This window comes from Pleurodeles waltl, chromosome 7, assembly GCF_031143425.1.
Source record: "Pleurodeles waltl isolate 20211129_DDA chromosome 7, aPleWal1.hap1.20221129, whole genome shotgun sequence".
NCBI classification, from domain to species: Eukaryota; Metazoa; Chordata; class Amphibia; order Caudata; family Salamandridae; genus Pleurodeles; species Pleurodeles waltl.
In genome coordinates, this window is record NC_090446.1 from 340202476 (window position 1) to 340490833 (window position 288358).

Genomic DNA, 288358 nt, shown 5'->3' on the forward strand with positions numbered 1-288358 from the left:
TGATAAAAACAAACCAATACACTAGGTGCTGATATTTCCACATCTTATTGTTTGTGTGCTATACAGTTTTATCAATTAAACTGTGTGTGCAAATGTAATGGTCATTTTAATTGTAAATGTGTTGTTTGTAATTGCAGTGCCCTACCACATCTTTAGGCCACTCTAATCTATGCCACTCTACTCCACTACATGCCACTCCACTCTGTGCCACTCAATGACTCTACAACACTCTACGACACTACACTTCACAACACTTCACTCTGCGGCGCTCCATGCCACTCTGTTCTATCCCACTCCATTCTAAAATACTCCACTTCACTCCAGACAACATGAAAGAGCATACCACTCTATGCCACTCCATGCTACTCAACTCTACACTACTCTACACCATTCTATGCCACTCCACTTTATGACACCCCACTTTACAACACTCGACTGACCCTCTATGCCACTCCATTCTACGACACTTCACTCTATGCCATTTCGCTGTGTGACAGTACACTCAAAGACAGCCACTCTATAACACTCCACTCTATGCCACACCACTCTACTGCATTTGTACCATTTTACTCCAATCTGCGCTACTCCAGGTGATGCCACTCCACTCTTTGAAAAGTTACTCCACCCTGCGCTTTGCCACTCCACTCTAATCCACTCCACTTTAGGCCACTCCACTCTGCTCCACTATATGACATGCTACTCCACTCTATGCTATGATACTCTATGATATTGAACTCTACTCCCGTCCTCTCTATGCGAGTCACTCTATGACCCTGAACGCCACTCTATACCACTCTATGCCCCTCCACTGTGTGAAGCTCTATGCCACTTCACTCTGGGCAACTCTACTCCACTCTATGCCACTCCAATCTACCACACCCCACAACATTCTACTCCTCTCTGCTCTACTCTGCTTCACTCTATGCAATTTCACTCTATGGCACTCCACTGTAAGACAGTCCGCTCTATGACAATGTATACCACTCTAGGACACTTCATACAACTTTACTCCACTCTATGCGATTACACACTACACCACTCGAATCTATGACTTTTTAGTCCGCCCTACATTATGCCATTCCACTCTTCTCCACTCCACTTCTCAGCACTCCACTCTATGCCATTCCACTATAATCCACTCAATGACATATTACTCCACTATACGATGCGCCATTCTAAGATACTCCACTCTACGCCACCGCAGTCTGCGCCACTCCACTCTATGACACTGTACTCCACTCTATTCCACTCTATTCCCCTCCACTCTATGCCACTCCTATCGATGGCACTTTATGAAACTCCACTCTACAACTGTACTCCACTCTATGCCACTCTACAACACCCCACTCTATGACACTCTCCGACACTCCACCCTACTCCATTTTACTTCACTCCACTTTACACCAATTCCCCCTACTCCACTTTAATCCAGCCTATGCCAATCTATGCAACCCCACTCTATCACACTTTATTTAATTCTCCACCACTCCATTCCACTCCATGCTTCGCCACATCTGTCCACGTTACTCTATGTCAGAGTACCTTGATTCGATTTCCTCAGGAGCAGAAGACTAATCCTGAATTCCCAACCCAAGCTGCTCGCAATAATTTTAATTCTCGTTTTGAGCACCCTGGAAGGGGAAAGGGGAATGGGATAAGAGAGACTGCCTCAGAGGCCCACTTCTTTTTTTGTCAGTCTGCTAAACTCTTCTATATTTCTCTTGAAGCAAACCTGAAAAATTACAATCACAATTACTAGGGACACATCGTTTTTTCTTTAACACCTATAAACATTTCAACAATTAATTAAGCTTTTTCTTCTATAAATATTCACACTCTTTACCTGTACTGTCTGAGGAATTTGCCTTTCTCTTTCTCTCAACTAGTATATATATATTAGTATATATAATAAATAGATTACATGAAGAATTATTTTATATTCTTTTGAGATATAGTCAATTTGATGTTTTCTTATTGAAAATCAATGTCTCTGTAGGCAAATATTTATAGTTCGTTATTGTCTTATTTCCTTTTGTAATTTGTGTAGCTATATATATATATATAAAATTAATGTTGTCATATATCTTGTGAAAACTGGAATTCTTATTGACTGCCTTTTTACATTCCTTGTAGGTATAATGCTTTTATTTTAGATTTCTCTTTCATTACCTTACCACCAGAATCTATGAATGTCTCTGGACCATATCGACATTAAACTGTTGACAAAATCTTCTACGGTGTCTTCAAAGTACTTTTTATACTGTTGCTCCGTGAATCTAGCCAACAACTCTCTCACTAAATTCCTACCAACCACTTTGCAGTCTGGAACATCAAAATACTATTTTGCATTGGCTCTCTAACGTATCTTTTAGTATTGCTCACTTCAAGTAGTTACATAAATTCCAAGTGATACTCTTAGAATGCTGCAAGAAGCCTTAAAAGCCTTCGCTGACTTTACATTTTCAAATTTGTCTGAGAGTCTCTTGAATTGTTCATTTATTCCTGTGAGCTAGGGTGCCTTCGTCAGTGATGTTCACCTCAGGATTCTGAGGTACTTTAGTGCTTTTGCCGAACTTTTACCTCAACATATGCGCTCCGATATTTTGCCTCCGGACTCCAGTCAGAGCTCAGTTGAAGTGTGTGGTGCTTGAGCTGCGCGCACCTATTTACAACTTCATTGTCGAAAAGAAACACTAGAAAGGTAATCCATGCCGGAACAACCTGATGGCCATCTTGGATGCCTCTTTTGATGCAATACTTGTAATATCACTCGACACAATATTCTGCAATAAGGACGCCGTCTCAGCCATTGTGGATATCTTCTGAATTGCAAATATTTAGCTCTTCTCCGCTTCTTCACAGGAGTCAAAGCATTGCAAATTTGGGGGTTCTTGACACTCTATGACACTTTACTCAACTGTATGCTCCCCACTCAATGCCACTCCACTCTAGGACACTGCACTCCACTCCATGAAACTCTAAACTACTTCAATCTATGCCAGTCTACTCTTCTCTAAGCACCTCCACTCTATGTCACTCCACTCTATGCCACTTCCTTCAACACCACTCTGTGCCACTTTGTACCACTCCACTATACATTGGTACTCCACTCTGTGCCATGCCACTCTACAACACTCCACTCTATGACACGCTACGTACTCCCCTCTATTCTACTCCACTCTATACCTTTCCATTCTACTCTACTTTACTCTAATCTATGCCACTCTATGCCATCACACTTTTCCATGCTTTATTCCACTGAATGCCACTTCTTGCCACTCCATTCTATGCCACACCACTCCACTCTATCTCATTTCACTTTACTTTATGACACTTTACTCCCTCTATGCCTCTTTCCACTTTATGCACCTGCACTGTATGACCCCCCACTCCACTCCTCTTTACGCCCCTCCACTCCACACCCCACCACTGTGTGACCATCCACTCCATGACATTCTACTCTACAATGTTCTATGCCACTTTATCCACTCTATGACTCTATAGTCCACCCAGTGCCACTCCACTCTATCATACTCTACTCCATTCTATTTAATTCTATCTCTGCCACTCCATGCCACTTTAGTGTCCTCTATTCCATTAGACTTTACTTCACAATATGGCACTTCACTGTCCTTAATTCTATGACACTCCATTCCATGTCACTCTACAGCACTCTGCTCTATAGCACTCCATTCTATGACACTTCATTCCTTTCTACAACACTCTACTCCACTATGCCACTCCACTCTATGGCACTCTACTGCACTCTACTCCACTTTACACCACTCCTCTCTAACCACTTTACGCCACTTCACTCTACAACACTCTATGCCAATTCAGTTTATGGCCCTCCTACGTATGCCCACCCCTTCTACACCACTCCGTTGCACATCACTCCACTCTAGGACACTCTGCTCTAAGACACTCCACAAAACTCTTCACCACTCCACTCTACGATATTTCACTCTACGCCATTTAATACAATGACACTACATTCTAGGACAGTCCACTCTACAACACTGTGTGCACTATATGCCGCTCCATATTAGGGCACTCCATAACACTTTGCTCCACTCTATTCCATTCAATGCTATACTACTGCACTCTATGACACTTTAATCCACCATATGTTACACAACTCCAGCCTAGTACACTCTATGACACGTTAATCCACTTTAAGCTACTCCACTCTATGATACTCCACTCTACGCCCCTACACTGGACACTGCTCCATTCTATGACACTGTACTGCACTCTATGCCACTCCACTCCCTGAAATTCTAATCCACTTCACTCTAGCCCACTCTTTTCTACTCCCGGACCCTCCAATCCAAGCTATTCGGCTCTGCGCTACTCCACTCTATGCCATACTATGCCACTTTAAACCACTCCACTCTATGCCACTCCAATCCACAACACTCCACTGTACAACGCTCTATGACACTCCACTTCACTTTACTCCACTCCACTCTACACCACTCCACTGTATGCTACTTTACTCCAATCTATGCCACTCTCTGACACTCCACTGTAAATCACTTTAGCCTATTCTAGGCCACTGTATGCCACACCATTTCCCTCTATGCCACTCCACTCAACTCTATGGCATTTTACTCCACTCTATGCCCCTTCACTTACACCACTTCATTGTATCACCCTCCACTCCACCCTAGGATACTCCACTCCCTCTACAACACTCCACTCCACACCCTCCACTCTATGACATTTTACTGTACAACACTCTACTTCACTCTGTCACTCACACCACTTTATTCCACTCTAACCCACTCTACTGTTTCATACTCTACTCCATTCTATGCAACTCTATCTCCACTACTCCATACCTCTTTTCTCCACACTGTCATTCCACTTTACTCCACTATGACACCTCACTCTACTTGATTTTATGACACTCCATATCATGTCACTCTACTCTACTACACTCCACTCTACCTTATGACATGTTCACTCTCTGACACTCCACTCCACACTGCAACACTCTGTTACACTCTCCGCCACTCCACTGCATGCCACTCTATACTGCTCCACTCCACAACACTCTATGCAACTTCACTCTATGGCCCGACACTCCATACCAGGAATGGAAAACAGCATTTTTCCAGGGTTCAATTAGAATGCCCAAGCATAATAATTTAAATCCAGGAGCGCCAACACCCCTTTTCCCCTCTTTCTCCTCAATTTTTTCCATTAAATCCTAGATCCGTTTGATGCCCAAATAAAAGAGGTAATAGCCTGTTGAAGCTTTAACAAATACTGCTTATGCATTAGTAAAGGTATAGAGCTATACAAAAAATTAAGTTTAGGCAGAATCATCATTTTCACCAAATTAACCATCCCTACCAATGTCAGGGTAAGGTACATCCATCTCTGAAGAGATCTGCACCCTTCCTCTACCACTGGTTTTAGGTTCGTCATTGCAAGCAGATCAATATCCTGAGTGAACGAAATCCCTAAATATCTCATTTCTCTCTTCAGTTGTATCTGTCCCACTGACAAATGATTCCAAGCCATAGCCTCTGCTTTCTCCGTATTTTCCTGAAATCCAAAACTTTACCAAAGTCTTCAGATAAGGACAAAAGCATGGGCAGGGCAGATAACAGGTCTGCCGTATAGACTAAGAGGTTGTCAGCATACAGGGACACCTTTTTCACCCAACCGTTACACATAAAGGGAACAATAACCGAATTTCCTCTTATTTTCCTAGCCAGTGGCTCTATATACAAGTCAAACAGCAGCGGGGAGAGAGGACAACCCTGCCTAGTACCCCTTGTGATCTTCAAAGGCTCAGTAAGATTGCCGTTTACTAAGACTCTAGCAATGGGGTCTCTATATATTAGACCTATAGCTCCACACAGATTTTCTCCTAGACCAACTGATCTCAAAATGAATGCTAGGTATTTCCAGTTCACCCTATCAAAGGCCTTCATTTCATCCTGGGTAACCACAGCCAAAGGCATTTCAAAAGATGTGGCCATGTCTATTGCCCCACTAAATTATGGCCCTCATTCTGACCTTGGCGGTCGGCGGAGAGGCGGCGGTCGGACCGCGAACAGACCGGCGGTATTAAAAATGGCATTCTGACCGCGGCGGTCACCGCCGCGACCGACCGCCACTTCCCCACTCCGACAGCCACGGCGGTCATGACCGACGGGCTGGAGTCTGCGCACTCCGGTCCGGCGGTCGACCCAAGACCGCCAACGGTATCATGACCCTGCTTACCGCCGCGGTTTCTGGCGTTCGGGAACCGCCATGCGAACCATGGCGGTAGGCACTATCGGGGCCAGGGAATTCCTTCCCTGGCACTGATAGGGGTCTCCCCCACCCCCCACTGCCCCCCGAGTCCTCCCCGCACACCCTCCACCCCCCTGCCACCCCCCAGATGTGGTACGAACCCCCTCCCCACCCCCACCCCGACATGCACATACACGCACTCCGACATGCACACACCCCCAACATGCACATATACACACCCCCTACACACACACATACACAACGGGGACACATACCCGCACACATACATGCCGACATGCGCACCCGCCGAACTACACACATTGCCCATAGGCACAGCAGCACTCCCCGCCCGCATGCACGCACTCACACACCCCCTCTACACACTCACACGCACACCCCCATGCACGCACACATCACACAACACCCCCCCACCCCCTCCCCTCACGGACGATCAACTTACCTTGTGCGTTGGTCCTCCGGGAGGTGACAGGAGCCATGGGGAGGTGACCGCCAACAGAAGACCGCCAACAGAAGACCGCCACACAGAAATGTGGGTCGTAATTCTGTGGGCGGTGTTCTGCTGGCGTGGCGGTGGAGGTTGACCAGTCTCCACTTTCCCGCCGACCGCCAGTGTGGCTGCTGGCGGTTTTCCGGCGGAACGCTCCCAGCGGTCAGAATGCGCACAGCGGCATACCGCCGCGGTCGGCGGTCTTCACCGCGGCGGTAACTCGGCGGTCTTGCGAAAAGACCGCCAAGGTCAGAATGACCCCCTATATGTCAATTCATATAGAAACCTACCCTTAATAAATCCTTTTTGATCAGGATGAATTAATTGACCCACCACTCTGCTGAGTCTATCAGCAAGAATATTAGCAAATATCTTATAATCGCAGTTCAGCAAGGAGACAGGCCTATAAGACTCACACTTAATCGGACTCTTACCCGATTTCCGAATTAAGGCAATCGTAGCCTCATTCCATGAACCAGGGATAGGGGCCCTATCTTCAAAGATTTCAGCAAATAATTCTACCCAGACTGGAATTATTAACTCAGCCATCGATTTATAGAATTCCATAGGAATGCCATCTGGCCCAGGTGCCTTATCACCCTTACTGCCCATCAGCACCTTCCTGATTTCCCCAGCTGAAATCGAGGTATTCAAAGCAACTTGCTCTTCTTGTGATATAGTTGGGAGTATATAATCCGCCAACCATTTACCGATGTCCTCCTCTCTTACCTCAACCTCTTCTTTATACAATTCAGAAAAGAAAGACTGAAAAGCTGCCTCCATTTCCTCACTATTTGAGGATCTCTCGCCTGCTTGATTTATCTCTACTTCCTTAATATAGTTCCTCACTAAATCTCACTTGCATTTCCAGGCTACTAACTTTCCTGCATTCTCACCACACTCAAAGTGAGCTAGTTTAGTATCCTCTGCTCTTTTGACAACCCTGGCTTGTAACACCTCCTCCAACTGAAATTTCAACTCCTTCAACTTGTTCTCCAAAACCTCACAGTCGTCCTCCTCCTTAATGTTCCCCAGTAGTTACCTCCTTACTTTGAGCATTTCCTGTTCCAACTGGGAAATAGCAGTCCTAAACTGCCTATTCTTCTAACTGGCTATACTCATAACTTCACCTCTCATAACTGCTTTAAAAGTATCCCATACCATTGCCAAAGAAACCAAACCCAAATTAGCTCCATCTCTGTTCGCAACTGATCGAGGGCCTCCAAATCTTGTTGTAGCGTACAGTCAAACGTCCATCTACTAACACCTGACCCTCCAACCACCTTTAAGTCTAATATCACTGCTGCATGATCTGAGAGGTGGGCGGGTAAATAAGTAATGTTGCCTACCAAGCCTTCAAGCCTCAAGTCAATAAGAAAATAATCTATATGAGAGGCACGCTTATATTTTTGATTGTAAAAGGAGAACTCCCTTAGATCTCTCTTCCTCTGCCACCATAAATCCATTAACTCCCACTCTTTCATCATTCCTCTCAAAAAACATTGAGATTTTGGAGTCCCTAGTGACCTGCACTTCTCGGATCTATCTAGTTTATTATCTAGCACAACATTAAAGTCTCCAGCGATTAAGACTGGATCCGGAAAATCAACTGAGCTGTGAGAAGCATTTTTCAAGAGGGCCAAAATCATCACAATTTGGACCGTAGAACCCCACCACTGTAAATCTTCTGTTGTAGGTTTGTAATTTAACTATAAGCCATCTTCCCACTGAATCCGATCGTACCTCTAATAATCCTGCTTTAATCCCATGCTTAACTAAAATAGCCACTCCCCTAGTATTGAAATCGTGCTCCTTACAGGCATAGGAGTGTAACCATGCTTGCTTTTTAAAGAGTTCAACCCCCTCATCTCTGGTCAGATGGGTGTCCTATAGAATAATAATTTGAGCAGAGGAGTCTATTTATCTCTCCTACCCTTTGTTCTTAAACCATTCACGTTCCCAGAAAGTATCTGAAAAGAACTGGGGTCCCGGCATTCACTATTCTCACCAACCATTGTCCCCTGGGTGCCACTTTGATTGAGGTGAATGAGGAACCATTTTCTTTTTTTTTCCCACATGCTCTCCACCCTGTGACCCACCCCCTCCTCCCTCCCCCCTTCCCATGGAGAACCCCCTTCGAATAGTGGACCGAAATATGTCCACAATTAGAGCACACATGACTTCCGGGTAAGGGCCACAGATGTTACTACCCTGTAGTACTGCCCCCTGACTGGAACGCTGCCAGCAACTCATACGCAGCTTTCCCATCCCTCACATTGTACATCTTATTATTATTTAACATAACCTTAAGAATAGCAGGGAACTTAAGCTGTGCAGAAGCTCCCAATAATCTAAACTCCTCTAGCCGTTGCCCCAACTCCCACTGCCTTTTTATGGTAATCCTGGAGAGGTCTGATTTGATCTCGAATGAAAAATCCTGCGCTTTTAAGGTTCTCAATTAAAGTGCCTTTGACAAAAAAATGTCCTTCAAACCATATGTTAGAAAGTTAATCAGGATTTTCCGAGGCCTGCTGATGTTTGGATTTTTCCTGAAGGCTCACTATCTATCCTCTGAATGTCCCGCGCAATTTCTTCTTCGCTCTCCTCTAATGAGAGCACAGACTTCAAAAGTGATACTAGAAAAGCCTTCAAATCATCTCCTTTTGCCCCTTCCGGAACATGCAGAGCCCTCAAATTGTTTCTCCTTGAACTATTTTCTAATTGTTCCAGTTTGCTCTGGAGAACCTGTTCAGAGTCTTTCAAGGCCTGAATATCGACTTTGTGCACTTCAATTTCCTCTTTCATAGTCCCCACCGTAGCTCCCAGGACCTGCGTTCTCAATGACAGGAGATCCAGCTTCCTTTCCAAAGCCTCAAAGGCCTCTCTAACCTCTGACTGATTATTTTCCAAAATGGAAAAAACCTTTCCCGATATCCTTAGAAAGGGAGAGTAGCATTGTTTCTACTGAGGGCACCTTTCCAGAAGCATGTCGAGAGGGGACCGACTGGTCAGCCGAACCTGACATGGGACACTAACCTCCAAAGAGCTCTGTGTTACCTCAGCAGGAGGAGCCTTTCTGCCAGCTGCCTGAGGAGAGGGAACCTCTTCTTCCCCCTGGGCTGACTCCTCACCAGAGCTTAATGGGATCTCAACTGCTTGAGGGGGCCCCCCTAGTCCAAGGAGGCTTGTATCCGATTGCTCCTGCATCTCCGTAGTGCCTTGGGAGTCCCTTTCCTGTATAGTCTCTAATGGGAAAACTTCCATCCCAAGCTTAAGTTTGAAGAAGGATCTCACAGAGGGGGTACTTTTAGGGGCAAGGTTGCTATTTTTTTGCCGCACAGACCTCTAGACCATTTTTTTAGGGCCTGGCCCAATACGCAGGTTGTAATAGCTTCATCTCTGGGGCCCCGGGGCCCTTCACCATCAGCTAAGCAAGCAGGGTTAGAGAGATGACCAACAGTCTCCAAATATAAAGGGTCTGAGACCCTCCTACCTTGTAGTTGAACCCCACTCCACGTGTTACACAACAAGGGCCCTCCTTGTTGGACCCCTGAAAGCTTTCCAGGCCCTTCAAATGCTCCACTCTCGCTCCTCACATTCCTGTGCCTCCTGGAAGAACCTTAAGCCGTTCAGGGCTAAGCCAGCCTTAGCCTGTGCTGGCTCTGCCCCTGCCTGCTTCACCCTGGAGGGGGGTCTGTGCTACGGCCGTCCGGGAACCTCAAACCTCCAGGGCTGCTCTGTCCCACAGAGCCCCTGGGGAGCCAAAAGCAATGTTGGAGCTGGCTTGCGGCTCCCGCGACCTCGCGAGTTCCTGGAAATCGGGCCGACACATCGGCACGAACGGGGAGTTCTTGCCCCGCCCTAACCCGGAAGACATGGTGCTCAGCACGCGCCAGCTACGCTGCAGCCCGCCATGTCCTCCGACCCCGCCCTCATGACCCTACACTCCATGACACTCCAATCCACTCTACGACATTCTAATCCACTGTTCTCTGTTACACTCCACACCATGCTCCTCTATTCCACTAACTTTTTGCCATGCTGAACAGCTGCAACGCTGGTGTACAACACTGCTAATATACATTGACAAAGCCAATAGCTCTAGCATATGCGAGACCTATTGGCTTTGCCAATGGTTGTTAAACTTTGCGAATTCCCCAAATTTGACGTTAACCACAATCAGTGATAATTGATCCTGTCAGGCCCTTTCCAAATATTTTAGCTATGCGTATTTTTTAAACCAGCTGCTTCCAGAAAACAGCTGTGGAAACAGGGCCCAGGTTTTAATTGTGCAGACGATAAACCCCAGGTTATTAGGCACCTTGTACGTTTTTATAGCAGGAATCTTGATTTATGACGATATCTGTTTTGCGGAAGAAGTTTGTCAGGTTCATACGGCTTTTTATTTGGCATCTAACTTGTTTTAATCCATTCCGCTTACATTAAACTGTACACAGAGCATGAGGCTTGGATGCTGTTTCTGGCATTTCCTTAATTCAGTACTCGTGGCTGTTATCTGTAAATTGTCTTTTCATAAAAGTATTTGCAACATCTAATCGTCCAATACAAGTCCTCCGCGCATCCATTGTGCCTTCAAGGAATTAGCTTCTTTCAGGTCAGAAGTTGCCTGGGATTATATCACAAAAGCCCCATTGACGAGATAGCATTGAAAGTCATGTGCGAGCCATACATTTCCTCCAGAAGTGGTGCCCTAATTTTAGAAGTATTTGCAAATTCAGGAAAAAAGTAGGATAACATTGATTCTTTATGTAGTTCAATTATGGCTTGGACAGACACAGTGCAAACGACTATTTAACTGCTTCGCTGCCAGGCCTTTTCCCCCTCAGGTGCCAGGCCTTTTTTTGGCTATTTGGGGCAGTTCGCTCTTAGGCCTTCATACGTTTTTGTCCATGTAAGCTACCCACCCTAAATTTGTGTCCTTTTTTTCCCCACATCTTAGGGATTCTAGACGTACCCAAAGTTTGTTGGTTCCACTGGAGGAGACCAAGAAATTAGCCACAATACAGCAAACATTTTGTTTTTTTCTAAAAATTTGAAAAAAAAGGGCTGCAGAAGGCTTGTGTTTTTTCCCCTGAAAATGGCATCAACAAAGGGTTTACAGTGCTAAAATCACCATTTTCCCAGCTTTCAGGGACAGGCAGACTTGAATCATAAAAAACACATTTTTTAACAAAATATTTGCATTTTACTGGGACATACCCCATTTTTACTATTTTTTGTTCTTTCCCCCTCCTTCCAGTTAGTGACAGAAATGGGTGTGGAACCAATGCTGGATCCCGGATAGCTAAACGTCTCTGAAAGGTAGACAAAATTCTGAATTCGGCAAGGGGTCATTTGCATAGATCCTTCAAGGTTTAACTACAGAAAGTAACAGCTAAAATTAAAAAATATTGAAATTGAGGTGAAAATAACTGCCATTTTTCTCCACGTTTTACTGTGTAACTTTTTCCTGCAATGTCAGATTTTCAAAAGCAATATACCATTACGTCTGCTGGACTATTCTGGTTGCAGTGATATATAGGGCTTGTAGGTTCATCAAGAACCCTACGTACCCAGAGCCAATAAAGGAGCTGCACCTTGCAATAGGTTTTCATTGTATACCGGGTATACAGCAATTCATTTGCTGAAATATTAAGAGTGAAAAATAGATATTGAGGAAACCTTTCTATTTACAAAATGGGCACAAGATAAGTTGTTGAGAAGCAGTGGTTATTTACACATCTCTGAATTCCAGGGTCCCCATACTAGCATGTGAATTACAGGGCATTTCTCAAAGAGATGTCTTTTCTACACACTGTCTTATATTTTGAAGGTAAAAATGTAGAGAGAGACAAGGGGCAATAACACTTGTTCTGCTATTCTGTGTTCCCCGAAGTCTCCCAATAAAAATGGTACCTCACTTGTGTGGGTAGGCCTAATGCCCACAACAGGACACACAACATGGACACATCACATTTTGACATTGAAATCTGACATGTTTTTTGGAAAGTGCTTAGCTGTGGATTTTGGCCTCTAGCTCAACCGACACCTAGGGAAACATACCGAATCTGTTTTTTTTTTAAACTAGACATCGAGGGGAATCCAGGATGGGGTGACTTGTTGGGCTCTCACCAAAGTTTGTTACCCAAAATCCTTTGCAAACCTCAAAATGTGGCAAAAAACAATCACTTTTTCCTAAAACTTCGGTGATAGAAAGTTCTGGAATCTGTGAGGAACTACAAATTTCCTTCCACCCAGCTTTCCCCAAGTCTCTTGATAAAATGTATACCTCACTTGTGTTGGTAGGCCTAGTGCCTACGACAGGAAATGCCCCAAAAAACAACATGGACACATCACATTTTACCAAAGAAAACAGACCTGTTTTTTGCAAAGTGCCTAGCTATGGATTTTGGCCTTTAGCTCAGCCGGCACCTAGGAAAACCTACCAAAGCTGTACATTTTTTAAAACTAGACACCTTGGGGCAACGGTACTCAAAGTACGGCCCATGGGCCGCCAGCGGCCCCACGGACCTAGCTTGGCGGCCCGCGAGACCTACGCCAAACGCCATATCATAATGGCAGCAGTATGTAAACATAGAAGAGGGCCGCGGGAGCATGCTCCCGCGGCCCTCCTCTATGTTTACATACGGCGGCCATTGTTTATGGCGTTGCCCTGACGATCCTGGAAGCCAAAGCCCCATAAAAGTCAGCGCTTGCAGCTAACTTTTACGGGGCTTTGGTCGTCTGCTTCCTGTCACCGGCTCCACGTCTGCTGCCCGCTTGCCTGCTGTTCCACATTTGTGGCATTTTCACAGTGCTTTGAGTCAGGTAAGGCTCTTTGGTTATTTATTTATTTGTTTTTAATGTAGTGTGTGTTACTCGGGTAGGCATGAGAGCAGATTGCGCTGTGTGTGTGTGTTACTGGGGTGGGGTGAGAGCAGATGGCGCTGTGTGCAGATGGCGCAGTGTGTGTTACTGGGGTAGGGGTGAGAGCAGATGGTGCTGTGTGTGTTACTGGGGTAGGGGTGGGAGCAGATGGCGCTGTGTGTGTGCGCTGTGTGTGTTACTGGGGTGGGGTGAGAGCAGATGGCGCTGTGTGCAGATGGCGCAGTGTGTGTTACTGGGGTAGGGTTGAAAGCAGATGGTGCTGTGTGTGTTACTGGGGTAGGGGTGGGAGCAGATGGCGCTGTGTGTGTGCGCTGTGTGTGTGTGTTACTGGGGTGGGGTGAGAGCAGATGGCGCTGTGTGCAGATGGCGCAGTGTGTGTTACTGGGGTAGGGGTGAGAGCAGATGGCGCTGTGTGTGTTACTGGGGTAGGGGTGGGAGCACATGGCGCTGTGTGCAGATGGCGCTGTGTGTGTTACTGGGGTAGGGGTGGGAGCAGATGGCGCTGTGTGCAGATGGCGCTGTGTGTGTTACTGGGGTAGGGGTGGGAGCAGATGGCGCTGTGTGCAGATGGCGCAGTGTGTGTTACTGGGGTAGGGGTGGGAGCAGATGGCGCTGTGTGTGTGCGCTGTGTGTGTGTGTTACTGGGGTGGGGTGAGAGCAGATGGCGCTGTGTGCAGATGGCGCAGTGTGTGTTACTGGGGTAGGGGTGAGAGCAGATGGCGCTGTGTGTGTTACTGGGGTAGGGGTGGGAGCAGATGGCGCTGTGTGCAGATGGCGCTGTGTGTGTTACTGGGGTAGGGGTGGGAGCAGATGGCGCTGTGTGCAGATGGTGCTGTGTGTGTTACTGGGGTAGGGGTGGGAGCAGATGGCGCTGTGTGTGTGCGCTGTGTGTGTGTTACTGGGGTGGGGTGAGAGCAGATGGCGCTGTGTGCAGATGGCGCAGTGTGTGTTACTGGGGTAGGGGTGAGAGCAGATGGCGCTGTGTGTGTTACTGGGGTAGGGGTGGGAGCAGATGGCGCTGTGTGCAGATGGCGCTGTGTGTGTTACTGGGGTAGGGGTGGGAGCAGATGGCGCTGTGTGCAGATGGCGCTGTGTGTGTTACTGGGGTAGGGGTGGGAGCAGATGGCGCTGTGTGCAGATGGCACAGTGTGTGTTACTGGGGTAGGGGTGAGAGCAGATGGCGCTGTGTGCAGATGGCGCAGTGTGTGTTACTGGGGTAGGGGTGAGAGCAGATGGCGCTGTGTGTGTTACTGGGGTAGGGGTGGGAGCAGATGGCGCTGTGTGCAGATGGCGCTGTGTGTGTTACTGGGGTAGGGGTGGGAGCAGATGGCGCTGTGTGCAGATGGCGCAGTGTGTGTTACTGGGGTAGGGGTGAGAGCAGATGGCGCTGTGTGCAGATGGCGCAGTGTGTGTTACTGGGCTAGGGGTGGGAGCAGATGGCGCTGTGTGCAGATGGCGCTGTGTGTGTTACTGGGGTAGGGGTGGGAGCAGATGGCGCTGTGTGCAGATGGCATTGTTTAGCATTGTTTTGAAAAAGGGGGTGGGGTGGTTGTTCCCCCTCTAAGCCCCGCCCCCTCTAAGCCCCGCCCCCCGCTGTCACTTCAGTGCGGCCCTCGGCCGCAAACCATACTGCAATTTTGGCCCCCGAGAAAAAGTTTGTGAGTACCCATGCCTTGGGGAATCCAAGATGGGGTGACTTGTTGGGCTCCCACCAGGTTCTGTTACCCAGAATGCTTTGCAAACCTCAAAATTTAGCCAAAAAACACTTTTCCTCATATTCAGGTGACAGAAAGTTCTAGAATCCGAGAGGAGCCACAAATTTCTTTCCACCCAGCATTCCCCCAAGTCTCCCGATAAAAATGGTACCTCACTTGTGTGGATAGGCCTAGTGTCCGTGACAGGAAATGCCCCAAAACTCAACATGGACACATCACATTTTCACAAAGAAAATTCACCTGTTATTTGTAAAGTGCCTAGCTGTGGGATTTGGCCTCTAGCTCAGCCGCCACCTAGGAAAACCTAGCAAACCTGGACATTTCTGAAAACTAGACATCTAGGGGAGCCCAGGATGGGGTGCTCTCACCAGGTTCTGTTACCCAGAATCCTTAGCAAACCTCAAAATTTGGCAAAAAAACACCTTTTCCTCACATTTCGGGGCTGCAAAGTTCTGGAATCTGAGGGGAGACACACTCAGGTCTCCCGATAAAAATGGTACCTCACTTGTGTGGGTAGGCCTAGTGCCCACAACAGGAAATGCCCCAAAACACTATGGCCCTCATTCTGACCCTGGCGGTTTGAAACCGCCAGGGCAGAGGGCAGAGGAAGCACCGCCAACAGGCTGGCGGTGCTTCATGGGCCATTCTGACGGAGGCGGTAAAGCCGCGGTCAGAAAAGGGGAACCGGCGGTTTCCTGCCGGTTTACCCCTGGCCCAGGGAATCCTCCATGGCGGCGCTGCTTGCAGCGCCGCCATTGGGATTCTGACCCCCTTCCCGCCATCCTGTTCCTGGCGGTTTTTACCACCAGGAACAGGATGGCGGGAACGGGTGTCGTGGGGCCCCTGGGGGCCCCTGCACTGCCCATGCCACTGGCATGGGCAGTGCAGGGGCCCCCTAACAGGGCCCCATAATGATTTTCAGTGTCTGCTATGCAGACACTGAAAATCGCGACGGGTGCCACTGCACCCGTCGCACCCCTACAACTCCGCCGGCTCCATTCGGAGCCGGTTTCATTGTTGAGGGGGGTTTCCCGCTGGGCCGGCGGGCGGCCTCCTGGCGGTCGCCCGCCGGCCCAGCGGGAAAGCCAGAATGGCCGCCGCGGTCTTTTGACCGAGGTGCGGTCATTCGGCGGTTCCCTCCAGGCGGGCGGCTCCCGCCGCCCGCCGGGGTCCGAATGACCCCCTATGTGGTTACATCAAAATTATCAAATACAAAACTACCTGTTTTTGCGGGGGCACCTGCGTTTTAGGTCCTGGACTCAGCAGCCATCTAGGGAAACCTTCCAAACCTAAGCATTTCTGAAAACTAGACACCAGAGGGAGTCCAGGGAGGTGTGACTTGCGTGGATCCCCCTTTGTTTTCTTACCCAGAATCCTCAGCAAACCTCAAATTTAGCTATAAAAATCCAATTTTTCCCCACATTTCTCTATGGGATCACTGTACCAGCACAAAAATCCTATCACCCAGCGTTCTCCTCAGTCTCCTGGTAAAAATGATACCTCACTTGTGTAGGTGGGCTAAGTGCCTAGGAAAGGGAAGAGCCAAAAACGTGTCGAAAATGAGGGGGAAGCAAAGCGGGTTCAAAAGGCCAGTTTGAAAAAATACATTTTTAGGCTGGCAAGCGCAGCAGAATTGTTATTGTTATAGATGCGAAAATGCTGGGTGGTAGGAGTATTGTGGGTTCCTGCAGATTCTGGAAGGTTCCATAACAAAAATGTGAGAAAAATGTGTGATTTCCGGCAAAGTTGGAGGTTTGTAGGGCATTGTGGGTAAGAAAATGGTGCAGGGTGCATGTGAAGCACACCACCCTGTACTCACCCAGATGTTTAGTTTTCAGATCTGTCTAGGTCTCATAGATATTTCTACATGGCAGCTTCACATAGTCCAAAAAGTGCAGCCCTCACCATTCCAAGTGGGATGATTTTGAGAGTTAGACAAGATGTTATGGCCCAAATGTAAAACCAAAACCAAGATAATCAAATGTCCTCTTGCATGGGATAAGATGTTTTAGTGTGTGGGGGAGAGCTGAACGACTGTTACCCCCTTCAGTTGGGGTGGGGGCATAACCATGCCCATACTGGTTGGTAGCCACCACCCCACTCTATATTTTTTTCAGTCCCTGGCATCTAATAGGCTTTCTGCCCCCCCGTAAGTGGGTCGGGGTAATTGCCTCATCTGCCCACCGGTGGGCAGAATAACTTTGCCCCCAATTATTTGAGGTGGGGGGTAGGGACATACCCCAACCCTCTTTTTAAAAAAAAAAATCTTCCATGTTCTCTGGTGGGCTTTCTGCCCCCCTTGGGGTCAGATGGGCCTTACAAAAATAGACTGATCTGCCCCCAAGGGAGGCAGAAATGGCTAGCAGTAATATGCCCCCATGGGGAGCGACCCTTGCCCAAGGGGCTGCCCCCTCCAAACAAAACACACACACATCAATCCCTGGTGCCTAAGTGGCTTCCGCCCCCCCGGGGGCAAAAATGGCCTAAAATAAATATGCCCCCCGGGGAGCAACCCTTGCCTAAGGGGTCACTCCACTTGCATGAAACCGACCTAAAAAAAAGATCCTTGGTGTCTAGAGGTTTCTACCCCCCCCCCGGGGCAGATCGGCCTACTTACGACAGGTCAATCTGACCCCAGGGGGAGCACAAATGGTCTTAAAATAATTTGCCGCCCTGGGGAGCGACCCTTGCCCAAGGGGTCGCTTCCCTCATGTCAATAACATTTTTTTTAAAACATCCCTAGTGTCTAGTGGTCATTTCTGCAGCCCGATCGCTTCACAGTCGGGCAGCAGAAATGCTCATAGAGACATTAAAGGAAACGAAATGCTTTTCCTTTCCTTTGATGCCTCTCCATCCCCCAGGCTGTGATCGGAAGAGAAATGATCTTGCATTTCTCTTCCGATCCGCGCTGGAAGCTGAACTTCCAGTCCTGTGGGAGAGTCCTTTGATGAGGTCAGTGCGCGATCGCGCACTGATGTCATCAGATGTGACTCGGGCGGAGGGGCTGTGGTGGAAGGGGAAGCGATACCCCTTCCATCCCTGCTCATGGGAGGGGGTTTTGGGGCCCTCGGGGGGAGCGCTAGAACTTCCCCGGGGGCCTATACTTGGACCAGGTGGTTACGTCCCTGCCGCCTGGACGCCACAGCAGCGGACATAACCATCTCGTCTGTGGCAACCGAGGGGTTAATATCACTGCCTTTTGTGACATCACCACAATTCAAACAGTGTTTAATTTATAAAAAAATAAGTGCAGCGGCTCAAAGATGTTCTCGGAAGCCCGACGCTGGCAGAGATGCCGAATACCAAGGCTGCCTAGCTTGGGTCTACCCCAGGCCTTTTTCTTCCAACCCCCTTCACTTCCAGCCCCGTTAGCTCACTTTTGCAGATTATTTTTCATCCTTGCTTTCTCTTGTAGTCACTGTTTCCCAGAATTATCTCCTTCTGGATAACCCCTTTTAAGAAATTATCTCTCGTGTTCCTGGCTCAATGTTGAACAAAATTATTCTAAATCCCCAAAATGAATGTCTGTGGGTCCCAACTGCAACTACCATCTCCAATTAAGCGCTGCCCTTACAGATATTTCAAGAGGATTTTGAGGATATAAGAGGATATTGCCACCCTAAAGAAAAGACCCTCATATTTTGTTTCATGGTTCTGGTGTAGCTCCTCAAAGGACAACAATTCTAAGGTCAATGGCAGCCTTATTGAGCTTAAGGTCTCTTCTCTGTGGTAATTCCTCCTCATTTCTTACCCACTCATATCTTGCTTCATATTTATTCTTTTCCCATTCCACCTCCTCACAAGTTTATATATCTCTGATTATTTTCCAAATACCATTTGAGCTGCAATCTCTATGGCTTTTCCTGCCACAAACGAGTCCATCTCTCTGCTCCCTGTTTCTTAGCTGTGCTGTCTGTAGCTCATGTTCTGTCAGTGTTATCATGTAGGTGCTCATAATGTAAATACTGCGAAGAAGTGGAAAAATGTGGGCATTTCTCAGTTCATCAGCTTTGCTCAGGCAGAGTTTGTCATCATACCACCGAGGGTGTTAGGTCAATGATAGCCCTGCTCATTTGTTTTGCTCCATGCGTGCAATCTTGGGAATTTTAGGGAAGCTTAGCTGAAATGTGAACTTCTTGGCAGTAGTTGCTAATATTTAGGGGCACCTGAAGCTTTGCGCAAGTTGGGCCAGTATGTACTAATACATTTTCCCATAGACACACAATGGGAAAAACCATTTCATACATCAGGCCGTCATTGTCTTGTATAATATTGCATATGTAATTATTAGGGAGCACTGTGACAGCAAGTAGGAAACATGGTTAAACAGTGAAAGCAAAACTAAATCCCTGGAAGAGGATATTGGGCCTTAAGCAGAAACATTTGTAATCGTTTTCTTAAGTAACATAGGATTGACAATCCAATGGACATCTCCTGATAGTTGGTTTTATAGAAATGGAGAGGGAAAATAAAATGGCCTTTCCTCCATATGATGTTGTTGAACATAGCAAAACTCAAGGGCTCATATTTCCTAGACCACTTTGGATCTCTATTTGCAGAAAGTGTGTAGTGATCTTCTGACCTCTTTCTACTTTACTTGGTGATGTTACAAACATTTCTGTGTATCAGTGGGTGTTAGTGATATAACCCTTGAAAAATCACTTAAAGTTTTTGTTGTATTTAAAACAAACTTCTATGCTTCTCCTCAAAATATTTGCTTTCAATCAATGCATCCACTGAAAGAGATGAGTGGTAAACCTATCAGTGACTGACATGTGCACTGATGCTTTGTCCACACATTCCCTGTAAGCTTGATACTCGTACATGAATAAAAACAAACTTTTAGGTTGAATGAGAATGGGCATGCAAAAATATTCTAAACTTTCAATAGGTAACAGGAGCAAAGTTGATAACTAATAACCATTGAATGTGTAGGGTGGATGAAGTCAAATGCTGAACTAAGCAGCCTTCCTCATTACATGTCTTGTCGTCAAAGACACAATATCTCAGTCCATCATTTATTCTACATATGAGTGCAATCTATAAATCAGTCCAATTTGATAAATTATACTACAACTTACCAGAAAGCAGGTAGTTGTTAAATGAAGGCCCTGAACCACAACCTGGTGTCCTTATTAACAAGAATCGTTCTAGTAACCTTAGCTGCAGCTTAAAATCGTGCAGCACAATATATTTCCTTCCCGCCTAACAACACAAATACCATTTTTGCTTCAGAAAAATCCATTGATACATTGATTTCTCATAACACACACATTTTAGTTTGCCATTGCAGAGACAGCTGTAACATTTCCTTTAGACGGTTACACTCTTTTCTTAATAATAGATTATAGTCAGTTTCTCACTCACCTTTCACCTTTTTACAGGTCCCTGTCCCTTTGGTGTCTGACAGGGCTGTTCAGTCATCTGTACATTGTTCAAGGTTTTCTTTAGTTCCCGCTTGTAGTTTCCAATTCATGTCATAATGCAGATAACACATACATCATTGTTTCCATCAATAAAAATGTCAACTTCACTGTAGGAGGCTGGCCTAGCTTATAGTGGGTACCTAATGGTACTTACACCTTGTGCCAGGTCCAGTCATCCCTTATTAATAGATTTGAAATGTTCTAACAGTTTAGGCTGATAGAGGTAGCTATAGCAGAGCAGCTTAGGCTGAACTAGGAGACATGCAAAGCTCCTACTATACCACTTATATCATATAGCACTATATCATAAGAATCACAATACTCAGAGTTACTAAAAGTAAAGGTACTTTATTTTAGTGACAATGTGCCAATAATATCTCGGAGGATATACTCACGTATGAGGTAAGTAAAAAACACAAAATATACACACAAACCAAAATCAGGTAAGTAAACAGTTAGAAAAGTAGTGCAAACACTGTAGAATAGAATAGGAAGCAAGAGGCCTAGGGGCAACACAAACCATATACTATGAAAGTGGAATGCGAACCACTTAGGGACCCCAGGCCTAGTGTAGTGTGTAGAGGGTTGCTGGGAGTGTAAGAAAACACTAAGGTTGTCCAAGATACCCCACCCCAAGACCCTGAAAAGTAGGAGTAAAGTTACCCTTCTTCCCCAGAAACACACAAAAGTCGTGATAGGAGATTCTGCAAAGACAACAACAGACTGCAAAGCACGGAAGTCAGCTTCCTGGACATGAGGCCCTGTAAAGGAAGGGGACCAAGTCCAAGAGTCACGAAAGTGTCCGGGGGCAGGAGCCAGGTTGAAGGATGAAGGTGCAAAATGGCTGCCTCCGGGTGAAGAAGCTGAAGATTCTGCTACAACGGAAGATGTCAGGAACTTTTCCTTTGCACAGAAGATGTCCCACGGCGTGCTGGAGGATGCAGAGTTGTTTCCACACAGAAAGACTACAATCAAGCCTTGCTAGCTGCAAAGGTCATGGTTGAAGAAAATGGGTGCTGCCCGGGCCCAGGAAGGACCAGGAGGTCACCCCTTGGAGGAGGAAACAGAGGGGGCACTCAGCAGCACAGAGAGCCCACACAGAAGCAGGCAGCACCCACAGAAGCACTTGAACAGGGGTACAAGAGAACTGAGCACGACGGTCATCTCAACACTACAAAGGAGAGCAATGCAGGACGGAGTGCTGGGGACCTGGGCTGTTCTGTGCACAAAGGATTCCTTGCAAAAGTGCACAGAAGCCCTAGCAGCTGCAGTTCACACAGTACACAGGATTACTGTCTGGCGTGGGGAGGCAAGGACTTACCTCCACCAAATTTGGACAGATGGACCACTGGACTGTCGGGGTCACTTGGATCCAGCTCCTGTGTTCCAGGGGCCACGCTCGTCAAGATGAGAGCGGACCCAGAGGACTGATGAACCAGAAGTTTGGTGCCTGCGTTAGCAGAGGGAAGATTCTGTTGACCCACAAGAGATTTCTTCTTGGCTTCCAGTGCAGGGTGAAGGCAGACAGCCCTCAGAGTATGCACCACCAGGAAACAGTAGAGAAAGCCGACAGGATTAGGTGCTACAATGTTGCTGGTAGTCATCTTGCTACTTTGTTGCGGTTTTGCAGGCGTCCTGGATCGGTCAGCGGTCGATCCTTGGCAGAAGTCAAAGAGAGAGATGCAGAGGAACTCTGGTGAGCTCTTGCATTTGTTATCTGGCGAGAAACCCACAGGAGAGACCCTAAATAGCCCTCAGTGGAGGATTGGCCACCTAGTCAGGTAAGCACCTATCAGGAGGGGTCTCTGACATCACCTGCTGGCAGTGGCCACTCAGAGGCCTCCATTGTGCCCTCACACCTCTGTATTCAAGATGGCAGAGGTCTGGGACACACTGGAGGAGCTCTGGGCACCACCCCTGGCGTGGCGATGGACAGGGGAGTGGTCACTCCCCTTTCCTTTGTCCAGTTTCGTGCCAGAGCAGGGGCTGGGGGATCCCTGAACTGGTGTAGACTGGTTTATGCAAGGAGGGCACCATCTGTGCCCTTCAAAGCATTCCCAGAGGACAGAAGAGACTACTCCTCTCAGGCCCTTAACACCTATTTCCAAAGGGAGAGGGTGTAACACCCTCTCTCAGAGGAAATCCTTTGTTCCGCCTTCCTGGGACTGGGCTGCCCAGACCCCAGGAGGGCAGAAGTCAGTCTGCGGGTTGGCAGCAGCGGTAGCTGCAGTGAAAACCCCAGAGACCTAGTTTGGCAGCACCCAGGGTCTATGCTGCAGCCCCGGGATGCATGGGATTGGCACCCCAATACCATATTTGCAGTGGGGTGACAATTCCATGATCTTAGACATGTTACATGGCCATATTCGGAGTTACCATTGTGAAGCTACATATAGGTATTGACCTATATGTAGTGCACGTGTGTAATGGTGTCCTGCACTCACAAAGCCTGGGGAAATTGCCCTGAACTAAGTGGGGGCACCTTTGCTACTGCCAGGGTGCCCTCACACTTAGTAACTTTGCACCGAACCTTCACTAAGTGAGGGTTAGACATATAGATGACTTATAAGTTACTTAAGTGCAGTGTAAAATGGCTGTGAAATACGTGGACGTTATTTCACTCAGGCTGCAGTGACAGTCCTGTGTAAGAATTGTCTGAGCTCCCTATGAGTGGCAAAATAAATGCTGCAGCTCATATGGATCTCCTGGAACCCCAATACCATGGGTACCTAGGTACCATATACTAGGGAATTAAAAGGGTGTTCCAGTGTGCCAATCAGAATTAGAAAAAATGGTCACTAGCCTGCAGTGACAATTTTAAAGACAGAGAGAGTATAAGCACTGAGGTTCTGGCTAGCAGAGCCTCAGTGACACAGTTAGGCACCGCAGAGGGAACACATTCAGGGCACAAACTATGAGCACTGGGGTTCTGGCTAGCAGGGTCCCAGTGAGACCTATAAAACACACTGACAAATAGGGTTTCCACTATGAACACTGGGGTTCTGGCTAGCATGGATCCCAGTGAGACAGTAAAAACACCCTGACATATACTCAAAAACAGGCCAAAAGTGGGGTTAACAAGGCTAGAAAGAGGCTACCTACCTACATTTACCCAAGAAAAATTTCATACCTGTTAGTCTTTAGTAGCAGACCAGCTAAAGGACGGTTGTCTCAACTTAACATTGAAAATATTGAGGCTTTGATGTTTGACAGACTCTCCTCCCTCTAGACAGTGGTCTGGTGGTCTCCAGAACTAGATCAGGCCACAGTTCCAGCACCATTAGTCAAAAAGCTTGATTTCCGATTTGATCAATCTGACCTTTTCCTCCCAAGTACATCAAGTGGTAGGTACATGCTTTTAATTCCTAAGAACTCTCAGAAAAATGTTACCTCTTCTTTCTGATTCCTTTCTCAAAACTGTGATCTCGGTGCATGTTAACCTCTTGCTTGGACTATAGTAATTCTCTCTAAAATTGTATTTCCAGCTATCTGCTTCATCGTCTTCAGGTGGTACAGAACACAGCTGGCCAACTTACTCTAAATCTGCTTGGCTGTCAGTCCATATCCCCTAAGTTTAACATGATTCACTGGCTTTCCACAGGAAACAGATCTCTACTCAAAGCATTGCGTTTTGTCCTTAAAGCATTAACCATTTCTGTCTCCTCTTACATTTAGGAACACATGCACCCCTACCTTCCACAACGCTTCCTTATCTGACGAATCTTAATTTGATTGCCATTCTGTGCAGCAGAGTAGGTGGCCATTATGTTTCTACCTAACAGGCAAGTGCTGAAATTATCTTCTTTAACTCAGCATCATGTCTTTATATACCTCATTCAGGAAAAGCTAAAAGCAAGGCCTTTCCAAAAGCAAGCCTCTTAATTAATCCTGTGCATGTTACTGCAGCTATTTTCTCAACGCCAAGATGCCCATTTTGGATAAGAGAACGGCCTACAAAACTGAACTCACCTCAAGCCAATGGAGGCTTCAGATGGCCAGGGGCAAATGTGGAATCAAAATCCATTCTGATCCGCCTTTTAGTGAAGAAAGCACCACACCACTTTATTTCTGTTAGGATTAATTTTACTAGTCTAGAACAGGACCCATGTGATCTCTGTTTTTGATTTTAACTCCTAGCACTGAGGTTTGAAAGAGAGGAAATGTGTATCTACTAAAATGTATTTCATACTTTTTAACTGGTGTTTTGAGTTTTTAAACACTGAAACAGTTGCTCACTCTAGAATTGCCTCTGAAAGCCAAACTAATATTTCGTTTTACTTCAGAAGTGGCTCTTCCTCCAGACTCACCACAAATGTACCCTGTACCCTACTCAGTTTGAAAGGACTCCTGCTTTGAAGAAACCTACTCACTATTTTAAAAGATATTTTAGCAATCCTGTATTGCTAATATGTGTTGCTCATAATTGCACTGCTTCACGAGGATATTGGACGTGGACATCTGCTGACCTAACTAGTACTTAAAAACTATAAAATAATAGTTAAAATATCACACAAAACAAATGAGTGCTGTTGGAAAATGGGTTATTGGTAGGGCAGGTAGGTACCTACACCTAGCAACAAGCCACAAACCTCCACAAAAGTACAGTTAGGTCTCAGTAAATTAATCCCAGCTCTACCCTTGGTAGCTTGGCATCGAGCGTCAAGGCTTAACTTAGGAGACAAAGTGTAAAGCATTCAAATATCACAAAACAGTAATTAAATAAAACACAGGAAACAGTTTAAAAATCCAAAACCAATTTATAAAAATAGCTTATATTTTTATCTTTAAAATGACACAAAAACGATTAAAATCGGTTCAGGGGAACCGGAGATATGAATTTTTAAAGTATTATTATTTTCTAGCGCATAGAAACAAAAAGCGCCAATCGGGTCATCTGGTTGCACCAGGACCGGGACAAAGTCAAACTTTCAGGCCGACCGCGATGGAGCCCTGCTCGGATACAGGTCGCGGGAAGCCTCGGTTAAAAAGTTACCTTCTGACTTAGTCTTTATTTTGAAGTTTTTCTTCACCGGGACGAACCTGCCAGTTGGGTCCGACCTCCTGGAGCCCTTGTCAGGATACGCGAAGTCGGTTTCCTCGGTGGTGATTTCTACCTTCGGACTTAGTCGTTTTTTCGAGATGAAAATCCTTCGACCGGGGTAAACCTGGATCTTGATCCGACGTCCGTGGAGCCCTTCTCGGATACGATGGCTGGAAGGTCCCGGTCAACTTTTTACGTTCGGACTTAGTCTTTTTTTCGGATGTTTTTCTTGACCGGGACGAACCACGAAGTCAGGCCGGGTCGCGGTTGAGGCAAGCCGGCTAGAATTTCCGCGTCGAGTCGGTCACTTTATGGAGCTTTTTTCTAAAATTTCTCCAATCTTTTCCAAACTTCTGGGGCTTCACCCAGATGTTCTTTTAAGGTTCTTTTGGGGTCCACAGCTCACCCCAAGGGTCCAGAAGTTCTGTGATGGTCCTTGGGAAGTGCGGACTTCAATTCCCAGAGTGCACCTGGCGCAAACTCCTTTTTGGCCACTGGGCAGTGGTCAGCTGGTCACTTTTTCAGGAGTTGGTGCAGGGGACTCTGGTTAGCAATTTTTCACCTGTAGCAAACAGGGAGTCCCTCCTTGAACCAGTGGAAGCCAGGCAAAGTCCTTCTTGTGGTGAAGCCCAAGTGTGCAGCTGGTGCAGTCTTTCTGAGTGCAGGGTCCAGGTGCAGGCCAGGGGTCCAGCAGGGCAGTCCTTCTTCTTCTTGTAGTTCTTTCTTCTTGAAATTTGGTGGGGATCTGAGGCGTGGGTGCAGGTCTGCCAGTTTTATCCTTGCTCCTGGGTGAAAAGCAGGGGGGCCCTGGTCCTCCAATCAGGGACAGGGTCGTCCCCCTGTGATGACCACTTCCTGGGAAGTGTGGCAAAAATCCATCCCAGAAGGCAACAGTCTTAAAAAAATCCAAAATGGATGAATCTGATTTTTGGAGGAGAGATCTGGCTGAGCCCACCCACTGGTGTGGCTAAAAATCATAAACACACCCCTCTCCTGCCCTCTCCTAATCTAATCAAGGGGGCACCTAGCTGTCTGGGGTTGCAGGATGTGGGGGTGTTGCTGGGTGCTCCAGATGTCCTTCTCTGCCTTTGAAGACCAGTTTGGTAGCCCTCCCCCTTCCTGCTTCCCCATCTGCTGAGGGGAGATTCTCTCCCCCAAGCACATTCCTTTGTGTAAAGCCAGGCCACTTCACACCTCATTAAAGTGGCCTGGCAGAAGCTGCTGCAGGCTGGCCAATCAGAGCACAGCAGCAAAAACAATGCAGAGCTGAAATTGGCAACTTTTTAGGTAAAGTCTAAACTTTTTACTTGCACTAGTTATATTAAATCCAACAACTGGAAGTTGTGGGATTTATTATAACAATCAATTTGATACCAAATTCTTGGTATGTAACATTTAAGGAGACTTTAAAATTTAAAATAAAGTCTGCCCATTCTAGCCTATGAAGGCCATTTACTTCAATGAGGGAAAAACGAATTTGGCTGTTTTTACCTTACCAGGGCTTATAAATCTATTTTTATAAAGTCCCTGCTTATAGTTACATGGCACCCAGCCCTAGGGGCACATAGGGCACACCTTAGGGGTGACTTATATGTAAAAATAAGGTAGTTTAAAACTTTGGAAGTACTTTTAATTCCAAAGTCGAATTTGCATATAACTTTAATTTAAAAGCAGCCAGCAAGGCAGGCTTGCTTTTAAAATGACACTGGGCACCTCAGCAATGCACCTAGGTGTGCACCACCTATGCTGTGGTCCCTAAACCTACATGCCCTACCATATACTAGGGACTTATAGGTAGGTTAACTTAGCCAATTATAATTAGCCTAATTTGCATATCCATTTTACACAGAGCACTGGCCCTGGGACTGGTAAGCAGTACCCAGGGCACAGCCAAGAGTCAGTAACCACCAGTACCTATCCAGAATGAGTGGGGGTGATCAGGCAAAAAAAAAGGACTTTCCTACACTGCCCCCCCCCAGATGAAAGGTGATGGGTACTAACCTACACCCTGGTAGTCCTCATCAGCTAAGTGGAAAAACCTGGAAAGGCCATCTGCATTGGCATGAGCAGTCCCAGGTCTGTGCTCCACTGTGAAGTCCATCCCCTGTAGGGAAATGGACCACCTTAACAGTTTTGGGTTCTCCCCCCTCATCTGCATCAACCATCTGAGAGGTCTGTGGTCAGTTTGTACACGGAAGTGAGTGCCAAACAAGTAAGGCCTCAACTTCTTCAGGGACCAAACCACAGCAAAGGCCTCCCTCTCAATGGCACTCCATTTTTTCTCTCTGGGGAGTAGTCGCCTGCTGATGAAGGCAACTGGGTGATCATGGCCCTCTTCATTAACTTGTGCTAACACTGCCCCAATCCCTTCCTCTGAAGCATCTGTTTGCACTACAAACTCCTTGCTATAGTCAGGGGCCAGTAACACTGGTGCTGAACACATAGCCTGTTTTAGGGTGTCAAAAGCTTTTTGACACTCTGGGGTCCAAATGACCTTCTTGGGTTGTTTCTTGGAGGTAAGCTCAGTCAGAGGGGCCACTATGGTCCCAAAATTCTGAACAAACCTCCTGTAATACCCAGTCAGGCCAAGAAAGGCCCTGACCTGAGTCTGGGTTTTTGGAGCCTCCCAATCCAGGATAGTCTGGATCTTGGGCTGGAGAGGTTGTACATGGCCTCCACCAACAAGGTGGCCCAGGTACACAACAGAACTTTGCCCTATCTGGCACTTGCTTGCCTTGATAGTCAGGCCTGCTTGAAGCAGGGCCTGAAGCACTTCCTTCAGGTGGACCAGGTGGTCCCTCCAGGTGGAACTAAATACAGCTATATCATCCAGATAAGCTGCACTAAAAGATTCCAACCCAGATAGGACTCTATTCACCAACCGTTGGAAGGTGGCAGGAGCATTTTTCATCCCAAAGGGCATCACCTTGAACTGAAAGTGGCCCTCTGGTGTGGAAAATGCTGACCTCTCCTTAGCTCTTGGACTTAAGGCAATCTGCCAATATCCTGAGGTCAGATCAAATGTGCTCAGGAGTTTGGCAGCCCCCAACCTGTCAATGAGCTCATCAGCTCTAGGTATGGGGTGAGCATCAGTCCTAGTGACTGCATTTAGACCTCTGTAGTCCACACAGAATCTTAATTCTTTCTTCCCACCTTGGGGATTAGCTTTGGGTACCAGTACCACTGGACTGGACCAAGGACTATCAGAGGGCTCAATTACCTTCAGGTCCAACATCTTGGCCACTTCAGCTTTGATGTTGGCCTTGACCTGGTCAGACAGCCTGTACAGCTTGTTCTTGACAGGCAAGCTGTCACCAGTGTCAACATCATGGACACACCAATTGGTGAGTCCAGGGGTCAGGGAGAACAGACTAGCAAACTGTCTCAAGACTTGCTTACAGTCTTGTTGTTGCTGATCTGTCAGTTTGGGAGAGAGTACCACTCCCTCCACTGACCCATCTTTTTCCTTTGAGGACAGGAGGTCTGGCAGAGGTTTACCCTCCTCCTCCTTCCCTTCATCAGTGACCATCAGCATGGTCATGTCTGCCCTGTCCTGGTGGGGTTTAATCCTATTAACATGCAGGACCCTGTGAGGATTCCTGGGGGTGCCAAGGTCCACCAAGTAGGTGACCTCACCTTTTTTTTCTAGGATTGGATAGGGCCCAGTCCATTTGGCCTGTAGTGCCCTAGGAGCCATGGGCTCCAAAACCCACACCAGCTGTCCTGGGTGATACTCAGGCATGGTAGCCTTTTGATCATGCCAGAGCTTCATGAGCTCCTGACTGGCCTCCAGGTTTCTGCTTGCCTTCTTCATATACTCAGCCATGCGAGACCGCAGGCCTAGTACATAATCCAGCACATTCTCCTTGGCTTCCTTGAGAGGCTTTTCCCAAGACTCTCTCACCAAGCACAATGGGCCTCTTACAGGGTGCCCAAACAGTAACTCAAAGGGGCTGAATCCAACCCCCTTCTGTGGCACCTCCCTGTAGGCAAACAGCAGGCATGGGAGGAGGACATCCCATCTCCTCCTGAGTTTGTCAGACAAACCCATGATCATGCCCTTCAGGGTCTTATTGAATCTTTCCACTAGACCATTGGTCTGTGGATGGTAGGGTGTGCTGAACTTATAAGTAACACCACACTCCTCCCACATGGCTTTCAGATAGGCTGACATAAAGTTTGTGCCCCTATCTGAGACCACCTCCTTTGGGAATCCCACTCTGGTGAACACACCAAGTAGGGCCCTAGCCACTGTGGGTGCAGTGATTGTCCGGAGGGGTATTGCCTCAGGGTACCTGGTGGCATGGTCCACTACCACCACAATGTACCTGTTACCTGAAGCAGTTGGTGGGTCTAGGGGACCAACAATGTCAATCCCCACCCTCTCAAAGGGAGTCCCAACCACTGGCAGTGGAATTAAGGGAGCCTTTGGCTTGCCCCCTGTCTTGCCACTGGCTTGACAGGTGACACAGGAGCTGCAAAACTCCCTGACTTTTTCTGACATTTCAGGCCAAAAAAAATGGTTGACCAGCCTGTTCCAGGTCTTGGTCTGTCCCAAATGACCAGCTAAGGGGATATCATGGCTTAAGGTAAGGAGGAATTCTCTATACTTTTGGGGGACCACTACTCTCCTAGTAGCCCCTTCTTTGAGGGTCCTAGCCTCAGTGTAGAGAACTCCATCCTCCCAGTAAACCTTGTGGGTACCACTGGTATCCCCTTGTTCTTGCCTGGCAGCAGTCTGTCTCAGGCCCTCAAGAGTGGGACACTCTCTTTGTCCCTGACACAAATCTTCTCTGGTGGGCCCACCTGCCCCTTGCAGTTCTGCCAAGTCAGGCAGAGTTTGCAGGGAAGGTGTCCCTCCCTCAGAGTTCAGATCCTCCCCCTCAGGGTTGGATTCTTCCTGACCCTCTGTACTTGTTGGGGCTGGTAAGCCAGACCCAGTGCCCTTTCTCTTCTTCTTGGAGGCTTGGCCCATTGTTCCAGGGTCCAAGTGTCCAGCATTTCCCTGTTGTGTTGCCTGTGACCTGGTCACAGCACACACCCATTCAGGGAGATCCAGCATCTTTGCATGGACCCTTCTCTCCACTTCTGACCATTCAGATGCTTCAAGATCATTTCCCAGCAGACACTCTACTGGGAGGGCAGGAGCTACAGCTACTTTTTTAGGGCCAGTCACACCTCCCCATTCCAGACTCACCATAGCCATGGGATGGAGTTTGGTTCTGGTATCTGCATAAGTCACCTGGTGGAAGACACCAGGTAAGACCTGCTCTGGAGAAACCAGCTTTTCTGCAACCATTGTCACACTGGCTCCTGTATCTCTCAGAGCTTCCACTTCAGTCCCATTGACTTTAGGCCTCTGCCTATACCTCTGCATGATGGGAGGTAAGGTGGCCATAGTGGCAATGTCCACCCCACCCACGGATACTAAGGTGACCTCAGTGTACCCTGATTCCACCCCTGGGCCAACTTCCACCCCCAACCCTACACTAGCAATCCCCTGGGATTGCCCACCAGTGGGGGGCTTCTTGGTGCAGATAGCATCTCCTCTTTTATGTCCTGGCTGATAACAGTCAAAACACTTGCCGGCCTTAGCAAGCTCCTGAAACTTTCCTGCTTTAGCAGGATCAAAATTCTTTCCCTGATACCCTTTCCCTTTAAAAGTGAATTGGCTCGGGGCTCCCCCTCCCTGAGAAGTTTTTGGGGACTCTTGTGAGGACTCTTTGGGTTTTTTGTCATCTTTCCCTTGGTTCTTCCCCTGAGAAGAACCATGTCCTCCCTTTTTCTGATCACCCCCTGGGGGTCTCTGGTTAACTCTAGTTCTTAACCAGTCATCTGCTGCCTCCCCCAGCTCTCTGGGGTTGGTCAACCTAGAGTCTACTAGATACTGGCGGAGCCTCTCTTGGACACAATTAGTTAGAAGGTGCTCCCTCATAATCAAATTGTACAGCCCCTCAAAGGTACTTACCCTGTTGCCCTGTATCCAGCCCTCCAGTGCTTTCACTGAAATGTCCACAAAGTCCACCCAGGACTGGGTGCTTGTCTTTTGGGTGTCCCTAAACTTAAGCCTATACTGCTCTGGGGTTAGACCAAACTTTTTAGTCAAGCATCTCTTCATACTGGGGTATGAGTCTGCATCCTCCCCACTCATGGTTAGGAGCCTATCCCTCCCAGAGTTGGGAACTAACTCCCAAAGGAGTGAACCCCAGTACTGAGGCTTGACTTTCCTCATCTGGAGGGCCCTCTCAAAGGCCCCCAGCCACTTATCTATGTCATCCCCCTCCACATAGGCAGGAACCACCCCTTTGGGTAATCTGGGGGCAAAACCCCCACCCAGGGACACCTCAGTTTCTTTCTCGCTGCTTCCATCTTTTTTTTCTTTGCTTGCCCACTTTTTCTTTTCTAGGGCAAGCTTCTCTGCCTCCAAAGCTATGTAGGCTAGCTGGGCTTCCAGCTCTCTTTCCCTGATGGATGGGTTCTCTCTTCCTGAAAGGTCCCTCTTCCTACCACTAGCTTTGGGTCTGCCCCTAGTGACTGTGTCCAGTGAGGACCGTTCCTCCTCTTCCTCACTTGGGGTCTGATGCCCTCCCTCCCCTGAGTGGTTAGAGTTAACATCTTCCTCTTTTTCTTCCTCCTCTGGAGCTTCCTCTGTCTCTACCTCTTGGGCCTCAGCCCATGCTGTCAGGGATTTAATCAGGATTTCCTTCCTGACATTAGTGGTTGCAGGCAACCCCCTCTCAATACACAACCCCCTAAGCTGGACTACTGTCAGTGTGGGTAGGCTAGCCAGATCAAGCTCCATGGTTCCCTAGTTTTGTGTCAACAAAAACTTTTTGCAAAAATTGGAAACAAGAATTTAGAAAAATTACAAAAATTCAATAATTGAAATTAATCCAAATTAATTTTTTTTAAAAAATTTAAAATTAAAAATTAAAAACAATTTTTGCACTAGGACAATTTAAAGGATTTTTAATTTGTTTTATCTAAAACTGTAACGTGATATTGAACACAAGTACAGGATCCCGTCGCTGCTTCCAATTATGTTGGAAAATGGGTTATTGGTAGGGCAGGTAGGTACCTACACCTAGCAACAAGCCACAAACCTCCACAAAAGTACAGTTAGGTCTCAGTAAATTAATCCCAGCTCTACCCTTGGTAGCTTGGCATCGAGCGTCAAGGCTTAACTTAGGAGACAAAGTGTAAAGCATTCAAATATCACAAAACAGTAATTAAATAAAACACAGGAAACAGTTTAAAAATCCAAAACCAATTTATAAAAATAGCTTATATTTTTATCTTTAAAATGACACAAAAACGATTAAAATCGGTTCAGGGGAACCGGAGATATGAATTTTTAAAGTATTATTATTTTCTAGCGCATAGAAACAAAAAGCGCCAATCGGGTCATCTGGTTGCACCAGGACCGGGACAAAGTCAAACTTTCAGGCCGACCGCGATGGAGCCCTGCTCGGATACAGGTCGCGGGAAGCCTCGGTTAAAAAGTTACCTTCTGACTTAGTCTTTATTTTGAAGTTTTTCTTCACCGGGACGAACCTGCCAGTTGGGTCCGACCTCCTGGAGCCCTTGTCCGGATACGCGAAGTCGGTTTCCTCGTGGTGATTTCTACCTTCGGACTTAGTCGTTTTTTCGAGATGAAAGTCCTTCGACCGGGGTAAACCTGGATCTTGATCCGACGTCCGTGGAGCCCTTCTCGGATACGATGGCTGGAAGGTCCCGGTCAACTTTTTACGTTCGGACTTAGTCTTTTTTTCGGATGTTTTTCTTGACCGGGACGAACCACGAAGTCAGGCCGGGTCGCGGTTGAGGCAAGCCGGCTAGAATTTCCGCGTCGAGTCGGTCACTTTATGGAGCTTTTTTCTAAAATTTCTCCAATCTTTTCCAAACTTCTGGGGCTTCACCCAGATGTTCTTTTAAGGTTCTTTTGGGGTCCACAGCTCACCCCAAGGGTCCAGAAGTTCTGTGATGGTCCTTGGGAAGTGCGGACTTCAATTCCCAGAGTGCACCTGGCGCAAACTCCTTTTTGGCCACTGGGCAGTGGTCAGCTGGTCACTTTTTCAGGAGTTGGTGCAGGGGACTCTGGTTAGCAATTTTTCACCTGTAGCAAACAGGGAGTCCCTCCTTGAACCAGTGGAAGCCAGGCAAAGTCCTTCTTGTGGTGAAGCCCAAGTGTGCAGCTGGTGCAGTCTTTCTGAGTGCAGGGTCCAGGTGCAGGCCAGGGGTCCAGCAGGGCAGTCCTTCTTCTTCTTGTAGTTCTTTCTTCTTGAAATTTGGTGGGGATCTGAGGCGTGGGTGCAGGTCTGCCAGTTTTATCCTTGCTCCTGGGTGAAAAGCAGGGGGGCCCTGGTCCTCCAATCAGGGACAGGGTCGTCCCCCTGTGATGACCACTTCCTGGGAAGTGTGGCAAAAATCCATCCCAGAAGGCAACAGTCTCTAAAAATCCAAAATGGATGAATCTGATTTTTGGAGGAGAGATCTGGCTGAGCCCACCCACTGGTGTGGCTAAAAATCATAAACACACCCCTCTCCTGCCCTCTCCTAATCTAATCAAGGGGGCACCTAGCTGTCTGGGGTTGCAGGATGTGGGGGTGTTGCTGGGTGCTCCAGATGTCCTTCTCTGCCTTTGAAGACCAGTTTGGTAGCCCTCCCCCTTCCTGCTTCCCCATCTGCTGAGGGGAGATTCTCTCCCCCAAGCACATTCCTTTGTGTAAAGCCAGGCCACTTCACACCTCATTAAAGTGGCCTGGCAGAAGCTGCTGCAGGCTGGCCAATCAGAGCACAGCAGCAAAAACAATGCAGAGCTGAAATTGGCAACTTTTTAGGTAAAGTCTAAACTTTTTACCTGCACTAGTTATATTAAATCCAACAACTGGAAGTTGTGGGATTTATTATAACAATCAATTTGATACCAAATTCTTGGTATGTAACATTTAAGGAGACTTTAAAATTTAAAATAAAGTCTGCCCATTCTAGCCTATGAAGGCCATTTACTTCAATGAGGGAAAAACGAATTTGGCTGTTTTTACCTCACCAGGGCTTATAAATCTATTTTTATAAAGTCCCTGCTTATAGTTACATGGCACCCAGCCCTAGGGGCACATAGGGCACACCTTAGGGGTGACTTATATGTAAAAATAAGGTAGTTTAAAACTTTGGAAGTACTTTTAATTCCAAAGTCGAATTTGCATATAACTTTAATTTAAAAGCAGCCAGCAAGGCAGGCTTGCTTTTAAAATGACACTGGGCACCTCAGCAATGCACCTAGGTGTGCACCACCTATGCTGTGGTCCCTAAACCTACATGCCCTACCATATACTAGGGACTTATAGGTAGGTTAACTTAGCCAATTATAATTAGCCTAATTTGCATATCCATTTTACACAGAGCACTGGCCCTGGGACTGGTAAGCAGTACCCAGGGCACAGCCAAGAGTCAGTAACCACCAGTACCTATCCAGAATGAGTGGGGGTGATCAGGCAAAAAAAAAGGACTTTCCTACAAGTGCAAAATAAATTGGGAAGGAACTGTACCATCTTCTGACCATAAGGCGGACTGCGTTTATCATCCCAGTGTATAGGATGGGAAGAAGGCAGGAATCTAGGTGCTATCAGCCCATCTCCCTATTGGACTCGGCGATCAAAATCACTGGCTTCATAGTCATCTAGAATTTTTTGACCTCGGCAGAGATATCAATATATAACGTGCCCTATGCACTATGGATTGAGGGAGTGTTTAGGCGCCCAGGAGCAGTGCCTAAACTAATGATGCGAATTAATAAATACACAGTAACCAAGAAGGGGTGTTGCATCTTTCCTTTATGGATTTGAGCTCTGTTTTTGACCGGGTACACCAGTCTAAGCTATGGGGCATCCTTGAGACGATGGGCCTGGATTCAGACCAGATAGATTTCTTTTTTTATCCTTCACTCGGGCAGAAAGGCATGTGTTAGGTATTGATCCGAGGAGGAATGTACTGATTCATTTAAATTACAGCAAGGAGTTTGAAAAGATCCGTGATAGCACCAGTTTGGTTTGTTTATATATTAATGGCCTAAATGAACATCTATCTTCATTAGACAAAGGCATGCCAATAGTCAAAAAAACTCCCTTTAGTAGCTCTACCATATGCAGATGATTCTGTTCTCTCTCTCGAACACCTTTAGACCTTAAGGGTCTGAACAATAACTTTTCTACTTACATAGATAGCCTTGATTTGGAAACTAACCCTTTCAAAACTCATGATATGGCTGTGGGAGCTACTCCTTCTAAAACCAGACCAATAAGGGTAAGCCTATTGAAAGAGTATGTAGCTTCCCTTATTTGGGAGTCACATTTGATTCTCTATGTAACTGGGTCCAATCCCTATTAAGTAGGTTATCAATTAACTGGGTCTCCCTTTGATTTTTCAAACCCATTGGATCTACGCCTATACCAGCCCTGAGTGAAATGTATCAATGTAAGTGCACTCTGATCTTAATACATGGGCGGCCGTCTGGGGATACAGGGCAACCAATAGCCTTCAAGTTGAAGAAAGTAGATTTAGTAGGCGACCATATTATTGTGTAGACCCCACTTTTTTGCCATTGGGGAGCTAGGGCTCAAATATGTTTCAGCTCTGATCATACTATCCCCCTTGTTACTGTGGCTGTCTGTATCGGCCAATAAATATGCTACATTAAAAAGGGACATAATAGAATATTGTTTGGCATGTGACTACGGTCACAAAATCCCTTGGCTTAAGTATGATAGACAACCATATAATGATCTTGGGAGACTCGATCTGTACTTCACACTCACAAAAATCACCCTGAAAGATAAAGCTTGGGTTAAGCAGCTTTAATGGGAAAAGGTGGAGCTGAATAGGGAAAGAATAGAAATGACAAAGCTCATGGTGGTGTCCAGACCTCCACTAATAAAGAACCTCATCTTATTTTGGTAAATGATAAAAGGTGAAGGCATTTACATTTCCTGAACCGATTGTGCATAGGCAGTATGAGGTGCAATTTTCCTCACAATTTAACTATGTCTGTGTGATGAAATTTCAGCCCAAGCACTGGTGCACTTTGTTTTTTTTTGTAAACTTTATAGACTATTCACTCGTCAATACCTGCCGATCCTTCAGTTGTATGGCTTTCTTAAATGTAAACCTGCATTATCTTTGCTATGGTCTTACTGTAATCATATTGTTTGCTTGGTCGGTTCCCTATAAGGTCTGCTGTGCGGCTAGGGAAGATATTGCCTTTATGATGGGGTGGGTAAGGAAAAATGTATTAAATAGAAATCTTCTAGATGTTTTACCTTGTTACTTTATCAATCATCTGATTATGTTTTTTCTTTTGTATTTTAATGAGGATGATGATAGTTTGTGCTCTGTGTACTTTTGTGGCTAGATTTGTTAGCCGAATAAAGAAGATGTTTGAGAATGATGATGAACTGGATGAATCATGCAGTGGAAGCATGATGCCAATCACACATGACATGACCTATTCCGTTCTTTCAGCTCTGGAAATGGGCTAATTCCCATTGCTGCAAACATCATAATAAAAGATTCATTCCATCCTGTTCACAAATTAAACTGTTTAGCGAAACAGGAATTGGAGGAATCGTTTATAAATTACCCCTGATCTTCTATAAACAGCAGATTGCTTTTTGGGTTTAATTGCAGCGTTAATATTTAATTCGAATTGTCTGTTATGTCACTGTGGAGGCAGCCCGTATCTCGGCAGTGGAGTCAAATGCCTGTGAAATGGAAAATGTTACCTCAAAGCTTTTGTTCTGCTCTGAAAACAAATTTCTGCACGGGGAAGGAGGAAGGGCTTATTTTGTAAAAAAAGGAAATTAAGCACCGCCAAAAGTTTTTTCTTAAGAGCAAGTTGATCGCGGTGACGAACTCTTACTGACATAATAGTCTTGCTTCTACCTCATGCCTCCTTCTTCTACCCCGCCACAGTTCCTATTTATTGTGATCTCTGCTTTCCTCCTTTGTGTTTTCTTTCTTTCTTTTGTTTTTTTTTCTTTTGCACTTATATAAATGGTGCGAACTTGGCCGACATTAGAGCGCTTTACATGGAAACTAGACATTGTTTTTATTTTTTATTTTTTAGGCACAAGAAATGTGTGATTCGCCCAGAATCACAGAATGTAGAGCTGAGGCCTGAACTCAAACCTGGTTGCCAGGGGCTAATGCAGATATGTCTGCCTGCAAGACGACATCTCCACCCCTAAGACTTAAAAGAGCTATAACATTTAAGCCACCAATAATGATAACAATTGAATCACTAACTGAAACAGAACCAGGCATTAAAGTCAATAGCCAGTAGAGCTCAATACAGTACATTACAGCTCATTTCTAAAACGGTGACACAATAAAGTCTTTAACAAGTGTGGCCCTTTCACCAAAGGGCATACAGTAAATAGATTTAGACGCTGAACTCCATAAATGAATAAAATAATTAGAACAGTAAAATTTGTAAGTGAACGACATCAAGCTGTACCACCGCTTAATGTATAAACAAAGACATTGAAAATCAGTGTCATTAAAGTCCTCGCCATTGAGATCTGCAATTGAATTCAGGGGTGTGTGGCAGCTCAGTGTGTTATACACCTGCTCCATGGATCTAAGTGCAAATTGCAGTTGCCAGCTCAAATTCTAGCAGCACTAAATCGCCATCCTTTCAAGTGGAGTACCATTACATGATTTATATAAACAACTGTTTGTTACAGTCCTTTGGAATCACAATATTAAGATAAATACTATTATACCTAAAGAGCCACTGTAATTGAATCTCGAAATTAGAAATAATCCATAGACCAAAGACACATAAGTGTGTAAAAAATAAATCCCAGACCAAGTAGACTACACATATAGAACATCGTTAAGAGTTAATAGAGTTAATAAAATCCAACAGATCGGCAAATGTTGAGGTTATGTTATGGAAATTTTATAGAGCACATAGCTACCCCAATGGCTTTTAAAACTACTTGAGTAGAAAAAGCGGTTGAGTACCTTTAATGATCTTCTGTCTAAGAAGTCCTTGAACCACTTTAGTGCATGCCCTGTGATTCCTATTTCCCTCATTCTGCAGAGTAGAGTATTATGATCTACAGTGTCAAAGGCAGCACTAAGGTCAAAAGGCACAATTGCAGAGACCATTCCCTGGTCTAGTCACTTCCTGACCTCCTCTGTCATTCCTATCAGCGCAGACTCTGTACTGTGAAGGGGTCTAAAACCCATCTGGGAGGGATAGAGAATCTGGTAGTCTTCCAAAAAGGAGGAAAGATGAGTATTGACATGTTTTTCCAGAATCGTAACAGAAGTTGGCAGCATTGAGATAGGTCTATAGTTATTCAGTACCAATCGATCCAAATTAGGTTTCTTAAGAAGCAGTTTTACAATTGCAAGCTTCTACTGTGAAGGAAGGAAGCTGCTAATCAGTGAAAAGTTCAATAAATCTGTCAAGATGGGAACTATTATTTGTGCACCTTGAACTAAGGTTGATGGAGGTGCAGGGTTTAGAGAGGATCCAGATTTAAGGGCACTTAACAATGTTAGTATTGTTTCTACAGAGAGATGAGAAATCCTTGCTAGGCTGACTGTGTCCCTAGTACACTGTCCACTTATTGCCTGGAGGCTATGAGAGAGAGTAGGAAAGGATGAGTAAATATCTGAGATTCTTTTTGGGGAAAAAAGAGCCTAGCTCATTGCTGTGTTTAGAGGAGGCTTCTACATCTTCGGTTTGAGAATGGGGACATACAATCTCTTTTAAAATACAGAATATTTATTTGGAGAATTGGCTGTCTTTCTATCTTTGTTGCATAATAGACACTTTGCGCCTCTTTAATTTCTATATGGAACTTTCTGATAGCTGCCCTATATTCTTTTTTGGATGAGATGTCGTAGAATTTCGTTCATTTCCTTTTTAAGCGTCTGCAGTCTCTTTTTAGTGATTGAAGGTGAGAAGAGAACCAAGGAGGCCTTTTTTTCTGATTACCAGCTCTCCTTAAAGTACACGGGAGCGTAACATCAAGGCTGTTGGTGATCCATTTATTGAAGGCTTCTAGCGAGTCAGCCATGTTTCCATTAAGAGTTGGTTTAGAGTTCTCTAGCAAGCCAATCCATTTGTTGGCATTAATCGAACGCCACTGTCTAAATGGTTGAGTTATAGTTTGGCGGGTTTGAGAGATTTTTTGATAGTGAGATTCAGAGGGATTAGCATGTGGTCTGACCATACTAGCAGGGTAGGAGGCAGGGAAATTAAATCAACTATATCACTAAAGACAAGGTCAATAGTATGCCTTTTATTGTGGGTGGGGCCTTTAATTAGTTGAATGAGGTCCAATATCTTCATGTTATCTAAAAGGCTTCTCGTAGCAGCATTATTTGGGGTTTCTGCATGAATATTAAAATCACAGAGAATCGTAAAATTAGGTCTGGTGCAGATCAAGTCGGTGACTTTCTCAGGGAGAGCTTCCAAGTATTGTTGTGCTGGACTGGGGGGACTGTATATTAAAGCCCCGGCAAAGGTATAGTGGGGGTTTAAGCAAATAGAGAAAAGTACACTCTTGCAGTCAGGATTATGGAGGGGGCTAGTAGAGACCCTAACTGGGTCCTTAAAAATAATAGCAATTCCACCCCCTTGAGGTGAGCATCTAAACATTGAATTATTTGTGTTTTGTAGAAGATTCTGGAGTTTCCCTACACAAGCCTCAACTCCAGAGGATTAACAGCATTTTTGGGCCCTTGAGTCCACCACACTTCAAGGTGCCCCCAGAATGGACATATGAAAAACGAATGCTAGTTGTTAGTGGGCGGTCACTTTCATGGGCAAATTTGTGAAATGCTTAGTGTAGTTTGAAAATGATCTCAAAATAAACCCTGATGTCAATCAGACGTGACTTGCTCTTGCTGTAATTTAAGCATGAAAAATATCTAACTTTTAAGGCAGTTTACGGCAGTCTTTAAAAGTAAACGAATATATGATCACATAAGTAAAAAAAGCATTGGCAAAGTCAATAGGTTTCGCATACGTGAGCGGTGCTGATTTTGCCAATGACTTTTATCTATGTTGTAGTGCTGTTCAACATGGCTAACAGCTAGTGGTATGGCACAGAGTGGCATGGAGCAGAGTTGTGTAGAGGAGAGTAGAGTAGAGTGGCATAGAGTGAAGTGGTGTACAGTAGCATAGGGTGGAGTGGCAAAAAGTATAGTGTCATAGGGAGTGGAGTGCCATAGAGTGGAGAAAAGTGGCGGGGAGTTGTGTGGCATAGAGTTGTGTGGCACAGAGAGATGTAGAAAGGAGTTGTGTAGAGTAGAGTGAAGTGGCATAGAGTGCCACAGAGTGGTGTGGACTGGCATAGAGTAGAATAGAGCAGCATGGTGTAGAGTGGAGTGGCGTGGAGTGGAGTGGCACTGAGTGGAGTAGTATGGAGTGGCACAGAATGGTGTGGAGTGGGATAGAGTGATGTAGAGTGGAATGGTGTAGGGTGGAGTGGCATTGAGTAGAGTTGAGTCGAGTGGTACAGTTGAAGGTGTAAGAAACTTAAACAATGAATGTCCAACAATCCATCTGAAAACAGAACAAATGGAGAAAGCAGCACAAGAACTGGAGACAGAGGAAGTGTTCTGAAATGGCTACTTTAATCAGAGTCCGATCACAGGAGGCACACTAATTATGTTGAATCAATTTGCCTCTTGCAAGTGAGAGAGCATGATGCACACACGCTATCATAGGCTCAACCTAAAAAACACAAATGCTCAAAATAAGAACCATTTCAGACTGATATAAGGGCAAAAAATCAGGAATAAAGAGGTATTGAATTATTTGAGCTTATTGTAGACTTTGCTTGTCATCTGTAAATATGAAAAATATTAGTATGTGAGATTCAACCTTTCTCCAACATCACATTCTGAGCATTCCCTCACTCTCCTCACTTGAGAGCAGTCACAGCCTGAAAGGAGGCCAGCACTCCACTCTTAATCTGAGAGATGGTAGCTGTCACCACACTAACAGTAGCTCTGAGAGGTGCATGTGCGCACATTCTGCAGGGAAGATGGCAGAGGTGTCACAGGAGCACCATTTGTATTTCCCTGCCTCTATGAGTATGATACAACCTGTGGCTGGGGAAGGAAGCAGATCATTGCCCACAGTAGTGGCTCTCATAGCCCAGTTTTTCGCTGCTCTAACATTAGAGCAGTGAAAAAAATGTAACCCTTTTTTCACTCTTGTGATGTAAGAGTAGTTAATAACTGAGTTTTGAAACCCACATTTCCAATAATGGCTTTTCTATGGAATCCCTACATAATATTGTTTGAATATATTATGATTCCTTATGCATTTCAGTTTATGCTGCTGTGGAAGATTGCAGCAATACCAACCATACATAGTCATTAGGCAGATTAGTATCTTCAGTGGGATATACAGAAGTCATGCATCCCCAATGTCTGAAAAATTAAAGATGTAATGTTCATGGCACAAGACATGTGATCATGCCACCATTCCTCAGGATAAATCTCACATCATGTGGAACTCAGTGATGTTTAGTGTGTTGGTTATATGCAGATGGCAAGATGATTTATGGGGAGTTCATAAGGCTAAAATCAATGCCATTTATCATTCAAGGCACTTCAAGCATTGGGCAGAATCCTTGCTGAAAAGACTACAGCATATGGTGTGTCAGGAAACCATTGATCTACCTTCAAGTTATGCTTCTGAACATGTTGGTTTCTTGATAAATCACTTTCTAAAGCTGAATAAAGTTATCTGTCACATTGTAAGTGAGAAATTAAAACCCCAAAAGACGGATCAGTAACTTAAACACTTGTAAAATAGACCTGTCTGTAACCTTCATGTCATAGTTTTGAATTCTGTTGGGGCCAACATATCCTTTCATCTTCAGTAGGTACTAAGAGCTAGATTTGTTATAATGTTGTGTCACCCTCGCAGGGGGCGCAAGGGTGACACAACTCTAAAGTCAGATTTATCAAGCCACACAAAACCACCTTGCATGACCCTCCATGGCTTGATAAATCTGGAGTAACGCAAGGCAGCGCAATTTGCTAACTTGTGTTACTCTGCCCACGGAGGCGTTCCCAAATGTTGGTGCATTCCCAGATTTACCATTACTGTCAGACCTGGGAATGTGTCAAAATTCTACGCTTCCAAAGAGCAGGCATAACGAGGAGAAATACCTTTATTTCTCCACGTTTTTCATCTTTCTACCTGTACTGCATTCAATCCATCAATAAATCATGGATTTGTAATCACCCATAGGTTCTCAAGGCGCTGTATGTGGGCGTGCTGTCAGTCGAAGAGACAGGTTTTGAGGTCCTTCCTGGACTGCTTCAGTGATGCAGTCTGCCTGAGCTTGAGAGGAAGTGCATTCCATGTCTGGGCTGCTAGGTAGGAGAAGGATCTTCCTTCTGCTGTGCTTTTACAGATCTTGGGAACGGCTGCAAGGGTGAGCTAGGAGGAATGGAGATGTCTGTTGGGTACATAGAAGGGGAGGCAGGGGTTGAAGTATGCCAGTCCTATGTTGTGCAGTACCTTGAAGGTGTGGATCAGGAGTTTGTATGTGATGCGCTTGTTGACAGGGAGCCAGTGTAGGTCTGTGAGTGGGAGGAGATGCGGCTGAGTCAGGGGATGTCCAGGATGAGTCTGGCTGCTGCACTCTGGACTCTTTGTAGTCTTGATTGAAGTTTCATGGTGATGCCGGCATAGAGTACGTTGTCGTAGTCCAGTTTGCTGGTGATGAGTATGTGGGTGACTGTCTTCCTCGTGTTGGGGGAATCCATTTGAAAATCTTCCACAGGAGTCAGAGTGTGGAAGCAAGTCGAAGAGATGGTGTTGACTTGGCAGCTCATCGATAGAGAGAAGTCCAAGCTGATGCTGTTTGTGTGCATGGTCAGTGGGGCCAGAGGCGTTACCCAGCGTGGTGGGCCGCCAGGAGTCATTCCAAGCAGAAGCGGTGAAGCAGATCACGAAGATCTCTGTCTTGTCCGAGTTGACCTTGAGGCTGCTGGCCTCCATTCAGGCTGTGACTGCTCTCATCCCATTGTGGAAATTCCTCTTGGCTTGAGCAGAGTCCTCTCACAGGGGCCATATAGACGCTGAAAAGCGGCGGGCTGAGTGAAGATCTTTGGGGCACTCTGCAGCAAGTGTCTTTAGGTTCTGCCATGAATGGCAGTAGACTGACCCTCTGTGTTCTTCCAGTGAGGAAGGACCAGATCCAGTCCAGGGCTTTGTCTCGGATGCCGGCGTCGTGCAGCCTGTCACAGAGGGTGGAGTGGGCGACCGTGTCAAAGGCGGGACAGAAGTCGAGGAGGATGAGTGTGGCAGTGCCTCCGCGGTCCAGTATGATGTGTATGTCATTGTTGGCTGCGTTTTCGGTGCTTTGGTTGCTTCTAAATCTAGCCTGGCATGGGTCCAGGATCTGTGTGTCTTGAGGAATTTGGTGAGTTGCTGGTTGATGGCTTTTTCCCTTTCAATGGCTGGGAAAAGGAGACAGAGCGATGGGTCTGTAGTTCCTCAGCTACCTAGGGTCTGCTGTGAGTTTATTGAGTAGGGGCTGATTTCGGCGTGTTTCTAGTCTGAGGTAATGTGGCGGTCTTGAAGGATCGGGTGATGGTTTGGCAGAGTTCCGGTGCTATGGTGCCTGTGGACAGATTGAGGATGTGATGAGGGCATGGATCCAAGGGTGCTCCAGAGTGGATGGAGTTCATCAGTCTTTGGGTGTCCTCTATGGTGATGGGGGCCCAGTAGTTCAGTATCTAGTGAGGTGCTAGGTCCATGGTGGTGAGCGGTACTGGCTAGATTTGGTTCCTGAAGCCTGAGATCCTTGATCTTATAGTGAAAGAAGGTGGTGAGGTTGTTGCAGAGGTCTTGGGATGGAGGGATGAATTAGGTGTCTTTCCCAGGGTTTGTGAACTCTTTGACAATGGCGAAGAGCTCTTTGCTGTTGTGAGTGCTGGTGTTGAGGCATGCGTGAAAGGCAGCTTTTTTGGTGGCTCTGATGTTCTGGTGGTGCATAGTGACTGCATTTTTGTAGGCTGTGCGGTCTTCGTTTGCTTTGTTGATCCTCCATTTACGTTACGGTCATCTGCAGGAGCGCTTGGATTCCTGTAGGTCTGTAGGTTTGTAGCACACATAGAAAGTGCCTCTGAGGATTGTTTTTGTGCAGGAATGTGTCCCTTCAGGGACAAAAACAATCCAGTCTACAATTCAGGCACCCCTTTACCTTGACAAAAGGAGTCTACATTGGTGCTTGGCAACCAAAAGTACCTCAGTGCAATGACAGGACAGGAATACGCCATATAACATTAAATATGGTGCATTCCTACCCTTTCCTTTCCACGCAACACAGAGCTGCAAGGCGGCTTGCTGCCTTGTGCTGTGTGGAAGTATAATAAATCTGGGCCTAAATGACTACCATTAAACTGGAGGATAACCACTTAATCTGTGCAAAACTGGAACTATGACAAATCTGCCGATCCAAGCAGTACATAAAAACTAGGCCCTGGTGTAATTTCTGTTATGCCTAGGTAATACCGCATAATTTCTGGACCGTTCCATTATGCTTGTTATATATACAAAATTCATGAAATAATGCAATTACACTGCATGGTGTACTTTGCAGAAGCATTTTAGCACAGTACCATAGCACAAACAACTGGAATGACCTGAATGCGAGCGGTTGTTGTTGACAGCAAGTGTGGCTTTTGTGTGAAATGTTTAGTTCATCCAACATGGACGTGAGGATAGATTTCAACTAAAATATAGTTCTAAATACCAGTTATGCACTTCTCATAATTTGGAGAATTTCACATTATTTTCACGCAGAATTCCGTACACTACTAATAAAAAGTACTTATTATGGTGTATGATCAACTTTATACAAGCTGTGCTGAACATGACATGAGTGACTACTACGCGGGCTTTGGAAATAGTTCAAATAGCATCTTATGTTGACAGAAGTAGTTTTCCAAGACTTACTTTTTAACTCAATGCATTTTCTTTATCTAATTTCTGTTCACTGCTCACAACATATTTACGTACTTAACTGGTACAAAAATGCATTTTTTAATAGGACACCACTGCTGCCATTGTCATATGCCAGGGCTGCCGAACTTCAAGGCTAGGCAGTTTTGATTCCACTCCCTGTTTCTTTATCTCACTCTTGCAGCCTTTTTTCATCCCTGCTTTTTTGTCACCATTTTCCTTTATTTTCCCTTCTCCTTCTCCCCCACTCTCTCTTGCTCTGAGTCGAAGTCTGATAATGAAAAAATAAACCCTGGTCCCTAAAAATGAGTGCAGGTGACCATCACTTGCAACCACTGGCACAAGTTCACTAGCTCACATTAAGCAGTGAGCAGTGTTAGAGCAAAAACATTTGATGGTGGCTGTGTTCTACTTTTCTGCTATTGTACAGGTTTCTGGAACATTGTTTTGATGTACCTTGCGGGACGTTTTCTTGGAGCAAAATAATGACTCATCTCTTTTCCAATGTGTTCCATTGTATGCAGCTTGTTTCTTATCCATTTGTGCTGTGTCCGTTATGCAATCAGGCCAAATGGTTGCTTATAAATGCCAGATCTAACTGCTGCCAATGTTTATATTGTTGAAGTAATTTGGATATTATTAAAATACCTTCAAGAGAGGCCCCAAAACCTATATTTCTGTAAGCCAGATTTATTTCTAGTAATTACTGTTTGTAGTGCTGCGTAATTCAGCATTTTGTTCTAAATAACCTAGGTAGTTCAACTGTGCAAGTAATCCAAGGCAGTTTTACAAGTGTATGTTTTGATTTCTTGAACATGTCAAGAGTCAAGATTTGACTGCTTCTCCACAGTATTCTAAACAGTGTTTATAGTAGTGCTGACACAGGTATATTGATTACAATTATTAATGAGTGTTTATGCATTTTGAATAATAATAATAATATGTAGAGAAAAGTAATGTAGAAAAATAATGTGCACGTTTGAAAATGTGCCCACGAAGAGTGGCTATCAACTTAAATGAGTTATACTAAAATGATTAAAAATACGTGAAATATTGAAAATGCCTAATAATAATGTAGTAATATGTCATATTGAGCTATATAACGCATGTTTTGCATCATATTGTAGAGTTAACTTAGCTGAAGTTGTGGCCTAGTTTTGCGAGGCCTCATGCAGAAGCTGAATAATCGTGCAATGTGGAGAAGCTAGTGTGTTGAACTGACCCTGAACCACTTGTGTTAATAAAAATTTGCTTAACTAGAATATTCTGCAATGAACCAATGGACAGGAGATGCAGGAATCAAATTTGTATCAAACCCGGTGTAAAGCAGACGAGATGTACTTTCCCAGGACTCAAACAATAGAGACACTGACTGGAGAAGAAGATGCAACAGTTTCGATACCTTATGAGACGGATGATGAGGACCTGATGAGCCGGATGATGAGGACATCGAACAATGACACCCTGAGAGCAGAAAAATATTAGAATTCCTAGATTTTCAAAATAAAAGTCATTGGCTAGGGTTACATATGGTGACTAATTGACCAATTAGGTTTTGGGGGATAGGCTGGGTAACTTTAATATAATGCTGTGACGGATGCGAAATTGGGGGAGAAGAGATTCGAGATTCTGTCATTGGGCTCATGCTCTTGAGAGCCTGATGCGATGCTGATCAATTGATGACCTGATGACGAAGACTGACTTTGTTGCTGATCCATACAGTGGATAGGTAGCTCTGACATTGTGACTGATTTACTTTTGTGCCTTTTCTTTCTAGGTACCAACTGCGCTGTTTTATAATTTTTCTCCTAGACTGATGTTTTTCTAAATTCATGTTCTAAACTGTTTTTGCATGAAGTCCCACATGCCAATGCTAATCTGGGTTAGGTAGGGTTCCTATTCTGAGACGTTGACATATACGGTGACAAATGATTGATGGACTGATTTGCTGAACTTTGCTATTCATGTTACCATATTCTTCTTTATTGGCTTATGTTGAGGCATTAGAACACATGTTTTCTCAAGTACTGGTTAGATTATTTTATTGGTGGATACTAATGAATTAATCTTGAATGAAATGATTAAAGTTTGAATTAACCTTATGACTTAGTATTGTAACTAATAGGGAAATAAAAATTGATAAAACTAAATAATTTAGTTGTGGTTATTAATGAAATGTTGATGCTATTCACTGATGATTAATGTTTTGTTTATTGATTATTGATGCGTGTATCGATTATTTATGGTCATCGATTACTACATGGCTAGGATACTCCATGCAGATCAAAAGGTTCATCGACCTATACGCATCCCCTTGTGAGTTTACTTACTAAAGACCAGGCGCACTAACAGTAGCAAGGTACACCATTCTAAACGCTGAGTTTTTAATGAAATTATTAATGATAATTCATGCGTTTTGAGTGTTGGATTTGCATGGAAAATGTGTTAACTGAGAGAAAAATAATGCACTCATTTGACTGTGCGCCCACCTGAGTGGCCATCAATGTTCACGAAGTGTACTTATTAGTGGCTTATTAATATGAAATATTGAGCTTAGGTTTGATTAATGTAGTAATATGTCATACTAAGGGTTATACATTATGTATTAGCTTTATTAAGTGTAGGCCTTAAATTAGCGAGTTCTTGGCCTATTTGCACCGCCTCAAGTCAAGCTGTATTTCTTAGGCGTTTTATAAAGTGTCTGCTTAGAGAATTAAATTGTGATTTTCCACTGTGCTAACCAAATGCTTGTAACTAAAAGTCTTTCTCATGAGAATTGCTTGCTAGGACATGATGTACTTTCTAATGGAACATTGTTAATGTAATGTGTGTGAGACTGACTTTCCCAGGAGAAGACAATGGAGATTCTGACATACCTGACGAGCTGGATGATGAGAACAGTGCAGACGGAGCCAATCATTAACATGAGAAACATGTACTAGTAAAATGTAGATATGAAGTTTTAGTTTTAATGGACAAAGTGTGAACATGCAATCCCTTGAGCAATAGGGTCTTGGGAAGTAATTTTAGGAAATCTAACTCAGCCGGACTGCTGTTAGAAAAATACACCATTTGCCCATTCTCTATCTTGACATAAGGCCATTATTTCTTGACCGTCTTGAGAAGAGATGTGCTTAACTTTACTGCTTGAAAGACTTTGCCTTTTCTGAACTTTGATGTTGAATCCCAATACCTTCCTGACCAGACTGATGTCCTGAGGATGAAGACTGTCACCGCTTGCTGATCCAAGCTGAGGGAATATATATTGACTATGAAGTTGTTTGCTATGTCTATTTGCTTTTGTTTCTAGGTACCAACCGTTATTTTGATAGAGCCATAGTTAGATGTTTTTTCCAAATTTGTGTTGACTAAATTGTTTTTGCATGAAGCCCAAACATGCTGTTCTAATCTGGTGTGAGTTAGGGTCCATCACTAATGAAGTTCAATGCATGGAGTAACATTTGATGTATTTTCTTAGCTGAATCTAAATGTTTGTAATATTGTTTGTGCAGTTATTCTTGCTATTCATTTGTACTGTAATTTTAGAATGTGTAATAGCTCAAGCTTTGATTAGATTGCAGTTCTTTCATCGTTTCGGTCAGCCAGTGTTGTTCCTGTATCTTTATCAATTGATTTGAGATTAACCTACATTACCCTAGCATTGTTAATATAGGGAAATAAATATTCTAACTTTTACATAAAAGTGTGACTGCAAGGTCATGGTCTGTGACATTTACTGACTCCTATTGATTATTAATGCTAATGCTAACGATTGATTAGTTGTTATTGATTGGTATTGGTACAGGGTTCATATGGTGGGAACATATTAAGTATAGTCAAAAGGTTCATCAACCTATTCGAGTTCCCTTGTAAGTTTACTGGTTAAGGTCTGACATGCTAACAGAGATGGTAGCAGCTTGATGGTTTGTCTCCTTAAGACCCCATCAGAGAGGCTGAAAATGACTTTCCCAGAATCTTGGAGCTTGCCAATGGTTGTTTGAGGATGCTTGTGCCATTCTAGTGATAGTGTGAATGAAGTAGGCTTTGCGCTTGCACAACGAAGGCAAATGGCAGGTGAATTGTGATGCTTGTGACGGTTTAAGGGAGTTTGCGTGCTCCAAATGGAGTTGTAGAAGGAGTGTGCGTACTCCAAAATGTGAGAGTAGGGAAGTCGTTGAACTTCACATATACGTGGCACTTTGTGCTAAAAAATTATCTATGTGGTTGTTGATATACAGACTCTGCATGATCTAGGACTCTGGAGTATATTGAAAAGTGTATGAGACACTTGGGCCCATATTTATACTTTTTTGCACTGCTTTTGCGTCATTTTTTGACGCAAAAGCAGCGTAAACTTACAATATATAATTGTATTTTGTAAGTTTTTGCCGCTTTTGCGTCACAAAATGACGCAAATGCAGCGCTAAAAAAGTATAAATATGGGCCCTGGTTTTTGTTGTAATTTGTCTGGTTTTATAGGTCAATCGGGTGTGGTCGATGAGTCAAAGTGAGTGAAATAATTTTTCGACTGAGATCTGGTGAGTCCTATGTGCACCAGGACAGACCCACTGATCAGTTGAGAGTAAAATTTGCAGGTCCTTAAAATGACTTTCCCAGAATCTTGGAGCTCGCCAATGGTGGTTTGAGGATGCTCTCGCCATTCTAGTGATAGTGTGAATGAAGTATGCTTTGCGCTTGCACAACAAAGGCAAATGGCAGGTGAATTGTGATGTTTGTGACGGTTTAAGGGAGTTTGCGTGCTCCAAATGGAGTTGTAGAAGGAGTATGCGTACTCCAAAATGTGAGAGTAGGGAAGTCGTTGAACTTCACATGTACATGGCACTTTGTGCTCAAAAATATTCTATGTGGTTGTTGATATACAGACTCTGCATGATCTAAGACTCTGGAGTATATTGAAAAGTGTATGAGACACTTGGGCCCATATTTATACTTTTTTAGCACTGCATTTGCGTAATTTTTTGACGCACAAGTGGCGTAAACTTACAATATATAATTGTATTTTGTAAGTTTGTGCCGCTTTTGCATCACAAAATGACGCAAATGCGGTGCTAAAAAAGTATAAATATGGGCCTTGGTTTTTGTTGTAATTTGTCTGGTTTTATAGGTCAATCGGGCGTGGTCGATGAGTCAGAGTGTGAGTCAAAGTGAGTGAAAGAATTTTTCGACTGAGATCTGGTGAGTCCTAGGTGCACCAGGACAGACCCACTGATCAGTTGAGAGTGAAATTTGCATGTCAAATTTTGCTTGCGAATCAGGGAAACTGAGAAAGAAGGAGTAGTTTTTAGAGCGAAAGCCATTACTGAAAAATCCATAAAGTTTCTGAAGTGATTGTGTTACCTTACCTGTAGTAAACAGACAAAATGGGTTTTGATTTTGTTTAGAGCTAGCAATAATTACATTTTTCAAAGCTTTAAAGAGTGCTTTAAGAGGAGATATGTACATTACGAGTATAGGGGAAATTGCACCACAGAAGGTACACCAGCTTACATTGTATTAGAAGAGAAGGGTGCTGCACCGTGTCTTTGGCTAAAGCAATGGTGCAAAGTAACAGATAAGAATGGGAGCCTAGCATTTCGTGCCAATGGAACATTTCATTTGAGGAGCTTAGAGAATCTGAGGAGGGTGCTGTATGATCTGAAGCCCCTTCCGAGGCCAGTACAGTTTGAGGCATTAGCGATCTAGGAGTTAGTAGCCAGACAACAACAGTAACAGAAATTTGAGAGGAGAATGAGAAAGGCAGAAAAGACACTAGCGGAGGCTAGATGGGATCATGCTCAGAAATTTTGGAGAACAGAGACCTTGCAGGGGATGAAGTTATTCCCAGCAATTACACAAGACAGTGAGAGAGAAGGAAGGAAAGCTACTAGAAAGACTAACAGAAGCCCTTCCGAGTGTGGGGAGGCTAGAAAATCTTTGACATTAGAGGAGGAGTCAGACGACGATGAGTTTATTTTACAGTTATTGAGAAATTGTCCACCACCATATTCAGCACTAGAGAGTGGTCCGAGCACTAGTGTAAATGCTTCAGCTCCGACACAGGTTAATGTTACAATGAGTCTGGGGCAGGTTAATCCTAGCCCAACACAGAGCCCAATACAGAGCAGTCTTAACGCACCTACTACACCAGTAATCCAAAATCAGGTGCCACAGTCGAATGTCCAGAAAATTTACCCTGATGTGCCCATTGTGGAAACTGACGCAAACCTAATAATGACAACGGGACAGGCTTTCTCAAGACTAATGTTGGATCAGACAAAAACAACTCCACTTTCACTTCCTCAGGCACAGGCTCAAACAATACCCAAATACACTCTAATAACAGGGACACAGTCAAATATGTTTGTACTCATGACTCAGAACATGGGAATTACTCTCCCACAAAACCTAAATGTCAGACCAAGTCCAGATGCTGTATCTGTAAAAGTCATCATTTGTCCGATTGTACCTTTGTTTACATAGGAAAATAACAGAGCAGGTGGACAGGGCATCCCGAGTCAGAATTTAATGAAGGTAGGACATAATGAGAATATTCGAGTAGTCCCTCCTGTGGGACAGACCTTTGACGGATCCAGATCTTTTCTAGACCTTAGTTCATTCAGAGTTCCTCCGGATACTGCGATAGGTTCGAACATTAGTCAGAACTTGAAATTACTGACACCGCAGACCCCGAATACAGTTGTACAATAGGCACCACAGGCCCAGGCTAACAACATTTAATTGCATGGTTTGACTCCCTAGCAATTGACCGAATGGTTAGACAAGCTGAATACCCTTCAGAGTGCCCCTAAGGGAGAGGAGTACCTGAAATACTCTAGAATAGGAATGGAAGCGGGTGAGACCTACACAGAAGCTGAGTTGAGATATCTGTGCCCAAAGAAGTAAGCAATGTGCATCAAAAGCTATCAGACCTGGCAGATATGTACGGCATAGAAATAGAGAAAACAAAACATTTGAAAAGGAGTTACAGGTTAGATTTTTAGACTAAAGATTTTCAACACATGAGATCTGCCTGAATGAAGGCACACCTTAGGAAGTTAATTCAAAGTGCCCAGACCTGGGGAGCTTTAGACAAATGGGAGGGCAGATGGGTAAAGAAAAGAGATATGAGAAAAGGGGATTCCGGGAAGTTAACTGCAAATGTGCAGCAGGACAAGGATCCAGTGAAAATTTTACCAATGAGAGAGATTCCGGGAGGACATTTTTTTCACGTCCCTTGGAGCAGAAGTGATATTCTGTCCTTTACAAATGATTATCCCAGGTTGAGAGAAAAAACAGTGGAATGGTACCAACAGACAGACAGGTTTGTGAAACTTGCAAAATGCCTGTGGGAGGACTTGAACACTCTATTAGAGATCATGGTTCCAGCTGATTTGTGGATGGAGTGTAGGAGAAGTATTGATTGGCTGACAAAGGAGCCAGAGAGAGACCAAGTTACGGGTGCGCCGTCTCCTGAGGTAATGAAATATTACTACAAGGTGACTGAATTCCTGAAGACAAGAATTTTGCCCAAAAACATTTACTGGCAGAGAACAGACAGGACAGCTCAAGAAGCAAAGTAGTCGATACATGCATATTATGAGAGATTGTTGCAGGTGTTTAAGCATTACAGTGGTACAGAGACAATTGAGCCGAAAGACCAGATTCACTTTGTGTTCAGATTTGTGGAAGGATTGAGACCTGAAATTAGCCAGATGATTAAGAGTCATTTGATTTGCTGGCAAGCAAAGCTGATTGATGAGGTGTTGCAGTATGTAAAGTACTGTATTGACGAGATTGAATTGAAACTGAGAAAGTTGAAGGAGAAGGCGATGTTGATGCAGATTAAAGCTGCACAAACAGGGATGCAGGGACATTTTCCACAACAGCTACTACAGCAGCAGCAGGGAAACATGGTATTTCAAAATCAGATGAGAGGTAGAGGTTGAGGAGGTAATGTAAACCATGGTTCGTGGTTCAGAATGATGTGCGGGTATTGAAAAAATAGTTTCCTTGTCATACTTGTGGAGCGGTCGGACATTGGAAGGGGGAGTGTCCGATGCTGGTGCAGGAAGGTGTCGTTCAGCAAACAGGTGACATCTACTTGTTCCAAAACATGAGAGGACGGAGAATGAGAGGTCCTAAGCTGAATTTTCATAAGAATGTGAATCAAGTGCAAAATTTTCAACCCATGCAGCAGGTGCAAATGCCGCGCGTACAAATGACACAGTTGTAGCAAATGCAACAGCAGGTTCCCATGGTACCTCAAGCCCCAATGGAACAGCAGCAGGTGATGCTTCCTCAACAGGTCAGAGGTCCAACCAAAGTAATAACACAGTACACCAATTCTTGTTACACAGTCAGATTGGAATAAACAATGATTGGGTGAGCGAGAGTTCAGATGAGGAAGAATGTGTGCTTTCAGCTTCCTTAGAATTAGATCAGAAATGTCCCTATGTGAAAGGAAAAGTTAGGGGTCACATAGTTTCATTCTTGGTTGACACAGGAGCAACACGCTCTACAATAAACCCTGCAGCAGTTCCAAACTTGCACCTGTCAGGAAAGACAGCCCAGATTGTAGGAGTAGCAGACCAGTATTTGACCAACCCAATTACAGATCCAGTTCAGGTTAAGATTGGTATTTTTCAGGGATTGCACACATTTGTAGTCTGTGATTCAAGTCTGGTATCCTCACTGAGAAGAGACTTGCTGTGTAAACCAGGTGCTCGATTACTTGCTCAAATGATGGAATCGAGATACAGCAGATAGTGACGATGAGGGAGACTCAGCTCCAGAGACAGAGTGTGAGACAATAAATGAGGAGTACCCCCTGATTAATTTCTTTCCAGTGTTTACAGTGAAAGAGATTCCTTCTGATTTACAGGGAATGCTTAAAGAGAAAGTGTAGGATTTTGACAGGGAAAGAGATAGGTCTGATAAAAGGAGTTGAGACAGTTAAGGTTCCTGTAAAGCCGAATGCAATTTTCCCCCAGATTCTCCAGAACCACATGCCACAGGATAGTGTTGTAGAGGTTGCCTAGATAATCGCAGAATTTGTAAACCAAGGGGTTTTGAAAGAAGTATTGAGCAGTCCATGTAATTCACCGATAATGGGATTGAAAAACCCTGTGGTAAAGTTCAAATTGACCAGGATTTGAGAAAAATAAAAGACATTATGATCAAATGATGTCCTGTGGTAACAAATCCAACGGTGATAATGTTTCGCATTCCATGTGATGCAGAGTGGTTCAGTGTCATATATTTGTCACAAGCCTTCTTTTCTGTGCCTTTTCATGAGGACGGCCAATTTCTCTTTTGTTTTAACTCTTTGGACCGAGCAAACTGTTGGTGTCGATTTCCTCAAGGGTTTTTTAGAGTCACCTTCTATATTCAATCAAATCTTGAAAATTAATTTGGAGTCAATGGAATTACCTTTCTAATCGACCTTGATGGAGTACATTGATGACTTGCTGATTGCGTCAAGAACAAGGGACGACTGCAAGTATGACATGATTGCCTTACTGAACTAATGGGGAAATAATGGTCATAAAGGGTCGCCACTTAAATTGCAGTACTGTCAGAAAGAGGTGAAATATGTGGGTCACCAGATTGAGAAAGGACAGAGGAAAATATCCAGAGAAAGGGTCACAACCACATTGGGGATGAATCCCCCAACCACACAGAGAGATATTAGGATTTTTTTTGGGGTGGTAGGCTACTACCGCCAATGAATTCCCAGTTTTTCAGTCATCTCCAAGCCCATGCAAAAGCTGTACCACAAGGATGACACCGATCCCACAGTGTTAGATCAGGCTTGCATGAAAGCGTTTTTGGAATTGAGAGAGAGTGTGTGCAAAGCTCTGGCTTTGAGTATGCTTGATTACACAAAATCTTCCACATTGTTTTGTCATGAGCGTGATGCCTGTTCTTTGTCAGTCTTGACGCAGGTCCACGGAGGTGTAAACCACCCAATAGCATATTTTTCAACTACTTTGGACCCAGTCGCAGCAGCTTTACCAGTCTGTCTGGGTGCAGTTGCAGGGGTGGGACAGAGCCTCACACAGTGTGAAGGCATTGTGATGGGACACCCCTTAACTATCATGGTCCCTCACTCCACTGAGATCCTTCTTAGAAAGACGAAAATCCAGTACATGACAGGCACCAGATTGACCCATTATGAGAAGAGTATTTTAGGGGCACCAAATGTGTCATAGAAAAGATGTACAGTACTTAACCCAGCAACCTTGCTTCCAAGTGAAAATGTTGAAATTGAAAAATTGGAAGACATTGAGCATGATTGTCTTGAGGTATCTTACTTGTGCACGAAACCGAGACCTGACACTAGGGACAAGCGATTGGAAGAGAATTACCAAATTATCTTTGTCGATGGTTCTTGTCTAAGAGACAATACAGGGACACTGAGAGAAGGATATGCCGTGTGCACAATTTCTGGTATACTGGAAGTGCCCTGGCTTCCAGGAGTATACCCTGCACAAGTAGCAGAACAGGTAGCCCTTACTAGAGCGTGTCATGTTTCTGCTCAGTTAAAAGTTAGCATCTATATGGATAGCCAGTATGGATTTGGAATAGTCCAAGAGTTTGGCCAGTTGTGGTCACAGAGAGGTTTCATGACCTCTTCTGATTCACCAGTGAGAAATGGCGAGAGTAATAAAGAATTGTTGCATGCTATCCAAATGCCTGGAAAGATTGCCCTGGTGAAATGCAGTGCACATCTGAAATCGCAAGATTTTGTGTAATGGGAAATGGATATGCAGATCAAGTCACAAGGTTTTGCACATTGAACTGTATATCATTCAAAGATAAGTGGCAACTGTTACCTGAAGAAGGTAAAACATGTCCAAGTTTTGCATTGAAAGTAATAGATACCTTGGAGGAATTGAAAACATTGCAGAATAATGTTGACAGGGAGGAAAAACATTCATGGAGCAAAATGAAATGTGTACAGAGACTGGATGAATTGTGGGTTTCAGAGGAGGGTCAGTTGGTTTTGTCAAACAGTCTGTTGTTTCAAATGGCTAGATATTATCATGGCCAAGCACATGTTGGAAGGGATGCCATGATTCGCCTGTCTAATAATTGGTTTAACCCAAGGTTTGGACAAGTTGTGTAAGCAGTTTGCCATCGTAGCGTCATTTGCCAGAAAATGAACGTGGGGAAAGGGCCAGTGGTTAACTTGAGCCACATTGGAAGAGCAGGAGGTCCATTCATCAGAATGCAAATGGATTTTATTGAAACGCTTGTGTGTGGTGGTTTGAGATACATGTTGGTGATTGTCTGCATTTTCAGTCACTGGATTGGAGCTTACCCTACTCGAAGAAATGACAGCCTCACAGTAGCAAAACTAATGCTAAGGGAACTTATTCCCCATTTTGGGTTTCCGATCTCTTTAGAATAAGATAGGAGAAGTCACTCCAAAAATGAGGTAATCAAATTACTGTGTGCCGCATTAAACACTGAGCAGAAGTTGCATTGTAGTTACCACTCTGAAGCATCAGTACTAGTGGAAGTGATGAATAGTACCTTGAAGGCAAGAGTTGCAAAGATGTGTGCGTCCACGAATCTGAAATGGCGTGACGCGTTGCCTTTAGTTCTGATGACAATGAGAAACACACCCAACAGGAAGACAGGATTGTCACCGTATGAAATCCTCATGGGCTGAGCAATGAGGTTGTCAGCGGTGCCTGCAAATGAGCTTGTGAGCATTACAGATTATATGGTGTAGGACTACTGGCTGATGTGGTTTGCTCTTTCTCTCAGCAGGTGGAAGCCACCACACTGCCACCGATCCATGACCCAGGGTACAACCTAAGAGCTGTGTTTGGAGTCTCACTGGAAAGGACTGTTCCAGGTAGTTCTGGTTACTACCACAGTTGTGAAGTCCGCTGGAGTTCCAAATTGGATCCACACCAGCCACATGAAAAAGTTCCATGTCCTTTAGACACCAAAGAAGAGTTGTTAAGAGTACCAACAATGACCAGACAAGCCTCAGAACAGGAAGGAGAAGAAAGAGAAACTGAGGCCAGATCTGAGCAAGTTGAAGACGGTTAAGTCACTCCTGTGAGAGACGAAGGAAAAGACCTACAGGAGGGTGACAATGAGCCTATGTCAATTGAGGCAGCAGGAGAGTCTAGTCAGAGGAGGGCTCTCCCAGAAGTAGATGATTTTGAGAGACAAACAGAGCAGTTGCCAGACCCTGAAGTGGAAGAAGCTGAGGTGGATCAAAGTCAATGTGATCTGACTGCTCTTGAACCAGTTGCAGGTCCGTCAAGAGAAAATCGTGCATAGCAAGAAGAAGTTTCAAGTTCAACACTGAAAAGAGCATAGAAAAAGGGTCCACTGAAAGGAGATAAGTGGCCGGAGTCACAAGCAAGGAGAAATGAAGTAATTGTTGAAACAACAATCGAGGAAGAAGTAGATACAACAAGGAGAAGAGATCTAAGTGAAGGAGGATAGCAGGGAGATCGAAATTTGAAAAGAAAGAATAGCAAGTCGAAGGTACACAGGTCCTGAATGGACGTATGTTACTACAAGTGATTGGCAAAGAGAGTTTTTATCCTTTTGTTTTGATTGAGACATTAGAGGTGAATATTTTGGCACTTGAAGGAAGCTGATAAACTGAACTGTTGAAAAAACTTGGGAAAAAATGCAGAGAAAAAAGACACTGTTGAAAGTAACCAGAAAAGACTTTGATAACCTGTTTGACATTTGAAAACCTGATTCACAAGCTGCTAAACTGTTTTTTTTACAAAGGATCCTAGAAGTGAAACTAAAAGCTGTAAATAACTGCTGAAAGAAGATTTTTGTTTTTTGATTTTTGCTGCATATTTTTTAAATTTTCCCTTCTACTCTCTGATACTTTACAGATCATGGGCAACATTAGCTAGCAGAATAGGAAGAACAGGTGCTGTAAATACATGAGTGTTGGATTGGCAATTGTGTGTGTGATATTGTTTGTGCTATTGATTGTGGGTATGACTGTCCTTGACAAAAGTAAAGCCAACCATATTTCATCTTTAGAGACAGCCACTGCATTAACAGCAATAGAGAAGTTTAGTTTAGATGAGAAGTATCTGCATGTAGGTAGTAGTGCCCAAGGGGAACTTTCTTCTAGTGGCTTCTTTCGCTTGCTGAGTATGTTTAGACAATGGTTGTGAATAATTGTTTTGTGTGTACGCAGATTCCTTCATCAGTCAAAGAAGGTGTTACCTATCATACTTTGCCTCTTACTTATGGGATAGGTTGTAGTCTGTTACTAACAATATTCTATAATCAGGAGTACATTCAGTACTTCTACTCCAACCATGATGTGGTGTTTTCGTTTGTCCCCATAATTAGGTATCTGAGTAGAGTAGCTAAGTATAGTGACATAGTATTAGTTAGAGGTTCCTTCGAACTTACCTTACCTTTTGGCAAAGCTTATGCACATAGAAATAACCTGACATGCTTACTTACACCTTTAGAAAAGAGCTTCTTAGATCACACAGGTGACAGGAGAAAGGCATTGAAGGAGAAGTTAGAAAAGGATTTATAGAAAAGTACTTACATGAATGATTATGCTTTTAGTGCAATAAAAACACAAGGGAAATTGGATTTAGATGTGCAACACGTAGAAAAGCTTTGTGTATATAGGCCTAAATCTCGCACTGACACTTTGGCTCTCATTACAACCCTGGCGGTTGGTAGTAAAGCGGCAGTAAAGCCGCCAGCGGTCCGGCGGCAAAAAAAATGGAATTATGACCATGGCGGAAACCGCCAACATAGACAGCCACTTTAACACTCCGACCGCCACGGCGGTACAAACAAACAGCATGGCGGTCACCGCCAACAGACAGGCGGAAGACAATGTACCGCCCACACTATTATGACAGGCCAATCCGCCACATTTTCCGGGGCGGATTCAACGCGAACAGAAACATGGCCGAAACAGGACTTGGAAGGGGAAACACTCACCTTTACAGACCCCACGAGGAACCAGGATGCCATGGAGCCTGAACTCCAAATCCTGGGATAGTCTTCCTGCTCCTCTACCAGGAGCACGAACGAAGGCGGCGACAACCACGGTGAGTACTCAACCTACAACACAGGGGAGGGAAAAGAGAGTGACACACAAAGGCAACACGCAACACCCCCACTCCCACCCTCACCCACAACAACATACACACAAATACATGATGCAACATTACATTTACACCGCCAACCCCCCCTGGAAGAACGCAATGACAAAAGGAAATGATTGTAACCATTGTAATCAAGAATAACCCATTAGTCAAAAATGTATATCCACTATAAACAATTATGTACACTAAGAATTCAAGTCCAGGTACTGCACCTATATAGTCCGTGGACCACTGGACCCAAAATGCATGGGCGAGGCCCACACTCGATACCCGATCGAAACGGAGAGAACAATGCAGGGGCATCAGATCAAAATAAAACAGTCACCTCAGGGGGAAGGGAAAGGGGGGGGCACCTCAGCCGGATGAGTGCACGACGCCAGCTCCACGAGGGGGCTCCATGCCCATTGTTGTATCCTGGGGAGTGCAAAGCCACAGTCTCTCAAGTCTCTCCAGTGGGTGGTTTGCCCACTGCTTTATCCCGGGGAGTGCAAAGCCACAGTCTCTCAAGTGGACGTCTTTCTCCACTGGTTCTGAAGGTGGCTTTGTGCCCAGAGTGCTTCATCCTGCCAAGGACTGAGGTAGTGGATGTCTTTCTCCACTGGTTCTGGAGGGGGCTTTGTGCCCAGAGGGCTTCATCCTGTCAAGGACTGAGGTAGTGGATGTCATTCTCCACTGGTTCTGGAGGGGGCTTTGTGCCCAGAGTGCTTCATCCTGCCAAGGACTGAGGTAGTGGATGTCATTCTCCACTGGTTCTGGAGGGGGCTTTGTGCCCAGAGTGCTTCATCCTGCCAAGGACTGAGGTAGTGGATGTGACACTCCACTGACGGTGGTGCAACATGCAAGCTGCCCAGGCCCCTGGAACTACCAGCCTCGTAAGAATGACCACTGGGGATGGCAGCCATGTCTGCGGTGGTGCCACTGGTTCAGGATGTCGCGGGGCCACTGACGGGGCTTGCGGCGGTCATTGTGGTGGCGGTGCTGGTGGCGCCCTCACTGACTGCGGTGCAGGTGGCTGGCTCACTGACTGCCATGCTGGTGGCTGGCTCACTGACCGCGGTGCTGGCGCCGGTGTCAGTAGCGGCGGTGCTGGTGGCGGGCTCACTGACTGCGGTGCTGGCGGCGGTGTCAGTAGCGGCAGTGCTGGTGGCAGGCTCACTGACTGCGGTGCTGCTGAAGGGCTCAGTATCTGGGGTGCAGGCGGCGGTGTCCGTGGTGGTGGTGCATGTGGCGGTGCCGGTGGCGGTCGTGTCCGCTGTGCAGGTTGGCGGCGACGTTGACTTGCCTTTCATTTTCAGGCCCTTCCCCACCTTGGATGGTGGCTCAGCTGTCTTGCCACTTCCAACAATTGTCTTGCCTGAGCCCTTGGTGGCAGGTGTTTTGGCCTTCTCCCTCCGGGATGTGGGCAACTTTTTCTGTTTTGGAGGTGGTGGAATGTCCTTGGCCTCGCTCCTTGGGACACTGGCAGTCCTGTTGCTTGGCACACTCCAAAATCCAGCTATTGCTAGCACCACTGTGCCCTGTGTTGTGGTGGCTGAGGTGCTGGGTTGGGACCTGGAAAGGTGGGCCCTAGGGGATGAACGGGGTGGGGGAGGTGTAGGTAAGAAGTGAGCATTTGATAGGAAAAGATTTTTAGACACACTGGGACGGGTAGATGGGGGTCTTTTGGAGTGGAGGAAGAGGTAGTTGTTGTAGGAGGTGTTTGTTTGGTGAAGGTGCATGGGCTGGAGGCTATCGTGAGGTGGATGGCTGTTGGGTGGGTGTGTGACTGCGTTTGTGTACTTTGGGAGGAGGGCTCACAGACACTCTATGGGAGGACACAGGGGATGTGTAGTGGGGTTGGTGAGTGCACGTGAGCGGTGTGTGGTGATGGGCGTGCTGGTGATGGACGTAGTGGCTGAAGATGTAGTGCATGCAGGTGTGAGTGGAGACGTGACAGGGAGGGAGGAGGGAGACGTGGAGGGGGGGGACACAGTGGAGGCAGTAGATGTTGGTATGATGCTTGTGTGAGTGCCTGTGGGATGTGTGGTGCTTATGTTTGCCAAAGCCACGCTTATGTGTTGAGGTGTGTGCATGCTGGTCTGATGGTGTGCTTGGGATAGGCTGAGGTACTGGGGATTGGGTCTGGGTGGAGGAAGTTGGAGGGGGAGGCTGGACACAGGGACAATAGCTGCCATTAGTGCAGAGGCCACAACCTGAAACGCTCACTGTTGGGCTGCCTGGCCAAAATGAATGCCCTCCAGGTATGCATTTGTTTGTTTCAACTGCCTCTCTACACCCTGGATGGCATTCAGAATGGTAGACTGCTCAACAGTGAGGAATCTCAGGAGGTCAATGGCTGCTGGGAGGGCGGTGCTGGTAGGGGGGGTGGCGGCTGTACCTGTAGATGCAGTGGGCACAGAGGGGCCCGCCACCGCAAGGGAGCTCGCATCAGAGGAGGAGTCGGTGTCGCTGGTCTCTGCTCCTGTCCCTGCCGTGGAGCTCCCCTTGCCCTCCGTCCCACTGGTGACTTCAGACTCCGTTGTCTCGCCCTCCAGGGCCATGTGGGATGCAGCTCCCTCCTGCTCCGGTGGCACAGCTCCTCCGCCTGATGATGTTAATGCACACAAGAACAGGGAGACCACAAAAAGGGGGGGAAGAAAGAGGAAAGACATGTTCAGTGCATGCAATACCGCTAGCGCTGTAGGACACTACAGACACAGCAGCCCTCTGCACTACGCCATGCACTTAGAGTTCCCTAATTAATCACAGGGACATGGGGTACATGGCCTATGCCCGACTGCTGCACACATGGAAGTCATAGGAGCCTGACTAGGTGTAGATGGCTCTTGCCACTGGTGGTGTTGGGGTGCCACTTAGCCTGCCTCACAAAGGGTCCTTGCCTACAAAGCATACCATAGCCTAGGGGAACCGACTGCCCACCTCCCCCACCCAGACACCTCCAATGCGTGCAGAGTCAGATGGATGTGATGGTACTCACCCCCTTGTGGCTGCTGTGATGCCCTCAAGCGCCCATCCAACTCCGGCTATGAACCACCAGGATCCGGAACATCAGGGGGCTCATGGTGCGATGGGAACCCCTCCCACGTTGGGAGGCCATCCCCAGCTGGGCCTCTGTCATCTTCTTGCTCCAGCGGCGAATGTCCTCCCATCTTTTACGCAATGGATGCTCCGTCTGTGGCTGACCCCCAGGGCACGGACGTCCTTGGCGATGGCACGCCAAATATCCTTCTTCTGGTGGGCGCTGACCTACAGGAATAGTACAGGGGAAAAGGATAAACTTTAACCGTCCGGACCATCACAGTCATTGTCCCACGTTCCCACCCTTGCCCTGACACACATACACTCACCGTCCGATAATGCAAGCCTCAATCCCCCACCCGTATCTTCCATCCACACCACTCCAAACAGGCATTGCCCATACAGCATGCTCACAGTGTACTCACCTGTTTGTCTGGAGGACCGTAGAGTAGCGTGTACTGGGGAAGGGCCCCATCCACTAGTTTATCCAACTCCTCCGATGTGAAGGCAGGGGCCCTTTCCCCAGACACATGAGCCATCGTCACACCCGATGAGGTCCCAGCAGCACTTGCAGTGTAGGTCCTCTCCTGTCGAAGATCAGGTATCAAGTGAGTGAACAGATAGAAAATGGCAGTCAGGTCCGCGGCGGTGCGTACCGTCTCCGCTGGCCTACATCGCCATTGCCTCCTGGAACCCATAGGGCCCAATGTTAACCAATGCAGGATTGCACCACGGTCTTCGACCGCCTACTGCGACGGTGTACAACGGCAGTGCAGTTACCTCATATCCCATTGTCCCTCATTACAGGTCAGGCATCCGCCATTTCAGGGGGCCACATGGCATTACTTTTAAATGTGTCACACATATCTAGGCCTTGCATACACACAAAGACAGGCACATAGCGCAATGACAAATGTTAGCAATAAAATTGTTTTTTTACTACCTCAGTGTTGGCTGACTCTGTGCTCGCTGTTCTCATCCATAGGGCATGTCCGCTGGGGCAGGTGAGGAGATGGCAGCAACCTCCGGTGTACAGAGCGCTGGTGGACCTGTCGACAATGGAAGAGAGATATGTAATAGTCACCTACAGACTTGATCGTGCCACAATCCGGGAACTGTGTGTCCAGTTGGAGCCAGACCTGATGTCAGCTATCCGCCATCCCACAGGAATCCCCCCTCTAGTGCAGGTCATGTCAGTACTCCATTTCCTGGCAAGTGGGTCTTTTCAAACAACAGTGGCCATAGCATCAGGGATGTTCCAGCCTATGTTCTCAAGGGTGTTGTCCAGAGTGTTATCTGCCCTGCTAAAAACACATGCACAGCTACATTGTGTTCTGTCAGGTGGAGGATTTTCCTACAGTGAAAGGTCACTTCTATGCCCTGGGACATATCCCCAACATCATAGGTGCCATTAATGGGACACATGTGGCCTTGGTCCCCCCCGCAGGAGTGAACAGGTGTACAGAAACCGGAAGAGATACCATTCAATGAATGTGCAGATGGTGTGTTTGGCCGACCAGTACATCTCCCATGTGAACGCCAAGTTTCCTGGCTCAGTGTGAGAAAGTAGCCTCTTTCTAGCCTTGTTACCCCTACTTTTGGCCAGTTTGTGAGTATATGTCAGGTGTTTTCACTGTCTCACTGGGATCCTGCTAGCCAGGGCCCAGTGCTCATAGTGAAAACCCTATGTTTTCAGTATGTTTGTTATGTGTCACTGGGACCCTGCTAGCCAGGACCCCAGTGCTCATAAGTTTGTGACCTATATGTATGTGTTTCCTGTGTGATGCCTAACTGTCTCACTGAGGCTCTGCTAACCAGAACCTCAGTGGTTATGCTCTCTCTTTACAAATTGTCACTAACAGGCTAGTGACCAATTTTACCAATTTACATTGGCATACTGGAACACCCTTATAATTCCCTAGTATATGGTACTGAGGTACCCAGGGTATTGGGGTTCCAGGAGATCCCTATGGGCTGCAGCATTTCTTTTGCCACCCATAGGGAGCTCTGACAATTCTTACACAGGCCTGCCACTGCAGCCTGAGTGAAATAACGTCCACGTTATTTCACAGCCATTTTACACTGCACTTAAGTAACTTATAAGTCACCTATATGTCTAACCTTTACCTGGTAAAGGTTGGGTGCTAAGTTACTTAGTGTGTGGGCACCCTGGCACTAGCCAAGGTGCCCCCACATTGTTCAGGGCCAATTCCCCGGACTTTGTGTGTGCGGGTACACCATTACACGCGTGCACTATACATAGGTCACTACCTATGTATAGCTCCACAACGGTAACTCCGAATATGGCCATGTAACATGTCTAAGATCATGGAATTGCCCCACCAATGCCATACTGGTATTGGGGAGACAATCCCATGATTCCCCGGGTCTCTAGCACAGACCCGGGTACTGCCAAACTGCCTTTCCCGGGGTTTCACTGCAGCTGCTGCCAACCCTTCAGACAGGTTTCTGCCCTCCTGGGGTCCAGCCAGGCTTGGTCCAGGAAGGCAGAACAAAGGACTTCCTCAGAGAGAGGGTGTTACACCCTCTCCCTTTGGAATAAGGTGTCAGGACTGGGGAGGAGTAGCCTCCCCAGCCTCTGGAAATGCTTTTATAGGCACAGATGGTGCCCATCTCTGCATAAGCCAGTCTACACCGGTTCAGGGATCCCTCAGCCCTGATCTGGCGCGAAACTGGACAAAGGAAAGGGGAGTGACCACTCCCCTGACCTGCACCTCCCCTGGGAGGTGCCCAGAGCTCCTCCAGTGTGCTCCAGACCTCTGCCATCTTGGAAATAGAGGTGCTGCTGGCACACTGGACTGCTCTGAGTGGCCAGTGCCAGCAGGTGACGTCAGAGACTCCTTCTGATAGGCTCCTTCAGGTGTTACTAGCCTATCCTCTCTCCTAGGTAGCCAAACCTCCTTTTCTGGCTATTTAGGGTCTCTGCTTTGGGGAATTCCTTAGATAACGAATGCAAGAGCTCATCAGAGTTACTCTGCATCTCTCTCTTCACCTTCTGCCAAGGAATCGACTGCTGACCACGCTGGAAGCCTGCAAAACTGCTACAAAGTAGCTAAGACGACTACTGCGACCTTGTAACGCTGATCCTGCCGCCTTCTCAACTGTTTTCCTGGTGGTGCATGCTGTGGGGGTAGTCTGCCTCCTCTCTGCACTAGAAGCTCCGAAGAAATCTCCCGTGGGTCGACGGAATCTTCCCCCTGCAACCGCAGGCACCTAACAACTGCATCACCGGTCCTCTGGGTCTCCTCTCAGCACGACGAGCGAGGTCCCTTGAACTCAGCAACTCTGTCCAAGTGACTCCCACAGTCCAGTGACTCTTCAGTCCAAGTTTGGTGGAGGTAAGTCCTTTCCTCCCCACGCTAGACTGCATTGCTGGGAACTGCATGTTTTGCAGCTACTCCGGCTCCTGTGCACTCACCGAGGATTTGCTTCATGCACAGCCAAGCCTAGGTCCACGGCACTCTAACCTGCATTGCACGACCTCCTGAGTTGTCCTCCGGCGGCGTGGGACTCTCTTGTGCAACTTCGGGTGAGCACCGTTTCACTCCACTTTGTAGTGCCTGTTCCGGCACTTCTGCGGGTGCTGCTTGCTTCTGAGAGAGCTTCTTGTCTTGCTGGATGCCCCCTCTGTCCCTTCACACAATTGGTGACATCCTGGTCCCTCCTGGGCCACAGCAGCATCCAAAAACCCTAACCGCAAGCTTTGCAGCTAGCAAGGCTTGTTTGCAGTCTTTCTGCGGGAAAATACTTCTGTACAACTCTTCGCAGCGTGGCACATCCATCCTCCAAAGGGGAAGTTTCTAGCCCTTGTCGTTCTTGCAGAATCCTCAGCTTCTACCATCCAGTGGCAGCTTCTTTGCACCCACAGCTGGCATTTCCTGGGCATCTGCCCACTCCCGACTTGATTGTGACTTTTGGACTTGGTCCCCTTGTTCCACAGGTACTCTCGTCTGGAAATCCATCGTTGTTGCATTGCTGGTGTTGGTCTTTCCTGCAGAATTCCCCTATCACGACTTTTGTGCTCTTTGGGGAACTTAGGTGCACTTTGCACCCACTTTTCAGGGTCTTGGGGAGGGCTATTTTTCTAACCCTCACTGTTTCCTTACAGTCCCAGCAACTCTCTACAAGGTCACATAGGTTTGGGGTCCATTCGTGGTTCGCATTCCACTTCTAGAGTATATGGTTTGTGTTGCCCCTATCCCTATGTGCCCCCATTGCATTCTATTGTGACTATACATTGTTTGCACTGTTTTCTATTGCTATTACTGCATATTTTGGTATTGTGTACATATATTGTGTGTATATTTGCTATCCTCATACTGAGGGTACTCACTGAGATACTTTTGGCATATTGTCATAAAAATAAAGTACCTTTATTTTTAGTATATCTGTGTATTGTGTTTTCTTATGATATTGTGCATATGACACTAGTGGTACTGTAGGGGCTTCACTCGTCTCCTAGTTCAGCCTAAGCTGCTCTGCTAAGCTACCTTTTCTATCATCCTAAGCTGCTAGACACCCTTCTACACTAATAAGGGATACCTGGGCCTGGTGCAAGGTGTAAGTACCCCTTGGTACTCACTACAAGCCAGTCCAGCCTCCTACACTCAGTGCATGATGCTCACATTTTGAGGAATAGCAGCATCCCTTATGTGATGGGGCAACTCCAGAGGCACCATGTGTGGCTAATAGGTGAGCCCAAGGTCCCAATACAGTTGACATAGGTGTCTGGATCTGGTGTTGTCCCTAAGAATTAGTGTTTGTCTAACAGTTGTCCCTCGACATTTGCAGGTGACTCTGGTTATCCAAACCTGTCATGGCTACTGACCCCATTAAGAAATCCCAGGACAAGGGCAGAGGAACGCTACAACGAGGCACATGGGCGAACTAGGAGAGTGATAGAAAGGACCTTCGGCCTCCTGAAGTCCAAGTTCCGGTGCCTCCATATGACAGGTGGTTCTCTGTACTACTCACCAAAGAAGGTGTGCCAGATCATCGTGGCCTGCTGTATACTGCTGCCAACACCAGGGTAGTGCACGCTCTATTGGCGACTAGAATGCAAAAACCCAGCACTCTCAAAACAACGTAATTTATACATTGTGCTGATATGTTGTTGTTTAACCTTTGGCATTGCAGAGTTTAATCCTCAAGACTTATTTTTAATGTGTTTACAAATACTGTTCATTTGCAATGTATTGCTGCAGGCTTTCAGACTGTGTTAGAGTGTGGTCCCTTTCTAGGGCCTTCCAGAGACTTTCCCTGCAGCATGCCTGGTTGTGGGCTGGGCCAAGACTCTATAAAAGGGAGCCAGCCCAGCTCCAAGTGCTCACTATTCAGAGGTCCCGGTGCAGAGCAGCAGCTACTTCCTGAGCTCCTGTCCCAATGGCCTATTTGATCTTCCAGGCCTCTGCCCTTCATTCTTCATTGGTGATCCTTGTTCTGGGCGGTAAGACGGTGGTTGGGCTGACCTCCCGACGGCGTTATCGAGAACGTTCATATTCTTGGCCTAATTCTTTAATGATTAACAGATTACTTTGGGCGCTACCATTTCTTGACATTTGCATGGTGGCTTGCGAATCGGCAAGACGCACGATTCGTTTCATGCTGATTTGATCTTGTTATTCATTGCGCGCTACCATTTCTTGACATTTATATGGTGGCTTAAGAATCGGCAAAAGACGCGCGATTCGTTTCATGGTGCTTTAATCTTGTTATTCATTGCGCGCTGTTATTTTTTGGCATTTACATCGTGGCTTACGAATCGGCAAGACGCGTGATTCATTTAATGATGATTTAACCTTGATATTCATTGCGTTCTACCATTTCTTGACATTTTACATGGTGGCACTCGAATCGGCAAGATGCACGATTCTCTCTTCGAGTTTAATTCATGTTGTTTATTGTATGCCATTTATTCTAAGACATTTATTGGGTAATATTCGAGTTGACAAGTTGTGTGATTTGTTTCCTGAATCTATATTGTGTTATTCATGGTGCACAATACTTTTATAGTGTTTACTATATGTATGAAAATCTGCAATGTGCGCAATTCGTGTTGAAACATTTCAAGAGAACACAGAAGACCAGAGTTTCTAGATGCAATATTGCATGGTCCTAATATGCATTCTCATAAAAGGATTCATATGACTGGTTTAGAACTTATTTAGAATGTTTTCCCGATTTTCATGTAAAGGAAAGTACTTGAATTTAAAAGTTTCATTTAATCCATCTTGATTCCCTTACAGGTATCCGGCCATCTTGAAACATAGTTATTTTAAGCCTAATTCTTAGGTTGTTCATGTTTTCAGAATGACTAGGCTTAGAGTCATAGTTTAGTATTGATTTCATGAGATGTAATTTTCATATTGTGTGTTTTAACCTTTTTCTTACTACATGTCTCCTTCCCAGCTGTTCCCTTCCTAATCCACTCTTCCCCTCTTGAACTCTCTTAGCCTCTGTGATTTATCTATCAGAGTCTTTGAACTGTTCAGTGGTGGACGTGTTGGGAACGTGCACAGACCCCGAGGATCTGGTGACTCTGACAGCTGCACAACTTGGCTTTGCGACAACAGGTGCCTTTTCTGCAGGAGGATGGTCCAGAAGGAGGTCTTGTGGCAGCTGTGGAGCCTGTGGACAGTGAAGAAGAGGAGGCAGAAGAAGAGGATATCGACAACAGAAACATCGTGATCCAGCAATACTTCCAGTGACACACAGGTAAGAAGACATCACTGTCTCCTACATCTGATAAAATTGTTAGACCTATCATATGTCTGTCACTTTCACCCAGTGTATGGACCTTGATCTGTCACTTTGACTTTCATTTCACAGATGTGGGTCCCACTGTGTGACCTCTGCTATGTTACCACATGGACTAGAGCTGTGTGACATAGGTATGTTGACAATACAATGGACATTGCTATTTTCCTCAGTTATTGCAAATACACATTTGTGAAAGCACAGACTGACTCCAGATTGTTTTGTGATTCAAGGGTGTTTATTTAAGTGCAAAATAGTGGAGGGGGTTGTAAAATGGTCAGGGGTGATGGTGGAGGAATGTCCATGGCAGAGTCAAGTTATTTGTCTCACAGGTCCATTGTCCAAAGGGGCATAGGAAGTGGAGCTAGGGCAGTTTAAGGATGGACAGGGTGACAAAGTGGGACAGAAGGATGACATTCAGGGTGGTCTCATTTCTTGGCGGGGGTCTTGGCTTGGTTCTCTGTCTTTGTCCTGGATCTCAGGGACCGTTTGTGGGGTGGTTCTCCATCTGCAGGGGGTGGGGTGCTGGTGTCGTGGTCCTGTGGTGGTGCCTCCTGTCCACTAGCGCCGGCAGAGGTGGTGGGCAGTTCATCGTCCAGGCTAGTGTCAGGGGCCCCTTGTTGTGCCACAGTGTCCCTCCTGGTGTTCACAAGGTCCTTCAGCACCCCTACAATGGTGACCAGGGTGGTCTTGATGGACTTGAGTTCCTCCCTGAACCCCAAATACTGTTCCTCCTGCAGCCGCTGGGTCTCCTGAAACTTGGGCAGTACCGTTGCCATCGTCTCTTGGGAATGATGGTACGCTCCTATGATGTTGGAGAGGGCCTCCTGGATAGTGGGTTCCCTGGGCCTGTCCTCCCTCTGTCGCACAGCAGAACTCCCAGTTCCCTGTTTTTCCTGTGCCTCTGTCGCCTGAACTGTGTTCCCACTGCCACTGCCCCCAGGTCCCTGCTGTTCTTGGGTTGGTGGACACACTGCTGGTTGATGTGTCCTGGGGACAGAGGTATGGGCCCACTGGGTGGGTGCTGTGCTGGTGTTTCCTGAGGGGGGAGGCTCTGTGGTGGCTTGTGACTGTGTCAGGGTAACCGACTGTCCCGAGGTCCCAGATGGGCCGGGCTGGTCATCTAGATCCAGTTGGACACAGCTGCTGTCATCACTGTGGGCCTCTTTTGTGGGGAGGTGGACATGTCTGGAACCTCCTGTTCGGTGACGTTGGTTAGGGGTCCTGCTGGGGTGTAAAGGCATGATTTTTGCATCTGTGTGTCCCATTGTGTGCAATGGGTGGGTGACCCTCTACCCCAGTCTTACATTCTTGTGTAGGACCTTGTGTGGTAATTGTTTTGGGGTCTGTGTGGGTATCTGTAGTGGACATGCTTTGGTGATGGGTGTCCATGCTTTGTTGTTGCATGCAGGGCTTGGTGTTGGGATGGGTGGTTTGTGATAGTGGGACAAATGTGAGGTGTTGGAGTGATGGGGGTGAGGGTGAGGGTGGGGGTATGTGATAGCATGCAGGTAGGGTGGGGGATATGGTAGTTAAGATTTGACTTACCAGAGTCCATTCCTCAAGCTACTCCAGCGAGGCCCTCAGGATGCAGTATAGCCAAGACCTGCTCCTCCCATGTTGTTAGTTGTGGGGGAGGAGGTGGGGGTCCGCCGCCAGTCCTCTGAACTGCAATCTGGTGTCTTGAGACCACGGAACGCACCTTCCACCGTAGGTTGTTTCACCTCTTCCTGTTGTTGTCCCGTGTTCTTGGATGCTGTCCCAGTGCATTGACCCTGTCCACGATTCTGCACCATAGCTCCATATTCCTAGCTATGGAGGTGTGCTGCACCTGTGATCCGAATAGCTGTGGCTCTACCCGGATGATTTCCTCCACCATGACCCTGAGCTCCTCCTCAGAGAACCTGGGGTGTCTTTGCTGTGCCATGTGGTGGTGTGGATGATGTGTGAGGTGGTGTGTGTTGTGATGTGTGAGGGGATGTGTTTGTCTGTGTTGTGTGATGTGCGTGGCTGTTGTGTGAGTGATGATGTTGAGTGCCTGTGGATGCTAGTTTGTTGATGGTGGTGTCTCTCTCTGGCCTTCTGTCGCAATTCTGGTCGTATGGGTTTGTGGGTGATGTGGATGTGTGTTTTACATTGTATTGGGTGTGTGGGAGCGGTATGTGTATGTGTATCAGGTGTGTGTATTTCGAATTGTCCAATGTGGTTGTGTTTTGTAAGTGTGTGTGTATCTTGAGCGCAGCGGTGTGTACCGCCAATAGAATACCGCAGTTGAAAGACCACCGTGTGGATTCGTGGATCGTGATAGTGTGGGCGTATTCCTGTTGGTGTGACGGTGTCGGTTTTGTTATCGCCAGTTTATCACTGACCTTTGGTGTGGCGGACTTGTGTGGGTGTCTGGATTTTGGCAGATTCCGAGCTGTGAGTCGTAATAGCTGTAGAGGAATTCCGCAGCCGCAGCAGTGTGTTGGCGGTCTTCTGCACGGCGGTAAGCGGCATTTACCGCCAGTGTTGTAATGACGGCCTTTATTTGTGGAAACGAGTGAATGTAGACATGTGTTTTTGTTTCAGAGTAAGTGGACATTTATGTTAAATGGACGTTATCCAGCGATAAATTACATCTGAGGTCCTAATGCTTATTATCGTCTTCCAAGAGGATGGTATGGGACATGTTATTTAGGGATAGTTTTCCCAAAGATTTTTCAACTTGACGACTTAAAGAAATTTCCAAAAATAACTGAGTTACATCACATTATAGAGAGGAGACAGTCTCCTTCTAGTGCGAGATATATTTGGAGCAATGATTCCTTCAGTAGGAGTTGTTCTGAATTCGATAAAGATCCAAAGGTTGTCCACTATTGAAGATAACATGCTAACAAATTTTTCAGGAGACATGATCCTGGTAGATACTGAGGCCCATATTTATACTTTTTGACGCAAAACTGCGCTAATGCAGTTTTGCGTCAAAATATTTAACATGGGCTAATGCCATTTCTTAGTGCCACCTGTGCGTCAAATTTATACTTTGACGCACAGTGGCTCTAAGAACTGGTTAGAGTCATTTTGTTATGCTAACCATTGCAAAGCAAAATGACGTTAACACAGGAAAAATGACTCTAATCCGGTTTGCGACACAGAAAACGTCGCAAACCGAATATTGCCATTTTCCACCGCAATAGCGTCAAAAAGCGATGCAAACACAGCAATCAGTGCTAAGGAGCCCCAAAATGGATCCCAGAAACCAGGAGAGACCCCAGGGATACCTCAGTCTACCAGGAACCAGCCAGGAGGACACAGACAAGACCCAGGGGAGAGACAAGTAGAAAAGGAAGTATTGTTTCAGCACAGAGGAGCATGAAATACCGGTCAGAGAGGTGACAGAGCACCAGCATCAACTTTTCATCACCTCTAAATTGCCAATTGGGAGGAGAGAGGCAATTTCGCAACAAATTGTCGACAAGATAAATAGTGTGGCAGAGGTCAGGAGAACTGTCACTGAGTGCAAGAAACGCTGGCATGACTGCAAACGGAGGACAAAGGAGAAAATGGCAATGAACAGGAAGGCAGCACTGCAGACTGGAGGTGGGAGTCCAGCACCACAGGAGGCCCTGGACGATGGTTGCAGCCGTCATCCCGGAGGAGATCGTCACAGAAATTGCAGGACAGGACAGTGCAGACTTTCAGGAAACAACACACATGCAGGGTAAGTTGCTTGGGGGGCCAAAATGCCTAAATGTCAAGTGCAAGAAGGGGGCGGTACATACCTACTGCACTATACATGTCAGCCATGGAAATCAGATAGTGGAAAGGGCAAAGGGGCACGGCATGGGTGCATGGGATGTGCAGGGGCATCCAGGGGCACAACACAACACAAAACCAACAACCTTTGCATGGGATACACTGCCATGTCAAGGCTGCTGGAATGGCAAAGCCACTCCATTAGGGTAGGCTAGAATGTAAAATTGGGCTGCTGTCACAGGATAGCTGGTATTGTCAGATTGTGAACTAGGGGACAATGCTCAGTCTCAGGACGTTGCTGCAAGCAGCATTTACCACTGACAACATTTGACACTACTACCTGTGCTGTATGTCCAGGTCAATTAGGAAATGGCAGTTAGGTGCCCATGGCACAAACACACTCAAATGAGGGTTCAGGATGACTAAGTGAACGCTCTCCTTCAATTACTATCCAAGTGTCAAATGCTCATGTCCATAGGGTCAATAAACATCAGGCACTGTCACTTACATTATGAAGTACACAGCAGTAATGTCATAACCATGCTGCTCATTCCAGGGTCTACCCCGTGCCTGTGTTACAATAGCTGCAATGCCACCTTGCAACATCTCAACTGTCATACTGCTACGACAAAAGCATTGAGGGGGAGGAAATATGTGTGTAGCTAGTGAAACACACCCGCACAGTCATAAGAGGAAATGGAACTCTGCCAGGCCCCTCAGTGCAATGCAGTGTAGCACACATACACAAACATCAACATGACAAACTACCAATGCTGACACCTGTATTGTGTCATGCCAATGCAATACAATGTATGTGCTAGGTCTCAGCAACATATAGGTGTATGGGAAATATCATAGACTGGGTCAGGGCCATATTGTTATGTGTGGTGCATGTGGCATCAGAACACCAACAGGCATAGCAAGGCCTCACCATGCTAATGGTAGTAGAGGGAGGGTTGAATGGGACAAGAAGGTGTCAAGACACACTTTGGACAGAACCTACACCTTGAGGATGTGACGCATGGTGACATGCAGGTGGGGCATAGGCGTGTGAGAATGCAAATATTAATGACAGGAACAATGAATGGGAACCCAGAGTACAACGTTCCACTAATAGGAAGTAACAACTGCCACAACAAAGACACACTAGTTGTACAATATCTCCTTGCAGAGGACGATGGCTCTTCTGTGGATCAGCCTGTCCTGGACTACCCTGATGACATGGATGACGAGCTGACAAACATCAGCCAGGAAACCCTCCAAGATGTCCTGGGAACTCTCCAGACCCCCATATCCGGTCGCAAGGAGGAGCACAGATGTAGCAGCCATCCCAGAGAAACCACCCCAATAGTATGATCTGCCATCTCCAACACAGCTGAGTACTCTGATGACACTGGGACCACCTTTGAGAGGACACTTGTGGGAGTACAGCGGGAGCTGGCCAAGGAGGTGCGGGTGGGGATGTAAAATATGGCAGCCAGCCTCGAGGAGCTGCGCATGTGCATGTTGACATCCTCAGAACAGTCAGAAGCCATGTAAGTCCAATAATCACTACTGCAAGGACTACAACAGTGTGTGAGGGACTTCACCACTGCAGTGAGGGAGTTGCCACAACACCTGGCCTTCCAAACTTTTCACTGCATGCATGACAACAATCAGGACTCCCTCAGGGCCAACCTGGCTACCTACCACAGGGATGTTGCTGCCATGCTCAATAACCAGCAGCTCCTCCTTGCTGCAGTAATGCTCTTAATAGTTCCACAGTTGGCAGCCACCGGGAATTCACAGTCCACTTCTCCAAACACTGAAGTGTGTGTTGTACCCTCAAACCCACCACCACCACCAAGGGCAGAGGAGTCGACACAGACATCAGATGATGAAGACATGGAACAGATCAGCTTCACCAGTAGGAGTACCCGGTAGCACCAGCCCATGCCACATGGTGTAGGAAAGTACTATCTTCCTTGGCATGTTACCCCCATTTTTACCTGTATGTCAGTATGTTTTTGCCTGTCTCACTGGAATCCTGCTGGTCAGGACCCCAGTGCTCATAGTTTATGGCCTAATGTGTGTGTCTGCATAGTGCTTGACTGTGTCCCTGAGGCGCTGCTAATCAGAACCTCAGTGCTTATGCTCTCTCTTCTTTTAAATTTGTCACTGTAGGCTAGTGACTTCATTTACCAATTTCAATTGGCACACTGGACCCCCTTTATACATCCCTAGTATATGGTACCTAGGTACCAAGGGCATTGGGGTTCCAGGAGATCCATATGGGCTGCAGCATTTCTTTTGACACCCATAGGGAGCGCAGACAAACCCTTGCACAGGCATGCCATTGCAGCCTGCATGAACTAACACACACTTTATTTCACAGCCATTTTCACTGCACTTAAGTAACTTATAAGTCATCTACATGTCTAACCTTCACTTGCTGAAGGTTAGGTGCAAAGTTACTAAGTGTGAGGGCACCCCCTTGTACTAGAAAAGATTCCCCCACATAGTTCAGTGCCATTTCCCAGGACTTTGTGAGTACACAGACGTCATTACATGTGTGCACTACATATAGGTCACTACTTATATGTAGCTTCACAATGGTAACTCCGAATATGGTTATGTAACATGTCTAAGATCATAGAATTGTCCCCCCATTCCAACTCTGGTATTGGAGAGCTAATTCCATGCATCCTGGGGGCTCCACCATGGACCCCCAGTACTGCCAAACCATCTCTCTGAGGCTTGCACTGCAGACACAGTTGCTGCCACCTCACAGAAAGGGTTCTGCCCTCCTGGGGTCTGAGCAGCTCAGTCCCAGGAAGGCAGAACAAAGCATTTCCTCTGAGAGTGGGGTATTACACCCTCTCCATTTGGAAATAGGTGTTACAGGCTGGGGAGGGGTAGCCTCCCCACCCTCTGGAAATTATTTGAAGGGCACAGATGGTGCCCTCCTTGCATAAGCCAGCCTACACTGGTCAGGGACCCATTGTCCCCTGCTCTGGCGCAAACCTGGACAAAGGAAAGGGGAGTGACCACTCCCCTGTCCATCACCACCCTAGGGGTGGTGCCAGGAGCTCCTCCAGTGTGTCCCAGAATTCAGCCATCTTGCTGTGCAAGGTGTGGGGGCACTCTGGAGGGCTCTGAGTGGCCAGTGCCAGCAGGTGACATCAGATACCCCTCCTGATAGGTCAATACCTGATAAGGTAGCCAATCCCCCTCTCAGGGCTATTTAGGGTCTCTCCTGTGGGTTCTCTTCAGATTTCAGGTATCCTCTGCAACTACTACTACTTCATCCTCTGACTTCAGATCAACCGCAGCCTGCTCCGGGAACCGCTGTAACAGCAACAAAGTATCCACAAGGGATACTTTTCCTGTGCAACTTCAGCTCCAGCCAGCAACTGCAACAGTTTTCACAGTGAGCAGACTCTGGGGACTCCCTGTCTTCATCCTTCACCAGAAGGACTGAAGAAATCTCCACTGGGGTGACGGAGTCACTCCCCTGCTCATGCAGGCAGGCACCTTCTAAGATGATGACCGGTACCCTTGGACTCCTCTCACAGCGACGAGCATGCTCCTAAGGACAGAGAGAGTGGACCCCATCGACATAGACTGTCCTGAGGTCCTGCTGACGCAACTTGGAGGAGGTAAGACCTTGCCTTTCCTGAGAGTGACGGTACCCCTGTATGCTACTTCTTCTTCTTTACCTCCTGAGACCTATGTGCACTATTTGCAAAATTCTTTCAGGCACAGCCTTGCCCAGGTCCCCAGCACTCCATCCTGCGATGCTCATACTGCCAGTGGCGTGGGACCTTCCTTTGTTGTGCACCTCCTTTGTCCCCGTATCCTGGGACTCCCGTGGGTGCTGCCTTGCATCCTGAGGGCTCTCTGAAGTGCTGTGAGCCCCCCTCTTCCTCCTCACACAGAGTTGAGGCTCCCAGGTCCCTCCTGGGTCCAGCCAGTGCCATTTTTAAGCAAAATGCATATTTGTCTTAACCAAGGCTTGTTGGCTACTTCAAACACAAAATCACTTCTGCATCCATCTTCACATTGTGGGACATCTTTTGCATTATGCAGGAAACCAATGGATTCCTGCAGTCTTTAACTAACTGGGGAATCTTCTCTACCACCCTCTTCTGGGTTGGCAGGGGCTCCTGTCCTTACTGCAACTTCTTTCAACTTCTGGTCTTGGGCCACTTCTTTTCCAGGTCTTCAGGTCTAGGAATCTAGCAGTTGTTGTTTGCAGACTTGGTTGGTTACTGCAATAATCCATATCACGAGGTGTAGTGTGCCCTAGGGAAACTTGCAGTACTTTACTCCTGCTTTTCTGGGCTCTGGGTTGGTGTAATTTACTTACCTTTACTGTATTCTTACTCTCCCAGCGATTCTGCACACAGTACACTTGCCTAGGGGGGGAAATTCGTGATTCGCATTCCACTTTCTTAGTGTATGGTTTGTGTTGCCCCAGACCTATTTTTTCCCATTGCATTCTATAGCATTTCCTATTGTTTGCACTGTTCTATGACTAATTACTTGTCTAATTTTGGTGTCTAGTGTATGTATTGGTGTATAATACTTATCTCCAGAAGGAGAATTGTCTCTAAGATATTGTGTCACCCAATAAATACCTTTATTTTTGGTAACACTGAGTATTGTCTTTACTTGTGTATAAGTACTGTGTAACTATAAGAGGTATTGCATGAGCCTTGCATGTCTCCTAGTTCAGCATAAGCTGCCCTGCTATAGCTACCTCTATCAGCCCAAGCTGCTAGAACACTAGTACTTCACTGTTAAGGGATAACTGGACCTGGTACAAGGTGTAAGTACGCAAGGTACCCACTACAAACCAGGCCAGCCTCCTACACATGCGCACTGATTTTCCTTTGTCGTGTGCTTGACAACATGCCAGTCTTGCTACAGCTGGTAACATGCACTGTTATTCAACACACTGTTCAACTTACCACTATGGACTGCAATTGACTCTCACTACCCAATTGGCAATTTATATTCCTCTGCACTGAATGACACTCCATCGCAGCATGTCCAATGACATGTCCCTCAACATTGCACTTGTGTTGCGTCACAATAGAATGCGTCACATAAATGGACTTACAAACCTGGACTATGTAAATATTGCACTACAGCACTTTAAAATAAACAGCACCTACACAACCACTTTGTCTTAGTGTATTGTGACACATCTAGGGCCAGATGTAGGTAGACAGCAATTTGCGACTTGCAATTTGCGAGTCTGAGCGACTCGCAAATTGCAACTCGCAATTTGCTATGCAGAAAGGTGTCTCAGACACCTTCTGCGACTCGCTATGGGGTCGCAAAGACCCACCTCATTCATATTAATGAGGTAGTTCGCAGTTTGCGACCCCATAGTGAGTCTGGGCACTCACGGGGATGGTGGCCTGCTGGAGACAGCAGACCACCATGTCCGTGACTGCTTTTAAATAAAGCGTTTTGTTTTTCTATCTGCAGCCCGTTTTCCTTAAAGGAAAACGAGCTGCACATAGAAAAAAATACCGAAACCTTTTGTTTTGTTTTTTTTCAGAGTAGGCAGTGGTCCATAGGACCACTGCCTGCTCTGAAAAAACTAATTATGTGATCATTCACAAAGGGGAAGGGGTCCCATGGGGACCCCTTCCCGTTTGCAAATGAGTTACCATCCACTTCAAGTGAATGGTAACTGCGAGTTGATTTGCGACCGCTTTTGCGGTCGCAAATCAACTTACATCGCGGTGCGAGTCGCAAATAGGAAGGGAACACCCCTTCCTATTTGCGAGTCGGAAACGCATTTTGTGAGTCGGTTCCGACTCGCAAAATGCGTTTCTGCATTGCGGGTGGGCATTAGCGCCTCGCAAACGGCGTTTTTCACCGTTTGCGAGGCGCTAATGCCTTGCTACATCTGGCCCCTACTGTGCAGGAGATTTGTGATGCATGTAACATGTGAATGGCCACAGAACGTCAATACAAGAGCTTAGAAAGAATGTGAGCTGATATTTATGCACAAGGGTCTTGATTTTACAATCATCTGTGCTGCTTGTGGATCATTTCTGAAGTTAAAGCACCACAAACAGTCAAATGCTGTTTAAACATTGTATATGTCAGGCCCAAGGTATCTACAAGATGAAACTCAATGCTGGCCACATCCCCTACTAGACAATCATTGTGTATGTGACATATGACTCTAAACATAAATCTTACAACCACAACATACAGCAGGAATGGGTGTGTAAGAATATTTGGACAATAACGTCACCTGGGAGTACAATGAAAAAACTCATAGGCGTGAATTTATTGTACTGAACGTCCTAAGATTTTGACAACACTTAGTTTATCAGGGTTCACATGAACATCAGGCTGCAGGCAGACGTCCCACAGTACCCAAGATTCCAACACAGGACCCAAATAATGAGAGCTTTGAAAAGCACACCTACCTGTCCAATACAGGTGAACCATAGTCACCTTGAGTGGTGGGTACAAAGGATGGCAGATGTATACAGAGGTAGCTTTGTTGAATCTGCCAATGTGGCAGCTCATTTGGAAGTGGGAATAAACATGTCAAGAATGGGATGTGGATGCAGGACAGAATACACAGGCAACACAAATTTGCCACTGTACACTCATGCAAAGGCCCAGATCCCCAAGCATACAACACATACCATAAAAGAGTACCTATAACTTTATTAAATATGTATGAAAAAAAACTTGAACTATGTCACTCACCTATACTACCTTAACCTATCCTAAGTATACATTACCACAACTGGCCCTAACTACCCTATGCTAACATTACTTACCACATGTAACTAAACACTCTAAACATCAACCTCACCTCCCCCTTATATGACGGGACACATGTAGGACAACATATACTAACCTAAACAGATACTAATACTAAACAAATATATATATATTTTGTTTTTATTTTTTTCTCTTTTTTTGTTTATGTTTTTTTCAAGAATACACATAAACCCCATGTTCAACCCCCACCCACCCACCCACAAACTAACATGTAATAATATAACCCCCCCAACCTACTTATCCTATCTAAACAAATAGCCTACTCTAACCTATCATTAAACTCCCTAAACCCACTAAAAAACAGTATAAGAAAAAAGGAGGGAAGGAACGGAATTAGGGGTGAGGCAAAACTGGACTCAGAGGTTTGCCCTCCTCAGAGTTTTTTTAACGATTTATGTCTTCGGCTTTTGCAGGCTACCTCATGCTGGAGACTGTCCATTCTCCTTAGGACCCTACGCCTGTCCTGCTGAAACTGCCGGAATGCGGCCATGTCCATACCAGTTGCTGTGGTGGTTGGTGTCACTGATGTTGTAGCAACTGCAAGTGCAGGTGCCGTGGCTGGGGATGGTGGCATAGATGGTGCAGCAGTTGTTGTGCCTTGTGCTCCAGAAGTTGAAGGTGCAGTAGGTGTGGCAGAGATACCCGTGTCTACTGTGCCGCCAGTCGGGTGGTGGCGGCACCTGTTGTAGCCAATGCCGGCCCCTCTTAGCTAAAAGCCCGCCATGCTCCTGTGGCTCTTTCATGACAATAGCGTCTTGCCATCATTCTATACCCAGTGTCCACATCGAGGATGTGCCTGTATCGCACTGCCCGCCTTGAAACTCTCAGATTTCTTCAGCATTCATGTTGGAAGCTGTAAAAAAGAGACAGGCAAACATTAGTGGCATCATTGTGTGATGCATGTATAGATGATAATCTAACACTTCCTCACAAATTGCACATGCAGTCCAAATCACACTAAATATGATAGGTTGTCCCTGAGGAATGACATGCCAACACAGCCTACCCATCAACTATCTGACAACATAGCAAAGCGCAACAAGGTGTGTACCAAATTAACTGATCTGTGCATGTATGTAGTGCAATGTGCCACATCGCAAATGCAGCAAGTACTCAATATGTGCCAGGCCAACTAATCCCTATCATCTGGATCAACTTCAAGGCACACAAGGCCTGTGATTTGTATATGGAAATGGCAGGATGGTATGCAGTTGATAATCATAAGGGGTCACTGTAGTGTGGCACACATGAGTGCTTGAAGTACATGTCTGTCATCTACACTGTGCCCATCACACCTAGCTACATGTAATTTCTCCCCCTAACCCTGTGCCTCTGGGGGGGATGGGCATGCAAAACATATTTTCAACTGTAAAGGACAACCACTAAGCTTTGTCGAGCTGTACATGGATTTAGTGAGTGGAACACATGTAAGGATGCCTGCCAACTAGGAGTGAGTCAACCATTGGTCAATCACATCTACATTCATGTTTCCATTTGTGGACAACCATCAATATCAGATCTCACTGACACATTTCCTATATCACCCACATTGATGCAAGCACACATCTGGCCTTGACCTGCATGCACGCCTATAACATAACACTTAAGTGCGATGTAAATGGAGTACAACGTGTGGGGCTAAATGCTGGGGGACAGTCACCCATACAGTCCTATATGTTCATTACAGGGATGCGCAAGTTTGGGTGTTAAACTGACTGATCACTGTTTTGTGTGAATTAGGGTAGGATGTGCTGACTAAATTATGACACTGGTCCACCTCCAAATCAAATGTGGGACTAAATGTGGCTACAAATCACCTTGTTTACCTGCCCCTGCCGATTGTGCAGCACTAGACTCCCAAGATATGACTCTCTGCCAGTGAATGTTTAACTCTTCCATGGAACACTATGTCAACCTCCAGTCAAGTCACATATTAGATCACCTGCCAGCTCATCATATCTTGCAATGAGTCAAACACACAATAGTCCATCATACAACAGCTGCAATCACAACACAGGACAGACATTTTGACACTTACTGGATACGTCTGGGTCCTCGAATCCAGCCACTTCCCCAATGGTATAGGGGGCCGGTCCACCTGTTAAACATGGAAGCGAGATATATACTCAATGTCTGATCACTGTACTATCGTGGGAACAACATATCACAGTGTGTGACATTTATATGACAGAGCTGCACATCAGTCATGTAGTCACTCCAACAGACACACCTCTGCAAACTTGCATTGACACTGTCACTCCAGTGAGTGATAGACACACATATGCACACATGCAATGGCCCTAACAATCATGTGGTGCTAAACATGACTACACACTTTTGTGGCTAATCCATTTCAGATGGAATTCCATTTCATCCTTTGTTATTGGGTGAAAATTGCAATGGCACTTTCCTGGTGCACAGCAATACCAGTTACTCAGGTATTGTGGCTTGTGCATCAAGGGACAATGAGTAACTGTGTTGTGGACATGTGGGTTGATTTGCATTCTGGAATCATCGTGCTTTCAGTGGTCCAAAATAGGTGTGCCAGTGTTTTATGTAGGTAACATATGCCTCATTGGCAGTGTCCCCTAAGCCGTATATGCCTCCTATGACAACATGATGGCAGGGATCCTGTGCGTGAAATGATGACAATGTAGGGCTAAACATAGATTGCCCACTTTGCTGTTCCAAAACTGTGAAAGAATGTATGCTGACAGTGTCTTAGCTGATCATCGTTGACAGAATGCATGGGCACAGGTGTAGTAATTGCACCTGAAATGTGTCACTCAGGGCCATGTGTACCTATATCAGGTATTTTGAATCACACTTTGCGAGACTCAGAAACTAGCAATTAGCAAGTTGGATGATCAGAGGTAGAACACTCGAAATGACACTGTTTGCAGATAAAAAATGGGGTAGCAAATGACCTACCTCTTCAATCACGATGAGGTAGGTCTCATTTTCCAAACCCCTTAGGAATGGCGCAACTCACAGGAATGCTGGCCTGCTGAGCTCAGCAGACCACCATGTCTGTGGCCCTTTCATATTGAGATGTTAACATTTGTTGAAATGCAGCAATATTTCAGCAGGGCTGTACAGAAAGTATTTTAACAATCTATTTCATTACTAAAATAGATTTTTGGAAGCAGTCAGTGGTCCCTTGCACAACTACATGCTCAGAAATAGTTTGTGGCCATACATTTATAAAGAGGAGGGATGCCATGCTGACCCTTTCCCTTTTGAAAATGGGTTGGCACCAATTTGAAACAGATATTAACTGCAATAGCTCAGTCCCGGCAATTGCGCCCAAGAAAAAATGTAATAGGCGCCTGCGACTCAATGATATGATTTGAGCGCCTAATCCTAAATGCCATTAGAAGACCCTGTTTTGTGATTGTGCAATCTGATAGCAAAATGGGCCATTTGGGTTTGTCTATGTGAATGAATATTTGTCCTGTCGTCAACACAAGAATTCAGTGAACTTAGATATAAAGGAAGGTTATAAAGAGCTTGGTACAAATGGTTCTGAATACTGTTCGGACATGGCTCAACAAAACTGTGGACTGCATTGTTACCATGTATTACCAAGTGTAATACATCACAATACTGGTACACTTACATTTTTGTTCAACTGGCATTCCACATGGCCACGAACATTGCATGCAGCAAGTCATGACATCTGCTACTGTCACTCAGGAGCAGTGAACTGTACACATTTGTCAATGTGATACTCACCAACAGGGCCACCAATCACCACACCCAGGTGGTCCAGCAGGTCCTGCTCTCGGGCCACCAGGTCAGCCCAGCGATGCTTGAGCTGGTGCTCATTCCAGCGGTGTTGAATATCCTTCTCAGGTGGAACAGCACCTTTGACGAGCGCAGCTGTTTTGCCTCCGTGTGATACATCTGTTTCACGCGGGCCCCAGCCTCCAACATCATGGGAAGGAAGTGGCACACCAGCCACACAAATGCCCCAAGCTGCGCCTCACCCAGGTGCCCCAGCCTTGCCCTTCCAGACATGGTGCAATACACAATGTTTGACAATAAATAGGGGAAAAAAAGGAAAAGGAAGTTAAAGAAAGGAAACTTACAAAACCCAATTAAAGACCCAAATTACCCCAACTAATCCTACCCACAAACAGACCTCCAACAGTATAAATACAAATCTGACAACAATAAAAAAACACAAAAACACTTACACAGGTACAAAATACATAAAGTGAACACCAAAAGACAAAAGATAGACCACATAGGTGACAAAATACACAATTCACAGAAAAACAAGACCAAAACACAGCCAAACAGTCTAGAAAAATAACAGACTGCAAAGTGAAAGTGAAAGTACACCCACTGTACCATTTCTGCAAACAGGATATCCTATTACATAACTTCCTGTCCCATTTACGCACCATTTTCTGTCTTGCGTGTCATTTTTTGATGATAATACATGTTCTATGGATATCCACATGCCTGGGGTGCGCTGGTGGAATTAACGCTAGGGACCCATTGATGTATATTGTGCGTTTACGTCATTTTTTTACGCATTTGCATCAACATTTCTGACTCAAAATATGTTTGCGTCATTTCTCATATTTTGACATCCATGCAGCCTATAACTAGACAAAGATAGGATGTTATGACCTTCAGTGTGTGTTCTAGTGTTTGGCCACATGTGGTAGACCATGCAACTGCGGCCCACATTACTAATATCAATGTGCAGGATTTGCTTTTTTAACTGATGCAACAGCAGCGCAAACTTTGGAAGTTAAAAGGGAATTTGTCAGTTTGAACAGATGTTGCGTCAATAGAGGACAGCAAGGATACGCTACATAAATATGAATTATGGCCTGTGTGTTTTGTGTGTGAATTGACTGTAAAAACTAATTGTGTGCTTCTATTGGAATGGTATGCAAAACATAATGCGTGATGTTCATGTATGAGTGTGTTACAAATGGCTATCACCATCAGATGCCAATCAATGAGGTTCAATAGTCATGATATGTGTATGTAATATGTGTCAACTCTTTTGCTTTGTGTAGTTGTTTGACTTTGGGGACAATACATTTCCCACGATGAACAATACACTGAGAACATCGAGGATGTCATTAATTGTTGGCTACCACCTCATGGTCACTTGTGTGTTTACTGCCCATGAGTCAGGCATTTGAACATGCTTGGTGCGTACAGTGTTTGCAACACAGAGCCTCAATTTCAATCATAAAATTGTTATGTACACCACAGTTTGACTAATGTAAATTACCTATGTTCCTCCTGTGGCTGTGGGGGACCAGCAGCCCAGGCTGCACGTGTTCACATATTTTCAGAGGTTCATTGCACAAAAGTGCCCAGTTCAGGTGTGTGGGCATGTGTACCCTGTGTCAGTATTGGCCTCCATGGTGTAACGGTTACGTGCAGGTCTAGTCAGGAGTCTGTGGAGGCAACCCTTGAGTTCACAGAGTATCTTTCAAAGCAGATTTGACCTAAAGCTAAAAATCAGCGAAAGGCATACAAGGGGATAGGGCAGCTAAGGTACAGCAGGAAATACAGAAGAGTGAAGACAGAGCAACTTTGGTGTGGACAAATATGTTACGAATAAGTAATGGACAAACACGAAGATCTCATCACTATGTTTGTACACAGGGTAGGGCTCTGAACTTCCCACAGCAACAGGTAACATCAGTGCCTCTGTGCAGGTGAATCTCACAGCTAGTCACAACGCAAGCCCCATCGAAAGGTGGCGGCAAAAGTGAATCTGTGTCTGGAGCGTCAGGGCACAAACATGGATTGTCCTTACGTACACATGACCAGCCCTTGTTTGTTGGGCTGGAGGCACAGTACCAAATCCAGGAATACAGCCATAGCACACTGACACTGTGTGGCACTAATGAATACATGCAAAACCAGTCTAAGGGTGGGGGCTGGATTAGCCCCCTGGAAAACATGTGCCAGTACAAATACATAATTAAACTATTCTATTCAGTTGAGGACTGATTGTACACTTACCACACACAATACCCCAAGAGGAAACGGAGGGCATGGAAACCAACTATGAGGCAAATGCAAGCACAGGGAACAGGCTCTGGTTGACGCAAAGACTAGCACCGATCTGGCTAACAGGAAGCAGGCTCTGTAAGGAACAAACATGAACAAGGCAGAAAAACAGAGAGCAGAGTCTGACTGGAACCAGCAGGAACAACACTGTGGAAACAAAGAGCAGTTTCAGGGGTACTCAGCACTGTAACACAATCCAAAAAGGGCTCTGGTACACAAATGAACTCCAATGCACAACAAGGAGCTTCAGGGAATTGCAGCTTCTAAGCAGTTCCAGACGGTTGGAAGGCTAAGGCAGAGTCAAACGGCTGGACTGCATGAGAGAGCTCACAGGTGTGTGCAGCTTCAGTCTCTCACACGTCCTGGAGGACTTGTGAGACCAACTGAACTTTTTCGATGGGACGCAATGGACAGAAGATTACAGGTCTTACCAACTACCAAGCAGTGCGTTAAGGGACCTGAAGTCCATGCAGGTTGATGTAGTTGTACTAAGGCATGCCATACTGAAAAGGGAAGCACACAGGAGTCACAATGGGAGTCTGGGTGAGTGTAGATGATGATTCCCAGGGTACAGATAGTCCATTTACAACCCCCCTCAGAGAAGGGAGGTCAGAGACTTAAAACATGCCTGTAGCAGGACTTATTATCTGAGATGGACTGCGCAGGGCATGTCTTGTGAGCATTGCTTATCATACCTGGGACACTCGTACTATCCATTTTCAGGATTGGTGCACCTCTTGTCACGTGCTCCTTACAGAGATAGCTAATGTCACACTTACTGATGTCAAGGTTCTGGTCATACATTCCTGTCAGCAATGCTATTTCACATCCACTGCCTCATCTATGATGCACTTATTTACCTTATGATTGATGATGTCATAGTTGTGTCATATGCTACAATAGACCATGTTGGCAACATGGATGTCTCTCATAGCTGTGGTCCTATGAATTTGCCCTTCAAATGTGAACTTGAAAATATGTTTTTCATACAAACTGAGTATGATGTTTGCTGTACAATCAGACCCATCAAATGTGATGTGACATCAGAAATAGTCAGATTTGTCTTTGTGACATGCTCCCTGAGGTAATACTCTGATTCCTAAAGAACATGTGATGAATAAATAATTACAGAGCAGGATTGAGTGATAAAGTGAGGTGTTTAATTTCATATCGTAACAAAGTGTTGATAGTGACTATTGTTGAAAAAAGTTTTGAACTATCTGTTGTCTGCGACACATTCCTGCAGCTGTGTTTGGATGTCCCCCCTGTTTTTCCGGGGCAGCTTCCACCTCCTCCTCCTCTTCAGGCAGATCTTGTTCACAGGGGGATGTTCCTCCTAACACAAATGTTGTGCAAATTGTCACAGTTCAAGATGATCTTGCAGACCATTTCTGGGGAATATAGGAGGCTGCCTCCGGTGATGTCCAGGCACCTGAATCTGGACTTCAGGATGCCAAAAGTCCGTTCAACAATGGTACGTGTCCTCCGATGTGCCTCATTATAGGCATGCTCTGCTGCTGTGCTTGGGTTGGCAAATGGGTTCATGATCCATGGTAGGATCTCGTAACCCTGATCATCTGAAAGAGAAAAAAGTAGTAAGTATTTTGTTGTTGCTTGCATCAGGAATGTCATGTAGCATGGCAGTTGATATCTTGTGTTGTCTGTGACTCATATGTGTTTGTGGTATTATGTGGCATCCTGTGAGGTTCTTTCTGCATTGGGTTGTTTGACTTGAAAAACTTGTGTTTGACCTGATATCTATGGTTTATTTTCTAAATTGCAGTTCAGTGTGTATCTCCCATGCATTATGTAGTGAGGAAGATGTTTTAGTGTGCATTCACTGGAGAGGATATGATACTTCCACACACACAATAGATTCCACTGTGGTGGTTACATGGTTGCACTTCATGGCCTGGACATTCCATCCAATTAGACATATGTCATTGCAGATGAAATGCAACAGTGAGGCCCTTTGATTAAGCTGGGTGACAATGCACAATACATCTCAATGAGTTGGCATCACTGAGGTGTTCAGTATTAACAATTCACAGTTGTCCCATGTGTGACTAGGTTCTAGGCAACCCTTTGTTGTTCCCTCTTCTAGTGGCTCATGTGAAACCGTGCACCTGCACTACTGAACTTGCTCCAGGTGAGTTGGATAACTGGGTTGTTGAGGTGGATGCATATGTGCAGGAAGGACCATCTCCCTATACATCTGTTATGTAGATGGAGAATTCTCTCTTTCAGTATGTGCAGCAGTGTGCACTTTGCATTAGTGTCACATCAACATGTGTTCATAGCACAGTCCACCTCCTTACTGCTAGCTGGCAACGTCACCCCAGGAGTGATGTGAAATGTTGGTACTGCCTTGGTATTTCCATGTCACCTAAATGTGAGTCAGCGTCATCATGCTATGTGTCTCATGGTGTGTGACCTGCAGCAACACACATTGCACACCACTCACACAGGACCTATTGTTTGGGAGGGTGTGGGATTGACTATGTGGCCTTATGTGATAGTTGTACTGCCAGTGCAGCCCATGTCATTGTCACATTGTCATTGTGTGGTTTTAAATTGGTCCCTTGTAGCTCTAGAGTGGCACCTGTTGTTATTGGCAGCCGTCATTTGTCCATAGGTGTGTATCACATTGGGTGAGGGTGTCAAACATAACTAAATGTGTCACACCTCAGTTTCTTCCTGGCCACGTGTCAATGTAATGGTGTATGTCTTGTGTGTCCTACAGGGTTGCTATGCCGCGTGTATATTACTAGGTTTCTGGACTTACCGACAAGAAGGCCATTGCCATATCGTCCATCCTGGAAGTGACGATTGATGGTGCTGTGGCGGAAGATGAAGGAATCATGTACACTCCCAGGATACTTTGCCAAGATGTTGGTGAACAATCCATGGTGGTCAACAATGGCCTGCACATTTATGGAGTGGGTGTGCTTTCTGTTCCGGTACAGATGCTCGGTTTCAGCAGGTGGTAGTATCCCGAAATGTGTGCAGTCAATGGCACCAAGCACATGCGGGAAGCCATATATTTGGTAAAACCCCTGTTTATGCTCCTGCTGCTTCTGCTGTTTGTTGGGGAGGCTGATGTGGCGGGTGTGAGGGAGATGATGGCATCAAGAACCTTGGAAAGGAAGGTGGAGAATGAGGGCTGTGATACCCCAGCAACCAGGGCACCCGTAGTTTGGAATGAGCCACTTGCCAACATGTGCAGGACAGCTAGCAACTTGGTCTCCCGTGAAATAATGTGGTGTGTCTGCAGGCTGGCTGTTAACTGTGGCTCAGTTTGGCACAGCAGCTGCTGTATGGCTTGCCAGTTGAGTGTGTACCTCTGAGTGATATCCTGTTCCCTGAGGCCCAGGAGGGCTGTCCTGATCCTGAATAGCCTCTCCTGCCTTCTCTGTTGCTTTTAGGGTCCACATTGGTGTGGTGGTAGCAGCTGCTGTTGGTCCTGTGCTCTGCGTCGTCTGGCATGCTGCATGAGTAGCACCTCCATGTCATCCTTCTTGAGCAATGATGTTGCTTGTGTGAGTTTTCCTTAAGTAGTGGTGTGTTTGCCCCATTTAACGCCTGCTCTGACCCAAGCGTTAAAATTTGAAGCAAACCGGGCTTTGTGTCATTTTTTGGGTCTGCTTTCCAGCCGTGCATCATATTTGCCCGGTTGGATAAATATTGCGCATGGGTGTTTAAGTCATTTTTTGGACGGGAACGCCTACCTTGCATCTCATTGACGCAAGGCGGTTTCACATATCCAGAAAATGACGCAAACTCTGACATTTTGACGCTAGTCGGGTCTAACATCAAAATATAAATATGGTGTTAAGTTTACGCCAGGTTAGCGTTAAAAAAAATGACGCTAATCCGGCGCAAAGGGAGTATAAATATGGGCCTGAATTTGCTGCTGTAATAGCTATGACTGTTCAGAACCGCGTTGCGTTAGACATTCTTTTAGAAAAGGATGGCAGAGTTTGCAAAATGCTTAATTCAAAGTATTGCCGTTCATTTGTTCCTGATAATAGTAAAGAAATTAGAAGCTTACTTACTAATCTAACTAATGAAAATGCTGATTTGAAAGACTTGAAAGAACCAGGTGTTTGTGAAAAAGTTGGCAAAAGATTGCTTCAGTGGGAAATTGGGTCAGCAACATTGGGACAGGGAAATTATTGAAAATAATTAATGGGATATTGATGATTGTGATTTGCATATTTGGAATATGGGGAATATGTAAAGCTAGTAAAAGTATCAAACTGAAGAAGACAAAAAATAATAATCAGAGGAAGGAAGAAAAGAAAAGGGAAAACTTGTTTAGGGAAAATTTGAAAAAGGAACAAAAATGTGAAGGGATCTAGATGACAGAATATTAGCAGAAGCAAAAATTGGTGGGTGAAGGTTTAGGGCAATGGCACATTTAGTCATCACAGGAGGATTGTTAATGCTGAGTTTTTAATGATATTATTAATGATTATTCATGTGTTTTGAGTGTTGGATTTGTGTAGAAAATGTATGAACTTAGAGAAAAATACTGAACGCATTTGAAGGTGCGCCCACCTGAGTGGCCATCAATGTTCACGAAGTGTACTTATTAGTGGCTTATTAATATGAAATATTGAGCTTATGTTTAATTAATACAGTAATATGTCATATTAAGGGTTATGCATTATGTATTAGCTATATTAATTGTAGGCATTAACTTAGAAAGTTCTTGGCCTAGTGCATGGCCTCATGTCAAGCTGTATTTCTTAGGCGTTTAAAAAAATGTCTGCATAGAGCATTAAATTGTGATTTTCCACTGTGCTGACCAAATGCTTGAGGCTAAAAGTCTTTCTCATGAGAACTGCTTGCTAGGAGATGATGTACTTGCTGATGCAACATTGTTAATGATATGTTTGTCAAACTGACTTTCCCAGGAGAAAACAATGGAGACTCTGACTGGAATATAAGCTGCAACAATATTGATACCTGACGAGCCTGAAGAAGAGAACAGTGCGAAAGGAGCCAATCCTCGACATGAGAACCATGTACATGTAGAAATGTACATATGAGTTTTAGTTTTATTGGACAAAGTGTGAACATGCGATCCCTTGACCAATAGGGTAGTGGGAAGTAGTTTTGGGAAATCTAACTTAGCCAGACTGCACTGAGAAGAAGACACCATTTGCCCACTCTCTATCTTGCCATAACGCCATTATTTCTTGACCAGAGATGTGCTTAACTTTACTGCTTAAATGACTTTGGCTTTTCTGAACTTTGATCTTGAATCCTGATACCTTGCTGACCAGACTGATGTCCTGAGGATGAAGACTGTCACAGCTTGCTGATCCAAACTGAGGATAGGTATATTGACTATGATGTTGTTTGCTATGTCTATATGCTTTTGTTTCTAGGTACCAACCGTTATTTTGATAGAGCCATAGTTAGATGTTTTGATGTTTTTCCAAATTTGTGTTGACTAAATTGTTTTTGCATGATGCCCAAACATGCTATTCTAATCTGGTGTTAGTTAGGGTCTATCACTAATGAAGTTCAATACATGGAGTAACATTTGATGTATTTTCTTTGCTGATCTAAATGTTTAAAATAACCTTTGAGCAGTTATTCTTGCTATTAATTTGCACTGTAATTTTAGAATGTGTAATAGCTCAAGCTTTGATTAGATTGCAGTTCTTTCATCGTTTCAGTCAGCTAGTGTTGTTCCTGTATGTTTATCGATTGATTTTGAGATTAACTTACATTACCTTAGCTTTGCTAATATATTGAAATAAATATTTTAATATTTACATAAATGTGTGTTTATTCATGACTGCAAGGTCATGGTGTGTGACATTTACTGACTCCTATTGATTATCAATGCTAATAATTGATTAGTTGTTATTGATTGATATTGGTACAGGGTTCATATGGTGGGAACATCTTAAGCGTAGTCAAAAGGTTAATTGACCTATTCACGTCCCCTTGTAAGTTTACTTATTAAGGTCAGATTCGCTAACACCATTTTAAGAATTTTAAGGTGATGCTTTTCCCTGATACATTTCAGGGCTGGTTTTAAGAATCGGGAATTCAACACAAACACATTGCACCATTGCTTTTCAGGGGTAGGTATGAAAAAAAATATTTTTGTTTTGACTCGAAAGTTTGGATAAAGTTTGGAAATCACAGAATCATCAGAGTTTCGTTAATTTGTAGCTGAGATGTGGAGAACATAGGTATAGGTAGTGGTACAGAAAGGCAACAGTAGTCTGTCTCTGCTCTACACCCCACCACTCTATACTACTGCACTCTATGCACCTTCACTCTAATCTTTGACAATGTTGGTCACTCCACTCTACGCCACTCCACTCTATGGCACTCTACTCTATTCTACTCTACTCTTTGCCACTCCCCTCTATGCTGCTCTACACCATGCTACTCCACTCTGCACCACTCTACTCCACTCCATTCTACTCCATTCTCCATTACACGCCATAAAAGAAAGGCTGTATATAAACCCCACTGAGTGTGAGGGAGGGCTGTGTAGACCTTTGCAATGCCAGGAGTGCTTCCACAGAGCTCTGAAGACTAAATAAAATTAGAGCATCCTACCGCTTGACTATAAATGATTACAACTGATCTTGCAGGAGATACAGAGGAGGATCCATGACAATCCATAGAACTTCACCACGTTTCTCTGCACATTCACAATTCTACATTGCTGTACTGCAGGTCAAATAGTGAGACTCCCCTTCTGTTGACTGATCAACTAACTCCCCTGCCACTTGCAGGCAATACCCACCGTTGCCCCACTGGATAGCACTTCCTAGTGGTTGGCAACCACTGTGATGCTCCATTGCCAAGATCCTTAATGTCCTTGAGGAGATGTGGAGAAAACCCAGGGAGTGGTTTAGCATCCCGGTAGCACCCATTGAGGCATATAAATTGATTTTGGAGGAGTGACTGTGCATTAGGAATGCTGCTATCCAGAGATTCTATTCTAGCAAGGACTGACTGGAGCTCTGAGGTTGTGAGTGTTGGAATTGCCTCCACAGCCTCCCTTCCAGTTTGTGGTCAAATCTGGACAACATGAATTCACTGGAGGCCGCCATGTCTTTCTTAATACACCTCATGTAGCTAGACCAATACCTATGGCATGATTTGTTGCTAGCTCACATAAACAAAGTCTAAATAGTGGCAGCCATGTCAAACAGTTAAATGGGTGCTCACCCTAATAAGCTACTATGAAAAGGAGCTTTCTTTCTCAAAATAAACTCAATGCTATCTGAGAAGTGAATTGAAGTCATCACCCCAAAGACAAATGACACCCTCCACATCATTTTCCCTTCTAACCACTGAACAGAAAAGAAAGTTTAAATATGTAATTGAATATTTTATAATGCAATTAATATATACCAAAAGTACCTTGGATCTGCTGAGCTCTTTGGTAGTGACTTGTGGACTGCAGCATATCTGCCTTCTACATAGGATAATGTTTTAGAAAGGCAGTTTGAGCCTGTAGCAGAGATGGCGTCTTGGTGGATGAGTGCTGCTTAAGCCCTACTTGGGTTTTGGAGGACAGCTCTGAGGCAGGATCAGAGACTGGGGAGCAGACACTGAGACAGAATCTTAGGGTGGGGACAATGGAGTAGAATCTGGAAGTGATTTTTCAGTCAGTGGAGTCCCATCCAAAGACTTACCTTCCAGTGATTTTGAGAGACACAGTAATGACAGTTGTGCTGTCCCTATGGAAGCACAGTCTGTGCATCAGAACAACAGTAGCAGGTTAGACCAACCTAGAGACCAGGTACCTGTGACGGCAAGCACAGGCAAAATGCTTTCTTGGCAGCCCCCCAATTTAGATCTGACCCATATTCCACCTTTCACTGGGAACCCTGTATGTAAAGTCGATACAGCCAATTTTTTGCCAAGTTACTACATACATCTCTTTTTGGATCTTGATTTCCTAGAGCGAATTGTGCTACAAAAACATTTTTGTGCAGAACAATTTCAGAGGGAGCATAGAAGCACTTTCGGGCCTCATTCTAGGGCGGCGGAGTGGACAAGAATGGCTAGATTCTTCAGCCATACAATGTGATTCGTAAATCTTTCACTTGGTACAAGAAACTGTTTACCCTCCTGATCCAGATGGCAACATACAATGCATATATTGTTTATTGTTGGAAAACCACAGGAACGTTCATTTCTTTCCTTAATTTTCAGTTGCCTGTGATTGAAAATCTCACTGCCACTGAAGCAGCAGCCTCCCCTTCATATGTTCTGGAGGATGTGGCAAGAGTGCTTGCTGATCGCATTCCTAAAACACCCAAAAAGGATCAACCGTGTTGTTGTTGTAAAGTGTGCTGCAAGCAGGGAAAGAGGCAGGAGTGTCCATCTCAGTCAACCTTGTGTTCTCCTCTTTGCTTTATGTTGTATCATGCTAAAGTGAACTACTGGGAAACTTACTGAGGTGGAGCTGCTATTAGGTAAATCTTTCAATAGCTGTGCATGGATACCTACCATCCATGGTCCACTACTTCACTAGGCAAACAGCCACAGAATTTTAGTTCCTCTACTTCAGGAAATCATGGACCTCCTTATGGCTTGCTCAACACATTTATCTGCTCTCAGAATTTGGTAGGTCTTCTGTTCGCTTATTGACAAGTGTATATAGTCTCCACACTGTACATACTGGTTGACAAAACATATGCCACATTGTAGCAGAGTACCCTGTGTGGCAAAGTGTAAAAGCTTGACTGGACTTTGAAGCGCTTGTTAGGGAATTTATGTAAACTACACAAGGCCATCCTGATTGCCCACAAGAACCAGAGTAAGTGTAACAAGTCAAACAAATGTCCCTTAGGCTTATTCACCAACATGTGTACTTGCTTTGAAAGTGTGTAAAATCAATTAGTAGCTTGTGTTATAACCAACATTAGTGAAAAGGGCTACAGGACACGATATCTTGTATGATGATTGTTTTCACATCTTTAGTATAAGATGAGAAACACATATCATACAATATATTGTGCCTGTACCCTTCTTCAATAACATTGCGTATGATACAAGTTAGTAATTGAGTTTTCACACTGTCAAAGCAAAAGTAGAAGTTTTTCTGAAAAAGTACCACAGGAGAATTGATTGGCGTATTCCTTTATGGAACTTAGGCAGTATTTTCCAGTATTTTTGCCTTAGTTTCAATATTAGATATCCTCGCTCAGTTTGAGGAATAAGCCTCAAAAGGCATTCTCAGACACCCTCAACTTGCATCCACAAAGTGGACGGAATTGGATTTAATAAAGTAACTGTGTAGATGGTGCACGAAAGACATATTTTCTTGAGCTTAAATTAACTAGAGACAGAAGACATTAGTACAGGTTAACTTGGCAATTATATAGAATTAGTCAGGAATCCAATGAGGACAGAGAAATGAATGGGTAAGAAAGGCTTACAGTAGGTCTGTGTTCCAAAGGATATTGCATAGCTAGAAGACAGATAGTAAAGGTAGTACAGATACACATGCAATGACTTCATCTTCACATATCGATTCAAACCCATTAGTGCCACACTCACCTTAATACTGAATGGCTATGGCACATTTGGGTCAATGCTCGACCCGTGTTCATCCTTTGTCAGAAGTTAGTGGACATTCATTTTTCTGTATGATAAGTACATTAGAGCCACAGACCTGCACATAACGGTGGATGGGACATTTGTTACATTCTCACAGCCTACCCTGTGTGTCAAAAACTAGACACACTAGAGTTTTTCATAGGTCATGACATTCTCTTTAGGGAACTTCAGAACATTTTCAGGCATGTTTGCCTTCGTTTCAAAGGTAGATATGCTCACTCAGTTCTAGGAATGGCACCTCTGGGGCAAACCTGGACACCCCAGCTTGCATCCACAACCTCGGCAGAGTTAGATTTAGGACAGTGAGTCCACAAAAAGGCGCAAGAAAGGTGTCTTGCTGAGCCTCATTGGCTGTCATGAGAGCCATTGGTAAAGGTCATTAGCCATGCTTTCGGTCATTTTCAGAGAGAAGGAGGCGGCTAGATGACAGGTGGTAAAATGTAGTCAAATTTATTCTGTCCTGTGGAGTATGAATGGGATAAGCCGTTGCGTGGCGATGGTAAGTTGATGTGAGTGCACTGATCGGTTGGATTGGGCTTGTGGTCGGCTGTATGAAATTCTTGTGTGTTGTGCATGAATGCCATGTGAATGGACCATAAAGTGGTTGGTGCCTTGACATGCCTTTATGGCTCACCTTCAGGAGTCCTGATTTCAATATTCAGATGCTTTGAAAAGCATTTGTGCTTTAAAGCCAGCATTTCTGGGGGCGTGGTCTGGCCACAGATGAAGACGGGCGCCTAAGTAGAGGGCTCCGCAGGGTGGCGGGACTGAAGCCGGGGAGGGACGCGATGTGGGAACCCGGGACCTCTTCGCTGCCATAGGAGGAGTGAACAGAGAATGCTGCCGTGGAGGGGCAAATCCAGAGGAAGAAGCAGGTCTGGAGACCCACAAATCCTGGCGCTAAGGAACCACGGCCTGCGCCGTGTCCCCGGACCGTGGTTTCCCCACTTGATGGCCGTGGCCTCACCCTAGACGGGGCCTGGAGCGAAGTTGGCACAGCTTTGTATTGGTATGGCCCACCCCCTCCCCTCACCGGCTCGCTACCCTGCTGCTGATGTGTTGCCCTCGCCAGGAGCTGGAGCGGCACTCTCCTGTGCCTCCTGCGCATCCTGTGCTCTTCTGCCTGCTGCCGCCCCAAAGTGCCCGATGTGAGGTCGCACCGAGAGCCACGGTACTACTGCGTCCCGGGGAGATTGCGCGACGCAGAGTGGCTGGATCCTCTTTTCCCCCGCTGGGGGGGCTCCTTCCCTCTCCCCTCACCCGGCGGTGATGGGGCCTACCCTGAACCACACAGGACAGGCCTGTCTGAGGAGAGGTGGGGCGGCGGCCGGATTGAGGGGACGACCCTCTTTCTCTCTCCCCATTTCTGCACAGGGGGGCTCACCTACCCTGACTAAGACTTTCACGTCAGCCATAGGGGGCAGGCCTATGCACAACCAGTGTTGCCCAAAGGATCCTAACCGCATGGTCCCTATCGAAGTGCACTAAGGCATCGGGGGATAAGAGCTATAGACATTATCAAGACCAGAGCGAAGGCCTCTCATCACGGGCGGAAACTGGTAGGCCTACTGTGAAACCACTCCCTTGTCTAACCCTCTGCCCTCCCCCATTTGTCGTCTGGACCATTGGAGGGCACGTTGGTCATATTGGGAGCCTTCTATCTCACCACCGTTCATCGCCCATGTCCCCCCAGCCTCCCTCTCTCTCCCCCTCATTGGGCGCAACAGGCGGAGAGCGGTGTAGCAATAACAGCCAGGAAATTAACCATGATGGACTGGGCGACAAGTGAGCTGCGCCATACGGGGTTCTCATTCCCCTGAGCATAGAGGAAAGAACCCCTCTCTACCGACATACCCCCTATGGAAACAGATGGACTCATACCCTTCATTGAGTAGAAACTTGCTTATTCTTTGTGAACACAGACTATGCTACGAGCACCGCTTGAGATGTGACAGCCAATAGGTGTCTGGCTGATAGGGCGGAGACCCTTTACCTCCTCTCCCCTTCATCTTTGTACGCAGCCTCTACCATACTTTACCCGTGGAGGAGACCCGCTTGCGTACATGGCTTTGTTCAATACCGCACCTAGGCTCATTGGTGTGGACAGAGAGGCCTGGCGGCAAGTCGGCGGACAAGAACTCAGGCAAACCGGCAAGGCAGCTGCTCTTCTCTGAGGCCTTACTCCATTCAAAGACATCACGCCCCGCCCCGGCGGCCCAACAGTCTGCCCGGACACATACTATGTCGGAAACAGCTCAGGAGTCCACTATGGATCGTATCCTCCAGGAGATATCAGCGGTGGGATGTAGGATGGAGGGGATGGAGAATGCAATGGCCTCATTGACGGCAGAAACAAAATCTATCCTCCTTGACACTGCAGGCTTCCAGTCCAGTGTGATGGGGTTAGAACAAAGGGTGACAATGGTGGAAGCCCAAGCAGCCACCTCCCAGGCCCGGGACCAGGAACTCCTATACCTTTGCAGCAAGCTGACCGACTTAGAAGACAGGAGCCGGAGAGATAACGTTCGATTCCTTGGGTTTCCTGAAACGATCGAAGGTGAGGATATGCACTCGTTCTTGCGGGAGACGTTGCTGAAACTCACGGACATAACCTTCAACCCTCCCCTGGAGTTTCATAGGTCTCACAGGCTCGGCCCCAAGAGACCCAGAGCAACCGCTCGCCCACTCCCGATCATAGCCTGTCTCCTCCGTTACATGCAAGCCCGAAAGCTCATACAACGGGCATGCCTACACGGGCCCTGTCAGATGGACAGCCAGGAGATCCGGATGTCAGAGGACTTCTCCAAGGAAACCAGTGAGCGCAGGAGGGCTTTCTTGGCCCTACACCCCAGATTATGCCAGATGGAGGTGAAATATGGCCTGTTCGAACCAGCAGGTTACGAAAAACGGTGTCTCCCAAGACTTCTACGATCCGGAGGACCTATGTTCTTTCCTGTATAGCTTGATTCCTATGGACACATCTGCCCCAATCCCACCTCGTGACTCATCTGTGATTGATCAGACTACACTGCCTCGGGGCCCCGCCCCAGGAGGGTCCGGATCAGACTGACACCCTACAGTCTCCCATCCCAAAGGACGAGACTTGGAGCGACTCATGAATAGCCATGATGACAGACTGTAGCTGCTACATGCGGTGGCACTAAACACATAGAAGTGGCGGACAGAGACAAGTCTCGATCCCCTCTGAAGCCCTCTACGGATACACCTTGACCTTGCTACTTTCTGCTGGGCTGCTGGATGGTACAAACGCAGAGACCCCTGTCATCCCCGGACTTGGAGCGACAGACACTTCACTGCTCGGATGGCTGGATGAGTATTGAGTCACCTTGGCATATACTGATAGTTGTGTAATTGTTATTGTGCCACAATGCAATTTTGTGAGCCTCATAGATTAACTTTATCTGTTTAAAGGGTTGCCCAGCCCTAGTCGAGACAGTTGATATGATATACCAGACCTTGTTTCCTCTGCGGTTTTGGCAACCCCTCATTGGTTGCTTGTTTGATTGTGAGCCATTTCTATGTGCCTTAAATTATTAGGAGATTCATAATAATGTAGCCATACTTATTTGGTCAAACTACGTACTTCTCCTTTGACTCCTCTCTGCGCCCGCATCCTGTCTCGCTTTGCTCTGCCCCCCTATTTTTCTCTTCCCCCCCCGTGCGCAGGCAGCGGCATCGCTACTATGGTGATCCCCCGGCGCTTTTTCCCCCAGTCACCCCCCCCAGCCCCTTGGAGACCTGTTGGGTTAGCCGCTGCATCCTTTTATCTCCTTCCTCCCTGGTGTCTTCTCAACCTCATCTCCTCTTCCCTCCCACTTCTGTCCCCTCTCCTTTTCGCTCTATTTCTCTTTCGCCTTTTCTACTCCTCCATATTACCTCTCCCTTCTCCTTCTCTTTTAGACGGCTGGACCCCTCTTGGACGCTATATCCTCTTTCCGCCTCCCACCGCCTCATATCTCCCCCCCACCCGTTCCTTCTTCGGCCTTATAGTACATTGGCCTCAAATCCCCCCATCACCCCTCCTCCTCTCCTACACTCCACCTACCCTTGCTGCATCCTCTAGCCCTTCTTCATGGCTGGACACTCGCCCCCCATCCCGCTAAGGGTTGTCTCTTGGAATGTCCACAGCCTCACTCATTTCATCAAAAGAAAGAAAATACTCTCATACCTCAGCACTAAGCGGCCGATATTGCTCTCCTCCAAGAGACCCATTTGACTAGAATCTAATCCAACAAGCTACGGCGGGACTGGGTGGGGACAGTGTTGTCTCGTTGTAGCCCTCCCCCACCGGACACTGACAACAATGTACCATGAAAATGCAGTGTTGCGATCTTAATACAGAAAAGTCTGCCTCTTACTATCACCAAATCTTGGGTCGACCCGGAGGGGCGATATGTACTCGCTAAACTGAATCTGGGGAACTCTACGATCTGCGTGGGCTCCGTGTGCGCCCCAGCTGGTTCAAAGAGGCAATTCTTTCTCCGTCTCAACCGCCTCCTGTTGGAGGTAGGGGCTACCCGATACATGATTGGGGGAGACTGGAACCTAGCCAGAGATACGGTATTAGATAGAACCGGACCATTGAATGTCGTTAACAATGGGGACAGAGCCCTTCAGTCTGATGTTATGCAGGATAATGGTCTGGTAGACTTTTGGAGGCTGACCCATCCGGTAGACAGGGAATATACCTTTCAATTCCCGGTCCATGGAACTCAATCCCGTTGGGATTATTTTCTTATTTCACATAGCATTGTGGCACTTGTGTAGGACACTCGCATATTAGAAGGAAGTCTGTCGGATCACTCCCGATCCTCTTAGCTATCCAGTTGGTCCTGCTTTCCCCTGGGCGTAAGCCATGGCGATTCGCTGTCCACCGCTATCGAACCCCTCAGGGGAAGGCGCAATTGCAGGAGCACGCATCCACTTACATCCATGACAACGTCGGTTCATTGTCATCGAAGAGGGTCATGTGGGCGGTGACTAAGGCGACTCTGCAAGGCCACATGATGCGAGATGCCGCGCTGGTGATCAAAGACAGGAAAGAGCGACAGATGACCCTAGAAACTGATATCAGGAACCTGACGCGGCAATATACAGACCACCCCTCCCTCTCTATCTGTAGACAATTGGAGAGAGCCCGTATGACTTTGAATGAACTCTTTACTTCTCAGGCTCAATACGCACTGCTGCGTCTACGGGGGCGATACTATGAGCAGGGGGAGAAGGCTGGATGCCTGCTGGCAGCTCAACTTCACCAGAGAGCGGCAATCCTGGCAATACCGGCCATTAAGGCATGTACGGGGAAGATCCTCACACACCCTCAAAAGATAGTCGACAAATTTGCGACCTTCTACCGACACCTCTATACGCCAGAATCGCAATCCTCTCCTGCCCAGATAGAGGCTTTGCTGGATAACATCGCTCTCCCCTCACTCTCTGAGGAGGGCCGTGGATTGCTTGAGGGAGAGATCACCAGGCAGGAGCTCCTTCAGGCCGTCTCCGATCTCCTTTATCACAAATTGCCTGGAGAGGATGGATTTCCTGCAGAATTTTATAAATGGGCAGGGGAAGAAGCACTTGACGTCCTTTATGAGGCGTTAAATGAGGTGTGCCAGAAGGACTCTTTAGGTGCGATTTCCAACACCGCCACCATCGCGGTTATACCCAAACCTGGCCGTTGCTATGCCGCAGCTACCGACCCATATCTCTCCTAAACGGAGACATCAAGATTCTGGCCAATATCCTGGCGAACCGCCTGCGTACAGTCATATCGTCTCTTATACACCAGACGCAAGTAGGGTTTGTACCGGGCGAAACTCCCGTAATCTCCTCTGCACCCTCTGTCACACCCTCTGGAAGGTTCAGGCCACGCCGGAGGCTGCGCTAGCATTATCCTTAGATGTGGAAAAGGCGTTTGACCGCATAGAATGGCCGTACTTGTTTGCAACACTGAAGAAATTTGGATTGGGCGACCAGTTCATATCCAAAGTCCGATTGCTGTACGAGCACCCTCCGGCACAGGTCAGCTGCGGGGGCTTTCTTTCAGTTCCCTTCCCTATCCGAAGAGGAACCCGGCAAGGATGCCCCCTGCCCCCCCATCTCTTCCTCTTAGCGTTGGAGCCGCTGGCAGCTGCCATTCGCGCTTCCACACTGATAACGGGTCTCCCCCTACCGAGAGGCACTTCTAAACTCTATCTGTATGCCGACGACATTTTGCTGACACTAACCGACCTTGAACACTCCTTGCCAGCCCTGATGGGGATCATAAATGGCTTTGCACCCCTTTACCGGATATTGGGTGAATTGGGACAAAAGCGAGGCCCTCCCACTCTTGTGAGTGATGATGAAAGCAGCCCTCCTAGGCTTCCCGTTCCGTTGGACCCCGAAGCACCTCAAATATCTGGGAATCCTAGTCAATCGTGGCCTAGAATGAATGGTGGCAGAGAATTTGGATCCCCTCATTGCACGTATGCGACTGGACTTCGACAAATGGACCCAACTGGGCCTTTCCATGTGGGTAAGGTTACAAGCGGTGCGGATGGTCACAGTGCTGTGATTTACCTATGTTCTGGGACTCCTGCCCCTTCAGATACCTCTCATCATGCTGAGGACGATTGATGCTGCAATCAGATCCTCAGTGTGGGGATCCGTGCGCCCGCGGTTGGCGGCAGCTAAGCAAATAGCACGCAGATCCCATGGTGGAATGGGACTCCCCTCGGTGGAGCATTATGCCCTAGCTCTCCACCTGTCCCCGTTAGCCGCAACTGTACCTGGCCTTGCGGAGTCGCCGCTGTGGATCCCAGTGGAGAGGGCACTGATTTCCCATAATGGAGGCCTAGACGGACTTTACAGCATGACCCCTTCATCCCCTAGTGACCGGAATCCGATCTTGCAGGCGACAAGTGCTGCATGGCAGAGGGTCCATTGCCTACTAGGGATCCACCCCTACCTTCACACCCAAGTCCCCCTATGGCACAATTACAGTTTACGCATAGGTGGAGAAAGTTTCCACTGGCCAGAATGGAGGGAAGCTGATATAGACCGACTAGCACAGGTGATAGAAGATGGTAAGCTAAAACCCTTTGCCAGGTTACGGGTGGAATTCCACCCTCATTCCAAACAAGAATGGAGATATCAACAACTCCAGCATTGTATGCACCAACACACTGACATTATGCGACAGGGATTGCAATCCTCGCCCATTGTAGCTTACCTGAAGGCCTGGGGGAAACACAAAGGAGTAATGGCTGGCTTGTACGAAGTCATCACAGGCCAACTATACTCCCACCCTACACTGGACACCTTGCGCCTGCAGCGGCAGACCCACCTCCGGCAGGCCTTTGACGTAGAGGACTGGGTGACTATGGTAGAGGCGCTGGACAGAGGCACGCGAGAAGCCCGCTTAAAATTCTGTCTCTTCAAGGTACTACACAACTGGTACTGGATGCCGGTGAAACTCCACAAGACCGACCTCCTCCCACACGCAATATGCTGGCGTTGCACAGAAACACACTGTGACCTGCTCCACGTCCTATGTGACTTCCCATTGATCCGACCTTTGTGGACAGCTGTAGAACACACCCTAAAGGAATCCATGTCACCCCGAACCCCCTAACCCCCCCTTCTTATTATGTTACATGACATGGACTCCCTCCCGGCCTTAACACGACCTCAAAAAAGACTACTACATACTGCCCTAGCAACTGCGAAAAATTGTATCCTACAACACTAGAGATCGGTTACCTCCCCCATGCCTGAGGAATGGATAGTGGCGATGATTACCATAGCTAAACACGAAAGAATCATTTATAATCTTCAAGACCAGGCTGCCATCTTTGGCCAGGTGTGGGCTCCCTTCCTATCAAATGGTTCTGACATACCGCCGCCGTCATCGGTCCCCAGCTAACTCTCCGCACATTTCACTCCCCTCCTCCCTCCCCCTTTTTTTCTCCTCTTCTCTTTTTCAGCCGTTTTTTGACTCTTATCTCTTCCCCTTTCTCCCTTCTCCACACCTTCCCGCTCCTTTTTTTTTAATATATCCCCTCGCCCCCTTCATACTGTGTTGAACTCATCGCCATTATTATTGCTACTATTTATGCCGGCTTTCGCCACCTGCCCCATCCGTTACCCCCAGCTACTGTTCAAATACACTATTAAGCACAATTAGATTCTTGTTTGTCCGGATTGTTTTGAAAAGAACTCTCTAGTCTTTCTACCCTGTGGATAGCAATGTGGAAAACGTGTACCCTTGCCCCTTGCTTATCTTCAGCTTTATCTTTGTTCATTGCTAATATGTAACGATACACTTGTATTGAAATTTGTGCGTAATAAAAAATTACAACACAAAAAAAATAAAGCCATCATTTCTGAAAGGGCTAAAACCAACCAGTTTAAGTGGTGAATTTACTTTAATAAATTAGTACCAGATTCATATCTGTGGCTGTAAGATGGCCCTTACTATAAGTTCCTTGGGCCAGATGTACCATCACGGCCCATTGCTATTCGGTAATAGCGACTTTTAAGAAATCGCTATTACCGACTTCGAAAGGGCCATGTATCACATTTGCGGATCGGTAATAGCAATTTCTTAAAAATCACAAATGCTATTACCGAATCGCAAATTGCGATACCGGCCCTATTCGCCGCAATGGGCCTTTTGGCCTATAGCTGTGAATTTTTTGCATTTCCAAAATTGCGATTTCTGAACCAGAAATCGCAATTTTGGAAATGCAAAAGGCCAGGGTGCTGGGGGCCTAAGGCCCCCTCTCCTGCACCCCAAAAGGGCATGTGTGATTTACATGTTCAATTTAAAAATGCAGTTTTACTGCATTTTTTAATTTTGCATCAGTTTACCACCTGGTTGCATTTCATGGTATTTTGCAAGTGCAAAATGCCATTTTTGGAAAAATCGCAATTTGCGATTTTTTTCAGCATAGCCGTGCGACCTAGAAATTGCGAATCGCAAATTTCAACTCGCAATTTCCAGGTTGCAACGCAAGAAATCGCAATTTTAGCGATTTCTTATTTGTGGTCTGCAAATGCATTTCATGCATAGCAGACCACTGTTTTGCCCTCGCAAACGGACAAATTTACTGATTCGCACCGTTTGCGAGTGCAAAACATTTGAATACATCTGGCCCCTTGTGTTTTTTTTTTTGTCATTATGGGTAGCTGTGGATTTTGGGCCTTAGCTTAGCCGGCACCTAGGCAAACCTACACATTTTTGAAAACTAGCAACCTGGCATGTCCACAGGTGCATGACTTGTGTGGCTCTCACCAGTTTATTGTTTTACCAAGAATTCACTGCAAAGCTAAAAATTTGCCTAAAAAACAAATTTAACTTGCATCTCCGTGAGAAAAAGTCCCGGAAACTGCAGGCAGCCAGCAATTTACTACCACCTAACGTTTCCCCAAGCCTCCTGAGAAAAACGGAGCCTCACTAGTGTGGATGGGCCAAGTGCCACAACAGGAAAGGGCCCAAAACATATTATAGAGACATCAAAATTATCTATCACAAAACAACTTGGTTTTGCAAGGGGGGCACCTGCGTTTTTGGTTTTGGGTATTTCTGAAAACTAGACACCTGGGGGAGTCTAGTTACCATACATGAAAGGGGTTGGCTTTACGTGTGGTAATAACATATTACTTTACATTAAAAAAAACGATAACGTTTTTGAAAAAGTACAAAGGTCAAAGTAATGTTATAATTAGGTGTGATAACAAGATCTGTTTTTGTTTAAAAACTTCAGTGATGTTATCATTGGTGTCATTTGAGATGTCATCAGAGAACATGTCACGAGTGATATAATATGTGATGTCATAAGCAGTGCATAGTGTGGGCACAAGTTATAGTTAGCTCTGCAAACTATACTGGTGAATAACTGTGTTTTTTAGTTCAAAGCGCTAATGTAAATCACTGAAATATTCACCTAACTATGGCATTATTTTAACCTTTGGCTTTTTCACTGAAAATAATATACATATATACACACATACATATATATGTGCATTTATATATATATTTTGCTAATAACTTTGATGCCGCTTAACGACTCTTCACAAACCTTTTTTAAAAAGCAGGTTATCCACCTCATAACCATTCTGGAAAGGATTTGGTTGGTCTGTCATGCTGGTTCAGAGATAAAGGGAGGTCCCAAAATTTGTTTTCCAAGTTAATATCCATGTCAGTTTTGTGATATCTGGATAGTTGGCACTACATGATTCCAGTGGAACTCCAGTGACACTGCAGATTTTAAAAATAGAGCATTTGATTGGCAAAGAGAGCTTATTTCCTGTCATCCTCTTTGGTTTTTTTTGTAGCAATTATTTTTATTGGCATATGTAAAGTACCAAAAAACGAACAAAAGATGCAGGGACACACAAGTCCAACAGAGATCTACAGTGTGATACAAACTGTGAATTAGATACAGGCTCTAAAGCCAAATATTACGAACATGTGAAAAAGGGAGAAAAGGAAGGTGAATGGGGGTGGAAAAGCATAACCTATAAGAGGAAGGGGGAATAAAAGAAAAAGGATTGAGGGTAGAAAAAGGAGAAAGTAGGAAAGACAAGAACAACAAAACAGGGAAGGGAGGGAGGAGGATTGGAAGGGTAAGAGTGCAAGGATGGTGGGCCGGTTAGGGGGAGCCTGAGTATAGTATAACAGAAAGAAGTGGGGCGGATGCAATGACAGGCTGGAGGTCTGTAGTAAGGAGGAATGAAGAGTCAGGGCCAAGGTCAGGGTGAGTCGGGTGGGTGGTCATCCCGCAGAAAGGGGGACTGGATGAGAAGGCAAAGGTCAGCCTTCTCTATTAGATTGCAAATGATTTTCTCATGTGACGGAGACTTGTACAAGGTGTGAGCCATTCCAGTTGTGACAGCAGTTGTGCCAATGTCACAAAATACAGATCTTGGCAGCCGCTAGGGTGGTGACAAGTAGGCAGCAGGTCTGGCGGGTCAGATGGGAAAGGTCCACAAATGTCATGGAGAAGAATCACGGGATCCGGGAGTGCGCAAGGGCAGATCTATAGATGCCTGGAGCATCGATCCCACCTCCGTAAAGTAGGGGCAGATGGCAAGCAGTCTAGTAGGATTCGAATTATATCTCAGGGCACATGATCCCATCTCAAGCAGGCAGAGTGAGGAAACACCCCGCAGCCTGAAGCTGCAATAGGTGCAGGGCCAAAGCAAAGCAAAACACAAACGCTGTGGGATAGCGTAACTGGATGGACGGAATGCGGAACCAATCAAACATTCACCCCCAGTCACAGATCTGGGTTTAACCCATCCATTATTTTGCTCACCATGCCACCCCAGTTTGAACCCAGCCATATGCAAATCAGTCTTGACCCTGTTCCCCATGGGAACAGTCCAGCCCCAACTGCCAGGCCAGGTTCTCCCTGGACCGGAAACAAGCATCCTGGGACCGGTTTCGGGGTTTCACCCCTCATCAGCCAGGCTAGCTTGAATCCAGTGGCACAGTGAGCCCGGGACCCGCGTCTGGGCATACCCGGCGCACTTAGGGCGGCAAAAGCAAAGCAAAACACAAACACTGTGGGATAGCGTAACTGGATGGACGGAATGCAGAACCAATCAAACATTCACCCCCAGTCACAGATCTGGGTTTAACCCATCCATTATTTTGCTCACCACGCCACCCCAGTTTGAACCCAGCCATATGCAAATCAGTCTTGACCCTGTTCCCCATGGGAACAGTCCAGCCCGAACTGCCAGGCCAGGTTCTCCCTGGACCGGAAACAAGCATCCTGGGACCGGTTTCACCCCTCATCAGCCAGGCTAGCTTGAATCCAGTGGCACAGTGAGCCCGGGACCCATGTCTGGGCATACCCGGCGCACTTAGGGCGGCAAAAGCAAAGCAAAACACAAACGCTGTGGGATAGCGTAACTGGATGGACGGAATGCGGAACCAAACAAACATTCACCCCCAGTCACAGATCTGGGTTTAACCCATCCATTATTTTGCTCACCATGCCATCCCAGTTTGAACCCAGCCATATGCAAATCAGTTTTGACCCTGTTCCCCATGGGAACAGTCCAGCCCGAACTGCCAGGCCAGGTTCTCCCTGGATCAGAAACAAGCATCCTGGGACCGGTTTAGGGGTTTCACCCCTCATCAGCCAGGCTAGCTTGAATCCAGTGGCACAGTGAGCCCGGGACCCACGTCTGGGCCTACCCGGCGCACTTAGGGCAGCAAAAGCAAAGCAAAACACAAACGCTGTGGGATAGCGTAACTGGAAGGACGGAATGCGGAACCAATCAAACATTCACCCCCAGTCACAGATCTGGGTTTAACCCATCCATTATTTTGCTCACCATGCCACCCCAGTTTGAACACAGCCATATGCAAATCAGTCTTGACCCTGTTCCCCATGGGAACAGTCCAGCCGAACTGCCAGGCCAGGTTCTCCCTGGACGGGAAACAAGCATCCTGGGACCGGTTTCGGGGTTTCCCCCCTCATCAGCCAGGCTAGCTTGAATCCAGTGGCACAGTGAGCCCGGGACCCACGTCTGGGCATACCCGGCGCACTTAGGGCGGCAAAAGCAAAGCAAAACACAAACGCTGTGGGATAGCGTAACTGGATGGACGGAATGCGGAACCAATCAAACATTCACCCACAGTCACAGATCTGGGTTTAACCCATCCATTATTTTGCTCACCATGCCACCCCAGTTTGAACCCAGCCATATGCAAATCAGTCTTGACCCTGTTCCCCATGGGAACAGTCCAGCCCGAACTGCCAGGCCAGGTTCTCCCTGGACCGGAAACAAGCATCCTGGGACCGGTTTCGGGGTTCCACCCCTCATCAGCCAGGCTAGCTTGAATCCAGTGGCACAGTGAGCCTGGGACCCACGTCTGGGCATACCCGGCGCACTTACGGCGGCAAAAGCAAAGCAAACCACAAACGGTGTGGGATAGCATAACTGGATGGACGGAATGCGGAACCAATCAAACATTCACCCCCAGTCACAGATCTGGGTTTAACCCATCCATTATTTTGCTCACCATGCCACCCCAGTTTGAACCCAGCCATATGCAAATCAGTCTTGACCCTGTTCCCCATGGGAACAGTCCAGCCCGAACTGCCAGGCCAGGTTCTCCCTTGACCAGAAACAAGCATCCTGGGACCGGTTTCGGGGTTTCACCCCTCATCAGCCAGGCTAGCTTGAATCCAGTGGCAAAGTGAACCCGGGACCCACGTCTGGGCATACCCGGCGCACTTAGGACGGCAAAAGCAAAGCAAAACACAAATGCTGTGGGATAGCGTAACTGGATGGACGGAATGCGGAACCAATCAAACATTCACCCCCAGTCACAGATCTGGGTTTAACCCATCCATTATTTTGCTCACCATGCCACCCCAGTTTGAACCCAGCCATATGCAAATCAGTCTTGACCCTGTTCCCCATGGGAACAGTCCAGCCCGAACTGCCAGGCCAGGTTCTTCCTGGACCGGAAACAAGCATCCTGGGACCGGTTTCGGGGTTTCACCCCTCATCAGCCAGGCTAGCTTGAATCCAGTGGCCCAGGGAGCCCGGGACCCACGTCTGGGCATACCCGGCACACTTAGGGCAGCAAAAGCAAAGCGTAACTGGATGGACGGAATGCGGAACCAAACAAACATTCACCCCCAGTCACAGATCTGGGTTTAACCCATCCATTATTTTGTTCACCATGCCATCCCAGTTTGAACCCAGCCATATGCAAATCAGTCTTGACCCTGTTCTCCATGGGAACAGTCCAGCCCGAACTGCCAGGCCAGGTTCTCCCTGGACTGGAAACAAGCATCCTGGGACCGGTTTCTGGGTTTCACCCCTCATCAGCCAGGCTAGCTTGAATCCAGTGGCACAGTGAGCCCGGGACCCACGTCTGGGCATACCCGGCGCACTTAGGGCGGCAAAAGCAAAGCAAAACACAAACGCTGTGGGATAGCGTAACTGGATGGACGGAATGCGGAACCAATCAAACATTCACCCCCAGTCACAGATCTGGGTTTAACCCATCCATTATTTTGCTCACCATGCCACCCCAGTTTGAACCCAGCCATATGCAAATCAGTCTTGACCCTGTTCCCCATGGGAACAGTCCAGCCCGAAGGGTATGCCCAGACGTGGGTCCCGTGCTTCCCATGCCACTGGATTCAAGCTAGCCTGGCTGATGAGGGGTGAAACCCCAAAACCGGTCGCAGGATGCTTGTTTCCAGTCCAGGGAAGACCTGGCCTGGCAGTTCGGGCTGGACTGTTCCCATAGGGAACAGGGTCAAGACTGATTTGCATATGGCTGGGTCCAAACTGGAATGGCATGGGCAGCAAAAAAACGATGGATTAAACCCAGATCTGTGACTGGGGGTGAGTGTTTGCATTGTCAGCACTCCGTCCATCATCATTTTGTTCTGCTAATGTCGCCCTAAGTTGGAAGGGTATGCCCAGACGTGGGTCCCGTGCTTCCCATGCCACTGGATTCAAGCTAGCCCTGCTGATGAGGGGTGAAACCCTGAAACCGGTCCCAGGATGCTTGTTTCCAGTCCAGGGAAGACCTGGCCTGGCAGTTTGGGCTGGACTGTTCCCATAGGGAACAGGGTCAAGACTGATTTGCATATGGCTGGGTCCAAACTGGAATGGCATGGGCAGCAAAAAAACGATGGATTAAACCCAGATCTGTGACTGGGGGTGAGTGTTTGCATTGTCAGCACCCCGTCCATCATCATTTTGTTTTGCTAATGTCGCCCTAAGTGGGAAGGGTATGCCCAGACTTGGGTCCCGTGCTTCCCATGCCACTGGATTCAAGCTAGCCCTGCTGATGAGGGGTGAAACCCCGAAACCGGTCCCAGGATGCTTGTTTCCAGTCCAGGGAAGACCTGGCCTGGCAGTTCGGGCTGGACTGTTCCCATAGGGAACAGGGTCAAGACGGATTTGCATATGGCTGGGTCCAAACTGGAATGGCATGGGCAGCAAAAAAACAATGGGTTAAACCCAGATCTGTGACTGGGGGTGAGTGTTTGCATTGTCAGCACTCCGTCCATCATCATTTTGTTTTGCATAGGTGCAGGGCCAGCCTTGAAGAATCTTAAAAAGAGTGAACTGCATCACCACCTCTCAGCCTCCTCAGTCCAGGCCCTCCAGGAGTTCCGCCCAGGCCGTCGCTTCATACTCCACCTGCAGGCGAGCCTGCCAGGTCACCCTGAGGCAGGCCAGTTGGGTCTACGAGTAGAGGTGATGGACCAGGAGGTTGTAGAATCTGGACATCATACCCTTATACTGATCCCAGGTATTAAGATATGAGAGCATCAGAGAGATTGGATGATCCAGGGCAGGGGCACCAGTCTGCTCAGCAGCCAGTGATGCAGTTGTGGTTAGCACCATTGTTGGGCAAAAGGCCAAATTCGTTCTGCAGGACCTCAAAGGACTTGAGTTTGCCACAGGAGATCAAGTGCATGAAGTTTAGGATCCCTGCTCTGCACCAAGGGCTCCAGCTAATCATGCCCCCTCCTACGTGGAGACCAGTATTGTTCCATAGGGAAGCCTTTTCATGGAGATAGGTGTCCACCAAAAGGAGCGTGTGCACCCACAGCCAGGAGGTGTACATGGTACCTGGGGTGCATGCATGCCAGTTGTGCCAAATGTAGGGTCAGGTTGTAATGCTCCACAAATGGCAGGCCCAGTCCTCCTGGTGATCTCTTGGAGATAAGCCTCCAAATCACCAGGCGCGGTCTTGTCAAACCCCAAATGAAGGACTTGATAAATTTGTCTATCTGATAGAGGGTCAAGAGCGGTATTAACTGGGGAAGCATTCCCAGCACATTAGCGAATCAGGGGAGGGTAACTGTGAGAAAGTAGCCTCTTTCTAGCCTTGTTACCCCCACTTTTGGCCTGTTTGTGAGTGTATGTCAGGGTGTTTTCACTGTCTCACTGGGATCCTGCTAGCCAGGGCCCAGTGCTCATAGTGAAAACCCTATGTTTTCAGTATGTTTGTTATGTGTCACTGGGACCCTGCTAGTCAGGACCCCAGTGCTCATAAGTTTGTGGCCTATATGTTGTGTTCCCTGTGTGATGCCTAACTGTCTCACTGAGGCTCTGCTAACCAGAACCTCAGTGGTTATGCTCTCTCATTTCTTTCAAATTGTCACTAACAGGCTAGTGACCAATTTTACCAATTTACATTGGCTTACTGTGTAGGAGGCTGGACTGGCTTGTAGTGAGTACCAAGGGGTACTTGCACCTTGCACCAGGCCCAGTTATCCCTTATTAGTGTATAGGGTGTCTAGCAGCTTAGGCTGATAGATAATGGTAGCTTAGCAGAGCAGCTTAGGCTGAACTAGGAGACGTGTGAAGCTACTACAGTACCACTTAGTGTCATATGCACAATATCATAAGAAAACACAATACACAGTTATACTAAAAATAAAGGTACTTTATTTTTATGACAATATGCCAAAGTATCTTAGAGTGTACCCTCAGTGAGAGGATAGGAAATATACACAAGATATATATACACAATAGCAAAAATATGCAGTATAGTCTTAGAAAACAGTGCAAACAATGTATAGTTACAATAGGATGCAATGGGGAAACATAGGGATAGGGGCAACACAAACCATATACTCCAGAAGTGGAATGCGAACCACGAATGGACCCCAAACCTATGTGACCTTGTAGAGGGTCGCTGGGACTATTAGAAAATAGTGAGAGTTAGCAAAATAACCCTCCCCAAGACCCTGAAAAGTGAGTGCAAAGTGCACTAAAGTTCCCCTAAGGACAAAATAGTCGTGTTAGAGGGAGAATGCAAGGAAAACACAAATCAGCAATGCAACAACGATGGATTCCTGTCTGAGGGTACCTGTGGAACAAGGGGACCAAGTCCAAAAGTCACAAGCAGCTCGTAGCTGGGCAGATGCCCAAGAAATGCCAGCGGTTGGTGCAAAGAAGCTCTTACTAGGCTGAAGAACTGTGAATACTGCAGGAACGACAAGGGCTAGAGACTTCCCCTTTGGAGGATGGATCCCCCACGCCTTGGAGAGTCGTGCAGAAGTGTTTTCCCGCCGGATGAACGCCAACAAGCCTTGCTACACGCAAATCGTGCGTTTGGCGTTTTTGGACGCTGCTGGGGCCCAGGAGGGACCAGAAGGTGGCAAATTGGACCTGCAGAGAGAGGGGACGTCGAGCAAGACAAAGAGCCCTCACTGACGCAGGTAGCACCCGGAGAAGTGCCAGAAACAGGCACTACGAGGATGCATGAAACGGTGTTCGCCGAAGTTGCACAAAGGAGTCCCACGTCGCCGGAGACCAACTTAGAAAGTCGTGCAATGCAGGTTAGAGTGCCGTGGACCCAGGCTTGGCTGTGCACGAAGGATTTCCGCCGGAAGTGCACAGGGGCCGGAGTAGCTTGCAAAGTCGCGGTTCCCAGCAATGCAGCCCAGCGAGGTGAGGCAAGGACTTACCTCCACCAAACTTGGGCTGAAGAGTCACTGGACTGTGGGGGTCACTTGGACGGTGTCGCTGGATTCGAGGGACCTCGCTCGTCGTGCTGAGAGGAGACCCAAGGGACCGGTAATGCAGCTTTTTGGTGCCTGCGGTTGCAGGGGGAAGATTCCGTCGACCCACGGGAGATTTCTTCGGAGCTTCTGGTGCAGAGAGGAGGCAGACTACCCCCACAGCATGCACAAGCAGGAAAACAGTCGAGAAGGCGGCAGGATCAGCGTTACAGAGTTGCAGTAGTCGTCTTTGCTACTATGTTGCAGGTTTGCAGGCTTCCAGCGCGGTCAGCGGTCGATTCCTTATCAGAAGGTGAAGAGGGAGATGCAGAGGAACTCGGCTGAGCTCATGCATTCGTTATCTGAAGTTTCCCCAGAGACAGAGACCCTAAATAGCCAGAAAAGAGGGTTTGGCTACCTAGGAGAGAGGAAAGGCTACTAACACCTGAAGGAGCCTATCACAAGGAGTCTCTGACGTCACCTGGTGGCACTGGCCACTCAGAGCAGTCCAGTGTGCCAGCAGCACCTCTGTTTCCAAGATGGCAGAGGTCTGGAGCACACTGGAGGAGCTCTGGACACCTCCCAGGGGAGGTGCAGGTCAGGGGAGTGGTCACTCCCCTTTCCTTTGTCCAGTTTCGCGCCAGAGCAGGGGCTAAGGGGTCCCTGAACCGGTGTAGACTGGCTTATGCAGAATTGGGCACATCTGTGCCCAACAAAGCATTTCCAGAGGCTGGGGGAGGCTACTCCTCCCCTGCCTTCACACCATTTTCCAAAGGGAGAGGGTGTCACACCCTCTCTCAGAGGAAGTTCTTTGTTCTGCCATCCTGGGCCAGGCCTGGCTGGACCCCAGGAGGGCAGCTGCCTGTCTGAGGGGTTGGCAGCAGCAGCAGCTGCAGAGAAACCCCAGGAAGGGCAGTTTGGCAGTACCAGGGTCTGTGCTACAGACCACTGGGATCATGGAATTGTACCAACAATGCCAGGATGGCATAGAGGGGGCAATTCCATGATCATAGACATGTTACATGGCCATATTCGGAGTTACCATGGTGAAGCTACATATAGGTAGTGACCTATATGTAGTGCACGCGTGTAATGGTGTCCCCGCACTCACAAAGTTCAGTGAATTGGCTCTGAACAATGTGGGGGCACCTTGGCTAGTGCCAGGGTGCCCTCACACTAAGTAACTTTGCACCTAACCTTTACCAGGTAAAGGTTAGACATATAGGTGACTTATAAGTTACTTAAGTGCAGTGTAAAATGGCTGTGAAATAACGTGGACGTTATTTCACTCAGGCTGCAGTGGCAGGCCTGTGTAAGAATTGTCAGAGCTCCCTATGGGTGGCAAAAGAAATGCTGCAGCCCATAGGGATCTCCTGGAACCCCAATACCCTGGGTACCTCAGTACCATATACTAGGGAATTATAAGGGTGTTCCAGTAAGCCAATGTAAATTGGAAAAAATGGTCACTAGCCTGTCAGTGACAATTTGGAAAGAAATGAGAGAGCATAACCACTGAGGTTCTGATTAGCAGAGCCTCAGTGAGACAGTTAGTCACTACACAGGTAACACATTCAGGCACACTTATGAGCACTGGGGCCCTGGGTTACCAGGGTCCCAGTGACACATACAACTAAAACAACATATATACAGTGAAAAATGGGGGTAACATGCCAGGCAAGATGGTACTTTCCTACACAACCCCCCCCAAACGAAGGACAATAAGACTAGCCATTACCTGATGAGTCTTCATTGTCTAAGTGGAAATATCTGGAGAGTCCATCTGCATTGGAGTGGCTACTCCCAGGTCTATGTTCCACTGTATAGTCCATTCCCTGTAGGGATATGGACCACCTCAACAATTTAGGATTTTCACCTTTCATTTGTTTTAGCCAAAGTAGAGATTTGTGGTCTGTCTGAACAATGAAGTGAGTGCCAAACAGGTATGGCCTCAACTTCTTCAGAGCCCAGACCACAGCAAAGGCCTCCCTCTCAATGGCAGACCAACGCTTTTCTCTAGGGGTCAACCTTCTACTAATAAAAGCAACAGGTTGATCCTGGCCCTCAGAATTAAGTTGTGATAGGACTGCCCCTACTCCTAATTCAGATGCATCAGTTTGGACATAGAATTTTTTAGAGTAACAAGGGCTTTTCAGGACAGGTGCAGAGCACATGGCCTGCTTCAGCTCCTCAAAAGCTTTCTGACAGTTTGCTGTCCATAATACCTTTTTAGGCATTTTCTTGGATGTGAGGTCATTAAGAGGGGCTGCAATGGAGCCATAGTTCTTAATGAACCTCCTGTAATACCCAGTGAGGCCTAGGAAGGCTCTCACCTGAGTCTGAGTGGTAGGGGGAACCCAATCAATAATAGTTTGGATTTTCCCCTGAAGTGGTGCAATCTGTTCCCCACCAACAAGGTGTCCCAGATAAACCACCTTACCCTGCCCTATCTGGCACTTTGAAGCCTTGATAGTGAGGCCTGCCTTTTGCAGGGCCTCCAAAACTTTCCAAAGGTGGACCAGGTGATCATCCCAGCTGGAGCTAAAGACAGCTATATCATCCAAATATGCTGCACTGAAAGCCTCCAGCCCTTGCAGGACTGTGTTCACCAACCTCTGAAAAGTGGCAGGTGCATTTTTCAAACCAAAAGGCATTACAGTAAACTGGTAATGTCCTCCAATGGTAGAAAATGCAGTCTTAGGTTTAGCATCTTCTGACATTTTGATCTGCCAATACCCTGCAGTCAAATCAAAAGTGCTTAGATACTTGGCAGATGCCAGTGTATATATGAGCTCATCTGCCCTGGGTATAGGGTGAGCATCAGTTTTGGTTACCAAGTTGAGACCTCTATAGTCTACACAAAACCGCATTTCTTTCTTTCCATCTTTAGAATTGGGTTTTGGTACCAGTACCACAGGAGAAGCCCATGGACTGTCAGAGTGCTCAACCACTCCTAGTTCTAACATTTTCTGAACTTCTTGCTTTATGCAGTCCCTGACATGGTCAGGCTGCCTATAGATCTTACTTTTGACAGGTAAACTGTCTCCATTATCTATAGTGTGCTCACACCAAGAAGTGGTGCCTGGCACAATGGAGAAGAGTTCTGAAAATTGTCCTAGGAGATTTATGCAATTATCTTTCTGCTCAGCAGTAAGACAATCAGCCAAACCTACACCTTCCACAAGAGCATCTTGCTCTGTGGAAGAGAAGAGATCAGGTAGAGGATCACTGTCTTCTTCCTGTCCCTCATCTGTTGCCATGAGCAGGGTGAGCTCAGCCCTGTCATAGTAGGGTTTCAGGCGGTTGACATGGAGCACCCTAAGGGGACTCCTGGCAGTGCCTAAGTCAACCAAGTAGGTGACTTCACCCTTCTTTTCAACAATTGTGTGGGGTCCACTCCATTTATCTTGGAGTGCTCTTGGGGCCACAGGCTCCAAGACCCACACTTTCTGCCCTGGTTGGTACTGAACCAAAACAGCCTTCTGATCATGCCATTGCTTCTGGAGCTCTTGGCTGGCCTGAAGGTTTTTACTGGCCTTTTTCATGTACTCAGCCATCCTTGATCTGAGGCCAAGTACATAATCCACAATATCCTGCTTAGGAGCTTTTAAAGGTTGTTCCCAACCCTCCTTTACAAGTGTGAGTGGACCCCTAACAGGGTGTCCAAAAAGAAGTTCAAAGGGGCTGAAGCCCACTCCTTTCTGGGGTACCTCCCTGTAGGCAAAAAGGAGGCATGGTAGAAGGATATCCCATCTCCTGCGGAGTTTTTCAGGGAGTCCCATAATCATGCCTTTGAGAGTTTTATTAAATCTCTCCACCAGTCCATTTGTTTGTGGATGATAGGGTGTTGTGAACTTGTAAGTTACACCACACTCCTTCCACATGGCCTTTAAGTATGCAGACATGAAATTGCTTCCTCTGTCTGATACTACTTCCTTTGGGAAGCCCACCCTGGAAAATATTCCCAGGAGGGCCTTTGCCACTGCAGGAGCTGTAGTGGTCCTTAAAGGAATAGCTTCAGGATATCTTGTGGCATGGTCCACTACCACTAAGATAAACCTATTGCCTGAAGCAGTAGGAGGGTCAAGGGGGCCAACTATGTCAACCCCTACCCTTTCAAAGGGAACCCCAACCACAGGCAGTGGGATAAGGGGTGCCTTTGGAGTGCCACCTGTCTTGCCACTGGCTTGACAGGTTTCACAGGACTTACAAAATTCTTTTGTGTCCTCAGACATCCTAGGCCAATGAAACAATGGTACCAATCTGTCCCAAGTTTTCATTTGACCCAGGTGCCCAGCTAAGGGAATGTCATGTGCCAGTGTTAGGAGGAACTTTCTGTACTCCTGAGGAATCACTAATCTCCTGGCAGCTCCAGGTTTAGGATCCCTATGCTCAGTGTACAAGAGGTTGTCCTCCCAGTAAACTCTGTGTGAGTCACTGACATCCCCATTAGCCTGTTTGACAGCTTGCTGTCTGAGACCCTCTAATGTGGGACAGGTTTGCTGTGCCACACTCAGCTCCTCTCTGGCAGGCCCCCCTTCACCCAGAAGCTCAGCAGTGTCTGCTTCCAGCTCCTCTGGTGTAGGTTCTGCACAGGGAGGGAATTCCTCTTCCTCAGAAGTAGAATCCACTGTAGAGGGAGGGATAGTAGGAAGTGGTTTGCTTCTACTAGCCCTAGCTTTAGGGAGCACTTGGTCCATTGTTCCAGGATCCAAGCTTCCCTGTCCTTTTTGCTTTTTGGCCTGAGCCCTTGTCAAAGCAAAAATATGCCCTGGGATGCCCAGCATTGCTGCATGGGCCTCCAACTCCACATCTGACCAAGCTGATGTCTCCAAATCGTTCCCTAATAGACAGTCTACAGGTAAATCTGAAGCTACCACAACTTTCTTTGGACCAGATACCCCCCCCCAGTTGAGATTTACAACAGCCATGGGGTGGCTTTGTGTTATGTTGTGAGCATCGGTTACTTGGTACTGGTGTCCAAGTATGTGTTGTTCAGGGTGCACCAGTTTCTCAATCACCATTGTGACACTGGCACCTGTGTCCCTGTAGGCCTGGACCTCAACACCATTTATTAGGGTTAGTTGCTTGTACTTCTCCAAGTTATGGGGGCAAGCAACCAAAGTGGCTAAGTCAATAGCCCCTTCAGAGACTAAAGTAGCCTCTGTGGTCTCCCTAATCAGACCAACCCCAACTAAATTACCAAAAGTGAGCCCAGCTACTCCCTTGGATTGGCTATTAGTAGGTTTGCTCCCACCACCACTGCTATTAGTAGGGACACTAGGTGTAGCAGTAGGGGTTGTAGTGGTAGGAGCTGTGGTGCCTTTCTTTGGACAACTGGGATCTGTTGTCCAATGGCCTTTTATTTTACATAAATAGCACCATGGTTTCTTTTCCTTGTTCTGATTAAAGGAGGATTTGGGCCCACCACCCCCACCAGAGTGTTTTTGTGGGCCTGATGAAGACTCATTTTTAGATTTGTCCCCACCCTTGTCAGAAGACTTACCATCCTTCTTTTTGTTGCCATCTTTGTCACCCCCTGTATGAACTTTTCTGTTCACTCTTGTTCTGACCCATTTGTCTGCCTTCTTTCCCAATTCTTGGGGAGAGGTCAGATCAGAGTCCACCAAGTACTGGTGCAACAAATCAGACACACAATTATTAAGAATATGCTCTCTCAGGATCAAGTTATACAGGCTGTCATAATCAGTAACTTTACTGCCATGTAACCACCCCTCCAAGGCCTTCACTGCCTGGTCAATGAAATCAACCCAGTCTTGTGAAGACTCCTTTTTGGTATCTCTGAACTTTATCCTGTACTGTTCAGTGGTTAAGCCATAACCATCCAGGAGTGCATTCTTAAGAACTTGGAAATTGTTAGCATCATTTTCTTTTACAGTAAGGAGCCTATCCCTACCTTTTCCAGTAAATGATAGCCATAGGATAGCAGCCCACTGCTTTTGAGGGACATCCTGTACAACACAGGCCCTCTCAAGTGCAGCAAACCACTTGTTAATGTCATCCCCCTCCTTGTAAGGGGGAACTATCTTATGCAGATTCCTGGAATCATGCTATTTTGCAGGATGACTATGGGGAATACTGCTGCTGCCACCATGGGTATCTAAACCCATCTTCTGTCTTTCCCTCTCTATTTCTAAAGACTGTCTATCCAAATCCAGCTGTTGCTTCTTGAGCTTCAGTCTGGTTTGCTCCACTCTCAATCTATTGAGCTCCCTTTCTAACAATCTGTCATCAGGGTGGGTGGGAGGGACATTTCTAGATACAGAGGTATGATGGGAATGAACAGAAGGAGACCTGTCCCTTACAGAGGGCACCCTAACAGCTTGGCTACCAGTATAATGTGAGAGCACATCATCAGTATGATGTGATTCAACCTCTGTACCAACTATGCTAGACTGTCTAGTAATGGGCAGGCTGTAGGAGGCTGGACTGGCTTGTAGTGAGTACCAAGGGGTACTTGCACCTTGCACCAGGCCCAGTTATCCCTTATTAGTGTATAGGGTGTCTAGCAGCTTAGGCTGATAGATAATGGTAGCTTAGCAGAGCAGCTTAGGCTGAACTAGGAGACGTGTGAAGCTACTACAGTACCACTTAGTGTCATATGCACAATATCATAAGAAAACACAATACACAGTTATACTAAAAATAAAGGTACTTTATTTTTATGACAATATGCCAAAGTATCTTAGAGTGTACCCTCAGTGAGAGGATAGGAAATATACACAAGATATATATACCCAATAGCAAAAATATGCAGTATAGTCTTAGAAAACAGTGCAAACAATGTATAGTTACAATAGGATGCAATGGGGAAACATAGGGATAGGGGCAACACAAACCATATACTCCAGAAGTGGAATGCGAACCACGAATGGACCCCAAACCTATGTGACCTTGTAGAGGGTCGCTGGGACTATTGGAAAATAGTGAGAGTTAGAAAAATAACCCTCCCCAAGACCCTGAAAAGTGAGTGCAAAGTGCACTAAAGTTCCCCTAAGGACAAAATAGTCGTGTTAGAGGGAGAATGCAAGGAAAGCACAAATCAGCAATGCAACAATGATGGATTCCTGTCTGAGGGTACCTGTGGAACAAGGGGACCAAGTCCAAAAGTCACAAGCAGCTCGGAGATGGGCAGATGCCCAAGAAATGCCAGCGGTTGGTGCAAAGAAGCTCTTACTAGGCTGAAGAACTGTGAATACTGCAGGAACGACAAGGGCTAGAGACTTCCCCTTTGGAGGATGGATCCCCCACGCCTTGGAGAGTCGTGTAGAAGTGTTTTCCCGCCGGATGGACGCCAACAAGCCTTGCTACACGCAAATCGTGCGTTTGGCGTTTTTGGGACGCTGCTGGGGCCCAGGAGGGACCAGGAGGTCGCAAATTGGACCTGCAGAGAGAGGGGACGTCGAGCAAGACAAAGAGCCCTCACTGAAGCAGGTAGCACCCGGAGAAGTGCCAGAAACAGGCACTACGAGGATGCGTGAAACGGTGCTCGCTGAAGTTGCACAAAGGAGTCCCACGTCGCCGGAGACCAACTTAGAAAGTCGTGCAATGCAGGTTAGAGTGCCGTGGACCCAGGCTTGGCTGTGCACGAAGGATTTCCGCCGGAAGTGCACAGGGGCCGGAGTAGCTTGCAAAGTCGCGGTTCCAAGCAATGCAGCCCAGTGAGGTGAGGCAAGGACTTACCTCCACCAAACTTGGGCTGAAGAGTCACTGGACTGTGGGGGTCACTTGGACGGTGTCGCTGGATTCGAGGGACCTCGCTCGTCGTGCTGAGAGGAGACCCAAGGGACCGGTAATGCAGCTTTTTGGTGCCTGCGGTTGCAGGGGGAAGATTCCGTCGACCCATGGGAGATTTCTTCGGAGCTTCTGGTGCAGGGAGGAGGCAGGCTACCCCCACAGCATGCACAAGCAGGAAAACAGTCGAGAAGGCGGCAGGATCAGCGTTACAGAGTTGCAGTAGTCGTCTTTGCTACTATGTTGCAGGTTTGCAGGCTTCCAGCGCGGTCAGCGGTCGTTTCCTTATCAGAAGGTGAAGAGAGAGATGCAGAGGAACTCGGCTGAGCTCATGCATTCGTTATCTGAAGTTTCCCCAGAGACAGAGACCCTAAATAGCCAGAAAAGAGGGTTTGGCTACCTAGGAGAGAGGAAAGGCTACTAACACCTGAAGGAGCCTATCACAAGGAGTCTCTGACGTCACCTGGTGGCACTGGCCACTCAGAGCAGTCCAGTGTGCCAGCAGCACCTCTGTTTCCAAGATGGCAGAGGTCTGGAGCACACTGGAGGAGCTCTGGACACCTCCCAGGGGAGGTGCAGGTCAGGGGAGTGGTCACTCCCCTTTCCTTTGTCCAGTTTCGCGCCAGAGCAGGGGCTAAGGGGTCCCTGAACCGGTGTAGACTGGCTTATGCAGAATTGGGCACATCTGTGCCCAACAAAGCATTTCCAGAGGCTGGGGGAGGCTACTCCTCCCCTGCCTTCACACCATTTTCCAAAGGGAGAGGGTGTCACACCCTCTCTCAGAGGAAGTTCTTTGTTCTGCCATCCTGGGCCAGGCCTGGCTGGACCCCAGGAGGGCAGATGCCTGTCTGAGGGGTTGGCAGCAGCAGCAGCTGCAGAGAAACCCCAGGAAGGGCAGTCTGGCAGTACCAGGGTCTGTGCTACAGACCACTGGGATCATGGAATTGTACCAACAATGCCAGGATGGCATAGAGGGGGCAATTCCATGATCATAGACATGTTACATGGCCATATTCGGAGTTACCATGGTGAAGCTACATATAGGTAGTGACCTATATGTAGTGCACGCGTGTAATGGTGTCCCCGCACTCACAAAGTTCAGTGAATTGGCTCTGAACAATGTGGGGGCACCTTGGCTAGTGCCAGGGTGCCCTCACACTAAGTAACTTTGCACCTAACCTTTACCAGGTAAAGGTTAGACATATAGGTGACTTATAAGTTACTTAAGTGCAGTGTAAAATGGCTGTGAAATAACGTGGACGTTATTTCACTCAGGCTGCAGTGGCAGGCCTGTGTAAGAATTGTCAGAGCTCCCTATGGGTGGCAAAAGAAATGCTGCAGCCCATAGGGATCTCCTGGAACCCCAATACCCTGGGTACCTCAGTACCATATACTAGGGAATTATAAGGGTGTTCCAGTAAGCCAATGTAAATTGGTAAAATTGGTCACTAGCCTGTTAGTGACAATTTGAAAGTAATGAGAGAGCATAACCACTGAGGTTCTGGTTAGCAGAGCCTCAGTGAGACAGTTAGGCACCACACAGGGAACATATACATGCACACCTATGAGCACTGGGGCCCTGTGTGACAGGGTCCCAGTGACACATACATATAGGCCACAAACCTATGAGCACTGGGGTCCTGACCAGCAGGATCCCAGTGACACATAACAAACATACTGAAAACATAGTGTTTTCACTATGAGCACTGAGGCCTGGCTATCAGGATCCCAGTGAGACAGTGAAAACAGTGACAAACACCCTGACATACACTCACAAACAGGCCAAAAGTGGGGGTAACAAGGCTAGAAAGAGGCTACCTTCTCACACAACCCCCCCCCAAACGAAGGACAATAAGGCTAACCTTGGCCAGTTGAGACTTTATTGTCTAAGTGGTGATAAGTAGAGAGTAGCTCTGCAATAGACTGGTTACTCCCTTTATCATCCACTATATGGTTACTTCCCTGTGGGGATGTAAACCACCCTGTTTGAAGTTTTTTAGCTAACCAACAATGTGAAGATGTATTTTCAGAGTTTCTATCAGTAAGTTTTAGTTTAGAGCAGTGGGAATTATCCACTGAACCTATTTGTAATGATGGAAATGCCAGACAGGGATGCTGTCTCAGTAAAGCCATAGCTGGGCAAAAACTTTGTCCATTTGGCTGGAAGAGAGAACAGGGATGCTGTTTCTCTTGAGTTGGAGCAGGGCAGGGATGCTGTCCTATGAGCTCCACACTAGGGCAGGGATGCTGTCCTAAGTGTTGTGAGGTAGTGCAGGGTTTCTGCACTAAAGTTTCTCTGGGAGGGTTGGAGGGATGCTCCATGTTAACTAAAACGGTGCTGTTTTTCTCACCAATGTTAGTTATCCCACAGAGAGGTACTTCCACCTCAGGGAGTCCAGCTTTGCCAGCTGATGATTCCCTTGGAACAGGTGCCACCCCAGGAGAGGTTTCTCCCACCACAGGAATGGTATCCTGAATGGTAGGGTGGTTAGGGGATACTGTGATACCCTTTTTACCTGTTGATGGAGAGGGATCCTGAGTTTTCAGGCCTTCTCTCCTTTGCTTTTTCATTTCACTTGAAATGAGAGGGAACAATTCCTCAGGGATGCCCAGCATGGCTGCATGGGCATAAAACTCTACATCAGCCCAACCTGAGGCCTCTAGGTCATTACCTAAGAGACAGTCTACAGGTAAGCTAGGTGATACCACCACCTGCTTAGGGCCAGTAACTCCACCCCAACTAAACTGAATTATAGCTAAGGGAAGAAACTTAGTGGAGTTATGGACATCAATAATCTTATACTGTTGTCCAATGATGTGTTGTTCAGGAGGCACTAGGTTTTCAGTCACCAAAGTGAAACTGGCACCTGTGTCCCTGTAGGCCAAGGCCTGAACACCATTTATTGAAACTGTCTGCCTGTACTTATCCATTGTAAGGGGACAAGCAGCCAGTGTGGCAAGGCCAATGCCACTAGGTGTGACAGAAACTGTCTTGGGACTGATTACATCAGTTTCCACTATGGACCCATAAGTGAACCCAACTACACCCTTTGCTTGACTGTTGCCAGCAGTCCCACCACTAGTACCACTACTGCTAGGGGCACTAGAGCTTGATGTATTAGTGGTGGTAGGCTCAGGGGGTTTACCTGGACAGGACTTATCCCCTGGCCTATGGCCTCTATTTTTACACACAAAGCACCACGGCTTTTTAATGTGTGCAGGTTGGGAAGAAGAGGAAGAATTTGTTTTATCCCCACCCTCTGAAGAGTGTTTAAGATTTGAAGTGGGATCTTTGGTTTTACCCTTATCCCCATGCTTATCTTGAGATTTTTCACCATCTTTCTTCTTATTGCCATCTTTGTCACCCCCTGTATGAACTTTTCTGTTCACCCTTGTTCTGACCCATTTGTCTGCCTTCTTTCCCAATTCTTGGGGAGAGGTCAGATCAGAGTCTACCAGGTACTGGTGCAACAAATCAGACACACAATTATTAAGAATATGCTCTCTCAGGATCAAGTTATACAGGCTGTCATAATCAGTAACTTTACTGCCATGTAACCACCCCTCCAAGGCCTTCACTGCCTGGTCAATGAAATCAACCCAGTCTTGTGAAGACTCCTTTTTGGTATCTCTGAACTTTATCCTGTACTGTTCAGTGGTTAAGCCATAACCATCCAGGAGTGCATTCTTAAGAACTTGGAAATTGTTAGCATCATTTTCTTTTACAGTAAGGAGCCTATCCCTACCTTTTCCAGTAAATGATAGCCATAGGATAGCAGCCCACTGCTTTTGAGGGACATCCTGTACAACACAGGCCCTCTCAAGTGCAGCAAACCACTTGTTAATGTCATCCCCCTCCTTGTAAGGGGGAACTATCTTATGCAGATTCCTGGAATCATGCTCTTTTGCAGGATGACTATGGGGAATACTGCTGCTGCCACCATGGGTATCTAAACCCATCTTCTGTCTTTCCCTCTCTATTTCTAAAGACTGTCTATCCAAATCCAGCTGTTGCTTCTTGAGCTTCAGTCTGGTTTGCTCCACTCTCAATCTATTGAGCTCCCTTTCTAACAATCTGTCATCAGGGTGGGTGGGAGGGACATTTCTAGATACAGAGGTGTGATGGGAATGAACAGAAGGAGACCTGTCCCTTACAGAGGGCACCCTAACAGCTTGGCTACCAGTATAATGTGAGAGCACATCATCAGTATGATGTGATTCAACCTCTGTACCAACTATGCTAGACTGTCTAGTAATGGGCAGGCTGAGAAGTTTCTTTCCTGAACCTTTTCCTGGGGGAGTCCCTGGATCAGATTGAGAACCATTAGCTACTTTTTCTACAGATTGGGCACTTATGGCCTTATCCTGTACTCTAAGCATATTAATTAACAGTTCTAAGGAAGGATTCTTCCCTACACTCAAACCTCTCTCTATGCAGAGACTCCTTGCTCCTTTCCAGCTAAGGTGATCATATGCAAGTTTGGACAGTTCAACTTTTTGGCCTGTGCCAGACATTTTTAGAGAGAGTTAAAGTGATAGACAAAAGAGAAAAAAGTTTTCAGAACTTTTTGGAAAGACAGAAAAAAACTTTTTAAACTTTTAAGAACTTTTTGAAAGTTTAGAAGTACTTTTCAGCACTTAGAAAAGAGTGAAAAGAGGAAATGCAAAACTTTTTGGCTATGTGTATATACACTGACCTTGTTTTGTATATTTTTCTCTTATGAAAAGTACAATGACAAGAGTGGTAAGTAGTCTCAAAGCACTTATCCCACCACTGCACAACCAATGTAGGAGGCTGGACTGGCTTGTAGTGAGTACCAAGGGGTACTTGCACCTTGCACCAGGCCCAGTTATCCCTTATTAGTGTATAGGGTGTCTAGCAGCTTAGGCTGATAGATAATGGTAGCTTAGCAGAGCAGCTTAGGCTGAACTAGGAGACGTGTGAAGCTACTACAGTACCACTTAGTGTCATATGCACAATATCATAAGAAAACACAATACACAGTTATACTAAAAATAAAGGTACTTTATTTTTATGACAATATGCCAAAGTATCTTAGAGTGTACCCTCAGTGAGAGGATAGGAAATATACACAAGATATATATACCCAATAGCAAAAATATGCAGTATAGTCTTAGAAAACAGTGCAAACAATGTATAGTTACAATAGGATGCAATGGGGAAACATAGGGATAGGGGCAACACAAACCATATACTCCAGAAGTGGAATGCGAACCACGAATGGACCCCAAACCTATGTGACCTTGTAGAGGGTCGCTGGGACTATTGGAAAATAGTGAGAGTTAGAAAAATAACCCTCCCCAAGACCCTGAAAAGTGAGTGCAAAGTGCACTAAAGTTCCCCTAAGGACAAAATAGTCGTGTTAGAGGGAGAATGCAAGGAAAGCACAAATCAGCAATGCAACAACGATGGATTCCTGTCTGAGGGTACCTGTGGAACAAGGGGACCAAGTCCAAAAGTCACAAGCAGCTCGGAGATGGGCAGATGCCCAAGAAATGCCAGCGGTTGGTGCAAAGAAGCTCTTACTAGGCTGAAGAACTGTGAATACTGCAGGAACGACAAGGGCTAGAGACTTCCCCTTTGGAGGATGGATCCCCTACGCCTTGGAGAGTCGTGCAGAAGTGTTTTCCCGCCGGATGGACGCCAACAAGCCTTGCTACACGCAAATCGTGCGTTTGGCGTTTTTGGGACGCTGCTGGGGCCCAGGAGGGACCAGGAGGTCGCAAATTGGACCTGCAGAGAGAGGGGACGTCGAGCAAGACAAAGAGCCCTCACTGAAGCAGGTAGCACCCGGAGAAGTGCCAGAAACAGGCACTACGAGGATGCGTGAAACGGTGCTCGCCGAAGTTGCACAAAGGAGTCCCACGTCGCCGGAGACCAACTTAGAAAGTCGTGCAATGCAGGTTAGAGTGCTGTGGACCCAGGCTTGGCTGTGCACGAAGGATTTCCGCCGGAAGTGCACAGGGGCCGGAGTAGCTTGCAAAGTCGCGGTTCCCAGCAATGCAGCCCAGTGAGGTGAGGCAAGGACTTACCTCCACCAAACTTGGGCTGAAGAGTCACTGGACTGTGGGGGTCACTTGGACGGTGTCGCTGGATTCGAGGGACCTCGCTCGTCGTGCTGAGAGGAGACCCAAGGGACCGGTAATGCAGCTTTTTGGTGCCTGCGGTTGCAGGGGGAAGATTCCGTCGACCCACGGGAGATTTCTTCGGAGCTTCTGGTGCAGGGAGGAGGCAGGCTACCCCCACAGCATGCACAAGCAGGAAAACAGTCGAGAAGGCGGCAGGATCAGCGTTACAGAGTTGCAGTAGTCGTCTTTGCTACTATGTTGCAGGTTTGCAGGCTTCCAGCGCGGTCAGCGGTCGTTTCCTTATCAGAAGGTGAAGAGAGAGATGCAGAGGAACTCGGCTGAGCTCATGCATTCGTTATCTGAAGTTTCCCCAGAGACAGAGACCCTAAATAGCCAGAAAAGAGGGTTTGGCTACCTAGGAGAGAGGAAAGGCTACTAACACCTGAAGGAGCCTATCACAAGGAGTCTCTGACGTCACCTGGTGGCACTGGCCACTCAGAGCAGTCCAGTGTGCCAGCAGCACCTCTGTTTCCAAGATGGCAGAGGTCTGGAGCACACTGGAGGAGCTCTGGACACCTCCCAGGGGAGGTGCAGGTCAGGGGAGTGGTCACTCCCCTTTCCTTTGTCCAGTTTCGCGCCAGAGCAGGGGCTAAGGGGTCCCTGAACCGGTGTAGACTGGCTTATGCAGAATTGGGCACATCTGTGCCCAACAAAGCATTTCCAGAGGCTGGGGGAGGCTACTCCTCCCCTGCCTTCACACCATTTTCCAAAGGGAGAGGGTGTCACACCCTCTCTCAGAGGAAGTTCTTTGTTCTGCCATCCTGGGCCAGGCCTGGCTGGACCCCAGGAGGGCAGATGCCTGTCTGAGGGGTTGGCAGCAGCAGCAGCTGCAGAGAAACCCCAGGAAGGGCAGTCTGGCAGTACCAGGGTCTGTGCTACAGACCACTGGGATCATGGAATTGTACCAACAATGCCAGGATGGCATAGAGGGGGCAATTCCATGATCATAGACATGTTACATGGCCATATTCGGAGTTACCATGGTGAAGCTACATATAGGTAGTGACCTATATGTAGTGCACGCGTGTAATGGTGTCCCCGCACTCACAAAGTTCAGTGAATTGGCTCTGAACAATGTGGGGGCACCTTGGCTAGTGCCAGGGTGCCCTCACACTAAGTAACTTTGCACCTAACCTTTACCAGGTAAAGGTTAGACATATAGGTGACTTATAAGTTACTTAAGTGCAGTGTAAAATGGCTGTGAAATAACGTGGACGTTATTTCACTCAGGCTGCAGTGGCAGGCCTGTGTAAGAATTGTCAGAGCTCCCTATGGGTGGCAAAAGAAATGCTGCAGCCCATAGGGATCTCCTGGAACCCCAATACCCTGGGTACCTCAGTACCATATACTAGGGAATTATAAGGGTGTTCCAGTAAGCAGTAAATTGGTAAAATTGGTCACTAGCCTGTTAGTGACAATTTGAAAGTAATGAGAGAGCATAACCACTGAGGTTCTGGTTAGCAGAGCCTCAGTGAGACAGTTAGGCACCACACAGGGAACATATACATGCACACCTATGAGCACTGGGGCCCTGTGTGACAGGGTCCCAGTGACACATACATATAGGCCACAAACCTATGAGCACTGGGGTCCTGACCAGCAGGATCCCAGTGACACATAACAAACATACTGAAAACATAGTGTTTTCACTATGAGCACTGAGGCCTGGCTATCAGGATCCCAGTGAGACAGTGAAAACAGTGACAAACACCCTGACATACACTCACAAACAGGCCAAAAGTGGGGGTAACAAGGCTAGAAAGAGGCTACCTTCTCACACAGGCTGAGAAGTTTCTTTCCTGAACCTTTTCCTGGGGGAGTCCCTGGATCAGATTGAGAACCATTAGCTACTTTTTCTACAGATTGGGCACTTATGGCCTTATCCTGTACTCTAAGCATATTAATTAACAGTTCTAAGGAAGGATTCTTCCCTACACTCAAACCTCTCTCTATGCAAAGACTCCTTGCTCCTTTCCAGCTAAGGTGATCATATGCAAGTTTGGACAGTTCAACTTTTTGGCCTGTGCCAGACATTTTTTTAGAGAGAGTTAAAGTGATAGACAAAGAGAAAAAAGTTTTCAGAACTTTTTGGAAAGACAGAAAAAAAAACTTTTTAAACTTTTAAGAACTTTTTGAAAGTTTAGAAGTACTTTTCAGCACTTAGAAAAGAGTGAAAAGAGGAAATGCAAAACTTTTTGGCTATGTGTATATACACTGACCTTGTTTTGTATATTTTTCTCTTATGAAAAGTACAATGACAAGAGTGGTAAGTAGTCTCAAAGCACTTATCCCACCGCTACACAACCAATGTAGGAGGCTGGACTGGCTTGTAGTGAGTACCAAGGGGTACTTGCACCTTGCACCAGGCCCAGTTATCCCTTATTAGTGTATAGGGTGTCTAGCAGCTTAGGCTGATAGATAATGGTAGCTTAGCAGAGCAGCTTAGGCTGAACTAGGAGACGTGTGAAGCTACTACAGTACCACTTAGTGTCATATGCACAATATCATAAGAAAACACAATACACAGTTATACTAAAAATAAAGGTACTTTATTTTTATGACAATATGCCAAAGTATCTTAGAGTGTACCCTCAGTGAGAGGATAGGAAATATACACAAGATATATATACACAATAGCAAAAATATGCAGTATAGTCTTAGAAAACAGTGCAAACAATGTATAGTTACAATAGGATGCAATGGGGAAACATAGGGATAGGGGCAACACAAACCATATACTCCAGAAGTGGAATGCGAACCACGAATGGACCCCAAATCTATGTGACCTTGTAGAGGGTCGCTGGGACTATTAGAAAATAGTGAGAGTTAGCAAAATAACCCTCCCCAAGACCCTGAAAAGTGAGTGCAAAGTGCACTAAAGTTCCCCTAAGGACAAAATAGTCGTGTTAGAGGGAGAATGCAAGGAAAACACAAATCAGCAATGCAACAACGATGGATTCCTGTCTGAGGGTACCTGTGGAACAAGGGGACCAAGTCCAAAAGTCACAAGCAGCTCGTAGCTGGGCAGATGCCCAAGAAATGCCAGCGGTTGGTGCAAAGAAGCTCTTACTAGGCTGAAGAACTGTGAATACTGCAGGAACGACAAGGGCTAGAGACTTCCCCTTTGGAGAATGGATCCCCCACGCCTTGGAGAGTCGTGCAGAAGTGTTTTCCCGCCGGATGAACGCCAACAAGCCTTGCTACACGCAAATCGTGCGTTTGGCGTTTTTGGACGCTGCTGGGGCCCAGGAGGGACCAGAAGGTGGCAAATTGGACCTGCTGAGAGAGGGGACGTCGAGCAAGACAAAGAGCCCTCACTAAAGCAGGTAGCACCCGGAAAAGTGCCAGAAACAGGCACTACGAGGATGCGTGAAACGGTGCTCGCCGAAGTTGCACAAAGGAGTCCCACGTCGCCGGAGACCAACTTAGAAAGTCGTGCAATGCAGGTTAGAGTGCCGTGGACCCAGGCTTGGCTGTGCACGAAGGATTTCCGCCGGAAGTGCACAGGGGCCGGAGTAGCTTGCAAAGTCGCGGTTCCCAGCAATGCAGCCCAGCGAGGTGAGGCAAGGACTTACCTCCACCAAACTTGGGCTGAAGAGTCACTGGACTATGGGGGTCACTTGGACGGTGTCACTGGATTCGAGGGACCTCGCTCGTCGTGCTGAGAGGAGACCCAAGGGACCGGTAATGCAGCTTTTTGGTGCCTGCGGTTGCAGGGGGAAGATTCCGTCGACCCACGGGAGATTTCTTCAGAGCTTCTGGTGCAGAGAGGAGGCAGACTACCCCCACAGCATGCACAAGCAGGAAAACAGTCGAGAAGGCGGCAGGATCAGCGTTACAGAGTTGCAGTAGTCGTCTTTGCTACTATGTTGCAGGTTTGCAGGCTTCCAGCGCGGTCAGCGGTCGATTCCTTATCAGAAGGTGAAGAGGGAGATGCAGAGGAACTCGGCTGAGCTCATGCATTCGTTATCTGAAGTTTCCCCAGAGACAGAGACCCTAAATAGCCAGAAAAGAGGGTTTGGCTACCTAGGAGAGAGGAAAGGCTACTAACACCTGAAGGAGCCTATCACAAGGAGTCTCTGACGTCACCTGGTGGCACTGGCCACTCAGAGCAGTCCAGTGTGCCAGCAGCACCTCTGTTTCCAAGATGGCAGAGGTCTGGAGCACACTGGAGGAGCTCTGGACACCTCCCAGGGGAGGTGCAGGTCAGGGGAGTGGTCACTCCCCTTTCCTTTGTCCAGTTTCGCGCCAGAGCAGGGGCTAAGGGGTCCCTGAACCGGTGTAGACTGGCTTATGCAGAATTGGGCACATCTGTGCCCAACAAAGCATTTCCAGAGGCTGGGGGAGGCTACTCCTCCCCTGCCTTCACACCATTTTCCAAAGGGAGAGGGTGTCACACCCTCTCTCAGAGGAAGTTCTTTGTTCTGCCATCCTGGGCCAGGCCTGGCTGGACCCCAGGAGGGCAGCTGCCTGTCTGAGGGGTTGGCAGCAGCAGCAGCTGCAGAGAAACCCCAGGAAGGGCAGTATGGCAGTACCAGGGTCTGTGCTACAGACCACTGGGATCATGGAATTGTACCAACAATGCCAGGATGGCATAGAGGGGGCAATTCCATGATCATAGACATGTTACATGGCCATATTCGGAGTTACCATGGTGAAGCTACATATAGGTAGTGACCTATATGTAGTGCACGCGTGTAATGGTGTCCCCGCACTCACAAAGTTCAGTGAATTGGCTCTGAACAATGTGGGGGCACCTTGGCTAGTGCCAGGGTGCCCTCACACTAAGTAACTTTGCACCTAACCTTTACCTGGTAAAGGTTAGACATATAGGTGACTTATAAGTTACTTAAGTGCAGTGTAAAATGGCTGTGAAATAACGTGGACGTTATTTCACTCAGGCTGCAGTGGCAGGCCTGTGTAAGAATTGTCAGAGCTCCCTATGGGTGGCAAAAGAAATGCTGCAGCCCATAGGGATCTCCTGGAACCCCAATACCCTGGGTACCTCAGTACCATATACTAGGGAATTATCTAGGGCGTCATCTAGGAGGAGACAATCTGCACCCAACCCTGAAATAATTCCGGCCAGTGAAGGGCCCTGTAGTAGGATGCAAGTTCATCTGCGATTTCCCATTGCTTGGTAGCCAGATTCCCTGAACTGATGGTGATAGCTGGAATGGCCATCCCAGCCTCCCTCTGCTGAGCTGTGCTGCCAGTAGCAACCCCACCTTCTCCAGCCTGTTCGTAGTGCTAGTATTGCTATCTCCAGAGTACATACTTGCCTTGAGAGGTAAAAAGATTATTAAGGTCTATACATGCCTTCTCTAGGCTGCACTGTGTGACAGCGGTAGTGTGATCCATGTAGGCACACATGAGGTGGGCTATATCCACCTTCAGTGAATTCTGCCACTGCTCGCTCTGCCTGTTATACAGGGCACCATCCTTCATCATCTGTCATTTTTTCCACCGCCCATAAGGTCAAGGCAGAATCAAACAAGTCATCATTGTTCCCCCAGTGTAGGTGCTGTCATTCTTTGGGTCTCACAGGAATGAAGCAGTCTAATTGGCTGGCAGCAACAGGAAGTAAAATTCTGTAGCTGCATTTCAGGACTCAGGGATTCGGTCCTGTATCCTGAGATAAGAAAAATATTAAGATACAAGGGAGCTGGTTAGTTGTACCCTAGCTCATTACCCCTTGCAGGGGGGCCAAAGTAATACAACCTGAGGTCCAAATAAGAAAACAAATCGTGTGGCAGGTCCTGCAGTACACCCACAGGTCCAATTGCAGCCTCCTCTATGGCACCACAGGACTCCAAGTGCAAGACCATAAATAGTCAACAAGTGAAGCTAAGGGGTATTGTGGCACTTCAACAGCTGTGCGATAGGAGTCCTGGTGTACCATGAAAAAAAACAATAAAAAAAGAAAAATCTGTGGTTGGGTTCTGTGGACTGTTGTATTCCTGCCGGGGATGGCAGCATGTGGGGGTTTGGTTGTAGTGCCTGGTCAGAGGCCACATCAATCTTTGCCCCCCCTCCAAACCACCAACCTCAAATGACTCAGGCAGCCAGCACAGCATTTATGGAAAAATCGGTTTATCTAAACAGAATACAGACAATGTAATTGAAAAATGGGGTCACCAACAAAATAACCATGATGGAGTTCAGAATGTGAATGAACAATACAAATTCCTTTAAATTTTGTTTTTTTTGTGTCATATTTGCAGTACGTTCAAAGATGGAGGTTAAATGTCAGGTATGTCTCTTGACAAAGTCCTGCTATTCTTTTAATATGTAGATATTTACGTTCTTTCTCTGATTGCAAAGTGACAGAATTCTGTGAAGAGATCTATGTAAAAATCTTGCTTGGGTACAGGGACGTGGAAAAGAAAGACTGATCTGCGTCTCATTTTGAGATGTAAAGAAGCAACCATACTGTATAGATATTTGGGACCTGTAGTGGTGGACTAGATTAAAGTCCTGTGGTTGACCAGCAGTATGTGACAGGTCTCTCCAGTTATAACATACCTGTTAATTTCATGATAGGTGATTTATTGGCTGCACAGTACTGGTGTAAGACAACCCTTGTAGGCGATTTGTCTAATGTGAATGTAAGAAGTGCAAGTTACAGTTGGCTGATGACCACTGGTGCTAGCATTGGTGTAGGCTAGAAATGCTATGTTTGAAATTCCATGACTATATAATGCCCCAGAGAACCATAGGTTAGTTCACTTTAACTTACCTACCTAGTGAAAGTCGTTTGCTGGTTCGGTGTTTTCCAGTCTGTGGATTGTAAGCTGAAGACTGTGTTTGACAGTGCAATTGTCTTTCATGGTTCCGTTGTTGGGATACAGGGTGGTGTAGTTGTTTTGGAAATAGCCATGTTTTCAACTACCTGTGAATTATATATGTTTCTGAAAGCGTCAAATGCTTGCTGGTAGTGACTTCCAAGCTTTGGAGCTTGTACCGAGAAAGTAGTGTCCCCTATTTTATAAGGTAAGATCACATTATGGCAAGTGGTGAAAGCCTGGAAAGCATGACCTATTTTGATTAAATTGCTTCAATTTAACTTGTAGTGATAGTGGTCCTTTTCTTTGGGAGGCTCTGAGGATGTGGGCAGTACAAAGTACCTTCAACATTTCTCTTCTAGCTATAGGTGCCACTGCAGTGATTGCAAAACTAGAGCCATGTGTTCTTTTGGGAGAAGGCGGAGGTAAATACTTGCAGCAGCATTTTGGATGAACTGTATTTTGAATATAATGAATGCGCATGCCCCACAGTAGAGACTGTTTACAAAGTCAAGCTTAGAGATTATGAGTGTGATGATGGCTTGAAGTTTCTCTGGCATCCAAGGTTTATGAAGTTGTGACATAGGGGCTCATTTACAAGCCCCTTGCACCACTGTAGCATAATTTCTTCTGTCACTACAGCAGTGCAGAATAGTCCACCAACCCATGCCATATTTACAAACTGGAGCAATGATACCATTGCACCAGTTTGTAAACCCTTGTGCCCCATGATACCTGCACCAGGTATAATTGATGCAAAGGAGGCGTTCGCCTCTATGGAGGCCCTTAGTAATGGCACAGAGAAATCTTCAAGATTTCACTGTGTCATTCTAGCATCATTTTTCAATGTCTGCTCAGGGCGTGCTTTGTTCTATGGGTCTCCCTGTACTTTGCTGGACTACCATCAAAAATGTTTAAGCTGGTCCAGCAAAGCGCCATAACTGCATCAGAAATTGTGACACAGCTGTGCTAATGAGCACCATGGTGCCTGTAGTGTCAATACAGCACTACCATGGTGTCGGTAGGGGTGCGCTGGGTGGCACAAGCACACTGGTGCACCGTGAGCGATGCGCCATTTTGTAGTAAATGTGGTTTCACTGTGTGGCAGGCACTCTGTGTGACACTGTTAAAATACTCTGTCAAATATAGGTCTGAATCCATGGTTATCCCTGGGTTTCTGACTACTTTTGATAGTGTTGGAGCTGCCACATTTTCCTTAAGCCATATGGTATTAGGCTTGGATTTAGCCCATTGACCTCAGGTATTAATCTCTGTCTTTCCAGGATTGAGCTTTAGAGGGTTATTCATCATAAGTGTGTTCATTGTCCAATAGCAATCATCAAGTTTTAAGTTGCAGAGATCTTCCAGACCATCTATTTTTAAAATGATTTGGGTGTTATCTGCATAGTTGTAATAGGTGAGGTTGAATGATTTATTCAGGACTGGTAAGGGAGTTAGGTACATGTTGATGAATAGAATGGGCATGACAGATCCCTGAGGGATGCCACAGTGTTGTGTGTGAGGAGCTGATGTGAAAGGTGACACCAGCATTTATCTGCAGTCACAGAGGCCAGGAATTCAAAGGGCATTCGCTGCACTACATTCTCACCTTTCACAAATATTATGCCAAACAAGAATTTGCTCTGTTAAAAGATTTCACAACTTTGCAGGACATTGAGTCATGATGTTCTCAAGCCAGCAACTTGCATGACTTTTCCTGTTCCTGATACATAAGTGGTTGTTAATACCTAAACCTACCAGCCAATCAGAAGTAATATTCAATTCGAAAGTTCTCCAGATTTCAATATGACACAGTGCTTTGACTAGATATTGGCTGGGGCAGAGTAATTACAAGCCAGGTATGACCTATATTTGATTGGCATTGCTCCAGCATAAAACCTTTCTAGGGAACAGGTCTGTTGTAAATTATAGATGGGTGAGATAATACACATATTGCAACTACCCTAAATAGCAGAAGTGTGATTCTGAAATGACCCACAATATCCTGGTATGCCACAAAGGGCCGGTATAACAGACTATTGCTCTTTGCTTAATATCTAGATAACCCAGCAAGGGTCAACAACCTGTTCATCCATCTCCTTGAACCAAATATTAGGGAAACCATTATGAGGGCATTTGAGGCTGAAAGCATTTGTTATATATTTGACCTCTGTAGATATCTCCGCACAACAAGTAACATTTTCTGATTTTAAATATTGCAATCTCAGAACTGTGTAATATGAATTTGCTTTTTGAGATTTATTGAATCCTTTGAAATTCTGCTTTATCTGTATGTAATCAATTGTTAAAGCAAATAAATTGCTGTGAGATAGTCCTATGTAGTTGATGTACTAAATGCATATTACTTAGTGAACATTTGCAGTACCATTTATATTGAAAGAAATGTGGGAATGCTAGGTGGTGGGATTGTATCGATTCCCACAGAGTCCAGACTTTTCTGTCACAGAAACATGAGGACAATGCATGTTTTAGGCAACGTTTGGTGTTTGGAGGTAAGAAAAGGTATTGGGATCCGGGCAAGCCATGCCACCCCCGGGCTACCCTTGATGCCTTGTTTTCAGGAATGTCTGTTTTTGGCAGTTCTTCTATGGTGCCACCATAGCCATGGCATAAATACCGCAGCTAGTCATATGGCCAGAGTGGGTCAATTTGCAAGGCAAAATCTTGAAGTTTCCTTGTTGTGTTTGAAACCTTTCTTTTCCATTCAGAGATGATAGCCAAGTCACAGAAATGGGGGACTGTTGTTATTGGGAGGGGTTTATGAACGCTGTGCGGTGGGAGATTTGTGAAAGGACACAGCTTCCATTAGCATGACTGCTTTCACTGTGGTTTTACTATGACCTCAGCATGTAAAGCATGCTAAGCAATAAAGCAAAACAAAAGAGATAGAATTCAGGACTAGAAAGAAGCATTTCCCTCATTTCCCGACATTGATCGTGGGAAAGAAATGTTTCTGTTGTTTTAATGAGAAACATTTTCTCTCCCAATACTGTGGACCACCCGTTGAAGTCAACTGCAATGTGAAGGTAATGCAGTGGATGTCAACAGGTTGTCCTCTGCTCTTAACCAACCAAAATCCCCCAAATCTATGCAGCCTGATGTCCTGTCTAACAAGAATGGGCAATAAGCTGCAGAGAAATGAGGGTCTCATTGCACTAATTTTTTTATCTATGGTTGTAAGGGACTTTTTCGGTTCCAGAAGACCCCCAGTAATATAGGCTTCGAATTCTGAGGCATTAAAAACACAGGGACCAACGAAAAGTGGCATCTGCTGCTCATGGCCATGCACAGCCAAGAACAAGTTTCAGTTGCCATATTGCCATACATTGTTGATTCAGAAGAGGGTTAAAGAGAGAATAAAAAATATTGAGAAGATACAAAGAAGAGAAACTAGAAAAGGAGAGGAGAATGAGAGACAGAAAGGAGAGTATATAGAAAATGCAAGAAAAAGCAAGAGAGGATAGGCTGATTCCTTAGCAAACAGAAAGGGGTAGTGGGGAAAAGGGTGAGGGAGGCAGTGGGGACAGAGACCAGGAGATTAGAAGAGAGAAAGTAAAATAGAGCCATAAGAAGCAAAATTAGAACACATCCAGAAAAGATTATTGGAGATTTCAAGCTTATGTGTTTTGCCACTACAGCTGGTCCACTGTAAGTTCAATGCAAAATTGTGCACATATTGTCTAAAAGACATCTCACTGCAAGATCGAAAAACCACTTTGCCTAGTGTTCTTTAAAGTCCTAATGAGATCTAACCATGTTTACTTGATCCAAATTGCTTTTATTTAAGTTGGCATCAATAATGCGCCAATGATGTCATTTAACATGCTGTGAGAGATCCAATATGTGAGATCATAAGTCCAACAAATTACATAAGCAATGCTTGGAGGGAAGTGAGGTATAGTTAGCTCAGTAAAGTATAACTGGTGAATTTCTGTTTTTTAAATTTGCCTTATATTATTACAAGGTCTAACTATAACATTACTTTATTCTGTGTTTTTTCAGTAAAGGTCTAGAGGTCTAGACATTTTTTAACATAAGCTAAGCTAAAATCGTAAGACTTTACCTAAGTATAACTTGACATAATGTACATGTCTATAGTTCCAATATATATATATATATATTGACACTAATGTCGGAGTGGTCACTCCGCACCAGATCGCCAGTGGCGTTGTACTTTGAACGCGTGCCACCACGTTCTATAATCCACACTTGCCTTTAATGATGAATTAGGGGAACAGCACTCCAGAGCGTGTATTCATAAATTTGAGTAAGAAAGAGATGGAGGCTGGGAATACACTGGCCACTACAGTACAGCTAAGTGCCCAAAACCAAAATGTTCTTGGTTTTACAATCCACTGAGAGAAAATAAGATTGGGACTGTGTAAAAACAATTAAGAAAAATCAGAGTGGTAGCATATCTAGCTTGGTGCATTATGGGAAATTAAGTCTGTTTGTAATCATGAATGACTTGAAGGATGAGTAAAAACGTATTTAAACACATGTGGGCGTGTGTCCTGTACTTACCGGCATCTGAAGAAGGTACTTCGCCGAAACGCGTCATGCTGGGGTGAGGAAGTGGAATCCAAGAGTGCCCCTGGCTCTGTAGTGGAGCTGCTTGGTTTGGACATTAATTACATGCAGTGCTGCTTGCACAAAGGAGGCACCCACCTGATAGAGTTCGGTATCAATGAGCAGCATTTGGGTGAATGTAATTTTGTTTGCTACCTGAACCGCCAATGTTCCCTTTTCAAACACATGCCTGCTGCAGAGACAGGACATGACTTACATGAAGTGGCGCAGATTACAATAATCGGCATTTTCAGGCTGTGTGAGGAGTCTCAGGGGTGAGATGTGGCAAGGTGAAATGGATCAATAGAACTACTGATAAAGGGACACACGCCCATTTTGAAATTTGAGTAAGAAAGAGAGGAAGGCTGGGAATGTACTGGCCACTACAGTACAGCTAAGTGCCCAAAACCAAAATGTTGTTGGTATTACAATCCACTGAGAGAAAATATGATTGGGACTGTGTAAAAACAATTAAGAAAAATTTGAGTGGTAGCATATCCAGCTTGGTGCATTGTGGGAAATGAAGTCTGTTTGTAATCATGAATGAATTGAAGGAGGAGTAAAAACGTATTTAAACACTAGTGGGCGTGAGTCCTGTAATTACCGGAATCTGAAGAAGGCACTTCGCCGAAACGCGTCATGCTGAGGTGAAGAAGTGGAATCCAAGAGTGCCCCTGGCTCTGTAGTGGAGCTGCTTGGTTTGGACATTAATTAAGTGCAGTGCTGCTTGCACGAAGGAGGCACCCACCTGATAGAGTTTGGTAACAATGAGCAACATTTGGGTGAATATCTATATATATATATATATATATATATATATATATATATATATATATATATATATATGTGTATACATATATATCTATATATATATATACATATATATATCTATCTATCTATCTATCTATATATATATATATATATATATATATATATAGGTAGATAGATAGATAGATATATATATATATATATATCTTAGTCTCTTGGTCCAGAAAGCGCCTTTTTTGTTATTTCGTGTAAATCTGTTCAGTAGTTTTGTAGTTTTTAAGAAATTTAAAATGGAAGAAAATCCAAATTTGTATGTAGGGATGCTAAGCCTCTGCAAACCATCCTAATATCGTGCTGAGATCTGATTGGCTGCCAACACTTCAACAAGGAAGGACTTGGCTTTAACCTGTTCCCATAAAAAAAGAGAAGGGGCCAGGGTAGGGTTACCCTGACCCCTTAGCTCTGGTGCTGGGGTCCCAATGGGAACCCCCAGGGCAAAAAAGCATTTTAAAAACACTTTTTGGTGAAAGTCATGGCGGATCTACAGATCTGCTGAAAATGAAATAAAAAACAAAGCACGGGCACCCGAAATTGGTAATACTGAGTACCGTGGGTGGGCCAAGTCCTGAGGGCATTAGCATTTTAATACGCGGGCCATCTGCCCCGATGTCTGCCACCTCCCGGAGCACTAATGAAAACTAATATGGGGACCGGCAACTCCCCTGTGCGCACCAAACAAAAATGAATGCAGGGCTCTGCCTGGCACACCACAGCCCTGGGGACTGCCACCTCCCCAGGGCACCAGAGTAAATATAATGCAGGGGTACCGTCCGACCCCTCTGCAGCCTCAGGGACCGCCACCTGCTTGGTGCACTGATGAAAACTAATGTGGGGAGGTCAGACTGCCTCCTTCCCAGGGCACTAATGTAAACTAATGCAGAGCGGCACCAGGCCTCCCAGCAGCCCCGGGGACCACCACCTCCTTAGGGCACTGATGAAAAGTAATGCAGGGCTGCCACCCCCATCCCCCTGCAGCCCATGGGCCGCCACCTCCCCCGGGGCTTATTTAACAAGAGATAATGAGTCTGTCCTGGACCCCCCCGGCCGTGGAGACAACCATCTCTCCACGGGGCCATTTTAGTTGGAGGTGGGCCACGTAGCCCCTTTGAGGAGCCAATAAAGGCCATGGGGACTGCCATACCCAGGGCCGCATCCTGCTATGTCCTGGGGGGCCCACCTCTCGGACACAGGTGTTTGCTGTGACTTGGTGTGAGCTACAGCTCCCACCAAGTCACAGCAAACACTCCGCTTGGATGAAGTGAGAGCTGTCAAACAGCTCTCAGTTCGGTGACGGTTTATTCTCTTTCCCTGCCTGCAGAGATTCATGCAGGGGAATAATGCTCTCAGAGAGAAGGAGCTGTTTTAGCAGCTCCCTCTCTATGAGAGCAATGCCTGCTCCCACAGGAGCTTGAGGGCCAGCTGGGACTGTGGGGTCTTCAGGCTCCCTCTGCGCCTCAACATTGCCACTGGGTGCCCTGTGGGACAACCAGGTCACATGGCCAGGCCCCTGGGGATGGGGTCCTCAGGCCTGAGATAGGCCCCGGAGAGGGGGGCCAAACGACCCCACCTTGATGGGTCTGAGTGAGTCTATGAGTGGATGCATCAGTGTCTGAGTGGGTCTCTGAGTGGGTGCATTAGGGTCTGAGTGGGTGCATCAGTGTCTGAGTGAATCTGTGAGTGGTTGTGTGAGGGTCTGAGTGAGTCTGTGAGTGGGTGTATCAGTGTCTGAGTGGGTCTGTGAGTGGGTTTTATGAGTGTCTGAGTGGGGCTCTGAGTGGGAACATGAGGGTCTGAGTGGGTTTGTGAATGAGTGCCTGAGTAGGTCTGTGAGTGGGTGCATCAGTGTCTGAGTGGGTCTGTGAGTGGGTGCATCAGTGTCTGAGTGGGTCTGTGAGGGTGTGTGTGAGTGTCCGAATGGGTCTGTGAATGGGTGTGTGAGGGTCTGAGTTGGTCTGAGAGTGGGTGGGTCAGTATCTGAGTGGGTCGGTGAGTGGTGCGTCAGTGTCTGAGTGGGTCAGTGAATGGTACATGAGGGTCTCAGTGGGCCTGTGAGTGGGTGCATCAGTGTCTGAGTGGGTCTGTGAATGGGTGCATTAGTCTCTGAGTGAGTCTCTGAGTGGATGCATGAGGGTCTGAGTGGGTTTGTGAGTGGGTGCATGAGTGCCTGAGTGAGTCTGTGAGTGGGTACATCTGTGTCTGAGTGGGTCCATGAGTGGGTGCATCATTGTCTGAGTGGTTCCGTGAGTGGGTGCATGAGTGTCTGAGTGGGTCTGTGAGTGGGTGTGTGAGGGTTTGAGTGGGTCTGTGAGTGGGTGGGTCAGTATCTGAGTGAGTCTGTAAGTGGTGCATCAGTGTCTGAGTGGGTCTGTGAATGGGTGTGTGATTGTCTGAGTGGGTCTGTGAGTGAGTGTGTGAGGGTCTGAGTGGGTCTGTGAGTGGGTGCCTCAGTGTCTGGCTGGGTCTGTGAGTGGGTGCACCAGTGTCTAAGTGGGTCTGTGAGGTGGTGCATAAGAGTCTGAGTGGGTCTGTGAGAGGGTGCATTGGTTTCTGAGTGGGTCTGTGAGTGAATGCATGAGGGTCTGAGTGGGTCTGTGAGTGGGTGCTTCTGTGTGTGAGTGGGTCTCTGAGTGGGTGTATGAGGGTCTGAGTAGGTTTGTGAGTGGGTGCGTGAGGGTCTGAGTGGATCTGTGAGTGGGTGCTCCTGTGTGTGAGTGAGTCGGTGAGTGGGTGCATGAGGGTGTTAGTAGGTTCGAGAGATGGTGCATGAGTGTCTGAGTGGGTCTGAAAGTGGGTGTGGGAGTCTATGAGTGGGTCTGATTGGGTGCATGAGTGTCCGAGTGGGTGCATAAGTCTCTGAGTGCATGTAAGAGTGAATGAACTAATGTATGAATGAGTCTGTGATTTAATTTTTTTTGCTTATTCATGATTAATCTCAATTAATCTTGATTACTCGTGAATATCACACATGGTGAAGAAAAATCATTTTAAACCCAAATTTTGACCCTCAAACACCCCTATAACACACTCCTGGGGTCAGGATACCTCCACCCTGACACCTCATGCCACTTTTCATTTTGTTTTCCAGCCTCAGGGTCCCTCTCCCATAACATAAAATGCCAGCCGCAACCTTCTGTTCAGGTTGTGGCCAGCCAATGACAGCAATTCTACTTGCGCATGCATTCACAAACATTCCCGAATATTCAATCTATATTCGCGAGCTCAAGTATACAAATTAGGATTTTCTTTAATTTCTCGTAAACTACTGAATCGATTTACACCAAATAGGCAAAAGTATAATCTGTGTACCGAAAGCTAGGTTTCTGCCAAAATTGGTATAATTCCATCCAGTAGTTCGGGCTGTAGTCGTGTCTAAATGTCCTATGGAAATTAACATGGGAAACACAACTTTTTTTGACCCCTTCTTTTTTCGTGATCCCTACTTGACGGATCACCTCAACACTTTTCATGTGCAACAAGAATCACCCTGACACTTTTTTTGGGAAACGTTTGTGAAGATTCGTCAAATAGGTCCAAAGAGATTGGCAAGTCAAAAAATGTTTTTCCTATGGAAACATGGTCCTAACTATAACTTCCTACTGGTGGTCTCCAGCGGGTAGTTATAGTTAGGACCTAGTTTCCATAGTAAAGACTTTTTTTCTTTTGCCAATTATTTTGGCACCATTTGATGAATCTTCACAAATGTTCAACATTGGCTGCTGTCATGAATGTTTTGGCATGATTTGTCAAGTGGGGGCCAAGAAAAAGACCAACACCAAAATGCTTTTTCCCGTGCAATATCCCACAGGGATTTTGAACATGACTACAGCCAAACCACTGGATGTAATTACAACAAGTTTATCAGGAAGGTAGCTCTTGGTCCAGAAAGAGCCCTTTTTGCTATTTGATTTAAATCCATTGTAGGAAAGTACCATCTTGCCTGGCATGTTACCCTCATATTTCACTGTATATATGTTGTTTTAGTTGTATGTGTCACTGGGACACTACCAGCCAGGGCCCAAGTGCTCATAAGTGTGCCCTGTATGTGTTACCTGTGTTATGACTGTCTCACTGAGGCTCTGCTAATCAGAACCTCAGTGGTTATGCTCTCTCATTTCTTTCCAAATTGTCACTAACAGGCTAGTGACCAATTTCACCAATTTCCACTGGCATACTGGAACACCCTTATAATTCCCTAGTATATGGTACTAAGGTACCCAGGGTATTGGGGTTCCAGGAGATCCCTATGGGCTGCAGCATTTATTTTGCCACCCATAGGGAGCTCTGACAATTCTTACACAGGCCTGCCACTGCAGCCTGAGTGAAATACCGTCCACGTTATTTCACAGCCATTTTACACTGCACTTAAGTAACTTATAAGTCACCTATATGTCTAACCTTTACATGGTAAAGGTTGGGTGCTAAGTTACTTAGGGGGTCATTCCGACCCCGGCGGGCGCCGCCCGCCTGGCGGGAACCGCCACTTGGCCGCTCCGCGGTCAAAAGACCGCGGAGGCCATTCTGACTTTCCCGCTGGGCCGGCGGGCGCCCGCCAAGGGAGTGCCCGCCGGCCCAGCGGGAAAGGCCCTGCAACACAGAAGCCGGCTCCGAATGGAGCCGGCGGTGTTGCAGGGGTGCGACGGGTGCAGTTGCACCCTTTCACTGTCTGCTATGCAGACAGTGAAAATCCTGCTGGGGCCCTGTTAGAGGGCCCCTGCACTGCCCATGCCAGTGGCATGGGCAGTGCAGGGGCCCCCAGGGGCCCCACAACACCCGTTCCCGCCATCCTGTTCTTGGCGGTAAAAACCGCCAGAAACAGGCTGGCGGGAAGGGGGTCGGAATCCCCATGGCGGCGCTGCTTGCAGCGCCGCCATGGAGGTTCAGCCCAGCCAGGGGAAATCAGGCGGAAAACCGCCGGATCCCCTTTTCTGACTGCGGCTTTACCACCGCGGTCAGAATGGGCAGGAAAGCACCGCCAGCCTGTTGGCGGTGCTTTCCGTCATTCACGGCCCTGGCGGGTTTTACCGCCAGGGTCGGAATGACCCCCTTAGTGTGTGGGCACCCTGGCACTAGCCAAGGTGCTCCCAAATTGTTCAGGGCCAATTCCCCGGACTTTGTAAGTGCGTGGACACCATTACACACGTGCACTACATATAGGTCTCTACCTATGTGTAGCTTCACAATGGTAACTCCGAATATGGCCATGTAACATGTCTAAGATCATGGAATTCCCCTACCAATGCCATCCTGGTATTGGGGAGACAATCCCATGATTCCCCGGGTCTCTAGCACAGACCCGGGTACTGCCAAACTGCCTTTTCAGGGGTTTCACTGCAGCTGCTGCTGCTGCCAACCCCTCAGACAGGTTTCTGCCCTCCTGGGGTCCAGCCAGGCTTGGCCCAGGAAGGCAGAGTAAAGGACTTCCTCAGAGAGAGGGTGTTACACCCTCTCCCTTTGGAAAAAGGTGTTAAGGCAGGGGAGGAGTAGCCTCCCCCAGCCTCTGGAAATGCTTTCATGGGCACAGATGGTGCCCATTTCTACATAAGCCAGTCTACACCGGTTCAGGGACCCCTCAGCCCTGCTCTGGCGCAAAACTGGACAAAGGAAAGGGGAGTGACCACTCCCCTGACCTGCACCTCCCCTGGGAGGTGCCCAGAGCTCCTCCAGTGTGCTCCAGACCTCTGCCATCTTGGAAACAGAGGTGCTGCTGGCACACTGGACTGCTCTGAGTGGCCAGGGCCAGCAGGTGACGTCAGAGACTCCTTCTGATAGGCTCCTTCAGGTGTTGCTAGCCTATCCTCTCTCCTAGGTAGCCAAACCCTCTTTTCTGGCTATTTAGGGTCTCTGCTTTGGGGAATTCCTTAGATAACGAATGCAAGAGCTCATCAGAGTTCCTCTGCATCTCTCTCTTCACCTTCTGCCAAGGAATCGACTGCTGACCGTGCTGGAAGCCTGCAAAACTGCAACAAAGTAGCAAAGATGACTACTGCGACATTGTAACGCTGATCCTGCTGCCTTCTCGACTGTTTTCCTGGTGGTGCATGCTGTGGGTGTAGTCTGCCTCCTCTCTGCACTAGAAGCTCCGAAGAAATCTCCCGTGGGTTGACGGAATCTTCCCCCTGCAACCGCAGGCACCAAAGAACTGCATCAACGGTCCTCTGGGTCTCCTCTCAGCACGACGAGCGAGGTCCCTTGAACTCAGCAACTCTGTCCAAGTGACTCCCACAGTCCAGTGACTCTTCAGTCCAAGTTTGGTGGAGGTAAGTCCTTTCCTCCCCACGCTAGACTGCATTGCTGGGAACTGCGTGTTTTGCAGCTACTCCGGCTCCTGTGCACTCACCGAGGATTTGCTTCATGCACAGCCAAGCCTAGGTCCACGGCACACTAACCTGCATTGCACGACCTCCTGAGTTGTCCTCCGGCGGCGTGGGACTCTCTTGTGCAACTTCGGGTGAGCACCGTTTCACTCCACTTTTTAGTGCCTGTTCCGGCACTTCTACGGCTGCTGCTTGCTTCTGAGAGAGCTTCTTGTCTTGCTGGATGCCCCCTCTGTCCCCTCACGCAATTGGTGACATCCTGGTCCCTCCTGGGCCACAGCAGCATCCAAAAACCCTAACCGCAAGCTTTGCAGCTAGCAAGGCTTGTTTGCAGTCTTTCTGCAGGAAAATACTTCTGTACAACTCTTCGCAGCGTGTCACATCCATCCTCCAAAGGGGAAGTTTCTAGCCCTTGTCGTTCTTGCAGAATCCTCAGCTTCTGCCATCCAGTGGCAGCTTCTTTGCACCCACAGCTGGCATTTCCTGGGCATCTGCCCACTCCCGACTTGATTGTGACTTTTGGACTTGGTCCCCTTGTTCCACAGGTACTCTCGTCTGGAAATCCATCGTTGTTGCATTGCTGTTGTTGGTCTTTCCTGCAGAATTCCCCTATCACGACTTTTGTGCTCTTTGGGGAACTTAGGTGCACTTTGCACCCACTTTTCAGGGTCTTGGGGAGGGCTATTTTTCTAACCCTCACTGTTTCCTTACAGTCCCAGCGACCCTCTACAAGGTCACATAGGTTTGGGGTCCATTTGTGGTTCGCATTCCACTTCTAGAGTATATGGTTTGTGTTGCCCCTATCCCTATGTGCCCCCATTGCATTCTATTGTGACTATACATTGTTTGCACTGTTTTCTATTGCTATTACTGCATATTTTGGTATTGTGTACATATATCGTGTGTATATTTGCTATCCTCATACTGAGGGTACTCACTGAGATACTTTTGGCATATTGTCATAAAAATATAGTACCTTTATTTTTAGTATATCTGTGTATTGTGTTTTCTTATGATATTGTGCATATGACACTAGTGGTACTGTAGGGGCTTCACTCGTCTCCTAGTTCAGCCTAAGCTGCTCTGCTAAGCTACCTTTTCTATCATCCTAAGTTGCCAGACAGCCTTCTACACTAATAAGGGATACCTGGGCCTGGTGCAAGGTGTAAGTACCCCTTGGTACTCACTACAAGCCAGTCCAGCCTCCTACATTGGTTGTGCAGCGGTGGGATAAGTACTTTGCAACTACTTACCACTTTTGTCATTGTACTTTTCATAAGAGAAAAATATACAAAACAAGTTCAGTGTATGTACACCTAACCAAAAAGTTTTGCTTTTCTTCTCTCACTTCTTTACTAAGTGCTGAAAAGTACCTCTAAAACTTTCAAAAAGTTCTTAAAAAGTTTTAAAAGTTTTTTTTTCTGTTCTTTAAAAAGTTCCAAAAACTTTTTCTTTCTTTTTCTATCCCTTAAACACTTTCTAAAATGTCTGTCACAGGCCAAACTGTTGATCTGTCCAAGACTGCTTATGACCACCTTAGCTGGAAGGCAGCAAGGAGTCTCTGTGTAGAAAGAGGTATAGGGGTAGGGAAGAATCCCTCTAGAGAACTATTAGTTAACATGCTATTTGAACAAGACAAGACTTTTGTTGGCACTTCTGGTGAGAAATTAGCTGATGGTTCCCATTCTTATTCTGGGGCACCCCTAGCAAAAGATTTGGGAGGGAATCTTTCCAACCTGCCCCTTAGCAGGCCACCTCGCATAGCTGGTACTGATGTGAATTCCCATCACAGTAAGAGTGTTGCTTCACATCACAGTAATAGTGTTGTTTCTCATCACAGTAGAAGTGTCACTTCTGTAGGCCAGAATGTTAGTGTGCCATCTGTTAGGGCCAGGTCTCCTTCTGTTCATTCTCACCATTCTTCTGTTTCAAGACATGCCCTGCCCACCCACCCTGATGACAGAGTGTTAGAAAGGGAGCTCAATAGATTGAGAGTGGAACAAATCAGGCTGAAGCTCAAGAAGCAACAGCTGGATTTAGATAGGCAGTCCTTAGAAATAAAAAGAGAAAGACAGAAATTGGGTTTAGAAACCCATGGTGGCAGCAGCAGTATTCCAAATAGTCATCCTGCAAAAGAGAATGATTCTAGGAATCTGCACAAGATAGTTCCCCCTTACAAGGAGGGGGGTGACATTAACAAGTGGTTTGCTGCACTTGAGAGGGCCTGTGTTGTACAGGATGTCCCTCAAAGGCAGTGGGCTGCTATCCTATGGCTATCTTTCAGTGGAAAGGGTAGGGATAGGCTCCTTACTGTAAAAGAAAGTGAGGCCAATGATTTCAAAGTTCTTAAGAATGCACTCCTAGATGGTTATGGCTTAACCACTGAACAGTACAGGATGAAGTTCAGAAAAAACAAAAAGGAGTCTTCACAAGACTGGGTAGACTTTGTTGACCATTCAGTGAAGGCCTTGGAGGGGTGGTTACATGGCAGTAAAGTTACTGATTATGAAAGCCTGTATAACTTAATCCTGAGAGAGCATATTCTTAATTATTGCTTGTCTGATTTGTTACACCAGTACCTGGTGGACTCTGATCTGACCTCTCCCCAAGAATTGGGAAAGAAGGCAGACAAATGGGTCAGAACAAGGGTGAACAGAAAAGTTCATACAGGGGGTGACAAAGATGGCAAGAAGAAGGATGGTAAGTCTTCTGACAAGGGTGGGGACAAATCAAAAAATGAGTCTTCATCAGGCCCACAAAAACACTCTGGTGGGGGTGGTGGGCCCAAATCCTCTTCAAATCAGAACAAAGAAAAGAAACCATGGTGCTATTTATGTAAAATAAAAGGCCATTGGACAACAGATCCCAGTTGTCCAAAGAAAAGCACCAAGCCTCCTACCACTACAACCCCTGCTGCTACACCTAGTGTCCCTACTAATAGCAGTGGTGGTGGGAGCAAACCTACTAATAGCCAATCCAAGGGAGTAGCTGGGCTCACTTTTGGTAACTTAGTTGGGGGTTGGTCTGATTAGGGAGACCACAGAGGCTGTGTTAGTCTCTGAGGGGGCTATTGATTTAGCCACCTTGGTTGCTTGTCCCCTTAACATGGATAAGTACAAACAACTGCCCCTAATAAATGGTGTTGAGGTTCAGGCCTACAGGGACACAGGGGCCAGTGTTACAATGGTAATAGAGAAACTGGTCCACCCTGAACAACACCTACTTGGTCACCACTACCAAGTAAGCGATGCTCATAACAACACTCTTAGCCACCCCCTGGCTGTTGTGAATCTCAACTGGGGGGGGGTTACTGGTCCAAAGAAAGTTGTGGTTGCCTCAGATTTCCCTGTAGACGGTCTATTAGGGAATGATTTAGAGACATCAGCTTGGGCAGAAGTGGAGTTGGAAGCTCATGCAGCAATGCTGGGCATTCCAGGGCATATTTTTGCTTTGACCAGGGCTCAGGCCAAAAAGCAAAAAGGACAGGGTGACTTGGATCCTGGAAGAATGGACCAAGTGCTCCCTAAAGCTAGGGTTAGTAAAGGTAAAACACTACCTACTATCCCTCCCTCTACAGTGGATTCTACTTCTGAGGAAGAAGAATTTCCACCCTGTGAAGAACCTACACCAGAGGAGCTGGAAGCAGACACTGCTGAGCTTTTGGGTGAAGGGGGGCCTGCCAGGGAGGAGCTGAGTGTGGCAAAGCATACCTGTCCCACACTGGAGGGTCTAAGGCAGCAAGCTGTCAAACAAGCAAATGGGGATGTCAGTGACTCTCACAGAGTTTACTTGGAGGACAACCTCTTGTACACTGAAACAAGGGATCCAACACCTGGAACTGCCAGGAGATTGGTGATTCCTCAGGAGTACAGAAAGTTCCTCCTAACTCTAGCCCACGACATTCCCTTAGCTGGACATTTGGGGCAAATTAAAACTTGGGACAGGCTTGTTCTCTTGTTTCATTGGCCTAGAATGTCAGAGGACACAAAGGAATTTTGTAAGTCCTGTGAAACCTGTCAAGCCAGTGGCAAGACAGGTGGCACTCCAAAGGCACCCCTATTCCACTGCCTGTGGTTGGGGTTCCCTTTGAAAGGGTAGGGGTTGACATAGTTGGCCCCCTTGACCCTCCTACTGCTTCAGGCAATAGGTTTATCTTGGTGGTAGTGGACCATGGCACCAGATATCCTGAAGCAATTCCTCTAAGGGCCACTACAGCTCCTGCAGTGGCAAAGGCCCTCCTGGGAATCTTTTCCAGGGTGGGTTTCCCAAAAGAGGTGGTATCAGACAGGGGAAGCAATTTCATGTCTGCTTACTTAAAGGCCATGTGGAAGGAATGTGGTGTGACATACAAGTTTACTACACCCTATCATCCACAAACAAATGGACTGGTGGAGAGATTTAACAAAACTCTCAAAGGCATGATTATGGGACTCCCTGAAAAACTCCGCAGGAGATGGGATATCCTGTTACCTTGCCTCCTTTTTGCTTAGAGGGAGGTACCCCAAAAAGGAGTGGGCTTCAGCCCCTTTGAACTCCTATTTGGACACCCTGTGAGAGGTCCTCTAACATTTGTTAAGGAGGGTTGGGAACAACCTTTAAAAGCTCCAAAGCAAGACATAGTGGACTATGTACTTGGCCTCAGATCTAGGATGGCTGAGTGCATGAACAAGGCCAGTAAAAACCTTCAGGCCAGCCAAGAGCTCCAGAAGCAATGGCATGACCAGAAGGCTGTTTTGGTTCAGTACCAACCAGGGCAGAAAGTGTGGGTCTTGGAGCCTGTGGCACCAAGAGCACTCCAAGACAAATGGAGTGGACCCCACATAATTGTTGAAAAGAAAGGTGAAGTCACCTACTTAGTTGACTTAGGCACTACCAGGAGTCCCCTTAGGGTGCTCCATGTCAATCGCCTGAAACCCTACTATGACAGGGCTGATCTCACCCTGCTCATGGCAACAGATGAGGGACAGGAAGAAGAGAGTGACCCTCTCCCTGATCTCTTCTCTTCCACAGAACAAGATGCTCTAGTGGAAGGTCTAGTTTTGGCAGATTGTCTTACTGCTGAGCAGAAAGACCATTGCATAAATCTCCTGGGTCAGTTTTCTGAACTCTTCTCTACTGTGCCAGGCACCACTTCTTGGTGTGAGCACACTATAGATACTGGAGACAGCTTGCCTGTCAAAAGTAAGATCTATAGGCAGCCTGACCATGTCAGAGACTGCATAAAGCAAGAAGTACAGAAAATGCTTGAACTGGGAGTGGTTGAGCACTCTGAAAGTCCATGGGCCTCTCCTGTGGTACTTGTACCAAAACCTCATTCCAAGGATGGAAAGAAGGAAATGCGGTTTTGTGTAGACTATAGAGGTCTCAACCAGGAAACCAAAACTGATGCACACCCTATACCCAAGGCAGATGAGCTAATAGATACACTGGCATCTGCCAAGTATCTAAGCACTTTTGATTTGACTGCAAGGTATTGGCAGATCAAATTATCAGAAGATGCAAAAGCAAAAACTGCATTTTCAACCATTGGAGGCCATTACCAATTCACAGTAATGCCTTTTGGATTGAAAAATGCACCTGCCACTTTTCAAAGGTTGGTGAATACAGTCCTGCAAGGGCTGGAAGCTTTTAGTGCAGCATATCTAGATGATATAGCTGTCTTTAGCTCCAGCTGGGATGATCACCTGGTCCACCTATTGAAAGTTTTGGAGGCCCTGCAAAAGGCAGGCCTCACTATCAAGGCTTCAAAGTGCCAGATAGGGCAGGGGAAGGTGGTTTATCTGGGACACCTGGTAGGTGGAGAACAGATTGCACCACTTCAGGGGAAAATCCAAACTATTATAGATTGGGTTCCCCCTACAACTCAGACTCAGGTGAGAGGCTTTTTAGGCCTCACTGGGTACTACAGGAGGTTCATAAAGAACTATGGCTCCATTGCAGCCCCTCTTAATGACCTCACATCTAAAAAAAAGCCTAAGAAGGTATTATGGACAGCAAACTGTCAGAAAGCTTTTGAGGAGCTGAAGCAGGCCATGTGCTCTGCACCTGTCCTGAAAAGCCCCTGTTACTCCAAAAAATTAATTGTCCAAACTGATGCATCTGAATTAGGGGTAGGGGCAGTCTTATCACAACTTAATTCTGAGGGCCAGGATCAACCTGTTGCTTTTATCAGCAGGAGGTTGACCCCTAGAGAAAAGCGTCGGTCTGCCATAGAGAGGGAGGCCTTTGCTGTGGTCTGGGCACTGAAGAAGTTGAGGCCATACCTGTTTGGCACTCACTTCATTGTTCAGACAGACCACAAACCTCTACTTTGGCTAAAACAAATGAAAGGTGAAAACCCTAAATTGTTGAGGTGGTCCATATCCCTACAGGGAATGGACTATACAGTGGAACATAGACCTGGGAGTACACACTCCAATGCAGATATTTCCACTTAGACAATGAAGACTCATCAGGGCATGGCTAGTCTTATTGTCCTTCGTTTGGGGGGAGGGGATGGGGGGGTTGTGTAGGAAAGTACCATCTTGCCTGGCATGTTACCCCCATATTTCACTGTATATATGTTGTTTTAGTTGTATGTGTCACTGGGACCCTGCCAGCCAGGGCCCCAGTGCTCATAAGTGTGCCCTGTATGTGTTACCTGTGTTATGACTAACTGTCTCACTGAGGCTCTGCTAATCAGAACCTCAGTGGTTATGCTCTCTCATTTCTTTCCAAATTGTCACTAACAAGCTAGTGACCAATTTCACCAATTTACATTGGCATACTGGAACACCCTTATAATTCCCTAGTATATGGACTAAGGTACCCAGGGTATTGGGGTTCCAGGAGATCCCTATGGGCTGCAGCATTTCTTTTGCCACCCATAGGGAGCTCTGACAATTCTTACACAGGCCTGCCACTGCAGCCTGAGTGAAATAACGTCCACGTTATTTCACCGCCATTTTACACTGCACTTAAGTAACTTATAAGTCACCTATATGTCTAACCTTTACCTGGTAAAGGTTAGGTGCTAATTTACTTAGTGTGTGGGCACCCTGGCACTAGCCAAGGTGCTCCCACATTGTTCGGGGCCAATTCCCCGGACTTTATGAGTGCAGGGACACCATTACACACATGCACTACATATAGGTCTCAGACTATGTGTAGCTTCACAATGGTAACTCCGAATATGGCCATGTAACATGTCTAAGATCATGGAATTGCCCCACCAATGCCATCCTGGTATTGGGGAGACAATCCTATGATTCCCCGGGTCTCTAGCACAGACCCGGGTACTGCCAAACTGCCTTTTCAGGGGTTTCACTGCAGCTGCTGCTGCTGCCAACCCCTCAGACAGGTTTCTGCCCTCCTGGGGTCCAGCCAGGCTTGGCCCAGGAAGGCAGAACAAAGGACTTCCTCAGAGAGAGGGTGTTACACCCTCTCCCTTTGGAAAAAGGTGTTAAGGCAGGGGAGGAGTAGCCTCCCCCAGCCTCTGGAAATGCTTTCATGGGCACAGATGGTGCCCATTTCTGCATAAGCCAGTCTACACCGGTTCAGGGACCCCTCAGCCCTGCTCTGGCGCGAAACTGGACAAAGGAAAGGGGAGTGACCACTCCCCTGACCTGCACCTCCCCTGGGAGGTGCCCAGAGCTCCTCCAGTGAGCTCCAGACCTCTGCCATCTTGGAAAATAGTTGTAAGGGGGTTCCCTGGACTAATAAGCGTAGCTCAAGCAGGGAAATGACCAATGTAGGGAAAAACTACTATAGGAGCTACTCAAATAAGCATGAAGATACCATCATCTTCACATACCAACAATATGGTTTCAAATGATACTAACTATATATTAATGACCAGATATATGCTCATAATATCAAGCTACTATACTTAGGTGCTTAGTCACAGATAGAGTGATCCTATTACATAATTTGATATAAACTTATTTTATGAATAAAAATATTTTATTGTTCAATAATAATACAATCACATTGTATAAGACACGTGTATTCATTTGTATAAGTTTAGTGTGCATGTGGTATGCTTGATTTAGGTGCTTCGTATGTCTTCCTTCTCTTTTCGATTTAATGTATATATTTTTCATGATTGTATTATTATTGAGCCATTAATGGCCCTTAGGACCGCCAACCCCCAAGGCTAGCTCTCTATCTCCAGAGGTGCTCACCCTCGGGAGATAGGAACTCCCCTTGACCTTAAAAAATCCATAGAAATTCACTGAAAAAACAAAGGTTACAGGGTTGTTATAGTTAGGTTCTGAATTTACACGCACAAACCCATAGAAACTGTTATAGTTAGAGCTTTTTCAAGTAACTATATCTCGTTTCCGAAGGTAACTATAACTCTCATCCTCGCTATGCACAGCTAATTACCCCAGATATTACATCATTAATGACATTCTTTATGGCATTATTGATATTATCACTGAAACATTTGCAATAAAATTATTGATGAGAAAACAGTGCATGGGAGGGGAGCGAGTTAATGTTACTTTAGGGCACAAGGTATAGTTAGTTGAAATAGCTGTAACTATAACCACTGCATGTGAAAAGATACTTTAAAATGGCTACCATAATGATTTGCCTGCATCTCCAGCACTATAACCCTTTGTTCATGTTTACTGTTTTGAAATCACAGCAAAACTTTTTAAGGCTGGTGGAGGGGCGTGTCAACTTCACCTGTGAGCAAGACAAGTGTTCACCGAAACGCGTTGTGCGCTTCTTAACTATTTATGTATAGTATGGTAGATTAAACACTGGTTAATGAGCAACTTTGGAGTGCACCTATTGCAAGCCAAATGGATGTGAAGTTAAGAATAGTAACAATAGAATAGTGAAGCCACAGCAACAGGAATGAAAAACATCAATTCAAATCAAATATGATAACTGAACAAAACCATAGAAACTGACAAAAAATCATTTAAAATAACAAAAAATTTCCCAAACATCCATAGGGATTGATCACCACTGCCCAAAAATGTGAAAAGTAACAAAAATACACACACACACACACACCCAGAGGCACACACACACTCTCTCTCTTTCTCTATATAGAAAATCAAATGGTAAGAAAGTTAGTTGAAAAAAAAGGTGAACGGCTAGCTGGCTTGGTCTGGATCTTGGGAGTCTTCCCTCTCCCAAAAGCTTAGCAGGCACATACACACAAAAATACACTTCATTTTACATGAATTCCAAGTCATCCACAGGCTCCTAAAATACCTCTAGCACAGCAGCTTTGAGAATGTATAAAGTCCATTAAACTATCTGAGAACAACATCAATGGACTAACGCCAACCTATACCCTAAACAGAAAAACACCACAGCATACTCAGAAATCTGTAAAAAAAAATGAAGGAAAGAGGAAATATAGCCCCATGATTCCATGGCCTCAGAATGCCCATTGTCTCTTGCTTGCCACCTATGTTTGACATCCATCCCCTAAACCATACTCCAGGAAAAGAATAATCTAAATGCAAAAAAGGAGGAGTGATGCTTGCTCTCTCGTGTCCAGATCCAAAATGACCAGGGAGTCAAGAAAGAACAGGGAAGGATCTTTCAGGAAGATGAGGTTGTTAATAGATGTTGAGTAATGTCACTCTCTATAGCAATCCTGCAAAAAAAAGCCGATTTTGCAATGGAAACGTTGCCCAAACAGTGGTTTCAAGCAAGAAAATCCACAGTGCTTTTCCCCCCTCCCTGGATCTCCCTCCTCATTTTCTTCTCTATCCTGTGTCCTTCTTTTCAAACCCTGTACTCCTGGCTCCCCTCCCTGCACATTGCTTTTTTGCGCTTGTGTTATCTCCCTCTTTTAGGTCGAGCACCAAAGCGATTTGACCTGTGTTAAGTATTGTGGGCTTTTACCCAAAGCACGTCCATCACTTTCACACGTTCGTGGGCTTGCCTTTAAAAAATCCTTTGTTATCATTGGTAAATGCTTTTTGTTTGTCCTTCCTTGGGGAGGTTTTGTTACCGCCTTGCAGACTGCCCCTGTTACATAGATAATTGCACGATTACTGATACGTTTGACTGCAAGCAAACTTATTTTTCTTTTTGTCTCTCTCCTCAGCGCTCATGGCATTCATAGCGATTTGAATCAGCACATATATGTCAACTGTTTTACTTTTCATTCTCAAGTTAAGTGGTAGGAAAAGTCCAGTTAGGAATGCACAACGCTAACACATCTAACTCGAGCAAATGTGAGACCCATTGCATTGCAAATGCTTGTTTGCTTCTATGCTACCTGTTGTGTTACTTCACCCTCTTCCCTCCTCAACCCACTACTGCAATCTCCTCATCCATTAATTGTTTTAAAAAAAGGTGCTTTTGATCTAGATTTTAAAAGAGCACTTTGTGCTACGACTTTTTTATTTACTGATCTATCCTCGAAAGAGTAAATATTGATTTTAAAAGAAATGTGCTTTTGGAGGCATGAGCATGTTTATTGACTCCACCCTAAATACTTAACTTAGTAAGCATGCTTTGCAAAAAAAGCGAAATATATATGTCAAAGCATTATAGTTTCCAGATATCTTGTTTATTTCTGTGTGCGCATTTGTGGACCCAGTGTATAGGTTTAATACTTCACTCTGTAACTTTCCTCTGCCATAGGTCACATTTCTGGCTAGGCTAAAAGAAGCAAAGAGGTGTTCAACCCATATGTCTCTGTTTCGAGATACCCAGAGAGTGGACTCTTGAAAAAGACTGTTTAAACCCCTTTTATTGCATTGATTGCAGGTGAAGCTTGAACATGGGCATGCTGCCTAATGAGGATTAGGAATATTTCTCCGCAGGCATAAGCATAGGTATAGCTCAGTGGGTTAAAAACTCATAGTGACGTACAGATTACTATTTCAAATCCTGACAAGGATCAATCAGTCTGCCATCTTTCTGAAGTCAGAAATTTGAGTACAATTAAATTGGATGCTGGTAGCAACAAAGTAGGAATTGCGATATCCAAATTAGGGGCCAGATGTAGAATGCATTTTGCATGGTGCAAACTGCAAAAATCGCAGTTTGCGCCATGCAACATGCCTTTTGCGATGCACATTCACAATTTGCGAGTCGGTACCGACTCGCAAATTGTGAATGCGACTCGCAAATAGGAAGGGGTGTTCCCTTCCTATTTGTAAATCGCATCGCTATGCTAAATTGCTTTGTGACCGCAAATGCGGTCGCAAAGCACTTCGCAGTTACCACCAGTGTCACATTGGTAGTAATCCATTCGCAAAAGGGAAGGGGTCCCCATGGGACCCCTTCCCCTTTATGAATGTTGCCAAAAAGAGGTTTTTAGAGCAGGCAGTGGTCCAATGGACCACTGCCTGCTCTGAAAAACCAAAACCAAATGGTTTTGTTATTTTATTTATTTTGCAACTCGTTTTCCTTTAAGGAAAACGGGCTGCAAAATAAAAATAAAACACTGCTTTATTTAAAATCAGTCACAGACATGGAGGTCTGCTGACTTCAGCAGGCCACCATCCCTGTGAGTGCAGGGACTCGCTATGGGGTCACAAAATGCAACCCACCTCATTAATATTAATGAGGTGGGTCTTTGCGACCCCATAGCGTCTCGCAGCATCCGATTTTGCGAATCGGACTTTGCTTCATCTGACCCTAAGATTCTTATTGAATCGCAATTAAGAAATAGCATTTCCTAATGTAAGAAAACGTACGACTTGTAATTAGCGATTCTTAGTGTGTCGCAAATCGACCGTCCTCATGAACATTACTGAGGTAGGTTGCTGTTTGCAGCCCTTTAGGGACGATGGCTATCACAGAAATGGTGGTCTGCTGGGGTCAGACCACCATTTCTGTGTGATAATTTTTCTATGAAGCCATAGTATTTTTTTAAACAGTCCTTCTTTCTGTAAAGGAAAAAGAGATGTGTTTAAAAAGAGACAAGAAACCTTTAAGTTAAAATGAATGTTTAAGAGTAGGCAATGGTTCCTGTGACCAATGCCCGCAGCTGAAAAATATTTTTGTTTACATTCTCAAAGGGGAAAGGGTCCCTTGGGGACCTCTTCCCATTTGCGAATGCGTTACTACAGATCCTCAAGGTGTTGGTAAAATATTTAAGTTTTGCAAATTGAGTTTTTTCGCAAAAAAATAATCCATACTACTGCAAATGAGTTTTTAAAAGGGACGCCTTAAACACACACCTTCCAAACACCGATTTGCAAGGCTAGAAAGACAAGATACCGAATTGTAATTTGGCTTTTGTACATTAAAAAATGTTTTTTTTTACAGTTGCAAACGGCCCAATTCTGTGATGTGTTTGCGCAAAAACGTTTTGTACATATGGCCCTTATGAATGGCAGACTTTTTATTATGTGAAACGCTACTTAAAACAGGCTGTTTGTAAAAGGAATGGGCTTGTGTAATGTGTTCCCTTAGTGCCTTTGCCTAAGTTGTCCCTGTAGACCATTCCACCACATGACTAGCTAGAGAAAACTCAGCTGCAACACCAGTTATTACAACACAATTCCTTCTTGCTTTCTTTCCAGTGGAAAACGTTTTCTGCCAAAGAACCGAGGATGAGAAATCGCCGTTCGATCTCCTTCCTCTGCACCGACTCTAGAACTTAGTGAGCGTCTCACTCGTCATCTGTGGGCATCAGTTTTGAAAACAGGATTAATGGCCCAGATAAAATGAGGGTTCCAGAGACTTCTTTAGGTATTAATTACCAAATGGATTGTGTTCTCGTCTCATAATGTTATTGGGATAATGACCATTAAGTAGATTGAGATCAGAATTAGTCATTGATTCATTGATGGATCGGTTGTATAATGATCCTTCACACCATTAGTGGAAAAATGGATTTCCCGCCAGGGTCCATCAGCCTGCAGCATAAGTGCCAGGTGACATGAAACATTTATCAGGCTTTCCTGTCCCATCACCCCTTGCTTGAGTACAATAGTGATTGTACCTTTTGTTTTCGGATTGAATCACCATTTAATGTGCTCATAAAGATGTACTTTTAAGCACGACTTCTGTTATGCTTCAAGTCCCTCACCCCTGGCTCCAGCTGGTGTGTTTTTGTGGTCACATATTATATTTATATATATCAACTTAGTATTATGATGACGCAGAAAAAGAAGGTCCGACATATATTCATACATATCGTGTAATCAAAACGTATAATGTAGTGTGATTTTAGTAAAGAAAATAATGTACGAGGGAAATTGTGCCCTCGGGGTAGTTCGCCATCATTGTAAACGAGCTTTATTAATCATGAAGTATTGAAAATGTAGTAATCCGTCATAATTGCAAATGTATGCCATGATTTCTTGTTTGAAAACTGTTTTGCTTAGCTTAAATTTAGTACAGGCTTTGGCCTAGTTGCCTGGTCTCAAATTCTAACTGCGTGGTTTTTCCTTGAACTAATGAAACATATTCTTTCTTGAAGTTGTATTTTTCCAGTAGAGCTGACTGACACACTTATCTCCAAGGTTTCGTACTAGGCCGGTTTCATCCCCTTTGATACAAGGTCAGTCTGCAGGTGCGGACAATGAAGGTACAGATAGTAAAATAATTGGCAAACCATGTTACAATTTGAGTTCCAAGGCCCCAAGGACAGTGTATGCATAAATGAGCACTAGTAAAAGACAATTTTCATTGGACAATTTGAAGCCAACCTAAGAACCCTCCAATGGAAGACCCTGCAGAATTTGGAATGTTTCTTACTTAAACCCACTGGACAAAGAGAAGTCAGCCATTTTCCTCGATGCCAGTTTGAAGCCAGATGCCAGACTCCATTTTGGACGACACCCTGACGCCCTTTTCTCTATCTGAGAGAAAGAGACTTTAAGAATTCTCACCCTAGAGACTTTAACTTTGATGTGCCCCGTCTTGCCCATGCAGTAACTTTGCCCCATTCTCCTTGCCGCTGCAAGGAAGCTTGCCCTTAACTTTGCCCCTTTGAAACTTGCCCCATGCTGATCGAACCAGTACCTGAAGGACGAAGACTTTTCTTGAATGCTGATTGTATTTGGTAAATATGAAAGGATAAATGTATTATGCATTGTGTTTTTCCTTTTAGGTACCAACTGCTATTTTGATAGGGTCCTAGCTAGAAGTTTTCCAAATTTGTGTTGACTAAATTCGTTTTGCATGAAGTCCCACATGCCAATGCTAATTAGAGGTTAGTCGAGGTATTCATTCAATGTACCATGCTAAATTGAAATCTTGTTATGCTGACCAATGTATGAAATTAGTCAAATACAGTTAGTCATATTAGTGATTTGCATTGCCATAACTGAGTGTATCATTATCCAGATTTTGCGTAGATTGCGTTTCTTCCGTCGTTATGGACAGCCAGTAATGTTCATATACATATATCATTTGGTTTTGAGACTTATATACATCGTGTTAGCTTTGTTAATATAGGGAAATAAATTCACTAACTTTTAATAAACTGGTGTGGTTATTCATGACTGAAAGGTCATGGTGCGCCGAAATACCAACTGTTATTGATTTCTGATGTGCTATATTGATCTATTAATTGAGTATTGATTACCGATTGCAATAGTTATTGATTATTGATCTGAGTGACTCGACTATTTTAGGATGAGGAGAGCCCGACTCGGTTAAAAGATTCACCGACCTCCAACGTGTCCAGGTACAGGTAATTTATAAGGGCTGGACACGTTATCAGTAGATGGTAGCAGAGATTGATGGTTTAGCCCTTTGGGACCCCAGCCGAACAATAGACAGAGTCAAGTTAGAATTTTCTTTGATAAAACAAGTTGGAGGGATGATGATGCCCTAAGTCCCCAATGACTTTCCCGGAATCTCGGAGCTTGCGAATGAGGAACATGGAGGTATGAGAATGGTCTCAGCGTTTCTAGTGACGGTATGAGTGAAGTTGGGGTTTCGCGCTTGCACAGCTTATCGCCGCAGATTAATTGAGAAGTTTGTGAGAATTTTAGGGGGGTTAAAAGATATTAGAGGAGTGTTACTCCAAAGGTGTGAGAGTAGGGAAGTCGTCGAACTTCACGTGTGTGTAGGGCTTTGAGCAAAAAAATTGTCCACGTGGTTGTTGATGTTGAGACGGGCCCTGCGAGGTCAAGAGACTCCGGAGTATGTTGAAGAGTGTATGTGACACTTGTTTGATGTTGTGATCTGGTCAGGTTTAATAGGTTGATCGGGCGTGGTCAACAAGTCGGTATGAATGTTGCGGAGTGAAAGAAAACTTCGACTTTGAGATTTGACGAATTCTAAAGTGCACTAGAATAGTTCATTGATCAGTTGAGAGTAAAGTTTGCGGGTCAAATTTTGCTTGCGAAAGTGGGAAACCGAGAAAGATGGAATAACTGCTGAGGCTAGTGAAAAATCCCTCAGGTTTCAGAAGCGATTGTATTACCTTTCCTGTAGTAAACCGACAGATCTGTTTATTCTTTTGGTTAAGTGCTCGCGTTATATTGCAGAAATTAGTTTATGAGTGAAGCCGAATTAAAAGAGGACAAGCCGCAGGACTTTGTCAGCCGCAGTGTGTGAGTATGACGTCACTAAGAGCCGCGCTGGGATAGGTCGGTTGGTGAGAAGGGTCGCGCACGGATTGGACGCAGTCCGTGAAGCGCAATTGGAAGGGGAAAGGCAAGCGAAGAGTATTCAGGAAATTAAAGTCGCTTATTGATTACATATTTTAGAAAAACAAAAGACGGAAAAGATGAAATTTTTCAAAGCATTTAAGAGTGCCATGAGGGGAGATGTTTATATTAAAGCAAATATAGGAGAAGAAACACCGCCTGAGGGTACACCAGCTTACATTGTTATTGAAGAAAAGGGTGTAGCACCATGTCTTTGGTTAAAACAATGGTGCAAATTAACAGAGAAACATGGAAGTGTAGCGTTTCCTATCCACAGGTCGTTTAATCTAAGAGTTTTAGAAAATCTGAGATTTGCGCTATACGACATGAAAGTACCTCCAAGACCAGCACAGTTTGAGGCAGTAGCAGTTTGGGAGCTAATAGCTAGAAACCAACAACAAAAGAAGTTCGAGACCAGAATAAGAAAAGTAGAAAAGACACTAGCGGATGCTAGATGGGACAGCACACAAAAGGTTTGGAGATCAGACGTATTGCAGGGGATTAAATTGTTTCCAGCAATTACCGATGAAGCGGAGACAGAAGGAAGGAAAGCCACCTATAAGACAAACAGGAGTCAGTCCAGAGAGAGAGAGAACAATAGAAACTCGAAAAGGGGAGACGAGTCAGATGATGAGGAGTTCATTATACAATTGCTGAATGATCACCCGCCACCGTATGTGGAAAGTGAAAAAGGCTCAAGCATTAGTACTGCCCCTCCAGAACCAGTACAGGGTAATGTAACACCAAATTTGGGAATATCTCAGAGGCCGAGCAGCTCCAACATGCCTTTCTCTCCACAAATACCACAGGTTCGGAGAATATACCCAGACGTGCCTACGTTGAGACCTGCTGATAATTATCAGCCACAGGTTCAAAGGCACTGCTGTGAAGAGCATAACATGGGAACGACTTCTGATTCAACGGCGCAGGGAGGACAGAGTTATCAAAGACCAACATTGATTCAAGCTGAGTCAACACAGTTCTCGATGCCTCAAAAGCAGGCACAAGAAGTGCGAGTAATAGAAAGCCAGTTAGGTATGCCAGCAATGATGAACCAGAATGTGGGGATTAACATGCCACAGAATTCGGGGAACAGACAGAATCCAGACGCGATATCTCCTCCTATCACTGTAGGTCCACCAGTACCACTGTACATACAGGCAAATTCAAGCACAAGCGACCAAGGGTTAATGATACAGAATGGGACAGGGAGAAGATGCGTAGAAACCACTCCAGAGACAACTCCGATAGCGGCACTGCCAAATGGATCTGGGTCCTTGTCGGAATTCAGTCCAATTCCAATTTGTGCTCCGTCAACCGTGGTAAGGTCACATCCACCACTATTAGTACCGTTAACCTCCCAGACTGAAACATTACAGAAACCATCAGTGGCAGTTGATGTAACTGCTACACTGATGGGACTGAACGCGCAACAGTTAACACAATGGTTCAACAGTCTGAACTCCCCACAGAGTGCATCTAGCGGGAAGGGAGAAGAATACCTGAATAAAATAAGGTTGGGTATGGAGGCAGATGAACTGGTAGAGGGAACAATGGGTTTGAACAGATTAGAATCATACACAGAGGAAGAACTAAGATACATGTGCCCTAGGATTACAAGAGAAGTAAGCAGCATACATAAGAAGTTACAAGAAATTGCAGACAGAAACGAGATCGATATAAGTAAGACTAAACACCTGAGCAGAAGTTACAGGTTAGACTTTGAGACAAAAGATTTTGAACACTTGAGATCCGCAGGGATGAAAACACACCTTAAAGAGATACTGCAGAGTGCACAGGTCTGGAGATGTTTAGACAAGTGGGAAAGCAGGTGGGTTAAGAAAAAGGACAAAAAGAAAGAAAATACTCCAGAGCGGAATGAGAAAAAACAACAGCATGACGATCTGATAACTATGTTACCAATGAGAGAGACAGCAGGGGGAAAACTTGTACATGTACCGTGGCACAGGTGCGATATTCAATCCTTTACGGATGACTTTCCCAAATTGAGAGAGAAGCGGATTGAGTGGTATCAACAAACAGATAGATTTGTGAAACTCTTGAAGTGTCTCTGGGAAGACTTGAATACTTTGTTTGAAATGTGGTTCCGGCGGATTTGTGGGAAGATTGTAAAAGGGCTGTAGGTTGGCCGACGAGTGAACCAGAGAGAGACAGGGACACAGGTGCGCCATCACCCACGGTAATGAGCTTGTACCACAAGGTGATCGAGTACTTGAAAACCTAGGTTGCGTCGAAAAATGTGGATTGGCAGAGGATTGACAGAACAGCCCAAGAGGATAAAGAGTCTATACATGCGTATTATGAGAGGTTGTTGAAAGCGTTTAAAAATTACAGTGGCACGGAAACGATTGAGGCAAAGGACATGCTCCATTTTGTGTTCAGGTTTGTGGAAGGGTTGAGACCCGAAATCAGCCAGATGATTAAAACGCATTTGATTTGTTGGCAGTCGAAGTCGATCGATGAAGTGTTGAATTATGCAAAATACTGCAGTGATGAGATTGAGACAAAGCAGAAAAGATTGAAGGAAAAGGTGATGGTGATGCAGCTTAGAGCAGCTCAGACAGGTTTGCAAGGCTTACAAGGTTTACAACAACAGATGCTGCAGCAACAGCAACAGGGAAACGCTATGTTTCAGCCGCAGATGAGAGGCAGAGGCCAAGGAGGTTTTGTGAATAATGGTCCTGATTTGAATACCGTTATGATTCCAAATGGTATACAGGCAATGAAGAAGGTGATGCCATGTCACACGTGAGGAATTGTCGGGCATTGGAAACGTGAGTGCCCAATGATGGTGCAGGAAGGTGTAGGTCAGCAAAACAATGATGTCAATGCATTCCAGACTATGAGAGGACCGAAACTGAGAGGTCCAAACCCAAATTTCCAAAACAATATAAACCAGCTGCAGGGTTTACAACCCATGCAACCGCAACAGGTGCAAATGCCCCGGGTGCAAATGACACAATTGCAGCCAATGCAACAGCAGTTTCCTATGGTACCTAATCAGCAAATGCAAATACCCTTAGCACCAATGAATCAGCAGCAAGCAATGCTTCCTCAACAGGTCACGGGTCAGGGAATGAGTCAAAATGACACAGTACACCAATTCCCACTACACAGCGAGAATGGAATAAACGATGTATGGGAGAGTGAAAGTTCAGATGAGGAGGGAAATTGTGTGCTTGCAGCATCCTTGGAAGTTGATCAAAAGGGTCCGTATGTGGAGGGAAGAGTTATGGGTCATCGCGTTTCATTCTTGGTTGACACAGGAGCTACACTTTCCACTGTCAGGAGCATTGAAGTACCGAATTTGCCACTTTCAGGGAGAACAGTTCAAGTAGTGGGAGTAGCAAACAGGTACCTGACTAACACAATCACAGATCCAGTTCAAGTCAGAATTGGTAACTATCAAGGGTCACATAAATTTGTGGTATGTGACTCAAGCCCGATATCACTGTTAGGGAGAGACCTATTGTGGAAATTGGGATGTTCGATTATGTGTTCAAACGATGGAATTAAAATTCAGACAAGCAGTGATGGGGATGAAGAGGACAGTGTAGGAGGGGATGAGGTGGAGACTGTCGATGAAGAGTATGCCCTGATTACCCTTTATCCGATGATCACTGAAGCAGATATTCCTGCTGAGTTACAGGAAACAGTCGGAAAAGAAGTGTGGGATATGACAGGAAAAGAGGTGGGATTGGTGAAAGGAGTGGAACCAGTGAAAGTGACTGTAAAACCCAATGTAACCTTTCCCCAGACCCCACAGTACCATATGGCACAAGACACCCTCATGAAAGTCGCCCAACTCATTCATGAGTTTGTAAAACAGGGAGTACTGAAAGAGGTGTTAAGCAGTCCATGTAATTCACCAATTATGGGACTAATAAAACCGAGTGGGAAGGTCCGAATTGTTCAGGATTTGAGGAAAATAAATGACATAATAATCAAATGTTGTCCCGTAGTACCGAATCCAGCTGTGATAATGTTTCAAGTCCCTTGTGATGCTGAGTGGTTCTCAGTCATCGACTTGTCACAAGCATTCTTTTCGGTGCCTCTTCATGAGGACAGCCAATTTCTCTTTTGTTTCAAATTCTTAGACAGAGTTTACAGTTGGTGTTGAATTCCTCAAGGGTTTTCGGAGTCACCGTCAATTTTCAATCAGATTCTAAAGAAAGATTTGGAAGCGTTGGAATTGCCATTCGAGTCAACCCTAGTACAGTACATTGACGACTTACTGATTGCATCCAAGACAGAAAGTGACTGCACAGCCGACACCATTGCCCTATTGAACCATTTGGGAAGGAATGGACACAAGGTGTCTCCTTCGAAATTACAATTCTGCCAGAAGAAAGTGAAATATTTGGGTCACCAAATAGAGAAAGGGTCACGAAGAATTATGAAGGAAAGGATAACGAGTGTACTTCAAATGAGTCCCCCAAAGACGAGGAGGGAGGTGAGAAAGTTTTTGGGAACGGTGAGCTACTGTCGCCAATGGATCCCCAATTTCTCAACCCTAGCAAAACCTTTACTGAAACTGACCCAGAAGGATGCGCTAGATGAAATAGAGCTGAAAGGAGAGGAGATGGATGCTTTTATTGAATTGAAAGAGTGCATGTGCAGGGCTCCAGCTTTAGGTATGCCTGATTACACAAAGCCTTTCACATTGTTTTGTCATGAACGTGATGTGTGTTCCTTGTCTGTCTTGACCCAAGCCCATGGCGGCGTAAACAGACCAGTAGCATATTTTTCAGCTACTTTGGATCCGGTCGCAGCAGCACTGCCAGGGTGCTTGCGTGCTGTAGCCGCAGTTGGTATCAGCCTCACTCAGAGTGAAGGAATAGTGATGGGACACCCTTTAACAGTCATGGTCCCTCACTCAGTCGAGATACTTTTGACACGTTCCCGAACACAACACATGACTGGTGCTAGACTCACAAGGTATGAAACAATAATTCTGGGATCACCTAATGTGCAGCTGAAAAGGTGCACTACGTTGAACCCAGCAACCTTGTTTCCCAGTGAAAATGCCGAAATTGAGAACGCTGAAGACATCGAGCACGACTGTCTTCAGGTGACGGAATTTTGCACCAAACCAAGACCTGATATCAAAGATACCCGATTGGAAGAAAATGATCAAGTGATTTTTGTTGATGGTTCATGTTTGAGAGATGCCCTGGGAATATTAAAAGCAGGATATGCTGTATGCACGGTAACAGGCGTTCTGGAAGCATCTTGGCTTCAAGGAGTTTACTCTGCACAAGTAGCGGAATTGGTAGCCCTTACTAGAGCTTGCCAACTCTCTGCATTGATGAAAGTCACCATCTACACTGACAGCCAGTACGGATTTGGAATAGTGCATGACTTTGGACAATTGTGGTCACAGAGAGGCTTCATGACCTCTTCAGGATCACCAGTGAAAAATGGTGAAAGAATAAGAAAATTGTTACATGCCATCCAACTACCAGGAGAAGTAGCAGTGATAAAATGCAGTGCACACTCGAAGGGACAAGGCTATGTTTCTCTGGGAAATGGATATGCGGATCAAGTCGCAAGGTTTTGCGCATTGAACTGTTTTGCTTAGGGATGCATGGAATTTGATAAGTGAACCAGAACTCGAACCAAGGAAAATCTTTGCTCTAAAGGTGGTAGATAAGATGGACGAATTGAAATCCTTACAGAATGATGTCAGTGAGGATGAGAAACTCTCGTGGACCAAATCACAATGTGTAAAGAGACTAGATGAATTATGGGTTTCAAGTGAAGGGAAATTCGTTCTTCCAAACAGCCTTTTGACAGAGATAGCCAGATTTTACCATGGACAAGCTCATCTTGGGAGGGATGCCATGATTAGATTGTTTAAAACTGATTGGTTTAACCCCAAATTCCGTCAAGTTGCTGAAGCAGTTTGCCATCGTTGCGTCATTTGCCAACAGATGAACGCAGGGAAGGGAACCGTAGTAAATTTGAGCCACATTGGAAGAGCAGGGGGTCCATTCAGCAGGATGCAAATGGACTTCATTGAGATGCCTGTGCATGGAGGCTTGAAGTATGTGTTGGTGGTTGTGTGCATTTTTAGTCACTGGATCGAAGCATACCCTACACGCAGGAATGACAGTCTCACAGTTGCAAAACTACTTTTGAGAGAGCTAATACCACGTTTTGGATTCCCGATCTCTTTAGAATCAGATAGGGGAAGTCACTTCAATAACGAAGTAATAAAATTGCTTTGTGCAGCGCTGAACATTGAGCAAAAGTTGCATTGTAGCTACCGCCCTGAAGCCTCAGGTCTAGTGGAGCAAATGAATGGCACATTGAAATCAAGGATGGCGAAAATATGTGCATCAACAAACTTAAAATGGCCTGACACATTGCCCTTGTTGCTAATGTCAATGAGAAACACCCCTGACAGAAAGACTGGATTGTCCCCGCACGAGATCCTCATGGGCAGAGCCATGAGACTTCCAGCAGTTCCTGCAAATGCTCTTTTGAATATTACAGATGATATGGTGTTAGACTACTGCAAAGGTCTAGCTGATGTGGTCCGCTCTTTCTCTCACCAGGTGGAGGCAACCACCTTGCCACCGATCCAAGATCCAGGACACGCCCTGAAAGCAGGTGACTGGGTCGTGATAAAGAAGCACGTGAGGAAGTCGTGTTTGGAACCCCGTTGGAAAGGACCTTTTCAAGTGATTCTGACGACTACCACCGCTGTGAAGTGTGCGGGAGTTCCCAACTGGATTCACGCCGGTCACACAAAGAGGGTATTGTGTCCCACAGATGAAGAAGTTGAAGCGCTGAAATCACCAGTGTCTGAAAACAAAGTGCCAAGCGCCGAGACAGAGCGAAAGGGAACTAGAAGCGAACAGGCAGAAATAGAGGAGGGAGAAATAATCTCTGAGGACGAAGCAACTGATTCATTTGGGGAAGTCCAAGGAGGAGCCTCAGAGAGTGACGAAGGCCCGGAAGGTGACAAAGAGCCTGACACAGCTGAAAGTGACAAAGAGCCTGAAGAAAGTAACTGTGACAAAGGGCTCGAAACAGGTGAAGAAGCAGGAGAGCCTGATCAGAGGAGGGCTTTCCCAGTAGCAGACGATACAGGAAAAGAAAAGGAAAACCTGATTCACTCCCCAGAGGGAGGGGACAAGGCAGAACAGATCGAAACTGCTCAAACTCCTTCAGAAGAGATTGCAGGTTCATCAAGTGGACACAGTGCAAAAAGAAGACCAAGCATATCGCCAGTAAAATTAAGAATTAGAGAAACGTTGAACGACAGTGAAGGGCCAAGAGTCAAAGAGAAAAGAAAGGAAGTGTCTGACGCAATAGCAGCACCAAGCGAAGAGAAAGACTTGGCCAAGGAAGAAAGTAACAGCGAGAAAGAATCAAAGAGAGATGCAAAATTGAAAAGAAAAAGGATACCGAGCAAAAGATATTCTGGTCCGGAGTGGGCATACTTAGCCAATAACGATTGGTCAGACGAATTCGTATCCCTCAGTCTCGAGAACGAAGAGGCAGAACTTCATTTTGGCACATGAGAAATAAAACTTCATGAACTTTACTGATTAAAGACATTGATCACCTGATTGACTTTTCAACCGGCTAAGACATTGCTAACTTGATTGACTTTGAAACCGATCTTGAGACAATGCTGCTAACCGATAAGAGACCAAAGCTGCTAAAGAAAACTGTGTGAACATTGAACTCGTTCAGCTTTGTAAATACCTGCAAATCCACTTTGATAAAGTGTCTTCAACTTTCTGATTCTATACAGATCATGACTAGCTTCACTACACAGGGGCGTAAGATGAAGTGTTGTAAATACATGTGTATCAGTCTAATAACCGCATGCGTACTAATCATTGTAGCAATAGTTCTTGGAATGCATGGCAAAAATGAGAGTGAGACGAATGATGCTTCTACTTCTAAACATATTATTGTTACTGAACTAACAGCTCTGAAGAGACTCGAGCAAGACGAGAGACACTTGCATGATAAGAAGGAACTTTCATCTAACATTTTCTATCGCTTACTGAGTGTGTATGTTGAGACCATGGATGCGAAAGATTGTTATGTGTGTACACAAATACCTACCTCAGTAGTGGAAGGGGTAACGTATCACAGCATGACTCTTACGTATGGAATTACATGTAGTATAATAGCTTCCACATTTTATGGTCAGACGTACATTCATTATTTTTACACTAATTATGATGTTACTTTTGCATATGTCTCCATAATAGGGCACCTAAGTAAAATAGCTAGAGATTATTATGCCAAATTAATGAGGGAATTCTTCGAACCAATGTCACCTTTTCACACAGCACACGCACATAGAAAGAACCTTACATGCTTGCTTTCACCAGTAGAAATAAATTTCTTAGACCGCACTGATGATAGGAGGAAAGAAATGAAGGAGGAATTAGAAAGGGAATCACACAAAAGAACATCTGTGAATAATTATGCTTTTGCCGCAATAAAGACACAAGGAAAAATAGCTTTAGATACATTGCACGTAGGGAAATTTTGTATATATAGAGCTGAATCATATTATGACACAGTTTTTGTGGGAACGAGTGAATGCAAACATACGTATGCATTTAAACCTAAGTGGACGTTCATGCTGAATGGACAAGACCCAGTTATTCCTGGAATATATTATATTTGTGGACTCAACACCTATTATCGTCTTCCTAAAGGATGGTATGGGAGGTGTTATTTGGGAATAGTGTTCCCAAAGATTTACCAACTAGACGACTTAAAGAAATTTCCAAAGCTGTCTGAATCACATCATGTTCAGAAAAGAGAGACAGCTTCTGGTGTGGTAGGAGATCTATTTGGAGCATTGATTCCTTCAGTGGGAGTCATATTGAATTCAATCAAAATACGAAAGTTGTCTACTATTGTGGATAACATGCTGACAAAGTTTTCAGGAGCTATAATCCTGATGGATGCTAAACTTGCTGCAAAAAGAGCTATGACTCTTCAAAATCGGCTTGCCTTAGACATTCTTTTAGCAAAGGATGGCGGCGTTTGCAAAATGCTTGGTACACGTCACTGTTGTACATATATACCAGACAGCAGTGGAAAAATTAGAACGATGCTTACAAATTTAACTAAAGAAAGTGTAGATTGAAAGGAATTGAAAGAACCCGGAGTTTGGGAGAAAGTTGAAAAAGGATTTGCTTCTGTGGGAAATTGGCTCAGCAACATTTGGAACGGATTGTTACTAAAAAAAGTAAAGGGAATATTAATAATATTGATTTGTCTATTAGGCTCTTGGGGAACATGGAAAGCTTTCAAAATGTTAAAAGCAAGGAACAAAAGGAAAAGAGAAAAGAAAATAGAGAACAAAATGGTGGAAATATATAGAGAAAAATCAAAAGGGACTAAAAGAAAAAGGGAATTGACTGAAGTGCCAAATTACTATACAGAATTTTAATGGAATAAAATTTGTGGGTAGATTTGATGTGATGACATAATTAGTCATCAGAGGAGGGATTGATGACGCAGAAAAAGAAGGTCCGACATATATTCATACATATCGTGTAATCAAAACGTATTATGTAGTGTGATTTTAGTAAAGAAAATAATGTACGAGGGAAATTGTGCCCTCGGGGTAGTTCGCCATCATTGTAAACGAGCTTTATTAATCATGAAGTATTGAAAATGTAGTAATCTGTCATAATTGCAAATGTATGCCATGATTTCTTGTTTGAAAACTGTTTTGCTTAGCTTAAATTTAGTACAGGCTTTGGCCTAGTTGCCTTGTCTCAAATTCTAACTGTGTGGTTTTTCCTTGAACTAATGAAACATATATTCTTTCTTGAAGTTGTATTTTTCCAGTAGAGCTGACTGACACACTTATCTCCAAGGTTTCGTACTAGGCCGGTTTCATCCCCTTTGATACAAGGTCAGTCTGCAGGTGCGGACAATGAAGGTACAGATAGTAAAATAATTGGCAAACCATGTTACAATTTGTGTTCCAAGGCCCCAAGGACAGTGTATGCATAAATGAGCGCTAGTAAAAGACAATTTTCATTGGACAATTTGAAGCCAACCTAAGAACCCTCCAATGGAAGACCCTGCAGAATTTGGAATGTTTCTTACTTAAACCCACTGGACAAAGAGAAGTCAGCCATTTTCCTCGATGCCAGTTTGAAGCCAGATGCCAGACTCCATTTTGGACGACACCCTGACGCCCTTTTCTCTATCTGAGAGAAAGAGACTTTAAGAATTCTCACCCTAGAGACTTTAACTTTGATTTGCCCCGTCTTGCCCATGCAGTAACTTTGCCCCATTCTCCTTGCCGCTGCAAGGAAGCTTGCCCTTAACTTTGCCCCTTTGAAACTTGCCCCATGCTGATCGAACCAGTACCTGAAGGACGAAGACTTTTCTTGAATGCTGATTGTATTTGGTAAATATGAAAGGATAAATGTATTATGCATTGTGTTTTTCCTTTTAGGTACCAACTGCTATTTTGATAGGGTCCTAGCTAGAAGTTTTCCAAATTTGTGTTGACTAAATTCGTTTTGCATGAAGTCCCACATGCCAATGCTAATTAGAGGTTAGTCGAGGTATTCATTCAATGTACCATGCTAAATTGAAATCTTGTTATGCTGACCAATGTATGAAATTAGTCAAATACAGTTAGTCATATTAGTGATTTGCATTGCCATAACTGAGTGTATCATTATCCAGATTTTGCGTAGATTGCGTTTCTTCCGTCGTTATGGACAGCCAGTAATGTTCATATACATATATCATTTGGTTTTGAGACTTATATACATCGTGTTAGCTTTGTTAATATAGGGAAATAAATTCACTAACTTTTAATAAACTGGTGTGGTTATTCATGACTGAAAGGTCATGGTGCGCCGAAATACCAACTGTTATTGATTTCTGATGTGCTATATTGATCTATTAATTGAGTATTGATTACTGATTGCAATAGTTATTGATTATTGATCTGAGTGACTCGACTATTTTAGGATGAGGAGAGCCCGACTCGGTTAAAAGATTCACTGACCTCCAACGTGTCCAGGTACAGGTAATTTATAAGGGCTGGACGCGTTATCAGTAGATGGTAGCAGAGATTGATGGTTTAGCCCTTTGGGACCCCAGCCGAACAATAGACAGAGTCAAGTTAGAATTTTCTTTGATAAAACAAGTTGGAGGGATGATGATGCCCTAAGTCCCCAATGACTTTCCCGGAATCTCGGAGCTTGCGAATGAGGAACATGGAGGTATGAGAATGGTCTCAGCGTTTCTAGTGACGGTATGAGTGAAGTTGGGGTTTCGCGCTTGCACAGCTTATCGCCGCAGATTAATTGAGAAGTTTGTGAGAATTTTAGGGGGGTTAAAAGATATTAGAGGAGTGTTACTCCAAAGGTGTGAGAGTAGGGAAGTTGTCGAACTTCACGTGTGTGTAGGGCTTTGAGCAAAAAAATTGTCCACGTGGTTGTTGATGTTGAGACGGGCCCTGCGAGGTCAAGAGACTCCGGAGTATGTTGAAGAGTGTATGTGACACTTGTTTGATGTTGTGATCTGGTCAGGTTTAATAGGTTGATCGGGCGTGGTCAACAAGTCGGTATGAATGTTGCGGAGTGAAAGAAAACTTCGACTTTGAGATTTGACGAATTCTAAAGTGCACTAGAATAGTTCATTGATCAGTTGAGAGTAAAGTTTGCGGGTCAAATTTTGCTTGCGAAAGTGGGAAACCGAGAAAGATGGAATAACTGCTGAGGCTAGTGAAAAATCCCTAAGGTTTCAGAAGCGATTGTATTACCTTTCCTGTAGTAAACCGACAGATCTGTTTATTCTTTTGGTTAAGTGCTCGCGTTATATTGCAGAAATTAGTTTATGAGTGAAGCCGAATTAAAAGAGGACAAGCCGCAGGACTTTGTCAGCCGCAGTGTGTGAGTATGACGTCACTAGGAGCCGCACTGGGATAGGTCGGTTGGTGAGAAGGGTCGCGCACGGATTGGACGCAGTCCGTGAAGCGCAATTGGAAGGGGAAAAGCAAGCGAAGAGTATTCAGGGAATTAAAGTCGCTTATTGATTACATATTTTAGAAAAACAAAAGACGGAAAAGATGAAATTTTTCAAAGCATTTAAGAGTGCCATGAGGGGAGATGTTTATATTAAAGCAAATGTAGGAGAAGAAACACCGCCTGAGGGTACACCAGCTTACATTGTTATTGAAGAAAAGGGTGTAGCACCATGTCTTTGGTTAAAACAATGGTGCAAATTAACAGAGAAACATGGAAGTGTAGCGTTTCCTATCCACAGGTCGTTTAATCTAAGAGTTTTAGAAAATCTGAGATTTGCGCTATACGACATGAAAGTACCTCCAAGACCAGCACAGTTTGAGGCAGTAGCAGTTTGGGAGCTAATAGCTAGAAACCAACAACAAAAGAAGTTCGAGACCAGAATAAGAAAAGTAGAAAAGACACTAGCGGATGCTAGATGGGACAGCACACAAAAGGTTTGGAGATCAGACGTATTGCAGGGGATTAAATTGTTTCCAGCAATTACCGATGAAGCGGAGACGGAAGGAAGGAAAGCCACCTATAAGACAAACAGGAGTCAGTCCAGAGAGAGAGAGAACAATAGAAACTCGAAAAGGGGAGACGAGTCAGATGATGAGGAGTTCATTATACAATTGCTGAATGATCGCCCGCCACCGTATGTGGAAAGTGAAAAAGGCTCAAGCATTAGTACTGCCCCTCCAGAACCAGTACAGGGTAATGTAACACCAAATTTGGGAATATCTCAGAGGCCGAGCAGCTCCGACATGCCTTTCTCTCCACAAATACCACAGGTTCGGAGAATATACCCAGACGTGCCTACGTTGAGACCTGCTGATAATTATCAGCCACAGGTTCAAAGGCACTGCTGTGAAGAGCATAACATGGGAACGACTTCTGATTCAACGGCGCAGGGAGGACAGAGTTATCAAAGACCAACATTGATTCAAGCTGAGTCAACACAGTTCTCGATGCCTCAAAAGCAGGCACAAGAAGTGCGAGTAATAGAAAGCCAGTTAGGTATGCCAGCAATGATGAACCACAATGTGGGGATTAACATGCCACAGAATTCGGGGAACAGACAGAATCCAGACGCGATATCTCTGCCTATCACTGTAGGTCCACCAGTACCACTGTACATACAGGCAAATTCAAGCACAAGCGACCAAGGGTTAATGATACAGAATGGGACAGGGAGAAGATGCGTAGAAACCACTCCAGAGACAACTCCGATAGCGGCACTGCCAAATGGATCTGGGTCCTTGTCAGAATTCAGTCCAATTCCAATTTGTGCTCCGTCAACCGTGGTAAGGTCACATCCACCACTATTAGTACCGTTAACCTCCCAGACTGAAACATTACAGAAACCATCAGTGGCAGTTGATGTAACTGCTACACTGATGGGACTGAACGCGCAACAGTTAACACAATGGTTCAACAGCCTGAACTCCCCACAGAGTGCATCTAGCGGGAAGGGAGAAGAATACCTGAATAAAATAAGGTTGGGTATGGAGGCAGATGAACTGGTAGAGGGAACAATGGGTTTGAACAGATTAGAATCATACACAGAGGAAGAACTAAGATACATGTGCCCTAGGATTACAAGAGAAGTAAGCAGCATACATAAGAAGTTACAAGAAATTGCAGACAGAAACGAGATCGATATAAGTAAGACTAAACACCTGAGCAGAAGTTACAGGTTAGACTTTGAGACAAAAGATTTTGAACACTTGAGATCCGCAGGGATGAAAACACACCTTAAAGAGATACTGCAGAGTGCACAGGTCTGGAGATGTTTAGACAAGTGGGAAAGCAGGTGGGTTAAGAAAAAGGACAAAAAGAAAGAAAATACTCCAGAGCGGAATGAGAAAAAACAACAGAATGACGATCTGATAACTATGTTACCAATGAGAGAGACAGCAGGGGGAAAACTTGTACATGTACCGTGGCACAGATGCGATATTCAATCCTTTACGGATGACTTTCCCAAATTGAGAGAGAAGCCGATTGAGTGGTATCAACAAACAGATAGATTTGTGAAACTCTTGAAGTGTCTCTGGGAAGACTTGAATACTTTGTTTGAAATGTGGTTCCGGCGGATTTGTGGGAAGATTGTTAAAGGGCTGTAGGTTGGCCGACGAGTGAACCAGAGAGAGACAGGGACACAGGTGCGCCATCACCCACGGTAATGAGCTTGTACCACAAGGTGATCGAGTACTTGAAAACCTAGGTTGCGTCGAAAAATGTGGATTGGCAGAGGATTGACAGAACAGCCCAAGAGGATAAAGAGTCTATACATGCGTATTATGAGAGGTTGTTGAAAGCGTTTAAAAATTACAGTGGCACGGAAACGATTGAGGCAAAGGACATGCTCCATTTTTGTTCAGGTTTGTGGAAGGGTTGAGACCCGAAATCAGCCAGATGATTAAAACGCATTTGATTTGTTGGCAGTCGAAGTCGATCGATGAAGTGTTGAATTATGCAAAATACTGCAGTGATGAGATTGAGACAAAGCAGAAAAGATTGAAGGAAAAGGTGATGGTGATGCAGCTTAGAGCAGCTCAGACAGGTTTGCAAGGCTTACAAGGTTTACAACAACAGATGCTGCAGCAACAGCAACAGGGAAACGCTATGTTTCAGCCGCAGATGAGAGGCAGAGGCCAAGGAGGTTTTGTGAATAATGGTCCTGATTTGAATACCGTTATGATTCCAAATGGTATACAGGCAATGAAGAAGGTGATGCCAAGTCACACGTGAGGAATTGACGGGCATTGGAAACGGGAGTGCCCAATGATGGTGCAGGAAGGTGTAGGTCAGCAAAACAATGATGTCAATGCATTCCAGACTATGAGAGGACCGAAACTGAGAGGTCCAAACCCAAATTTCCAAAACAATATAAACCAGCTGCAGGGTTTACAACCCATGCAACCGCAACAGGTGCAAATGCCCCGGGTGCAAATGACACAATTGCAGCCAATGCAACAGCAGTTTCCTATGGTACCTAATCAGCAAATGCAAATACCCTTAGCACCAATGAATCAGCAGCAAGCAATGCTTCCTCAACAGGTCACGGGTCAGGGAATGAGTCAAAATGACACAGTACACCAATTCCCACTACACAGCGAGAATGGAATAAACGATGTATGGGAGAGTGAAAGTTCAGATGAGGAGGGAAATTGTGTGCTTGCAGCATCCTTGGAAGTTGATCAAAAGGGTCCGTATGTGGAGGGAAGAGTTATGGGTCATCGCGTTTCATTCTTGGTTGACACAGGAGCTACACGTTCCACTGTCAGGAGCATTGAAGTACCGAATTTGCCACTTTCAGGGAGAACAGTTCAAGTAGTGGGAGTAGCAAACAGGTACCTGACTAACACAATCACAGATCCAGTTCAAGTCAGAATTGGTAACTATCAAGGGTCACATAAATTTGTGGTATGTGACTCAAGCCCGATATCACTGTTAGGGAGAGACCTATTGTGGAAATTGGGATGTTCGATTATGTGTTCAAACGATGGAATTAAAATTCAGACAAGCAGTGATGGGGATGAAGAGGACAGTGTAGGAGGGGATGAGGTGGAGACTGTCGATGAAGAGTATCCCCTGATTACCCTTTATCCGATGATCACTGAAGCAGATATTCCTGCTGAGTTACAGGAAACAGTCGGAAAAGAAGTGTGGGATATGACAGGAAAAGAGGTGGGATTGGTGAAAGGAGTGGAACCAGTGAAAGTGACTGTAAAACCCAATGTAACCTTTCCCCAGACCCCACAGTACCATATGGCACAAGACACCCTCATGAAAGTCGCCCAACTCATTGATGAGTTTGTAAAACAGGGAGTACTGAAAGAGGTGTTAAGCAGTCCATGTAATTCACCAATTATGGGACTAATAAAACCGAGTGGGAAGGTCCGAATTGTTCAGGATTTGAGGAAAATAAATGACATAATAATCAAATGTTGTCCCGTAGTACCGAATCCAGCTGTGATAATGTTTCAAGTCCCTTGTGATGCTGAGTGGTTCTCAGTCATCGACTTGTCACAAGCATTCTTTTCGGTGCCTCTTCATGAGGACAGCCAATTTCTCTTTTGTTTCAAATTCTTAGACAGAGTTTACAGTTGGTGTCGAATTCCTCAAGGGTTTTCGGAGTCACCGTCAATTTTCAATCAGATTCTAAAGAAAGATTTGGAAGCGTTGGAATTGCCATTCGAGTCAACCCTAGTACAGTACATTGACGACTTACTGATTGCATCCAAGACAGAAAGTGACTGCACAGCCGACACCATTGCCCTATTGAACCATTTGGGAAGGAATGGACACAAGGTGTCTCCTTCGAAATTACAATTCTGCCAGAAGAAAGTGAAATATTTGGGTCACCAAATAGAGAAAGGGTCACGAAGAATTATGAAGGAAAGGATAACCAGTGTACTTCAAATGAGTCCCCCAAAGACGAGGAGGGAGGTGAGAAAGTTTTTGGGAATGGTGAGCTACTGTCGCCAATGGATCCCCAATTTCTCAACCCTAGCAAAACCTTTACTGAAACTGACCCAGAAGGATGCGCTAGATGAAATAGAGCTGAAAGGAGAGGAGATGGATGCTTTTATTGAATTGAAAGAGTGCATGTGCAGGGCTCCAGCTTTAGGTATGCCTGATTACACAAAGCCTTTCACATTGTTTTGTCATGAACGTGATGCGTGTTCCTTGTCTGTCTTGACCCAAGCCCATGGCGGCGTAAACAGACCAGTAGCATATTTTTCAGCTACTTTGGATCCGGTCGCAGCAGCACTGCCAGGGTGCTTGCGTGCTGTAGCCGCAGTTGGTATCAGCCTCACTCAGAGTGAAGGAATAGTGATGGGACACCCTTTAACAGTCATGGTCCCTCACTCAGTCGAGATACTTTTGACACGTTCCCGAACACAACACATGACTGGTGCTAGACTCACAAGGTATGAAACAATAATTCTGGGATCACCTAATGTGCAGCTGAAAAGGTGCACTACGTTGAACCCAGCAACCTTGTTTCCCAGTGAAAATGCCGAAATTGAGAACGCTGAAGACATCGAGCACGACTGTCTTCAGGTGACGGAATTTTGCACCAAACCAAGACCTGATATCAAAGATACCCGAATGGAAGAAAATGATCAAGTGATTTTTGTTGATGGTTCATGTTTGAGAGATGCCCTGGGAATATTAAAAGCAGGATATGCTGTATGCACGGTAACAGGCGTTCTGGAAGCATCTTGGCTTCAAGGAGTTTACTCTGCACAAGTAGCGGAATTGGTAGCCCTTACTAGAGCTTGCCAACTCTCTGCATTGATGAAAGTCACCATCTACACTGACAGCCAGTACGGATTTGGAATAGTGCATGACTTTGGACAATTGTGGTCACAGAGAGGCTTCATGACCTCTTCAGGATCACCAGTGAAAAATGGTGAAAGAATAAGAAAATTGTTACATGCCATCCAACTACCAGGAGAAGTAGCAGTGGTAAAATGCAGTGCACACTCGAAGGGACAAGGCTATGTTTCTCTGGGAAATGGATGTGCGGATCAAGTCGCAAGGTTTTGCGCATTGAACTGTATATTGCTTAGGGATGAATGGAATTTGATAAGTGAACCAGAACTCGAACCAAGCAAAATCTTTGCTCTAAAGGTGGTAGATAAGATGGACGAATTGAAATCCTTACAGAATGATGTCAGTGAGGATGAGAAACTCTCGTGGACCAAATCACAATGTGTAAAGAGACTAGATGAATTATGGGTTTCAAGTGAAGGGAAATTCGTTCTTCCAAACAGCCTTTTGACAGAGATAGCCAGATTTTACCATGGACAAGCTCATCTTGGGAGGGATGCCATGATTAGATTGTTTAAAACTGATTGGTTTAACCCCAAATTCCGTCAAGTTGCTGAAGCAGTTTGCCATCGTTGCGTCATTTGCCAACAGATGAACGCAGGGAAGGGAACCGTAGTAAATTTGAGCCACATTGGAAGAGCAGGGGGTCCCTTCAGCAGGATGCAAATGGACTTCATTGAGATGCCTGTGCATGGAGGCTTGAAGTATGTGTTGGTGGTTGTGTGCATTTTTAGTCACTGGATCGAAGCATACCCTACACGCAGGAATGACAGTCTCACAGTTGCAAAACTACTTTTGAGAGAGCTAATACCACGTTTTGGATTCCCGATCTCTTTACAATCAGATAGGGGAAGTCACTTCAATAACGAAGTAATAAAATTGCTTTGTGCAGCGCTGAACATTGAGCAAAAGTTGCATTGTAGCAACCGCCCTGAAGCCTCAGGTCTAGTGGAGCAAACGAATGGCACATTGAAATCAAGGATGGCGAAAATATGTGCATCAACAAACTTAAAATGGCCTGACGCATTGCCCTTGTTGCTAATGTCAATGAGAAACACCCCTGACAGAAAGACTGGATTGTCCCCGCACGAGATCCTCATGGGCAGAGCCATGAGACTTCCAGCAGTTCCTGCAAATGCTCTTTTGAATATTACAGATGATATGGTGTTAGACTACTGCAAAGGTCTAGCTGATGTGGTCCGCTCTTTCTCTCACCAGGTGGAGGCAACCACCTTGCCACCGATCCAAGATCCAGGACACGCCCTGAAAGCAGGTGACTGGGTCGTGATAAAGAAGCACGTGAGGAAGTCGTGTTTGGAACCCCGTTGGAAAGGACTTTTTCAAGTGATTCTGACGACTACCACCGCTGTGAAGTGTGCAGGAGTTCCCAACTGGATTCACGCCGGTCACACAAAGAGGGTATTGTGTCCCACAGATGAAGAAGTTGAAGCGCTGAAATCACCAGTGTCTGAAAACAAAGTGCCAAGCGCCGAGACAGAGCGAAAGGGAACTAGAAGCGAACAGGCAGAAATAGAGGAGGGAGAAATAATCTCTGAGGACGAAGCAACTGATTCATTTGGGGAAGACCAAGGAGGAGCCTCAGAGAGTGACGAAGGCCCGGAAGGTGACAAAGAGCCTGACACAGCTGAAAGTGACAAAGAGCCTGAAGAAAGTAACTGTGACAAAGGGCTCGAAACAGGTGAAGAAGCAGGAGAGCCTGATCAGAGGAGGGCTTTCCCAGTAGCAGACGATACAGGAAAAGAAAAGGAAAACCTGATTGACTCCCCAGAGGGAGGGGACAAGGCAGAACAGATCGAAACTGCTCAAACTCCTTCAGAAGAGATTGCAGGTTCATCAAGTGGACACAGTGCAAAAAGAAGACCAAGCATATCGCCAGTAAAATTAAGAATTAGAGAAACGTTGAACGACAGTGAAGGGCCAAGAGTGAAAGAGAAAAGAAAGGAAGTGTCTGACGCAATAGCAGCACCAAGCGAAGAGAAAGACTTGGCCAAGGAAGAAAGTAACAGCGAGAAAGAATCAAAGAGAGATGCAAAATTGAAAAGAAAAAGGATACCGAGCAAAAGATATTCTGGTCCGGAGTGGGCATACTTAGCCAATAACGATTGGTCAGACGAATTCGTATCCCTCAGTCTCGAGAACGAAGAGGCAGAACTTCATTTTGGCACATGAGAAATAAAACTTCATGAATTTTACTGATTAAAGACATTGATCACCTGATTGACTTTTCAACCGGCTAAGACATTGCTAACTTGATTGACTTTGAAACCGATCTTGAGACAATGCTGCTAACCGATAAGAGACCAAAGCTGCTAAAGAAAACTGTGTGAACATTGAACTCGTTCAGCTTTGTAAATACCTGCAAATCCACTTTGATAAAGTGTCTTCAACTTTCTGATTCTATACAGATCATGACTAGCTTCACTACACAGGGGCGTAAGATGAAGTGTTGTAAATACATGTGTATCAGTCTAATAACCGCATGCGTACTAATCATTGTAGCAATAGTTCTTGGAATGCATGGTAAAAATGAGAGTGAGATGAATGATGCTTCTACTTCTAAACATATTATTGTTACTGAACTAACAGCTCTGAAGAGACTCGAGCAAGACGAGAGACACTTGCATGATAAGAAGGAACTTTCATCTAACATTTTCTATCACTTACTGAGTGTGTATGTTGAGACCATGGATGCGAAAGATTGTTATGTGTGTACACAGATACCTACCTCAGTAGTGGAGGGGGTAACGTATCACAGCATGACTCTTACGTATGGAATTACATGTAGTATAATAGCTTCCAGATTTTATGGTCAGACATACATTCATTATTTTTACACTAATTATGATGTTACTTTTGCATATGTCTCCATAATAGGGCACCTAAGTAAAATAGCTAGAGATTATTATGCCAAATTAATGAGGGAATTCTTCGAACCAATGTCACCTTTTCACACAGCACACGCACATAGAAAGAACCTTACATGCTTGCTTTCACCAGTAGAAATACATTTCTTAGACCGCACTGATGATAGGAGGAAAGAAATGAAGGAGGAATTAGAAAGGGAATCACACAAAAGAACATCTGTGAATAATTATGCTTTTGCCGCAATAAAGACACAAGGAAAAATAGCTTTAGATACATTGCACGTAGGGAAATTTTGTATATATAGAGCTGAATCATATTATGACACAGTTTTTGTGGGAACGAGTGAATGCAAACATACGTATGCATTTAAACCTAAGTGGACGTTCATGCTGAATGGACAAGACCCAGTTATTCCTGGAATATATTATATTTGTGGACTCAACGCCTATTATCGTCTTCCTAAAGGATGGTATGGGAGGTGTTATTTGGGAATAGTGTTCCCAAAGATTTACCAACTAGACGACTTAAAGAAATTTCCAAAGCTGTCTGAATCACATCATGTTCAGAAAAGAGAGACAGCTTCTGGTGTGGTAGGAGATCTATTTGGAGCATTGATTCCTTCAGTGGGAGTCATATTGAATTCAATCAAAATACGAAAGTTGTCTACTATTGTGGATAACATGCTGACAAAGTTTTCAGGAGCTATAATCCTGATGGATGCTGAACTTGCTGCAGAAAGAGCTATGACTCTTCAAAATCGGCTTGCCTTAGACATTCTTTTAGCAAAGGATGGCGGCGTTTGCAAAATGCTTGGTACACGTCACTGTTGTACATATATACCAGACAGCAGTGGAAAAATTAGAACGATGCTTACAAATTTAACTAAAGAAAGTGTAGATTGAAAGGAATTGAAAGAACCCGGAGTTTGGGAGAAAGTTGGAAAAGGATTTGCTTCTGTGGGAAATTGGCTCAGCAACATTTGGAACGGATTGTTACTAAAAAAAGTAAAGGGAATATTAATAATATTGATTTGTCTATTAGGCTCTTGGGGAACATGGAAAGCTTTCAAAATGTTAAAAGCAAGGAACAAAAGGAAAAGAGAAAAGAAAATAGAGAACAAAATGGTGGAAATATATAGAGAAAAATCAAAAGGGACTAAAAGAAAAAGGGAATTGACTGAAGTGCCAAATTACTATACAGAATTTTAATGGAATAAAATTTGTGGGTAGATTTGATGTGATGACATAATTAGTCATCAGAGGAGGGATTGATGATGCAGAAAAAGAAGGTCCGACATATATTCATACATATCGTGTAATCAAAACGTATAATGTAGTGTGATTTTAGTAAAGAAAATAATGTACGAGGGAAATTGTGCCCTCGGGGTAGTTCGCCATCATTGTAAACGAGCTTTATTAATCATGAAGTATTGAAAATGTAGTTATCCGTCATAATTGCAAATGTATGCCATGATTTCTTGTTTGAAAACTGTTTTGCTTAGCTTAAATTTAGTAAAGGATTTGGCCTAGTTGCCTGGTCTCAAGTTCTAACTGCGTGGTTTTTCCTTGAACTAATGAAACATATATTCTTGCTTGAAGTTGTATTTTTCCAGTAGAGCTGACTGATACACTTATCTCCAAGGTTTCGTACTAGGCCGGTTTCATCCCCTTTGATACAAGGTCAGTCTGCAGGTGCGGACAATGAAGGTACAGATAGTAAAATAATTGGCAAACCATGTTACAATTTGTGTTCCAAGGCCCCAAGGACAGTGTATGCATAAATGAGCGCTAGTAAAAGACAATTTTCACTGGACAATTTGAAGCCAACCTATGAACCCTCCAATTGAAGACCCTGCAGAATTTGGAATGTTTCTTACTCAAACCCACTGGACAAAGAGAAGTCAGACATTTTCCTCGATGCCAGTTTGAAGCCAGATGCCAGACTCCATTTTGGACGACACCCTGATGCCCTTTTCTCTATCTGAGAGAAAGAGACTTTAAGAATTCTCACCCTAGAGACTTTAACTTTTATTTGCCCCGTCTTGCCCATGCAGTAACTTTGCCCCATTCTCCTTGCCGCTGCAAGGAAGCTTTCCCTTAACTTTGCCCCTTTGAAACTTGCCCCATGCTGATCGAACCAGTACCTGAAGGACGAAGACTTTTCTTGAATGCTGATTGTATTTGGTAAATATGAAAGGATAAATGTATTATGCATTGTGTTTTTCCTTTTAGGTACCAACATCTATTTTGATAGGGTCCTAGCTAGAAGTTTTCCAAATTTGTGTTGACTAAATTCGTTTTGCATGAAGTCCCACATGCCAATGCTAATTAGAGGTTAGTCGAGGTATTCATTCAATGTACCATGCTAAATTGAAATCTTGTTATGCTGACCAATGTATGAAATTAGTCAAATACAGTTAGTCATATTATTGATTTGCATTGCCATAACTGAGTGTATCATTATCCAGATTTTGCGTAGATTGCGTTTCTTCCGCAGTTATGGACAGCCAGTAATGTTCATATACATATATCATTTGTTTTTGAGACTTATATACATCGTGTTAGCTTTGTTAATATAGGGAAATAAATTCACTAACTTTTAATAAACTGGTGTGGTTATTCATGACTGAAAGGTCATGGTGCGCCGAAATACCAACTGTTATTGATTTCTGATGTGCTATATTGATCTATTAATTGAGTATTGATCACCGATTGCAATAGTTATAGTTATTGATTATTGATCTGAGTGAATCAACTATTTTAGGATGAGGAGAGCCCGACTCGGTTAAAAGATTCACCGACCTCCAACGTGTCCAGGTACAGGTAATTTATAAGGTCTGAACGCATTATCAATTATTATGTGTGGCTTACTGATTCCAGACAGAGTATTTTGAGTTATAGTCAGAGCATAACCGTCCTTTTTTTCTGGAGTTAGACAAGACCTTTTGATTTCACTAAAATTGCATATATAATATTATTATAGGAGCTTTAATCAGACCTCTTCATCTATTGGTCTGTTGTCATTCACATTATTTTTCCACTCACTACAGCACAAAGCATGGGCAGTACTCAATTCGAGTCGGTGGTGGGAACCACCAGCAATCATTTTCAGGGACTGATACTTATTTTTCCATAAAAGAATTTGATCCATAGCAAAAGAGAGAAAAACACAAAAAGAGGAAAAATGAAAGAAAGGAAAAATGGAAAAACAAGGACAAAAAAGAGAAAGCAGGGTTAAACAAGCATTGGCAATGCCAATGTTGGATTGTAATTTGATGGATTACATGTAGATAGTGTGGGAATTAATATGGCTATGTGTGGAAGCAAATAATTGCACAATAATATTGGTGTGGGTTAAAGGGGCAGGTGACAGTTGCAGTGTCAAGCCAGACTTAAAAATCTATGTCGGATAATAACTGTCCCACTCCCATCTGTGATGCTGCCAGGGAAAGACAATCATCATACATTTTCTGGTGACAGATATGCTGTGAAGTTGGACCATAAAAAAGAACCTGCAAGAGTGAAGTAAAGAGGCAGGGACTGTCTCTTGGTGGGCTAAAGATGCACGCTGTGGAATCAAGATCAGGAAAACTTTATAGTAAATATCCTAACTTTCAGTAGAGCTGACAGCCGGGTTCTGAGCAAAAGGTTGTCTCCCAGCTCTTGTTCTCATGCAGATTAAGCATTGAGCATGGAACAATTGGTCAGCCTACATCCCCATTTGCTAAATTTGGGTGACAGCATTCTGCTCTTTCACAAAGAACGTAACTTACAGCAGTGCTTTCCAGTGCACGGCACTACTATGACAATCTGTGCTTTTTGGGACCCAAAAATATTTTTAATCTTTCCCAATTCATTTTTTTGAAGAATGAGCAGCTTCTCAAATAGTATGTTTTTCCGAAAGCAAAACTATAGACGCATTAGGAAAGCCGAAATGCTGGCAATCAATGCCAGACCTATTGACGTTGGCAATGTTTATTTATTTTCACATCAGACTTGTGTCATAAAACACCATTTGATGTTGAAGAATCGCCTGTGCTGAAGAGTAGTAAATATGTTTGTTAGTGTGTGCTGTGGTGCTTGTTTGGCTTCTCTGTCTAGTAGAGTGGGGAGAGGTTTAGGACAATAGACAAAAACATAGCAAGTCAGAACTTATCCCTTGCAATTATTGGGTTTTATGAAGGCGAAACACTGTGTAAAGGTCCTTCCTTGACATCATTCATGGATAAGCCAGGGCCACAGCTGTGTAATTTCCTCATTTTCTTTTGTTCTTTTTAAATCTTCATTTTTAGTTGATCCTTTTTTCCCCTGCCTATTAGACTCCACAAGAAAAGATATTGGAAAATTCTTGCGTGGACGACTCCCATAAGAAGCAAGAATTAACAGTTGGACAGGTATTCCATAGCACATTAACACATCACAGTGGTAGGCAAAGGTTACACATGTGAATACTCATGCTCCCATTTATTTATGTTGTGTCATTTATGAGATGCAGCCATTAAATATCAATGCTTTATGACTAAGTTGACTGTATAATTTATCTTCCTACAGTCAATGTCATCCTAAGTATTTGCGGGCCCTGGGCAAGACATACTTAGGGGGTTCCCTGTTCAGAAAACGTTTGGCCAGATTTTAAAAAAGTGGTGCTACAAAACATGTAGCACCACTTTTCTTGCGGTCCCTTGTGCCCCCTACCACCACCATGTGTGTACTGTATTTAAAATATTGCGCAGGGTAGGGGGCAATAGCATCAGAATTTCTGACGTCATTGATGCACTGTTCAGAGTTAGCGCCAACATTTTGGCACCACCCCTGAGCAGTACATAGAGGCCCACTGAAAACAATGTCACGTGCCCTTTTAACACCTGCCTGAGCAGGCGTTAGAAGTGCTGTAAAAAATTATGCAAAAAAATCTCTTAGATTTCTTTGCACCATTTTTTCAGTGCCCCTTGTGGGGGAACACCCCCTTTGCACACAATATGCATGGCGCATGCATAATGTAATGCAAAGGGTTAGAAAATGTCACAATACATGCATATGCATTGCTCCACTTTGTAAATTTGGCGTGGGGAAAAGGCCACCTTAGCGCCACCTTAGCTCCAAACAAACGACGCGAAGGCGGCTCTAGAGTAGCCGAGGCCCTCTTAAATATGGGCCTTTGTTTTTTTACAAGTTTTCTACCAAAGCCCAAATGATGCCAACAGTATTAAAATATATATATTTTTTTAAATATGTCTTGCCAGGGCGCAAAAAAAAGACACATGGAAACATAGAGTCAGAAGTAAAGGTAGGCTGAGAGGTTTCGATAATGAAATGTAATAGACAGCGGTCAAATCGAAAGACAGTTTCCTTTTACAAGAGACCTATTGGAAAATGGAGGCCTGAGGCAAATGGCCACTTTGCCCAAGGCTTAAAATGTTTCTGCCTGTAGTTTGTAAATTATTGACATCTGTATTGGTTTTATCTGACTTAAGTACCATTCTCTATGTTGTTGTTCTTCCAAGTGAAGACTGTTGCGCTTTTATATTACAATAATTTCTGAGTCCAGTGCATACCTTTTATATTCTTCAGAAGTCTCTAATAGTTGATTTGTAGACCACTGTTTAGACATGGCTTCCGTTCCAAACCAGAAGAACCAAGGAGTTTATATTTGTAAATGTGAATAAAACAGAGATCAGATTATGATACCTGAGTGTGGAGATCACAATAGTGTGTAAAACATTTGAATTTTTACTCAGGACACCAGTATGCATTTAATCCTTTTATTGAATAAAGATAAGAGAGTATGTCAGGCAATACTGCCAGACTGACAGATGAGCAAGGTAAAGCCACCTTCGTTTTGACTCTTTTCTCTCTGCTCTTCTGCCCAGAGTAATGCACAATTCCTCCTCTTCGTTCACCACCCTAGACACTATTACATAACATCATTCCTAACAATAATAAACATCTAGTGACACAACTCCTTCATACTGTATTGGAGAACAGTCATTCTGGACACCTAGGGTGATGAACCCCAAGGTCGCCAGTTTCCTTTGATGAGATGAACTTAGACCTAATGAGATACATTAAACAGAGATGTCCCACCTTCACTGGTGACTCAACATCACTAGAGTCTGTGGCATCACATGATAGATACATGTGCTTAATTTAAGAATAAGAATAAGAATAACAGCAGGGGACCAACCTTTTTCTCAGGATATAGCAACTGGTACTGCCAAATTCTTGAGTTACCAAATGTCAATGCTGCATAGCTTAGATGTCAGCCCATGCCTCTTCCACCACTCTACACTTTTCCTCTGGTCATCTCAGGCTTCTACTTTTTTTCTTCCTTGCTTTTGCCATTTTTAACTGCTTTCTTATTTTATTCTTCCCTTTTCTGCCTTTCTCTTTTTTAGTCTGAATACAGTCACAATAGCCATTGGGCTACTGTGGCATTTTTCCAGAGAGCTGCAGGCTTAGGAGCTGCTTTCTGAGAAGGATGGGCTGCTATGCCCCATTGGCCCACTCTACTTGCAGCGTCCTGCAGAATGAAGCTGTCAGCATATATATTTTTTTAACTTCTTTTTCTTTACCTAATGTGCCATATTGGAATGGGCTGGAGCCGCGCAGCCTCAGAGCATGGATGAAGAAGGGCGGTGTAATGGTGTATCTCCCTTTTTGGTGTGGTGAGTAGTGTCAGCACAGTCTGCGAAGCCTGGTGTACGTGAGGGCCCGCTTCAGTGAGGATGGGCGTACTAATTGCAGGTAAGTTGCCTGTCTGGATGTCAGTGTTGGGGTCATGTCAACCCTTACGGAAAACAGTAAGGGGCAGATTCACAAACCCCATGGTGTAGGGCACCACAGTGAGTGCCTTGCTGTGCTTCTCTGCACCACCAAGAAAGGGCAGAATTGTGCCGTATTTACATGATATGGCACATTTCTGTCCTCTACCTCTGCGCTGGTGCACAAATGACTTCCATGCACAATACAGGTGCCCTTGTACCATTAGTTAAGGGTATCTGAATTACGGGGATGATTGTTTTTGTGCAGGAAGGGACACTTTGCTGCACAAAAACAATCAATGGAGGCGATTTCCTCCTTCTGTGTGTCCTGCAGAATCCAGCACACATAGAAAGAGGAAAAAATGGGGAGAAATAATGTTATTTCGCCCTGTTGCGCCTTGTTAGAAATGGGGCCTTTGGTTGGCAGTCAGGCAAGGTCCAAGTCAGGTCCAAGCAAGGACCCTCACTCTAGTCAGGGTAAAAGAGAATCATCCTCAGCTAAACCCTGCTTGCCCCCTTGGTAGCTTGGCACGAGCAGTAGACTTAACTTCAGAGTGCTAGGTGTAAAGTATTTGTACCAACACACACAGTAGCTTAATGAAAACACTACAAAATGACACAACACCGGTTTAGAAAAATAGGAAATATGTATCTAAACAAGACAAGACCAAAACAACAAAAAATACACAATACACAAGTCAAGTTATCAATTAAAAAGCAAAAAGTGTCTTCATGTAGTTTTAAACACACACTAACACTGTTAGCGTGAACATGTACCTTGGGTGCGTCAAAAATAACCCTGCACAGGCAAGTGTACGTCAAAAATGGCTTGCGATGTGTCGATTTCACTCACGAGCGAGACCTTGCATCGTTTCTCCTTTCGTCGGTTCGGGCACGTAGTTTCTTCTCTCCGCAGGAGAGCGATCATCGATCTGGTCAGCACTCTCGGGTCTGTGCAGGCCTTGCGTTGTTTCTACACACCCAGTGGTACTTGCGTCAGAAATCCAGCCGCACGATGATCCGAAAACCACGCAGCGTGGCCTCCGTCAGCGATGCTGCACGTCATTTCTCCAGCTCTGTTCGTCGATTCTTTGGTCGCGTTGCAAGTGAGCGTCGATTTACCAGCCGCAGGTTGGAGTTGCGTCGATCTTTTACCTGCACGGCGTTCTGTGCGTGGATTCATTCCTCTTAGGCTGCCAGATTCTCCTTTCAGGGTCTGAGGAACTGGATGTGCACCACAGGGCAGAGTAGGAGTCTCTCCAGAGACTCCAGGTTCTGGCAGAGAGAAGTCTTTGCTGTACCTGAGATTTCAAACAACAGGAGGCAAGCTCTAAATCAAGCCCTTGGAGATCTTCACAAGATGGAAGGCACACAAAGTCCAGTCTTTACTCTGGCAGAAGCAGTAACTGCAGGATAGCTCCACAAAGCACAGCCACAGGCAGGGCAGCTCTTCTTCCTCAGCTCTTTAGCTCTTCTCCAGTCAGAGGTTCCTATTGGTTTCCAGAAGTGTTCTAAAGTCTGTGGTTTTGGGTGCCCTTATTATACCCAATTTCTCTTTTGAAGAGGGCCTACTTCAAAGCAAAGTCTCTCTTGAATGTGAAATCCTGCCTTGCCCAGGCCAGGCCCTAGACATTCACCGGGGGTTTGGAGACTGCATTGTGTGAAGGCAGGCACAGACCTTTCAGGTGTGAGTGACCACTCCTTCCCTCCCTCCTAGCACAGATGGCTCATCAGGAAATGTAGACTACACCCCAGCTCCCTTTGTGTCCCTGTCTAATGTGAGGTGCAACCAGCCCAACTGTCAAACTGACCCAGACAGGGAATCCACAAACAGGCAGAGTCATAGAAATGGTATAAGCAAGAAAATGCTCACTTTCTAAAAGTGGCATTTTCAAACACACAGGGGGTCATTCCAACTTTGGCGGGCGGCTACCGCCGCCCGCCAGACGGAAACCGCCATTTGGCCGCCATGCGGCCAAAATTCCGCGGCCCCCATTCTGACTTTCCCGCTGGGTCGTAGGGCGCTAACCAAGTTAGCGCCCACCGGCCCAGCGGGAATGAGGGCCGCAACACAGGAGCCGGCGCCGGCGGTGTTGCGGCCGTGCGACGGGTGCAGTTGCACCCGTCGCTCTTTTCACTGTCTGCTAGGCAGACAGTGAAATGCTGGCCGGGGCCCTGTTAGGGGGCCCCTGCACTGCCCATGCCAGGACACCTCTTACCGCCAGCCTCTTCCTGGCAGTGAAAACCGCCAGAAACAGGCTGGCGGATTCTCCCAGCCGGGGCAAAAACGGCAGAAAACCGCAGGCCCCGGCGGGGCGACCGCGGCTTAACCGCCGCGGTCAGAATGGCATTTGAAGCACCGCCAGCCTGTTGGCGGTGCTTCCGTCATTCGTGACCCTGGCGGTCCAAGACCGCCAGGGTCAGAATGACCCCCACAATCTCAAAATCAACTTTACTAAAAGATTTATTGTTAAATTGTAAGCTCAGAGACCCCAAACTCCACATGTCCATCCGCTCCCAAAGGGAATCTACACTTTAGTCAGATTTAAGGGTAGCCCCCATGTTAACCTGTGAGAGGGACAGGCCTTGCAACAGTGAAAAACGAGTTTACCAATATTTCACTGTTAGGACACATAAAACGTTACTATATGTCCTACCTTAACCTTACACTGCACCCTGCCCTTGGGGCTACCTAGGGCCTATCTTAGGGGTGTCTGCAATGTAAGAAAAGGGAAAGTCTAGGCCTGGCAAGTGGGTACACTTACCAAGTCGAATTTACAGTTAAAACTGCACACACAGACACTGCAAATGGCAAGTCTGAGACATGATTACAGAGCTACTTATGTGGGTGGCATAACCAGTGCTGCAGGCCCACTAGTAGCATTTGATTTACAGGCCCTGGACACCTCTAGTGCACTGTACTAGGGTCTTACTAATACATCAAATATGCCAATCATGGATAAGCCAATTACATACATATTTTGTAAAGGATCATTTGCACTTAAGCACTGGTTAGCAGCGGTGAAGTGACCAGAGTAACAAAAACAGCAAAATCAGAGTCCAGCACAAATAAACAACCTGGGGAACAGAGGCAAAAAGTTAAGGGAGGCCACGCCAAGGATGAAAAGTCTAACATGCCTCCCTTACGATACCCCTGGGAAGGTGTAGGCTTTTGACACAGTCCTAGGTTATGATTTTTTGTAGATCTGGGAATGTTTCTAATGCCATGGGTGTTACATGGGAACATCGACTGTAACACCCATGGCACGCCTCACTAATGCAGTGTAAGGCAGCTCAGCAACTTGTGCTGCATTGTCTCACACCATATCTTCAAGGTCATGAAAAGTCATGCAGAGTGGCTTTAAGTTTCCTTGTGGATATGGCTCTGCAGTTTGCGCCACCGGAGCATCACAAAAGTGGTGCTTCTGTGGTGCAGTGGGGCTTGTAAACATGCCGTTAGGGATCAAACTTCTCTGTAGGAGGCAGGTGAGCAGTGAAAGGTCGATACACACATTTTAGGACTGCTAGTAAGTAATGCAGTGAGCTGTCCCCTCTATATATGTAGTAACTGGAAAATGTCTGATAAACTGATTAACATTGTGTGTAAGACCAGTAGATATAGTTTGAGATCAGAGAATGTGAATAACCTTTTTAAGGACATAAGCAGTAAAGACATGGGACGATCTTGTGGCATAACTCAGTGGGACATTAGTGTAACTTGTAGACCCAGAAAAAAAGAACAGAGATCCAAAGTAAGACTTGTGCAATATTTAAGACACACAAGGGGTCAGATAAAAGCCTGGTCAAGACAAATGAGGACAGACAGCCTCACAAGAGAAATCCTATATTCAAAGTGACACACTCCCTGAGATCCTTCTATAAGGTTAGATCAGAGACTAAAATGGATAAGTCGAATAATAAGAAACCAAGTAGAAATGGTGAGAGACCAGAAGGCAAAAAAACAAGAAAAGAGGGATTACTAAAGAGAGCTTGGGGGAAGCTAGACTGTCAATCTAGGAAACTGACCTGCACTGAACTAGGACATCAGTACTGCTAACAGATTTGAGGTCCTTACTTATCTTGACTCTGAGGGCATGGACCATTGTGTTATCACCAGCGACACACCAGAGCAAGTAGGAAAACAGTCATTCAATTAGGGGGAGGGACACAGCAGAAGACTATAAGAGACAATGAGTGGATGAACTTTCAAAGAATGTTTCCAAACCTCTCAGCAGAAGTGAAGAAAGGCTTTGCGATTTAGGAGCGAAATGAAAGATCTGTGAGAGATAAATACCACTTATGCGCCCTTTGATAAAAAACCAGATAGTTTACCAGTGTGCAATGAGACATTAAAGAAAGCAATTGAGAAGTTAAATATTACAACAGAAGTAAACAACACCGACAATTCAATTCTTGAAACAAAAGAAAAAAAGAGGCTTTGGTAAGGATGGCAAGAATAGAAAATAACGCGAGAAGGCACAATATAAGAATCCTAAATGTGGCAGAAGAGATGGAAGGAGATGTTTATAAGCTTTTCGTAACTGAATTGAACATGTGCAGTGAAAGAGCAAATGCTAGGGACCACTCTCAATCTAAAGTTACAACAAGCAATGAGTCACTTTTTATATAAAACATCACCAATATCAAAATAGGACAGGCAATAGGAGTTAGGCAAACAAACAAATGATTTGAAAGAGTGGGGGGCTAAGGCTCAAATAAAGTTTCCAGCATTACTTGAAGTCATGCACAATAAACAAATGCAGAATTTTAGGGAACTCTAATAAGAGGGTCCGTTAAGTTTGCATTTGAAGGAAAATAAGAGGAAATGAGACATGCTACTTTCTTTGGAAAACAAAAAAAATCCACATATAAGCTTGAATTGATAACATTAGGATAATGTCAAATAGAGTGGAGGGAAGAGTTCTGCAGGGTGGGGATGCAGTGGGTGTGAAGCATAAGGGAGAAAACTAAAAAAAACAGTTCCTCAAATTTTATTATAACATTGCACATTTTAGACAGGTCTAAACATCCCATAAAATTAAATCAATGATGGCTGGGATAGATAAAAGAGCAAGTGAAGTTTTCTAAGTCATAAAATGGAATGTAGATGATATTGTAAAGAAGAGGAAGCAACTTTATTCAAAACCTTAAAAATCATGGTGCATCAGTAATGATTTTGCAAGAAACCCATCTCATAAACTCTAAATGTATGAAACTTTTTAGTAAGCAGAGTTGTCTCTTGCAGATAGTTTGGCCAACACTGGCATAAACTGGGTGCCATATTGGTGGGGAAAAAGTGAGGAGAGTAGAAATACTTAAGTCCAAAGTATACGAAAGAGGGAGGTGGGTAATAGCAAAGATTAGGGTGCAACTGAAAAAGTTTGGCCCTGATTTGGCCCTGACTCTACCTAGCCTGCGTCATTTTTTCTTATGCAAAACCATCCATACCACATTACTCCTGTCATAGACCAGGGTCCCCTGGGCATGGCTATTGTGCCCAGTGCCATGTAGGGGGGCCCACTTCAGGGCCCCTAATGCCACTTAAAAAAAATACTTACCAGTACTTACCTATACCTACCTGGGATGGTGTCCCCAATCCTCCGCCGTCCCTCTGGTGTGGATGGGGGCGTCCCTGGGGCCTGGGGAGGGCAGCTGTAGGCTTATTCCACGGTGTTCCACCATGGTAATGAGCCCAAAGTTCCCTTAACACCTGCCCTGACCCAGGCGTTAAATAATGGTGCAAAACAAGCTTTGCACCATTATTTGACCCCCCACTCCGGGTCTATACGGGGCTAGAGTTTAAATATCATTAGACAGGATGGACATTGGACAGCAGAATCTTCTCAGAAGAGGACATAATTCAAGAATTAAAGAAATGTACAATATTATTTTTTTATCCAAATTTAGGCTTGGCATGTATAGATATAGTACGGATATTTATAAGGACTTCTTGAGAGGACAAGTAAGAAGCCTACTCACTTTTCTCAATAAAAACAAGGAATGTAAAACCTCAGGAAGGAGAGAAAAAGATCATAGAAATGCAAAATAATGTGAATGCCGCAAAATTAGGTTAGGCACAGAGCTTACAATTCTTACAACCCCTTCAGACCTCTCTGGATGCTTTTAGCAAGCATATGAAGTCACAAATTATTAAAAAATGTTTAGCTTACTAAGGTCTGCCATTTTCAGTATGGATTGAAATGTGGTAAAATGCTGTCCTGGAAAGTAAGGGCATATCAGAATAGAAATTCTGTAAAGGAAATTGTAGGTAGAACCACAAACTCTACATTTACTACTACCCAAGAGATTGGAAATGCTTTTTTCACTTTGAATATTTATCCTTGGAAGAGTGTTTCAGTGATATCATCAAATTAAAGTAATGGATAAAAGAGAAGCATATTCATAAATTAAATCTTGATACAACAAGCAGCACATGGCGGGAAATTAGCGAGGAGGAGAAGTTACATGCAATACAAAAAAAAGTAAGAAAGGATCAGGATCATCTTGAGCTGGGGTGTGGGAAATCCACGTAATTTGCCTGCTTGTAATTACAAAATTTCAGGCAACTATCCAGATTTGAAGATAATTGCATGAAATACAGCTGTCATTTAGAGCTAAATTGTTATGCAAAAAGCATCCGTGAGTTCTTGTGGCAATTTGTGATGTGAAGATGCAAATACAGCAGGAACAACACGTGGTGAGTACAAAAGCAGATTGCGTCCTGATCATTCACTTTATTCCAGAGTGCTCCCTAGGAGCCATGACCGCCTGTTTGGAAAAAGCTCACTCCAGGTCCCTGAGAGTGAAAAGAGGAGACTATGGCTGGACATACAGTCCAAAATCAGCGCCATTGGAGTGGCACAGCGCTCCATTGAAGAGATTAAAAAAAGGTGGCACGACCTGCGGTACCGTGCAAGGAGAGGGTGGCAAGGAGACTTGTGGAGGCCAGGGGTACAGGTGGTGGTCCACCAACAGAGGTACCATCAACACCATTGGAGGACCTAGTGGAGTCCACACTCCTCCCTGAAGCTGTGACTGAGGTCACAGAGATCGACACCTCCGGCACACTGAGTATCAGCCAAGGTAGGTGCAATATTGTATTGTAACCCTTTATGTATATGCACAAAAGCCCCTTAGGAATTAGCATGTAATGTGAAACAGTGTGAGAAGTAGTCTAATCCACATCTTAGAAGCAGCACTACAATGCATTATGGGAGTGGCAGTCCACAACCTAGAACTGAAAGTAGCACAACAATGTGATTAAGTATAGTGAAACCCAAAGTAACACAACACACACAACACCGTGTAGAGCAGTACCTGTACCTTTATTGCCATTGTCTGACAGATAATGTAACATACAGAACTGACATGCTGCATATTGTTGTTGCAGGTGGGCCAGACCCAGCAGCCACAGCATCTGCATGTGTAGGAGAGACAGACACCCATCTGCCCTCAGATTCGAACACCAATGGGTCCCTCCACATGTCGACTGGACGACGCAGGCCCAGGGCACTGCCACTGCCAGAGCTCAGCAACGACTCTGATGAGCAGCAGGAAGGGCCAAGCACATCATCAGCACCAGAGAGGTGCAGCCAGATTCCGGAGGGCATGTGTCAGGCAACCACAGCACCACGCAGGATTGTGACGGAGTCCTGCGCACAGCAGCATGAGACAGGTGAGGGTCCCTCCTTATTTGGGGTCCTGGAAGCTGCTATGTTGCAGCAGCAGCATCTGCAAAATAAGCAGATCCTTTCATTAGACAGAAACCTGTGCAAACACAACCGCAACATGATGGGCCTGCATCGCCAACTTGACTCACTCAATAGTAATATTGTACAGCTGCGTGAGGGACAGGTGCAGGCATCACAGGACACCAGGGACCTTACAAGTGCTGTCCGTGAACTGTGCCAGGAGCTGCGCCATGATAGGGTGAGCCAGCGCAGACAGGAGCGCAGATTCCGTACAATGTTTGGCAGCTTCTGCCGGTCCTCTAACAGGATGGTAAATTCGACTGCATTGATTGCCCGTCGTGCAGTGGCTGCGCAAGTGGAGGCTGCACATAGCAGCAGGGACGTTGTCAATGGACTTGTTCAGATCACAAATGTGATCGAACACATCATGGGACCACGATCAGCCACTCCGAGTGAGCTAGCACTGGGGGTCACTGAGGACAGTTCCAGCCTCAGCAGTGTTGCCGTACCAGCAACAGGCACCAGATGGCGCAGTGCCAGGCACAGCACTGCCACTGAGGGTGACAATAGAGGTGCCAGTGACGTAACTGGACACCTGAGTGGTGTGCGTGGTAGAAACAAATGACTCTGTTGCCACTATGGAGAAATAGTGCATTACTCTGGTTATTCGTTGATTAGCGTTTGTCACATCACCTGTTTCATTTATTACTCACTCGTACCTTACCTGACATAAGGTAATAAATTTATTTCACTACAGGTACAGTTGTCAGAGGATTTGTGTTATCATTACTCACGTCTGAAATGGTTGTGTGTGATGTCGGCACGCCTTTGCCTTCCCTCTGCTGCACTGGTCCTGTCTGCCGGCTGTAGAGGTGGTATGGGATCATCATCCTCATCTGATTCAGTATCACTGATTTCTACAGGTATGCCCCTGGTTGTAGCTATATTGTGCAGGATTGCACAAGTAGCCACTATTCTACATGTTGTCTCTGGACTGTACTGTAGAGCGACTCTTCAGCAGTCCAAATGTGCGCTCCACCACATTGCGGGTTACCCTGTGTGCTGCATTGTATCTCCGTTCAGCTGGTGTTGTAGGATTGAGGTAGGGCGTCATCATGTAGGTGCGCACTACGTATGCACTGTCTCCTGGAAGGGAGGGTGTGATGAGTACCTGAGCCATCTGACATGGGTTCGCCATCTATGCACCAGTGTACAGAGTGACATTACCTAGTGTATATCCTTCACCAAACTCCCCAGCTAGCAGTCTTGTGTGAATCCCACTGTGGCGAAAGATATAAGAATCATGTGTGCTCCCTGGGTACCTGGCCACGAGATCCGTAATGATGTATGAGACATTGCATATGTTCATGGAATGCTGGTATTTCCTGTGGCTGATGGTGGACAGATTGCCAGATGTGTGCCATCTATGGCACCTAGGACTTGGGGGAACTGTGCTATCTGGTAAAACTCTATTTTGGTCTGCTGTAATTCCTGTGGGGTGTGGGGGAATCTGATGTACTGTTGTAGTTTGCTCAGCATGGCGTTGATGATTGCATTGAAAAATCTGGAGAGGGTACTCTGTGATACCCCTCCAGCTGCTGCTATGACCCCTTCATAGCTCCCTGAGGTGAGTAGGTGTAGGGAGCATAATACCTGCGCATGGGTGGGTATACTGTGAGTCCTATGTGTTCTGCGCTGCAGTATGGGTTGTAGCTCAGCTATCAGATCAAGTATCATGGCTGAGTTCAACCTATACCTCTCATATATTTCTTCCTCTGTCAGGTCAAAAAGTGTAATACGCACTCTGAAAATGCACTCCTGTTGTCTCCTCTCTCTCCTCAAACCTGCCAAGATCCTCATCCTCCTCGCCATGACGTAGAGTGCAGTCATTGTGAAAAAGAGTCTGAGGCATTCTGGGCCTCTTTGTATAGGTTGCACCTGGTTACCACCTGGTTTCACTTAGTGGTATTTTGCATGTGCAAAATGCCATTCTGCGAAAAATCGCAATTTGCGATTTTTTTATGCATCTCTTTGCAACTTGGATTTTGTGAATCACAATTTGCGCCTCGCAATTTCCTACTGGAAATACCGAATCGCAAAATGTGACTCGCAAAACCAGGTTGCAACGCAAAAAATCGCAAAAATAGCGATTTCTTCTTTTTTGTCTGCGAATGCCTTTCATGCATCCCAGACTATGTTTTTGCACTCACAAATGGCCAATTTTTTGCGATTCGCACCGTTTGTGAGTGCAAAAATGTTTCATACATCTGGCCCAAAGTTTCTAAATGTATGCCCAGTATGCCAACGTAAGTTCAATTTCACCTTAGCCTCTTCTTGAGTTACAGACAAACAAAAAAACAACTCTACTAATGATAGCGGTAGCCTTTTCCTCACAGAAGTTGGCATAAAATGTCCTTTTATCTAGTACAGCAAAAATATTTAAGCAAACTTGCCCAGTTATTTCCTGTTTTCTCCACTCCAGAAGGCAGAAAGGAAGTGTTTCTCTTCCATGCGTAAGTAATATCAAGCTTATATCTCATCAGTCTTAAGCAGACAACCTCACATAGCAGAGATGGCCGTTTCTCTAAAGACAGCATTAAGAGACTTGTTAATGGGTGACAGTGAAGGTGCTTGTGCATCTTCATTCATTTATTGCAAATGGACATTTAAGATCTCATGCTATTATTCTGGAATCCTAAGAAACGAATTAACAATAATATGTGAAAGTCTTCCAGAGATATGAGGCAGATTTATTAAGAAGTAGCAAAACAGAGTGCAGCAACCAAATTTGCTGCATTGCGCCAGGGGAAGAGAGCAGCAGAGACCCATAACTAATAAGATAAGGCTACTAAGAAATGGGGTGGCTGCTTCCTTCCCCAGCACTGGTGCCCAAACAGGTGCCTACCACCGCATACACATGTTTTAATCATAGATAAAAGTTGTGTGTGGTGTCTAGCACAGATTTTGTTCTAGAAGGGTACCCTTCCAGTGCAAAATGCTATGCTTAGACTAAACTTGAAACAAATTCCACATTGAATGTGTATTTTTTCAGTGCAGCACATATGCAGCTTGTGAAACGTTAAGTGAAATAGAAACATTTCTCCTTGTTAATATGTGTCTCAAGAAGGCATCATTATAGGCACAAAGCCCTAATTACCAATTTTATTAGATAGGACTTTGCATCAAAAACCATGGTAGCATGGGAAATCCATGCAACACCCACAGGACGTAACCTTAACTAAAAGTAATTAAGGGTAACTTTCCATAGCAAAAAAATGTTTTCCCGCAAATTGACCCACATTATACTTGCTTTGCGCTGAATTAGCGTAATGTTTTACACTAATTCAGTGCAAACTTAACTCCATATTTATATTTGGAGTTAAAGTCATTTTTTTGGATGTGTGAACCTACCTTGCGTCAATGAGATGCAAGGTAGGCATTCCCATACAAAAAATGACTCTAAGGCCCTAGCGCATTATTTATCCTTCCGTGCAAAAATGGAGCACGGGAGTGAGGCGGGCCTAAATAATGGCGCTAAGCCTACTTAGCAACATTATTTAACACCTGGGTCCGGTAGGCATTAGGGGACCTGTGGACCCATTTCCATGGTCAAACAGTATGGAAAGAGCCCACAGGTGCAATCTGCAAGCTCCAGGATCACACCCACCCACACCAGAGGGACACCAGGGGATGGGGGACCCCATCCCAGGTAGGTATAGGTAAGCAGAGGTAAGTATTTTAAATAGTTTTTAAGTGCCATTGGGGACCCTTGTCCCCTGTGCTGGCCATTGGGGTGGTGAGCATGACTCCTGTTTCTATAAGACAGGAGTCATGTGGTATGTATGGTTTTGTGTCAAGAAATGACTGGCTGGTTAAAGTAATCTTTTTTCACTCTAACCAGCCTAACGTCATTTTCTGGTGCAAAACACCCTTCTCCCATACCACCACCACCTTCCCCACCCGGCCAACATCATTTTCCATGACAGTAGTAGCCCACCCTTTAAGCCAATTGCGCCATTCCACAAATTTGGCACCAGGTTGGTGCCCTGGAATGGCGCAAGCCAGCGCTATACTTTTTGAAGCAAAACTGCGTTAGCACAGTTTTGATTCAAAAAGTATAAATCTGGGCCTGAATGTTTTATCAAGACTTTGTGCAATTTGCCCCACTTAGCATGACTTTCCACTGGTGCAAAGCTGTAATAAATGTGCCTCTCTGATGTGTCCAGGGATTGAAAAAGTTGATCCCATGCAATCCGTTACCCATCTATTGCTAGAAAAAAAGAGTCCGTGTATACCCTCGCTCGTCAAAGCTAAAGACTTGGAAGTAAGAGGGTTTGTAATAAGAATCCCATCTTCAGAAAATCACTTCATCTGTTGTTCATATAGTCGTACATTGTGCTGCTATGTGGAATATATACTCTTAATTCTTATGTGCATTATTCCTGATGTTCATAAAGACCAATGCATAGCAAATGTTTCCGTCTAAATATAAGTTATACTTTAATATTACACATGAGGGAGGATCTGTCATTACCAGTATGCTACTTGTAAATGACAAGAAAGTGTTTGCTGTAAACGTCATCCTCTTGCATACAAGCAGGTACTGACTGGTTCTCTCATTTAAGCATTTTCGTTAAAAAAAGATCACATTCAAGGGACAAAGGCAACAGCCCCGTTTATGGTTCACAATTATAAAGTCTCATTACAGAAATAGGCTTGGCGTGGGTTTTCTATTCTGTACTTGATGAACACCGCCTAGAACTCAGATACTTAAGAAACATGTTACAAGCAGTTTACTGCTCTGTCGCACTGCTCAGTGAAATGTAGTGCTTTCATGAATGCTCGGACAAATAAAAACCCTCAGAAGCTAATGCTACCATGAAAATTTCAGCATGTCAACTTGTCGCACGAATCTGGTTTAAATTTTAATGGAAGATGTGGAGTAGATTTGCGCGACAGCAAGGTGAGCCCAGCATCATGAAATATTGACTTGTACATTTACTTAAACATTTTTATACTCCAGTTTTTTAAATTTTTTATTTTGCCTGCACTTAGTGGCTGCCTTTAGAATTGTTACCGCCAATTTGTATAAGCATGTAAATAAATAATATTATTTTTGAGGTGGAAGGAGAAGGAGAAAGGCTGTTTGTACTAGCAGGTTCTCGTGCACATTCTGTTTTGTGTACAACCTTTTTTCTATTCAACCACATGTAGAAGTCGAGTTTCTCAATCTAAGTGACAGAATTTCATCAGTAAATTAAGAAGTCAAACCACACACCACCATGGTACAATCTAAGGGTCAGAAACTTTATTTTTACATCTTTATGTACCAGCTTATTGCTCATGCAATGCGTAAAAAAGGCTAAAGTTGTCCTCTTTCAGGAATATTTCCATATCTTTGATTTTTATTCTTTTGGGTTTTGTTCAATTTGAATTCGATTTCTACTGTCATTTTCATATTAACCAATGATTGGAGCTGCCATTTCATTAGCCACACTAGGAGAGTAGATAATGTGGCTTGAAAATGGTTTTCCAATCAGTTCCTTTGTGGCCTTGCCTCTCCCTTGGCAGATTTGGTCGAACAGGGCTTATTAAGGAACCTGAAATGACGAATAAAAAATGGAATAATTATTCACACAGAATATGGTAAAATCCCTAGTCAGTGATATTTCTGAAAAAATGAATACGATTTTATTGGAAATTAAAAAAGTAGAAAAAATAGACACAACAAAGTAAAAAGGAAGCACATTGTGGCACAAATTCATCAAGGTTCTGCGTCGCTTTTGCACCACGAAAGGTGGCGCAAGTGCAATGCAAAACCTAAATGACATTTATCAAGCCATGCAAGGCCACCTCAGTGGCCTGACATATCTTGATAAATCTAGAGTAACCCATGCAAGTGCAAATCGCTGCTTTGTATTACTCTACGGCAGGGAGGCATTCCTTGGGTAGACTGTGGGTTTTCCCATGGAACCACACATGGATTTTGACACTTTCGCATATTTACTATTAGTGGTAGACCTCGGAATGCTCAAAATGGTATGCCTTCCCAGGTGAGATCTAGCGAGGAGAAATATCTTTATTTCTCCTTGTTTTTTTCATATTTCTGTGTGTGCTGCAGCACACATCTTAGGAGGAAAACGCCCCTCAGGATTGTTTTTGTGCAGGAAGGTGTCCTTTCCTGCAAAAAATCAATCTCGCCTACAATATAGGCACCCTTGGAACATCACAAAAGGGTGCCTGTGTTGGTGCTCGGCAGCCAAAAATGTGCGTGCACTAGGAAAGGACAGGAATGTGCTGTATAATGTTAAATATGTAATATTCCTGCCCTTTCCCTTTCATGCAGTGCAGCCCATCAAGGTGACTTGCTGCATTGCACCACATCAAAGATTGATAAATCTGCCTCATAGTGTTTATTGGAGTGACACTATGATACCCTCCCAAAAGGTTTAGCAATAGGAAGCTGAAGCTGAAATAACCTTTGCTCATAGGACTAACCTTTTGTCTGATGAAATTAGTGTGATATTTGGAGAGCATCAGATTTTCTAACCCAACACAGGCACACTTGCTCCATCGTGCAAGGGTTCCTGTCCGGTAGCCAGGATTGTTCTTGTGCAGTAAGTGACTCCTTCCTGCAGAAACAAATTTGGAGGCTTTTTTCCTCTTTCACATACAGAAAGAGGGAAAAACAGGAAGCATTAAAGATACTTCTCCTCTTTACGCTTCACCTGGTAAGCTATAGCATTTTGACACATTCCCAGATCTACCACTCCTGGTAAATTTGGAAATGTACCATAATCCATGAGTGTTCACGTGGGAGCACCCATGCTCCACCCATAGAATGCCTCCCTAGGGCAGAGTGAAGTAATGCAAGGCAGTGACTTGTGCTGCCTTGTGGCACTCCAGATTTACCAAGCACTGCAGGGCCATGCAAGATGGCCTTGAGTGGCTTGGTAAGTGTCATGTGGGTTTTGCATTGCACTTAAGTTACCATGCATCACACAAGGGTGATGCAAACCCTTGATAAATAAGCCCCCCTCTATATAAGGAATGGGTCGAGACGGACTAGGACAACTACTTTGGTGTCTCTTGAGTTCAAAACAGGTCAGATGGATTATGGTCTTTTAACTTAGTACCGGGATGACATCCATATTGATTGCCAGTTGTAAAGAGATGGACAAAAGGGCGTGTTTGCAGCACAAGAGGTTTCAGTGTGTTCCTGAGCCCACCTGTTTTCAGTGAAAATTAGGCGTATTGGGAAAGGTTGAGGGGCTGGTATCTTAAAACTGGCCTGTCACATATGTAATTGTTTTTGTTCTCCTACCTGTGTAGGGGTGAGTGTAGGAAGCTGTCACTTTATGTGGTATGTAAATACTGTGTAAAGGATATAGGGCTTCCTCACTGAGTGGACTGGGCTTGCTATGCAGTACCAAAGTGATCTATTTAGGGGTAGTATGTTTGAGCAGCTTTAGGTTTGACACAGAGGAGTGCAAAACATATACAAAGACACAAAATAGTCAATAAATGAGACACACAACTTACAAGGGAGGTCCAGACCAATTTATGAAAATAGTAAGTATATTTGTATATGTTTAGACATCAGAAAAAAATCATCCAGGTAAGTACGTTCTTAAATAGGATATCTTTTCACTTAAAAAAAGTTATGAATTCTGCAATGTTATCCTATGGAGGAAAAACAAGTTCAGCAAACAGGTAGAGTACAGGGACTTACAACACCAATCCCTATGAGTGAAGGTGAGTAGTGGTAAGGTCCAAGGCAGCACCAGCAGTACACCACCAGAAGCAAAGAGGCGGCCGGGTGCATGGTGCAAAACAGCGTCGGGTGTCTAACGCTTTTCATTGGAGATCGGTCACTGTGGAAAGAGTCTGTAGGCTCTGGCCAGGAAGCTAGTTGGGCTGAACCAACAGTGGGGCTCAGGTCTCGCGATGCTCAGGCACAGGTAGACACCTTTGGTACTCTTCTCCATTGCTCAGGAGCAATGGGTGCAGAGGTGTCCTTAGGCGTTGGGCTTTCTCTACTGGAAAGTGGACTGCATGCAGAGGCTGCAATTATCAAAGGGGAGCCCATGAGGTGCAAAACCACAGTGGACTCGGACTCTGGAGGGCTGAGGAGCCTTGTTGGCACAGGTGGTCCACTTCAACTTGGGTCCGAGACGGCAGGTGCAGTGTTGATATCTGGTGGCAGGTTTTGGAGGTTCCAGAGGCTTCAGAGTCCCTTCTTTCAGAGTTTTCTGGAGAACAGGTCTGCTGTTGATGGGAAGTCTTGAGTCTTTTTCAAAGGCAGGTAGTCCTCCTGGCTTTCTGGAGCCACAGCTGCAGGACAAGTCAACTTTGGTGTAGATTTCGATGAGGGGATGCAGACAGGATGGCGAGGTTGGTACCAGGTTGGCTGCTTCTTGTCTCCTCTTCTGCTTTAGCAGCGTTTTGGTGTCCTTGGTCTTCTTAGGTCATCAGGATCTGCTTCTCTGGTGCCAGGAGATCCCCTAAATACTGAATTCATGGATGTTAGGGGTATATATGGTAGTAGCCAATGAGCTACTGGCTCTTGGGGTCACTACGTCCCCTATATAAAGATTTCCTGTGGGAAGTGGGCATAACCCTGTCCCAGAATTTCTAGGTATGCCATCTCAATGATGGCTACCTCTGAAAATGTGTGTTCACCTCAGCTTAGCCAACTTTAGGAGTTGTACTAGCCTGAAGGTGGCACGTCTACCTCAACTAGCTAAATTACCCCTTTCTTCAGGTGCCAAGTGGGCTCCGGACGGGGAAGTGACTTCCTCTCCTGTGAGGGGAGTCAGGTTTGCATTTAAAAAGTGGCAGCCCTTTGAGGCTTGTCACCTAAGGAAGACTAATCAGCAGGTCATCCTGTGGGAGGGGATGTTACACCCTCTTCCCAGACAGGCTTTTTGTCTGGGCCTCCTGAGAGCAGAAAGTTCTCACCTTAGGGGGGGCAGAACCGTGTCTCCGGTGGTAGGCTGGCAGAAACCAGTTAGCAAGTAAACCAGAGTCTGGTAGGATTTCAGGGAGCACCTCCAAGGTGCCTTTTGGGTGCATGTATTGGTAAATCCAACACTGGCATCAGTGTGGGTTAACATCCATGTCTTCAGCAAAGCATCATGTAGCTAGGGAACTTGTTTTACCCAGTGTCAAGCACATGCATTTAAAATGACTTCCTTGGCTACTTACTATGTCTGAGCATTGATGAAGACATACCAGGGGCATATCTGCTCTCACAGAAATGCCCTCACATGTAATATAATGCACCCTGCCTTAGGGCTGTAAGGCCTGCTGTTGGGGTGACTTACATATTTTGTATGCAGTGTTAGGGACATGGCACACAGGCTGTGTGCAATGTTGTGTTTTTACTTTTGTCTGCACCAAGACTCAGCCTGCAATGACAGCCTGTCATGTCCTTCGTGAGGGGTCCCTCAGGATGGCACAATTTGTGCTGCAGCCCTTAGGGCCCCTCTTTAGCACCCCAGGGCCTACGTATCAAGGGTACCATTTACTAGGGACTTAAAGTGGATGCTAAATGTTTTGCCAATTGTACAGTTTTGGTAGAAAGAACGCTGGAACTGATGACCTGGTTGGCAGGGACCTACTGAACTTCAGTAAAAGTTGCATTAAAGAACCAGGCAAAAGTGTTGGTGGGGAGGGGTACTGTGACAAAGAACCCCGTTTCCTACAGTGTACAAAACATAAATGGTTTATTTGATAAATTTTACAAATTTAAATTCACATTGTTACACTTTTGTGATAAAATCTGGTTTGCAAGTATCTTGAAATACTTTTTTTCCAGCGAGGGCATACTTTACCTCAAAATAAGTCATAATCAGTGCAGGTAGGAATCTAGTTCAAGCAGAAAATGTTTCCGACTGAACCAATCTCTTGAAAACATAAAATTCACAAAACCTAATCAGGTAAAGTTTCAATGAATTTTGCATAATACAAAATATGTGGATTTTCCAAGCACAGATATAATTTACACTTTGCTCAGGCCTGGTACTGAGCTCATCTCAGTTCACTGTGGACTTTGGGAACTGTACATTCTACTTCATCCTTGTCAGTATTAATATAGTGTTTAGGAAATAACAATTTAGTAGATCCTTCATTGTCTATCATTTCTTTTAGTAGAAATACTTCTGTTTGATCCAGGCCTTTTTACAGCAAACAGGTTACAGGGACTCAGGGAGCAAGCACGACAAAGAGGACCAGATGAGGGCAAGAGGTACCTTATACTCTTTGCTCAATGGACCAGTAGATATTTGGTTCTGTGCATGAATTATCTCCAGGACCAGGGAAAGACTGTTATGTCTGAATCAGATGAACTTTCGAAGGGCCAATGGGTACTGTTCACAAACTGGCACCAGATATGTCATAACCATTGACTGAGTCCCATACAGAGTCACAGTAAAGATTCAAGGTGATAGAGGCAAAGATAGAGACTTGAGGAAAATCATCAATGAGGGGGGCTGGGTGGGAGATAGCATAAACTGTTTCAACTGCTTAAAGCAGTGCACAAGATAGTAAGAAAACAGGTTATGGACATTATCGCCGACCCCATGTGTTCCTTCAGAGTTTGAGGCAAAACTTTGTGATGCACTTTGTCAAAGGCAAATCTAGTAATGCACCGGGAGGAGTAACATAAGTCAAGGACTGGCAAGACATTGCCCAATACCTGAACCTCAGCAGTAAATCTGTAATTCAATCAATTAATCAATCGTTCGTTCGTTCGTTAGCTTTATTTCGGTAAAAGTAAATACCATAAAAGCACATCACAATTCACAGTTTCATAGTTTTACAAGACAACAAGCTATGTAAAAAAAAAATCGGACATAAAAAGTTGAGCTGCATAAAAAATGTTAAGCATAAACATTTTGCCTCTGAAAATTCATACCGTATTATAGAATCGTATAAAAATGCAGGATTTTGCATGATGGGTGTCAAAAGTCAAATACAAACCTAACCAGACATATCACATAAAATAAGACATTTCTATTTAAAAATATAAAAGTATCTAAACATAAAAAAATACATTAGACAATAAAAAGTGATAAGTGCATACGTTAAAATTCACAAATGGGTTCATCAATGGCCGCTCCCGCGTCTATTGTTAAGTTTTCCTCTATTTTTTTAAGCGTATTCAGTCTACAATGCCAAATAGAATCTAGATATTTTGCCAGGCAACAAGCCACTAAAACAGATGAATCAGATTTAAGAATTCTCAAAGCCAGTGAGCAGTTCTTAAAACCCATTTTCCTACATAAAGGAATAATCCAACAAACTCTCTGTTCATGGTATGCAGGATATTGAAAGAGGACATGGGTTATGGATTCTTCCCTGGCACAGCCCATCGGGCACATCTTGAAAGTGAAACTAGTGTTAGTCCATTTATGTGTTAGGATGCGCAGAGGAAGAGAGCCTATCCTAAATCTAATATACAATGCACGTGCACGTGGAGAAAGTACGATGTCCATATATTGCGCAGATTCATAGCGGCATTTAATTTGTAAAAAACTGCCCGTCATGGAAGATGACGAAATGGCAGACAATTGTGATAGTTGGACATAGAGGCAAAATGCATCCTTCAATATCTGCATTGCATTTTTTGGAATAGATGGCGGATCCTTCCAATAAGACCCTAAACCAAGTAGTGAGAAGGTCTGTTCTACATACACACACCACTTGATTTTTTAACTGGTGTTATTGGCCATCAAATTGACTAGCCCACATCTATAGGGAATAAGAGAGTCTAGTGACCCTAGGCGAATCCAAAACAACAAAGGCCTGAGAGCAGTGATCTGGCTAATGGGAGGCAGATTTAAATCCATTCAAATAGGGAGCATTGGAGTGCTAGAAGGAACTCTTAACAACGACCTCAAAAAAGAGTTTTCCACCTTTGTCAGATCGTCTAAATTGCAGTGGCCCCACAGTTCGGCTTCATAGAGGCCCCCCCCCCCCCTTGCTTGTGATTTATAAATTTCAATAGCGGCGTCATGGCAAAGCTAGGAGATCTAGCTGCGAATCTTACAATACCACTCGCCTGTTGTTTCAAGCGGAGGTTAGCTTTCTGAAGATGACAATACATCTTGTGGGAGTCTTCTAGTTTCAGGCCTAGGTAATCGAAATCGCCAACTCTTTCCAACGCAGCGCCCTCTAAGTAGATGGGTCGCCACATCCTGCCTTTTTTATCCCCAAGCACCATACACTTGGTTTTTAGTCAATTAATTTCTAGGCCATGGTCATTACTGAAGTCCATGAACCTCGAAAGCAGGGTTGAAAGACCTGTGGCTGTTTGGGATATCAACAAGGTGTCATCAGCAAATAGAAGGCAGGGGATCTTCTGCCCTCCTAATTTGGGGGCATCGTTGGAACACTCCATGAGATAAGGAATACATGCATTTATAAAAAGAAGAAATAAGGTAGGGGCGAGTACACAGCCTTGTCTTACGCCACGAGCAGTAGGGAATTTTTCAGTTAACTGACCTTGCCGACCCCATCTAATTCTGCCATAATTACCAGTATAGAGATCTCTGATAATATTTAGAATAGAGCAAGGGACCCCCATTTTAGACAAAAACTCCCACAATTTGTAGCGGGGTACTAAATCGAAAGCTGATTTTAGGTCAACAAATGCTACAAATAGATGGCCTAGGTCCACATCAACAACTTTCCATTTGATGGAAATGAAGCAGAATATCTGAACTATTGTACTGATTTTTTCTCTAAAGCCCGCTTGGAGGTGATTAAGGATTTGGTTTTCCACTATCCATTTGCTCAGCCTGCTCAACAGTTGATGGCAAAATATTTTCTGAAAATTGTGGAGAAGGCTGATAGGTCTATAATTTCCCTGGGAATTCCTCTCTCCTTTCTTATAGATGGGCACAATAATTGCCTCTCTCCATGAGTCAGGGTAAGATCTGGTAATCAAAATGGCGTTGGAGAGCCTGTTAATGTACGGACTCCAGGTGTTCTGGTCCACTTTGAACATATCAGAGGGGATCCCATCCGACCCTGGGGCCTTCGCTGCTTTTTGAGCAATGATGGCCAGCACAGTTTCATTCAATGTGAAGGGAGGCAAGGAGGGCGTGGGCTCTCCCAAAGTTGTCAGCTCTCTCAATCTTGGTGCATCACAGGCCAATGGGGGGCCATACAGTTCCTTGAAATGGAAAAGCCAGGCATCAGGGGTAATATGGGACTCCAGATAGAGTGCTCGGTTCTGGTCACTGCGAGAGACCAGAAACCAGAACCGTTTGGAGTCATGGGCCGTAGCTGCCTCAAATAGATCACTCTACAGCCCCTCTTCATACTCATGTTTGCTTTTATTGCATGTAGAAGCATAATGACATCTAGCATTGATAATACCTAGTCTATCCTTTGTCCTTAACACATTGACCAAGGTATTTTTAGCCTCTCTACACTTCTTGTTAAACCATTTGGAGTGGGATTGGGCACAGGAGTTAGTCGATGGCCTAGCACATTTCGAAAACAACTCTTTCAGAGTAACAAAGAGGTCCAAATGAAGAGACGTAACTTCAGTTGGAGCAAAAATAAGGCTATCATCAAATAACTGGTGGGAAGAAATTAAAACACACAGTTTTTCTCGAAGCTTGTTCGATTTCTCAAAGGAGTCCCATCTTACCGTGCGCCTATTGCTAGACAACTCCATAACAACAGAAGAAGCAGGAGGAAATACGACTCCTGCTAACAGAGATCTCTTATACGTGATCTGGAGGGGGGCATAATCACTAGTATGTGGATTGCCCACTTCCACGTCAGTATGTGGTGCCAAGCTCTTAAATCAAAGAAAATGTAGTCCAGTTTATTTCTATATAGACCCCTGAAGAAAGTTGGTCTGGCAGGAGTGTCAGTTGGGAAGCGGCCATTACTAAGGCGAAGACCATGGGATATCATAAGGTCTATTATCTGCGTAGCCCTAACACAAGGTTTATATGAATTTTGTTGGATGGAATAGGGAATGGAATAGGGAGGAATGTTCCATACACTATCTTCAGGCTGCATAACCTCTATGAGGTCTGAATTAAATTCGAGTTGGACATTAAAATCCCCTGCTATTATAATATGATATTTGAGACAGAGGTCCGGGATTAAGGTATTCAATAGCTCAATAGCAGTTGAGCGATGGTTAGAAGGTCCCGGCCTACTGTAGATATTTATACAGAGAACAGGGGAGCCTGAGATTGGTTGGATGGCAACAGCCAAAATATCATAGGAATCCTCATATATCTCCTTTATTCCTCCCACCTCTGTCGATTTTACCCAGGTAGTTAAGCCCACTACCGCCCTACCTGCTAAAGATGGCTTGGCTGGTTTAAAAAAGGAGCTAAACCCCTGTCTGTACGTGCAGTGTTTTGCCCAGGTTTCCTGAAACATACAGACATTAACGTTTTCGACAAATACCCCCCACTCAGTATCAGCGAGTTTGCCATTAATGCCAGCCACGTTCCAGATCAGACGTTTTGCTATTTTCTGGGGAGTGGAGCAGCTTGATTTCATGAGAATGTCGTTTGAAGGATGGCTGTCAATAAGTTTCACCATGGATGAATTTGTAACATTGTTAATGGTATCAGATTGTGAATCCGGAGAAGGGACAACACCTGGACTGAGTAAATTAGGTGAAGAATCTATAGCCGGTGAATCAGGGCTAAAAATGGAAATTCAAGGATTAGTAAAACATAGTCAATCAATGTCAGAAGTAGCCCCCTGGAAATCGAGATCACGTACTGTTTGGCCACTAGAGACAAGACCGGAGCTGATCATGGGAGCTAGATCAATCAGGGATTTGTAAAGCTCACTACTCACCTGGGGGGAGGATGTAGGGGGAGGGAGGTGCTGATACTGCTCGAACATCCAGGTCTTGAGAAGTTTCCTGAGGGTAAGGAGGTCTTTGGTCTGGCTCAGGTGGGTGGGAAGAGTGTTCCATGTTTTGGCGGTGAGGTGTGAGAATGATCTACCACCAGTTGAAGTTCTGCGGACGTGTGGGACGGTTGTAAGGGCGAGGTCGGCGGAGCCCCATCTTGAACCCACATTAAAGGTCATCCATCAATACTGTGAACTGCTTGTCGTTGCAACACAGCTTTCTAGTTCTTCAATTTGAAATGGAGAATAGATATAGCACAACAATTATTTCAATCACCTGGGTCAGTAGGGTTTTTCAAAAGGGGTTTGAATTGTATAGTTCTGAGTTAAGCAGGAGATCACTAGGCCTGATCAGTGGGGGGCTATGTGGTATTTCTTTCCTTCTCAAGAATTGCTGATATACGATTGAGAGCATAAAAGGCAGTGCCAGACTGGGAACCCAAAGCAGCCCTTGCAAATGATGTTAGACCAGACTTCATAGGTGCATAGGGATCTAGTTTGACCACTACAATTGCCTTGGAGGGATCTCACCCCCAAGAAAAGTTAGGAAAAAAATGCATTCTACAACATTTATCATTATATAGTTGATTGTATTAATTTTCAAAGCATAGAAAATGATGACCTTACTGTGCACCAGCATCCACTAGTCTTTATTTGGGCTCTTTAATTACTCCCTCACCATCAACCATATAACAGTGCCTGTTATCTCTCCTTAGCCCCTCTCTTACTTGTATTCCATTTGTTTATTAGCACCTCACTTATGAGCGTAAGGTTTTTGGAGCACTTTACATCACACACACACATACAGAGACAATGAGTCATATGTCTGTAAATCAGTGTATCAAAAATGTTACATAAGACAAAAGAGACTACAAGGTGCAGGATTAACATGTGATCCATACTGGTAGGCAATTTTAAAGAGTGTTTGGTTAGGGAAGCATAAACGCAAGATTCAGAATGAAACACAGTGGTAATGGTCAAATTTACTACCCACAATTTATTTCTACCCAAACACACCCTTATTAGCAAAATTAAGCTATCAAAGACTAGGAAAAAACATAGCTTTCTAACTGTACTAGTTTGCATGAAGCTCTTTGATGACAATTCATGGTTCACTGTGTTATATTATGAGTGTAACTTAAGAACTGCACAGTAACAGAAAGACCTCTGTGACAAAAGCAGTATCCCACTGAACTTTGCACATAAAATACTGTTCTGTGATCTGCATAGTACATGTACTTTTCAGCAGAAATATCAACCTCCTGCAATACCTTAGATGAGTCAAACCTACCACTAGACAAAACTGTAATCTCTCTCGAGCAGGCACAATAATCAACAGAGTTATCATGCCACTTTTATTGTTGCCTGAAACTTGTTGAATATACAAGGAACTCTGCAGTGCTTTAAAACTGATGCATGGCTACAAAAGAGGCTCCCAGTAGCAAAAAGTGGACCCCACCATTCCAGTCTCCCAGAGAAATGCAAGATGCCCTGTAGGACCAGTCCGGGCTTGATAACAGGAGAGGATACATTTAGCAATTATTAGCCCATCTGTTCTATCTAATTTTTCTGTTGGGGCTCATCAAGTTATTGTAATAGGTGAGGAGTGAGTGGACTCATTTGACCTCACTTATTCATCAAAAAACTAAGATAATTTTTCACATTTTATAATTATTTCTGTTTCAGGGAAAATATAATGATATATGGAAAAACTGAGTATTGTCCAATATTGAAAAATAGCATTTCAAAGTTATACCATGGAAACAAGATCAAAGAGTGTGTTAGAGAAATTGATAACTGATCAGCTTTCAAGTTGATGAACAGAATATGAAAAATTCAAATGAACCTGCATATTCAAATAGTTATAGTTAACAGAAAATTTCATATTTTTATCAATAAGTGTAGTTCAAATTTGGAGCATTTTAAAATGGAAAGCTTATACGACTTAAGCTGGTTATCTATCTAAACTCAATTTTTTTACTTTATACGTTATAAAGATACCTGTGGAGAATCAAGATAGAGGCTCAAAGCAAGTCCTGCACTGTGAATTGAAGTTTGACTTCATCATCTTCTTGCCCTTCTTTATCATCATCATCATCATCATCTTCTCCTTCATCATCATCATTATCTTCATCAGCTGAAAGAACTTCCTCCCCATCTCTCATGTTTTGACTTAAGGACAGACAGCAGCTGTTTTGCAGCTGACCTCAGAGAAACAACTTGATGATATTCATTGAATTTTCGTATCAGGAATTTGGGCCCATGCTCATAACAGATCTCACACATAATATGTGCTACCTCTACGTTATTCCTTTAAACAACCAATGCAATGTTGAAGTGCGCCAGAGACATGGTCAAACATCCAAAAACCTTGTGGAGTCCTGATTGAGGCATTCTGAATGCTTTGCAGCTTCATCATTTTCATTATTTTTGGTAATCACTGGTAGATGGTGTTTCCAAAATCTAAATGAAAACAAATTCACACATTAGCTACTCTTACTCTCTAGGGAAAAGATAACACAAGGATCACTCTCCTAAGATTGTATGTTTGATACCGGACCAAACAAGCATTGGCAACAGGCTTTGTCAATGTTTTTTAGTCATGTGGTAGAGCAGCGCAGTTGCTGTGCCAAAATGGCTTAAGTGTAGAGAAAAAAGTACTATGATGCAGCCAGCAATGATCACCAGGTGCAGTAATTAATTTTCTTAATATGGGATTATTGTCTTCCTTCACAAAGAAAGCATTTTGAGGAACAAAAAAAAATAACCCATTGTCAGCAAACATAAACCAACAAGAAATTAAAATACACATTTATGCAGCCATTTTTTTAATGAAGGCAAGAAATGAGAGCCAATAGTTGAGGGTGCCAGGCAAACTACAAATTAAGCAATAATAACAAAAATAAATGAGAACCTCCATCGATAAACAGGTGCAAACATTGTAATCCACTTAAAGCGTTCTAAAATTGTGAAACGTGAGAAGAAATAACAGCATGGCTACAACGTCTAAAACTCACAAATACATAAAAGGCATTCAAGCAAAAAAGTCTCTTGTTTCATCATCTTACCTTCGAGTTGAAGTTCACTGTTTTGGCCTTGCATGAAGACAGCACCAGAAAGTCCACCGAGAGAGAAGGGCGAACACAGCCACCTGCATCTTTGTAGCATCTTAAAAACTGCTGCTGCAAATTTGGGGTGCTTTTTTTCTGGATGGAGAGGAGGGGCAAGTATCAAACAGGGATGTGGTATGTGGCAGACCCGGCCAGCAGCAACAGCAGAGGTGGCAGGGGTAGACGGGATAAACAATGACACAGGAGTGGGTTAGTGAGCAAGCAAGCAACAATGCAGGAGGGGAAAAAAGGAAGGGTATGCAGGTAAAAGGAAACTTAAAGTACATCTAAAAGCAGCAAGCAGTGGAAGGACACTGGTCAAGGGAAGCTATACGTGGGCCATGGTCCGAGCTATTGACAAACACATGAAGAAGAGGTGAAGTTATCATTCGCTCAAGAAATCAGGACCGGATGGGGCTCCAGGTCCAAATGGCCTTCACAATGCCATGTTTAAATATGACCAACATATTTGGGCTAGCTACTTTATCCCCTTGTTTAATCAGGTTTTTTCCACCAACCCCATCCTAACTCCCTGGACAGGCAGTATATTCCACCCTATTTTTAAATCTGGCACTCGGTCTGACCTGGCAAATTACACATTAATAGCTCTCATTGATGTTTACGCTGAAATATTCCCCTCCAATTTGCTAGTGGACCTGGAAGCCTGGGTCACTGGCAAAAAGATTATTCCAAAAACGCCGACAGCTTTTAGGGCGGGAACAGATAATTATGGGGGATATGGGGGAAATTTATAGTCCCCTAGCGCCACCTTGTGACACATTTCCGTAATTATTTATGACATTAATATGGCCCAACAAGGCCGAAATCTCCACTGTGTCTTTACAGGGTGGCGCAATGCATGCATTGCACCGCCCTGTAACCCTTTGCACTACATTATACATGCATCACGCATAATATGTGCAATGGGGGCATTCCCCCGTTAGTGGAGCCGGAAAAATGGCGCAAGGAAATCTGAGGTTTCCTTGCACCATGTTTTACACCACTTTTAACACCTGCTCAAGAGCAGGCGTTAAAAGGGGGCTTCCATTCTTTAGAATGGAGCCTTTGGTACTCTGCAGGAGACCTGCAGAATACAACAATAGCCTCATGCAAAATGACACTATTGCTCCCTACCCTGCACGATGGTGCGCCATATTTTAGGTATGGCACACACATGTTGGCGGTAGGAGGGTGTTAAGGGGGGCAGGGAAAGTGGCGCTGCAATCGGTGCAGCACCACTTTCCATAAATCTGACCCATAGATCGATCGTTTGGCAGTCACTCTTCTTGCCAAAAAAGCCATGAACAAACTAGCAACCCTTAATGCCAGCTTTGTTGATTTAAAATCAGCTTTCAATAGGGTTCCAAGACACCTGCTATGGGCCAAGATGGCTAGTCTGGGAGTTCCACCTAAGCTTCTGGAGATGGTGATTAATTTGTACTCAGATATTTACTTAGATACAGGTAAAAATAGTCAAGGATGACAGAACTATCCGGAAGATAACAACTCACATTGGCCTCAAGTAGGGGTGCATTCTTGCATCAACTTTATTTAACATCTGCATGGCGGATTTAGTTAAATGCCTTTCAGAAGTTGTAAGCTAGCTGGTGAGCCGCCAGTAAATTACCTACAATATGCTGACAACATTGTGTTGTTAAGCCAGGCGCCGATAGACCTTCAGTGTTTAATCTCTAAGTTGGCTCAATACATCAATAACATGGGCCTGAAATAAACAATAAAACAAAAGCAATCCACTTTTCAGCCAACTCATGTGTCACCCATAACAAATATAGATAGAAAGTTACAGGAAACGATCTGGAAAATGTTAACATCACGTCTTAAAGGGCATTGTTTTGAGCATTGGCACTGAGTTGAAGTCTGACATTGCACTAAAGTTTGTACTTAAGCAATTTTCTTTGCTGCTGTCAATTTAAATTGGTAAAATTCATGTCTTGTAGGGGTTTTTCGTGACCATTGATTTTAAGCACTTTATGATAAAACAGGCTTAAATCGTAAGCCAAAAAAATGGCTGTTAAGCTAAAATTGAGCCACACATATTATAAGTGAGGCTTACGGCACGAGCTATCGTGAGCTAGCACCCGGTTGTTGCAGCAATTTTAAATTGTCAAATTTTTGCTTAATTTCTAATTGCATACCATTGACCTTTAATTGAGGTATGATTATGTAAGCCCAGACGCAAACCAGGAAGTACCCCTTAAGGCAACTTGTAGCTTACTATGGCCCTCATTACGACCCTGGCGGTGGGTGATAAAGTGGCAGTAACACCGTCAACAAGCTGGCGGTAACTACTGCCAAATTATGATCATGAGGGTGATATCTCTGAAAGATAGCCAATGTACCACACTGACCACCAGGGCGGAAAGAACAGTTGCCACAGCGGTAGCCGCCTACAGCTAGGTGGATGACAAAGGTCCGCCCACCATATTATGACACTACAATCCCCTACCTTTTCCGGGGCGCTACCAACGCCATCAAAAGCCCGGAGGAAACAGAGCACTAAAGTCAAAGGACTCACCATTGGAGACACAGGGAAGAACCACGGCGCCATGGAACCAGAACTGCATGTTTCCCGATGATCTAAGTCATGCTCCACCATGAACACCAACGCCGGCAAAGACGATGACGGTGAGTACAGCTGCCTAGCACACACCGGAGGTGGGGAGGAAATCAAGAGTGACACACACACGCACAACACACACTCAACACACACACCATACACACAACCAGCTGCACAAGAAAATCAATTTCTCCACGATAATTGGCAAAATAATGCAAGGATAACAGGAATTGACTACAGTGATCAACATCAAAAATAATAAGTCGATGTGGCAATGCAACAGATATGTACAAATGTACAAAAAAGGGACACTGCCCAGTCCATGTTCACAGAGCCACATGGCGACAGGGCAAAGTCCAAGGCCCCACTCTATTCCTGCATCAATACGGAGAGAACACTGCAGGGGCATCAGTTGGCAAATAGGCAGGCAACTCATGGGGGGCACCTTAGCTAGATGTGGAAACAAGACCACTGGTTCTGGAGGGGGCAACATGCCCTGTGCTTGGTCCTGGGGAGGGCAAGGCCAAAGTCTCTTAAGTGGGTGACTTGCCCACTGGTTCGGGAGGGGTCAACATTCCCTGTGCTTGGTCCTGGGGAGTGCAAGGCCACAGTCTCTCGAGTGGGTGACTTGCTAACTGGTTCTGGAGGGGGCAACATACCCTGTGCTTGGTCTTGGGGAGTGCAAGGCCACAGTCTCTGAAGTGGGTGACTTGCCCACTGGTTCTGGAGGGGGCAACATGCCCTGTGCTTGGTCCTGGGGAGTGCAAGTCCACAGTCTCTTGAGTGGGTGACTTGCCCACTGGTTCTGAAGGGGAAAAATGCCCTGTGCTTGGTCCTGGGGAGTGCAAGGTCACAGTCTCTCGAGTGGGTGAATGTCCACTGGTTCTGGTGGGGGCAGGCTGCACAGCAGCCCATGGAGGCTGGACTATATTGCGTCTGCCGGTGGTGACGGCTACACTGTGGTGGTGGTTATGGGAGGCTTCTGCTGAGCCCCTGCACCCTCTGATGGCTACACTCTGGTGGTGGTTGTGGGAGGCTCCTGCTCAGCCCCTGCACCCTCTGATGGCTGCACTGTGATGGTGGTTGTGGGAGGCTGCTGTTCAACCCCTGCACTCTCTGATGGCTGCACAACCACGACTGGTAGTGGGGGCTCTGTGACAGCTGCTGGTTTAGGCTCCTTCCCCTTCTTTGTGGCTGATGCAGGCTCCTTTCCATTCTTTGTGGCTGGTGCAGGCTCCTTCCCCTTCTTTGTGGCTGGTGCAGGCTCCTTCCCCTTCTTTGTGGCTGATGCAGGTTCCTTTCCCTTCTTTGTGGCTGGTGCAGGCTCCATCCCCTTCAGTATTTGTTGGCCTGGAATCCTTTCCACCATGAGGAGGTGCTGCTAAAACTGGACCCTTGGACTGTTTGGCTGAGGTGCTTGGCTGGGTCCTTGATATCCTGGTAATTCGTGCAGCATGGGGGTAGGGAAGAGGTCAATCTGGGAAAGGAACGGTTTTTAGGGACCTTGGGGCAGGAAGAGGGAGGAGTAATGGGAGTGGAGGATGAGGGAATGGTTGTTGGAGGTGTTTGTCTGCTGGATTTGGGTGCAGGTGCATGGGCTATATGCTGTTGTGAGGTGTATGGCTGTTGGGTGACTGAGTGCTTGTGTTTGTGTACTTTAGGAGGGGGGACAGACACAGTGGGAGAGGATACAGGGGACGTGTGCATTAATGATGTGGAGATGTCTGCCAGTGAGGCGTGTTCTGCTTGGTGTGGTGATGATGCAGGTAGTGGATGATGATGTAGTGCATGCAGGTGTGAGTGTAGATGCAACTGGGTGGGAGGTGGAGGAGGAGGCAGAGGCGGAGGGGTAGACAGTGGAAATAGTGGATCTTGTTGTTTCTGCAACTGGATGGAGTTTGTGTGAGTGCCTGTGGGATGAAGCATGGTGCTTGTGTTTGACAGTGACACTCTTGGGTGTTCTCTTGTGTGCATGCTTTTCTGCCTGTGTGCTTGGGATGGCTGGGGTTGAGTAGAATGGGACAGGGAAGTGGAAGTTGGAGGGAGGACGGTTGAAACAGGAATAATGGCTGCCATCAGAGAGGAGGTCACAGCTTGGATTGATCTCTGGTGGGCCACCAAGCCACTGTGAATGCACTCCAGAAATGCATTAAATTGCTTCATCTGGGCTGGTATTTACAATGGTTGACTGCCCTACAGAGATGGCTCTCACAAGGTCAATGGCCTCCTCACTCAGGGCAGCAGGGCTCACTGCAGCAGGGCTCATCTTCTGCAGGGGGAGGAGTGCTGGTGGCCTGTGGGTCCTGTGGCGGGCCTCCTGGCCTCTAGCGGCAGCGGAAGTGGAAGGCTGTTAAGATGACAGGCTAGTGGCAGGGCCCGCTGATGTGTCATTGCCTCCCTCATAATGTTGGCCATGTCTGCCAGCACCTCTGCTATGGAGATCAGGATGTTGTTGATGGCCTGCAAGTCCTCCCTGATCCCCTGATACTGTCCGTCCTGCAGCCGCCTGTTCTCCTGCACGTTGTCTAGGATCTGGCCCATCGCGTCCTGGGAATGTTGATAGGCTCCCAGGATCTCAGAGAGCGCCTCCTGGAGAGTCAGTTCCCTGGTCCTGTCCTCCCCTGGTGCACAGCAATCCTCCCAGTTTCACTGTTGGCACCAGTAACCTCAGGTCCCTGATTGTCTTGGGGGTGAGGTGTAGCCTGGAGTCCCTGTACAGGTAGGCACATTGCTGATTGATATGTCCTGGGGACAGAGGTTTGGATGCACTGGGTGGGTGTTGTGGTGTTGTTTCCTGATGGGGGAGGCTCTGTGGTGGTTGTGACTGGGCTTGGGTATCCGGCTGTCCAGTGGTCCCTGATGGGCCAAGTAGATCATCCAGATCCTGAAGACCAAAGTTACTGTCATCACTGTGGGCCTCTTCTGTTGGGGGTCTGGATAGTGCTCCTCTCCAGTGACATTGGCACGGGTACCTGTGGGGATGTAAAGGATGTATTATGGTTTATGTGTATGACATATTGTACATCCCTGGCTTCCCCTCTATGCTTAGTGTTGCCCAGCCAGCTTTTAGTTGTGTGTGTTGGTGGGATTGTTAGTTTCCATATGCTGTGCAAGCTTTGGTGATGAGTGTCCATGCATTGGTACAGCATGCAGGGCTTGGCATTGGGATAAGTGAGATGTGTTGGTGGAGCGTGTGGGATGGAGTGGAGTGATGGGAGTGAGGGTGAGGGTATGTGATGGCATGCAGGTATGGGGGGTGATAATTGATGGAAGTTGACTTACCAGAGTCCAGTCCTCCTCCGTCTATGGCCAGGCCCTCAGGATGCAGTATTGCCAAGACTTGCTCCTCCCATGCTATGAGTTGTGGGGGAGAAGGTGGGGGTCCACCGCCAACACTTTGGATAGCGAGCTGGTGTCTTGCTGCAATGGAACGTACCTTCCCCCGTAGGTCGTTCCACCTATTCCTAATGTTGTCCCTTGTTCTTGGGTGCTGTCCCACCGTGTTTACCCTGTCCACGATTCTCCGCAATAGCTCCATCTTCCTGGCTATTGTTATTTTCTGCACCTGCGCTCCAAATAGCTGTGGCTCTACCCTGATGATTTCCTCCACCATGACCCTTAACTCCCCCTCAGTGAAACGGGGCTGCCTTTGTGGTGCCATGGGTGTTTTGTGATGTGAATTGGTGAGGGTGTGTTGGGGAATGTGTTGGGGTGTGTTAAGTGGGGTGCGTGAGGGATGTATGGGTGTATGTGGTGTGTGTCTAGTTGTCACAATAGTCTTCGTTTCAGTCTGGTGGTGCTTATTGGTATTCGTAAAGGGTTGTGGGTACTGTGGGTGTATGTTATATAGTGGTGTGTGTGGGTGTGGTGTGTGTATGGGTGTCAGGTGTGTGTTGTTGAATTGTCCAATGTGATGTTGTTTTGTTTCGTGTGTTTGCATTGTGAGCACAGTTAGAAGTGGAGATTAAGTCAGCCAATGGCAAGCAGCGAAGGACTTTAACCCCATCCCCGCCACTGACGTAACAGTTATTTCCTTGGCTGTGGTGCTAAGGCACCAAGGACGTAACCGTTACGTCCTGGACCTGGCTCATGAGCCTCCCACCCCCATCACATGGGCAGGGATGGAAGGGAATTCGCTTCCAACCCCGACCCTCCCCCCCCCCCCAGTGACGTCTGATGACATCAGCACGCAATTGGGCGTTGACCTCATCAGTGACTGCCCCCATCGCGCTGGAAGTGCAACTTACAGCACAGATCAGAAGAGAAATGCAGGGGGCAGGCAGAGAAATGTAAGGAAAGGAAAGGCCTCTCCTTTCTTTTGATGTCTTTTGGAGCATTTTTGCAGCCTGATCATAAAGCGATCGGGATTCAGAAAAGACCACTAGACTACAGGGATTTTTCTTTTTGTGTGAAATTGGTATGAGGAGAGTGACCTCTTGAGCAAGGGTCGCTGCAGATCGGCTTATTTTAATAAGGCCGATTTGCCCTCGGGGGCAGAAGCCACTAGGCACTAGGGAGAATTTAAAAAAAAAGAATTTAGAGGTGGAGAGCGACCACCTTATGCCAGGGTCACTCCCCGGGGGTCACATTACTTTTAGGCCATTTCTGCGACCCTTGGGGGCAGATTGGCCTATTTTTATTTGGCTAATGCACCCCAAGGAGGGCAGAAACCACTAGACACCAGGGATTTGTGTGTGTGTGTGTTTTGTTTGGGGGGCATCCCCTTGGGCAAGGGTCGCTCCCCATGGGGGCACATTACTGTTGGCCATTTCTGCTCCCCTTGGGGGAAAATAGTCATATTTTTGGGAGGCCCATTTGTCCCCAAGGGGGGGCAGAAAGCCCACCAGACAGCATGGAAGATTTGTTTTTGTTTTTTAAAGAAGTTGGAGGTATGGCCATACCCTACCCCAAATGAATGGGGACAAAATTGTTCTGCCCACGGGTGGGCAGATGGGGCAATTGCCCCCAATCCACTCCCCGAGGGGGGCAAAAAAGCCTCCTAGGTGCCAAGGAATAAAAAAAAAAAAATAGTGGGGTGGTGGCTACCAACCAATATGGGCGTGGTTATGCCACACCTCCCAACTGAAGGGAGTAACAGTCTTCCCAGCAGCAAGTAAGAGTACATTTGATTATTTTGGGTTTTGGTTATACATTTGGGCCATGAGAGCTTGTCTGAATCTCAAAATCGTCCCAATTGGGATGGTGAGGGCTTTGATTTTTTAGCTAAATTTGAGGTTTGCTGTGGATTCTGGATAAGAAAACACTGGGGGATCCACGCAAGTCACACCTCCCTGGACTCCCTCGGGTGTCTTGTTTTCAGAAATGTCTGGGTTTGGTAGGTTTCCCTAGGTGGCTGCTGAGCCCAGGAACAAAAACGCAGGTGTCCCTCACTGCAAAAACAGATAGTGTTTTTTTTTGCAACGTTTTGAGGTTTGCAAAGGATTCTGGATAACAGAACCTGGTGAGCGCCCCACAAGTCACCCCATCTTGGATTCTCCCTGTGTGCCAAGTTTTCAAAAATGCAAAGGTTTGGTAGGTTTCCCTAGGTTCTGGATGAGCTACAGGGCAAAATCCACAGCTAGGCTCTCTGCAAGAAACAGGTCAGTTTTATTTAGGAAAATGTGATGTGCCCATGTTGCATTACGGGGCATTTCCTGTCGCAGGCACTAGGCTTACCCACACAAGTGAGGTACCATTTTTATTGGGAGACTTGGGGAAATGCTGGGTGGAAGGAAATTTGTGGCTCCTCTCAGATTCCAGAATTTTCTGTCACTGAAATGTGAGGAAAAAGTGTTTTTTTGACAGATTTTGAGGTGTGCAAAGGATTCTGGGTAACAGAACCTGGTGAGAGCCCCACAAGTCACCCCCATCTTATCTAGTTTTAAAAAACACACAGGTGTGGTAGGTTTCCCTAGGTGCCAGCTGAGCTACAGGCCATAAACCACAGAGAGGCACTTTGCAAAAAACAAGTCAGATTTCATTGTAAAAATGTGATTTGTCCATGTTGTGTTTCCTTTTGCGGGCATTAGTCCTACCCACGCAAGTGAGGTACCATTTTTATCAGGAGACCTGGGAAAACCCTTGTCTTTCTCTAAATTTTTTCCTTCCTAATGTAAGACAGTGTGTAACACAGACAACTATTTGAAAAATACCCTGTAATTTTCATGCTAGTATGGGGACCCCGGAATTCAGAGATGTGCAAATAACCACTATTTCTTAACACCTTATCTTGTGCCCATTCTGGAAATACAAAGGTTTCCTTGATACATATTTTTCACTCTTTATATTTCACCAAATGAATTGCTGTATGACCGGCATACAATAAAAACCCCTTGCAAGGTGCACCTCTTTTATTGGCTCTTGGTGCCTAGGGTTCTTGATGAACCTATGGTATATTGCTTTTGAAAATCTGACAGGAAGAAGTAAAACATAGAGAAAAATGACTGTTTTTGACCTCAATTTCAATATTCTTTTTATTTCTTCTGTTATTTTCTGAAGGAAAAGCTTGTAGGGTCTGTACAATGACACCTTGCTGAATTCAGAATGTTGACTACTTTTCAGAAATGTTCAGCTATATGGGATCCAGCGTTCGTTTCACACCCATTTCTTGCACTATCTAGAAAGAGGCTGAAAGCAAAAAAATAGTAAAAATGGGTATGTCCCAGTAAAATGCCAAAATTGTGTTGAAAAATGTGGTTTTCTGATTCAAGTCTGCCTGTTCCTGAAAGCTAGAAAGTTTGTGACTTTAGCACTAGAAACCCTTTGATGATGCCGTTTTCTGGGGGAAAAACACAAGCTTTTTTTCTGCAGCCCTTTTTTCCCATTTTTTTCTTCTCCAAAAAACGAATTTTTCGCTGTATTTTGGCTAATCTCCTGGTCTCCAAAAAGTATAAATTAGGGCCTTACTTTCAAGGGTTAAGGTCAAGGAGAAGTAGACGCCGAGTTTACATCTTGCAATTCCATAGCGTTCTATTGCTTGAACTATTGATATTAACCACTGGTAAACTGGACTGTAAAACCCAGGTTCTTGGAGTGTGATTACAGAGCTAAAGCTCTTTTAAGCCAGAGCAGTTTAGCATTTCAAGTGGAAGCCGCTGCAAAAGTCTGCACTGACAGGATTATGCTAAAAGGAATGTACTTTGGTTAGCATAACCAATCGAATTTTAATTTGAATTTAACCTGAAAACAAAAGATGTGTCTGTTTGAATTGACACATCACAACGCATGTGACTTCAACACTGTAGAGGTAGAATAAAGGCACCAAAAAAATAATGTTTGCACAGGCGAAGATTTATCGTTATTAGTCAGAAAGGAGACGGGATCAATGGAGAGGAGCGTGATGAATCACTGTCTTTATGAATAAGAAGTTTTTGTGCGATTATTATTATTATAATTATTATTCTTATCTTCATCATCATTATTATTATTGTTATTGGTACTATTGTTATTTTTGTTAATATTGTTACTATTAAAAAATCGTAATGACTAAAAAAGTGGTGTATTGCCCATCTATCTATCTATCTATCTATCTATCTATCTATCTATCTATCTATCTATCTATCTATCTATCTATCTATCTATCTAATTAATATGTACCTATATAGATACACACACACACACATACATATATATATATATTCACTGAAAAAAACAAAGGCTACAGGTATGTTATAGTGAGGAAATAGAATTAAAAACATAGAAATTCAATTTTAAAAAAAAGGTTACAAGGACGCTATATCTTAAAGGTAAACAATCATCGAAATTCACCTGTTAGAGTTATTTGAAGCAACTATAATTCATTCCATTAGATAACAATAACTTGCGCCACCTCCATGCATAGCTATCTCATCAATAATTGTTCTGCAGTTGTCACAGTTTTACATTTAAAATGGGAGCCTAACTATAACGTCACAGTAACTAGGCCCTGGTGGAGTTCGGGTATTCGCGCTATGCAAAACTCGGCAAAGTGGTAAAAAAACACTGCTTCCCGATGCGGAGTTCCCAGAGTGGGCAGAGTTTCTTGAATGCACCCATTCCTGTGACGTTTTATGTCATTGGCAATGCGAAGTGTGTTCTCTCACTGGAATTCTCACGTGAACAGCACCACATTGCTTGCATGGGCACGGCCATCTTAATTTTATGCTTCTGTTATGGTGCTGGTGCCTACTTTTGATCCGTTATATTCTCCTACATCCTAAAGCTCTAAGACTTATATTCCCCTTATTTGTATTCGTCATCTTACCTTTTCTCTTGGTGTTTTTATTTATAATGTTTTTTTCTATTTTTGTGTCTTTTGTGCCATGTGTACATTTTTTATTTTTTGCTTTCATTTCTTATTTTTTCCTTTCTTCCTTTTTCTTTTTTATCACTCCACATTTAGAATTATGTTTTACCTTTTTAGTGTGACATTCTCCTATTTTGTTCTGACTCCTCTTTGATTTATCCGTTTCCTAAATTCTTCTTACCCCTGAATTATCCTATTTACTTATTTTCTATATTTCAAGTTTCTGTATTTTACTTCAAACTGTCTGTGTGTACCAGTCTGTCTGTAGCTTCCTTTCTTGTGCTTTGTCAGTAAGCTTTCCCTCTCCCCTTATATGTCTCGTGGACTGGTGCTACTGTAAGGCTCAGAGAACCCATATACTCTAATGTGAAGATTGCATGCACAAGTAAGGTATTCTATGCATGTTTGTTGAGAAGGCTTTTTTTTCTTGCTCCAGCTCAATCAGTAAAAAAGAGTGTTTGGACATGGTCATGTAATTGGAAGTATGAGGAGAATGTCCCAATTGCATTTGCCAACCAAGACCGTTTGCCCTTCATTGACCAATTGCTTCACCCTTTTATTTCTCTTCAAAAACACAGATTCATCCATAGCTCTGCCCCTCCATTACAAAAAGTTTTTTTTTATTTGGCTTGACTACCTGGTTTTTCCAAAATTGACAACCAACAAAATGCCCACCTGATATTCTGATAGAAGATACTGTAACTGAATTGTAGTGATGTATTGTGGTTGTATTTTGCTATTAAAAATAGAAAAAGTAGGAGGCAGTGTATGTCACATGGGCAGGCAAATGGCTACATAGACGGATAAATGAAGTACTGTACACCTTTTTATTTATGGGTCTCTCTATTTTCTCTATTTAAGGCTCATGCTTTGCTCCTCTGTGGTTTAGGTTGTAATAGTCATCTCCGTTCTTCCTCTCCCTTCTAGTCTTGGCCAGACTAGATCACTGTGGTTGTGGCGCCCCCGGGACTGAAGAGGAAAGAACCACAGGTAAGTGTATACTCTATAATTGTGTCTTGTATTTATGGGGCTGGGTGTGAGGGAGATAATCACTGTTTTCCCTATGTGTTATCATGCTTGTTTATTTTACTTGAAAACTTAGTATGCAAGGCTTGTTCCTATCTTCTAAATGAGAAGAGGAGCCTGTCTCTGAGATGGGTGTCCCCTCCTCGCAACTACCCATTTTCCACCCTTCCACTCACTCTGGCAGATGCCAACGTCCCTGCGTTAGCCACTCGCCTCCAGGAGCATGGCAGGACGACATGAGGGGATGGTGGCCTCCCGGCTTACTCCACCAACTCTTATCCGTTTCCCTCAAAATCTCTGATAAGGCACTGGAGCCGCCTGAGTCATCCTGTGCCAGTCGGTCTAGTCCTTGGCCGGTCTCCTACAGTGTCTCTGTTTGCAGGTACTCTCTCCCTCTCTCGTCAACAATCATTCCTTCTGGGTTTGATGTCCTTCCAATTACCGGCCACCATTCATCAGGGTCTGATCAGTGTCACACTCAAGGCCACACCCCTTCTCACGTCTCTCTGTAGATGTCTTAAAAGGACAGACGTCCCATGTGGTCTGTAAGAAAAACACAGACGCATCTTGTGTTGTGGAAGGAGAAGGAAAAAGCCAGGGTAAAACCTCATCTAATCCGGCATTATCCCCATCACATCCCCCGCCCCAGGTTTTTCCCGCTGGGGGAATTAGGGAAAACGAGAAAGGATGTCAGCGTTTCCTTGTTCCCCACCTTTCCTATGGCAGTCCTCAAACTTGAAGGGCTGCAAACACAAAATCCACCTGAGGACTCGGTCACTGTTCCCTTTGTTTCACTGAAGCCAAGTGAGGGGAGCGTGATTGGTGTACAGTACAAAAGACCTGCCCTTTAGATAGTAGTGCAGCTTCTCAATGCTTCATCCACTTCAGGGCCAAATACAATTTTCCCATAGTGGGGTATGTTTTGAGAAAAAGAGTTTCTGTTATGGCTTTTATCTTCTCTTTTTTGGGATTCGATCACCCCATCTCCAAGGATATAACCCAGATATTTTACTTTATGGTGTGAAAATCTGGACTTTTTCGCAGTGATATGGAGGTGGGTCTGTTGTAATTCCAATAGAACTGATCTAGGATGGTCAAGTGTTCTGGCCATGTCTTGCTGTATATCACTATATCATCCAGGTAAGCAGCTGAATGCCCCTGGTGTTTTGCTAGTAGGCTGTTCACGTGTCTACGGAAGGTGACAGGCGCCCCATGTAACCCAAAGGGGAGGACAATGAAGTAGTACGACCCGTTAGGCATAGCAAAATAAGTTTTCTCTTGGTCAGCTGGGTTTAACAGGATCTGCCAATAGCCTTCAGTCAAGTCGAGAGTGCTTATGTTGTGTGCTTCTGCAAGGCTCTCAATCATCTTGTCTACTATAAGGTAAGGTGTATTAATCCAATTTGGAGACTCTGTTCACAACCCGGAAGTCACTACAAAAACGTAGACTGACGTCCAATTATGGAATAAGTGCCATAGGCGAACACCATTCGCTTTTGGATGGGATAATGACCCCCATTTTAAGCATTCGTGTGACCTCTTCCTGGAGATCAAGACGCCTTGCTTCAGGTTTGCTTGATCACAACTCCCACCTGGGTCGGTATGGAATGCATATTGAGGTTAGTCCTACCAGGTAGATCTGAATAAATGTCCACATAATTTGCTAGTACAGTCAGAAATTCATCTTTTTTTCTTTAGAGAGGGAATGACTGATGTCTGTGTCACTTATAGTGGATTTCATCTCCTCTACGGAGTTCACCATTTGTATAGTCTTGGGATGGGGTCCTAACCATATTTTTAGGATGTTAATGTGATACAACTGTTTTCAGTTTTGGTGAAGGTATGACTATTCCTACTCTCTTAACTGTCTCATAGGGTCCTTTACATTCTTTTTTAATTTTGGCAATTGAATGGGTAGAAGGACCAGAGCCCATTGACCTACAGCGAGTCCCCTCCAACGTTTACCTTTGTCATAGAAATACTTTTGTCTTTGTTGGGATTTCTCTAGGTTTTTATGGGCTAGTGCTCTTAGTTTCCCTAACTGGGCAGTTGTCGCCAAAAGAGCAACTCATAAGAAGTGACCCCAAACTACATTGGATTTGGCTTCTTAAGACAAACAAGGCAAGCTGGAGTAACTGGTCCCAAGTTCTCCCATTACTAAATAGCATCTTCTTTAGAGTTAATTTGAGACTCCAGCTGTACCTCTCAACAAAGCCATCTTTCTGTCTGGGGATGGTAAACAGAAGTGATTAGATGTTTTATGATTAACTGTTTGCAAACCTATTTCATTATTTTAGAAACAAAGGGAGTTGCCTTATCTATGAGGATCTCACAAGGAAATCCCATCTGAGAAAACACTTCTGCAAGATGTTGGGCGATAACCTTCGACGTAGTCACTCGTAAGGGAATAACCCCAGGGTAACTTGTAGAATAATCAACCATTACCAACACGTATTGGAAACCTTTTGTGGACCCGGGCAGGGGTCCTATTAAATCCATACTGATACGGTCAAACAGCTTTCCAATTATGGGTAATGGTTGTAGGGGTACCTTTGGTGCTTTATAGGGGTTCTTTTTCTGACATATGGCACACTCCTGGCAATATCGTTTGACTTGTGCATATATCCTAGACCAATAAAAATTCTGGGGGATGGACTGACTGGTCTTTTCTATCCCAGAGTGACTGGATAGTAGGTGAGAATGAGCCAAAAACAAAGCTTGGTCACAATACCCTAATGGAACCAACAACTGAGGGATATCATTGGCCTTACCTAATCAGTAAAGGATGTACTTTTGTATGATGAAACATGGGTATGTAGGAGGGGAGGAATCTGGGTTACTCTTGGCACTTTGCCAAGCATCCTGAAGGGTGGTATCATCAAGTTGTGTCAGTGCAAACCTTTTATCCAGTCCCCATGGTTCTGGAGTACTAAGAAGAAAATCATGAACAAAAGACTCTTTCGTGATTTGGTGGGTATTGGTTATCTTTTTCTGTAAGAGATTTCCTAACAACAACTCAAGAAAGTAGGGTTTATCTGTACTCAAATTGAGATGTTCAAGGAGGCAAGGTAGAACCCCTACTTCGACTGTGGTACTTATACCTACCTGAGCGGCTGTTTGGTTTTGTTTGGCTTTTTCTCATACTTGAGGCTGGACAGGGGGAAAGGCTTGAAAATCTTTTCAGGGTCGGGGGAATACCCTCGGGACTTGGTGCGTGCAAAGGAAGAGGCCATTTCTACTGCATGGTTGAGAGTCAACCCAGCATGTTGTGGTAACCATTTCTACATTTGAAATGGTAATGATTACAAGTATTGTTCAAGGTAGTTTTTTTCCATAATTTCTTCCTTTGTTGATTCAAAGGTTTTAAGCGATCGATCTGCGGCATCTTTTGCACTATAAAATAAGGTCTTTGAGGTCTTTCCTTCCTAAATTTCAGTCTGTGGGTTTTTTCATCTATGCCTAAACAATCCATAATAAACTGTTTCACCCCTGCCATAACCTGTTGTCCCGTCTTGGTTGACAATCTAATTGGCCACTTGTGCTTTTCCTGCAAGCAATGATGTTAAATAGAAGGGCTATCTTTCAGTTGGCCAGGCACTAGCACGAGCAGCCCACTCAAAGTTTAGAAAGTCTTCCCAGGTACATACATCCAGAACGGTACAATGGCTCCTATTACAATGATCAATGCCAGAAACCAACTGAGACTGCCCTTCTGCCATTTTGGTGAGATTATCCCCTCGTGAAGGAATGGCAGTGGCCAATACAGTCAGGTCTACTTCCGCTTGCTTTGTGTGTTTCTCAAGGGTCCATTCCAGTTTCCGCTGGCCCTCCCGTAATTGATGTACAACTTGATCCATCTTGTAGCAGACGATGTCGTATCCCCGCATTCTAACATGGGCAGGCAAATGGCTACGTAGACAGATAGATGAAGTACACTACTCCTTATTTGGTTACCTATTGGTCTCTATATTTTCTCTATGTAAGGCTCGTGCTTTGCTCCTCTGTGGTTTGGTTCATAATGGTCGTCTCCGTTCTTTATCTCCCTTTCGTTGTTGTTGCGCCCTTCGGACAGAGGAGGAAAGAACCACAGGTAAGTGCATACTCTCTAATTTTGTCTTGTTTTTATGGGGGTGGGTGTGAGGGATATAATCCCCTATCCTGTAACCATCTTGTCATGCTTATTTATTTTTAAAACTTAGCACGGAGCCTCCATTCTATCTTCTAAATAAGAAGAGGAGCCTGTCCCTCGAACGTGTATCCTCTCCTCGCAACTATCCGTTTTCCACCTTCACCCATCCTTGGTGCTCACGGAGTTGGGTTAGCCATGCTCTTCCGGGAGCATGGTGGAGTGACACTAGGGGACGGTGAATTCCCGGCTTACTCCACCAACTCTTATCTGGTTCCCTGGAAATCTCTGACAGGGAGCTAGAGCCTCCAGAGTCATCCTGTGCCGATTGGTATGGTCCTTATCGGTCTCCCATGGTGTCTCAGTTTGGAGGTCCTCTCTCCCTCTCTCGTTGACACTCCTTTCTTCCGGGTTTGACATCCTTCCAATTTCCAGCCACCATTCATCAGGGGCCTGATCATCATCACACTCAAGGACACGCCCTCCTCATATCTCTCTCTGTACATGTCTTAAAGGGACAGATGTCCCATGTAGTTTGAATGAAAAAGACAGACGCATCTCGTGTTGCGGAAGGAGAAGGGAATGGCCAGGGTAAAACCTCATATAAACTGACATTATCCCCATCACAGTGTATCTGGCATCTAAAATGTGTGATGTATTTTTTTCTCGCCGCACCACCAGGGCCAGCAGCATCAGCACAGCAGCAGACGCAGTAGCACCAGCGGTCGTAGGGGGAGTCTCAGCGGCAGCAGTGGCAGGCAGTGGTAAGTCATATTGTTTGCTTATTAAACAATTAGTAATATACTCACTGCAAGAATGTACTTGTTTTGACTCACGCATGAACGCCCCGCTTTAGCAGATACAGCGGGAGTTGAGTATTTATGGCCTTTTCTGTTCATAATGAACTTTAACTATGATGGGTGGAAGGAGAAAGGATGGGTGAAATTTAATATGAGTGAAATGATGTGTCGGGGAAAGGATACATAATCAGATAGGTGAGTGATAGGATGCATAGGTGGGTGAAGGATGGATGAAAGGGTGTACAGGTCCAAAGGATGCCAGCCTAGGTGGGTTAAAGGGTATGGGTGAAAGGATGCTTGCTTGGATGGTTGAAAGAATCCTCAGGTGGGTTGGGCCTTGGATGGGTGAATGGGTGAAAGGATGCATGGTTGGGTATTAGGTAAATGGATGTTAGTGAAAGATTTGTTAAGAACCATGTTTGGGATTTGGATGGATAAGGATGCTTTTCAATGGTAAAAGATTGGATGAGAGAATGTAAAGCTTAAGTGGTGTGTATCAAAGCCAAGGGTGAAGAATAGGAATACTAGAAGTCCAATGCAATGATGAATGGATAAATGCTTGGAATGAAGAAATAAGGGAGCTCTTCTGCAGGGGGGCATTCTTCTCACCTACTTTACTTGCTTGGAATGGTTTTATCGAAGCTTTGATTCACAGGGTTAGGGTGGTATTTCTGACTGTTCTCTTGACTCACAGTATTTTTCAAGTGAGGCAGATGATATGTATCCCATCATCATTAATCATCACCTTCCTTCCTACCTATGACATTTCACCAATGCCACTTGTGATGACCTGACAGCTGCATGATTCAATTTTGCAGAATCAGCACTTCGGTGTTTGCTGTGCAATGTGTATCTGCTTAAGTTAAGTTAATGTGTCATTTATTGACTAAGTTTTCAATGAATGGCAACGCAAAAACAAGGTGTGTTTCCCTTTCCTCCCAGTGCCCACTCAGTTACTTCCAAGAATTTTAAAAATGGAGCCGGAGATGTTGCGGCCGCGCAACGGGTGCAGTTGCACCCGTCGCGCTTTTCACTGTCTGCATAGCAGACAGTGAAAAGCTGCACGGGGGCCCTGTCAGGGGGCCCCGTGACTCCCCGTACCGCCAGCCTTTTCCTGGCGGTTCAAACCGCCAGGAAAAGGCTGGCGGTAGGGGGACTCGTAGTCCCCTGGGCAACGCTGCAAGCAGCACTGCCCTGACGGATTACAACCGCCGGGGCCATTGTGGCGGGAAACCACAGGCCCCGGCGGTGAGACCGTGGCGCTTCCGCCATGGTCGTAATTCCATGGGAAGCACCGCCAGCCTGTTAGCGGTGCTTCCTCTGAAACAGCCCTGGCGGTCTTGGACTGCCAGGGTTGTAATGAGGGCCAAAGTCCTTAAATCCAATGATACATCCAGGAGACAAAAAGAGTGATCCTTCCAGCTTGAAATCCAAGTGAAAAGTGAAGATGGACAAAGAGCTGGGACGAGCCAGCTGGACGGGAACACTAAGTTGGAGTCTCTGGGGCACTTCCTCTTGTTGGAAAAAAGTAAATAAAAAAGTACCTCTTGCACGAATAAAAAAACCCAATGCAAACGGTCCATTAGAGAAGGTTTTTAACCCCATATTGTCTTTTGGAGGAGATTTAGCTGCACCGGAAGTCGCTGGTGCAGCCGTAACATTTCACGGGAACTCGCAGGCGGGAAGAACATTTCCTTTGCAATCTCTCATCTCATTTCCTGCGCATGTGCACTACATCACGAGCTCACCAATGGGAAAAATACTCCACTCCTTTGTGGAGTGCGGAGACTATTGGTGACTCTGCCTTCTCCGTGGAACATGGAGTTGTCAATTTCCGCAAACTCCGTGAGTGGAGCGGAGTTTTTCACCCAGACTTACTAGTAACCTTTGTTTTTTCAATTACATTTCTATGTTTTTTAAATTCTATTTCCTAATTATAACATGCAGGGGTTGGCCACAGGGCCTGGCCGTGCCCAAAACATATAACCACCCAATCCTGCACTGCAGACAGCCTTTGGCCATGCACAGTGTTAGTTGGATGCAGGTCCCAATGCCCCCTTCCACTACCAGTTTCCCTCTAGAGACCACATCCCCCGGTCTCCTATTTTTGACAGTACTTCCCGAGGGGATGGTGGCGGTCCCCAAGGCTGTGGAGAGGCCAGCCAGCCCCCATGCATGAGTGTAAGAGAAGTACTCCAGGAAGGTGGTTATCCCAGGGGCTTCAGGGGGCCGAGTGCCCCTGCATTGTTTTGAATAAGTGACCTTGGGAGGTGGCGGTCCCTGGGGTTGCGGGCACCACCCTGCATTGTTTACAGTAAGTGACCCAGGGAGTTGGTCGTCCCTGGTGCTGCGAGTGGGCCAGGTGGCATCCCTTCATGAGTGTAACAGAAGTGCCCTAGGGAAGTGGCTGTTCCTGGGGCTGTGGGTGGGCTGTGCAGCCCCACGCTTTATTTTGAATAAGTGCCCCGGGAAGGTGGCAGTCTGTGGGGCTGCAGGAGTGCTGCCCCCCGTGTTGAAAATATGACCTGGTTCACCGAGGGGCTCCAGTAAAACAAGCTTGGGAGCACACTTGTTTTTTTTTTTGCCCCCCCACCCCCGAAAAATAAATGAAAATGCTTTTTGCTCTGGGGGAGGATGGCTGCCATTACTTTCTTGTTGAAGTGTTGGCAGCCACTCAGATCTCAGCACGAGATCAGGAGGGTCCACTAAGCTTTTGCGTCCATATATATAAAATTTTTTCTTTTTTAATATTTCAAAAACTACTCAACAGATTTACACCAAGTGACAAAGGGGCACTTTCTGAACTAAGAGCTACCTTTCTGCCCACTTTTGTGTAATTCTGTCCATTTGTTCAGTTTGTAGACCTGTTCAAAATCCATATGGGAATTAACATGGGAAATTCCCCTTTTACTCAGCCCCACTTGACGGATCACCCTGAAACTTTTCAGACACCAGACAAGTCAATAAATGCTTTCTCTATAGAAACTAGATCATGTAAATAAATATATATATTTCACTAAAACACAAAAGGTTAGCGGGCGTTATAGTTAGGTTCAGATTTAACATGCAAAATCAGTAGAAATTCAACATTTATAGTTATATTTATCTTAAGACTGTATAACTCATGCTTTAAGTTAACTATAACTCATGCCCCTGCCATGCACAGGTTTCCCATCAATAATTTGATTGCAAATTTTGGAGTTATACTATAAATGATGAAATAGAAGACATCATTACTAATGTTGGTAAGTAGCAGTGCATGGCAAAAGAGCAGGTTATAGTAACTTTAGAGCATGAGCTATAGTGTCATAAGATAGGTATAACTATAACTGTCGACTTTCTATGGTTTTGTTTGTGAAATCTGAACCTATCTATAACATCTCTCTAACCTTTGTTTTTTTTAGTGAATTTCTAAGGTTTTCTCAATTCTATTTCCAACTATAATGTCCTTGTAACCAATGGATTGTTCAGTGAATTTCTAGGTTATTTTTTAAATGTTAAGTAATTTTAATTACCATACATTAATCCGACCCCTACTACTCCATGCCTTCAGTTGTGCACAGCAGGGGTTGGCTGCAGGGCCTGGCCTGTGGCCAACACCCCCACAGGCACCCAACTCTGCTCCGTGTACGGTCCTGGGCTGTGTGCAGTACTGGGTTGGTCACAGGGCCTGGTTGCGGCCAACCCTCTACAGGCACCCCCCCTGCACCTCACACAACCTTTGACCATGTTTATGGGGGGTCATTCACAGGGTATTCCCTGTGGTCAGGCCCTGTGGTCCATCCCCAATACGCAGGCAACCCAGGAGTAGGGCATGCAACTCCACTGCTCGGGCCACATACAGCCCTGGGGTACCAGATCACACACAATTACTAAAACGGGAGGGGTCCATGCAGCCCCCCTCCCCAGACCTAATTTGGCCACAGGGGACCCTGTAGGAGGCTGGCCTGGCTTGTAGTGGGTACCAAGGGGTACTTACACTCTGTACCAGGTCCAGTTATTCCTTATTAGTGTAGAAGAGGTGTTTCTAGCAGCTTAGGCTGATAGAAGGTAGCTATAGCAGAGAAGCTCAGGCTGAACTAGGAGACATGCAAAGCTCCTACTATACCATTGGTGTCATATGCACAATATCATAAGAAAACACAATACACAGATATACTAAAAATCAAGGTACGTTTTTTTTATGACAATATGCCAAAAGTATCTCAGTGAGTACCCCTCAGTATGAGGATGCCAAATATACACAAGATATATGTACAGAATACCAAAAGTATGCAGTAATAGCAAAAGGAAGTGATGCAAGCAATGTAAAGTTACAGTAGATTGCAATAGGAGCACATAGGTATAGGGGCAACACAAACCATATACTCCAAAAGTGGAATGCGAACCACGAATGGACCCCAAACCTATGTGAGCTTGTAGAGGGTCGCTGGGACTGTAAGAAAACAGTGAGGGTTAGAAAAATAGCCCACCCCAAGACCCTGAAAAGTAGGTGTAAAGTGAACCTATATTCCCCAGAGAGCACAGAAGTCGTGATAGGGGAATTCTGCAAGGAAGACCAACACCAGCAATGCAACCAAAGTGGATTTCTGGACGAGAGTACCTGTGAAACAAGGGGACCAAGTCCAAGAGTCGCGACAAATTCGAGATTGGGCAGATGCCCAGGAAATGCCAGCTGAGGGTGCAAAGAAGCTGCCACCGGATGGTAGAAGGTGTGGATTCTGCAAAAACGAAGAGGACTAGGAACTTCCCCTTTAGAAGATGGATGCCCCACGTCGTGAAGAAGCCTGAAGAGGTGTTCCCACGCAGAAACAAGCCTTGCTAGCTGCAAGGGTCGCGGTTAGGGTTTTTGGATGCTGCTGTGGCCCAGAAGGGACCAGGATGTCGCCACTTGGATGAGGAGACAGAGGGGGCGCCTAGCAAGTCAGGGAATTCTCACAGAAGCAGGCAGCACCCGCAGAAGTACCAGAACAGGCACTTAGAAGAGGAGTGAACCGGAGCTCACCCGAAGACACAAAAAGGAGTCCCACGACGCCGGAGGGCAACTCAGAAGGTTGTACACTGCAGGTTAGAGTGTGGGGCCCCAGGCTTGGCTGCGCACAAAGGAAATCCTGGAAGAGTGCACAGGAGCCAAAGCAGCTGCAAATCACGTGTTACCCAGCAATGCAGTCTAGCGTGGGGAGGCAAGGACTTACCTCCACCAAACTTGGACTGAAGAGTCACTGGACTGTGGGAGTCACTTGGACAGAGTTGCTGAGTTCCAGGGACCACGCTCGTCATGCTGAGAGGGGACCCAGAGGACCAGTGATGCAGTCTTTTGTTGCCTGCGGTTGCACTGGGAAGATTCAGTCGATCCACGGGAGATTTCTTCAGAGCTCCTGGTGCAAGAAGGAGGAAGGCTACCCCCAGAGCATGCACCACCAGGAAAACAGTCGCGAAGGCTGCAGGATCAGCGATACAAGGTTGCAGTAGTTGTCTTTGCTACTTTGTTGCAGTTTTGCAGGCGTCCTGAGCAGTCAGCGGTTGATCCTTTGGCAGAAGGTGAATAGAGAGATGCAGAGGAACTCTGATGAGCACTTGCATTCGTTATCTAAAGAATTCCCCAAAGCAGAGACCATAAATAGACAGAAAAGGAGGTTTGGCTACCTAGGAAGGAGGATAGGCTAGCAAGACAGGTAAGAGCCTATCAGAAGGCGTCTCTGATGTCACCTGCTGGCACTGGCCACTCAGAGCAGTCCAGTGTGCCAGCAGCACCTCTGTTTCCAAGATGGCAGAGGTCTGGAGCAGACTGGAGGAGCTCTGGGCACCTCCCCTGGGAGGTGCAGGTCAGGGGAGTGGTCACCCCCCTTTCCTTTGTCCAGTTTCGCGCCAGAGCAGGGCTGGGGGATCCCTGAACCGATGTAGACTAGCTTATGCAGACGTGGGCACCATCTGTGCCCATCAAAGCATTTACAGAGGCTGGGGGATGCTACTCCTCCCCAGCCCTGACACCTTTTTCCAAAGGGAGAGGGTGTAAGACCCTCTGTCTGAGGAAGTCCTTTGTTCTGCCTTTCTGGGCCAGGCCTGGCTAGACCCCAGGAGGGCAGAAACCTGTCTGAGGGGTTGGCAGCAGCAGCAGCTGCAGTGAAACCCCGGGAAAGGTAGTTTGGCAGTACCCGGGTCTGTGCTAGAGACTCGGGGGATCATGGAATTGTCTCCCCAATGACAGAATGTCATTGGAGTGACAATTCCATGATCTTAGACATGTTACATGGCCATGTTTGGAGTTACCATTGTGACGCTGTACATAGGTAGTAACCTATGTACAGTGCACACGTGTAATGGTGTCCCCGCACTCACAAAGTCCGGGGAATTTGCCCTGAACGATGTGGGGGCACCTTGGCTAGTGCCAGGGTGCCCACACACTAAGGGTGATTCCAACTCTGGCGGGCGGCTACCACCGCCCGCCAGGCGGAAACCCCCATTCTGACATTCCCGCTGGGCCGGCGGGCGCTAACCAAGTTAGCGCCCGCCGGCCCAGCGGGAATGAGGCCGCAACACAGGAGCCGGCTCCGAATGGAGCCGGCGGTGTTGCGGCGGTGCGACGGGTGCCATGCAGACAGTGAAAAGCAGGCCGGGGCCCTGTTAGGGGGCCCCTGCACTGCCCATGCCAGTGGCATGGGCAGTGCAGGGGCCCCCAGGGGCCCCAGGACACCCATTACCGCCAGCCTCTTCCTGGCGGTGAAAACCGCCAGAAACAGGCTGGCGGTACGGGGGTCAGAATCCCCAGGGCAGCGCTGCTTGCAGCGCTGCCCTGGCAGATTCTCCCAGCCGGGGCAAAAACGGCGGATGACCGCCGGCCCCGGCAATCCGACCCCGATTGAAGCACCGCCAGCCTGTTGGCGGTGCTTCCGTCATTCGCGGCCCTGGCGGTCCAAGACCGCCAGGGTCAGAATGACCCCCTAAGTAACTTAGCACCTAACCTTCACCAGGTGAAGGTTAGGCATATAGGTGACTTATAAGTTACTTAAGTGCAGTGGGAAATGGCTGTGGAATAACGTGGACGTAAAAATTGTCAGAGCTCCCTATGGGTGGCAAAAGAAATGCTGCAGCCCATAGGGATCTCCTGGAACCCCAATACCCTGGGTACCTCAGTACCATATACTGGGGAATTATAAGGGTGTTCCAGTATGCGAATGTGAATTGGTGAAATTGGTCACTAGCCTGTTAGTGACAATTTAGAAAGCAGAGAGAGCATAACCACTGAGGTTCTGGTTAACAGAGCCTCAGTGAGACAGTTAGTCATCACACAGGGAACCCATACAGGGCACACTTATGAGCACTGGGGCCCTGGCTGGCAGGGTCCCAGTGACACATACACTAAAATAACATATATACAGTGAAATATGGGGGTAACATGCCAGGCAAGATGGTACTTTCCTACACAACCCCTCCCCCCCCAAACGAAGGACAATAAGACTAGCCATGACCTGATGAGTCTTCATTGTCTAAGTGGAAATTCCTACAGACCCCATCCCCTAGGGCCCAGCCAATTACTGTAAGGGGTGGGGGCTGTGTGGCCTACTTGCCTTGGCAGATTTTAGCTCCGGGCACACCATCCCCCAGGGTACGGCCAATTAGTGCAAAGGTGAGAGGGTCCATATAGCCCCCGTCCCTCGGCTGATTTTGGCACGGGGACCATGGCCACTTCATCTTGGGTACCCTGGCTCCACTCAGGGCTCCCAGTGTCCACTGTTGGAGACCATGGAGGAGACTCAATGCCCCCACAGCCACTGCCAGCTCCTTATCTCCAGAGGGTGTGCCGATATCGCTTCCACACACAGGAAGCAGCATAAAATGCTACTCCTGACGTGCAGGAGAAACTTTATCATCTGTTTTCCTGCCTGCTTGATGGCGGGCAGGAAAACTGATGAAAACTCCACTCCACACAGTTTTCTTGCTCCCAACCACTGGAAGTGGACTTACTGTTTGCTCTCATTTGGCAGGAGCTGTCAAGGCTTCTGCCAAGTTACAGCAAACATCCATGTCCCTAGGGTGTGCACCTCAGTATATAGGGAGCTGGCCTTAGCGGGGTGGCAGTCCCCAGGACCATTAATGGTTCCAGGATAGGGGCTGTGCGGATCCCTTCCTTTGTATTTGTAGGGCCCACTCCCCTTTAGTATATTGGTCTAGCCCTGGGGAGGTGGCCAAAAATGGCCCAGTGGTAAGCCTGTCTGTCCTCACTCCCTGTTTTACTAAATTGCCCTGGCCCTGGGGAGGTGGTGGTCCCTGGGGCCATAATGGGCCCAGGGGGGTCCACAGCCCCCCTCCCATCCTACAGATTGGGCTTGCCTTAGGGGGGTGGTGGTTCCCGGGGCCATTAAAAGCATTAGGATTGGGTTTGCACAGCGCCCCTCCACCTTAATAAACTGTGGCTGGCCTCAGGGAGGTGATGGTGCCTGGGGCCAAAATTGGCCATGGGCAGATGAGCCACGTGCACCCTCCTCAGCATGTCATTAGAAATTGGCACCAGGACCTGGCCCACCTGGGTGACGAGGTTTAAAAAAAAAGTGCAGGCGACCACTCTTGTTGTTTTTAGATATTTGCCAGTATTCACAGAGCCACTGCATTTTTCGTTGCAATTTTGGAAAAAAATGCTTTCTGGCCTAGGTACTGTCTCAGGGGATTCCAATTCCAGGCCTAGTGAGTCAGAGTATTCCTGCTCTACCCCCCTTTCTTTTTTTTCTTACTGTTGTTTTTGGACTCAGCGGCGTCTGAATCCCAAAATGGTTGCCAAAACTACCTGGTTGAAGCATTGGCAGCCAATTAGATCTCAGCATCAGATCTGTTGGATCCACAAAATATCTGCATCTCTAGTTATACAAATTTGTTTTTTTCTTTAATACCTTGAAAACTACTGAATGGAATTACACCATATTACAGAAGAGCTCTTTCTGAACCAACAGCTAACTTTCTGCCAGATTTGGTGTAATTCCGTCCCACTGTTCCGGTTGTAGTTGTGTCTAAAACCCCAGAGGGAAATTGCATGGGGAAAATGCATTTTTTGATCCTCCCTTTTTCTCTGCCCGACTTACGAATCACCCCAAAACATTCAACACAGCAGCTGAATTCAGGCAGATACTAGTTTTGAAAATGTTGTGAAGATTTGTCAAACAGCACCAAAGTCATTGGCAAAAGAAAAAAAGCTTTTCCTATGGAAACTATTTCCTAACTATAACTGCCTACTGGCAACCACCAGTAATCTATATTGTAAGTTGCACATTTGCATAGCAGCATGAATTAGTTTTGCTTGCTATTGCATTGTACTAGTACTTTAAAGGTTTCTGTGAAGAACATGACTGAGATTTATATTTAATCAGGAATGGTCTAAGGAACTGGCACTTTAAAATGTGAATTTTTGCACAGTATTTTAAATCTGCTACCTTCCATAATAAGGTGATATGCCACTGTGATAGGCACTGACTCTTTAAAATGTGAGTTTTTGCACAGTAGCTTAAATCTGGTACCCTTAAATAATTAGGTGAAATGCCATTGTAAGAGAGCCTAAAGCTGAGGGACTAGGAGGAGAAATTCTTCAAGTTAGAGTTTATGTCTTTCATGATGTTAATTCCTAGTACTTTACCAGAATAGAAACCAAACATTATAGGCAAATTAAGTTTGCAAATATGACACTTAACCATTGTTTACAGTGATACTAAGCAGCGTTTAAAACAGATTTGTGCATTACTATATTAATGGCATTTTATTATGGAAACCAGTTAGGGACTTGAAATGTAACCTGCCCTCCTTCCATCATTTCTTTGGGATCTGCACTGGTACTGATGTTCTAATTCGATGAAAATGCATTTTTTATAAGACATTTTTTTAATAGTACTGTCAGACACCAGAGGAACTGCGAAGGTACAAATATTATAACATTATAGGACTGATTGAAATGTGATTGTTCGTTATCAGGAATTTTTTAAGATGAAATAAAATGATGAGGGATGTGATCCTATACGTCTGAGCGCACGATAATAATGCAGAATGAAGGACTGAGATTGAGCAAATGGTTATACGCGTTAACCATGAATCTGTAAAGTGTATATGGCGATGCCAATAAAGCCTCTTGAAATGAAATATTTCACAAACAGTTGAAAATAGATATTTAAAAATAGGTGGAATTGTAAGAACTGTGAAATTTCTGGTAAAATACGGGGCCCAGTTACCAATTGTTTTTAAATTGCACGGTATGCAAATGGTGATGATGCCTTTAGAAAAGACGTTCTGCGTACGTATACTCTCTCTCTCTCTCTCTCTAGGCTCTCTCATGAAGAGGTGTTTTTTAAGGAGAGAACTGTGAAGACAAATATGAGGGACACAGAGATGAGGTTCATAAATACTTACAGTAGGGCTCACTTTTCAGTGCGTAAGATACTTCAAAAACATTTGCACTTTCAGAGAGGAATGATGTGATTATTTCGAAAAGATTCTATGGAAGCCCCTTATATCCTATTGGAGGGCCAGATCTTTGAGGGATTCACTAGTGGTTAATGACATAGAAAACAATAAGGGTGTATGGTTAAAGCCTAAGAATTGCTTTTACAAGTGTAATAAATGTAAAGCCTGTAGGTGTGGGAAAACATTACTGCTGTTCAGACACCAATTTTGAAGAAATAAAAAATTATGAAGCACCTTACATGTAGGACAGATTTTGCAGTGTATATGTTGAAGTACAATTGCAATATAATGTACATAGCACCAGCTTACAGGCCACAAATAGATCGTGCAGCACCCCAGGGCAATTAGAAATGAGGATAAGACCTACCCAGTGGTCAGACATTTTTAGAAGGAACATCAAGGGAACACTGAGCAGTTACAGTATTCAGTATTTTACTTTTGCCAGAAGTCCAAGGGTTAGAAATAAAGAGACAATACCGCACAGACTTGAAGCACAATATATTTTGAAGCTTGATTCGTTGGAACCTAGAGTGTTGATTGTACATACTGAATTGCATGTATTTGTATGAATTAATGTTGCTTTTGTCTCTCCCACTTTTTTCAGGTTTGAATGATTTTAACCTGCTCTTATTTTGTTTTATTTTTATTAACTTCAGACCAGAACAGGTTTTTTCAAAGAATTATTAGAATGAGAGAATAGGGTAGTCTATATATATTGAATTATATGGACTTCACAAGACAAGTATATTTTGAAATAAGACATTTCTGTTTTGTATATTTTTCTTTTGTTGTGATAATTGGATACGAAATGATGCAGTGGATATATGGAAGCCCACTTGGTCTGAATTGGGATTCTGAAAATGGTTATATCAATGCAAGACTATTGGGAGTTTATTTCAGCAATTTATACCCATTTAAAGGAAATGGGGTTATAATAATCAAGTGGTACAATGATGCAGAAGACATAACACAACGAAGAGGGTCCATGAAAGCTAATGTTTTTTCTGTTTATTTACATTTTTATTGGTTGAAGTGATTATTAAATTTTGTCTTTAAATGGTGGTAAATATCTCTAAATGGTTAAGCTGTAAAATAACGCTCTGTAAAGATGGCCACTACAGTTTCATTACTGGAATGCAGTCAGTACTGGTCCGTCGTTTGTCTTTGTTAAATTTGGTAACGTTTAAATGAATTCTATAGCAGGACCAGAGGCGAGGATTATGCAGTCCTTTCTTCACTTTATTGACAACAGCAAGTTCAAAGTTCAAACACATTAAACTACAACTCCCATGATGCCCACAAAAAACCATGACAACGAGTAACCAATCCCAAGTCCATAACGATGTATATATAAATAACTGGTGGGCGCAGTCCTTCCTCTTTCTTCACTGCTGCCCGTCAGTTAAGTCCTCGCTCCTTCTCGCTTTCGGGGGTTCAGGGATTTGCCTTGTGCTTAGCGTTTTTACTTCAGATTTTGGCTAGCGTGTAGATCGTTTCTTTTTTGCCAGCGCTTTGTTTGGTGTGAGCGCCGGGTACGAGGAACGCAACCGCATTCCTTGCATTCCTGGTTCTTTGACAGCTCGCGCGGCAGGCTCTGGCCCGAGCGCGTGGTGCGGTGACGGCCTGTCACCGCTAGGGACGTTTATCGCGCTCCTGATCTGGGAAGGCAGCGCTTTTCGCGCTGATTTCCCAATCGTTTTCTGAGCCTGGCAAGCACCCGCCCTCGGGGTTGCTTGCCGCTTGGGCTCCCAACCCTTGCCGACACCGCATAGCAGTAGGTGCAGGTCCTCCTGCATTCAGTTTTTCCCTTCGGGGAACTCTTTTCTGCATATCTAAGCACTCATTTACAGTTAGTGCTGTCTCTTTTCTATTGGAGCACGGCAAGGGTGCTACCCATTGTATTTAGGCTGGGTGTTACCTATTGGTGCTCTCACCCCCTTTATTGACGGCCCTGGGTGGGGTACCTGAAGATTTCCTGCTGGTTCTCTGGGTCCTTCCTGTATTTTTTGGTGCTGAGTTGGGACCTCTGAGCGCGATGCATTCTTCTTCCCCCTCAGTAGATTCTTTTCTGGATCATGCTTACGCCCCATCTTTGGGGTCGGAGGAGGTTTGGCCGCCTCAGCGTAACCTTCCAGAGGGAATGGATACACTTGTTTCGCAGGCGGTGGCGAAAGCGTTAGCACCCCTGCAGGATAGGGTAGACAAGCTCATGCACAAGGTGTCCCACTCAGCGAGTGGTTTTGGGGATTCGGACCCTCGGCCCAGTACATCTAGAGTCCCTTCTTCCTCTAGGAAGCGTGACACGGGGCACCTGGAGGGGTTCGCCCGGTTTCGGGAGGCCTCTGCCAAGAGTGCGCGAACGCTAGACCCTGTACCCTGCTGGGAGGATGGTTCACCCGGAGAGCATAGTAGCGCTGCTACCCTGGCACTGGATCCCTTTGTGGGATCACACCATTCGGGGGGCGTGACTCCGATGATGAGGGCTCATCGGATGAAGGTTGCATCGTGGGAAGGCCTTGGCGCCCATCTGCGAACACCTCTAGTGTTGAGGAAAAAGGTTGGGATTCAGACATGTTCGACCCTAAGGACATTTGTCACCCTCGATCCTCTGAATGGGTCCCTAATCCTAAAGTGGCGGCCTATGTGGCTAAAAATATTCAACACCCTTTGGAGCAAGGGGTCCGGGCCCGCTTGCGGGCGGAATGTCCACGGCCGACGCTGGGGGATAAGGTGGCGGCAACACCTGTGTTGGACCCTAAATTATGTACTTTCTTTTCTAAGTACATGCGTCACCCCAAAAAGGGGATAGATCGTTCTTGGCGGTTGTGCCAAGACAAAGTGTTGGATGTTTTGGGCCACCTAACCAAGATTATTGAGTTGGCGGATGCGGCCAAGGCTGCTGGGGAACCTTTGCAAGCAGGTTGGTAGCTGGATGGGCACAAAGGGCTGTTTGTCTTTTAGGCAACGCCAATTGCGCCATTTCTACAGAGAGACAGCGCTCTCTCCAAATAAAAATCGACCCTAAGTTGGGGGAGCTGGCAACTACTGAGGCTGACGTGATAGCCCAAGGCAATCTCTTCGGGGACCCCTTTGTGAAGGAGCTTGGGCGATTCGTATCTACTTTCTCCTCTTTGGATAAGGCGCAATCTTCGATGGGCAAGATTTTTCCTGGAAAGGTTTGTGGCGGGGCCGGAAGAGGAGGGGGTCGCTCCTCTGGCCGCTCTCAGAAGTCAGGACCCTCCAAGACCCAGGCAAAGCGCAACAACGGCTGGTGATGGCCGTCAGGGGACCTTCTTCCCCAACAGGGGTTCTGGTCGGGGACGTTCCTCGCACTTCCAGCTGGGAAATTCCAATTCCTAAGGAGGCAGTACAGGTGAGCACCCCTCTTTTTTCCCCTTTAGAGCTGGGAGGCAGGATTGCTCTCTTCACAAACAATTTGGCCCCGCTTACATCCGACCCTTGGGTTCTAGAGATGGTCTCAGGTTTTCACATAGAGTTCTATGGGACACCTGTTCAGCCGTTTCGTCCTCCTCCCATTCGTTTCAATGCATAGGATTCAACGATGATAGATTCGGAAGTCCAGCTTCTTCTGGACAAGGGAGCCATTGTTCAGACCTCCCTCCATCCGAGTGGGTTTCTGAGCAACATTTTCCTGGTTGAGAAGAAGGACAAAGGGTTTAGCCCAGTGATAAACCTCAGGGCGTTCAACGAATGGGTGGTTTATCGTCATTTCAAGATGGAGGGTATCCATCTTCTCAGGGACCTTCTGTGTCAAGGGGACTGGTTGATACGTTTGGATCTCAAGGACGCGTATCTTACGATTTACATTTTCCACCCTCACCGCAGGTTTTTGCAATTTCAGTGGTGGAGTCAGGTCTACGAGTTCACGTGTCTTCCCTTCGGCCTTTCGTCAGCACCTTGGTGCTTCATGAAACTGCTGAGACCAGTAGTCAAGTTCTTACGGACTCAGGACGCAAGACTGATTATTTATTTGGACGACATTTTTCTGATGGACCAGTCCAAAGCGCAACTACTGTCTTACACGAACATGACTATTGCGTTACTACAGGACCTGGGCTTCATGATCAATTCGGAGAAGTCCTCCCTGTGCCCGTCTCAATCTACAATGTTTTGGGGTTTGTGGTGGGCACGACGTCAGCAACGCTTCGTCTTCTGGGGCACAAGATCTCCAAGATAAAGAAGGAGATTGCCAAGGTGCTCCGCAGGGACAGGACCTCCCTCTGGCAGATTGCCAGGATTGTGGGACTCCTGTCATTGTCGATCCAGGCTATATTCCCGGGTCCGCTTCACTACAGGGCCCTGCAATGCTTGAAGGCTTCTCATCTCCGGAAAGGGCATACCTAATCAGCCCTGTTAGGGCTCTCTTCGGATGCTCGTCTGGAGATGCAGTGGTGGTGGACCACATGGAGGCATGGTATGGCAAGGCCATTTTCGGCTCTCATCCCGACTTGGTGATCGGGTTGGATGCCAGCAGGTTGGGATGGGGAGCCAGGTGTGGTCAGATTTCCATCGGGGGTCAGTGGACCTCGGAGGAGTTGAACCTCCAAATCAACTGCCTGGAGCTTCTGGTGGGGTCGTTTGCCATCCGCTCTTTGACTCGAGACAGGATTTCCTGTTGTGTCCTTCTTCGGATGGACAATATATCAGCTGTTCAGTATATCAACAGACTGGGAGGCACTCGCTCCAAGGTCTTAGTGGACTTGGCGAAGGATTTCTGGAATTATTGCCTCCAGAGGCAGATTTTGGTCACAGCGGAATATGTCCTGGGAACTCAGAATCAGGTGGAGGATTGGAATTCCCGGTATCTCAAGGATTCCAGCGATTGGCATCTGGACCCGGAGATATTTTGGTCTCTGATGGACCGTTGGGGTCCGTGTTCTGTGGATTTATTTGCATCCCAGTGGAATGCTCAACTTCCGACTTATTTCAGTTGGAAACCCTATCCGGGGGCAAGCGCAGTGGATGCTTTCTTACAGGATTGGTCGATCGATCAGTGCTATGCGTTCCCTCCGTTTCTGTTGATCCCCAGGGTGGTGGCTCAGGTGCGTCGCCAGCAGGTGTCACTGATACTGATTTATCCGATTTGGAAGGCGCAGCCGTGGTTCCCCACTCTTCTGGAGTTGTGTTGGATGGTTCCTATCAGACTTCCCTGTGTTCCGGGAGTCCTTCAGAACCCACAGGGTCACAATCACCCTCTGGTACTTCAGGGTCATCTCGATCTCATGGCATGGAGGAGTTCAGGAGACGTTGGGAAAACGTCTGCCTTTCACAGGAACCTTCAGCCCTTAGTAGACAGGCATGGGCTCCTGGTACCATCAAGCGATATAGATCGACTTGGAACAGATGGGTCCATTGGTGTATGGACAGAGAGGTGGATCCTGTGGGGGCCCCCATTGAATTTATAGTCAATTTTTTGGCGGAACCTTTTTCTTCTGGTCTGTCTTATTGTACTATTAATTCTTTTCGTTCTGCGATTTCGGCGGTACACAGTAACATCAGTGATGTTCCAGTGGGGGAACACCCCTGGGTGAGTAAACTCTTGGAAGGGGTTTGTTTATCTCGTCCTCCCAAACCTTGTTACTCTGGGTTATGGGATGTGAACCAGGTTCTTAATTTTTTATCCAATTGGCCGGATAATTGTTACCTATCCAGGAAACAACTTTCCGCAAAATTGGCGATGCTTTTGTGCCTGGGCTCTTGTAAACGTGTTTCTGACATACAGGCTTTGGATGTGTCCGCCAGGGTCTTCACCCCAGACGGGATTACTTTCACGGTTTCCCGACGGACTAAGACAGGTACCAGGTTTGTATCTTATCCCAGTTTTGATTCTCATCCTAGGTTATGCGTGATGAGATGCCTTCGGACCTATGAAGTGTTCACAGAGAAGGTTAGACCTCCTGGGGAGAGACAGCTTTTGATCGCTGTCAAGAAACCATTTAAGGCGGTGTCTTCTCCTACCATTGCTAGGTGGGTTCGTTGGGTTATGTTAGAATCTGGCATTGATATTAGGCGTTTTGGGGCTCATTCTACTAGAGGAGCCATGGCTTCCAAGGCCATTCTGGTCGGTGGGCGTTTGGAGGATATTATGAGTTTGGCTGATTGGTCTTCGGAGTCGGTTTTCAAGAAGTTTTATTTTAAACCACTCCATGAGGCTGCCTCGTTGGTGGTAAGTAAGCTTTGAACCTGCAGAATCCTCGCCTCCGGTCCTGCTATAGAATGAAAAATGTCCTTGGTATTGTGAAGGAAACTTTCAATTCTATTAAGGACAGGGAGGGGAGGATTATCCCACCCATATACTATTTTAGTATTACCCACCCGGGATTGAGCTGCCAGTTGGTGACATCGGAGTCCTCTTGGAAGGTGTGTGGTATTTTTTCTTGGTGTTGATTGAATATTGGACGCATTTCTTATGCTTTGTTATGGCTATATTTCTGAGTTATATATACTTATGTATGTATTTTACTTTATACTTGTTCATTCTCTTGGGAGTTTATTTTTTGAGTTTGGTCTCTTGCTGCGTCTAATCTCTTCCTTGTCTTGTAGGAGGTGATTCTAAAGGAGATTGAAGTTGCGTGTTCCTTAACTTTCTTCAGTGAAGAAGAGGAAGGACTGCGCCCGCCAGTTATTTATATATACATCGTTATGGACTTGGGATTGGTTACTCGTTGTCATGGTTTTTTGTGAGCATCATGGGAGTTGTAGTTTAATGTGTTTGAACTTTGAACTTGCTGTTGTCAATAAAGTGAAGAAAGGACTGCATAATCCTCGCCTCCGTGTCCTTAATAGTATTGAAAGTTTCCTTCACGATAGCTAGGAAGTTTTTCAGTTGAGAAAATAACGTATGCAACCATGATCGACGTCCCGAAAGGACTGAAGCACGTTGGTTGCTATTGGCTGAAATAAACTGAAATAGGGCAAAAACTGGGAGTGCTGATTTTGTTTTTCGGGAAACAGAGAGGTGCTTTCGGGATTGTGAAGAGTGTGGGCTGTCATGATGTAACTGACACCAGCATTGAAGAGGAGTGCGCAGTCACAGCCTTGTAGCTGGAATTCATACATCTATATATCTCCAAAGAAAAACTCTCAAAGTGAACAAGGCTGTTTAGCCGAAACGTGTCACTGGAGATGGTAATTGTACCACTAATAAAACTTTGTTGAAACGTTCCTGACAGTGTGTTTACTCTTCCTTGAGAGTTTTTCTTTGGATTTATAATGCCGGTAGATGCACTGGATGCCTCGCAAGACTGCTATGGCAGGCGGGAGGGGCATGAAAGTAATATGAGAGAATATATATATATATATATATATATATATATATATATATATATATATATATATATATATATATATATGTTCGCCTGTACTCCAATGAAAAATCATTTTTTGACTTTCCTATATCTTTTGCACCGTCTGACGAATCTTCATGGAACTTTCTAAAAAAATGAGGCCCGTTGATTTTTGTTGCGCATGGGAAGTTTCAGGGTAATCTGTCAAGCTGGGGCCAAGAAAAATGGTGGGGTGAAAAAGCGTGTATTTCTAATGTTACTTCCTGTAGCAGTTTTGAACACGAATACAGCCTGAACCGCTGAACAGAATGCCACCAAATTTGGCAGAAAGGTCAGCTTCACTACACAGATTATGCCTTTTATTTGTTTTGTGTAAATCCATTCAGAAGCTTTCGAGATATTAAAGGGAAAATTAATTTGGATATCAAGGGCCGCAGATACATTGCAACGTTTTCGCAGCGATCATAGAGTATTCACAAATGTGTATGCCAGCAGGAATGCTGTGATTGGCTGGCTGCAAACTGACAAGAAAGTTGCAACCGCCATTTTAAGTAACGGACACAATCTCCAAGGCTGAAAAAATAAAAGGAAAAGTGATATAGGGGGTCAAGGTGGAGGTACCCTGACAACAGGCATGTGATATAGGGGTGTTTGAAGGTGAAATTAGGACCTTCTAAAGATTTTTTTTCACAATGTTTGATGTTCGCGAATATACAGTGATACTCGCAAGTCCCCCCCTGTAACATCCAGATGAATTTGCGAATATCAGAGAATTAAAAAAAACACACTCATTCATACACTAATTCATTCACTCATAGATGCACTCAGAGACTCGTGCTCCTACTAACACACCCATACAGACTCTCATGCGCCTACTCACAGACCCACTCAGATCCTCATGCACCCACTCACAGACCCCCTCAGACCTTAACACATTCACTCACAGAGCTAGTCAAACACTGATGTACCCACTCACAGACCCACTCAGGGACTTACGTCCCCCCTCACAGACCTACTCAGAAACTGGACCACCCTCTTACAAACTCACTCATCCACCCATTCACAGACCTACTGTGGCACTGACACACCCACTCACAGATCAACTCAGACCCTCATACCCCTACTCACAGACCAATTCAAACTCTCACACACCCACTCACAGACAACTCAGACACTAATGCGTGCACTCTGACCCACTCAGACACTGAGGCACCCACTCACAGACCCACTCAGACACTAGTGCACCCACTCACAGACCCACTGTGACACTCATCTACCTACTCACAGACCTATTCAGACCCTCACGCATTCTCTCACAAACCCACTCGGACCCTGACACATCCTCTAACAGACCTTCTCAGACACTGATGTACCCACTCACAGACCCACTCGGAGACTCACACACCTACTCACAGACCCACTCTGATTCTCATGCAGCCACTCAAACCCAGTCAGAAACTGACGTACCCATTCACTTACCCACTCAGACCCTCATGCACCCACTCACAGACCCACTCAGACACTGATGCACCCACTCACAGATCCGCTCAGACCCTCATGCATGCACTCACAGACTCACTCAGACACTAATGCATGCACTTACAGACCCATACAGACCCTCACGCACCCACTCACAGACCGACTATGACACTCACCCACCCACTCACAGACCTATCAGACCCTCAGGCATCCACTCACAGACCCACTGAGACACTGATGCACCCACTCACAAACCCACTCAGACCATCATGCACCCACTCAGAGACCCACTCAGGCACTCACGCACTCTCTCCCAGACCTACTGATACTCTCACACACCTACTCCCAGACCCACTCACACCCTCATGCACCCACTCATAGACCAACTCACATAGTGACTTGCTCACTCACAGACACACTCTAACTCTTATATACACAGTCGCAGACACACTCAGAGATTCATAGATGATTTTATAGGGTTATTTAGAAAGTGATGTCTATAGTGTGATGTATAAAATTATATATATATATATATATATATATATATATACAGTTATGAATCTAGAATAGCTGGTGTATATTGAATGCCTGCTTTTGTTTTGCATAGTCACAACTATGTCGCGAAGATTGTGTGGTCGTTGCAAATTTTTTACAAATTAAAAAAAATATGTTAATAAAGAAAATGAGCAAATATTTTGTGCACTAGGATGGATCTGATAAGAGCCTTTGTGCTCATTGTATGTGACAGCCACATGTAAGACCGGACACAGAGTTTCAGGTTGGAAAGAAACAATCTGTTGCCTTCGCCTGTAAAGTGCACTTTGTCAGTTATATAGATACCACCCATATCAAACTGCAGATTGTTGTTGTAATTACAGCCCATGTTATGGTCTCTGAGGAATGCAGAAACACTTTTATTAATAAGTTTCCTGGCCTTGTCGTTCTGTTGACAGAATTGATTTGAGCACTTTCATTTCTGCCTTTGGCATATGTTGGAGTACACCAAGTCAGTGTAAGGGAAAGGTGACTTTAGTTGTGCAAAGGTACCCTTCATTAGGATATCCAGTCCTACCACAGTCAGTGTACTTAGGTCATTTCCACCACAATACACAATGATGAGGTCAGAGGGTTGGAAATCCCTAATGCTTTGAACCAAAGGTAGCATTTGTTGCCACTTTAACCATCTCTGGCCAATCCATGCAATGTCCACATTAGCCAAACCCAAGTATCTGTTAATACCACTCTTTCTAGCAGCCTCCCTAACCCAAAAGACATAGCTAGGGCCCACAAACCACACTCTAACCATTTTGAAGTGAAGCAGCAGTAGCAGACAGGAGAAGACTGGGGCTGAATGAGGTAGTTTTGAAAATGGAAGGCAGTTGAAATTGAGGTGTGCTTCAGGTTTAAGAAAACATATTTGGTTAGATGCTGTGAATGTCCTAGTGAGTAAATTAAGGTAGTTTCTTGAAAGGATTAGTAAGATGGTCTATGTTTGGATCTGGTAAAAAAACAAATCTGATACAGGTGTTACAACCTGTACGGTAAACCACAGCTGCTGCAGCTCACTTTGTAACTATTAAGCCCTTTTAGAATGTTCTGCAAACTTGTGACCAACTGGTTGTAGTGGGTTGCTATGGAGACTGCACTGAGTGTATTGGGGGAATGGTGTTTAAGAAAGAGTTCTGTCTTTTTACTGATTAAAGGTGTTTGTACTCATTATTAATTAATAGAGGTTTAATTTCCTAGTGAGGGATTGCTAATAATTGTACTGTAGTAGTAAAGTCATAAAAAAATCAAGCTATATATGTTTGTAGGCCCCTGTTTTTTTGTGAATTTGTTGCGATAATCCTGATTAAGATGCAAATATTTACAAAAAGTCTGCCATGTTGTGCTTCTTTAAAAAAGTGCATGAAATGTTTAACACATACTAACCATTCAGGACTGAGCTTACAAAAAAATGAAGGGTATGTTTGTATTTGCTGACTTCCACAGTATTAGACAGTGCAAAGTTGAAAAGGTTGCCATTCATGGTTGCATTGCATGAGAGTGGTGTGATTCATATACTTAGCTTTAACAATTGCTGAGACTATTGAATCAATCTAGTAAGATGAAAAAATAGCTGTTTTACCAACTAACTCAGTTTTCAGGTATGTGAATTACATTTTTTAAATTGCATATGCCTTTGTGAGATTGTTAAAAGAGAGTCCAGCCATGAGCGTGGACCTAAAGATACTGCTCTTAAATGCCCTTTGTGAATTCCCAAAGTCGTAAACTTTGACATTTGGTCTAAGTCTAGACCAAACGTCTAAGTTTATCTTTGTGAATCGAGCCTTGAGTGTTTAACTATGAGTCAGTCCTATTAGTTCAGACTCTGACTATGGTGTCACACAGGCAGGTTCTCATGGCCTGCATAAGGTGCTTTTTAGCTGTCAAACACATGTTTTAGTACCAATTACTAATTTCTGAAATATTCTATTAGTATGTCAATAACTATGTGTTTAAAACAAAAAAGACTTGTTTTTGAGATTAAGTTACTCATGCACTTGCAAGCCTTTATGCCAAGTAAAGTGGCATACATATTCACAAAAGCATAGAGCCTGTATGACTCTCAGTGACAGAGGCACTAGGGTATTTGTTCAGCCACTTACATACCCATTTAAAAAGCCATTGAGGCATTAAAACAGAGTCACATACTGGCAGAATTACTGTAATATTTCATAGCACTTCTGTAGGTGCTTTCCTACATTCAGTGAGAAATATAGGGAAGTAGTGACATAATATTGTTATGTAGGCAGACAAGTACTGCTTTAATCATGGGTGAGGCCTACTACTGCAGAGTCTCTGTGTTCACTCTCACTGCCCAGTTGAGTTGTTCTCTAAAAGTCCTGTGTGAAGTCTTAAGCCCACGTTTTAGTAGACGTATCTGATATTTGCGGTATGCTGGAGTTGTAACATCATGCATGGTGGTTAGTTCTTCAATGATTGAGAGATGTGCTTTTCAGTTTTATAAACTTGCTTATGCAGTTGCAGAACCCTTATGTAAGCACTACAGAGTATGCCACTCATTAAGGAACTAACATACGTTTCCAAAGCTTTAATGTTCTGTCTCATCCACTGAGAGAGTGACACACAGACTTCAACATTCACTCACATACTCTATAACTACTTATCTAGGCAGCAGTATCAAAGGCAGTTCAAGACACACCCACATAACCATCTGCTCCCTAACAGAGGGACTAAAATATTAGTTCAGCCACTTACATACCCATTTACAAAGCCATATACGTACTAAAACTGATAGTCACAAACCTGCATATTTACTACAGCATCTCATAGCACTTCTGTAGGTGTACTCCCACATTCAGTTAGAAATATGTGAAGTAGTTACATAATCTTGTCATATATGCAGAAAAATACTGCTTTAATCATGGGAGAGGCCTACTAATGCAGAGCCTTTATGTGCACTCTCACTGCCCATTCAAGTTTGTCCCTAAAGACCTTTTGACAAGCCTAAAACCCATGTTTAAGAAGAAATAGGTCATTTCTAAGATGTGCTGTGGGTGTGCCATCAAGAATGGTGCTTTGGCCTTAAGTAATAGAAAGATGTCACTTTCAGTTTAGGAATCATATTTATTTACTTGCAGACTCCTAAACTAAGCAAAATGTAGAGCATACCACTCATAAAGGAACAGACATACATGTTTCAAATGGATAGATCCCCTGTCTCACCCAGTCACAGTGTCACACAGATACTTCTACATTCACTCAAATACTCAGAATGTACTTCTACATGCAGCAGTGTCAAATTCAATTGGAGAGACCGCTGCAAAGCCTTCCATTCTCTAACACATGTAGTGAGGTATTAATTCAGCTACTAACATACCCACTTAAAATGCCGTAGAGGTACTAAAACAGAGAGCCACATACTGGCACATTTACTAAAATATCTCATGGCACTTCTATAGGTGGACTTCTACATTCAGTGAGAAATATAAGCAAATACTGACATTATCTTGTCATGTATGCAGAAAAATACTGCTTTAATCCTGGGTGAGGCCTACTACTGCAGAGGCTGTGTGTGCACTCCTACTGCACGTCAAGTTGGTCTCTAAAGTCTCTTTGAAAAGTTTTAATCCCATGTTTCTGTAGAAATACCTATGACAACGTTTTATATTTCTAGTTAACTAATTAACATATATAACGTGAAGCTATATAATTAAAACTTAAATCTACCTTTTTTGTTACTTTTCAGAAATAATGCTCTACTCAACTATACAGAGTTACAATGCCGTCAAAATGTGAGTGAAGAAAGAAACAGAGACATCAGTATTATCTCCCAACAACTGAGAAAAATGGGGTAAAATGCAGAAAATGTACTAAAGGAGAAAAGAGGTGTTGGTAAGAGAACAAAGACATTTATTAAAATAGTTTGTGGTCAACTTGAAAGACAACTAAATGAAGTAAATTAAAAACAATAAGCGAGATCAACTAAGAAGGGGGTAAAAGAATGTGGTATAAGAAGTAAAAAAAAAGCATGCAAAGATGATCAGAGTTTAATCAGACGGCACCGCCAGTTCAAGGAAATCAGAGTTAGAATGTTTCTTAGAAGAGCAATTCAGAATTTAATGAGACACATGGAGAAGTATAAAAGAAGAAGAGAAACTGTCGTACAAAAGGAACGTGTTGAGCGTGTGGTTGATAGAGCCTTTACTCTTAAAAGGAAGCTATTTATTCTGATTTTAAACTGAACGAAAACACTAGATAAAATAGTGTTGAGTATAAGGAGAAAAAGTCAAAAGAAAAGATTAGTCACTAGAGCTAACTTTTGCAATGTTTTCAGTTGTGAAATGAGACATATTTCTAGTACTGAGCCTTTATTTATTGAAGAGAGCTACTTGCAAGAGAACGCATTAGTGCATGCAATTGCTGAATCTGGATGATGTTATGAGATGAAAGATGGCTGTTCTATTGAAAAAGAAATAGTGGTACCTAGAAATGTGGAGGAAGTCAGAGCTGCATAGGTACAGGGAAGGTGTAGACAAGCCCCTCCGTGCAAAAGTCTTAATCAGAAAATTTCAGTTGTACAAGGATTAGATCCAAGCAAAGTATGGAAATACACAAACCTACAGGAACATGCAGTAGCATGTCTATCAAAAAAAGTGTGACAAAGCACCTTTCATCATTTTATAATGTTGGCAGTACACCATTCTCAAATGCAAACTTTAGTTAGGAGGCTTTACCATGTGAAGAGGTTTGTAATGATGTTCAATTTTGTTTCTTTGGGCCTGAAGAGGAGTATAGGGAAAGTGAAGGCTTGATATCTGCAGGTGTAGCAGAACAAGAGACAGGTATTACTATTGATAACTTCCATGAAAAGATTACAAAGTTTTAAACAGTCTGTTCAGAGAAACCAGACTGTGTTTGTATATGTTGTCAATGCACTCACTACAAAAGTCAAACTTGTTATGTTATTGTGTCCTCGAAAACAGAAGAAGAGAATAGAGATAAGTGATAAGAATTTGCAGCTTATTTATTTGCAGAGGAACACTTTGATTGTTTCACATGTCAAAATATATGTAAGTATTGTTACAGTAAGTTAGAGGGCGATAAAATGTCAGCTAGAGCAGTGCATAAAAAGTTGGAACTGGTTTCGATTCCACAGGAGCTTCAAGATTTCAATGTTTATGAACCTATACTTATACAATGTGTACATCCATTTCAAAGTATAGTCCATATGGAGCCAAAGACTAGAAAATTACCTCCAACTGAGCTCCAGAAAGGTCTTAAAGGTAAAGTTGCGTACTTGCCATTGAAAAATTGGTAGGGATGCAGACAGAATTGGAAGAAAGACTTCTAGTACAAGTCAATGGTGTCCTTACCGAGAACTAAAAGAAATGGCAAGAGTGAGTAGATTGTAGTAAAATAAAAAAGCAACATTATATCTGGTACAAAATAATATTTGCTATAAAAATGTAGATGATCTTCAAGAAATTACACATATGTAGGATGACACACTTCAATCAAGAGATCAAATTGAAAAGATAGCTAGACCCAGATCAGAAGACATTTATGGGCACTACAGTATTCATTCTCTACATTCTAAGGAGATTATTGGAGATAGTGTTGATCTCTTTTAGACGAAAGAAGCAAAAGGTGCACCCTTAAGTGTGTGGATCAAAAAGCTAAGAAGCTCCCTTTTTTCCACAGCTGTTTCCTACTAGAGTAGTTGGTAGGTATGATGATCAGCCTGGCTTATTTTATGCAGTAAATCACATTCTCAAAACAGGGGTGAAAATGCAGAATCTGTCAACAAGTGTGTTGAAAAAGTTCATGGAAAAGACAAAAATCGGGAACAAAACTTGATTAATTTGATGGCATGTCAATGTGGTATCAACAAATATTGGTATCATTGTCATGTTGAGCTGAAATGCATGTTGAAAAACCAAGGAATACCTACCTGGTTCCTGACACCAACACTCAGTTGTGCTGAGTATGTATGGGAATTTACTTGGACATTTTGACTGTTATGAAGACTCATTTGACACTGTAACCCTGAGTTTCCAATGCAATTGCAGATGTAGAAAGGAGAGAATGAACAGAAAGAAATCATCACTCCTGAGATAACCAGGGAGAGATTGCAAAGCAGACAAAGTTCTGCATCAGCAAGCCAAGATCCTGTGGGAGAGACAGTAATTCAAAATAAAGCAGGTATAGCTATGAATTAGGTGGAAAATGCAATGCAAGAAGCAAGAGAAGAAAACTGTGGATTTCGAACAGTTAGTGGGCAGCTGAACAGTGAGCAGAAAGAAATTGACAATGAAGTTAAAGATAAAATAGAGCATGGATTTCTCCAAGGGAAGAAACAATGTGATTGTTCTTCATATGAACTAATATTACTATACATCAGTGGGCAAGCTGGCACTGGCAAAAACTTTGTAATTAAAATTCTTACCAGTTATCTACAGAAGGCTACAGGTTCAAATTTGTCATGTTTAGCAACATCACCAACAGCATTAACTGCACATAATATTAAAGGAATTACTCTACATCGACTACTAATGCTACCCGTTGAACATGACAATAAATTGGAGTACCAGATATTATCTGGTGATGCTTGCCATGAGGTATCAAGGGTATTTAAAAAACTGAAGCTTCTAATCATTGATGAAGTGAGCACAGTATTGAGCATAATGCTCGCCTTCATACACTTAAGTATACAGCAGATTTTAAAAACAGACTATGATGTACTCTTTGGAGAAAAACATTCAATTGTGTTTGGTGACCTACTCCAACTTACTCCTTTAATAGGACAACCTGTTTTTTAAACACTTTTGCATAATGAAACAAGAAATTCCCTTGGAATTATTGGGAATATGAATATTTGGTTAAACTTTGAATTCAAAGAATTCGTGAAAAAGATGCGCCAGGCATCTGATCTGGAATACAGAGATACACTGAAGGACATTAGATTGAGTGTGTTAAAAAAAGTGGGAAAATATGCTTTGGAAAGCTCCCTTATCTAGAGTCTATTCCCATCCAACATTACAGCACCAGAACTAATGTTCAATTTCATTCAAGAAGACAAATCTATAGTTTGTTTAATGCCAACTCTTCAAGAGTATTCCAACTTTAATGAAACATTACTACAACTGGAGAAAGAAGAGATTTTGGAAATTACAGCTATTGATAAAATGGAACATCAGGGAGTCAAAATACTACTGACAGATAAACTGCAATCAAAATTGGATTATTTAGAGAAATCAGTATCTAAGACAACAGGCTTGGAAAAGCATTTACCTGTCTGTAAATGTTTTTATTTTGTGATGTAATTTAAATGTTGAGTGAGGCTTAATAAATGGTGCAATGGGTAAAGTTATTGATTTCATTAATAGAGATAAGAGATATAATTTTTGACAATAAAATGTGATCAGATAGATGATGTGAAGAAGATTGACCAATGTATTGTATGGATTTGACTTGTAAAAGACTCCGGTGACAACAGTTCCCACTCTCCATATTATATGCTGTAACCATACATAAATCAAAAAGTTTACGTGTAGACGCAGCTTGGGTTAATTTTGGAAAATCTGTATTCAAAGAAAGAATGTCATATGTAGCATTGTCGCAAATTAGAACACTGTCTGGTTTGTTTTTGATTGACTTCAAAGCCAAGAAGATTAGTGCTGATGCAAGCTGTGTAAGAGAGCACAATAGGTCAAGAGGACTATATACTCCTCATTTAGGCCTGTACCCTATTTTGAGAAACAGAAAAACTGTCCAAAGCAGAAGGTAACAAAACAGTTTACAGACTGTCAAGAAAAGAAAGCAGAGAAGGAGTACACAGAACGTGATAAGAAGAGAAATTTGGAAAATGACAGTGAAATTGTAGGTTACCAGTTGGAAAGCTGTTCAGGTGTTAACTACTAAGCGAATGTCAGATAAGAGAATGTGTTTTGCATTATACAATTTGCTGCAGCGTTTAATGGGTGACAGAAGTGTAATACATTCTGCTTCACTAATTCAACATGTTTTGGATACATGTACTGGATCAATAACATTTACTCTCAACACTCAACAAGATGCACAAGAATTTATTATGGTCATCCTTGGAGTCTTAGAACAAGAAGAGGTAAATGTTCATGATTTATTTGGGGTGAAGACTACTCTTTCACTACTCTTTCACAACACTGCAATCAATTCTGAAAGATTTCTCTACTTAACATTACCGGATTCTAAAACTTTGCCTTTTGATAAATTGTACAGAAATGCAAACCAAAATATGACATGCCCAAACTACTGATCAGACTTTGTATCTACATTGTTAGTATAAACAACTGGAAATACATTACAGTAATGCTACAAAGATGCAGAGCAGATGGTTCTATATTGAAAACTCTGCTTACAAACTTAAAAGTTGGACTAATATCACTTTGAGAAAGAATTTTTACTACTTTGGCCATCATCTTTCATAAAGGAGTTAATGTAACCTCCGGACACTACACTTTCTATTCAAGGAGTAAAAATGGATGGACATAATGCAATGACATAAACCTAAAATACAAACCACAACTAGACACACAAAAAAAGGGGAGCACACTGCCTCACACTCCAGCATAAAATAGCCCCTATGCATCATGGTAAATGCAGTCATTTGATTTAAAGATAGAGAAATTTTTCAAAAAGTCTTTCACCTTAAGAAGGTGCAGCAAGTGCCGTATCTCTGGACACGTGTTTCTGGCTTTCGGCCGTCATCAGCAGAGAGAAAATATATCTGAAGGGGTTGCTTGAAGTGCCGCCGAACGTCTTCACAGGTTTTTGTACCACTCAGTAGGCGAAGTGACTGCATTTACCATGATGCATTGGGGCTAACTTTTTGCTTGAGTGTGAGGCAGTGTGCTCCCTTTTTTCATTTTGTCCAATGACTGCTCCCTTGAGCTAACGAGCTGACGAGCTCTGGAGAGGCACCTGTGCGCCAGTGAGTGGTACATAAACCCGAGAAGACTTTTGGCGGCATTTCAAGCAACCCCACAGACTTGGCTGCTCTCTGCTGATGACGGGCTAAACCTAGAAACACGTGTCCAGAGATACACAGCACTTGCTGCACCTACTTAGGTGAAAGACTTTTGATTACTTTTTCAGCACAAAACGAAGTGACTGCATTTACCATGATGCATTGGGGCTAACTTTTTGCTTGAGTGTGAGGCAGTGTGCTCCCTTTTTTCTTTTTGTCCAATGACTGCTCCCTTGAGCTAAAGAGCTGACGAGCTCTGGAGAGGCACCTGTGCGCCAGTGAGTGGTACATAAACCCGAGAAGACTTTTGGCGGCATTTCAAGCAACCCCACAGACTTGGCTGCTCTCTGCTGATGACGGGCTAAACCTAGAAACACGTGTCCAGAGATACACAGCACTTGCTGCACCTACTTAGGTGAAAGACTTTTGATTACTTTTTCAGCACAAAACGAAGTGACTGCATTTACCATGATGCATTGGGGCTAACTTTTTGCTTGAGTGTGAGGCAGTGTGCTCCCTTTTTTCTTTTTGTCCAATGACTGCTCCCTTGAGCTAACGAGCTGACGAGCTCTGGAGAGGCACCTGTGCGCCAGTGAGTGGTACATAAACCCGAGAAGACTTTTGGCGGCATTTCAAGCAAGCCCACAGACTTGGCTGCTCTCTGCTGATGACGGGCTAAACCTAGAAACACGTGTCCAGAGATACACAGCACTTGCTGCACCTACTTAGGTGAAAGACTTATGATTACTTTTTCAGCACAAAACGAAGTGACTGCATTTACATGATGCATTGGGGCTAACTTTTTGCTTGAGTGTGAGGCAGTGTGCTCCCTTTTTTCTTTTTGTCCAATGACTGCTCCCTTGAGCTAACGAGCTGACGAGCTCTGGAGAGGCACCTGTGCGCCAGTGAGTGGTACATAAACCCGAGAAGACTTTTGGCGGCATTTCAAGCAACCCCACAGACTTGGCTGCTCTCTGCTGATGACGGGCTAAACCTAGAAACACGTGTCCAGAGATACACAGCACTTGCTGCACCTACTTAGGTGAAAGACTTTTGATTACTTTTTCAGCACAAAACGAAGTGACTGCATTTACCATGATGCATTGGGGCTAACTTTTTGCTTGAGTGTGAGGCAGTGTGCTCCCTTTTTTCATTTTGTCCATTGACTGCTCCCTTGAGCTAACGAGCTGACGAGCTCTGGAGAGGCACCTGTGCGCCAGTGAGTGGTACATAAACCCGAGAAGACTTTTGGCGGCATTTCAAGCAACCCCACAGACTTGGCTGCTCTCTGCTGATGACGGGCTAAACCTAGAAACACGTGTCCAGAGATACACAGCACTTGCTGCACCTACTTAGGTGAAAGACTTTTGATTACTTTTTCAGCACAAAACGAAGTGACTGCATTTACCATGATGCATTGGGGCTGACTTTTTGCTTGAGTGTGAGGCAGTGTGCTCCCTTTTTTCTTTTTGTCCAATGACTGCTCCCTTGAGCTAACGAGCTGACGAGCTCTGGAGAGGCACCTGTGCGCCAGTGAGTGGTACATAAACCCGAGAAGACTTTTGGCGGCATTTCAAGCAACCCCACAGACTTGGCTGCTCTCTGCTGATGACGGGCTAAACCTAGAAACACGTGTCCAGAGATACACAGCACTTGCTGCACCTACTTAGGTGAAAGACTTTTGATTACTTTTTCAGCACAAAACGAAGTGACTGCATTTACCATGATGCATTGGGGCTAACTTTTTGCTTGAGTGTGAGGCAGTGTGCTCCCTTTTTTCTTTTTGCCCAATGACTGCTCCCTTGAGCTAACGAGCTGACGAGCTCTGGAGAGGCACCTGTGCGCCAGTGAGTGGTACATAAACCCGAGAAGACTTTTGGCGGCATTTCAAGCAACCCCACAGACTTGGCTGCTCTCTGCTGATGACGGGCTAAACCTAGAAACACGTGTCCAGAGATACACAGCACTTGCTGCACCTACTTAGGTGAAAGACTTTTGATTACTTTTTCAGCACAAAACGAAGTGACTGCATTTACCATGATGCATTGGGGCTAACTTTTTGCTTGAGTTTGAGGCAGTGTGCTCCCTTTTTTCTTTTTGTCCAATGACTGCTCCCTTGAGCTAACGAGCTGACGAGCTCTGGAGAGGCATCTGTGCGCCAGTGAGTGGTACATAAACCCGAGAAGACTTTTGGCGGCATTTCAAGCAACCCCACAGACTTGGCTGCTCTCTGCTGATGACGGGCTAAACCTAGAAACACGTGTCCAGAGATACACAGCACTTGCTGCACCTACTTAGGTGAAAGACTTTTGATTACTTTTTCAGCACAAAACGAAGTGACTGCATTTATCATGATGCATTGGAGCTAACTTTTTGCTTGAGTGTGAGGCAGTGTGCTCCCTTTTTTCTTTTTGTCCAATGACTGCTCCTTTGAGCTAACGAGCTGACGAGCTCTGGAGAGGCACCTGTGCGCCAGTGAGTGGTACATAAACCCGAGAAGACTTTTGGCGGCATTTCAAGCAACCCCACAGACTTGGCTGCTCTCTGCTGATGACGGGCTAAACCTAGAAACACGTGTCCAGAGATACACAACACTTGCTGCACCTACTTAGGTGAAAGACTTTTGATTACTTTTTCAGCACAAAACGAAGTGACTGCATTTACCATGATGCATTGGGGCTAACTTTTTGCTTGAGTGTGAGGCAGTGTGCTCCCTTTTTTCTTTTTGTCCAATGACTGCTCCCTTGAGCTAACGAGCTGACGAGCTCTGGAGAGGCACCTGTGCGCCAGTGAGTGGTGCATAAACCCGAGAAGACTTTTGGCGGCATTTCAAGCAACCCCAGAGACTTGGCTGCTCTCTGCTGATGACAGGCTAAACCTAGAAACACGTGTCCAGAGATACACAGCACTTGCTGCACCTACTTAGGTGAAAGACTTTTGATTACTTTTTCAGCACAAAACGAAGTGACTGCATTTACCATGATGCATTGGGGCTAACTTTTTGCTTGAGTGTGAGGCAGTGTGCTCCCTTTTTTCTTTTTGTCCAATGACTGTTCCCTTGAGCTAACGAGCTGACGAGCTCTGGAAAGGCACCTGTGCGCCAGTGAGTGGTACATAAACCCGAGAAGACTTTTGGCGGCATTTCAAGCAACCCCACAGACTTGGCTGCTCTCTGCTGATGACGGGCTAGACCTAGAAACACGTGTCCAGAGATACACAGCACTTGCTGCACCTACTTAGGTGAAAGACTTTTGATTACTTTTTCAGCACAAAACGAAGTGACTGCATTTACCATGATGCATTGGAGCTAACTTTTTGCTTGAGTGTGAGGCAGTGTGCTCCCTTTTTTCTTTTTGTCCAATGACTGCTCCCTTGAGCTAACGAGCTGACGAGCTCTGGAGAGGCACCTGTGCGCCAGTGAGTGGTACATAAACCCGAGAAGACTTTTGGCGGCATTTCAAGCAACCCCACAGACTTGGCTGCTCTCTGCTGATGACGGGCTAAACCTAGAAACACGTGTCCAGAGATACACAGCACTTGCTGCACCTACTTAGGTGAAAGACTTTTGATTACTTTTTCAGCACAAAACGAAGTGACTGCATTTACCATGATGCATTGGGGCTAACTTTTTGCTTGAGTGTGAGGCAGTGTGCTCCCTTTTTTCTTTTTGTCCAATGACTGCTCCCTTGAGCTAATGAGCTGACGAGCTCTGGAGAGGCACCTGTGTGCCAGTGAGTGGTGCATAAACCCGAGAAGACTTTTGGCGGCATTTCAAGCAACCCCACAGACTTGGCTGCTCTCTGCTGATGACAGGCTAAACCTAGAAACACGTGTCCAGAGATACACAGCACTTGCTGCACCTACTTAGGTGAAAGACTTTTGATTACTTTTTCAGCACAAAACGAAGTGACTGCATTTACCATGATGCATTGGGGCTAACTTTTTGCTTGAGTGTGAGGCAGTGTGCTCCCTTTTTTCTTTTTGTCCAATGACTGCTCCCTTGAGCTAACGAGCTGACGAGCTCTGGAGAGGCACCTGTGCACCAGTGAGTGGTACATAAACCCGAGAAGACTTTTGGCGGCATTTCAAGCAACCCCACAGACTTGGCTGCTCTCTGCTGATGACGGGCTAGACCTAGAAACACGTGTCCAGAGATACACAGCACTTGCTGCACCTACTTAGGTGAAAGACTTTTGATTACTTTTTCAGCACAAAACGAATTGACTGCATTTACCATGATGCATTGGGGCTAACTTTTTGCTTGAGTGTGAGGCAGTGTGCTCCCTTTTTTCTTTTTGTCCAATGACTGCTCCCTTGAGCTAACGTCTGACGAGCTCTGGAGAGGCACCTGTGCGCCAGTGAGTGGTACATAAACCCGAGAAGACTTTTGGCGGCATTTCAAGCAACCCCACAGACTTGGCTGCTCTCTGCTGATGACGGGCTAAACCTAGAAACACGTGTCCAGAGATACACAGCACTTGCTGCACCTACTTAGGTGAAAGACTTTTGATTACTTTTTCAGCACAAAACGAAGTGACTGCATTTACCATGATGCATTGGGGCTAACTTTTTGCTTGAGTGTGAGGCAGTGTGCTCCCTTTTTTCTTTTTGTACAAACCACAACTTCCATTTAAACTAAAAAACTCGTATCTTTTCTTTCTTCCACAGAAGTTCTAAGGCAGAAGTCAGGTTCAAGAAGTGGCGTTCAGTTTTTCATCTATGTGGTTCACCTCTTTTTTAGACATTATTGAGCCTACTAAGGGTAATGTTTTAAAAAAAAAGATTTTCAAAACTCTAGAGTCCTTTTATGTTCCAGAAAGGAGTTAATATAACAACTCAATACGAGACTCTCTAATTAAAGTCTGAAACTGGACAGACATACTCCAATTACAGCAGTCTTGACTTGAAACCAAAAAGTGCCTTATAAACTACACAATTGTCCCCTATTGTTTCCCCAACCAAACTTTAAAGTCCTAATTTTCCATACATGGATCATTGCCAGTTTGGCCTACCAGGAATGATGTTTTCAAAAGGAGCTCTAAAATTGAAGAGTGATTAATAATTATTTGTAATATTGTACCAGCTATAATAATATAAGAAATACTTTTAAGATATGGTTGTTTAGATTACTTTGGTAAGTCTAGAAAAAAACACCAATTAATGAATTGTAGTGAGTGTGATGCATAGTATTACTTATTTGCAGTGATCTACTGTGCATGTTTTGTGCTTTTTTTTTTTTTTTACAATCCATTGATTGTTTTTTCCAAACTGTTTGAAGATGATGATTAATACAAACCGTAGTTTACGGTGAAGAAGGACAAAAGCTCAGAACAGTCATTCATGAAAATTATATTTTTACTATATTGTAGTATAGTCTTAGAGTATGAGCAATATGTATTGTTATGTTTGTGTAACTTTGAAGATGAAGTCCCTCATTATGACATTGGCAGTAAATGCCCCTACCGCCACAGCGACGGCTGACAACATACCACCGCCATGGCTAGCAGCCGGCCACCCGCATTATGACCATAGACGGAATTTCGCCAGAAGACTGGTGGGATTCCGTCGACGGTCATGGCTGCGAACGGCGGTAAGGTGGCTCTGCTGCCAGCAGCAGCACCACGCCAGCAAAACACCTCCTACCATATCATGTTCCATGATACGGCCTGCCAGTGTTTTGCTGGCGGATGCTGCTGCTGGCAGCAGCGCTGCATCCCGTCTCCTGCCGGAGGACCCCCTGCAAGCAGGTAAGTTGGGTTCTCCGACAGGAGGGGGGGGGTGCGTGTGTTGTGTTGGGGGAGTTGTGTGTCTGTTTTTGTATGCATGCATGCGGGCCTGAGTCACGTGGAATGCGTGCATGAATGACTGAATGTGAGAGTACGTGTATGTTGTGTGTTGTGAATGCATGTGTGCAATAATGTATGTTAGTGTGTGTTGCAGTGTGTGGGAATGTATGTGTGCATGCGGGGTGGATGTGGGTATGTGTGCGTGTATGAGTGTGTATGTGTGCACGTATGGGTGTTTAAGTGTGAGGGGGTGGGAGAGTGAGTGTGAGGGTATTGGAGGACTCTGGGTAGGGGGAGGTGTGCGGGGGAGACCCCTTTCAGGAATTTCCTGGCACTGATAGTGCCTACCACCATGGTATCCGTGGCGGTATGATTGCCATGAAAACCATGGCGGTAGGTGGGTCATAATCCCGAGGGTGGGATTGTGACGGCCACCTGCCTGGAGACCGAAGTCTCCAGCCCAGCGACAGTTACCACCCTGGCGGACTGAGTGGTACATTGGAGTCAAACCGCCAATGTCAAAATTTGGGGAAAGGTACAGCCAGTCTGTTGGCAGTACCTTTCCCCAAATTACTGCCGTCCACCAGGGTTGTAATGAGGGACTAAATACTGACATATCTTTATCTTCTTTTTCTTTTTCAATAGTGGCTGGCGATCAGCGTTGTTAAATGTCTCAAAACACTTCTTGAACCACTCACATATTGCTTAGAGATATCAATGGACAGTGTTTTTAAACACCGAATGGTACATGATATCACACTAATTTTTATTATGTGACTCCCCTCCCTCAACATCTATTGCACACTACATTTTACATAATGTTAAAAAAATCTTTGAGATTCACTGAAAAAATGAAGGTTACAGAGATGTAATAGGTTGGCAGTAGTCACTCACTCACCGAACTAAGCACTCATGCACTCAGTTAATCACCTAGACTCCACTCTTACAGTCAACCATTTGCACATACACCACTCATGCACTCAGTGAATCACCCATACAGCACTCATGCACTCACTAACTCACCCATACATGCACTCATACACTCAATCATCCATACACCACTCATGCACTCACTTATACATACATGCACTCATACAACGAGTCAATTACTAATACATGCACTCATGCACTCAATCACCCATACACCACTCATTAACACACATACTCTTGCACTCACTCACCCAAACATGCACTCATGTACTCACTCACCCATACATGCACTCATACACTTTCAGTCACCCATGTACCACTCACACACTCACTCACCCATATGTCCACTCATCTACCCACTCACTCACCTATTGAGCTATTCATGTACCCACTCACTCACCCATACATGCACTCACTCATCCATACATGCACTCATGCACTCTTTCAGTCACCCATGCACCACTCGCACAATCACTCACTCACCCACATATGCACTCATGTACCCACTCACTCACCCATAGGGCCATTAATACACCCACTCACTCACCTATACATTCACTCATGCAGTCACATACTCACCAATACATACACTTATACACTCAGCCAATTACCCATGCATGCACTCATGCAGTCACTCAATCACTCATTCATCACTCATGCACTCACTCACTCATTCAAAAACTCTTGCACTCACTCTCTCAGCCATGCCCCACTCAATCACCTAGACACCACTCACTCATCTATACACAACTCATGCACTCACTCACTCATACACACACTCTTGTACTCACTCACACACCCATACACACACTCACTCTATCAGTCACCCATGCACACTCAGTCACTCATCCATTTGTGCACTCAGTCAATCACCCACATACTACTCATGCACTCACTTATACACAGATACATCCACTCATGCGCTTACTTAATCACCCATACACCACTTATACATTCATTCAGTCACCCATACAGCACTCAAGGACTCACTCACTCACCCATGCCCACTCACACTCTCACCCATTTACTCACGTAGGAACTAATGCATTCACTCACTCACCCATACATGCACTCACTCACTCATACATGCACTCACGCACTTTCGCGCACTTATTTAGTCACCCATACATGCAGTGTTTCTTACATATATTCAAACATACAGCTTATCTTTTTTTGACCGTGAAAGGTGGTTCTGAGAAGAACCCTTTTTTTCTAGAACTGTGGGTTTTGTATTTTTGTGAAATAAGACGACAACAAGATTAATAACAATTGTAATGTAAGAAATAAGGACAGTCCAAAAACGGGATGAAATTATAGAAACAATTAACATGTTTGTAGTCTTGCTGCATCCAAAATAACATCTACACACTGATCACCAGCTGTGAGGGTGGTGTTACAGTCAAGACAATAGGTATCAGCTCTCCTTAACTCTGATGACATTACTGGCCTCGACTTCTCCACTTCCCCTAAAATGCCCTCTCCAGCCAAAGGTGGTGCAGCCCTGGAGATGGAAGGTTGGTCTTCAGCACTCTCTTTATGTGCCCTTCTAAAATGGCATTTATTGTAAGTTTTCAAAGGGCAGAGCATAGACGTTGTGCCCCTTGAATATTTCTTGGCACTACCCCTCAATTGAGTTTCAATGCACAATGTGCACTTCACCAATGTTGCCACTGTTTTTGATTCACTTGATGGTTTGATGAATAGTGTCCATTAATGCTTTGTTTTTTAGCCCGTGGTTTCTCATCAGGAAAGTCTTCTGCTTCAGCTGGTAAGTCCTCCTCCAATCTTTTTGTTTACAGGTCACATGATCATCACGAACAACAGCATCATTATGCCATAGTCACGATTAATCGCATCAAGGGAAAAAATGTATGGTAATGCTCGTTGTTGTTGTGAACAACGATGTCGTTGCGAAGAACAGCATCGCGAAAATGGCCATTATATTTAAAAATGTGTTTTCATAATATGCAACTGCAACGCTGCAAGCAATACCCACTTCCCCACATGACCATCCCCATACTCATAAAATTAGCCCCATGTGATAGAGGATAATGTCACAACAGAAACTTACATAAGGGTGTTATATGGAACACACTTCATAACTTTAACAAAATCAAAAAGTTAATTACTGAAGCTACGCTAGTAGAGCAATGCTATAACATCCACTCTCACACACATACACCCAATCACAAACTCACTCACTCAGGCAGTAAAACACTCATACACTCATTCAATAAGAGACTCATCCACTAATAAACCCACTGAGATAATCATGCACCCACTCACACACCCATTTAGACAAACATGCACCCACTTATAGACCCACTCAGAGACTCATGTCCAGTCACAGACTCCCACACACCTCCTTACAGAACCACTCATACACTCATGCACCCACTCACAGAACTACTCAAACATTCACACACTCACTCACAGGCCCACTCAGACACTCATGCACCCACTCACACATCTACTCAGACACTAATCCATCCACTCAGAGATCCACTCAGGCTCTCACACACCCACTCACAGACAAGGTCATACATTGATGCATCCACTCACATAGGCACTGAGACATTGATGGACCCCCACACACCCACTGAGAGGCTCATGCACCTACACACACAGCAAGTCAGACTCATGCACCCACTCACAGACCCACTGACACTCATTCACTCACTCATAGACCTATTCAAATACTTATGCACCCATTCACGGACCCACAAGACATCTCACACACTCACTGACAGACCCATACACCTACTCATACATCCACCTACCAATCTATACAGGCAGTTACGCACCCATTTTAAAACCATACAGATTATAGTTGCAAAATACATTTTAAATATACTGAAAAAACAAATGTTATAAGGATATAATAGCTAGGAAATAGAATTTAAAAACCTTAGAAATTCACTGAAAAAACAAAGCTTACAGGGACCTTCTTGCTAGGAAATTGAATTTAAAAAAACTTAGAAATCCACAGGAAAAAAACAAAGGTTATGGTATATATAGTTAGGGTCACATTTCACTCATACAAAACCAGTGAAATTCAGCAGTTATAGCTACCTTAGCTAACTATAAGTTGCACCCCCATAATGCACTGCTTATAACCTCACATATTACATCACTAATGACATGGTCAGTGACATCACTGATGACATCTAAAATGGTATAAGTGATTACATCACTGATGACATCATCCACACAGCCACTCACACTCTCACTCACACCCCATATGAGCTCACATACATCTACTCACACACAAATACTCACATAGCCATTCACACACTCAGCAAAGTAATGACACACACCCACTCACTCACACAGCCACTGTCAGAACCAGTCACTCACTCATCCATTCAGTAAACCATACAGCTACTTACACACCCACTTACAGACCCACACAACCACCCACAAATCCACTCCTACACCCATACAACTACTCACATACCCATTCAGTCATCTATACAGTCACTGACTCGCCCATTCACTAACTGAAACAGTCACTTACACACCCAGTCACTCACCCATACAAAGACTCACACACCCATGCACTCACCCGTACAGCCACTCACACACCCACTCACTCACCCATGCACCCACTCACACACCCACTCACTGATACACCTACTCACAAGTCCACTCACTATCCCATACAGTCACTGACACAGTCACTCACTATACATACAGCCATTCATACACCCAGCCACTCACTGACTCATACACTCACTGACTCAGCCACTCACTCACAGATACTTGCACACCCAGTCACTTACTCATACCAACACTCACACACCAACTCACTCATCTGTACAGCCACTCACACACCCACTCATACAACCAATGCAGGCAGTCACAAACCCATTCATTCACCAGTACAGCTACTTATACATCCACTTACTCTTCCATACAGGAACTACCTCAACCACTCACCCATACAGCCACTCACACATCCACTTACACATCCATAAAACCACCTACACTTACTGAAAGATGTCATCAGTAAAGTCATCAGTGATGTCACTGACTATGTCATGTAATATGTGAGGTCATAAGCAGTGCATTACAGGGACGCAAGTTATAGTTACCTTAGGTAACTATAACTACTAAATTTCACTATTTTGTTATGAGTGAAATGTGAGCTTAACTACAACGTCCCTGTAACCTTCATTGTTTTCCATGAATAAATAAATATCTATATATATATATATAGATATATTTATATATCTATATATATATAGATATATATAGTATAAATGCCCACACTTACTAAAGTATTAAGTTTTAATGGATGCGTGGTAAAGGTATTGCTTGGTAATGACCTTGTTGTAAGTGATGTTTGCCATCACTTTCATTCATCATTAGAAGGGACAGATTTGTATTCAATAAAATTATTGGGGACAAATCTTTCATTTTTATCTACATTTTCATGTTTTGACATTTTAATATGTGTCACTCTTTTCTACAGTGTGATGCTGGGAATACGCTCAGTAAGTTAAGTGCTCACTGCTAATATCTGTTGTGTCCTCCAAATCACGAGTTCAAATTGTGTAAAGGCCAACTCAGCATTTTGCTCTTACAACATTGATAAGCTAAGTATAAATAAATTGGGTAACAATATCACTTGTTATTTACTCAGCATATGTATAGGCAAAGACAGCAGTGTGGAGCGCTACGAAAAAAATAATTATATTAAGACAGATGTTTATGTTAGGGATTCATCATATAAAATGGCAGGATCTATAATGACTAGAATAAGCCTTGGCTGAAGACGGCACTGTCTATGCAGTGACCAGCAACACAAAGGATAAATCATAAGAACACAAAGGACAGATCTAAGAGCCCCTAGCACCATATTAGTGTCATTTTTTACACTAATGTGGACCAAGGAGGCCAAAATCACTGCTTCAAATTTACAAAGTGTCACAATGCACCCATTGCTCCGCTTTGTAACTCTTTGTGCTGCATTATGCCTGCGCCAGGCATAATGTATGCAAAGGGGGCATTCCCACGTTAAAAGGAGGGACACCGTTGTTTACAATGGGCCTCAATTGGCCTTTTCAGGATTAGCGTCAACATTTTTTACGCTAATCCTGCAAAGCTCTGAGCTAGCATAAAAAATGTCAGCACTAGTTCCCTAACTAGTTCCCTAGATACAGCGCACACGTGGTGGTGTTAGAGGAGCGCTAAGTGGTGCAAGAAAAGTGGGGCTGCATTTTTTGCAGTGCACTTTTCTTAAACATGGCCGAAAGAGTGCAAATCAAGGCCATCTTCTATTCCATTCTTACTTATTGCATTGACTGTAACACCACCCTCACAGCTGGTGAGCAGTGTGTAGATGTTATTTTGGATGCAGCAAGACTACAAACCTGTCAATATTTGCTATAACTTAATACATTTTTTGGACTGTTATTATTTTTGCGTGAGGAAATAAGTGCATCACTGTGTATGGGTGAGCGACAGTGCATGAGTGCATGTATGAGTGATTGAGTGCATGAGTGCTGCATGAGTGAATGAAAGAGTGTATGAGTGCATGTATAGATGAGTGAGTGGGTGCATGAGTGTGTATATGAGTAAATGAGTGAGAGTGTGAGTGGGCAAGGGTGAGTGAGTGAGTCCATGAGTGCTGTATGGGTGACTGAATGAATGTATGAGTGGTGTATGGGTGATCATGTGAGTGCATGAGTGATATGTGGGTGATTGAGTGCACATATGTGTAATGACTGAGTACATGAGTGGTGCATGGCTCTCTGTGAGTACATGAGTGCGTGTAAGAGTGAATGAGTGCATGAGTTGTGTACGGGTGAGTGAGTGGTGTATAGGTGATTGATTGTATGAGTGCAGGTATGTGTAAGTAAGTGAGTGCATGAGTGGTGTATGGGTGATTGAGAGTATGAGTGCATGTATGATTGAGTGAGTGAGTGCATGAGTGCTGTATGGGTGACTGATTGAGCACATGAGTGCATGTATGAGTGAGTAACTGAGTGCATGAGTGGTGTATGGGTGATTGTCTGAGTATGTGAGTGAACATATGGGTGAGTGCATGAGTCCGTGTATGAGTGAGTGAGTGGGTGTCTGAGTGGCTCTATGGGTGAAGAAGTGGGTACATGAGTGCATGTATGGGTGAGTGAGTGAATGTGTGAGTTGAGCATGAGTGACTATGAAAGAGTGTATGAGTGTGGGAGTGAGTGCATGAGTGCATGTATGGGTGAGTGAGTGCATGAGTGCTGTATGGATGAATGACTGAGTGCATGTATGGGTGAGTGACTGAGTGCATGAGTTGTGTGTAAATGTAGTACATCAATTAGTACGGTTTACTTAATTTATTTCTGTGCATCTCAGCTCATCAGTGATTAGGTTAAAAAACAAATAAACAAATGTTGGGCTTGTGCTTTACATCTCGGCTAAGACCGTGGTCTGTCAAACTCTTGTAATCAGTACATGTCTCCATGTTTTGGTCAGTCAAGAATTGACACTTCTTGTAACGGTGCTGTAAGGTAAAATGATGTCCCCCCTTCCAGAATCAGATGCGGGTCACCTGAGTCTCCCATATCTCAAAGATATTCATTGACCTTGGTCTAAATGGTGGTCCTATTATGATCTCCTGCTCGGATTCTCTCATTACCACCATGCAAAAGTGCCCTTGTTTCGCCATAGCTGCTCTCTAATATACCTCTTTTGTTTTAAAGCGCTGGTGAAGGTTGGATTTACTAACCCACTCAGCTACCCACATAAAATACTGATCTGTTCTCTGCAACAGACATAGTAACCCACTGCACTATTTTATGGGGAGTCAAAACTGCCACTAGACAACACTCGATCTCTCACTCAGCAACATTAACCACAAGAGTTATAATGACATTTTTTTTGCCGCCTGACAGCTGGACACACAAGGAAAGGTGAGTGTGCCCCTTCCAGGTCAGCGCCCAGTGCATCCTCATCAGTTGCACTAGAGCTGGCCCTGTTTCTAAGTACTGTAAGTAATAGATATTAGGTTTGCCAAATTAAACCAGTCTCTATGTATCGACCTCAGATGAATAAAAGGCTTATTCGCCCATGGTAAGAAACTCCTTTTACAGCAGTGGGCATTGAACTCACTGAACCAGCCAGTCAGAACAGATTATTCACTGATGCAAGCCTCCAGTGTCTCATAGCCTCTACCAGACTATGGTAACATTTTGTGGTGGAAAGGCACACGTAGCGACTAAGATAATATGGGGGATTATTAAGTGCCCCTAGCACCAGTCCAACAACACCTTAGCATGATTATTTAGCATGCATTGTGCCACTTTTTAGCCCTTTGCGCTGCATTATGCCTGAACCAGGCATAATGTATGCAAAGGGGGCGTTTCCCCGTTAAAAGGGGCTGAAAAAATGGTGCAAAGAAATCTAGGAGATTTCTTTGCGTCGTTTTTTTCAGCACTTTTAGGCCCAGATTTATACTAGTTTTGCACTGAATTAGCGTTATTTTTTAACGCTACTTCAGTGCAAACTAACTCCATATTTATACTTTGGCGCTAGACCAGTTGAGAGCCAAAGTTATCGAGTTAAAGTCATTTTTTGCCGGCGGGAAACTACTTTGCGTCAATGAGATGCAAGGTAGGCATTCCTAGGCAAAAAATGACTCTAAGGCCCGGGAGCCTTATTTATCCTCCCGTGCAAAAATGGTGCAAGGGAGAGAGGTGCGCATAAATAATGGCGCTAAGCTTACTTAGCAACATTATTTTACACCAGGGTCAGGGCAGGTCCTAGGGGACACCCCCACCCACACCAGAGGGACAGCAGAGGATGGGGGACACCATCCAAGATAAGTGTAGGTAAGAAGAGGTAAGTGTATTGCAGTTTATTTTTTTAATGCCATTGGAGGCCCAGAAATGGGCCCCCTACATGGCACTGGGTACAATGGCCCTGCCTAGGGGACCCTTGTCCCCTGTGCTGCCCATTGGGGTGGTGGGCATGACTTCTGTCTTTAATAAGACAGGAGTCATGTGGTATGGTAGGTTTTGCGTCAAGAAATGTCACTGGGCTGGTTAGAGTCATCATTTTTCACTCTAACCAGCCTAACGTCGTTTTTTGGTGCAGTGCCACTTTTCTTAAACCTGGCCCAAAGAGCGCAAATCAAGGCCGTCTTCTAGTCCATTCCAGTAAGTTCTAACTGAAACTCGTTGTGTGGTTTTTAAATGATACACCATTCTGAGACTGTCCCACCCCGTAAGTAATTAACAAAGCAAAAAGGAAAACAAATCTAAAGCAAGTGACGTCTACAGTGAAAACCATGCTTAAACTGTGCAAATAAACAATAAACTGAAGAGCAGATTTACTATTGCTTTGCAAAGGCCGTCATGTGATGCTAACCAAGGCAAATATTAGTTTAGATCAGCATTCACAAAGAACATAGCGCTACATCACATTGCCCAGAGTACAGCAAAATCTCCAAAGTAGGCAAAACCGAGTGGGAACCACACACACTCTGGAGTGCATACAAAACTATATGAACTAAAACACGCAAAATACTATGACCTACCCATGTGGGGATTGGTAGCGGCAAATACAAACAAGCTGAAAAAAACATACAACAGAAAATAATGAGTTATATTTCCAATATTATTTTCAGTGCTCCCACATCTTTGACTCAACATAGTCAGTGTGTCTGCTCTGCTTCCAGAACTTGAAGTCTGGTAAAATAAAGGCCGGATTGGTACTTGTGGTGGGTGACTGATGAATTGACACAGGAGGCATTTTAGATAATTCCTCTCCTATGTACATATATGTATAACATCCCCTAGTCAATCAATCATTATTGACAATCTCCCTAGACAATGTAACAATAGAGAACTTCTGTTTGGGGAAATATGTTATTTGTTGCAGAGAAGCGAGGAGGGTTCTCTGGGAACCAGAAATGGTGATCCAACCCCTGACGAATGGAGACAATCTAAACATCGACCTGTCTGCCTCATGGTCAAGCATGATGATATGCCTTTGAGTAGGGAATTACAAAACTGCATAATTTTTGTTTCTCACATTTTGCAAAAAAAGTCATAAATGTATTTGATTGCTGCGAAAAATGATTTTCTTATGAAATTTACAAGCAATGGCGTGTCTCTTGTAAAAAGTCAACGACAAGAGAGTGGATTGTGGAGAAAGTGTTTTTCACCTACACATATTCTGCTTGCAACAATTTACTGTGGTAAAAAAATAATGCAAACTTGCATAATGCACCACTTTGTGCAATTCAAGTAGTACATGCAATATTTTGTACACTTCATGTAATACAAATTTTGCAAATTTCTCACATTTTGAATACTAATTAGATTTTGCCTGGGGCTCATTTGCACTAATCCACACTGGATGTATTGAGCAAATTAAGAGGCCCAAGTGATTCCACGCCCTTTTTACTGTGCCATAAAGGAATAAGAACAGGTGAGAATTTCAGTGTCAAGTTTTCTTTAGCTCCTGTGGTTAAATGGGCCTTCCTGTGGTTGTGACTTTCCACTGAGATGCTGCAGGGCCAGGGCATGAAGCAGTAATTAATTGATGTAGCCCCTGATTGGTGTCATAAGGCTGCTGTTTTTACCAATTACTTAGCAATTCTGAAGGTTCTAGAATGCACCTTTTCAACGAGCACCTCATTCACCTATGATCAGGATCCTAAGAATTCCTCCAGCCCTGCACCGAACAACTGGAAACCTCACTAGTTATCTCGCACATTGTTTCAATCAAGAACTGTTCCCTAGTCACCACTTAGTTCCCATACCCAACCCATTTCTATCTGCACTTCGGTGTAGCTTCCCAACCAGGAATATGCGACACAGTTAGCATATCATCTCCATCCAAATATCGTCATATTTCCACAAATGACATTTCCTTTTTTTAAAGTCACTGTTTCGTTTTTTTATTAAATGTTAATTGTGCAAGCAATTGAGCCATCGTTCTCCACCTTTCAAAGCCAATTGACATAATCTTTAAATTTTTCCATCTGTTGAATAGCACTTCATTCCTTTTTTACTCAATTGGCTTATAAATAGTCACCCTCCATAACTTTTTTCTGCTTCTGTGAGAAACCATTTTAATTTTGCTCCACAGCAGTCTTGATCCCGATTACAGATCGGAAATACTGCCCAGGTTCCAGTGGCGTGGACCCCCACTGTGTGTGTCTGACAAAGACTTGAACTGTGTACCAGAGTACAAGATTTAGGACTTGATGCACAACCATCAGAGACAGACTCACAATTTGCAAATTTACAGATTTGCAAAATGCGAGTCACAGTCTTTGATGTACAAGAGTGTCTGAGACACAGTTTCTGATTCCCAAATGGGTCACAAGGGACCTGCCACATTGATATTCATGAGGCAGGTCCCAATTTGTGACCCAATGAGAATAGCTGGCACTCACATGGATGGTGCTCGGCTGAGGTCTATGTGCAGGTTTTATTTAAATGCAGTTGCTTTCCTGAAAGGAAAACTGGATGCTTTTTTTAAAAGAAAAAGAAAACATTTCAGTTTCATTTTTTAAGAGTAGGCAGTGGTCCGTACTACTTAAAAAACATTTGTCCATGCAGTCCTGTTTGCGAATGGGTTACCACCAAATTTTGTTGGTAAAAAACAAATGTTTTAGAACTTCAATTTAGTCGCAAAACATTCGTACATACCACTGCGAGTCACTATTAGAAAGGGATGCCCTTGAAACACACCTTCCTAATTGCGAATCAATACCCATTTTGCAATTCGATAATAGATTATCAAATTGTAAAATAGGATTTTGTACATCCCCCCAAAAAAATTCTGGATGCAAAATAGCCTGATTCTGTGATTTGGGCCGTTTGTTCATCTGACCCTAAATGCTTCTCATCTACGAGAGAGAAAAAGAGAAAGAGAGAGAGAGAGAGAGAGAGAGATGCATTTCTGTAGGAAAGTACCCTCTTTTTGGCATGTTACCCCCAATTTCTGCCTGATGTCAGTATGTTTTGACTGTGTCACTGGGATCCTGCCAGTCAGGACCCCAGTGCTTATGGTTTATGGCCTGCTTGTCAGTGTGTTTCACTGTTTTCTAAATTGTCACTGGAGTCCTGCTAATCAGGACCCGAGTGCTCATGCTCTCTCTGTTTCTAAATCTGTCACTATATACTGGTAACTGAGCATTTCACTCCAAATTGGCATACTGGTCCCTCCTTATAAGTCCCTAATATATGGTACCTTGGTACCGAGGGCATTGGAGTTCCAGCCAGGGGATCCTTATGGGTTGCAGCATTTCTTTTGCCACCAATAAGGAACCTATAAAAAGGCTTCTACAGGACTGCCATTGTAGCCTGTGTGATATAGTGCATGCACTATTTCACAGCCATTTTCACTGCACTCGGTCACTTCTAAGTCACCTCTACATCAGGTCTTCCAACCCTGAAGGCTGGGTACAAAGTACCTGTGTGTGTGAGGGCACCCCGACACTAGCAGAGGTGCCCCCACCTCGTCTAAGCCCATTTACTTGGACTTTGTGAGTGTGGGGATGACATTTTAAGTCTGCACTGCACATAGGTCAATACCTATGTGCAGCTTCACAATGGTAACTATGAATATGCCCAAATAAGGTGTCTAACAACTGGGAATTTGACCGCAATACAGATTCCAGTATTGGTTGCTAAATCTTGTGCACTCTGGGGGCTCCACAGTGATTCCCAGTACTGCCATACCAGCCTTCTGAGGTTTTCACTGCACTCCCAGCTGCTACCACCTCACAGACAAGCTTCTGCCCGCCTGGGGCTTGAGCAGCTCAATCCCAGGAAGGCAGAACAATGCATTTCCTTTAGGAGAGGGGTGTTACACCCTCTCCCTTTGGAAATAGGTGTTGCAGGCATGGGAGGGGTATCCTCCCAGAGCTTTTGGAAATACTTTGAGGGCCACAAATGGTGCCTTCCTTGCATAATCCAATCCACACTGGTTCAGGGACCCTCAGTCCCGGCTCTGGCATGAAACTAGACAAAGGAAAGGGGAGTGATCACTCCTCTGTCCATCACCCCCTCAGGGGTGGTGCCTAGGGCTCCTCCAGAGTGTCCCTGCGTTTTGCCATCTTGGATTCCAGAGTGGTGGGGCACTCTGGGAGCATCTGAGTGGCCAGTGCCAGCAAATGATGTCAGAGAACCCTCCTGATAGGTGCTTACCTGATTAGGTGACCAATCCCACTATCAGGGTTATTTAGGGTCTCTCCTCTGGGTGTTTCTTCAGATTTGGATTGCAAGGCTTCAGCAGGAATCCTCTGCATCCTTTACTTCATCTTCTACTAATGGATCAACCGCTGACTGCTCCTGGAACTCTGCAAAACTGCAACAAAGAAGCTAAGATGACTTCTGCAACATTGTATCTTCAGCGCCTGCCAGCAACTGCAACAGTTTCCAGGTTGTGCATGCTCCGAGGACTGCCTGTCTTCAGCCTGCACCACAAGAATGGAAGGAATCTCCTGTGGAGTGATGGAGTCACTTCCCTGTTTCAGCAGGCACCTATCTGCAGCAATGACCAGTGGCTTGGATCCCCTCTCAGATGACAGGCGTGGATCCAGCAACACAGGTGGTGCAATAAAGTAACTCTGACAGTCCCAACGTCCAGTTGTCCAAATTTGGTGGAGGTAAGACAGTACCCCCATGCACCCCTTGACTTGCAGTTGTCAAGACTTGTGTGCATCCTTCCTAGAAGTTCTTCATGCACAGCTCAGCTTAGGCCCACAGCACTCCATCCTGTGACGCACAGCTTCCTGAGTTGTTGTCTGGCTGCGTGGGAATCCTTTGTGTTGTGCTGTGTGGGCCTCCATTTGCACCTCCTTTGTGCCCATGCTGTGGGACTCCTTTGCATGCTGCCTGGTCTTCTGAGGGCTCTCTGAATTGCTGAGAGCCCCCTCTGTCTGTCCCTCCTGTGTAGAGTCCACCAGGCCCCTCCTGGTCCTGAGCAACGTCATTTTCTATCAATGAGTGTTTTGCGTGAGCCAAGATTTGTTGGGGGAATCCAGCAATGCAAACCAGACTGCATTCATCCATCCAGCTTGTGTGCGTCCTTCCTAGAAGTTCTTCATGCACAGCTCAGCTTAGGCCCACAGCATTCCATCCTGTGACTCACAGCTTCCTGAGTTGCTGTCCAGCGGCGTGGAAATCCTTTCTGTTGTCCTGTGTGGGCCTCCATTTGCACCTCCTTTGTCCCCATGCTCTGGGACTCCTTTGTGCGCGGCCTGGTCTTCTGAGGGCTCTCTGAATTAATGAGAGCCCCCTCTGTCTTCCCCTCCTGGGGAGAGGCCACCAGGTCCCGAGCAACGCCATTTACTATCAATGCATGTTTTGCGTGAGCCAAGGCTCGTTGGCAGAATCCAGCAATGCAAACCAGACTGCATTCATCCATCCGGTGTGGGACATCTTTTGCACCAGCCAGGAACCCGCATCTGTCTTCTTTGGTGAAATACTGACTTTGTCTTCGCACCCGTGGTTCTTATTTTGCACTTTCATCTGGGTTATCAGGGTTCCTGTTCTCCCTGGACTCTTCAGTGCTTCTTGGACTTTGTCCCCTTCTTCCACAGGTCTTCAGGTCCAGGAATCCATCGTTGGTGTCTTGCAGTCTCTCCTGGTTCTTGCATTATCTTCTATTACGACTTCTAGTGTGTTTTAGGGCACTTGCTATGTTTTATTCCTGCTTTCCTTGGCTCTGGGATGGGGTATTTTATTTACTTTTGGGGTTTTCCTAAACTTCCAGCGCCCCTCTACACACTACACTTGCCTAGGTGGGAAATTGACTTTCACATTCCACTATTTTAGTATATGGTTTGTGTTCCCCCTAGGCCCTTTGGAACCTATTGTGATTTTCACTGTTTGCACTATTTTCTGACTATTTACTTATCTGTTTTTGGCTGCGAGTGAATATATTGTGTAATTTACTTACCTCATAAAGGAGTATAGTCTCCAAAGTAGTTTTGGCATTGTGTCACTAAAATAAAGTACCTTTATTTTTGTAACACTGACTATTGTCTTTCATGTGTGTGAGTACTATGTGACTACAGTGGTATTGTAAGAGCTTTGCATGTCTCCTAGTTCAGCCTTGGCTGCTCTGCCTACAGCTACCTCTAGACCGCCTGGCTTCTAGACACTAACTATATTTCACTAATAAGGGATAACTGGACCAGGTATAAGGTGTAAGTACCTTTGGTAACCACTACAAACCAGGCCAGCCTCCTACAATTTCAAACTGCTGCTGCACCCTTTATTGCCAGTCTTCAGCTCGTGACTACATTGGCCGTGATGGTTCCCGGCTGAATTCCAATCACAAAACATGTGCTTCCTAAATGGCACTCTTTGGATGGCGGCTGACTATGCACACTTTTCTAGGCAGTGCAGAGTTAATATCCCACTCAAGAGTCTCTTTGACAATATTCTGAGTGTGTATTTTGACTCAGTTGCAGAGGCAAAAGTGTTCCCTCATTTGCATGGAGACACACGCTCCTCCAAATGAGAGAATGCACCCTTAGCATGGTTCAGAAATAGACGGGAAGGCATCTGCAAAACCCTTTGTAGTGTAGAAGTGCCCTGGGTGCGCATTAAGGTTGCAAACACCTGCTGCACTTCCAAGGCATTTTGTTAATCTGGTTACTGGTGCTCTGTGGTATACTTAATACTAACGACTTTGTTGGTCATTTAGACCTCAGTGGGTGTCCCACCAGCCAACATCACTATATTTAATGATCTATGCCATGACGGCTGGGATCATCTTGGTAAAACTACTCCTGCCAATACCGCGGGGGTACTTATGACCCCCAGACAGCCACCAGATTATGACAGCTGATTCGCATTTTTTTCAGAAACAAATTCCTGAAGTGGGCGTTTTACTTCTGTGCAAGGAGGCATTAATTCTGCCTTCTTCCCAGGATTTCCCAGTCATTCATGGTTGTACCATGCTGGAAAAATATTTGTTGGAAAGGCCCCCTAAATAAGATGAGCCTCTTGATAAATAGACCGAGTTTTCTTGCCACAGATAGGCCACCAGGTCATAAAGTTCTTACAACATGCATGATGAGACTTTGCCATCAGAAAACATCTGTAAATGAGGATGGAGAAATATAGGCATGGCAGGATCTCTCTCCATTTACAACAGATCACCTTTAGCGCCTTGACTAGTACCTGTAACACAAATTTTATGACACATAGGGGTATATTTAAGAGAAATGGTGCTACACACAGTGGAGCACCACTTTTCTTGCGCCCCTTTGCACCCCCTGATGCCACCATGTGTGCACCATATTTAAAATACGCCGCAGCTTGATGGTAGCTAGGGGACTAGCGTCAGAATTTTTGATGCTAGCCCGGTGCTTTGCAGGATTAGCATGAAAAATGATGGTGCTAATCCTGCAAAGCACCCAGAGGCCCAATGTAATCAATAGTAGCAGGCTGTAAGCAGGCAGCACTTTGTTGGCAGGCTCTAAGCAGGCATTAAAAGTGCTGGAAAAAATGGAACAAGGAAATCTCTTAGCTTTCCTTATGCCATTTTTCCCCCCCCCCCCCCCGTAACGGGGGAATGCCCCTTTTGCATACATTATGCCTGGAGCAGGCATAACGTAGCGCAAAGCGTTACAAAGTGGTGCTGCGTTTTTGACCTTCTGATGCCACATTAGCATAAAAGAAATAACACTAATGTGCTGTTGGCGCTAGGGGCTTTTAAATATGCCCCATATTATCTCAGTCACTGCGTGTGCCCTTCCACCACAAAATTTTACCATAGTCCGGTGATGAGACACTGGAGGCTTGCATCAGTGAACAATCTAAACTGACTGGATGGCTCAGTGAGTTCAATGCCCACTGCTGGTACAGGAGTTTCTTAGCATGGGCGAATAAGCCTTTTATTCATCTGAGGTCGATACATAGAGACTCAATTAATTTAGCAAACCTAATATCTAATACTTAAACTACTTAGGGGCAGATTTATGGAAAGTGGTGCTGCACCAAGTGCAATGCTACTTTCCCTGGGCCCCTTAGCACCCCCCTAAAATCATCATGTATCCGCCATATTTAAAATATGGCGCACCATGGCACAGGGTATGGGGCAATAGTGTTATTTTTTCATGATGCTACTGATATACTCTGCAGGAGTAGCACCAAAATGTTGGTGCTACTCCTGCAGAGTACGTAGGGGCCCATTCTAAAGAATGGAAGCCCCATTTTAAGGCCTACTCAAGAGCAGGCGTTAAAAGTGCCATAAAAAATGGCGCAAGGAATTCTTATAGATTTGCTTGCGCCATTTTTCCAGCTCCCCTAATAGGGGAACTCCCCCTTTGCATACATTGCCTCGTTGGGCCACATTAACGTAAAAAATAATGACTTTAATGTGGTGCAAGGTGGCGCTAGGGCATTATAAATCTGCCCCTTAGAAACTGGGCAAGCTCTAGGAAACTGCAACTTATGAGGACGCACTGGGCGCTGACCTGGAAGGGGAACACTCACCTCTGGTGGGGACTGTGTGCACCAATAATGTAGATTTAAAAGAACCTGCTACAGAGTTCTTTGTGTGTCCAGCTGTCAGGCAACAAAAAATGTCATGATAACTCTAGTGATTAATGTTGCTGAGTGACAGATCGAATGTTGTCTAGTGGCAGTTTTAACTCCCCATTAAATCGTGCGAAGGGTTACAATGCCAGCTGCAGAGAACAGATCTGTATTTTATGTGGGAAGCTGAGTGGATTAAGCGCTTTAAAACAAATGAAATATACTCGAGAACAGCTATGGAGAAATGAGGGCACTTTTACAGGATGGTAGTAAGAGTATCCGAGCAGGAGAGCATGATGCGGGGTGTGTTAAAAAAGACGGGTGCACCAGGCTCCACCAGCGCTAAAGCCAGATTTTCTCAGAAGTGGTCGAAATGCAGTATGAATTGCAATTTAGAAAATAAATTATTAGTATTATTTTGAAGGATGTCTTTGGCCTTTCCTCCGAGCGGACGTTAAAGGTGCACTTGCTTCAGATTTAAGATGGAGTGCTTCTCTCGTCTGATGCATACCCACTCTGCACCATTTAAAGTGTGTGACACAAGCCCCTGAAGCACTTGTGGCGTAGGGGGCCCTACCCATTCAGGAGCCCCTCAACCCATCATAGGACCCCCCATTTAGACAAAAGGTCAATGAATATCTTTGAGATATGGGAGACTCAGGTGCCTCTCATCAGATTATGGAAGGGGGCCATCATTTTACCTTACAGCACTGTTACACGGAGAGTCAATTCTTGACTGACCAAAACTTGACGACATGTACCGATAACAAGAGTTTGACAGGCCACGGTCTTAGCACAGAAGCAAAGCACAAGTCCAACCTTGGTTTATTTGTTTTTTAACCCAATCACTGATGAGCTGAGATGCACAGAAATAAGTTAAGTAAACCGTACTAATTAATGTACTAAATTTATAAGTAGTGCCCTACCACATGTCTGGTCTCTAGCCTACCTTAATAGGAGTTTATTATTACCCAACTCCATAGTAGTCATGTTATTGACCTCAAAAGGATGAAGGGCTGCGTGGACAAACTTTGCTAACGAACCTGTGACTTGCAGATTACACACACACATCTTTCCCATGGATGCATTAGCACACTGCGCTGTCTTCCTAACCATATATTTACTACCGTTCCCTGGCTGGGAAAATATGAGAACGTAGGGCAAGCCTACGACACAATAAAGTGTGTAAATAATCCACACACACACCACAAAAACAGCAACACGGTAGCTAGAGGTGCTTGACATATACTTAACAAAACAGAATGTGAAAATAAGTCAGCATCATATATTTGTGATCCAAAGCAGCTCGTTACACGACAAGAGTGCTTGAAAGGACCTTGAGACGCAGATCTCAAGTGGGGGGAGTTGAGAGGTCGATGCATGAATGGCCGATTGAAATCAATGAGGATTGATTTAGAGCGTAGGGGCATTGTGTTAAAATTTCCAGCCCGGTGCCGGAGACTCATGAATATTAACAGGAGCGGATCAATAATGAGCTGATTTTCAAATGCAAAACTGCCATTTTCCAGCCTGCAGATTAAAGGAACCTTCGTGTTTCTTCCTTTGGTCACTTTGAGCTGGGCGGGGGAGGAGACAAAATGCCACCCTTCACAGGTTCATCCAAGAGTCAGAGAATGGAGGAGGGGGCTAGAGATGGTGTCTGCCCTTTTTTGCTGAAACCTATTTTTTCCATGCCATTTATTACCCAAAGATGCGTTAGTGGTTCACATGCCTTGTAATAGAGGGACCAGGGCTGCACAGAAGCCATTTTCAGCCCTGGCAAAATTGTTTAATCCAACCACCGCACTGGAAGGGATCATCGCTAAAAGGGGCTAAGGTGGCTTCCCTGTTTAGGTCCTTGTAGCACTTTCAACTCTAAAAGTAGCCCCTGATGACGCAGAAATGAAGGTTTTACATTTATTAGCGCATAAACGTAGTGCTGCAATAATCAAGTGTGACTTTAACCGAACTAATAAAGATTGTACGGGGACAAATGTGCCCTCAGAGTAGTTCGCCAACATTTATAAGCGTGCTTTATATAACGTGATGTATTAGAATTGTACTAATCTGACATAACCGTAAACGTGTGCTATGATTTGCTTGTTTGAAATGTTTTAACTTAGCATAACTTTAGTGGAGGCTTTGGCCTAGTTGCCTTGTCTCACGGTTTAGGTGCTCGTGTTTTTCTAATGTGCTAATAAAACGTGTATTCTTGCTTGAAGCTGTACTTTTCCAGTGAAGATCGGTTCACATGCTTATCTTTAAGGTTTCGTGCCAGCCTGGCATCTTCTTCTTTGCTCCAAGGTCAATCTGCAGGTGCAGACAATGGAAGCTCTGAAAGTGAGTTAATTGGTAAAATATGTTGCAACTTACGTTCCCGACTCCAAGGATAATGTATGCCTAGGTAGAAGCTTGTGAATTGTTGTTTTTGATTGGACAATTTGAAGCCAACCTATGAACCCTCCAATGGAAGACCCTACTGGATTTGAACTGTTGATTATTTAAACCTGGTGCACAAGAAGAAAGCAGCCATTACTCGCCATTACCCGCCATTTGCAGGACATTGCAGCCATTATGGCCCATCTTGCCGACCTCGTCATTTTGCCATCTTCTACGATGCCAATTGATGTTCGATGAGACTTTGATGCTTTCTCTAATCGAGAGAAAGAGACTTTAAGTATTCTCGCCCTAGAGACTTTAACTTTGATTTGCCCCTTTGCATAAAGTAGTAGTTTTGTCCTTTTATCTTGCCACTGTGAGGCAATTGCCCCGTCCACCCTGCCCCTTTGCCCCCTTCCCATGCTGATCGAAACCGGTACCTGTGAGACGAAGACTTCCTTGAATGCTGATTGAATTTGGTAAATATGAAAGGAAAATGTACAATTGCATTGTGTTTCTTTTAGGTAACCAACTGCTGATTTTGATAAGAGCCCTAGTTAGGAGTTTTTCCAAATTAATGTTGCTAAATTGTTTTTGCATGAAATCCCACATGCAGATGCTAATTTGAGGTTAGATGAGGATTCATTTGTTGCACGATGCAATTTGAGACCTTGTTATGCTGACTAATGTATGCAATTAGCCCATTACAGATTATAGTTTTAGTGGTTTGCGTTGCTATTATCGAATGTATTGTTATTCAAATGCTGCATAGATTGCATCTTTTTCGCCGTTATGGACAGCTATTAATGTTCATTTACATATATCATTTGGTGTTGAGACACATTTATATCGTGCTAGCTTTGTTAATATAGGGAAATAAATTCATTAACTTTGAATGAACTGGTGTGGTTATTCATGGCCGAAAGGTCATGGTTCGCCGAAATGTTTTCTGGATTAATTGTGAAGTGTTATGTTGATCAGGGCATTGCTTATGTTCGTTATTGATTATTGATTTGATTAAATTGACTAATCTCGGGTGAAGAGAGCCCCACTTGGTCAAAAGATTCATCGACCCAAGAGCGTCTAAATACAGGTAATTTATTAGAACGGAACGCTCTATCAGTAGATGGTAGCAGAGGACGGTTGCGCCCTTTGGGACCCCACTCGAGAGGTAACGGTTACGCCCTTTGGGACCCCACTCGAGAGGTAACGGTTTCGCCCTTTGGGACCCCACTCGAGAGGTATATGGTGTTGAATTGAAGGTTTCGCCCTTTGGGACCCCACTCGAGAAGTATATGGTGTTGAATTAGATTTTTCTTGGGTAAAACAGATTGAGAGAATGATGATGCCCTAAGTCCCCCGCGACTTTCCCGGGATCTCGGAGCTTGCGAATGGAAAGAATGGAGGTGTGAAATCGGCGTTGGCGGTACTAGTGACGGTATGAGTGAAGTTAGGATTTTGCGCTTGCACAGCTTATTGCCGCAGATTGTTTGAAAAGGTTGCGAGGATTTTAGAGAATAGCGGAGGTGCGACTCCGAGTGTGAGAGTAGGGAAGTCGTCGAACTTCATGTGCATGTGGCGCTTTGTGCAGAAAAAGGTCCACGTGGTTGTTGTTGTTGAGACGGGCCCTGCGAGGTCAAGAGACTCCGGAGTATGTTGAAAAGTGTATGAGACACTTGTTTTATGTTGTGGTCTGGTCGGTTTAATAGGTTGACCGGGCGTGGTCAACGAGTCGGTACGTGTGTTAAGGGAGTGAAAGAAAACTTCGACTTCGGGCTTTGACAAATTCTAAGTGCACTAGAATAGATCATTGACAAGTTGAGAGCAGAGTCTGCGGGTCAGATTTGCTTGCGAAAGCGGGGACCGAGAAAGATGGAATAACTGCCGAGGCTAGTGAAAAATCCCTAAGGTCATGAAGCGATTGTGTTACCCTTCCTGTAGTAAACCGACAGATCTGTTTTATTATTATTTGGTTGCTCGCGATATATGCTAGAAGTTGTTACGAGAGGAGCTGAGTGAAGGAGGACAAGCCGCGAGGCTTTGTCAGCCGCAGTGTGTGTGAGTGTGACGTCACTAGGAGCCGCGCTGGGATAGGTTGGTTGCAGAGAAGGGTCGCGCACGGATTGGACGCAGTCCGTGGGGCTCGATTGGAAGGGGAAAGGCAAGCGAAGAGTATTCCGGGAATTAAAGTCACTTATTGATTACAAACTTTGTGAAATAAAAGACGAGAAAATGAAATTTTTTAAAGCATTAAAGAGTGCGATGAAGGGGGAGTCTTACATTAAAGCGAGCGTAGGAGAGGAGACGCCACCCGAAGGTACACCAGCTTACATTGTAATGGAGGAAAGGGGGGTAGCTCCGTGCCTTTGGCTAAAGCAATGGCACAAATTGACAGAGAGACATGGGAGCGTAGCGTTCCCGATCCATGGGACATTCAATATAAGGATCCTAGAGAATTTGAGATTCGCGATGTACGACATGAAGGTACCTCCAAGGCCAGCACAGTTTGAGGCTCTAGCGATTTGGGAACTAATGGCTAGACAGCAACAGCAAAAGAAGTTCGAGACCAGGATAAGAAAGGTAGAAAAGACACTAGCGGACGCTAGGTGGGATAATGCACAGAAGGTGTGGAGGTCAGACATATTGCAGGGAATAAAATTGTTTCCCGCAATTGCTAAGGAAGAAGAGGCGACAGGCAAGAAAGCTACATGTAAGACAAACAGGAGGTGTTCCAAAGATAGAGAGGACGAGGAAAAGTTAAGGAGAGAAGAGGAGTCAGAGGATGAGGAGTTCATCATGCAATTGCTGAACGACCGTCCACCACCTTATGCAGAGAGTGAACAAGGTCCAAGTACCAGTTCTGCCCCTCCGGCACCGGTACAGAATAATGAAACTCCGAATTCAGAAACGCCATCGGGATCTAAGGATCCGAGTTTACTGTTCACCCCGCAGATACCGCAGGTTAGGAGAATATATCCAGATG